Below are 258,512 nucleotides of genomic sequence, written 5' to 3'. Positions count from 1 at the left end.
CCACCAAATCAAACCTCGCTATATCAGTGAATGATGCCTTTGCAGGAGGGTACATGTCAACCAACCAGCCATATCAAATATTTTGCTGTTCCAGCTTTGTACAAGCACATTGCTGTGGCTCAGTTAATATGGTAATTGTACAGCCCATGCATTCTCATCACACTAACCATTTTCAGGCCAAGAGTGGATGTGTATAACCCTTCCTCTTTTCCACAGGTTGAAATGTCTGTAATTAGCCAGTCAATCAATTAAAGTTCTAATGGGGGAAAGTCAAAGGTCAAAGCAGAATATCATATTGGATGAAGCAGAGTAGTTTTATATGGTCAAGTGAGACACATTCCTGCTAAAATTAAACTGACATGCGCTAGCAAGGTATTCCTTGCCATCCCTGGCCCCCAATCCTTGACACACAAACAAATCTAGTCAGTGTTTGGAGTAAATTCCCACTATGACCTTGTTGTGTCCAGCTGAACATACATACCCACGAGTGGAGACAAGAACAGTGGCATTTATATGAGCAGAAATGAGAGACTTCAATTTATGGATCAAAGTGGGTGCAGGGAGGAAAACTGAACAGACCATTGGGCTGAAAGCTGGGAGCACTACTGAACCCTGTTCTGACACAATGTGTCTGTCTTGGACAAGCTGCTGAAGTACCCTTCCGCTTTTATTTTCTCATTGCATTTCTCAGTCACACAAAGCTTCATAAGAGATGACTGTGCCATGCAGACACCAGTTAACTGCCCATGAAATGTCACAGTTTTGTCACAAACAGACCGCAGTGCAGCCCATGTGGAGCTCTGCCCTCCCTTCCCTGTGAGATGAGGTCAGGTCAGACTGATCTATGCAAGTTTTAATTCTGACGGATTCAGAATAAACATTTAATGTTATGCTACAAGAGGAGAGAAAAACTTTTGCAGTTGTGAAGATGAATGTCTCCCCTTTTCCACAAATAAAAAAGGATCCTAATCCACACACAAGTTAGCTTCAACCCTGTGGCCCATCAAGTTGTTTTGGGGTACGGTGTGTCACCAATTATTTGCTGTAATGTACCATTGTTGTAAATATATACATACATACATTTCAATTTAATCCATCTATTTAGATCCCCACAAAAGGCACTTCAGGGGCAGCAGCTTGTTCTTGAATGTGCAGCACTTCATCACAGCTCCATTTCAGCCTGGATTGGGACTGAAAGGCCTCACTGGTGGCCCAGCAAGATCTGTGAAAACACACAGCACCAGGAGCACTTTGCTTTCAGCAGCTGCTTTATCCAAAACCCCAAGCAATCACTAAATTCTGTTTTGCAGTGATTGAAACTCTCAGCTTAAATACTGTGCAATCAAACTACAGCACATTGATAGAGAAGATCAGGAGAAAGACAACTGCTGCTGCTACTACTCTAAACCTGCAAAAAACCTCCAGACACCGTAAACCAATGCTCTGTGAGTTTTTATACTTTTTTAAAATTTAGATAGGTCTTCTGAATCCATTGCCACTTTGATTTTTCTCCAGACTTTGTGTTCCTAACACAAAAAAAAAGCCCTTCACCTCCTTTCTGACTATTGTCAGCTGAAAAACTCCTAAACACAGCTGGCTGTGGGTGGCAGCAGGAGGCTGAATTGGCAGAAAATTTCTGGCTCAATACTGTTGTCAGGAAAGGCAACTTGCTGAGGCTACTGATGGCAGTTTGTTGCATACTCTCAGGGCAAATTTCCTTGTCCCCTCTGTAACCAAAAAGAACAGGGTAATTCAGCAATAGTTAAATAAGCTACAGATTGTATTTGCTTCTTACCTATGTGACTGAAAAGGGCTCAAGCCTGATAACACCAGTCACATAAACAAAAATGAGGATAATAAACTCTGAGTAAATTTTTACTCTAATTTGAGAGTCAGAGACAGCATGTCTACAAAAGTGATTAAGAAAACAACATTCTTTGATATTTTCTGATCAATGTGGTTTGTTGTGATAAGAGGAAGGATTTGCCAAAATAAAAACAAATTTTAAACTGAACTTTTTCTTTCTGTCCTACCCACAGAGGACCTCATTAATGAAAAAAAAAGCAACCAAACAAACAACAAAAGTCAATCATGAGTTCCAAAAAGTGCCATCAACAGCCCTCCATCACCTCCACTTTCTATCAGGACCAAGAGCATTGTGGCTTTTTTAGGACAACTGGGCCACTGGGCTGCAAATATTTGTGACAGAACTACCTCCTTGGCCAGGACTGCCTGGGGCGGCCTATGCCCAGCAGAGATGGATCCCAGCTGCCCTCCCTCAGTGCAGAGTCCCCCAACGTCAGATGCACAGCACAGTCCCCAAGCAGCAGCTTCTGCTTGGAAGCACAGGTGAAGACATTGTAGGCTTCATTCACTGCAGTGAATAAAGATATTGGTTTTTCTGCTCCCCGCTGACTGTCCCACAGGCATCCCATTTCAGAGCCACCCCATACTCACCCTTCAGTGGGTCTAGACCAAAAAAGATCCAGAGATGCCAAAAGAGGTGGTGCAATGGACACAAATGGCAGAAGGAATTTTGTCATCCATTGCAAGAAAATGGATCAGAGCTTTCTTTGGTAAGACTGAGAATGAGCCCAACATCTCTTTATTATGATTATAGTCCTACCAGCTTTTGCCTCCTATTCCGCAGTGCTGGGAAGAATAAAATTATCACAGTGGATAAATACTATCTACATTGTGTCATAGGGGGCAAAAAACCCAAACCACATTATTTGAAGTAGGAAACATGCATAGACAGGGTGCTTGCTGAGCCCAGATGCCTAGACACAGATGAAAAAAAAAAACCTTTTTGAGACATCATTGCCAGTAAACAGCATATTTGGTTTACCCTCATGGTAACCCAGCCAGCTTCTGGAATTGAACATGCATTCATGTTCAGCATCAAACAGGATGAACCTGACCCATTTCTGGATCTGGACTGACACCTATTTTGAGAGACTGGAGGTTTATCTGCATTAAAATTTTCCAATCTGCAAAAAAATTTTTTTCTAATACTCTTCTATTTTAAAAGATTTTAGTTTCCCATAATTTGTATTTAATTAGCATAAGGTGAAAGTGTTTCCATGGAAACACCAGGGATATATAATTTCTAAATAATAAATTTTCCACAAAGAACTCACAAAATTATTTTCAGATTACAATGCAAAATTCTCCAAAGTAAGTTCATTTATTAATATTACAGAGAGGACATATGTAAAGACTTTGAACTTCAAATTGTAGCTCTAAAACATTAAATATAAATTAAGTACTTTAATATTTAAATCACAGAAAATAAAAAACCAGGACAACTAAAGTCAAAATTACACTAAGCTTAATTTCACTGATTCAGCAATCAAATATGTCAGTATCAGTACAACAGGTCATATATAGCTTGTATATATTCAGATCCCTCTATATAATTGTTTTCTACTTTGACTATAAAATATTTTAGGTCTATATCTTTCTGTAAGCTCAATTAAGATGATAAGATGCATTAAAATTAAATAACTTTTTTCTGCTTGTTCATCATCCATTCCAGTAAGGTGCTTACCAATACTAACTTGGGTAGGATGATTATTACGAATCAAATCTCCCAGCTGAACTTTAAAACAAATAGGAAAAACATCACCTTCACCAGGGAAAAGTTATAAAAAGCCAGAGATTACTCTGAATTCTACTCTCAAAGGAAGCAAAAAGGCAAGATGAGCAGGAAAAAAGGAAGAAGAGGTGCTAAAGAGGATGTTATTCTCCCAGGCTCGGTAGTAAAGAAATCTCAAAGAACTTTTGGACTTGAGAGGAAAGGGATTTGTAGCTGGAGAGGAGGTAGGGATTTTGTGTTTATTTCATGTGTCATTTCATTGTGTTATTTAGGTCTAAAACATAATGGTGTTAGAAATCCTGTTATGGTGTTTTGACATTGTTTCTTCATATATGTCATTTTTCTAGGGGTAAATATTTCTTCCATGATTTTCATAGTTGATATTGTGCTTGATACCAAAAAATCCTCAACCCTATGTACTTCTTTATTTATATGGTTAAATGGAACATGAGGAATAGCACACAGCACAAATCAGGCCAGTGAACTCAAATGCTGAGGCCAGTCAGTGGGAGGCGGTGCTGTGCATGCATTCTGGAAATAAAGGGGAGAAGAAAAGAGAAAAAAAGGCACAAGCTGAATGAAATGTCAGGTAGATCCCAAAAAAAAGCACTCCCAAAAACTGTGTCTCTAACCAGACACCTACATAAAACTTTTGACATAAATTGCTTTTCCCTTTCTCAAAAAAGATTCTGCTTAAAGACTATGGGCCATCTGCCATGGGCCAGATTCTCTTATAGGATTTTTGTACACTAACATTAATATTCATTTAAAAAAAAAAGTAATGAAGAACTGACTGCAATCAACTCCTCCAGGTGAAAACAGAGTCCAGAAATAAAAAAAATATTGACTGAAAGCACAAAGTGAGGCAGAGTGTCTCAATGAGGGGGGGAAAGAGCACTTACAAGATGAGGATGACAGGTGGTTTATGAAAGTTTATCCAAAGATACTTTGAAGTGGTAAATGACTGTCTATTCAAAAAGTTATGCCCAAGGAACTAGAAACTAAGGCCATGGGCTGCCACAACCCTGAAGGACATGAACAGTTAGTATTAAAAAGAATTACTGTTAGCAGGAGCTTGCTTTGAGCGTGAATAAAAATAAGGTTGCTACTTGCATATGCTAAAAGGCTTCTTGGCACAGTCACTTTAAGAAGCACAGCAGTTGTGCTTGTTAGAAAAGGACATGAAGTGTGTCCAACACACAGCTGCTGGGTCTGAAAACCCACCAGGCATCCTACTCCCTTGTCAGGTTCTCAGTGTGTGCAACATTACTGAGTATCCCACCCTCACACAGCACCTGACCTGCCAGAAAGAGATCAACCAGCTGTAACATCTGAGAAAATCCTTCCCTAGGATTTTCCCTAGTAGGAGGTAAAAGGAGACGGTAGGTTCAGTATTTGGGCTCAGGCTCAGGCTCTATTCTCTCCTTAGAGAAAAAAAAAAAAAGAATACAAAAGAAAAGAAAAATGGAAAACATATGTGGAAAAGTTTTGTTTTCTTAAACATTGAAAAAGTCTTTATTTCCAGTCCAATGACTCTTTCATGAACTACGTTCCTCATGAGCTTCCTTGGTTTAATGGCCTAATTTGTGCTTTGTTCCACCTCCTAAAAAACACTGTGAAAATTGAACTGCCTAGGTTAAAGCTATATGCATCCAGAAAGTCAATTTTGAGAACAAAATAATTCAAAGAGTATAAGTAAATCCACTAGAACTTATTCTATGAAACAGCAGATCCTCAGCCATACAGTTAACAAATTATTAATAAAGTATGTGATCCTAAAATAGGAGAGGTATCACCTGCCATAGAATTCTTTCTTTTTTTTTTTTTTTTTTTTAATAAATCCTGAGTTCTTAGAGATAAAACTGAGTAACATTTTATTAAGATATTTTAATGTCAGAAGGTGACAGGTCAGGTCAATAAGTTACAGTATGTGTTCTGCCACCACACTTTGCACATTAATCTCCAGTTTTGTGGGGAATGAGTTCAGTAGCCAGCTCAGGCTCCATAAAAAGGAACAAAGATCTGTGCTAGTGTCAGGTACAGGTAGCACCCCTGTGCCATGCTGTCAGAACTCTGATCCTGATGAAAGCTGACAGACATCGGCCTTTCGGCCTTGGTAGCAGGGGCATTTCTGTTTGGATACAGAGCAGCATTTTCTCTCATCCTTGTCAGGATGAGAGGAAGAAACTGGCTGCCCAGAGACAACAAACTTTGGGGTTCATGGAGTCAGCCAGGTCCCCTAATATCTCAGACAGCAATGGCTTTTTAACAAAGCTTCTAGATCACCGTGTCCTACTTTAGCACTTGTGGGGCAGTGGAAGACCATTATGACTCTGTTACAGCAGGACCTTTAGCACAGAAACATTTTTCACTGATCTTATTTCTAGGCTAGAAAAGCTGTCATTCCAAACTACTTAAATGTAATTATGATTTTTATTGCAGTTTTGCAGGCAGCAGATTTTACCACTACCTCAGAACTTGCAAGTTTTAATTATATACTGAAGCTTATTAAATCAATGCCTCATACAATGAGAGGGCTAAGCACAGACTATTAATACCTGTCCTTTAAGTCTTTACATTGCTTCCACAAACTGGAAAATTTTATGAGACATTTCTTTTTTCAGGGGTGTGAGGGAGTGTTTTCAGTTTGGTTTATTTTTTTGCAAAGCAGTTGTCTAGCACTGTAAGTTATGATTAAGTATATGCAGCTGGAATGTTTACTGCATGTTTGCACCTGCATGTTGAGTAATAAGACCCAAGAGATTTGATAAACCTACAAAAATCACAGAGAAAGACAAAGGATGATGTTGGAGAACAGCCTGCAGGCTTTCTTCTTAAGGGGGTCCAGAACCATGTGGGCATTAAGTTGCATAGTAATGACCTAAGTATGAGCATTCTTTATTTATGCCAGTCTGTATTCACGCCTCTCATATTATTTAAACATGAAGTTTAAAAAAAAAAAAAAAAGTTGTCTTTCTTTTTAACAGGAAGTCTTCCAAAGACAGTTACTGAAAATGCATATTATTATCCTGAGGCACCATAACATCCATATTAATCTCTCATGAGTGCTCTTGGGAGGGTTGTTTTATGATTATATAAGATGGTTTTGAATATCTTCACAAGATAATAAACAGTGTCAGCTTCTCCCAATGCTTTCATTACTAAGTCTTCAAAAATTAGTGCATCTCCTCTTGATATGGTTTTGAATTAAACCTGAGTATTTCCTGAATGATAGGGCAGACTGTCAAGATGATATATATAGTCAGATAATTACCTTATTTCAAATTATATTCCTTAGGAAAATGTAAGAAATGTATTAGACACAGCTCTGTGTCTAATAAAGTATAAAGACATTCAGGGTAGAAAAAAATTAAAGAAAACACACAACAAACTGCCCAACAGTACATTTTGCCTTTTGAACAGCCTTTAGTAAGCCACTTCATTATAGAAGTTAGTAACCAGATGGAGGAGCCAAGAGTCTGTTCTTACAACTGGCACACAAAACCCCCAACAATTCTACAGCTATGGAAATAAAAAAAAAAAAAAAGAGCCCTAAGTAATCTGAATGTATTGTCCTTTCTGTGCCTTGATATTCAAGTCCAAATTAATATTCTGATCAGATCTTAAGAGTCTAAGTCACTCTGCAGCAAGGCACTGAGCAAATTCCTGATAAAACTCTTAAAAGTGATTATTGAGAATAGCTATTTTTGACAGTTATTCCCAGGAAACGTGTTTTGCAGTCAGGATGACCAAAATCTCAGTTCAATTCAAAAGGCTAAATGCATAAATCTATGTGCTAAAATCAATACTATGTAAGTATTCAGCAGCTTAAGTCAGACACTCAAAACCTAAAAGCTGGCCTGAAAAATGCATTTTGGCTGTTCAAATACATGCTTTATGACATAGCCTTACTGAGGCATCTTACAGAAAAATTACCTTGCAATCACCAGTCTCATTCAGTCAATAGGAGGGGCATTATTTAATTAACAAGCTTTGAGTTTGTACAACTTCTGTAGTACAAAATGTGCCATAAATAAACCCCAAGGCTACACAATTCAAACTGTTCCTGACAGAGTAATTTTTATCCCTCACAGGTGTTTACACTGCTCACTGTCGGGAGCTCCCCCATTTTAGGGAGTTCCCACAGTCACATTATTGCAACTCTCCTGGCACTCTCAAAACCACCTTTCCTGACCACACTCAGGGATTATGTGGGTACTCCCTAAAGTACTCTGACTTGTGGGTTTTTTCCCCACCCCAAATGCCACAGGAAACCTCTAGACCAACACAGACAACCTCTAGATCCAGCTGGGGCTCCTGCCTCCCAAAAACCTGATGTTAGCCAACACTTTTTACACAAAGCAGCACCTCCTTACCCCATGCATGTCCATGACCCTGCATCACAACCACTTTCTTTTACATGTATACTCTACTTAAAATATGCAGCCAAAGCACCCAGACAAATCTGCTTACACACTGCAGCTCTGGGCAAAGCTGGAGTGGGGTGGAAGCCTACTCACTCCTCTCATATGGGCAGGCTGTACGAGAAAGCTTCATTTCAGATAGGCCATCCAGTCTTTGTTAAGTGTGGGCATGCTCATACTGGTGAGCTGTGCCATCACCAAACAATGACGAGGAGGTTCCAGTCAGGCTAAAGATAGCAATTCTTATTTCAGATGAAAAGCACTCCTGCTGCTCCAGAAAATACTCAGCCCAGCAAGGGCTAACTGGCTCCAATAGCATCTTTTGACAAAAAAAGAGAAGAAGCTTCATGATCTAACAGCCAGAGAAAACACAAGACCATGCCACAGAAATGCTCAGTTGTCATGGTTTAAGCCCAGCTGAAAATTAAGCTCCAGGCAGCCACTTGCTCAATCCCCACCAGCAGGACCGGGGAGAGAATTGGAAGGATAAAACCAGGAAAACTTTTGAGTTGAGATAAAAACTGTTTAATAGAGAAAGCAAAAGCAAAGCGCAACAAGGCATTAATTCCCTGCTTCCCATGGGCAGGCAGGTGCTCACCCACCTCCAGGAGAGCAGGGCCCCGTCACACATGACAATGACTTGGGAAGACAAACACCCTCACTCCAAATGTCCCCTCTTCCTCCTTCTTCCCTCTGCTTTATATACTGCACATGATGTCATATGGCCTGGAATTTCCCTTTGGTCACCTGGGGTCACCTGTCCTGGCTGTGTCTCCTCCCAACCTCCCATGCACCTCCAACTTCCCCACACTGCAGTACAGAAAGGAGAAAAGGCCTTGGCTCTGTGTAAGCCCTGCTCAGTAATAACAAAGACATCTCTGTATTACCAACCCTGCGTTCAGCACAAATCCAAAATACAGCCCCACGCCAGTGACTGGGAAGAAAATCAACTCTACCCCAGCCAAAACCAGCACACCAGGATACACACAGAGCTAAGGCAGGAACTGAAAGCAGCCAGAAAGCAAGACTAGGATTTCTTCCTGGCAGCAATAAGATACCTCTTGTCAGAGCAGACCTTATGTCTGTGCTACATTGTGACTCCAGTGGCCCTTCACCTGGCTCTGACTCACAGGTCAACTCACCAGAAAGTTCTGGCCACTACTTCTTTGTGATTCAGAAAATCTTCATTTAGCAGCTTTACAGGTTTCTCTGTGTGGCAATGGGTGATCCTTCCTGGGTTTGGATAGTGTCCTTACTTGTGCTCAGCAGCAAGCAGCCAGTTCCCTGCCACAGGGTGAAGAGCTCCCTACAGTGCTGGTCAGTGGGGACTAGCTTTTAGGGTTTACACCTTACTAAAAGCCTCTGTAATGAGGGAAATATGATCGTGATGGCCAATAAGAAACTATTTTACATCTGATAACAGTTTAAATTATTTCTGCTACTGACATACATTTGACCAACAGTAACAACTGACAGCTGCTCTCCTCTGCCAGGTAGAGATGAGGACCCTGCTTTGCTAATAGAAGACACTTTGCTTTAGGAAACATCATGTAAGACTTGCATTACCTTCCAAGCATTGGTAGTGAGTGCCTAAAATTAGGCAGAGCTGCAGGTTCCATCAAGTTGGACCTCTTTTTTGTTGGTGCAAAACACACAAAACTTTTAGTCCCAGTGGGTAGCATCTAACGAAGCCATAAGACTCTGGAAACTGCATTTTACCATTAGATGTGTCCAATAATTGGGAGAGACACTGCACAAAAATATTCTCTGTCAGCAAGGAAGCACAAAAGTTAAAAAGGAATTTCTGAGACTCCTTAAGATAACTTTTGCCAGGTGAATTGTCAGAGCATGATTACAGCTGATTACTGAATTCTGACAACTGGGGCTCATTGGCAATTCCCCCTCCCACCTTGTCCCCAAGATTTCTGTCAGAAAGCATGATTTTCCTGCAATCCATAGGAAAGTAATACATAGAGAAGAGTTTATCTTTCAAGCTGTCAATTTTTTTTCATTATTACTCTCCAGTCCTTAGGTAGTCTAATACATATATTAAATACACATGTGCTTTATATTACTTTCATCCCTCCACACTGGGAAGTCCAGAATAAGCAGGAATACAGGGAATACAAAAAACAAAAGGTGATTTGAAGTAGTACTAAAATTTCGCTGAAATTATGCTTAGGTAAGAGGTATAGCTTTTGCCTGGGAGGAAGAATTCCCCCAGATACATCACTCTAATTGAAACTACACAAAAAATATGCAAAGTTGTCCAACAGAGTCGGACACTTTCTTTATAGGGAGAACTGTACACACGCATGGACAGATGGGAAGAAGGCACCCTGCACCTATCTGTTTATCAGTCCATCTGCTTGTGTTGGCCTTCTTCAGTGCCCAGAGATCTCTCTTTGAAGGACTGAGTTTAAGCTGACCCTTTCCCCCCTCTCTCAGACCTGTTCTCCCAGTGCCACCAGTTAACAAAAGATCCTAATGCCTTTATCCCTTCCTTTTCTTCCCTGGACTAAAACCCTTGTCAGTGTCAAGACCATCAGCTGTCATTACTCCCTAATATTTAGTTTAGCTTTAAATACAATTGTATTTAGGTAGTAAACTGGGAAGAAACAAAAGTACAGAAAATAATTAGGGATCAGATCAATAGAGAAACATGAGCTTTGAATCAGGCTCCTGTAATTATTTCTGACCTTGCACATCTGCAAAAGAAAAACAAGCAGTGATCAATTCTACTTGGTGTGGGTAAAGCATTTTGAACTCATTTTGAACAGATGTGTCATTATTACCTTAATTATTGTGGCTGGGTAGAGCACCTATTTCCAAATTGCTTTCGAGCTAATAGCCTTTGTTCCAATTAAGTCTATTAGCATTATAATTTCCTCACCCTGAGAATTATTTGCTATTTTTAAAGGTCTTTTTTTCCCAGATTCAGACTGAAATCAATCACAGATATTGTCACAGTGTATATTCTTTAAATAGAATGTGCCACACTACAGGTTCTTTCTTTGATTTCAATGAGGCTGTGCTAAGTGCTTGCAGTAGTGAAAAATGGCAATTGTTTCAGGAGGATTATGCCTATGCAGTCAGAGTAAGAACAGAGGTAACCCCCTTGTGCTGCCCACATATGATTGCAAAGCCAGTGCAGAAACTTCATGTACAAAAGCCTGACATTAGCTTTAGCATAACGGGATGCTCCTGAAATCACTTAAATCAGGCTAGAGATGGAGTACTTTGACCTAGATTTGGAATACCCCAAAAACCAGGTGCAGAATTCAGATTTCATGGCTTTGTTGGGTTTTCTATTAAAACAGAAATTCAAACCTTGCTCTGAACATTGGTCCTCTGTCTTCTTTTGCGTGTTTAACACAAAGTTTGTGCATAAGGTTTTCTTTGTGAAAAACAGAAAGTATTTTGCTTAAATAGTAAAGGTATTAAAAAACCAACAGCAATTTACTTGACTGTACAAAGAATAATTTCACAAAAATGCATTAACTGTGCCTTGACTGAAATTACTCTCAGCTTATGCAATCATAAATGAGAAGGTGATTTTGTGAAAATGGCACACAGAGCATGCATAGACATAGGCATCTCAACTTTGAATGTTTCATGCTTCCACTAGCAATTGGGTACCAGGTAATCCACCACTACATGACTTGTCTTTAAGGAGGTCTGCTGCTAGGTTTTTTGATCTGATGCCTCTGGAAATAATTAGCAAGCCCTCATAAATGATGTTTATAATATATAAGTGCTGACAACCCTGAAGTATACAGTAAGTCTCTTAAAAAAAGCAAACCATAATGAATGATGATCACCTACAATATGAATTATAGATTCTTTGCAAGTTAGCCTGATTCATGATTATGCAGTGCTTCAGGGTCTGCAGCTACATTTGCATTTTTACCATGAGCCTTTTTGGTTTGCATCGTCTTGAAATATAGATTAAAACTCCACAGCCAGATGATTAATTAAGTCTAAGAAAACCTTGTGTGCCTAATCTTCACGTACTGAAAATGAATGCAAAATTTGCCCCAGATGAATATCCAGCTCTGAATTTCACTCAGACCCTAAGAGTTTAGGACTTTTATTTACACAAAAAGTAGACTTCCTGGAACATCAGTTCTGTAATTTAATTTTTCCTCAGTGAGAGAACAAATGCAGTTGTATTTTGATATGAAGTCAATATGTTTCACAAATTCTTCAGATGTAAACTTTTATCTGAAAAAAAACAACCCTCCACCAAATTGTGGATCACTTACTGGAAAACTGAGTGAAGGACAGGAAACTTAGACACAAGAATTAACCAGTCTCTGTCCAAAAGTTCCACATGGGAATTCAAAGAAGTCATAGTATGATAAAATGGTTTGAGTTGGAAGGGACCTTAAAGAACCTCATGTTCCAAAACCCCTGCCTTAGGTAGGGATAACTTTCACCAGACCAGGTTGCTCAGAGCCCCATCCAGCCTGGCCCTGAACAGTTCCAGGGATGGAGCATCCACAGCTTCTTTGGGCAACCTGTTCCTGTGCCTCACCACCCTCACAATGAAGAATTTCCTCCTTGTATCTAATCTAAACCTACTCTTTTTCAGTTTGAAGTCATTCTCCCCTTGTCCTGTCACTTCGTGCCCCTGCAAAAAGTTTCTGCATCTTTCTTGTGGTGCCCTTCAGGTACTGAAAGGCTGCAGCTGGGTCACCCAAAGCCTTTTCTTCTCCAAGCTGAACAATTCCAATTCTTTTAGCCTTTTCCCATGGGAGACTTGCTCCATCCCTCTAATCATCTTGGTGGCCTCTTCTGGCCTCACTCCAACAGGTCCATGTCCTTCCTGTGCTGGGGATCCCATGTTCAGTACCTGGGCTGTCTGACTACAAAAGCTGATAAGAACAGCCGTACTGCCTAGCACAAGAACAAGGGGTTTTTGACTCCTGGAGAACTGAATAATGCGGCTGAATAATGAAGCAGTGATATGTGCTTTCCAACACCTTGTTTGTGCAGAGAAAATCTCTCTTCTGATAAATTATTCAAAACAAAACTGCTAACCTATTTAAGTTTGAAAATATGTGTACTGTAATCAGGAATCATGTTTCTCAGCTGTCTGAACAGCTACACTTCAAATCTGGCATTGTCTAAAGTGCCTGCACAAAACAGTACATGAAGATAACTATGTCCAGTGAACCTTTCTGAGTAGTAAATCTTTCATAGTTATGGGGCAGTGTGCCAAAGAAATCTAGAGTTTTCCTAAATGTAGAAAAGCCTATTTAAGTATAACTTGCAGAAAGTGTCTGAAAATACTTCCAACATGTGCAAATCTTTTCATTGTAACTTTAAGCATGACAACTGCCCCATTTGTGTCAAAGGGTTAATGGAATTCCTTCAATAATTTATCAAGGTTAAAGATTCTCTCTAAACAAATGCGGCTTATGTAGAACTAATTAAATACTCACTCTGCCTTTCAACATGGAAGATTAAATAAGCTGTGACATTTTGCAATTTTAATTTATGGTGCATTTTCCAGCATCTTCACCTTAGTTTCATTTTTTAGGAGACTCAAACATTAATATAGAAATCATATGATCAGCAATTGCATGTAATGTGCTCTTTTCCCTCTGTCATTAAACTTAGAAGCAACTGGAGCACTCCAGTATTTGGACCAGAAGCACAGTGTTAGGGATTAGTGTTAAAGCACAATAATATGCTTAGTTAAGGCAATCCCTAAACCAGTTTATTTATTATGTATATTAGAGAAATGCAATCTAAAATTGACACTTAGAACTCATTGGGGTTTTCCCTTTCAGAGAGGAGTTTTTAGGTTTTGGTTTTGACACCCAGAGAGGATGTTTAGGTTGAACATCAGGAAGACAGGTGATTCCAGCCAAAGTAAGGGTCTTTTCAAGATTATGGGATTGGAATACTGCTTTGGAGTATCTGCCTTTATGACATAATGTGGTGTAATGAATATCCTTTACATGGAGAGTCTCAAAAGTGGGCACTAGCTGTGTGTCTCTGTTCATGGATATTTAACATATATCTATAGGAAAGCTGAATAGTCCTCACTGCTTCTGTAATCAATGGGAACTGTTCTTTCAGCATATCAGTGGGTTCATTTTCTGGAAATCCATGTTGTGGATACACAAATAAACAACAATTTTTGATTTCACAGTCAGTAAAAATAAATAGTTATGGCTTGTGATGCACACAGATACTACAACAATGGCCATTAACTGAACAAGAAAAAAGATAAATTCATGAGAAATCAATTGTGGTGCTAAAGTTTTTGAACATCATGCAGTAAATGAGTACAAGCTGCTCTCTGAATGGGGCAAGCCTCTCCACCCAGCTGATCCATCTGTCCTGGAGCAGGGATAGGGAGTCAGTGAACAGAAGCACCTGGCTATCAGAAAAAGTCTGTTCCTGCACTGAACAGCAGAGACATAATTAAAATATGGAGCAGTTGCTCCCAAACTGAGCACTGTCTACTGTGCTGGCTGCTTCCAGCCTATACCACTGCTGCTGGAGTTTCGTGTAGGTGGAGAAGGTGCCAAAAGAAAGATTCTCAAAGAAAATTTTGTGCTGAAGTTTCTAACAAGAGCATATGCACACTTTATCTTCAGCAAAGTCATTTCAAGTTCATCTTTTCAGTTCACTCCCTGGGCTATAAAAGCCAGGCCCCCAGATGCTATCATGTAGGACTGTACTGACAGAGGTGTGACTCGACAGAAGGTTTCGAACCTTTGGCTCCACTAAGGAGATTGCAGTAATTTCAGCTAATGGAATAATGGATAGCAATCTTAGGTTGTCATTCTCAGTCTGAGTCAGCGCTAGAGAGGAGCGGACGCTTTACGAGTTTTTTCACAGATATTTGTGACAGCAGAGAAATGATGATTCCCAGTTCATTTCCGTGCACTTGATTGAAGCGTGCTCGCTTAGAAGACTCAATTTTCTCTGCTGATTCCCCTTTCTCCACTCTTTTCTCAAATTATCTTTTTTTGCAGCCTTGTGGCTTAGCTATTTCATGGTCCTCATTTCACACTCCTTGACTCTCAGTCCTGATCTTTGCTCAGTAAACTGCAGTTCAAATCAGCGACAGATGACATCTGGCTGCACGTTTAAAAGTCCTAAAAGCAAACCCAATTTGGATAAAATTTCAGAAGAGCAAGAATAAAACAAACACCGTACTAAATTTCATGTAATTTGCAGACAAGAAGTAACTTTTTTTTACTCTACAGAATACAAACTTGGTGTTTTTCTTAACCTTACAATTATTTTCAGCTAAAATTTTTTCTAAGCCACTTAAACTATACAGAATCATTTAGAACTATCAGTCCTAACAGATGAATGGCAGCAAAGCTTGAGGCAAGTGGAAAAACTGTTCTTACTACAGAGAATAATTAGTACACCTTCTTGAAATTTGCCACTGATTTCTGTGTTAACAGCAAATGAAAAAAAAACAAGACAAAAATAATTATGTAGAAAGTTTTGGAGCTGTCTAAGTAAACATTTTTTAAATTTGCCAGGATCAATTTCCATTCATCCATGAAGACCCAAGCCCTAGAATAGTCCTAGAAGTAAAACAGATTTCAAAATTACATTGATCAGGCCAATGGCACTTGTGCCATTTTTATCAAAAGTTAGTAATCATAAGATGTGATACACCAAGTAATATAAAGATATTCTAAATTATCTGTCCAAGTTATATTGCTATGAATTATAAGATTCAGAAAAATGTAATGCATGCCCTCCTCCTTACCCTACTATTTGTTTGTTTGATTTTGATTAAACTTATCTCATTTCTCTCTTTCTCTATTGTTTTTTTCTTTTTTCTTCTTTTCCTCTTGTTACCACACAACTTCTTTCTACGTTCTACACTTTCCTGCACAGAAAGCATATGTCATTGCTTTGTGTTGTACCTGTAAAACTTTCAAGTGAGTGTGTTTATGTTCTACTGTAAATCTGTCCATTAAGGTAACAAAGGCTATAATTAGATAAATAATAATAGAAAGACATATTGCAGATCCCTTACTCACAGTGCTGAGCAATTACTCATGTGAGCTGTGCCATGAAATCCATCATTGACTGCATGACTCCTGTGAAAAACTGAGCAGTGAGGACTTCAATCTGGTCCATTATCACTATGCAATGTAACATATTTGTGTAAATTGGTCTAATTCTGAGGTCTCTTCGGAACAAAGGTCTCTTTGAATATACTCTGCTGCAGTAATAGATTAACTGCCAAGCTGTGAGACCCCAGCAGGAGACAGTACAGCAGTCAATATGAGGGGATATATACAGTATCTAATTAATTCTAATGTTTTTCCATGTTTAATCATCCAGGTCATCAACATCCAAATATTTAAGTGTAAGCTTCAGCCTTTCCAAGGGATCTGCAAACATATGACAAATAGCAGTGACTGTTCAAATCTTCCCAAATTACATGATATATCTACAAGTGACTTACGTCCTTTTACACACCACATTCCCATGTTCCTGGGGGAGAAGCTGCCATGCTGGATGGAATCACATACGCTGGTTTAGGATATAAGTTGAACAACAACAGCTTAGACTATCCACATAAAAATTGTCACTTATCCATACAGAGATATGAACAAGTTCTCTATCCTATTCTGTTTGAGTGTCTGCTGACTTTGGTACTTCTGCATCCATGGTGACACCTCTTTCTCTCCTGCTCCAAGACATCCCTGACCAGGCTGCCAGCTATGGCCATCATCCTCAGCCATCTTTGCTGTGTTTTTTTCCTGATCATAAGTACTCTTCCTCAAATGTGCCTGATGGATCAGTATTTTAAAAAGTTTGAAAACTACAGCAATATATTTTAAAAGCAATTTATTTTCAAACAGAAAATATCAGAGCTAATGAATCCACTAAGATAGATAAACTGCATTCTGTTTTGGTCCCTGCTATACCCCCCAAAAAAAAAAAGATGTGGACTGGCTGGAGAAGGTCTAGAGAGGGTTCACAAAGATGATCAAAGAACGGGGAAGCTGCCATACGAGGAAAGGCTGAGAGAACTGAGTTTGCTCAGCCTTGAGAAAAGAAGGCTTAAGGGAGACCTTATCACCATGTTCCAGCATTTAAAGAGGGGCTAAAATCAAGATTGAAATTCCCTTTCTACCAGGAGTCACATGGATAAGGCTCAGGTGGGATGGGTAAAAGATATTCCTGGGGAGGATTCTGCTTGGACATAAGAGGAAAATTTTTCATTATGAGAAAAATTCGTCATTGGATTAATCCCCAAGTAAGTGGTGGATTCAGCAATGTTGGACACTTCTAAGATTCAGCTGGACAGGGTGCTGAGCCGTCCTGTCCAGACCATGCTTTTGCCAAGAAAGGAAGGACCAGATGACCTCTGTGGTCCCTTCCAATCTGGTAGTCTATCATTCTATAAGTAAATTTGCATTTAAAAGGATGCTTTTCATGTTAGAAACTGGTCATCAGTCATTTTACTTCATTTTATTTTTTTTTTCATAATTGTTTTCCTGAAAATAAGTGTTTTGTCTGTCACAGGTTGTTTTGGGAAGAGGCAGTGAGTTAGAGTATGGAGGGATTTTTTCAAGAGGAGTTAATCTGCTGGATGACTTTTTGGGCTGGGATCCATCATCGCCCACACAGTGCAGACCAAGAGCATCTCATCATTTTGGACTTTCAATTTTTACTATGGCTAACAGGTTTCTGAATGTGCTTTACATTTTCTCATAGTGGTAACTATTCTCACAGAAATCACACTGTTGTGCCACCAATACAGTGCAGATACCCACGTGTGTTTGAACAAGAAATGTGAAATGATGATTTGGAAAATGAGATTACAAGAGAAAAAGCACACTCTCCCAGACCCCAACCCCTCAGGTATTTCACAAAATTAAGGAGGAAAGGAAGAATAAGAAAAATGAAAGGAAAAATGACAAATTTAATAATTTAGGATTTTTCAAAAAAAAATTTGAAACATATCCAAAAGTACTTAATTCCTGCTCACAAGCTTGCTCCCAAAACATCTAACAGATAATTAAATTGATTTTACAGTGAGCTAATAGGGATTTGACATTGGTCTAGTACAAAAAAAGGGCAGTACCTGCTACTCCTATTGCCTGCCTTGTGTTGCCTTGAAGTCTTCTTACAGCTGGGAGGTGAGTCAAATGACTCTGCTTATGCAAGTGCCAGCTGAGTCCCTATGACAATTTGTTGTTACATTGACATAACACAGTCATCAAATGTCTGGTGAGATTTGGAAAACAGATGGAAGACTAAGTGACACAGAATAAAGATGCACTCTAACTGTGTCTTTACCTCCAGCAAACAGGAAAATACTCCATTGATTCCCAATGAACGATCAGAGTGAGGGAGAGACAGCTCCAGGTTAGAAACTCGTAAGATTGCCAAGTGCCTGGGAACACATCTAAAAGACAGTGAATAATTATCTCATACAAGAAAATTAAATATAAGACAAGATCAAATACATTTTCAGAGGTAACAGTAATTTATAAAATGGATACACTGGAAGATCAACAAATGCAACTCAGCAGATTGTCAAAAGGCAATCAAATATCAGAATATACACACATATACATCTAAAAGACTGGTGATGATTTAAAATCTCACTCTTTGCTGACTGTTAGACAACCCAGAATTTTTCAAATGAACTCCCGTCTGATTTTATTTCCCAAAGGATGTATGTTTGAGAAGTGCTATCTCAATTGTCAAAAGTTATAATTCTCTACATGCAGAAAGGCTGATGCAGACAAAGCAATTGTCCCTACCTGGCCAGCTCTAGACTGGTGACAGGTTTTGCACCAACACTTGTTGTATTTCAGCTAAAGGTGAACTTAATCTTCCAAGCCACTTTTCTAAAGCAAAAGAATTTCTGAGAATGCATTGTCCAAATGACCACTGGAACTGCTGAGGGACTTTGATCAGGACTTACAACCATGGAATCTAGTTCATGATCTCCATCTCCATTCAGATGTTGGTACAATATATGTTTCAGGAAACAAAATTAAATTATGCTCTGGAATGGAGACGGAACCACTTCCCACCAGAACCCAGCCTGGAAAACACCGATTGTGCATGGGCATTTAGACCTGTGTGGAAGAAATGCCAGTTTCTTTACTTCTCTTTTTTTAAAAGTCACCTACAACTTTCTTTTGTTGAATAAAAGACAAAGGACAACAAGGTATAGCAATTTATTTTAAAAGCTATTTTATAGAACATTGTGAATTTTATGCAAAAGAATTTTTTTTGTTGTTTTGGTTTGAATTTTTTTTTGTCACCAATGTGTATATATTATTAAATGCTTCTTTCATATTTAGCAAAAATTTTACTTGTATTTTTAAATGTCTTAGTCATTCCTTTGATTTTTTTTTTTTCATATCAGATATATGAGAATGAGAAATGACTACACAACAAATCCCTTTGCCCTCAGAACAATAGCATAAAGAATCCTATTGGCTAGTACAAAAAAGGTTGGATAAATGAACAATGTAGTTGGTTTTACTGAAAAACAGGCATGGGCTATGTGTCTGAAAACCTGTTTAATACTCTTTATCAGCCAAAACACATATTTGCAGGTACACTGCAAATGCACAGCAAGTGCACTCTGAACAGGTAATTAATGTTATCTGCAGCACAGAGGCCTGCAATGCAGAAGAAAAAGAGACAGAGGTGACTGGTGCTCCATGGCAGTGATTGGCAGTGAAACAAAGAACGAAGATTTGGGGTGAAACATGTTCTGTTCTTGAGCTTTCTCAAGCAGGCATACAGAAGGTAGTGAAAGGAGGACAAAAACACAATCCCTTTTCCTTTTCAGCTGTACATAAAAGATGGCAATCACACCAGCAGAGAACACTTGCAGCTGATTCAGCTCGTTCATCAGCCCTTGTTTGGGCTTAAACCCAACTCTCACTGAAGTCAAGGGGAGTACTTCCTTCGCCTTCTGTGCTGAAATGGATTGAATCTTTCACAGTCCTCTGGGAAAGTAGAGAACTCTCCTTTAGCCAAAGTGGAAAGTGCTCTTTCCTCAAGCAGTAGAAATGCTAAAGCAACTGCATGTCAGACATCTCGAAATGGGCTGGCAGAACTGGTATTACCTTCCCCCAGAATGATGCACCTGGAAAGAAGCCACAGTAAAATGGGAAGTGTTTATCATTCCCAAACATGCAGCTCTGCCTGTTAAACTTCATATAAATTGAAGCAGTTCTCTCCTGCTCTCTTCTCTACCTGCATGAGAGCAGTGAGGCAGAGCTCTCTGGTGGCTCTCATGAGCAGGAACTGATGGGGTGTTTTTTTAAAAAAAACCAAAAAATCCCAAACTAAACAAGTCTTTATTTAAGGAACTTATTTGCAAAGCTCGATTTCTTTTTATAAATCTGAGAAGAAGCAGATTACAATCTACAATATTCCTTTCACACACGACTGAATAGTATTTGGGGTTTTTTTGGAGAACACCAAAAGTTCCTTGCTTTCACCACAGGACCAGTTTCACTCCTAAGTTCAGCTTCTCTCTGACTTTACACAGGCAATATCTTATCTCAGCTGCCTCACTTGCTACTGAAATGCCTGAGGGGGTCTTTTTTCCACACCAACCCCAGCCCAACAAAAAACCCAGGTGAGACTTCCACAGGCTTGAAGTTCTCTGACTTTCTTCCCAATGTGGTTAAGAGCCTGTATTTGGAATTACTTCTTCTTGCTGGCAAAAACCCCTGCTTTTTCTGAAACAAGGTTTCTATTTTTTTTCCTCTCTTTGCAGCAATACCAAAGCACTCACAGGATATTTGTGAACATGGTGTTCAAGAGCTTTCATGTGCACCGGTGTATCAGCTAGGTGCAATCAGCATTCCAACACAGACTTGCAGAAAGTACCCTTTCCATTAACCTTTTAAATGTGACAGTCACTTGAGCAAATTGAAATCCATCATTTTAGATTGCTGGGGGATTTTTTCTAACTGAGCTAAAAGTCTTTTTACTCTTTAGCTTCACTTATTGACAACGTGCCCTTTAAGTTCTCCTCTGGAAACCATGTATATCTACAGCTACCTTGACCTTACTAATTCCTCTAATTTTCTGTAGTTTACACCAATCTGGTGCTGCTGTATTTCTTAGCTCACACTTAGGTAATCTCCAATCTCATATATGACTCAAAGAGTTTTTCTCCATGGCCCTTCCCTCCTCATTCCTGCCAACAGGAGAGATGGCTTTGAAGGGTTGAGGTTATCATGCTGGTAACTCATGGTACCATCACAGTGCAAACATCATTGTGGAAAAATTGGCAAGAATTTTTTCTGTTTTCTACCCCATTTCCAATGTTGAGAGGTTCAGGGAAGAGAGAAGGGTTTGTCTTATATAATGTATTTTCCCTGGAAAAAAAAAAAAATCATGTGGTTTACATGATTCAATTCAGTACCATAATTTTACTGATTGGCAGGGAAGATAACCTCAAAGGTGAGTGTTTCCCTCCTGTCTTAGGTGGTCAAGACAATAATGCTGCAGAATCTTAGTAATTTAATTAGAAATTATACAGAACTGACTGATCTTTGATAAGAACCAAAATGACATTGTTTGGAGTGAAAGTGGCCAATGAGAGTGTTTATATGTTCTTTTCTTGACCTGAGATTGTAGTTATGGATGTATTGATGGAAGTCAAAGACATTCAATAGGTCTGTGTAAGAGGCTGAAGAAACTGAGACTTACAATTGCATGTTAGTCCTGAAGTCCACATGGAGGCCTTGGGGAACTGCATGGCATTCCTGAGTGGCACTACTCAGGTCAGAAAAGGAATTAGGAATGGCAGAAAGGATTGGCAGAATAAACATAAGCTTTCCAGAAACAGAAGATGCTATGGAAATCCTGACCATGCCAGAACTTTTAAGAACAAGCCATAACTGAGCCTCTAAAATGAGTCACAGCCCTACTTAGCACTTCTTCTGTGAAGAGATGTGAAGTCTTTTTTCCCATGCTGGATCTTCCTGATGAGCTCTGGCAGAACAGAATGACCCAGAGGAAAAGTGAAATCCTGCTCTCAAAGCAGGAGAAGGCCTCTGACAAGCTGAAGCCCTGCTTTCCAGTGGATACAATGCACTACTGAGTTTCTGCAATGCACTAATGAGTTTCTGCAAAGTCTGACTGGGTCTTGCAAGTCGGGTCAGATAGCTGAGTGTCTCCAGCAGAGACCCAAATACACAGTGAAACTTTTAACCATGAATTCCTTTTTATAAGCAGCCCTCATTATAAGTTCATGATCCTTGCCCAAAGAAATGCAGTTTCTTTTTCAGAGGAAAGACAATTTTACCTTGAGCACATGCCCTGGGACGAGGAGAATTGCTAATGACCCCCATGTGAATTCCCTTTCCCCAAATGAAGTTGAACCATAAGAACTGGCTATTCTAAACTAGTGGTGAAGTTTTGACTCTCTTGTGGAACAGCTGCTGTTTCCGAACCTCTATCACTGTTAAGAAGGACAAAAGTTCTCATAGCCACACTGGAGTACACAGTAACTGAATCCTTTAAGGGCTGAAAAGAAGCCTGAATTTCTGTATCCGAATTTCATCTCATTCACATTAAGGATTAGGGCTAATGCTTTGTGGTTTGGAAGGAATGGAAAGCCCAAGGGTGGTGATAGCTTTGGACAGCAATGGCTTAGCTCTTCAGAAAAAAAAAATTCTCTGCCCAGAAGGAATTGTTACATTGATAGGCTATGAAATGGGCAGTGATTAACTTTCTGAAACTTGTTTGATGTTACTTGAGTAGTGTTATTTTGGGATAGTAATGTATAAAAATCCTTTAACACAGACACTGCTGCTTAGCTGAAATTCACCAGTTGTATTTATTACACTATTTTACTTGGGATGTGTTGTTCAGAGTAACATTATTTTAACCTCTATCAGGTTATTGAGCCATACAGTGATACAGTGAGTTGAGTAATTCCTACTAAAACTAGTGGGTGGGCACTGCTGCTTCTGAGATTGGCAAAGATATGAAATAGTTAACAATTAACAGGAATTATCTATAGAATCTGAATGCTGTTATAATAATGCTGTTGTGCTGAGCACATCACAAGCTGTCACCAGTAGCTCAGAAAATACACATTCAGAAGCACGATGAAGGGCTACATCAAATTTTCCTAGGGGGTATATGCAAGTAGTTAAATGAGAAACACCCAAAGAGTGGCAAAGAAAGGCAAGTTGTCAAGGGAACATCAAGGAACATGGTCCTTAGAAAAGGCTTGTGGTGATAATGGTGGGGCAGATGAGGGACATTTTCCTATTTGAAATCTCCTCCATTTAGGAAAAAGGTACACATAAACTGAATTGAATTGAGGATGACTGCCAAACCACATATGGATTCACTATAACTGCAAGTTTAATTTCTCTATGATGGATCAATAATCCTGGTTCCTAGTGATGTGAAGATAAATTCATGTGACCATTTGTTGCATCACATAGTCTTTTTGTAGAAATAACCAAAACCATCACAACCTTGATGTGGACTATTCAACATTACTTATTAGATTAATGGGTGAGGTCTCAAGAAATGCTTATGGAGAGAGAAACTCAGGTTGTTTTCATAACCTCACTGTTCGCAAGAGTGTGTGTCCCTCACTGGCAGGCTCTGCCTCCCAGCATACAGGCATGAATCTGAAATAACTTGGACTCAGAAAATGCTCCCATCTGAATAAATATATAAGATCAACTTTTAGATATGTTCCTTAAGCGTTCTATTAATTGTGACTAGACTAACATGATCTTAGGTAGTTTCCTGAATCCAGCTGAGGCACCCGACTCCTCTTTTGCATGTTATGAATCAGCTTGATCCCAAGGGCTCTGTACTTCAGCTTTCCCTGGAAGCTCCTCATCTGCAAACACATTCCAAAGGACAATTCAAAATTTGGATCTTGCACTACAATACATTCTTTCTCTGATAGAATTAATGCCCTGGATGTGCAAAATTGAACTGCCACCCCACCTAGCCTTTTCAATCTCTGCTCCTGTTCCAGATTCATGACTTAGCCTGGTGTGGAAGGCAAAATTTTTGTTTCAATGAAGGCCTGAAGATTTATGATATCTGTTTTGAAATGGAAAGTCCACCTTTCCAAAATTCTCCGAAAACAGATATGAGGGAAGGCATTTTCTTTTGATTTGATCAAAAATTCTTCACTGAAGTTGCTTTTTGAGAAAATCACATCTTATAAAGCAACAGTATTGGGCAAGGTAAAATGAAAAATAAACATTTAAACCTTTTTCTTAAACTCTTCAAATACCTTTTATTGTCTTACCTGAACTACACCCAGAGACTGCATTTTTTCCTAAATAATATCTTATCAATATGATAGACTAAGCAGATCTAGGTAGAAACACTTCCTAGCTCACTCTGATTTGTGAATTATCACAGAAACTTATGACAGGATTAAAAGCAAGGATATTAAATGCTTTCAAATCTGCAACAATAGAATAAATGGCAGAACAGTTTTTCATTTAATCTAATAATATCAAACCTATCACATTTTTATTTTAATCAGGCAGCAGGAGCTATTTGAAAGATCTTCTTCTAGCAGCTGTGCTCCCATGCAGTGTGTGACCCTTCCTTTTGCAGCATCACTCGGCTCTCGTGAGTGGCCGAGGCGCTCCCATGCACGGAGCTCGCAGGGATGGCCCGGTTCCAAGCGCTGCTCTCACCAGGTGAGGGCAGTCACATTCCTTAATGAAAACCGAGCAGCTGTCACCTTGGGAGAAAACCAGATTGGCCGCCCACACACAGACCCAGAGGGATCCTGTTTGGCCTGAGCTTTGTGTATAGCAGAGGGAAAGAAAAATCAGAAACAAGGAAAGGGAAGAGCCTGTTTCATGAGCGTCATTTATTTGTGGGCTTTGTCTCATGTAGCCCGTTCTGTTTGAACATCAGTTGCTATCATTTTGGTGGAAGCGGGGGCACTGGGATAATATACATATTTATGTGCAAAACCAACATGGAAATGCAGTCATCTTTGTCCCGATGCAGTGAAAGACTGTAACATCTGCATATCAATAGCCACAAATTTGATTCAGTTCTCAGTAGTGTCACTCCAGAGAAACTCAAGGCAGGAAAGGGGTGAGTTTTCATGACTTTTTTTGCTATGGCACCAGTTGGGTTTTTTCATATTCTCAATCAAGAAGCCAAATTCAGCAGAGCAGATGAGGATGAGGCAGAGCATACCCACCCGGGTCAGGAAACCTCGCTGTGCTCTGAATGAGGGATAAGAAACCTGCCTTTGCCTCTGCTGATGGAGAAAACAGCTTTTCTTGTACCTCCATGGGAATTTAAAGGCAGCTGCTGCAGTCTGTTAGCTAGGTTAGATTCTCCAGAGACTGTGCTGAGCCTGTCTGGATCCCTGGGGAATGGAGGAATGAGATCAGTGAGTGCAATAGATGCTTGCTGCAAACTCTGTGTGCTGGCCCTTGAAATCTCCTCAGCTCTATGACCCCTTCAATTGCTTGGGCTCCTAAAACACATGGGCATTAATGAATATCCCTGTCCTCAACCTCACCAGAACGACTTTGACATTCATTTTGAAGGAAACCCAGTATTTAAGAGTTATACATCCTGTGCTTTTATAAACATCAGCTGTTGGTAACTGTCAGAGACATGGCCTGGAAAAGGACCAGGTGCTCAAGGGGAGCTCTTTATTCCTTCATCTTTCTCCAGCAAATCCACAAGCCTACTAGGAAACTAGGATGGGCTGACAAAGGCATTGTGGGCTTGCATGATACAGTAAAACATCTGCTTCCAGGGCTGCCAGCAAAATGCTGACTATGAATGTACAGGAAAGAAAACAAGTACCACGGATGCTGCAATGCTCAGATGCATGAGAAATATTTTAATGGATGGGAAATAGATCAACAGACCTGTGAGCTTTTGTCATCGCTCTTATACTTCCCTTGCAGGAATATTTTTAAAAATCTACTGAGCCAAATATTAAGCTTTTATAAAATTATCATGCCCATTTACTTAGTCAGATGTTCGAAGGATTTGCCACCCCCCACCCTCCCCAAGTCTTATTAATATTTCCTTCAGTCCTCAAATTACAGGAAATTATCTAATTCAAGCCCAATATATGCATGAGAAATTCATCCTGCAGTAGAGGCAACATTAGCGTTAGAAATTTATTATAGAATTAATAACTATTAATCATTGGAAGTAATGATGTTTCACCTAATAGGGTAAGTTTAAGATTCAATACACCTTCCACAAGATAGTGATAACTCTTGTTACTGAGAAAAGCAACAAAATGTTTGTGAAAGGGAGCTCCCAGCCAAATCAATAACATAAACCTTTCACATCTTTGCATTTCAGTCTAAAGTAAATAACTACATAAATCCCCTTGAAAGCTGAACCAAAGAAATGGCATATGAGCCACTCTTTAAATGGGAAAAAATATTTAAGAGGAACTATTTTAAGTCAGTTGGTTTACAGAGTTCTTTGTTCATCGCTGGGACAAGTGAGAAGGCATCTCCTCTTTTTGTGTACATGTCTGTATTTGTCAAGATATTTCAGAGTACAGCCATATATGATTCTTGTTTGTGTAGTTTTGGGTGTTTTTAAAGTCTTAGAATAACCATATTTCTATGAAATATCTTTTTTTTACTGAGACCATATTCAAAAATACATCTATCAGCCACAGGCTTGATGTACCTATATCAAAGACAAGCAAACATTATCCTCAGCATACTTCATTTCCAACTCCTTTAAACAGGATTGTGTGATGAAATTTTAACTTCAGATAAATCAGAAATTTTTTTAACTTCCTTTTTATTTGATGGGAAACACATCACAGGCCTGTTACTTGATTTTCAAAGTTCTGCATCACATGGCAAGTGCACATTGCAAATCTTATTGAGTGATAGGACCTAAAAATACTTATTTAAGGCTTTTTTTTTCTTTCTTACTGAACAGAGGAATTCTGGTAAATTTTTGCTATATTTGAACTTAAAAAAATTATGGGATCCAGAGATTTAAGTATTGTATTCCCATTTCCACAAACTCTACATTGTTATGAAAGCTGTTACAGATTTTTTTTTTTAAATCTTCTAAATTTTCTGCTATTTCTGTAAGAGTATAGAGGGACCCAACTCACTGGTGTTCACTTCCAGCAGATCATAGCAGCAAAAGAATAGATACACATCCCCTGTTGCACAAAACCTCGTTTTCTCTGTTTGATCTGGAGAAAGAATGTCTGACTGAAATACCTATCTTCCCCTCCTATATGAGACAACACTGTATAGTCTGTGTTGTAGAAGGTAAATGTGTTTACAGGAAAAACCAAGGGTCTTTTCTGGAGAGCAGAGCCTGAGCTCAGCTGCCAGAAATGCTGGAGCTCAGGGAGGAATTTGAGGGACATGTGACCTGGTATTGGTTCATGTCTCCTGGTACCATAGCACACCATCTTGCAATCACCTTTACAGCAACCAAATGCAACAGAAAGATGACTTAGTTTAGGTGAGGTGTTTGTGAACAAACCTCTTCTGAGCAATAAAATTCCTGGTACCTTGCAAATGTCCCTAATGATAAAGAATAAGGGAGAAACTGTTTATACAGTACAGTTTTTAATAGAAAGACTTCATAGGCTTTTCCATTAGACGTTGGAAGGTCTCTAATATGCACTGTTGAACTTCTTATTGAAATAATTTGTACACATTAGAAACACTGCTATTGTAGCAGCAGTCTTGAAAGATCTGCTATAGAATAATGGAGGGTATCCTTCTACAGAATAGTGGAGGTTTTCCTGCTGAGGCTGTCTCAATTGCTACCACCTCAGTTGTTACAATTTCAATTGCAATTGTACATCAGCAGGTACTGTGACTCGGATACATTCCTTACTGCCCAATTCTCATCTTCCTTTCTTGCACCTCAAATGTTCACAGTAAATCAGGACCATTTGGCTGCTAGGTGCATTATGCTGCCTTGGAGGAAGGAAAGGGGAATGGATATAAAAGTTAACTTACTGCTGTTAGAGGTCTGAAATCCATCAATGCTTTGTGTGCTTCTCCAGAAAGAAAAGCAGATGTGCAGGTCCTGCTGCAGACACAAGTATAGTGGAAGACTGAAGGAGAAGGCTTCTTTGCTATTGCTGCTTTGCATAGGTGATGAATGGTGTTGCATCCAGCTGGTCACCAGTCACTAGTGGTGTCCCACAGAGATCAGTGTTGGGCCGAGTCCTGTTTAATATCTTTATTGATGTTGTGGATGAGGGGATCCAGTCTACCATTAGTAGGTTTACAAATGGCACCGAGTTGAGGAGGAATGCTGGTCTGCTGGATGGCAGGAGGGCTCTGCAGAGGGATCTGGACAGTCTGGATCAATGAGCTGAAGCCAGTGGTGTGAGGGTCAACAAGGCAAAGTGCCCTTGGATCACAACAACCCCTGTAGAGCTACAGGCTGGGGACAGAGTGGCTGGAAATCTCCCCAGCAGAAAAGGACCTGGGGGTGCTGGTTGACAGCAGCTGAACATGAGCCAGTGTGAGCCCAGGTGGCCAAGAAGGCCAATGGCACCTGGCCTGGATCAGCAAGAGTGTGGCCACCAGGACCGGGGCAGTAATTGTCCCTCTGTACTCAGCACTGGTGAGGCCACGCCTTGAGTGCTGTGCTCAGTTCTGGGCCCCCCAACTTAGGAAGGACGTTGAGGTGCTGGAATGTGTCCAGAGAAGGGCAATGGAACTGGTGAAGGGTCTGGAGCACAGGTCATATGAGCAGTGGTTGAGAGATGGGGGGGTGTTTAGCCTGGAGAAAAGGAGGCTTGGGGGAGACCTTATTTCTCTTTACAACTCCCTGAAAAGAGGGAAAAGGTGAGCGTCAGTCTCTTCTCCCAGGCAACCAGAAATAGGACAAGAAGACACAGTCTTAACTGGCTCCAGGGGAGGTTTAGTTTGGACATTAGGAAGAAGTACTTCACAGAAAGAGTGATTAGGCATTGGAATGGGCTGCCCAGGGAGGTGTTGGAGTCACTGTCCCTGGAGGTGTTTAAGGAAAGACTGGATGTGGCACTCAGTGCCATGGTCTGATTGGTAAGGTGGTGTACAATGATAGGCTGGACTTGATGGTCTCGAAGGTCTTTTCCAACCTAATTGCTTCTGTGCTTCTGTGGTTAGTATAAACTTCATGATATGGCCAGCCTTTAGTCACTGTCACGTCTTCTGAGCAGCAGACATAAGCAGAACCTCAGTAATTTCACTCAATGCAGTCCCCTCCTCTCAGGCTGAAAAAACTCTTTTTCCATGTTCTTACCCTGCACTTCAGGGAGATCGTGCAATTTCACTGCCGGGAGCCAAAGTCCTACCACACAGCTGAGAAGCTTTCAGCACCTTGTTACTCGTTCCAGAAAAACAGGCTGGATTTGCTGATGGTTTCATCATGTCATGGTAAATATTTCACTATCACTTTTCCTCTCCCTTTCTGCATGATCAACTTCTGGTCTCATTTGACTAGACTGGAGTGGCAGCTTTTGCAGAGCCTGCTGCAATATAACCTCATTGCTACATGGGTTATAATGAAATGCATCTCTTTTTGCCCAACACATCTTAATATCTCCATAGAAACTATATTAGGCCCCCATCTTCTGTGAGCTCCTGCAATGATAATCTTCTCTCTCGCTCACTGACTGGATTTTCTTCAGATGTCTCCAGGTATCTAAAATTCAATTAAATGGCTAGGAAAATGCAAAGACTTGGTGAAGAGGACTGGGAGCTGTGGTTTCCAGACAAGACTGGCAGGCATTTGGCAGTCCTTACCAGACCATAACTATACCTTTTTTACTGCAAATTCACACTTTGGTTGCCTCTACAGTTAAGCCACAAAAAGTCTTTACTTCTACCAAGAGACTCATTGCTGGGTACACACAAGTGTAATGCTTGTTACTGTGGAATTAAGCAGGTGTGCAAATGAGGCCTACTCAGCATCTGGAAGAAGAAAGTATCATCTGGCATTTTCTCTCAGTAAGATCTGAGCAGCTCATGCACCAATTGTTTATATAATCCTTGCTCTTTCTAACTTCATCTCTATGCTCAGACCCTACAACTCCAAATTATGGCTTCACTGCAGTATTGCATTTCATGATGACAGAAGGAATTCCATCCTTGATGGTAAAAAGCAGGAACTCTCTTTGATACGATCTGCACACAGAGCCGAGAATTTCTGGAAACAGCATTGTCCACATCCTGAGAGGTTTTTCATCACTCCAAACCCACAGAAGTGGGATATAGACTTTAGCAGAGATGCAAATGGTTTTCAGTCACGTTGCATTTCTTGTGCCATGTATAATATACTGATGGCATCTCATTCATCACTGGAGAATAGCATGGGAGAGTAGAGTAAATAACACACAGGTTTCCTTTCTGTTTTGACCATAAAGGTTGAAATTCAAATGAGAACAGAACAGCTCCCAGAGAGCTGTGTCAACACAAAAGCATGGAGAAGTGGCATGCACTTCTCGTGTTCATGCCTGGGGACAGACACCAGGCTGGAAAGTAGAAACTGTGAATCTTCCCCAAGGACACATTTTCCAGTGATCTTTCAAAAGCAACATACTGTTTTTCAGAAATGTTCGTCATCATGGTTTGACCCAGCAAGTAGCTAAACACTTCCCTCTCCCCCATGCTTATATCATCATTTTGTTCCCTTCAGTACTTCCAGACTGAACTCAACAGTGTTCAAGCTGAGGAAAGCTGCAGAAGAGCAGAGACTGCTCTTTTAAATCCCCACAGGGTTTCTGTTTGCCCCCAAAGCGGCCTGCAGTGGACGTCCATGTGCATTACTGAGCACTTAGGTTTTTTCCTAAGAGCATGCACATATTACTAGTAGCAAGATATAGTCCCCTGTATAGTTTCCTATCAAGAGTTTAATTCTGTCAGAAATCTGCTGGCTTGCAAAAGCCCACAATAACAACTTCAACAAAAGCTGGCAGTTCTGACAGCCAGTCTGTCTCCCTCAGTTCTCCCAAACACCTGTATACATCTATATAGACACACAGGGCAGGAGGGAGAGAAAATAAAATATGTCTTAAAGTTCTTTCCCATATCTCTGACATTGGACAAATAGCTTTTCCCTCACAGTCTTTTATGTATTACCTCCTTCTCTGCAAGCTTATACAGCAATTCTGGAGAAAAATGAAATATTGAAGGGCTAATCCTTTATTTAAAAAGCCACCAGATATGAATGGTTGGCTCTGACAATTTATTACCAATTCTGGGAAGATTGGGAAAATAAATGTTTCATATCTCTTTGCAAGTGACAGATGAAAGGAGGAAAATACTCATCAGCTCTGGAGAGCAACAAGTTTTCACTTTATGAAAGAAAATTTTTAAAATGTCAGGAATTTAGTATTTTCTTCCTTAAAGCTCACTGCTGATACTTTCCTAGAAGAACTTTTATCTATTCTTTCTGTTTTACATCCACAGTGGAGCATTAAGATCTTAGATTAGCTATTACTTTAAAAGTTCAGCATAATTACAGGTTTGTACTTTCAGGTCAAGAGACAGTCTTCTGAAGGCATATAACACCTCATGTTTGCTCTGCTCACCCAGGTTATGAAAATTGTTTAGGCCTTGAGCTATTCCTTAGCCTGTTTTCCAGAACAGCTAGCTAAGTAGTAGCACCTTCTCTCTCTGTATATTTCTACTACTTTATCAGATGTTTGCCCTCATTATATCCACTGTTTTCCTCTGTCCCCTCTCCTTTTTTCAAACAAAACTGTTACTCATGCACTGAGAAGCAAATAATAAAATACTGTACTTTGCATCTGGAGGACAATGTTCTAGCTGAGCCCATGAAAAGGCATAAAAGACCCCCAAAGGAGTAAATTACACTCCTGAAATACAGTATGACGAGCTGCCTCTGCTGTATTCAAGACCAGACCTGTAGCCATGCCCTTCACATTAGAACCAGACTAAGAGAAATAACTAGCTGATAGGGGGTATTTGGAGAAATTATTGCTGAGTGCCTGCTCTGTAAAGCTGTTCCACAATTCCTTGCTGCAGATGGGCCACTGAAGAATGGTTGAGAAAAACCATAATTTCAGTGTCAATCAATTGGCCTGCTTGCATGGCTCCGAGTGTCTCAGCTTTCAGCAGGCAAGGCAGAAAGTCCCCTCACAGCAGCTACAGGGCAGGTCTGAACACAAATAACATATTGCTTCCCACACGAACACCTTCACTGTCATTCTAAGGAATGCCTGATGGAGGGCCATATATTTTGTGACACCACAAATAGCATTTTGCAAACATGATTTGGATATCAGTTAAGATTGTGTGGTCACTTCCATTTTCTCTGCCTAGCTGCTGTAATGCACAGGTAAAAGACAATGGCTTCTTAAAATCTATTATTCCTCTAGAAATGGGTTTTAATTTTGAGGTGACTGTTGGCTTTTATGCCATCATTGGTATGCATCAATTTGAACACAACCCACTGTCATGATTCTGCCTTGTGGTTCCCCTTTACAGAATAGAGAGATAACATCTTTGTTCTATATTTATGCTGCTTCCTTGTTTTGAGCCTCCTCCTGTGTTTAAATGCACATTAAACCCGCTCAGATCTCAATGTCTCTCTTTGGCAGTCATACTGATCTTCATGGAAAAGGCAAGCAGGTGTGTATGGCTCCACAGATACTGCTTTTCTGCATCTGCTCTCCTTGTGCTATCCCAGAAATAAAGTGATCTGGATTTGAAACATGAGAGAAAACATCAGAGTTCTGTTCAGGAGAACCTATGCCCTGGGTTCTGTATCCTTCAGAACATACACCCTGAGCAGATTGGCATAATGATGCCAGTAAAGTCAGAGAGAAAATTGCTAATCTCTTCCTCAAACCCCAGGGGCTTTGCAGGAAATAGGGTAGGCTTTTGGACTTCTATGTGAGTGCTAAGCTAGTTTCAAGGCTGGGAAGATTAGTCAGCCTTCACAGGTAGACTATTCTCAGCAATGGTCTTTTCACCCTCCTCTTAGCAGCCTGGAAACCTCATTGATAGGTTGTATTTTAGGTAGAAATCAGTAGGTGTTTGTGAAAGTAAGTGAGCAAGACTGTACACTGGTCCTCAATAAAGGTGATGCAAACCAGAACTACATCTCCTGTTGAAATTTATGACCCCCTTCCCTCCCTGGAGCCAGAAAAGGCTTTTTCCTCACTTCCTCTGCTGGAGACACGTTTATGAAGCTTGAAGATGGAGGTCATTGTCCCTGTCATGGAGGTGTTTACATTAGGCAGATTGACCTGTGCTGGATGAGTTATGCCTCAGATAGTCCCTAAATATACCAATAAACAAAACTGTAATTGAGGGCCACACATAGGTGGTACAATGGCCCTTCCAGAGCTGGAAGGTGCTGCAGTGTGGGGACTCCACAGCTGCTTTGGATTTTTCCTTTCCTCTTGCAGTTCTAAAGGGTGTGAGAGTCTGACATGGAGGTTTGCAGAAGACACCAACTTAATTAAAAACTTAAAAACGGAAATTGTCCCTGTAGAGCAATGATGGATTATTTAATTCTTTCTAGACAGCATAGGATGTTGATCTCATCTCAGTTGAAGTTTTCAGATCATGAGTATTTGTGCATTCAATATAGGATACAGCAAAAAGACATTGTTCTAGTCAAATTACACCAAAATTAAATTCTCCCTGTAACTGAAGCGTGTTGGACTGATAATCTTGAAGTAAGAAGATGAAAGCTATCAGCATCCTCTTTGTACACACATATGCGTTACATTTCCAGGGCAAATTTGTTGCTGTTGTGATCAAGACCAAAAAATTAGTTGCATTAATAAAATTTTCAGTGTTCCTATGCTCTGAGTCCATCAGGAATTGCTTGCCCAGCATGCTAGATGCTTTTTTCTATTCTCAGCACCAGTATTTGGACTCATTCTATTCACAACTGAATAATACTAGCATGTTTTTATTCCAAAATTAATTTTCAGTCCACACTTGCATTTTTGTGTGGCTCAACAACAGTCAAACCCAGGGGCTCAAAATGTGATAGAAAAATGAATACAGAAAGTGTCATGAAAAATGCCAAATGAAAATTCAACCTCCAGTGAGTACTGACAGAAAAACAGCCTTTGTCTCTGAAACAAGGTATCATGAAAGCTGGTTTTGCCATAAAAGTTTTCTAATTATACAAAAATAAAACTCACAGCAAAGGCCCATTAATTCATCTGCGCAATGACGTATGACATGTTACACATACCAAACAGAGGCAAAAACCAGAACAAATTTCCAAACATATTTAAAGAAAAAAAAAAGAAAAGTCTCTATTTCATTGAAAACTACGAGAAGAGTCAGATAATCCAGGTAGGAAGGCTAGAAGGTAGACTCCTTGGAGATAAGCAAAGGTATAATTTATCAATTTTTACAAATATTAATTTTACTGGGCCCTTTTGGTTTCATTGCTGTTAAAATGATGAGAACTAGTCTCATTGGAAAGCACTTACTAAAAATATGAAAAGGATTCAACAAGACTTTTTTTTTCTGCACAAACCTAGGTGTAGTATGTATAGTTTGTGCCATCAGCTTGCTCCGAATAGAGAGCAGAGGTTACATTTCTGAAGACATTGATGGACTCCCCTCAATGACATTTTCAGAGCCATTAAATCATCAAAAGACACTGGAAAGGGAATTCAGGTGTGCAGGAGACCTCACAGACCTGGGATATTAATTATATTTTCTTCTTCACCACCACGTGTCATATCAAATTAAATGTTTATCTTGCAGAAATCAACTTTGGTTTGCATTATTTCCTCTTTAGCTCTGTTTGCAGATAGAAACCTATGGCTCTTCTGTTTTGAAGGGGGAGTGCCAAAATACAAATTTAGAGGACGCCCTCTTGAGCAATTTGAGGGTGAACTCAGCTTCCTGTTTCTACCTTTTGGCTTTAATTTCTTGAGAAATAGAGTATAAAAAACTTTCTGTGCCAGCACATCAGGGATAAAATCTCAATACGAGCTGGCAACAGCAGCAGGAAACTATCATAAATATCTAAGCACTTTTCTGTTCCATCCTGTGCATTTATGGCTAAACTAAGAAGAAGAGAACAGATAAAAAATAACATGGGGAAGGAGGAAATGAAGAGGATGATATCTGTATTCTGTATTAAAATTCCCCTGAATTGTTTTGAGTTACTCATAAACATTTTCTATACATAAATGATTACTGAATCAAATCTGAAAACAGGGCAAGCTAGTCCTTAAATCCATCTTTATATATCTGGAAAGAAATGAAATTGTATTAGCACGGACTGCAGTTGTGGAAGCAGTCACGGGAGGCAGTCTACCACCAAACAGTAAAATATATGCAGCTCTGTAGAACAGTCTATCATCTCTTAACTCAAGCGCAATTTCAGTTCACAAGATAACTCCTGGTGACACTGGACCGATGTTGAAGGATGAATTGGAAGCAATGTTAATAACTCATTGATGTTGATTGAGGTAAGTAGGATAATCTCACGCACAAACAGACACAAACACAGTTCATCAAAGCTCAAGAAAGTTAATGAAAGTTAGTGGGAGGAATATTAAAGTTAATTGGGATTTTTTTAATGAAAAAATTTTATTAGAGACTGTTGAAAAGCTACAAATCAGTGCATGAATGAAGGCAGCAATTACCGTGGATGGAAAATGACAGAAGGAGAAACAGGAGAAATAGATATCAGCATAAATTAGAATTTATAAAATATAGAAAACTGATGAGAAAATCTAAGGACACAAGGGAAAAATCAACGTCTGGCAAGAAAAATAATGTTATGAATATTTATGGAAAGATAGCTTCCAAATTTTTTATATAAATTCCTAAGATACATTATTTGGTAGCATTGGAGCACACACATTACTTAAAATTTTAAGTGATACTGCAAAAACAACACTATTTGAAAATATTTATAATCTATGCTTGGGAAAAAGCAGGTGATAAACATATCCAGCAAGAACACTTCTTAGTTCACTAGCTGATAAAAGGGCTGTTATATGCTACATCAGTGTTTAAACTTTTATTTTTTAAAGCAAGTAGTTCTGGAGAATTTGCACCCAAGAATGCTGCAAAGTCTTCATGGCAAGTCCTGGACACTAGCATTCCTACTGTAGAAAATAAATTGTGGAATAAGTAGGAAATACAACAGACGAGAATCTTAATACTTATGATTGCTTGGCAAGGATTAGGCTAGTTACTCTACTGTCAGTCAGGCCTGAAATAATGGAAAATTCATCTAGCTAATAAAGGACAGGAATATAATTAATGCCAATCAACATCTTCTAATAGAAAATAGTCTTTTTTTTTCATTTTCTTAGAAGAAATTTTGATGTACATAATCAACTACAAAATATGCCTGACTCTCAAGCTGCTTTTCCACATTACTGAATTCTCTGGGCAGAAAATAAAAGCTCTCCACTGTATTGCTAAAATGAACAAAGGCCATGGAAGTGGCAAACTGGAAAATGTGGGTCTCAAAGAAGAATGAAGTGGAAGTACCTTTAATGAGGTCCATCACAATACAGCTTCTGAGTTTAGCAAACCTACGTAAAAGAAATGTTTGCAAAACATAAGTAATAGCAAGAAGAAAGAATTATGGGTGACTTAAACTACATTTACTTCTCCCTATTAAAATAAAAAAATCCAAATGTTTCCTCCATATAAAAAGTTCTTTGCCAAAGAAGGAAAAGGCAAAGTGAAAGCTGTTTACCAGTGTTATAAAGAAAATCAATGCATTATGGTCTAATGATGTCTTGGGTCCCTAAACCTGAGGATTAGGAGTCTGTTTTCCATTCCTCCCAATTGCAATCCATCCTTGCAAGGTAAGCCTTCCTCTCACAGTTGTTCTTCTTAGTTCTTCTTTGCAAAATCTTGAAGATTTTCCAAAGAAATATGTCCCTTGTTTCAGTGAAAAATGGTTTATACTGTGAATGCCACTTCAAGAGTAGTAGGGAGTAAATTTCATTAAGATGTTTTGCCCTCTTGTCAGTACACTAAGCAACAGGTGTCTTATAAACTAGAAAATAGCCACTGAAAGGGATAAAGTTGAGGTCACCAACAGAAGGATTGTCTGGGGGCAAGGGGGTAAGGCATAATAAAGGCCCCTTTACCAAAATGCCATAAATTTGAATTTGCAGTTTTCCTGGATCCAAGACAAGAACTCCCCTTCTCTGCCTGAACTGGAGATCTATGACACCACAACACTGAGCACCACTTCTTCCTTCTACATTATTTTTATATTATTATTTGCAAATCAAAGTCTGAAACAACTAAGCTGCACATCTGAAATGCATTTTGCATGTTTTCCAGGGCCAACAGCTGGATTTTCAGAAAGGGCAGTTTATAAGTACAAATCCTCCCACTGCAAATAAATATGAAGGGCAGGTGTGAGCAAGTGCCTAAGAGCCACTGAATATACAGCCAGTAATACACACAAGCATTTGAGAGGCACATTAATATCTGAAGGTTGAATTCAATTATGCACTATTATTTTGGCACTAAGACGTCAGTAAAAAATATCAGTGCTGTTATTTGCCCTGTGCCTTTGTTACATAAACATTTCTGCCATGTGAATCCTCCTTCATTCAGGCCTTACCACTCCTAGGTGGAGGTACAGTGCAGATCTATCTCCCCTCTACAAGATTGTTTGCCCCTGGTATGAGTCAAAGCACCCCATTATGCATGGTATCAGACTACCATGAGTAATCTGCTTGAAATAAGAGGGGCTTATAGCTCTGAGCATTCCACAGAATGCTGTAATCATATGCTTTCTTTGCAAGTGTTCTCAGGAGCACACAAATTACTACCTTTATTAGAGACCAGCAAATATGTTTGGATAAAACCGGAGAGGATGCATGCTATCACTTGAACCACAAACCAAACATAAGCCTTTCTACTTATTATATATAAAAAAAAATCACTGCATTATTCCTTCTAAACAAGAATTTTTACATATCTGCATTTCTTGGCTGGGGATAAATAGTATTTAGAAACTAGCCCGAAATCAGACAGCACTGGCAAGCTCCTAACTTAAGCTCAGATAATTTACAAGCATTTTAAATCCAGTGAGACTTTTGATGTCTAAACAAATGGAAACAAATCTCTATATGGTTTGCTGTGAATATTTCATCTGAAAGGATCTCACGTTTGCCAAGTAAAGCTGTCTTCCTTTTTCCCCTTAACATTACTTCTTAGATAAATAAGGACATGCTGCCATGTTGAAGAGGAAACACAGAACCTGTGCACATATGCCACAGATGTAAATGATGAGGAAGAGCTCATGAGAACACACATATTAAATGAAGTTAATGAGAATTGAAATAAGGATTATGAGATCAAGCATTTTATCCAGATGCAGAATGATCAGAAGAATTCCATCAATATTAACCCAAGCTATATGCTCTTTAAACTAAATATTAGATGCCTAAAAAATGCCAGCTGATCTGGCAAGTCTGAATGGCTACCTTACTGATCACAAACAGGAGCAGTCATGGATGCACAGCACTGCCTTTTTTGGGGAGCCTATTTCACAACAGAGGCTTGTTCATGTGCAGTGCTGGAAGTTTCAGAGGCAAATATCATTGTTTCTGCAACAAATTGAAACGTGATTGAAATGTGTCAAATCTCTGTCAGGCAGCCACAGTAAGCAATTGCAAGGCATAGGTGGGCTTTCTGTACAGTTATTGGATGAACTGAAAAATTAACTGCTCATTAACTTCATTTTTTTTTCATAGCTCCAATAAGTGTAGTTATATCAGGCCCTCTCTTTCTCACTCTGTATTACAACATATTCAGTCTTTTCTGTTTGGCTTCACTACCTTTTTCACCCCTGTAGAAAATACACTTTTTCTTTCATTATGGATGGAGACAGCTTCCCAGGCACCACTGTGGTCTTCCATGTAAAAGTCACATCCTGGAAGCATCAGTCAATATCGGCCTTTTCAAGAGCACCCAAATCCACTGTTGTCAAATATGTGGGATGCTCACAGTCAGCTCTTCTGTCCTTATCAGCCACTTGTTCCAGTCCAGTGACCTTTCCAGCACAGTAAAAGCTGCCAGCGTACTGCAGACATGGTAAAAGTGTGCAAATGCCAAGTGCTTCTAAATGTGCCCACTGTCTCTTGAAATACAAGTCCTTGCTTTCTCTCCGCCAAAAGAAATCTCTTAGATCATTGTGCAAATAAAGACAACTTGAGGTTATATTTATTTACATTCCTTAAATTCAAACAAGCCTCAGGAATATGTTTAAAGGCTGTATGACTTCTTTAGAAGCTTGCAGAAGATATATAAAGTGAGTACACACTTTGCAGATCATATGGATATCATAGTCATTTCAAACACTAAGGCAAGGGCTTCCTAAGGGAGCTAGCTGTCCTAGTCACTGCAGCTTCTGAGGACAGCTGGACACCTGCTTCCCTTGAGGTCTCAGAAAATCATGAAGTCCTAACGAAGAGGCAATCAAAGTCTTGTAATGAGAATTTATAGCTTATCGCCTTCTTACCCGTTCAGCTGACATGAAAGAATTTTAGAAAGGGAACAATGTCAACCTTTCACGTAGCTGAAACTTGATCTCAGTTGTATCAGGGTGCTGGATAGCCTTTTAACAAGAGGAGAGGTGGAATTAGGCAAGTGATTAATGCCCACTGGTTTCACAGACAGTCTGGTATAACATATTTTGCTAGCAGGTCAGTCAAGAAGCAAGATTAGTTTTAGCTCAGAGCTCTCTGTCTCCCCTTTTATGATAAGATTTACTAATTAATTAGAGTAACTGAGAATATTGATAAATAGATATTTCTAGTGTACATTTTTAATAAAAGTCTACCAGTATTGCCAACTGCTTCTGATGTCAGAGTTTCCTTCTTAGCCACATACTACCAAAACCAGAAGTTTTCAGAGTTTGAATGACAAGTTACCAAACCAAACACAATGATGAATTAAAAAACTAATTCTTTTACAGAAAAATGTAAGACTATTGTGACTAGCTGTTATGAACCCCAAGATTGTTGCTTAAAATCCAAATTTTAGGCCATTTAAACATTATATTCCTATCAATGTCAGACAGCAACAATGATGAAACATATCTTTGCTAAACTGCAATGACATAGTAAGCATAGAAATTGTACTTTCACTTACACATCAGACTCGTTTACAATTACCACCTTTGGCCTCATAAATACAGTCACAACTCAGTCCTCCACCTATGCAGACTACAGTCCTTTTGATAACCTAACTCTAGAGATCTCCAAGCAGAACCCTTCTGAGTGAAGAAAACTGTGTGAATGACCACAGTTATAAATGAGAATTTTTTTCCCTACCTCCTTCACTTTGGGCAGCATTAATGGAGTTTAAAGGGGAATGTGACTTTTTTTGAGAGAGCCAGAGTCTCCACAAGGACACATGCAAAGAATGAAGTTATAAGCCAAATCCATGTTTTCATAATTTTTCAATCAGAATTTTCATTGGTACTCATTATGGTTGGACTCAATGATCTTAAGGGGCTTTTTCAATCTAAACATTTCTATGGTTCTGATTATTCACGATGAATGCAATTCCTCCATGGGCAATTAAGCTTAATTTAGCATTCCAGCACACAAAGGAAAAAAAAAGGAAAAAACTATGCATAAAATAGTACAACTTTGTATTCCTGCCAGCCAGGAAGTAGTTGGACACCTAAATACACAGGTACTTCTTTAGTAGGATTTTCAAGTCATGCGAATTCAATAAGAAGCAGTACTGAAAATTAGGGTAGAAATCACTAAGAAGCAACACACTGGTTGAATTTATTCAGATCTTATTCATGTAGTACAGGAAGGGGGACATTCTTTTCTGCGACAGAGAAAAAAAGACAGACTAAAGCCTGAAGTCTCTAGTAGTATTACCTTTGAAATTATCCCTGCATCCATTAGAAATCAAGATTTAGATATTCCCTTTTAACCAGTGCAGCATGTTTAATTTTTGGTTAACTTTTATAATGAGTTATATAAGTGAAGAAATATCTTCTCATTTTGCCTCTTCTGCCACATCTTGTAATTTCTTTGCTAAGCAATCTTTTCTTCTTTGTGTTTCATAAGGTAACACAGCTGTGCACACAGATCTGCAAATAATAGCAATAACAACAGTAAGAATAAACTTGAGCAGTTTTTTTCCTGTTCATTACATTTCAGAATTAGGCCTAAAAAAGTTTTATTTCCTGCTAATGGGAATCATAATTGCTCAATTTTTTCCTGATGATAAAAATAAAGTCATACTTTTATTATGGCTGCATATTTTAACACAATTGTCATTTTTGGATTTTGTGCAATAATTAAAGACAAAACAACAATGCTGTGCCAACACCCAACAGCATCTTTACTTAGTTAAGCATAATTGTAGCAAATTTAGACAAATGTTGTAATAAAATAATCTATAGTGTGTTGGGTTTTGTAGCTGAATATACAGAAACACCTGCCTGTAGTTGTTGCAGAAAGTATTTCCTCACATAAGCTGTACACATAACCAAATAATAGAGTTATATCAAACTGTCTATTAAAAAGATTGTATCTGTAAATCCTAATCATAGCATTCATAAGAAATACTGAAGGCAATTAATATTAGAGTGATACCAGTCCCTTGAAAAAATCCAGAGGACAAAAGGCAGCACAGGGGAGCTTTAATTTTATGCTGGTGAACACTGTGGGTTTTTCTTATTAAAATTTAAATTCATTCTCCTTCTTATAGCAAGCAAGACTGTTTAAACATTGTACTTAGAAAAAAAATGTTAGAAATGCTCCTGCCAAAAGGACATTTAGCAATGAAAATGCAAATCTGAAATCTAAAATAACTTGCTGACCCCCCTACAGGGCTTCATGGCAGTAGAAAGAAAAATCAAGGGTCTTCAGCATAGATGGAGCTAATCTTGAGACCAAATATTTTCTTGTATTAGGGATTCTTCTGAAGCTTTCTGAACCTTTCTTTTCTCATACTGCTACTATCTGCCATAATCTGGTATTTAGCAGAAGGATTAACATCCGGCTGAGAATTGTCTTTACCCCCCAAATTCTATTCAGATTTGTCAGACATATTAAAAAAAAATTTTGCTTCTTAAGGAGGAAAAGGCATAATAGCATCATGAAAACAGTTTTCAGATATATTCTTTTCCAGAAATTTTTACTTGAAAGTACAACACTTATGAATTTCTCTCGCCAGTTTCATAGCTGAATATACTACACATAATATATACATTTTCATTCACATTTTAAAGTTAATTACTTTAGGCATCAATCAAATTCCTTCTGAATTTACTTTTCTAAATATATTCAGTGATGGGAATATTTGGTAAAACTATTAATACTGAGGAATATTTTGGGGACAGAAAACTGTTTGAAATATTGCATTGGAAATTTAAATTTGAAAGTAATTGTCATCTCTTTGGGGGGAAAAAAAAAATCATTTTTTTGTTTCACTGAAAACCACAGTAATGAAGACTTCATTCCCACCTCTAGCTGCCATCAAAGTGTTGTTTCTGCATAGGAAGCCAGTAACCATTGCCTGACTACAAAACTGGGAAGCAGAGACAAAATGTCTTGAATAAGGTTGCCAATAAGTATCTGGACTGGGAATAAAATTCAGACCAACTAGTCAGGTGTTCTCTCACACCTCTGCCCATGAAATCATAATGTTTTGTTAATTAGTAGAATAGAAACTAAGAGCAACATCTGTATTGGTTCATAAAAATGAATACTGATTCCAGTATTGCTCTGCATCCACTGTCACAAAGGAGGTGCCATACTTGTTGGCTAAATACTTCTTTAAGTTGTCCAAACACTTCTGATTCCAAGCCCAGCTGTTGTGGCAGTTGAGCTCAATAAAGGATATGAAAAGTCAGACCACTTGGGAGCTGGAAACCAGGTATTAAGTAGTGAATTAACAAAATGTTGTTTAGTACAGATTTGTTTTAAATGCTGATGGAATCTATTAAGGAACTCTGCAAGTGTCCTTTACGTCCACAGAGTGTTCTGGATACAATGACTGTTCCCGATGATTTTTTTTTTAATTGAAGGACTTGGTCTGCAGAACACCGACATTCTAATCAGAGGGCTAGAGGAGAAACTGCAGTCTCATACGTTTAACTGATCTTTCCATGGATGCAACTGACTTGATCTGTAGCTTGCAAATTTACCTTCAATAAGTGGCAAAACATATCCCACCTTCCCAAAGAATTGAGTGTCAACATACAGATATCACCTGTCCATGCAATAAATATGAAGCCGAGGAATGGAGTGCAGAATCAAGGAGAAATGCACTTGCATTACTAATCTGACAAACTGCAGCACTGTGTGCTGGGGAATCTTAATCAGGGTGGGTCATTTTTTTGGGTGTAAGCAACATTTAGGCTGGAATAATCGACAGCACAAATAAAGACCAGGAAACAATTGGTTGTGAAGAAGTTCTGGAAAAAAACGTATCAAAGGGATGCTGTGGGCCATCAACCAAACATGAGTCAACAATGCCATGCTGTTTCAATGAAAAGAGAATGCTGCATTAGGCTCTATTAATAGGAATAGCTCACCAGACATGTGATGCAATCCTTCCATCCAAACTCTGTCTGAAATCCTGACTTCTATTCCAATGCCCACACAAACATGTCTAGAGCATGTCAGATGTCCATGGTGGGAAGAACAAGAAGCAGTGGGCCTGTATTGCTGCAAGGAATATTCAAGAATGCTATTAGGAGAACTTTTTATCAGTAAGTATAGTGCAGGCATGTAATATATTGTCAGGGGAAATTCTGAAATCTCCACAACCATGAGTCATCGAGAATAAGAGGGACAAGTCTATCAGGAATGACAGAAACATAGGCTATCACTACCTGAGGCTGGGACAAGCTTTTGATTCTGTGCTGCATTAAAATAAATGGTACTGAAACACTAGGAATCACTAAATACTATAGCCATCCTTAATTTCAACACACTAATGGACCAAATTACCACATCAATCCCCATAGTATATTAAAATTAATAGTCTGTGCAAAGACACATTCTAAAGGTGACCACATTTCTAAACACTTTTTTATTCATACTAGAACTACTGCAGCCTTTTTGACATTTGTCAGTTTTGGCAAATCCCTCAGAAATCCAGGAAGTTGTTCAGGAAGCTAGTTTTCTACATGAAGAATATGCAACAATATATACTGAATGCTCCATTCTGCCCTAGCTTCATTCTGCCTCTCTTCTTTCTACACAGTCTATCCAATATCAGCCAGGAAGTTAATTTGGATATGTAATAGTAAGGATGAGAGGAAAAGCCCAAGGAATCCCTAATGATGAATATTTTAACAATAGAAACAGATTTTCCTGCAGAGTTCCTGTAACCTGTCAGAGATGAAAAAACTTAACCCAATACTCAACATTTCCATTCATTACTCAGTTTTTGTGGAGGCATGGAAAGGATACGATGAATTACATCACAAGCTACACGGGGAACAAAAACACATGATCTTTTGCTATAATTAGGAGGAGTACCTCAAGCAGAGCATTGATTGCCTGAAATTGTATCTGCGCTACAGGAGGCAAATTGTGGACTTCACTTAAATAAAGCTTTCTTATAAAATGGGGGCATGTCACCGGGTCATTACCTGCTGGGGCTGGCAGCACTGTGGGGCAGAAATGTGGGAGAAGTTTAGGATTCTGCACAGTGTTACAGGCTCTCTCCATCTTCCTCATGCTGTGCATCAAATATGGGGAGCTCAAAGAAAATTCAGAGTAGGCAGTGGGAGCTTACGAGCTCCAAGCCCTGAGGCAGAGGAGTAGAAGTCAGAAACTAGTGGTAGGGTTTGTATCCTTTCCATTCTTCCCCAGTAAATCTGCCTCTGAGTGGGTTTCATCTGACATGTTCACTGTAAATCTAGTAAACTTCCCTGAATTCACTGAGATGCCAGCTCTTCCACAAAAAAAAAAAAAAAAAAAAAAGATTTAAAATCAAAGTATCTGGTCTAGTGATAATAACAGCAAGTTTCTGGCAGGGTTATAAAGAGAGAATTTGCTGAGACAATATTTTATTGGTTGATATGGTAGATGGCACTTAGCCGGTCACTTGAATAAAAGCGATCGTTTCCCCTTCTGCTGTCAGGAGCTTTTGTACATGTTAGACTGAGTAATTTCTTTTCTGAAGATTTAGAGATATTTTCTTTACTGTAATTGTCATACTACACTGACAATCTGAATGCCATTACCTCAGTAATAACTGAAATTTAGAAGTGGAATAGTGTCATTTGAAGATGAATACAAAGGATATAGAAAGACTTGTGCTATTCTTTCCTCTACCTTTTATTCTGTGTGTCTCTTAGTTGAATTTATTGCAGTGTGAGCAGTTTTTCTTCATTTTAACATCTCCTAATGGATTTTACATCTCTTGGCCAAACTTACTTCTGATATAGCATTCAAGCAATTAATGGACTCCTTTACAACAAATCGGTCTCAGAAAGCAAACCTGAATTATTTAAAGGAAAAGTTATCATTAACATAGGATGTAAAGACATGCTGAACTGAACCAACATTTGGAAGTGGGAACTGCTAGGAAATGGGCTTTAAAATCACACAAGTGCTCCAAACCAAAATGTTACTATGGACCCAGAGAAGATGCTCAGGCCACTAGGAATGGGGACATGAATTAGCAAACTACTGTTCCTCAATTGGAACCTCTTAGAAGCAGTTCAGGTCATCTAAATATTTAAACATTTGAATATTTAAAGGTGTTTAATGGGATTTGAGAGCACTTTTTTTAAAATTCCACTTTAGTGCTGAGAGTGGAACAAGATAATTCAGGCACTTGAATGTGCTGCTTGTGACTTAGCAAAGCCAACTTAGTGTCTGGCTGCTGTACACAGGGACCGTCTCATCAGTCTCCTGAAGGTCCAGACCTGAAACAGCCATAAAAAACAACAACAAAAAAAACCCAAAACCAAAACAAAACAAAAAACAAACAACAACAAAAAAAAAAAAAAAAAAAAAAAAAAAAAAAAAAAAAAAACCACAAAAAAACAAACCAAAAAAAAAAAAAAAAAAAAAAAGAAGAAAAGTGATTACCTTTCTTCTGATTTATCCTTCTTAACGTGCATCTTCAAGGATCAGATGCCTATGCCATCAGGAAGTACAGTATTGATAATCTCATCAGAAAGAAGTGGATGAGAGCAAGATCACACCTCTTGGTAGCAACTATCTGGGACATGTCTTTAAGTGTACTACAAGGCCATGCACAAAAGTAGATGAGATGATACAATTACTTCCCACAGTGTGCAAAAATGGAAGGGTAGGGGAGCTCAGAAGCTGTCAAAAGCGCCATTACCAGAGAAGAATGATTATGAAAACTCTGGACAGCTTTCTCCCAATAAAGTGTTATTGTCCTAATTAAAGATTTTTACTAATATGCATGGGAAGTGGGAGAGAGGATAGATTGGAAGTAAATTTTGCAAGGTTGATGTCTGCATCTCTGACCTGTTGTGTGGAACAGAAGCAATGGGTACAAGATGGTTACAAATGCACTCAAGATCACAAATGACAAAGGGAAATAAAAAATTAATTTAAAAATACGTTTCACAGTTCACGCACAGTTAGGTGCAACTCATTTTTTTAAAATTCCCTTCTCTATTTGGGATTCACTTTACTTGATGTAATATGTTTTGTTTTATACTTATGGGACCTGACTTATGAATAATACAATTAGTGAGTTTGGGCTTTCAGAAAAGGTCTATGCTTACTAGCATTCATTAAATTTAAGCAAGAGGTACTTTGCACTTTTTGTACTGTGCAGGGTAACTATGAAGAAGGCATCGCTTTCTTGAAATAATTATTTTCCTCTCATTACATTATGATTGAGATAGACTCACCTCACTTAAATTCATGTTAGCATCGGAGTATAACAGAGTAATAGCACAAGAATCCTAGCCTAGGATTTGTATGGCTCAAGCAAATACAATACGTGGGCTGGCATGACAAGCTGTTCCACACCAAACACTGACATGGGGAAAACACCAGGTAGCCTCACCCTCTGTGTGCTGCTCCTTGTCAGTGTTTTCCTACACAGCCAAGCTGATACACAGGAATCCAGAAAAGGCAATTGCAAAAAAAAATTGTTCTGAGAGACTCAAAAGTTAATATTATGTGTGATTGATGAAATGTTCAGTTTCCAAACTTGCACTGGATGCCTTACTAGTGTCTACCAAAGCATGTCTACCAAAATCACAGAATCACAGAGTAGTTTTATCTGGGTCTCCAAAGACCATCCAGTGTGACCCACCTGCCACGGGGGAGGTCACAGACACACTAAGATGAGTAGGAGTGTTGATCTGCTGGATGGCAGGAGGGCTCTGCAGAGGGATCTGGACAGGTTGGATCAATGGGCCAAAGCCAGCGGTGTGAGGTTAAACAAGGCCGAGTTCTGGGTCCTGCCCTTTGCCACAACAACCCCTATAGCGCTTCAGGCTGGGGACAGAGTGGCTAAAAGGACCTGGGGATGCTGGTTGATAGTAGCTGAACATGAGCCAGCTGTGCCCAGGTGGCCAAGAAGGCCAATGGCACCTGGCCTGGATCATCAAGAGTGTGGCCAGCAGGACCAGGGCAGGGATTGTCCCCCTGTACTCAGCACTGGTGAGGCCACACCTCAAATCCTGTGTTCTGTTCTGGGCCCCTCACTACAGGAAGGACATTGAGGGGCTGGAGAGTGTCCAGAGAAGGGCAATGGAGCTGGTGAAGGGTCTGGAGCAAAAGTCCTGTGAGGAGCAACTGAGGGATGTGGGGGTGTTTAGCCTGGAGAAAAGGAGGCTCAGGGGAGACCTTATTGCTCTCCACAACTACCCAAAAGGAGGCTGTGGCAAGGTGAGCGTCAGTCTCTTCTCCCAGATGACAAGTGACAGGACAAAAGGAAAAGGCCTCAAGTGGCACCAGAGGAGGTTCAGATGGTATATTAGGAAAATTTTCTTCACAGAAAGCGTGGTTAAGCATTGGAACAGACTGCCCAAGGAAGTGGTGAAGTCACCATCACTGGAAGTGTTCAAAAAGACTGTTGAAGTGGCACTTGAGGACATGGTTTAATGGTGAACATGGTGGTAGTGCTGGGTTGGCAGCTGGACTTGATTTATCTTAAAGGTCTTTTCCAACATTAACAATCCTGTGGTCCTATCTTGAACTGATCAGGTTGCTAACAGTCCCATCCAGCCTGACCTCCATGTTTCCAGGGGTGGAGCACCCACCATCTCTCTGGGCAATCTGTGCCAGTATCTCATTACACTCATTATAAAAAAAGTGTATTTCTTACATGTAGTCCAAATCTACTATCTTTTAGATTAAAACTATTGCCCCTTGTCCTGTCACTACAAGCCTTACTAAAGTTGGTTCCCATCTTTCTTACAAGCCCTCTTTAGGTATTAAAAGGCCACAATAAGGTCTCCCTGGAGTCCTCTCTAGGCTGAAAAACCTAAAATCTCTCAGCCTTTCTTCGTAGGAGAGATGCTTCAACCGTCTGATCATTTTTGTCGCCCTCCTCTGAATCTGCTCCAACAGTTCCACGTCTTTCCTATGCTGAGGACTCCAGAGATGGGTGCAGTACTATAGGTGAGGTCTCACCAGAGTGAAGCAGAAAAATCAAAATATAGCAGAAAATCAAAGGATAAACACATAAATGTATTTTGCAGAAGGTATCACAAATCCATTGTCAGTCCGCTGGAAGACTGAAATTACTAAGATGATCTTCCTTACTGTTATTTAGCCTTTGTACCATTGGTGCAAATGTTAGCTTTGTTTTAACATCCACTGTTCTCACTGTAGTTTCTTTAGAGCAATACCAGTACCCACCAGTTACTGATCTGCTATCCTTGATTATAGACTAAAACCCACTGTTAGCTCCAAAACAAGATATTGGAGCTGACCACATATTTTGCAGCTTAGGTGAAAAGAAAATTAAATGTTCAATTGATCTGCAGTAAGCTCACTGTCTGATTTATATCATCATAGAGGTTTCCTTTTGGTCTGGAGACAAACAGACTGTGAGCTGTTAGAAAAAAAACCAAAACAACCAGAAGAAAAGGGTATCAAATAGCAGGTTTTTTTGCAATGATCTTTGAGTGAAAATCAAGCACATATTGTGCTTTATTGAATACCTGTCTTTTCTGAGTCAGATTAGAAGTGGCAAACATCCAGAACTCCTAGTAATCCCGGGATTTTTTTTTTTTTAATTTGTCTTGGCAAAGGTTGAGGCCATATTTATGAAAGGGGAGTAATGTTTGCTTGTCTTCTTTTCCAGTTCTATTTCCAGCCCATTAGAGGCTATAGATTCCTAATAGATATAACTTAAGTACCTAATATAGACATCCTGTCATGGCAAAACACAAGGGAAAGATTGCACCTGTAAGTGGAGGGCAGAGTTCTGCTGTATCAAAGTTCATTTTGCTGGGGAGCTACAGGAATCCTAAGTCACTTTGACAGATTAGCATCCACACAAGCCACCAGTGCAGAAGTCTAAACCTCTCCTTGCAAAGAGGTGGCCACAGCAAACAACCAATTTTCTAATAGATCAGCTTTTATGCTACCAGCTGCAACAATGCCAAAGAGAAGACAGCTTCAATTAAAGGCCGAGAACACCACTCATATGCATGATAGAGGTTTTATTTTGAGGCTTTGAAGATGAATGTCAGAATGGTTTCACAGAAATGCAAAAGATCTCCTCACAAAAGGTCTTTTATGTTAGAGCCATCAATGTCAAGCTGGTCATCAAGGCTAGAAGTCTTCAAGGATGTTAGTCATTTCAGGCAATTTAGGAAAGAGGGAATAAATTTTTTGTTTAAAGCATTTTGTTTAAGGGTTTTTTTCCAAAACTTTGCCACAGACACACAAATATATTAGCTATTATTTATGAGGATCTACTATTCTCTTGAATTTGAGACAAAACAAGACAAGAAACTTTTTATGAGGGGTAGCTTGTGGCCTCAGGAACAGAATCACAGTCTGAACATCATGTAAGGAGAGAGTTAAAAATAGATGGTCTCCATTCTTTGACCTGATCCTGCACTTGGTGCACACAGGAGCAGATCTGTTCATTTGTCAAGTGGTGGCTGTTGACAGCACTTTGTACTGGCACAGAGGGATGACATGCCCTAGAAACAATGTCAGTGTAAAGCAGAGTTCATCAGTCAGTTCTGGGAGTAGTTACAAACCTCCCCATATGTCAGCAGACATTATACACCTCTGGCCTGAGAGTGAATAGGGCAGAATGTGCTGACCCCACAGCAGCTCAGCTGAGTCTCCTGCCCTTGGCATTGCTCCTGGTTCTGCTCCCAGGGCTTCCTTCGCAGCAAGCTACAGACTGACCTTCAGAAACAAACAAAAAGCACAAACTCTCAGGTCCCATCAAACTCCTCCCCAAAACTTTCCCTGCTAAAGGACAGGAAAAAACTGCGTAATGTTGCAGAAAGTCACAACGAAAGCGATGGTTGAAAGTCATTACTTGTCAGATCCTCTGCTTGAGCAAATCCATTGAACCTCAGCATCCTTTTAGTTTTAATGGAGCAATAGAAGGGGATTTTGTTCCAGAGGAGAGTACAGTGCTATCTAGGCCATATATGCCTTTAAACTTCCTAACTTAAAAAATGATAAAAAACTGAATTAGTTAATCACTTTATTCACATGTCAGTAAAACCCCTTGATCATGCAAAATCTCACACACCTGTCTGAATTCAGAAGGTTTCAAGAACTCACTAAAAAAACCCCAAAATAAAACAAAATAACCTGCCACTTTTTTTCGTATCTTTTTCCTTTTTTTTCCTTTTTCCCCATTGGTTTAGGCTTCCTAAAATATTTACGTTGCTTTAAACTGTTTTACAACACTTTCAGCAAGTCTCCTGTCTAGTATCTCCCTGTTACATGCATGATCTCAATGCAGCCGCGCTCTTGCCTGGCTTTTCACTATATTTACTGTAGCACTGGCTGTTCTTATTAAAACCTGGACACATTATGCACTTGTGCATCTCTTATTTTTATCTAGTAGAAATAATTCTAGGCCATTATTTTTCTGTCATATAGCCATTAGGGATAGAACAGGTCATCATTTTGATTGTATGCTAGAGTCTATGGGACTCAGACACCTAAAATTTAAAGAAATTTAAAGGACCCATATGGCAAACCTTTGCCATATTTGAAATGCTACCCAATAGGTAAGTTAATTAGGAGGCACCCTAGCTGTAAAGCTATTCCTTCAACTTTAGTGCCAGAATACAGATTTGCAGACAATTCTACAAAGAAATTGGTAATTAAACTTTCTCTGCATGCTCTGGGCTCATAAATTTTTCTCTCCTTTTCTTCATGAAGATTTTAAGGTCTATAGAAGGCAGAAGGCTTAACATATGAAGCTCAATTTTCAACTAAAACATAAAAGAGAGAGAGAGAGAGAGTTAAAGATTGTGAAACTTTCCACTTGCTTTATGGGAAACACACGAGCATCCTGCTACAGAGAACTGTCTGAAGCAAATGCTGTTTATCTCATGCCCAAAGGGCAGACAGCAGAGAATTCACAACAGGCACAGAAAATGTAAATCTTTGGTACAATGCACCTTATAGGTCCCTTGATGCACCATTAAGATGACATGCCAAATCTAGCCACATTGACAGATTACATCTCCCTCAGGACAAAAAAAAAATCAAACAAACCACCACCAAAAAAACCCAGCATTTGCAAAAATCCAAAATACATATTTTGGGTTTTAAATTACCTATTTCTGATCATAAAAATATTCAGACTTCATAATCATTTAATAACCTCTAAATTTGAATTTAAAACGAGGGAAAGTGTTATCTCTGACTAATTTTTCTGGTTTGTGGAATCAGTATGAATGTGGTTTAAGCTGCTGTGTAAAATTATTTTTAAAAATTTATTTTATCTGTCTGTGTCCCAAGGAAGTGTTCTTACTCTATTCATGGTGAAAAAGCAGGCTAGCATCTTTCTTCTTCATTACTATTAGGTACCCTTTCTGTCTCTTTTCTCTCTGACATTTTTGTACCAGAGAACTAGCTATAATTTCACCTTTTTGTTTCTCATCATTAGGATATCATTAAGAAATATTGGATCTGACAAACTTTCTTCATTGATCTGTGTCCTGGTTGTCGCAGAGCTTTGGTCTTTTCTTTTTGAAAATTTGCATACCTTAACTTCCATTAATGAAAAAAAAAAAGTTAGATTTGTTTCTCATGGTTTCAAGGAGAAAAACTTGAAGCAAAACTTGAAGTGAACTGAGGAAAAAGTGTGTCCTGCCATCCATGGAGAGCAGGGAGAGAAAAGCCCAGACAGCTGACCTGCCTTTCCACTTGCCACTGGATCCTTAGAGCTGAAAGAAACTTCCAAAGGTGAGCACTGTTATAACATGAAAGGTTTAAATTCTCCATGGAGGGAACATACTCCAGAAAGACCTTAGTTAATGAAGGAGGATGGGTGCTTGTAGTCAGGCCACTACTGGCTGTCACTCCCACTCCCACGCAGTCGGCATCTGCATGGCCACAGCCGTGGATGGTTAGTGGTGAATCTTCCTGTTCTTCATCTTGTATTCATGTAATTTATCTGAAATTTCTCTATTTCTCGAATAGTGCAATTACCTCGGAATGATGACAGGTACAATGCAACCAGCTCTCAGCACCAGTTCCATGTCTGTGAATACTCAGAAATGTATACTTTACTGTACTGAGGCCAATCTCTGTCTTCTGGTCAAAAGAGACAGAAAAGTGGGCTGGATTCGGCCCTTTTTGGGCTTGGAGATGAAGCTTTGGCTCTGAATTAGTCCCTCAAAGAACATCTCTCTCCGATGTCTACATAAGTAGCCTAGCAAGATTTCTGAATAACTGTAGCACAGAAACCTGATTTCTTATTTACAACCCTCCCCCCAAAAAACAGTCACAAAAAACCCTCCAAAAAAAAATCCCTAAACCAAACAAGTAAACCCCCTCCCAAAAAAACCAACCAACCAGAACAAACAAACCAACTTCAAACATACAAACAGGAAAAAAACAACCCTCAAAACCTATCAGCAAAATTGGGACAAAGAAAAAACTAAGGGTCGAATTTGCCCCATCCCCAAAACTTTTGCCTGTGTGTAAAAAATTTATTGCGAAGAAAAAATGAAACAAAGACTTAGCAAATAAACAGGGAAAAAGGCTGAGGAAATGAAAAAAACCTGTGTTCTCCCTTCTGTGCACCTATTCTCCATGCTACTTCTATTCACAAATAAGGCAGAATTTCCCCAGGACCATTTAGGGCTTTTATTGGCAGAACTACACAGCAGCACCCTTGGTAAAGTTTTCCATTTAAAATCTCTAATCTGCATGTTATCTGATTCTGAGTAACCTTCTTCTAAGTAGAATTTATGCACTCTCTCTTTGAATTCCCCTTGGGACAAGAGACTATGTATAGCACTTATTCACTTAAATTTCTCATTTATTTTTTTTAAAAAGCTCACAGGTTCTTCCAAGTTGGTTTCTTTGTAATGATTCAAATTGATTGCTTCACAGCAGCATAGCAATACAGTGAACAAGAATGGCAAGAACAGCAAGCTCATGCTTGACATATCAGAAAAAAAATTATATATTTGGTTGTTTGAAAAAGCAATAAAATGAGCAGAGTGGGAAAAAGCCCCCAAGAAATCCTAATGATGCAGTGTTTAAAATATAAATTAATCAAATAATCAATTAACTGGAAAAAACAGACTCAGCCTCTCTTCCCCTGCATAGCAAAAGCTTCTTGCCATGTTTTTCTTCAATTTAGATGATGAGTATTGCCTGCTTGGGTCATTTTCAGATCATCTGACAAGTAAATGTATTTTTAGATCTCTTTTTAAAAAAAACCCTGGGCTTTAAGGATATAGGCATTATTTTCAGAAACAAAAGACATGAGTAAAAAAAAAAGCCTTTGAGAAAAGCCTTTGAGAGATGCAGCCACAAATGTTGCAGCTGGAAGCCAGGGGGTGCTTAGTGTGTCACATCTGGCCCCAGCTTTCAGTGCTGAGCACTGGAAACCTGAACCTGTGCCATTTTGGAGCTCTAGCTTTACTGGAATGGAGCCTAGAACCTTGCCTGGGAATAGCCTACTCTGTATTGGATGACCTTCAGAGTTTGTCTCTCCCCCACTCTTATCCACACGTGAAGCATCTGGCAGAAAGAGGAAAGATAGGAAAAATTGTTTGAATGAGTAGGTAGGGAATTTGTGACTGGTCAGCTCTGACTGCTGTCTATAGATTTTATCCTGTAGAGGGAACCTAAAGTTGTTGAAGAACCTTGTACATGCTGCACATCTGGAAATTTCGTTGGCTTCCTGTCACTTTTTCAAAAGCCCAGATGTAATCTGTAATTTGTGCTGACCACTGAAACGAACTTTCTGCACACGGTGCCCCTACCTAAGAGTTTTCAGCCCTGAGCACTGTGAAGATAACTGAATATTTGATCAGATCCCTGGTGCTTTTTGAAAAAAACAAACCCAAGGAACTATACTCTGCTTTTGAGAAACAAATTTGACATGCACTGATGTATTTCTATAAGGTGCTAGAAGTTGTCAAAACACTGAATTTCTCAAATATTGCTCTGGGACAGTTCTCATACAAAGCTTTTACTTAAAACCCAACAATTCAGAGATTAAAAGTACAGTTTCTTTAAATTTACTAAGAGCCATCACATAGACAGACTTAGAAAAAGTATTTATCAGCTGCAGCTTCAAACTTGAAGACTTAGTTTGGGTCTTCTGGTTTTGGCTTGCACTCAGATTTCTTTTTAAGGGTGAATTCTGCATGAGCACTTTCCATTAGAGTTGGAAATCCAATTTTCAAATGCCAGTGCCAAGGTGCCATTAGGCAGAGTGAGCCAGCGCTACTTGACTACTTGATTAATTTCTCTCAGAATAAGACACAAAGTGAGAAGTTTTGAATGTCTGTTGAAAGGATTCTTTACCCCAGGAAACAGGTGGGTCTGTGTGAACATGAATACAAAAAACTAAAGATTGTGACTGAAAAGTTGAAAATCTTTAAAACATATTTATAAAGATTTCTCTGTGTTTAGTCTAGCAAGGGACACATCTGTCATAATGATGGTAGAGCACGTGTTTCCAAAAAAACATGATCAAATTTTGGCAATGCTCAGGCATCCAGCATGGCCATTGCCACCTCATGAGGATCAATCCCAAAGCAATTCCCTTAATAGGGTTTCCCGTGGGATAAGGATCACCTTCCTGCAGGTGAGAAAGGAAGGGGTTAAAGGAAAACTCACGATGGAAAACAAACCCTGACTTGTCATGACCACATTTAGGTTAGTGATACCTTAAGCAACTGCAAATTCCAGGGGGATCTCCGAGCACCACAAGAGGCTCTTTGTCTCTCTGAATAATGTGCATCTTTGTTAGTAATTTGACTCCATCACACTGGCTGTAACCATCCTAAATTAGGATTAAAGTAACAAGACCTTCATCTGACCAGTGTCACTTCATCTTCCTGCTGCCTCATTCCCTCCTTTCACACTGCATAGGACCTGCCAGGATTGCTGGGAAGCTGCAGAGTCCGTATGTCCTCACAGATGGGCTACAAAGGATGCTTATTTAACACATTCATGTAGCTGCTTTTGGCCTCATGCCATATGAACTGCCCTTTCATGAGTTTTAATTCTACCGATCCCTGATTATCTTTAAGGGGAAAAAGAATTGAAATGCCATTCTTTCGTTCACAGCCAAATGCTTTTCATGCAATCTAAAAAGCATCTTGTAGCTCCTTCACAGCCCTGCCCCTTCCTCCTCCCCTCTTACATCTGCTGCTATAAAACACAGCCTGTTCCATATTTCTAAAAATTGAGAACTAGATTTCTGAATCACTTCACCTTTGGTTGCCACTCACATTATTAATCTTTGTGTCATAAATAGAGGTTCAGTTGGCTCCAAGAAACTGTTATTTTAGTGTCTGACAGGCACAGGCTTCCTTCTCAGTCTGGGGACTTATTTACATTCCTTATTTACATTCCTATATCCCAACCCACTGCTGAAGCTTTCCCTAGCTCTCATTCAGACAAAATTCCCACTGAGATTTTAAAGGCCCCCCTCAAATAAATACTTAGTATCTCTCTTATGTGTGGAGCTCAGGATAATGAAACCTGAATTCAAGTTGTTTGTGCTGGTGCCTTGCTCATGTCATTCTGCTACAACTCCAATCAAGTGAAAATTTACCCTGGTTGCTATAAGAAGGAAGGGATGCTGCAAGAGTGTTCTCAAAACTCTGCCATTTTTTCAATGTTATGCATTTCCTCACAGATTTGCTTTCTGGCATTCTTCAAACCAGAGGCTTTCCAGCTGTCACTACAATAAAAACTCAACTTGACATGAGCGGTTAGACTCTCCTGCCCCTAATCAATATCCTTCTTTGTCTAATGAGATGAAATGACAGCAATGGCCAGCAAATGAGACACTGGCAAAGGTATTTGCAAAAGTAGGTTTAATATTAAAGTGAAACCATGACAAAGTTTATTGGCAAGGTTCACTCTACTGTTGTGGTTAAGGCACACAGAGCGAAATCAGACTACAATCTAAAATCAATCAATCTAAAATTAAAATCAGCCTAAAATTATCTACGTGGAGGCTGAGGATGGGAAAAGGGTAAGAATAGGAAAGGGTAATGATACAAAGAAGTAAGGAAGACCTTCCTGTTGAGTTACAAGGTTCAGAGTGGAGTCCCTTATCAAACTTAGCCCTGGACTTGACCAAAGTTTTAGGCCTAAAGGTTTTAACAGCACTTAGACTTAACAGCACTTAGTCAATAAACAATTTAACAAAAGATTCTACAGAATATACAATAGGCTCAGTTACAGCCCTACCTTACTTACAAATCCAACATACTTAAGAATCTAAGAGAGCAACATTCATAGCATATTTTTATAGCATATCCACACTTGCACACACACAGACATAAAGGAGCATGTACAAGGTGTATACCTGTGAAAAATTCCCCTTGAATTCAGCAAAGTACGTTCAGTGAAAATTCCTTTGCATCTTCTCAATGGACAAAGGGCTGAGCCTTGAGGAGTTGGGGTATCAGCCCAGGTTCCATCACTGGTGTTCAGCATCAGCCCTCCAAGTACATCAAACTTGCGAATTCACCAGCTCTAAGAGACATTCCTCACAGAGGGAGACTCGTGGTCAATGCCTGCTGCAGTCCAGGAGAGCTCAAAAGGTCTCATTTAGGACCTCTGTTTATAGGGTTGCAAGACAATCGGCTTTGGTCACAGTAATCTTCCATCCTGGCTGAAGTTTGAGATGGTTACTTTCTTTGGAAGTTTGATAGCAAAAATGGTTCCACTTGGGTTGTAATTTGGGCAAGAAAAATAAATTTCCAAAGCTTTCCATTAAAAAAATCAGGAGGTTCTTAGCCAGTATATGATCCTGGGAAGAGACAGTGTTTCTGATAAGCTCAAGAGGAGCTTAGCTCAGGTGCTGAGCGTTTCTGAAATCATAGTGCAGCCTGAGAGGTGGGAAAGGGAGAGAATGTACCATCACAACATGCAGCAGGGAAGAGAGCAGTGGAGACATATTCCTCGACAACCAAAACCAAGTCAGAGTTCCTCACAACTTGCTTGGAGTACTAGTTTGAAAGCCCTTAATTGTCCCACAGATATAAACATTTGAATGTCATTTAGCACTAGGAATTGAGGCTAATTTTCCTATTCAGTGATTCTATCATTTTGCAAAATATGTACAAGATGCAACATCATTTATTACAATAAACAGTGTAAGAAGATTAAAATTCCAACAGAGGCGTATTAGCTTTTCTTGGCAAAAGAAAAAACTTCCAATGTTTGTGAATCATTCCTGAGATAATAAGATTCCCTTTAAATATCATAAAGAAAAAATTTTCATGTTGCTTCTGGAAAACATCATGAATATTAATAAAAGACAAACACAATTTGTCCATTTTGGGGATTAATGAGGCTTTTCCTTCAAAAGATTTTGTAAAGACAGTATATAGATTTTGAAATGCTAAAGACACTACTAATCTGAGACAGATTTGTGTGTGAACATTTGTACCATAAATCTGGTAGAAATCACACTCAGTTTTAAAAATAAAGCCCAACTGGTAGCTGTTTCAGTCAGTTTGTACTCACTCCTCCTGTGTGAGAGGGGTGTAGAGTTTTGGAGACATTTAAGATCATAGCAGCACGCTGCCAATGAACTCTTCGAGGAACTTGAAAGGTTTAGAATTTTCTTCTAAAGAAATGAGGAAGGAAGAGTAGAAGGAGCATCTCAATTTGTATTTAAAGTGTCTTTTTTAACAGTAAGAGTCTAAGTCACATGGATGCAATGGGTACTGTTTGAATAAAGTCAGAGCCTTTCAGCTTACCACATATTCCATCAACTCCCTACACCTCAGTTCAAGTGTAATGTGAAAGCCCAGCACCTTTCCCACTTCACTTTTCACAATCCATCTTACTTGTGGCAAATGCGCAGGAGTGTGGATGCTGTTGCCCAGTTCTCATCTCCTCAGTACAGTCTAGAGAATGTCACTTTGTGTTGCAGTTTTCTGATATCAACAGCCAGTATAATGATATATTTGCCAGCTTCATAAGGATACAAAGAGATAAAATATTTTTTAAGGATGGGAAGAGAGTGTTTCTCTTTATTTACAGCTATCTTTAACCATATAGATGCTGAAGAGGCCTGTATAATAGGACAAAACGATGCAAAGGTAATTCGAAGATCAGGACTTATTCCTGTCAGTCATGAGAAAACTGCAGGGAAAGGTTGCAGGAAAGTGGTCGGGCAGTAAAGGCTATAGACAGGATGCAAGAGCATCACAGTTACATACAACAAAACCAAACTGATCCCTAAGACATAATTATGCAAATAATGCCTCAAACTTGATCTGAGAAGAGTGGGAAACAAAGTTATGGATGCTTCCCTACTGACAATAGAATATAGGTTTCTTCCTGTGTCAGTAAGGTTTAATACAAAAATAAGTGCTGTGTCTTGCTGGTGGGTATCACTGCTCCTGTCATTAGCATATAAAAAACAAAATAAAAGTCACAAGAACTATGGTTAGTTTATTGAGAGAATTGGAAAAAGACCCCACCCAAAATAAAAGAAGTCTTATTTCTTTCTTATCTTATATCATGCATAACAATTTCTGAGAAAAAAAGTATGTAGGGGAAAAATTTCAGTCTGGATATGGGAAGATTTCTAAACCATTCACCTTCAGGCACTACACAGAAAAGGAGGAAACAGGGAACGTGGCTGATTTTCTGGCAACTGCAATTAAATACCACAACAAAAATAAGCTCTGATCACAGAATCACAGAATCAGCTGAGTTGGAAGGGACCCATAAGGATCATCGAGTTCAACTCCAGGCCCTGCACAGGGCCATCCACAAGAGTCACACCATGTGCCTGAGAGCATTGTCCAAACACTTCTTAACTCTCTCAGGCTTTGTGCTGTGACCACTTCCCTGGGGAGCCTGTTCCAGTGCCCAACCACCCCCTGGGTGAAGAACCTTTCTGTAATATCCAACCTAAACCTCCCCTGACACAATTTCAGGCCATTCCCTCAGGTCCTGTCACTGATCACCACAGAGAAGAGATCAGTGCCTGCCCCTACTCTTCCCCATATGAGGTAGCTGTAACTCCAATGAGGTTTCCCCTCAGGCTCCTCTTCTCCAGGCTGAAGAGACCAAATAACCTCAGACACTCCAAATCAGACACTAGAATAAATTATACAGCTCAAAATGCAAAGGAAGAGGTTGAAATAAAAACTTCTCTCTCTCTTTTGAAAAATAATATAATCTAACACTTTGCCAAAAACACACTGAGCTAGTCTGAATCATTTTGAATTTATTCAGCACAGAAAGAAACAAAGCTCAGATAAAAACCAGTTAATTTAATCAATTGAAATTGCTCAATATCTAGAAAAAAAAGAATGCAAATAATTCAGACCATAGTATAGTTTTGTGAAAGTCACACCATTTCTTCTGGGGGGAGTGTAGGGAAGAAGAACTGACACATACCAAGCCATTTTCTCCACTGCCCTAATTGTAATGTTTAACTTGCTCAATGCAATTTTACAAATCCAAATGATTATGCTGGAGAAAATACTGGCAAATAATCCGGATTTACTTTAATTATAGGATTTTCAAAATGATAAATGAAAGCTTGGGAAAAAGGTACAGGTTAAAATAAATCAGTTTAAAGTGGCCCAGAAGTGTCAATGAGAAAGCTGAGATACTGAGAAAGAAATAGCTAATGTTCTAAAGGATAAATGTGGTTAAAGCCTTCAGTGATTATTAGCTTCTGGAATTATGATTCTGTACTGTTCTCAGGGAAAAATAAAAATGTTATCTATAAGAGTCTAGATAAAAAAAATTATTGCAAACCAAATGGTTTAAGTGCCCTTTGGAAATGTTAAAGATTGAAGTTAGAGACATGAAGAACTGCTATACTGGAGTAATAAGCTGATGTCATTATCTTGGATCAAATAATGAGAACCTATTCAAGGAGTTATGCTGCTAGAACAGGACGTTGTGACAATATAATCCATTTAGCTTCACAGAACCCCAGCTTTGTTTTGATTTAAGATCAAGAACTGGAATAAGCCTGTTTCAAAAATAGTAACACTAGCATCAAGGCTTGATTAGAGAAAGTCTCTTATCTTCTCTGCTGTGCCGCTGAGAGGCCGTCAGGTATGCCTGACTTTTGCTCAAACAGAGGGAAAACAAGTCCCTTCTCTATGGGGAGCTGAGCTCTCTCATCCCAGGATTCCTGATCATGCCAGGAGGAAATTCTGCGTTTAAAGGAAGAAGACTCCTTCTGTGAAGAATGGCCCCTTCTGTGGATTTGCCATGGAGGAAAAGCAGTAAGTTCTCCAGAACTTACTTCGTTGGCTATGTACTGTGGATATAGTCCTTTTACGCAAATGTAGCAGAAGCACAGTGGTGTAGTGGAGATCATAAAGTGGCCAAGTAAATAGGGAAGGTTAATTCAAGAACAGCTCAGGAACAATCACCTCTTAATAATTTATATTCACAACGCAGCTATATTGCAAGGCAGATTAAATTAACCACACTGGTTACTAAAAGGTTTTGATGTAAGGAATAAGCATATTTTTACATGCCTACAGGAACACCAAACCCCCAAAGTCCAGCAGAAATTATCAGAAATTGCCTGTACTTCCACAACTACACTTTCTGATATAAATAAATATATGCAGTCATGTCATTAAAGCCTGTGTCACAACACATAGAACATAGGACCTCTGCATTCCTCATTTTCTGTTATCCAGATGGACACCATAGGGTTGGATTTATGGATGTATTTGAATGTTGTAGATGTGGCTGAAATCAATGAAAGCTGAACCTAGAGGGCTATACAATTCAAGTTCTGATATCTCAAATGAGACATGATAGAATAAACAGGCAAATTTTACTTTAGTATACCAGTATCTCCTATTTTGATTTACCAAATATTCAAAAACCTTTCTTCAAGATTCTCTTCACTACATCAGCCTTTTTCACCAGCAGTTATACCATGGCCCACTAGCTCCATGCGTAAACAACACTTTCTTTAGATATGTGCCCTTAATTCTTTAGGTAACCCCTCCCTATCTGCTTCTTCATTTTAACTTTTTAGACTTCAATTAACTCCCATTTCACTTAATTTCTTCATCATCTGTCTTTCATCAGAATCCTTGTCCCCATCTTTCCACTCTGCAATGCAGCTTTTGCATCAGGTACTCTTCCTCCTCCCGTTTCACCAGATGTGGGCACAGATGTTACAGAAGATGAGAAAAAGGCAGACAGCTTCCCTGCTCCATGCTTTAGTGTCCATGCTTATCCTGGTCCAGAACAGTTATTGCAGATCAAGTTCACATTTTTGGTGTAGCATGAGCCTGCCTCAGTTAAATCATGAGGGAATAATTTGATGTATCAGCCAGTAAAACTGATCTCGCTTGAGCATGTGCAAACTTCAATTACTTTAAGATTCTGCCTTGGCTAAATTTCTGCAGTATTTCAGGCACTGAAAAGCACACATTCTGACAAAAAAAGGTGCTGCTACCAAATTTTAAACCACTGTTCAAGAGCTGTTGATATTTTGCAAGTTTACCAGAATTCTTTTTAAGTGTAAGATTGTTCTTGGGAGTGTTTTGCTTCCTGAGATTGAGTCTAATAACTAGCATCTAACATTCAGCCAAAGTTTAATCTTATCTTCTCATTACAAACAGTTGAAAGCTTGATTAACTCTCAGAAGAGCCAATGAACCAATTTTGCTCACAAAGATTTCCAGCCAAAAAATTCCAGTTTTTAAGCAGATACTGTTTAGGCTACAGTACATTAGATTGAAAGCTACATTTTGCCACCATCAGTTTTCTACCTTAAAATGATATATAAAAGCCCAGTATTTTTCTTCAAAATAAATGCCTATATAAAACTTCTGGGTTTTGTAATGTTTCTGCCACAGCACTGCAATTATACTCAAGTTAATTCAGCTCAAAGATTCCAGACTATTAGGACTGAGGAAAGTACATAATGCAATTTATTCTCTAATGATATTGTGTAAATGCAAACCTATCACTTGTTGCTGGTGTTGAAATACACGGCCTTAAATGAAAAAGGAAGCATAAGTTAATTAAACAGTAGAGTGTCAAGGTTTTAATGACTCCTCTACTGGGAAGCAGTGAATAACAGAAACCTTTAAATAGCTGATTAGAATAACATTCATACACCAGTGATGTTGTTTTAATTTAGTAGTTGAAGAGATACTCTGTTGGAAATACAGGAATTCAGAGCAATGGCTCTTTTACTTTGCTAGCCAGAAGGATAAGTTGCACATATACATTTTTATAATTAGTTGTGTATAAATTTGAAGAAAATTCTACCAATTCAGTCAGGTTTTAGTAGCAGATACCTCCTCTCAGCTCTGAGTCAAGGGAAAGCAGTAGTGGATTAGCCAGCTTGGAACACTCCAGCTGCAAACAGTGAAATCCAGACTCTTCAGTCTGTAAGAAGGGCTGTCAGCTCCTCTCCTCACCCAGCTGGAAGGCTGCACGTCCAAGAGTGCCTGGCTGGAACAGTTAGCTCATCACAAATGTCTGCAAGGCAGCTTCCCCTTACAGCCTGATCCACATGTCACATCTCCGCCTTCCATCCTGTTGTACCTCTTATCTCCTTGCTGAGGAAGGGATAAAGAGCAGGCATTCTTCTCCTTTCATTATCCAGTTCACTGGTACAGTTCTCCCGTTGTTTAGATGAACAAGTTGAAATCTTTTTGTCAAACACGCACTCTTGAGGCCAAGCTGATAACACTGGGGATAGCACTGTTTTCAGTCTGAGGCACTTGCGGTATTTGTTTAAGGAAAACAGCATCCTCAACTAATGATGCAGTTATCCTGGAAATATTCCAATTCAGTTTAAATTAAAAAAATTACTTCTAGTAAGAGAGCTGGCATCCCTAGAGAAAGGAAGAACAATTTTCCCTTCCTTTGCAGCTTGGGTGGGGTATGGGACACACAGCTCCCCTTGGTGATACAGGAAAATGAACCCACATCTCCTAACTACCATATTTCTGTAGGTAGAATGAAAATAAGTAGTTATGTGGGGGTATGTCTGCAATGCTTCTTTCTGGTCTTTTTCCACTTCTAAAAAAAATTTACTTGCTTTTGTAATCAGCAACAGAAACCAAAATCATTTGTTCCCCTGGGGAAAGCACAATTCACTAGGGTAGAGAGTCATTTTCATTTTCTTAAGAACATCTCAGCACTACACTTTGCAACTTTGTAGACCTGCCAATCCACCTCAGAACTGTGATACTACTAAGCATCAGCCTACATACAGCAAAAGGTGGGATTCATCCTCAACTTAGAGGACTTGGGAACAGCATTAAAAGTAAAGATCAAGGGCAACCAAATTCTAAAAACTGGTTGCTAGGGAACTTCTCTGAGAGAATTCTTGACACCTAAGGTAAGAGGAAAGACTTGCCTTCAGTTCCTTCAAGCCTTATAACCTAATTTCTGCAGCAGTTAATAGGGAAAAGGATTGATGGAACACTTCCTCTTTTAGCATTCCTAAAAATCTATTCCTCCCTTTTCACTTATCTGTGTCTGTAAACAAAGCATTTCAATAAAACACCTGTATTAAATAAAATAGCATTATTTTACTCTTTATTTTGAAAGTCTTTTGAACAAATCTAAGAGGCCTCGTTTTGAATGGGTAGCTATACCAACCTACCCGCAAGCTGCACAGCCACTGGTGCCTGATTGGGACAAACATGGGAGAGAGATGTAATTTATAACAAGACTTAACTAGAAGAACAGGGCCTAAGTTCAGATGTAAAGGCATGCAATAAAACTTTGTCCCTCTCAAGGAGTGAAAAGAAGTTAAACTTGGTGTTTAATGGGTCACCTGGTCCTTTGCAAACATGGATCAATTGCCTTCACAATTATTATTAATCTTATTAAAGGAAGGTGAGACAGCCCCGCAGAGCAGATTATTGGCGGAAGGCTGCTCTACAATGTAACCAGTGCTAATTACACTTGCCAAGGCCAGCTGCTTTCTTTCAGTCTTGGGTAAACTCTTCTTCATGGCTGAGTACTGTCAGGTCTTGCCTGTCAACAAAGCTTAACTGAGGCTGCTACCCTGTTGTGGTGATGTGCCTTCTTGCTGCTGGCTGCCCAGGCCCTTCTGGAGCTCTCTGCCTTCGCGCTGCCTGCTCCCAGGAGAGGATCCTCCTCGCTTCAGCTAACAACCAGCTCTTGCTGCTGTAGCTCTGAGCCATGCACAGCAAACAGAGCACTAGTGCAGTCCCTCAGCACAGAGCTCTGAATAGATGTCTCTTTGCAAGGCTCCTGTGGTGTGTAAATGTCTCCTACCTTTCCTGCTCTCTACTGAAGGACTAAAAGTTTGCATTTCAATATCTCCTGATCTTTTTGCTTAACTTAAATTTGACCATTCATCCCAGGCATAAGAAGGCATTAATTAGATAGCCTAGAATATCAACATTATCAGAATTACAAGGTTTTCCCCACTTGAAATTCTTTCTTTGCTCTTTAAACAGAAAGGCCTCCCAAATCTTACAAAAAACCCACCAAAACTGGAATTCAGGCCAGTTCAATTCAGGATCAGTGATGATCCTTTTTATTTATAACCCCTTTTCCCTCTCTAATTTTTGAAGGAAGAGTTTTGGAGAGGGGGAGGGAAAGAGCCTGAGTTTTCTGTAGGCTATAGCCATTGGCTTTATCCATGGAAGGCCTTTCCCATGAAATTAAAGCTTGAAGTTTATGCAGAGATATAACCACATGAAACATTCCCAGAAAGTATTTTTGAAATTTTATTGGCAAGAATAAGGGGTTGAAACTTATCCCTACAAAGTGATTTTAGCATCTTTAATGATTGCATACCAAAGAACTGGAGGCCAAAGTCACAAATCTACACTACCTTTGTCCAGTACAACTAAGGCCCAGTTAAGTCAAAGAAACGCCTTTAAGGAGAGCATTAAATGTAAGCCATTCACTGCAGTGACACAAAGCCCAGCACAGAAAGAATCTGTCTCTTCAACACACTGTTGTGGTTTCTGTAAGGAGGTTTTTCCAGTGCCAGGATAGGTTCTAGTGGAAAAATTCCTTCCTAAACCTTTCAACTTCTAGCAGTCACTATAGTGAAGAGAGACTACAAATTCTGCCCTATGTCAATCTGTGCAAAGCAGAAATAATTCCACCCGTGTACAGGCTCAGCTTTTATTCTCAGGACAGAACATATCTACCATTTTATCTCTGAGTCAACAACATGTGGCACGCAAGACAGAAATGCAAATATCTTAGTTTCAACATTGAATTCGATATCTGAGCAGCTAGATCCACCTTTATTCTGTTTAAAGTATTACTTGCATCTTCTGATTTTAAGGTTTATGTCAAAGCTAATATTCCTGTGCATCCACTTAACTTGTAAAAGTAAAGCTTGACAATATCTAGACGCCAACAGGGAACATGTTGGGCTACTCTTGGCAAGATTTTGCAAATGAACCGGCAAAACCAGTCCCCATCTAAATAACCTGTCACTAGTTCTTCCCATACTATCATTTAATATATACAATCCAAACATAACATTTCAGTTTAGGTTACTCTGATGTTTAAAATTAATATCTTAGCAAACGAGACCTTGCTCTCAAATTCTTTCTGTACTAGTAAATAAGAAAATCCCTTGAAGTGTAAGGACAGAAGATACAGAAAATTATATTTTCCTTCCATCTCCACAGTTGCTTCCTCTACTCCTGCTAGTCAGGAAGACATCGAGTAAAAAGACAAGCAATCATTTCATGCATGTACATATCATGTACATGGAACTCTTTTCTGTATTTTTTGATTGGTAAAGCAGCAAGTCAGTCAGGTAAAATTTTCAAATGCTGCACTACTTCTGATGAATTACAGTTCAGAAGTCAAATTCACTCAACTTCGGCCTCTTATCTCCTTGTGTGGCCACATAAACATCAGCCCCATGTCAGATTCCCTATCAGCATCTGTACAAATAGGGTGTAGGAGTTATCCATGTTTGAAGCAAAGTGTCAGTAATCTGTTTTTCAGTATAGAGCCAGTCTTGCTCATCAGTTTCAATCATATCCCCAGACACACTGAAAATTTCTTCTGAATAAATAGTGGGAGAAAGACAAGTTGTGTATTTGACAGTGATTTTAATCATGGTAGGCTCCTTTCTTTGCTTCCAAATCCACAAATTAAAGGAGTTTTACTCTACTGCTGGTACTTTATTGTCATACAAGAAGCCACATGTAGGCCTTTCATTCTGCACCTTTTTTCTGCATTGTGTTTCAGAGAAAAAAGAGAAGATTGTGCAGTTCCAGGGACACTCAAACTGTCTTACAGCAGCTTGCTGAAAGACCTGACATTGATAATCATGTTTATTGCTGAATACAATCTTGCAGCAACAAATTACAAGGCAGTCTATAAACACGAGCCAGAGATTTTGTGTCGTCTGTAAAACAGAATTAATAATGATCACACGGACAGAAAGCTGACAGGTAAGGCTTTTTGTCCTAGCTTAATAGTAATGAATAATCAAAATATTCCACATTTTAGAATGAAAAATTCTTTGAGTTCCAAGTAGGAAATTTCAGTCAAAACCTATGGCTTAAACTATGAATAATAATGTTCAGTAAATTCATGAGTGTATTGTAGAGAATTGGTGACTGAATGTACATCTCCAAACAGTGATTAGACTATGCAATTTAGTCAGTCAATGTGTTTGAGAGTCACTGCATGACACCAGCTGACTGACAGAGGTGCTTTGGGGAATGAAGCCTGATCATGTTTTAGCAACTATGTAGTGAAGTTTTGCCTGATGCAGTTTGTTCTGAGAATGCATTTGCACTCTTCTACAGAATATATTTTTTTCAGGTACCACACTGCCCAGGTACAAGGCTGAATAGATGGCAAACTGCTCAAAACAGTGCATTTTCTTCAAACTGATAGGGATGTTTCTTTCCAATCTGACCTCTTTAAAGAAAGAAATTAAGAAAACAAACAGCTCTGAAAAATGGCCATTTCAGATCATGGTTCCACATTTTTAGCCCCTGATACACCTGTTTTCTAATTTTAAAAAATAATCTGTTTGGGTACATCATACCATTTTCGCAATATAGTGGTGTATACACTGTAGCAGAGTATATACACGTGTTTGGGTTTCATTCTTCTCATACTGAACAACCTCTCTCAGCATCTTCCTGGTTCTCTGCTCTCAGTGTGTCATAACTCTTCTGACTCATGCCCCATGGGGTCCTACAACTCCTCTGTAGTTCCTGGGCTTTCTATTACCTGGCATGGTTTTGTCCTTGTGAGATAATTCCACACTTGGAAACAGATAACCAAAGACTGACCGGCTTTCCCAGGCTCACACATTAAGCAGTGGAAAAGACATACCAATTCAAAAGGCCACCTTACCTGTAAAACCACCCCTAATTTACAGAATTGAATCCTTTATTTCCATCTCACCTGCACTTCCTTCTCCATTCTGGCTTCTAAGCCTTGGAAGGCTTCTCATTTAACCACATGGCAAATACCTTTTCTCTATTTCAGATCCCTTAGGGGCTTATCATATTGCCAGAAGCATCTTCACAACTTTGAGCTTGTATTTAGGCTTAATTTTTCCCAGAGTCACAAAAGACATTCTGCAAGTTCACAGAAAATAAAGTAGCCACAAAGAGAGATGGTATCTTGAGACCTGTCTTCGGTGGCAACAAGACAGTGTGAGCTTTTGATCCTCTGCAAGACTTTTATTCACAGATCAGCGTGGCTTCATGTCAGCTATAATGAAAGTGATGTTATTTTCCATTTTCCAATAACATCTTTATGGCATTATGTTATTTTTCATTTTCAGATAATACTTGCAGTAAGACATAAATCAAGCCAAAGCTGGGAGAGGACTTGATTGAAAGACAATTTCCCTTGCAGTGAGTGAGTGACCTTTCTTAAAAGATCAGAAGCTGTGCTGGAAACCATTCATTCATTTTATCAAATAACAAATAGGCACATTCAACTTTGACTTGTTGCCAGTACCTTGGTTCCTCTCATTCAGTTTCAGTATAATGCACAAACTAACTATAATAATTGATTAGAACTATTCCCTAAAAGTGGTCCAAGATCAAACCCCCTATTTTGGTGTCAGGATCTGAATATTAAAAATATTCTATATCTTCTCAACTTCCCTCTGCACCCTGGTTTATTGATGACTAGCAGTAAAAAAGATTGAAACAAACAGGAGTTTCCACAATAGGTGAAGCTGCCCTCTCACATGTCTATGTAGTGGATGCAGGCAAGCTCTATAATTTCCCCTTCTCTACCAACTTCTTGAAACCCATAGGGATATACCCCTTACAGGACTTTGATCTTTTAAAAGGAAGGCAGAACAGGAAATACCAGTGTATCAGAGCTAAACAAAGGCAGCCTTAGAAGCACAATAAGCAGAATTCCATTGTTCCCTTCCCCTTGCTTTACCCTTTCTGTTCATTTTATCCGGTACGAATACAATTAGGTCCTCTCTTTCTTTAATTAAAAATAAGTCACTGGTTCTATACCTCGAGGATAAGTATAATGAATTGTGTTTCATTCTGCTTTGTCTAATGCACTCAGAGTATTTGACTGTATTTTTGCTTATACTCATTGGTTGAATGAATTTTTTTTAGAGTACAAGCTTTTAGCAGATTATGTATTTTTTAACAATGTTATCAAAGACTCATAAAAATTTTATTTTTTTGTTATGAATAAAAGTTCATTTTCCACTTTAAAAAGCCTGTAATACTAAATTGTTAAATAGAGAAAACTTAGAGCAATACACAATGCATTTTTAAAAATAAAATTTTCAGGTTAGTTATGCAAAATTGCTTCAGGCACAATGATACTGGAGGTTTTCAAGATGTAATTGGACAGGGCACTAGATAATCTCATCTAGACTCCCCTTGCCATGGGAGGTTGGACCAGGTAAACCCTGAGGTCCCTTCCAACATTGGCTGCTCAATTCTTCACCACTTCTTCCTTCGCCTTTCAAAAGCAGAAGCTTCTCCAGTAAACATTCTTTCCATTTCAATCCTCAAAACCATATTTTTGAAGTGAAAATGAGAAACTGAGAAGAATTCAAAATACAATGTTCAGTGGTGCCAAAAGCTTGTAATGAATGCAGATTTCCAGCTGAAACCAGTTTTAATTAGCATAGTTGATGCCATGTTTTTGAGATGCCCAAAATTCTTGAATGACCAATGCAATAACTGTAAATACACACTGAACACCAAATTTGGTCCTTAATCTTCATAAATTGCTGTGCAAGAAAAGGCATTTTTTAGGGGCCATGTAAGGATTTGTAAGGTTACTGCTTTGGAGTACAGTGTAGCTCACAGCATACATTATAGAGGTCCTTAACTCTTAAACTACATTGTACATAAAATAATACATTTTCCATTCAAAAAGTCGAGAAAACATTCCTGAAATTTTCATTAAAAAATACTTGATAAACTTCATGGCATTTTTTTTAAATAAAGTATTCATACAAGGTTTCATGGAATTTACTTATAACCAGTAAGTACAAAGTTGTGAATCCTAGTGCAAGCCTATTCCTAGGCACAGACTGTATTTATATGTGGTGATACAATATTCAAGCTTAGATATCTAAAGTTAGAATTCCAAATCCATGCACTAAGGAATAAAAGAACAAACTGATTTTAGACTGTACTTGTTCTAAGCAATGAGCAGAACAGATAAGTGTAAAAATACAGGTGGGGAGGTGGGGGAAAGAGGAATAGAAATCACAAAAAAATGAAACTGATGTTATTTCTGGAAAATCAGCATCATAGAATTGATGAAGCAGCTACTAAGTAATACTTTCTGCATTGAACTCAGGAAAAAAAAGAAAATAGTTGAACCATTTTATTGCATTGAAGTTAAGTGAAACCAGGGAGGTAAAAATAAAATGGAAACAGACCCAAAACACAGTGTGATTGTGACTCTTGAGTGGATGAAGAGGTCACTGGATTATTCAAGGTGCAGACATAATGGAAACAGGTGCAAAAGCATATTTCTATGAAAAAAAAAAAAGAGCAGTAATAGCAAGGCTGTTATCTTAGCTGAATTTAAACAGCTGAAAATTGGTGAAGAAACTGAAATGTGACAGAATAGAGCTCCTGCAGCTTTTTGATAAATGGTGATGAGAAATGTAACTGTCCTGGTGGACTAGACCCAGGTTAGTGAACAGTATGAAGAAACATTCCTAGGCAATGAAACACAATTATCTAAACCATTACAATGACATTATAGCCTGACACAGCTTTGACTGAAGATATTTAGCTCTTGCCTAAATCCTGGGCACAGTCTAAGAATCAGTAAGGACAAATAAACCTTCCAAGCTATAATCTACAAATAATTTTCTATTTTTAAGACTGAGAGAGATCAAGAGTATGGACAAAGTTATTTTGTGACAGTCAGCCTCAGTGCTAGAGATGTTAATTTATTGGTATAAGGATATAGTTGAAGTAGAGGCAGCAGACCTGATCCCAAGACTAGTTTTGTTAATCACTTCAGTGGAACTTGGACCCAAAAGCTGTTGAGCTGCAGTGGTCCTGAAGAAATTTCAAAAGAATGATCTGCTTTGGCTACATAAGAGGGTTGTAAGCTATTTTATGCTAAGAATATTGTATAATGCACTTTTACTCTGAGCTGGAAAAATATCTCTGCAATTAGTTCAGTGAATTGGGTATTTCAAATAGAGGTATTAGTAGCAAAAATGCAGTGATTAAACCATGTCTAACATGGGAGAGAAAAAGCTTGGCCTCAAAAGTGCTCCCTGAGGAACAGAACACTGAGGAACAGAGCACTTTGCCTCATAAAGAGGCGTGATGAGCACAGAGGTGGAGGTACATTGCAGGAAGATATTGGGTAAACCATCTTAGGCAGAGCAGTGGAACAGGCATAAATTTCAAAAGGCATGATGCACAGCCAGCTGCTAACTCATGGAAGCAGATAAAGTTACTCACAGATAAAGTTACTCCTTGTCTTTCTTTGAAACAAGGTGCATATTTACACCACGCTGAGCACAGTGATGACATGAAAGCAATTAATGAGAATCCATGCCATATTATAAACTTTAATACTCCTCGTCTTTTACCCAGAGGTAATTTCATCCATCATTGACTGTAGGAACCTCAGGAAAGTCTACAGGAACTGCTGCTAAGAACAGTACTGCATAAGAAATTCTAGCTAAACAGCAGACAAAAGTAATCTCCTTCTTAGCCTGAAATTAAAGACAAGGCCTTAAGAACAGAAAATGAAATTTCTGCACCTGCAGTTTGTCAGTATGTCTAGTCTAAACAATTTTTGGTCAGAGAAAAACAGGAACCCATCTTCTTGACATCATCTATTATATGCGTTAAGTCCAGTCCATTGATCTGATAAATAGTACTTTAGCTTTTACAGCTAGTGTATTTCTGTCTGTACTTTCACCTACATAAAAATGAATTAACTAGATATCCTGTATTCTTGTAAACTTCTGACTTTGCTTGTTCTGCATTTATTTATCCTGCATTAGACAAGTAACTGTAAATACATTATTACCACAATCCAATCACAGCAAATATTATGGAGCATTTGGGAAAAAATTTCACCTCCTCGTTTTCAGCAATTGACTTGATAAATAACCTCATATGCATCCCTTGTATTTTATTGTAAAATTATTAGCATGGTTGGTTACTAGAATATAGGGTCCAAATATCTTCAACTGGAGAAAATTGCTACAGGAAGGAAGGTACTTTGCCTTCCTCTGAAGCAGCCTAATTTGATGTGGTACATGATTTTATGTGAGATATATGTTCCATTCATGTAGGAGATACAATTTCGCAAACATTTTCTGGTGGGGGCTGTGTCTTTGAATAGGATCGATCTTCTAGAGCTGACTGTGTCACTCAGGGTCTTACAGAGCATAACTCAGATCTACCAGGCTTCAGGCATTCAGCAACTTTTTGCTTCTTTCTCCTCTCTGAACACCTATCAAACCAGCAACATTGTTGACATCTGGAAAATGAGGTAACAGATTTTATCAGAAAACTACTGGCTGAGTCAGATATGCACCTACAGGGATCTGGGATGGTCCCTGTGGCCCAGGAGCTTGCTGATAAGCAACCCTTCCTCTGAGGCTGAAAAGGCAAAGACCGAAGACATTGTTAAACCAAGGAGTGCTACTGTGCCCTGAGAAAACCATTGATGCCTCAGGTCAGTGAACACAATCAGGAGACAACAGTCATCTTGTCCTGTGTATTATTGGGTCTCAAAAAAATTACAGTGCTGGAGGCTTGGGTACTATCACTCTGAAACATCAGGGATTTGATTGAATTTCAAATGGCAGTAGCACTGAGTACTTCTGAAAATCATCATCTTCTAATATCATAAAAATGTCTGAAATACTCAAATTTGCATTCAGATCAGCAAAACATCTTCATCAAAATTTCCTGAAAACATCCGCGTTTCTATATGGTAAGTATGCTAGACTGGATGAGAATTTATCCATTTTCTTAATTCAATAGCTTTTTGAATCCACCCTTCCTGCTTTCTTTCAAACAAACTTATATCCCTCATATGATAATCTCTCTAAGCAATTCCTTCTACCTGCTAGATTGCCCCTCTTAGACTGTGGTCTACTGTGTTACTTAAGGCAAGTTTCATGCTTTTGAAGGTAGTTCATTTGCAACAGACAGCCATTTCTGCTCATTCAAGGATTTGAGACAGTGCTAGTCCTCTTAATTACCATGCGCCACAAGATTTTTATATGTCATGTAACATGATTGGCCTTTCCTGGGAGCTGAGAAGTGGCTGCTCTGAACTTTGTTGGCATGATCCTATTACTCAGCTTTCTCCTTTTGTCTTTTTAAAGCTCAAATATCACAAAATATTCTGCAGGAATAAAGGGCCCCAAAGGTGCACATCCCACAAATTCCATGTAAAATAAAATTTTATCCAACTTTGTGACAATAACTACAGACGATTCATTTTAGTTTTCCTAGTAGGAATGTGGGCAGAGGTTATTAGCTCTCGAAATCCTGGAGCAATATACTGTATCAAAGTACAAACCCAACTTCCTCCATAAACAAACTTTCTCCTGTAAGAAACACTTTGATTCACAAGTCTATTGAGCAAAATAAACATGAATACTCAAATAAAATCCCTATGATTTGCAAGGGGGAAGGTAAGAGAAAACATCACATACAGCAAAAAATACAGATAATGCAATAATGACAATCTCTGTTTTGTTGGTCCACTATCTACCCCTGCAATCACTATTCATCACTACCTGAATAGTTTTGCCACACTGATTGTGAATTTCTATTCTATATCATTTAATGCAATCTACCTCATTATAACCCTCTTGACAGCACAGAAGAGGTGATCTGATGGAGTAAGCTGCCAGAATTAAAAGATATTTTAGCAGAAGAAAGCCTCTTTAAACAATATGTTTCTGAAGAGAAATTCATGGAGGATAAGAGGAGTAAAAGAGTAATTCTTCAAGAGTTAAAACATGAAATACAGACTATTGTGTAAAGCACAACTTTGCCAAAATCCATATGGAACACTGAAACACAGCACTATGGGCAGATTTCTAATAAGGCATCAGGGCTATCCAGCAGTCTTCTTATGTAACAATCCTGAATGGGGCATCTGTCAGTTAAAGGGGAATCTGTCAGTTCAATGACAAACTCAGGCTAAGTGTCTGAAACTCCTTGAATTTTGGGGATGATTAAAAATTGAAAATTAATCCAAAGATAACAATTTGGATGATGAAATTTTGAGCCTGCTCATCACCAGAAACTTATTAAAAAGCCTATTAAATGTACCTCTAGTATCTATGCCCCTACAGAGGATCACCTAGAAATTGCATTTTTGAGTTTAATCATTACTGCAGCAGATGCTATAATTTTTCCTTAGTAGAATCAAATAGGTCCAAGAGCGATTTGTTTTAGTCTAGATCAGCACTTTCTAACACATTAAGTCTATTTGGAGCTGGATCATGTTTTTTGAGGGGTTATGTTGTTTGCATCATGTCCTGAAAGATCTTTAAAGTACAAATTGCAATGTGAACAAACTGCCATTTCCAGCTAATGAAAACTTGTTTTATTAATCTGGCATGATAAAAATTAATTAATTATTTTAAAATAAATTTTTTATCTTTGTCTTGGGGTTTCCTACTTCTGTATCTTTGCAGTTACAACATTAGCAGGTATTTTTGCTAAAGCGCAGCTTCCTCTTCTCATAAATTAAATCCATGAATCACATGACTCCATGATCTGAAATCTAAATAAATTGTTGGATATTTAAACTATAATACATTTTACAAGACTGAAAAATTTAAAAAATGGGCTGATTTACATGATAGGTGGCATAAACGGTTGAAAATTTATTTTCCCTCTAAGAATTGCCTTAAGAATGCTGATCCTGTGCTGTTGGCATTTAGCCAGTGAGGAATTATGGTGTTCTTTGTTGGCAGAAACAATGCATCACTCCCTGGAAGAGAGGCACTACATCTCGGCAAAGAAAATAGCCCAGACTCTTACCACCCTGCAACTGCCATGCTCCATGGTAGAATGGGATGTTATATCCTATTAGCAGTATGTTAATGACACCCACCTTGAAACATAATTTTCAATTTTCAGAGCTGATGGGTATTGGATTATGGTTGAGGTTAGGGTTACAGGGGGACCTTGGTGAGTTAAAATTTCTGTTTCTTCTTCATATTCCCAAATAAAGAAGGTTGTTCAAAGTAGGGCTCTAAAACAATAGTCATATTAAGTAGTGGGATGAAACATGACTCTAAAGCAATCAATATTTCATCAGGCATTCAAGCAACAAAAATTATTTTGGAAGTAGTCAATCAACTTCTTCATACCAAGAAGTGACATTATGTCTAAATCACAAGTAGCCTTTCCTGCCTATAATGCCTTATAGTACTGCATACTATTTCATTTCCATTCATTTTTGCTAGAGATTAAGAAAGACCGATTAGAAAAATTGTACAATGGCAGCTCTAAGAAGCAGCTTTTCTCTTTTCTAGAAACACGACATGTTTATGGTTTGGAAACCTGTTTTCTCACATTAGCTAGTATGATACAGGGCCATAGTTGCCCCTTTCCTACCTTGAAGGGTGTGAAAAGATTCATTTTCAAGTGAGTCAAATTAAGTGAGCAAATATACTTAGCAAAAAGCTGTCTAAATAGAGCTTAACAGACATATGCATTTTCACAAATCATTTTGACATCTGGAGTATGATTTTTCTATTTTGCCTTTCCTACATCTTCTTGAGGCAATTATAGGAGAAATAACTAGAAAAGCAACATTGGCAACATATTGGAAAAATTATGGTTACAGATGGTACAAAGTATACTATCCTGTTGAAAATCTATAGAGACTCAGAGCAACAGACAAAAAGAATGAGATAAAAAATACTTTATAAAATCCAAAAGCATTCTAGTTTAGTAGCTTTATCTACGAAGTTAACAAAATACACTTGAAATTTAAAGGCAGAGACTGTAACAGGTCATGTTCTTAGCAGTGCTGACCCAAGGTGAAGTCCAATTTGCTTCAAGCTATATTGGAGTCAATACCTTTAACAGGGTAATATTATATTTCCTACTTTTAATAATGTTCTCAGCTTGACACCATCAAATTCTTATATGCTTCTTTTGACAAAAGTAAAGTTTGTATTCCTCAAAAGTCATTATATATGACATTTGTATTGCCTTTTTTTTTACATTTTATTTTCTAATAATAAAAGAGACAAGGTTTACTGGAACACAAAATCTAACCTACAAGTGTCCAGAATGACCACCTCCGAGGAAAAGGGTGGACTCTTCACCAATGTTCTCATTAACAAGATTAATTTTCTGTGTATGCTGTGGTTTCCATAGAGGTGTTTAGATGCTGACACAAATCTGAAATGAATGAAGACTGTGGGAATCTGTGCGTAGGTGTGCAGTAGCCAGGCTGCTTAGAGTTGAGCGTGACTGATGTGCAGATAGCAGGCTATGTGTGCAGAATTATTAACGTGGAAGGGGGGAAACATTAGTGCACACGTGAAAGGGAACTTGCTTTCTATTGCCTGACTTTGCAGCACACCCCCTCTCTCAAGGTTATCTCCTCTTTCCTCTCCCCATATTCGATTACACTTGACAGTGATGAGTGCTGCAGCCAGATGAGAGACACTTATTTTGCTGAACAATCCCAGAGGACTTTGAAAGACAGAACAACCCCCCAGCTAAGGAACAACTTAGGTCTCCAGGATACAAACTGGGCATTTTTATTTTTTCTTCTGAATGGAAGTTCAAAGCAGCAGAGGTTATTTGTAGACTGAGGTCAAACCCAGCAAATATCAAGATTGTCAGTTTTAAGGGATGAATTTATGTTTATCCAAAAGTCCTGCTGCACCAATATAAAGCATTTGCAGGACAAATCCTTCCTAGGACTTCTGTTTTTAGTGAGTCACTGCACTCACCCACCACATATGAGGTTCCCCCAAGTCTGGACAAGGCAAACGCGAGGCTCTGGCAGGCAAGAACTCAGAGGTGTCTCTGGGAGCCGCCGGCCCTGGCTACATCCTTGATGGTGTTCTTCTGTAGGTTTTGAGTTAGCAAAGGGACATCAATGCCCCCTTTCTCTCCCTCTCCCTGTTAAGTTCTGGGGGCTGTGAAATTTTGCACAACTGTTGTTGGACTATTAGGGAAGGATTCTGAAGCCCATTCCCAAGCCCCTTCTGTTATTTTGTGTCTTAGCATTAGAAAATACTCCCCATACAAAAGGCCTGAGTAAGCTTCTTTCTCCAAACTCCCTGCTTACATCATTCCATGAAGGGAGGATAAGCAAGACCAAGTAAAGAGGATGAATTCTCTGTACTGGTTTGTCACTTTAAGGAAACACTCTGTATTCAAACACAAGTGACCATTCCATTTTACTGTGTTCATGACTTTTTTCCATGGAAGTATTAATTACTTTGCTAATCAAAATATGTGCACATGTATGTACATTTATATAGGTGTGCGTATACACACATATAAATGTACAGGGCAGGTTTAAATTAGATATTGGGAGGAAATTCTTTACAGTGAGGGTGCTGGGAGACTGGTATAGGTTGCCCAAAGGAGCTGTGGAAGTGTTCAAGGCCAGGTTGAATGGAGCTCTGAGCAAGCTGGTCTGGTGGAAGAAGTCCCTGGCAGGAGAGCTGGAAAGAGATGATCTTTAAGATCCTTTCTACCCCAATCCATTCTGTGATTCTTTGAAATTTAGTAAAATTTCCAAATTCTGAAGAATTTATCACACTCCATAGCAATTTGTTTCAGAGAAACCTACTGTCTTTATTTAAGTGTTACATTTTATTTTGCACTGGGCAGTTTTCCAGCTACTAACCTCTTGTTATTTTATATCTGGATTTGAGGTGATGAGGGTATTTATAACAAGGATTTGAAACATGATGCTGAAAGAAGGTGACACTAAGAGACACTAAACTTTCCAAAGCTCCTCTTATTGTTTAAGTGTTGTGATTCTTTTAATATGTTTTACCCAAGTTCATTATAGATGCATTCTTCATAGACTCTTAGAAAATACTTGAAGTTTCCTGGCAGTATTTCTATGGCAATGCCTGTTATTCATTCAAGTTGAACTGGAATGTACTGGAGGATTTAATCCATGTTCTGTTTGGTGCAATAAAAATATGGTCCACATAAAGTTACCAACAAACTAAGAGAAAAGCTGCTTCTTAGAGCTGCCATTGTACAATTTTTCTAATTGGTCTTTCTTAATCTCTAGCAAAAATGAATGGAAATGAAATAGTATGCAGTACTATAAGGCATTATAGGCAGGAAAGGCTACTTGTGATTTAGACATAATGTCACTTCTTGGTATGAAGAAGTTGATTGACTACTTCCAAAATAATTTTTGTTGCTTGAATGCCTGATGAAATATTGATTGCTTTAGAGTCATGTTTCATCCCACTACTTAATATGACTATTGTTTTAGAGCCCTACTTTGAACAACCTTCTTTATTTGGGAATATGAAGAAGAAACAGAAATTTTAACTCACCAAGGTCCCCCTGTAACCCTAACCTCAACCATAATCCAATACCCATCAGCTCTGAAAATTGAAAATTATACAATCAATGACCAACTCAGCAACGGGATCAGTCTTATCCTAGACTTTTGCTTTTACCTGTTGGAGCACCAAATTTACAAATATCTGCTTCATTGTATTCTTTCTGTCACCATTCTGAGACGTACCCTTCACGTTGAATGAATTTTAAAATATTCAGTTCAAATCCCATAAAAGGGCAAGGCCAAAGATTTTGGTCACATTACTGCTGAAATTCAAATTTGAGCCTTGACTGTACTTTCTTTTCCTACTGCTGCTGAAGTTATTGTTAGCAATAATTTTACTGAGAAAAGAAGAAGGTGGATTAAAAAAAAAATGTTCAGAAAGAGAAAGAATGAGTGGTTAAATAGCAGTGTTCTGCAAGCTATACTTAGAATCAATCATCTTACTGTTTTCTCAGCCACACTAGTGATCATGAATCCTGTATCTTTCTCCAAGTTTGGTGGTTGTGCCAGCCTTTCATTCTTAGAAGCTTCATGTGTCCTGTACAGGACTTCACAATAGGTTTATGGATTCAGGAGAAAGCTCTGCTCAAAGAGGGGCAGGAAGTGAAAGGGGATTTGTTTGGTACGGCACACCAGAGAGTGCAAAAGGAAGAGCAAGCCATGAAGATAGAGAAATTGAAAAGGAGGTAGGAAAAGAAGGAGTTATTTGTAGCTCATGACAGACATTTTGTTCAATGAGGAGTTCTTCTGCCTTGACTAACTTTCGTTTGGTGACTGGAACTGGAATTCCATTGGGCTAATTTGGAATTGACCACTAACACCTGGAAAAACATTTTTCAACCTGCAAGATCCGTAGACAAAAGAAGTATGCACATAGAGACAAATATTTTGTCTCTCTAACCTCCCAGTTGTATGTATGGCAACGGCTAAAGCAAAATCTGCAAATGAAGTCATGTTTTCTTTTCTCTCATGTCATCTCACTGGGAAAAAAGTTACATTTCTCAAAAAAAATGAAATTGTCTTTCTCCCTTCCTCATACATGAAGGCCCTGGTTTATAATCACTGCACATTTGCATTTGGCTCAAACTCACCAGGCTGCTTCTAAGATATACTGGATCTTGAGGGGAGGAATTTGTTAGTCAAAAGATCTTATCATAGAAAAACTGTTACAGAATTTTGCAATGGCCTCGCTGCTCTGGAAAAAACCAAAAACCAAACCAACAAACTACACCAAACAAGCATCCCCCTCTCCCCCCAAACACCACAAAACCAAACTGAATAAAGAGCTAATAAAGAGAGATATTTGGCTAAACATCTTCCATGTCACCATTGGTTAAAACAAGTGGGAACACAAGTAGGGATACAGTTACAAGCTGCGGTGGTTACAGGAGCCACTCTACTACTGAAGACACAAGGAGTCATGAGCTACAAACTTCTTCTCTGCATCTGCACCTTGCAGCTGTTAGAAGCAATGTGTGATAGATTCTAGAACCTTCTTTTGAGTTTTGAAATCAGTGTCAGTCCGGAGGCATTAATTGTTGCCTTTTGAGAAACAAGGCCTGTTTTTTTCTGGTGAGAGGAAGGTGCTACTGTCAAGTTTGCTGCTGGGATGTTGTGAAGATCTGCCTCCTTGAACAGCCAGGTTCTTGCACATTGCACAGTCATCAAAACATAGTGGGAGCAATAAACCCAAATCTCCTGAGAGATAAGTACTGATAAGTAGCAACTGTAAGGAGGAGATTCGAGCATGCCCACTCTAGCTGGGATGCAGGTAGGAACTCAAAAGCAACACTTCAATAACTTAATGTAGGCAGTTATCCTTCCCCATACCCTGACACTTCAGGTGTTTTTCAAGTCAAGGCATTCAGTATGGCTAAACATTGGCCATCTCCCCACCTCAGGCTGGCAAGGTAATGATGCAGAGTGTGACTGATAGCACAGTTCACCTCTGTCTCCACACCAGAGATGAAAGATCCAGTCTTTTGGGCAAACCAAACCAGCCAAAACCTGACTACTGAGAGGAATTTCCAACTGACAAATAGATCAGAGATCTCTCTATATCCTAAAGCATTCTTGGGCAGAAGACAAAATAGAATGTTTCAAAATGCAGGGCTAAATTTATATATGCAGTGCAATACTGCAGATGTAATAGACTATTGTACCATGATAGACACATTTTTGTTGGTCTTTCCACAGAGAGAATTCTATCAAAAGCATTCAAATACTTTAAATGGTGATATCACTAAAACTTAGAAGCTGTGAGTGGTCCTATGTATTAAATATACAGATATATGTGGATAATTTTATAACCATAATTACATGTCTTTATAATTGCAATGGTTTGACATCAATGAAACTCCAAAACTGGGTGTGGTTTTATATGGTAAATACATAGATACATATGGGTGATTTTATAACCATAATTACATGTCTTTATAGTTGCATTGGTTTGTGTACACACAAAAATATGTGATACTTAATAGTCTTTCTCCTAAAATATCAAAGGCAATAAAAAATACATAGTTTTTCACGTTTGTGTGATCCCTTTGGGCCAGTTCCTGTGCTCTTTTCTTAGTGCTAGAGCTGTAGACATAGCATCCAAAACCAGGAGAGTCGCAAGTACTGCAGATTGACTGTAATCAGAGCCTTGTTCCCTTTTAAGAGAATTCAGTGGGTGTTCCAAATTGAAAGATTTTGTCTTAACATGGTTTTATACCTGTATTCACAAACAATACTGCCTCAATCACTTTCAATCTCAAGTGTACACGACTGACTAGTAATTTCCTGCGTTTGTGACATGCCATGATCTTGCTTGATGCTGTCAAACTTTACAACTACACAGGAAAGCAGTGGCAGGTTGATAGTGAATGACCCCTGGTAAGTTATTTTGAAATTGCCAGACTTTGCTCTGCAAGTTTAGTCTCTCATAGCAACATGGGCAGCATATCATTCTGTGCTGGCTTCATTAAAAGAAAACGATTCCGTCTTTCAGTTAAAAAAAAAGAAAAGCTGTAACTGTTGAAGTAGCATGCACCTAATAAGCTACTTCTAAATCTGGCTCCATCATTTCAGTCTGTGAACTAGCACAACAGAGCTTGCAGAATCCTTCTCAAGTAAGTATTGCTTTCTCTTAACTGCATGTTTCTATTTTTTTTATTTAAAATTTATAACAGGTAGGAAAGAAGTCTTCAGCACTGAATTAGTGGTGCTGCAATATGACAACTGGGTGCCTGGTGCATGAATTAACATGCTCTGTTGTTTCATTTGGCAGACATTACTGTCTTTAAAATGAAATAGTTAATACATTAAGGTACAAGACAGCAAATTATATGGATGAAGCTTCCTAAAGCTGCAGTGCTGGAAAGCTAATGAAATGATTTATAATTGACTGTCATGATAGGGGTTTTTTAATGAGTTATGTATCTTTTATTTGCATAATGCACATCATGGAACATGTCTATTTGATCTCATCAAAACTGGAATATTTATTCTGAATATGTTACTGGCCACTAAGAATGAAATTAGCAAAATAATTTATATCTTCAAGAAAGGAAAAATTCAGGCAGTGGCATTAATATTAATAAAGCTAGTATGTACACATTAAACCTAGCTTAGGTTTGTATTAAATGATGAAGGAAAATATATGTGGTGCATGACTTTGTCTAATTACACAAAGTATTAGTCAAACGTTGCTAAACCAAACAGAGTATAGATGAAATAATTGTTTGTATGAAAAACAACATAAATGCATAACATTTGCCCAAACAAACAGGACATACTGTAGCATGCTTTCTACAAGAGTATTTAAACAGCTCTGATGGACATGTCTCTTTAATATAATGAATGAGGTGGGACTATGGTCATGGAAGGAAAATAAATAGCGGTATTTTGCTTCATGTTTAAATTGCAACTGTTGTAATAGAAAGGAGTTAGGGACAGGCAATGCGCAGGGCTACTGTTACATTTGGTATGCAAACACACACATATCCAAGTACAAACAGACCTTTTATTTTCTTATTTAGTCATAGCTGCTTATCACCAATTCCTGTAACATGCAACTCTGATTGTAAACCTGCAGGTTTGCAGCATTCAGCAGAAATATATTGGAGCTGCAACAGAGACATTACAGCACCAGAACTAATCTTCTGGAAATGTTTAGCACAAGCATATCCTATACCTCCAAGTAATATTATTTATCATAGTTTTTTATGTAGGGAAGATTATGCTGCAAAAAATTCACACTGTTTAGTTAACTTCCACAGAAAACTACACAAATACTTCCCTCCTGCTCAAGTTATCCATCCCCCAATAACCCATGGTAACAGCAGTCAAGAAATTACCATTTATTTCTCCCAGTTATTTTCAAATTACTCAGAACAACAAATTTTAAAACATACTTCCAGCCCAACTCATTTATATGCAGGCAAGTTTTTTATAAGCAAACTTTTTCAGGACATACTGAAGCATGGAACTGGAAAAACCATTTCCTTTTTTACTGTGTAATAGAAATAAAAAGGTTTTGGCAGATTATGTATACGCAGAGATAAAGAATGGAAACAGAGATAAAAAAATTACTGTGTTCCAGGTATGGTGAACAATAATATAGCCTTCCTTTTGCAAGCAACATTAGGCTTCCCAAGGGCTGGCTCTGAAGAGCCTAATAAATTAGAAGCCAATAATGGAGAGGTTTAGTCTGACATTCCACAACCCTTCCCCAAATCTCAAGAAAACACAGCATAGTAATAACAAGACCAGTAAATAGTGAAATTTATGGTACCATCTCTACAAGACTAAAGGAGACATCAGTGAGCAGAAATGCCACTAACAAGCTTAGACTGTTTCCACAGCTGTTACTCTTTACCAGAGGAGGCAATCCTCCGTAACTATTTCTGAGACAGACTGGGAGGGTGAGGAAGAGGTAGAGAACTGCCTTTGGGGTGTCTTTAAGGGGAAATGGTGACTTCGTGATAGAGGGGACAGCGTTGCCCAGGTAAAAAGGCTTATTCCTTCCTTATACTTCGTGATTTCCTAATCCTGCAAAAGAATGATCCTAATGAAATGCCACAAACCTAGCACAGGTCTATTGCTCTTATGAAGTCAAAGTCCCTATGGGGACTAGCATTACCCACTACAAAGAACTGTGAATGTTTGTATTATGCTCTGGAACAACTTGGTCAAACACATATTTCACTAATTTAAATAAGCTCATTGGACAGGGGAAAAAAAAAAGAAGAGATAGAGAATATCACAGCAGCATCTTATTCCTTATGTGGTTTATGCATTTAGACTTACCTTCCAGTCTTAAACTCTCCTCTATGTTTAACATTTAATTAGAAGAATTGCATATTCCTGCAGATATAAAAAAAAGATGACAAGAAAAACACTGCTGTACTGAAAGATCTCTTCAATACTCCTTGAAGCATCAATGGGAAGGACTTTGGGTAGCCTTAGTTCACCACTAATGTGGTATGGGATCAGAAAGAGACATTATACAGCTTCAGAGACAGCAAGGCCTTGCAGATTGTGGCATCCAGCATAAATTTAGGAATGGATTAAAGTAAAATAAACTGGTATATAAAATATCATTAATTTTAAAATATAACATAATGAATGAGTGGGAAATATTTTCAGTCCACCTGAAGAAAAAGGCAGTGTATTTTTATCCTAAGCCTGATTTTGCATGAGAAACTCATTCCATTCTTCCACTCATTTTTCCTCTCTACTGTCTTAAATTTTCTCATGCTTTTTCCCCCTCTTCTTAATGATGATAATGATGATAATAATAATGATGATGATTTTGATTATAATAATTATTATGATTATGATTATTATTGGGAAAAAAGAAGAGAGAAAAGAGAGAGGAAAATGAGGAAAATGGTATACCTAATTTGGAAAGCCACATGACACTGCCAGACTACCTCAAAGAAGGACAGTTTTAAGGACTAGACTCAAAGGATTTGACACTTTCCTAAAAATATACATTTTCAAGGAGCAGTGGAAGAAACTAAGACTCCTCATCTGTGTATTCTCAGAAGGATCAATTATTTTACTGTCTTTTCACCAAGCAACTACAAAGTGAACTGGAGACACAGAATCAAATGCTAGTGTAATGCAGATGACCTACAGCTCTACCCATCCTACAGCACGGCCACAAAAACGGTACAGCGTGTGAAGAGCTCATGGAGCAGCTGGCTAAAGCAGAAACTGAGCAAGAAAAAGATGATGTTGGCAGAGGATAGAGAGCATTTTGAGGACTCATTCACAGTCAAGGTACGCAGCCGCGGTTGGTCACTTAAACGCAAATCTGATAAATTGTTATTCACAGATCCTGTTAACTTTTGTTAGCTAGGAAGCTCTATCTCTCTTAGATGGGAACAAAAATTTCTCAGACAGGTGATATTACAAGTTTTTAGTGCTAAGAAGTTCCAACATGAAGGAAAAGCTATAGTGTTTATGCTCTGAAGCTTGGCCTAACTAGACTAGTAATCTGTTCCTTACACAGTAGATCAGCCTCATATAATTTTGTATTCCTCTCTTCCAAGCAGTCCATTGTCTGGACCGTGGATAAATAAAAGACCACTTAAAACACTTAGAAAAAAATTAGTCTGCTGCTTCATTTCTCTGGCTTTTCTCAGCAAGAGTAAAATTTCTCTTCATGGGAGACAAAATTCTGTTGGTAATTAAGGGTAGCCAAACGTCATTAGCTAGTGCCACAAGTGCCTTGTATATATCTTTGAAAAACTTTAAAGCTATGTGCAGTGACATGTGTCCACAGTGCCATTTTCTACTGCTAAGGAGCAGACAACACTACAGCCAACAGCTTACAATTGATACTGATTTGGCTGCTTGCACTGTAATGGAAGGTGCTCTGACAGGATGATATTGAGGACAGTAAGAGCCTGTGTCCAATATGCTGTTGTACTGGAATTAAAAAAAAAAAAAAAAAAAAAAAAGGTGTATTAAAACATTTTGTGCTTACATTTTTCTCTTTAATTTTTCATTTATTTTTAAAGCTGTAAATATAGCTTGCATTTTAATTGGGTGTCTGTCTCTAATTTTACTGCAGCTGTAGCATTTGCCAGAGAACAGTGGCTCTTTTTTCAGGGTGGTGCAGGATTTATACCAAAAAAAAATCTCTTTTCTAATGCTCAGCACTTCTTACAGGCCTATCACAGCTCTGTCTAGTATACAGCCATAAATTAAATGAATCAGACTTACGGATGTTGACAAGAAAGATGACACAGCAATTTGTTGCCTTTAGTTTAGTCATCCTGTAGTTGTAAAACAGATAAATGTTTTACTCATCATGGTGGAGAGGTTGATTAATGAGAATTTAGGGCAATTTAGATCCATTATATATTTTGATTTAGATTCAAGGCTGAATGCAAACACTGTCCACCATGCAGATTCCTGCATAGAAACATTAGTCTTTGCTCTTTAAGACACCACAGTACCTTTTCACCTCCTTTTCATGCCAACAAAACCTACCATTTCTTAAGAATCCAGACTGGTTTAATGGTGGCAGTACTGGTCCAATTTTCTGTTTGTCGTAACATGTTATAAATCTACCAACAACTGATAGAAAAAGGAAAAACCCATTTTAACTTGTTCACATTAGCAGTCATACATTAAAATAACTGAATATTCATTCTACTGGTCCTGAAGGCAGCTAGATCTTACAGACTTAGAGCAAATGCCTGCTTAAATTCTCCTTAAGGCTGAAACACTTTCAGGCAGAACCTAGTGAGGTAAAACCAACACATACAACACTGACTGCATCTCCACTCCATTACAAATTGTTTGTTCCAAAAGGAAAGAGAAATGGAGAAAGTAATATTTAGTGAAATTGAATTTTTCCTGTGTGAGGCCTAGCATCCTAGAAAGAGATATTATTCCCATTAATTAGAAAATGTGGTAGAATTTCTGGAGAAGAACAAAACAGAACAATGCTGAGAAGAATTTAAGGAAACACTGTCTTGCTGATGAAACTGGTCTAGGCAACCTTACATTAAAAGCAAATTTGTATTTGACAACCAATACAGAAAAAAAAGAAAAAGAAACCATCTGTTAGAAAAACACAGAGAGGAACATCTGCATTATTTAAAGGGATAAACTGAAGTGTAAAACTGAAAGGTCTCATAAAACACTTCAAAATTAACTGCATTAATTGTGAAGAGGACTGGATAAGATAAAATTTTCATTAAAGACAGGAGGGAAGAATACATCTGAGCAAGAATGGGCACTGGGAGAGTTGGGATATAGCTATTTTAAGAGTGGAGTATCTGCTGAGGGATGTACATATCTGTAGGGCAAACTGAGAGCTTTGAACTGAATGTCATTCCTACAAATAATAGTAAGTTTGGCCCTGCTGCTTAGGCAATATTTCTGAATAGTTGAAAGGATGAGTGAGAACTAGGAACAAAAATACAGGAAATACACACCATCATAATGTAAAACTTGTTCTTTGCTTCAACAAGAACAGCACAGACAACAGTGTTATTATTCATCCATAATCTTGGAGTTTATTCACTGACTGTAAAAGACTCTGGAACCAGTCTTAATTGCAATTAAAATAAACCTCAATATTGTTTAAAAATCAGATTTACTTTTTTTTAATAATAACTTAAAAGTTTTTTATGAATTTCAAAATGTAAAAACCTTTATACATGTTTGGGTTTTTTAATGTAGATAATCTGCTGAAGGTATTCTTGTTCATGTATCAAGAGACATACTCTTGGATACAGAAGAACTTAGTACTAAAACTGTTGAATATTTTCTGCCTTGATCCAAAAATGATCATATCTTCCAGAGCTCTACACAAAGAAACTTCTAGTTGTCATAACAACATCCTGCAGCAAATACAAGAAAGCTTGTACTTGCTTTTAGTACAATTAGCAAACATCTCCTGAAGACTAAAACCCAGGGATGTTATTTAAAAGGGAGGGTGGAATGTTTGTTTTTTTTAAATTCCCACAAAATTCAGCTTTTAAATTAAAATCATAAGCCAATGGTATGTAGAAATATTCCATTACATCAAGTCATATTTGCAGGTAACTCTGTTATGCTCCATGTTTATACATGGAGGTTTCTAATAATGTCTTTCTAAAATGACATGCAGAATATAAATAAGCCTAAATTTAGAAAAATCTTGATGTGTTTTCCTAAGTAACAAGTTTACTAGACAAATTCCTGAATGTTTCGATCTTGTCAAATGCAATACTAAGTCATTATGAAAGTCCCATTTAAGCTATGATCTTAAATATCATGCTGTTATAAACGTTCCAGGTTCAGAAGTTTATCAGGAAAGGATCAGTGTCACTCTGTTTATGTTCTTATATTAACACTAAAATAGGATAGAAAAACTTAGCCATTGCAACACACAAAATCACAAACTGTATCCACTCGAGTCCCTAGAAAGGGTTCACTTATGAGCGAGCCCTGATGGTATCTGGGGATGTGTCCTTATGCAAGATTGGGTATCATAGAAGTACATAGAAAAATACAGTCCTTTCCTAATTGAAAGAATACAATATAGTCCTTTCCTAATTTAAAGGCCAGTTAATGGCAGCTACAGACCAAAGTGCAGGTGTTGATCAAAGGTGAATGAACTAGATAATGGCAGAGCTGCTGATAGAGGAAATCTTATTTATAGTGAAGTCTGTTACTTAGGGCAGACAGTTTTCCGTTGATTTGCACAGACATACTGTTTTATTCCAACAATGGTGCCCACCATTTCTAAAGCAGGGCAAAATTAATGCATAACTTTTTCTCTTAAGATTATTTTAATGTTAATATGACTGGTTCAGAAGAACCTAGAAATCTGGCAAGCATCCACCTAGCTGAGGCATATTGTAGTAATAAAGAACAGAAGAATTTTAGCTCTCTGAAGGTATTTATTTCAAGAGTACAACTCAGACTACTGCAGCAAAGTATTGCCATCCACAGACACACCCGCTTGCATTGGAACAGGAAATTCCCTATATCAGCAATGTCTTCAAAGAGATTTAAATACATAAGGTAAAATAACTTGAACACTTCAAAAAATAAGTCACTTAACATATGGAAAATAAATAATGACCATCAAATAATTATAAATAAAGTTCAAGATATCAAACATTCAGATTTTTAATCATATTTTGTTGTAATATTCAGCTTCTCTATTTGTACACATAATGGAAATAATTTCTGGATTCAGGTAGTCTCTAGAGAATATTTTGGCAAACTTACTTAAGAGAACACTGAATAGTTACTGTTACTACAAACTTTGATAACATCTGTTCTGACCAAGATTCGCACTGATTGATGTTAAAAGATCTGTATCATTTAAGTAAGAAGAATTATTTTTCATTTTGCAGCTGTGGATTATATTTTTTTCTTAATAATCAGATGTGTCTGTGTCATATGTCTAGTGTCATTAGGCAGAAATCATCTGAAGAAAGAGAAACAGCATTATCAGCTGTATGACACCCACAAGTGTTATGTACCTTACCTAAGTTACCTATGACCATATATCTATATATATATTTGACTGCTGTGCAAATAACATCTTTCTGAACAAAAGAGCTCTTTCCTGACAATAAAAGAGAATTATATGGTCCATTTTTATTGACTGTACCACAGATTTTTAAATTCATACCTTAAAATTTGCACACATGCAATGGATAACTGAATTTGTGCTTGTAGTTAACATAGCTTTATTCATGTACGAAGGAGCCCAATCTCTCATGAATAAAAAAGCTCTTCTCCAAATATGTACAAGTCATTACAGGTTCTGGATCAACAATGAGGCTTGCTCTATTTCTGAAACAGGCATTATTAATGAAGTCCATTAAAACTGCAGAACTCACCCATTGCCAAGCTCTAATGGATCTGGAAGGCAAAAGACCTAGGATAGATTAGCATAGACTCTATGCAATTCAGAATCCTGTGTGCTTCAAGAATAACATTAAGTTTGTAGAAGTCTGTATTGGACATACTGAAAAATCCCTAAATTCTGGCTTTACAAGAAGAGAGTAGTGCTGTATTGTTCCCTGACTGCATTGAAAATGTCATGAAAATCTTTGTGTTGACAATTGAAAGCATTTGCCAGCCCTTTAAACTGCTAGCATTCACATTCAAGTGAGAGAGGCATAAATTAATCTAAAACAAGACAGTGTGAACCAGATTTATGCATTTTAATCTCCATTATCTCTGTGATCAGGATAATGTTTGTAGGATGCAATGGAATGGCACAGTCCCATCGAAAATATGGAAGCATTTCAAAAAGTAATTCCAGTAAAAGCAATTGATTTCTGATGTGTTAAAAGGATCTTCATGTCCCCCTGTTATTTGCGAAATTAATGTACTTACTATGTTAATTTGAGAGATTTGCAACACTTCAGCAGCTTTTATGAACTATGATTTAAATGAGTGTTGGAATTACCAACGTGGAGACAATAAATTCTAGGCAGTAAGTAAAGTGCCTTATAATGAGGGACCTAAATGTCTGCTTCAAAAGCACATGGAAGTACATTTCAGCTCAAGACGCTGTTGACCTGTCAGCTACGCATTATATTTTAAAATGTGCTCTTATCTTTAAGGAAGGTCACTCAGTTTTTTCTTTGTCAGTGTCTTTCTCTGCTTGCTGCATTTTACAGTGATGTAAGCAGAGTCTGAATCCCACCACACAAAAAGGGGAAAATCACTTGGTTTCACCCTTATGCTAAAGTAAGGAGATGAAAAAACAAAAAAAACTCCAGCCTTTCAAATTTATCAGTCTTTTCTCTGGTCATTTCCTGTGGCAACACATCATTGGGGCACTACAAATATCCACGCTGATTATAAAGTCAGACTATAGCCTTTAATCTCATTTAAACTAGTCCTTAGGTTCCTGCATGTACCAACCAAAAATAGAAATTCTTCACTTCAGAGTTCAGACTTGCCTGTCTATAAAGACAGTAAATAATGAGAACTTCACATACAAGGTACTGAAAGAACTTTTCTTTACTACTCCAATCTCATTGACAATTTTGAAATATTGCACCTTACTTTGGAACCTAACCTTTTAAAATTATTTTAGAATTAAAATTATGACAAAAACAAGCAGGTAGGAAGTGAGAATCACGTTTTGTTTGCTTTTCTGGATCTAGCAGATTTGTCACTAACTTTTTTAATAGAACAGCAAACACTATTAGCATTAGGACAATATAGCATGACCTTCTCTACTATTGGATTTTAAAAAGCCCTGAAACAGAACCACCCCAGACTTTACTTAGTGAGAATTGATCTACATCATGGTAGTTTGGTTTCCAGTTCAACAAACAGGAATATATCATATGTTGCTCTGGGTCAATGAAAGCCCATGCTTGTCCACTGAGCACTCAATACCCTGGAAAATTTGCATGTCCTATAGATTCTGTTCATTAGTATGGTTAATTAAAATTATGAGAGTTTGCTTGTGATGTAATTACGAAATATATGCATAATTTGAGGTGCATATGGGACAAATGTGGTGGGTGCATTGTTATGCCCTTTGAAGACATACCTTTTGTCTTATAAGTTAGACAAGGATTTATGGGAATCCCTCTTTCACTGACAGTATTTGACATTCAGACACTAAAGTAAATGGAAAGGTTCCATTTCCCCAGTTAAGCCAGAGGGTGCTGTGCCTGGAAGATCAGCCAAGCAGGAGGGGGGTGGCAGGGTGAATGAAGGAAGAGCATGCGGTGCGTGCACCACTGCATGCGCACCAGAAGTACGAACTGATGCAGAGAGGAACCTCTCTGGAGATTTGACAATGAACAGTTACTCAAAACGCTGCAGCTCCAGTGAGGACAGCTTTGAGTTACCAGGTAGACCAAGGTCAGAAGCTAAAAGCTTTGTTAAAAGCAAAAATAAGGATGAAGGCTATCGACCCCATCAATCAAAGCACTGTCAGAAAGGGGGTGAAAAAACTCACGGACTGGAACACTCTTCTCTATATCCAGCAGAAGTGGGAAATGCAAGCCAAAAGCTCCAGAGGCAGAAGAAGGCTCACAAGAAAAGCAGTTCCTCTACATCTGATTTGAGCTTGGTGAGTCAAGGATCATCAAGTTCATTGTCTGTTGTGGAAGAAAAAATAGAAGCTAAACTCAAATTCTCTCAATTTATTAATGAAGTTACTTTCAGAGTGCTTGATCCCATGAGCCTGAGGGCATACCGAGCTGCTAAACTGAAAAATACCTTTCCATCCAGTGTGAGAAGCTTAGATGATTTTCATATTAAGAGAAAGTCTCCTGAAAACTGGAAAGAAAACATTCTAGATAGGAAGACCCATGAAGAAGTAGACTTAGAGACTCTGAGAAGTGACGACATCGTGGCTGGAGCACACAAATTAGAGAAATCGTTGTCCCTGGATACAAGTCCCTCTTTCAGGTCGTTTGATAATGGTGTCTTATGCAGAACAAGATCTGGCTTGCCAGTAGAAATTATGATTTCTCAAAGCAAAGGAATGCCAGCCACAAAATCTGCGTCTCTTCCTAGAAGTACAAGCATGGTGAGCTCTCTCAAATATGTTCTTTGGGTGGTATATCACAAGTACTTACGCGTTAGTGTGACTATTTGAAAAGTGTTTCTGTCTTCCTGGGTGGGCTCTTACCATGTGAAAAAACTTTTTTCCAGAGTGAGAAGAAATGTGGAATGTTTATTTTTAATAGCTCAAGAAACCAGCTGTAGAAGGTATGGGAGGAAGGAAAAACAGAATACAATTCCCTAGTCCTTTTAGTTTGGTGTCGTAGAAGATGGCTTTACAATATCAAACTAGAAAGTTATTCCTGCACTGCAATGAACCATGTGTATAACCAGGTCACCTTGATATGAACAAGGCACTTTCAGAAAAGGGTGAAGAGAGCACTGTGATGGACCACTCGGGTATTTAAGCTCGCTAGTTTAGAACTTGCTCAGGTATCTCTACACTAAACAAGAATGCTCAGTTAGTGTGTTTAAGTACTACTCAGAGCTCTGACATCCTGAAAGTGTTGCTAATGTTTGTGTGTCTGGAATTAATACGTATCAATTGATAATTTCTTTGTTGATGTGCTAAAAAACCCCCAAGCAGACACAAAATCTTAGCAACTAAAAAAAAAGAAAAAAACTAAAAAGGGCTGAAGCTTTCTTCTATGGTCTGGTAAAAAAAAAATTTATGTGTTTAATCTTTTCATACGAGATTCTTGGTTTTGTTGAGGAAGAGGTATTTATGCTTATGAAAGAGGGCAAAGGGAAATTGTTGCTTGCTAGCATGGCATGGTCTGAAATCCTGAACTGCCAAACCTTGAACTGATACATTATGTTAGTATCTCTCCAGAGTAGTATTTGCAATTCCACTAGAACAATAAAGGTCCAGAAACTATTGCTTAAGACTATACACATGTACACAGACGTTGCTAAACTGGGAGCTATTACCAGTGCATTATTCTTTAAAAATTCTATCCAAGTTTAAAAACAAAGAAACAAAAAGTTATTTCATTTCGCAGAGGACTGCAGCAAATAGGAGAACATCCCAGTCTTAAGAATTTCATTCAAGCTTCAGCAACCCGAGCTTAGGATTTTATGTCCTTGGATGTTTTAATTGTGACCCGTCAAAGATGTCTGGAGGGAGAAGAGGTGAAAGGTAATAAAACAGAGAGAATTTCCACACTATGTTGTGTCACAGCTCCACAATGAGAGCTGTCCTGCAAAGGGGTGAGGAGGCTCCAGTCTGAGCCCATGGCAGGATATGTTTTTTTCAAATTTTAATTAAGCTTCTGTCAGAGCATCTTTTCCAGTGGACTTGATTACACGTACAGATTGAAACTTCCAACCGATCAAGTACTCACTGACTAAACACTGCCGAGCGCTCTGTAATTCCACACAGATAGTGTAGGCATCAGTCTACTCTAGTTTAAGCATCAGTCTGCTCTAAGCCTAGTCATTTAAATTAAACACAGTAGTTACCCAACCTTCTACCTCAACAAAATGCCTCAGACTGCAGAGCTCAGCATGAGAAAAGAAAGGAGTGGCAGGGCAAAATACAAGTGCAAAACATGTTCAGCCACATCTACAGAGTCATGTCTTTGCATTCACAGATGCAGAAGCTTTGACTTCAATGCAATTTATTTAGTGCCAGTCCTCACCTGAAGCATGCCTAGCAAGAAGCAGAAGGATAACTGTACAGTCTCGGGTGTCATTATTGTAAAGATATTTTAAAAGTTCTTGTTTATGTAATGTTCATTTGAATACACATATAGAACATTGCCTAAAACTGTTTCATGTTTTAGTTGCCAAGTTATTATTCGTGTGCAGAAGATAACCTTTGAGAGAAAGAAATTATAAGATTACATTGGCTTAAATATAAAAACTGGATAGCAGAGGTATAATAACACACATCCTAAAGAGCATGAAAGAACATGCCTGAAAGTTTGAGGTTAAAAAAGCCCCACCTCATAAAAAAAATGTGACTCAGAAGATGAATGCTGTGACATTGCCTCCTGTCTATTATGTTTTCTGAAGACCCCTGAGGTGTCCACAACTACCTCTGTACAACAGTTGATTGGATCCAGACCCACTAAAGTGATTTTCAACTTTTAGACTTCTGAGAACTGGTCAAAATGTTCAATTTCTGCAGCAACTATTTATTGGTTCAGCTGCTGCTGAAATGAAATCTCACAAAAAAAACAACCGTCACTGTAGATTTATGCAGAGGAATTTCTGGACAGCTAGCAGAATAAAAAAAAGGTTGCTTTATTTCTTGACTGAAGTTAAAGGGAATTGGGATAGGTAGAAAGCAATTCCAAAATACAATGACTATGTGGTCTAAATATTTTAGTAACCTGGCCGGCAGGATGAAATAATTTTTCTTTTCTATGTATTGATCTAAATTTGAAGTCACTGGACAAACAAGCAGGAAAGACAAATGCTATAACTAAATGAAAGCAAACCTCTGAATCCACACCAATGTAGTGGAGGGTGTGCAACTCGAGACTGTGTCATACTTCCAGGCTGAAATGATATGAGCAGTTCAGTGGGCTGAAAAATGCAGGAAATATCTGAAAAGGGTTGTACACAATGGAAGGTTTCTAAGAACTGGAAAGACATGCTTGTCAGTCTGTCAAAGGACAGATCAATACAGAGAGAAATGTGGAGGGATCCAAACAATACATACTTTTTTTATTAGACCCAGGGTATGTTTCAAAGAAAGCCAGGTATGAAAGGAGATTAGCCTGTGTCTTTTAATATATATTTTATCTCAAATACATTTGTTCCAAGTAACCAATGCCTTCAGGAAAGCTTTATACACCACTACTACTGTTCCAGGAAGAAAATACAGGTAAAAATTTAATTCTTGAATGATCATACAGGATCTTCAGACTGACTTCAGACCTGAGTAAGTCTGCAGCACCTTAGGGTTTGAATCAACCTGAAAATTACATTTCAGTTAAATTTAGTAATACATGAATGAGGTCTCATCATGAGACCAGCTAGGTCTCATCTTTACATACCTACTTTTACCTGCACCAGGAACCATATAACACAACATTAGACATTGGCTCTTCTTGATCACAGGAAGTCAATTTCTTTCTTCAAAGAGCTGTATCTTTCCATCTTACATTAAACTATTTCTGTGTGCAAGAGGTCTCAGAAAAAATTTTTGACCTCACCATTTCAACTATATGTATACATATCCTAAGGAATTATGCATTTCTCACCTAAGACCATGTCATTATCACGCAAAATAAGTATGGGCAAGCCTGATCAATACAAATGACTTACTAAGCTGCAAAGGCTGTCTTAAAAAACAAGCTAGGGTTGGGATAGTGCCACTTCTACACTTTGGAAGTTAAGACTTCAGATACTGTAAACTATGACTGAATAAGGCAGGTGGTGAGAGGCAGAAACTTTGCCATGCTCCACAGGAACTTAGATTCCTCATAATCATCATAATCATTCCCTAGACACCCCTATATATTTGGATCACAGAATATTCTGAGTTTGAAGGGACCCACAAGGATTATCAAGTCCTGCTCTTAAACGAAGGCCCACACAGGGATCAAACCTGCAACCTTGGCGTTATTAGCACCAGGCTCTGACCAGCTGAGCTAGGAATGTTAAGGAGTGGGAGGGACCTTAAAGGCCATCTCGTCCCAATGTCCCCTGCCATGGGCAGGGACATCTTTCACTAAAGCACATTGCTCAAGACCTTACCCAACCTGGCCTTGAACACTGCCAGGGTTGGGGCATCGACAACCCACCTGGGCAACCTGTTCCAGTGCCTCACCAACCTCACAGTGCAGAAGTTCTTCCTAATATCTAACCTAAATTTCCTCTCTTTTAGTTTGTACCCTGTATTCCTTGTCCTATCACTGCAGTTCACAAGTCCCTCTCCAGCTTTCTTGTAGCCCCTTCAATTACTGTAAGGTTGCTGTGAATTCTCCATGCAACCTTCTCTTCTCCAGGCTGAACAGCCCCAACTTCCTCAGCCTGTCTTTGTAGAGAAAGGTGCTCCAGGCCTTTTTTCATCTTCTCTGGACTTGCTCCAACAGTTCCATGTTCTTCTGATGGGCACACCAGAGCTGGATGCAGCACTCCAGGTGGGGTTTTACAAGGGCAGAATAGAGCGGCAGAATCCCCTCCCTTAACGTGCTGCCCACACTCCTTTGGATGCAACCCAGGACACGGTTGTTTTTCTGGGCTGTGAGCACACTTTGCCAGCTCATACTGAGTTTTTCATCAACCATCACCCCCAAGTCTTTCTCTGCAAGGCTGCTCTCAATCAGTTCTCTGCCCAGCTTGTTGCTCTGCCTGGGATTGCTGTGATCCAGGACCTTGCATTTCACTTTGCTAAGCTTGAAGTCTGTGTGTTTTAGTCTCAAGGGCCAAACTTTGACCCCATATAAGCAATTCAATTCCCTCCCATAGCCTTAGCAAAACTATTTGAAAACAAAAGATTCTCTTACTCTGATTTCAGGCAATGTATTCCCTAAAGGATTTAATTTCTATAACCCTTGAGAGAGAAGGGAACAATTGCCTGTTACAAAGGCTTGCATCCTTATAAAATGCAGATGAATGAAGCACAAACTAGAATAACACCCCTTTTCATTCCTCTAACAAGAAAACATTATTACAATAGCTACTGTAAAGAAGAAAAACAACCAGAGTAGACATTTATCTAGGATAATGAGAAGAGACAAAGATCCATGTATATCTCTAATCCAGGTAGGCTGTTTAATTCTTAAGGAACCCTGTGGTAGCCACTGAAGTACAGTGTCACAGACATTAACACAAACAAGGAAAATTTTATTATTTTCTGCTCTTTTACTATTTGTTATCCATGAGGATTCCTGCTGCTCATTACAGGTTCTCTTGCAAGACAAATGCCTGAGTATGGGGATGTCTCTCTGAAGGTCCACAAGCATCTTTAGAAATTACAGCATCACACACCTGAACTTCACAGGCATTAAGGGGTCTGATCCCTATATGGGCCATTCTCTTAAGAGCTGAACTCAAAGATCCTTGTGGTTCTCTTCCAACTCAGAATATTCTGTGAAATCTGTGAAATTGGTAAGTGTAGAGGAAGATTGTCATGCAAAGGCTGCGGTAGAATTCCACAGCAGTAGAAGATGCAACGAATCTCCCATTTCTAAATGGAAGTTTCTAGGGCAGTTTCTAGGTTCTCAGTTTCTAGGGCACCTGAGTACTAACAGAATCTTGCTGAAAGAGCAGACAAGATTTTTGTTGCTTTAGGTCAAAGCTCTTTTATACAAGAAGGTTTTCAGTCCTCTTTTAGCCCTTCCAGCCTGCCACCACGATGTAAAAATAGGTATTTGCTTTGTTCTTGGATGAATACTAAATCTTTCATTTCTATTTACAGTACAGTGATGTTTACAAGTAAGATTTGGGTTCAAATACATTATAATGGAAAGTATATATTGTTTCACTGACTCATGCATGCAATATGCTAAAAGAGAAATAGTAAGAGGTGACACCAGAAGGAAAGGGTAGTGAGATGCTTTCCCTGGGCCAGTGATGAAGCCAGCAACCACAGGCCTGAAAAGTCTTCCAGTGTCCTATTTTCTGGTCTGTTCCTGCTCTTGCTCTGCAGACAGGCAGGTCAATGTAGAACTACCCTCAGTAGCTGATATAATGAAGCTGTGGTATCTCTAGGTTACCAGAGGAAAGTAAGAAAGTGAAGTACATCAGGTGCTTCAGTTCTTTAGCAGGATATCCAGATAACACAGCATATCATTAGGGCTTTTTATGAGTCTCATACAGCAATGGAAAATGCCACATGGCCACCTTTCCTGATATCATGGCCTCTTTCTTGCCATGATATTCCACATGACACTGCATAGAAGTTTGTTCCCCTCTTCTATCCAAATTGGAGGAGACCATCAGGTTGTCAGTAGCCTAATTTTTTTTCTCAAAATGGGTATTAAAATAGATGGTTTAATTCCTTACCTTAAACTTGTTTGACAGAAGATGGTGTTCACTTCTTTTCACCATTCAGAGATATCAGGCAAATACAACAATTTTAAGATTTACTAGTTTAAACTCATTATTATGTGAAGTGAGCATAGACACTGAACTGCAAGCAACATGCACCATAACAACTTCACTCTGTTATTTTTCCTTCATCTGCAGATTCCTGAAAACAGTCTCTGTGTCTAGCAGTACTGTATAAGAATCTCAGGTCATAACAATTGCATTTGGGTGTGGAAAGCCAAGTACTAAATCTTTAATCATCTGGGGCTGCAGTTCCTTGGTACTTCCAAGGATTTCTATTGCATCATTATAACCTCTTTCCTCTGACACCAACACTGTTTTCCTGTACACCACTCTTATGAAAGAATCACTCTGGGTATAGTAGTAATGAGCAGTATTGAAAATGTACTCCACTGTGTATACTTGGAGCTTCCAGGGTAGGTAAATTGGCTTTATAACACCTCATAGGTGTTAGGCAGCCAAGTACTCTAAGCTATAAAATCTGATGGCCAAAGGAAATGGTAGTACTTTCTGAGCTCATTCCATCTGAAATCAAAGAAAAATCTCATTTTCCACCAATCAAGGTATCTCAAATATCTTCTCAATCTCTGAGAGGACTTAGCCATGGTAAGCTTGATACATACAGCGGTATTAGTTGTACCAGCAGCAGCCAAGCTGGGGCAAGATGCAGCTCATCAAAGACTTACAGTTGAAGTATTTAACCAGCTTCACCAGTTAAATGTAGAGTGCTGAATCCCCTCCTTAATTTTTTTTTTTTTTTGGTGACATTTATGGTTTGGTCACAAGACATGGAAAGCCAAGCAGGCCATGTGCAATTTCATCTGCAGTTAACGCCTCTTGTCCCAGTACTGTGACATTGACTCCTTTTTCCAGTGCTAAGAGGAGGGCAGCAGCCGTGTGCTGTAGGAGAGATCAGCATAATGTTTTTAGAGCAGCAGATGTGACATCGTTTTACAAGCAACAGTAGGAGCAGATGGTGTTTAGAGAGCTCTCCTTGCCTGCTCTAAAACACCTCCGTTGGGTCACTAATGGATCCTTCGTCTCGTCGAACACTGCATAAAGCTACAATGTTCCCAAGATGACGCATATGGTCATTTACAGCTTCCCAGCTCATCAAATACAAATTAGATCAAAATCTTCTTCACAGAGCATAGACATCTATAAGGCAGTACTCAAAAGAATAAGCTATTTATTCAAGACAGGCTAAAATAGACAGTCTGAGCTGTTTCCCAATAACAAGAATGTGTTTCCAATGAAATTAAGTATTTCACCATAAAGAATGAATTTTTGAAGCCAGGGTTTTTAATTCAGTTTTCCTCCCTTTTCTGCCCTCCCACCCTTCCTTTTTTAGAGAAGGAGAGCAGCGAGTGAGTCAGGAGGGAGATATTTGTAAAAGGAAAAAACCCCAATATTATAATGGTGAGTTTTTGCACAGGATTCAGAGCTCCAACTCGAAAACAAAATAATTTTCCAGCCTACTATTTGCCTTCAGAGGGGCAGCTACTCAGACAGAGAAAAATCCAGAGCACATGCAGTTCACATTGATTTCAGTATCTTTTGGCACGTGGCACAGGAAAGCAAAACTGGCTGTCAGAAATATTTAGTGTTCCTTTCCCAGTGATTTTTGTTAACATGACTTTTTCGCTTCCTTTGAGTTCCCCTTCCTTTGAGTTTGAAAAAAACTCCTCAATTGTACTCTATCTTTGGATGCCTTTGGAAAGAAATGGTGCTTTCAGAGTAATGGCGGTTACAATAGGCTTAGAACAATTACCATCAGCAGACATGTCTGAAAACTGCAAGCCAGGCAAGGGAAGGTGAAAGAGCAAGAGGTAGAAAAGACTAATAGATTTCTCTTTTCTAGTCCAGATTTGGTCTACAAGTGTTATTTATGACAAAGATTTTAAAGGTGCTTCAGCTCATTTTTCATTTCTTCATTCAGCCAGCAGCCTGTGTTTGTCATGTTTACAAAATGTGGGTCTTGCCCTGCCATAGCATGGCTGTAGTACATCAGAAAAGCAAAGACCTCGGTATGCAGTGACCCTCTCACACAGCCATATGCAATACTTAATGTAACTATTTAACCTGGTCCACATAGTGAAAATCTCTGAACTCTACTGAGAAAAAATTCAAGTGCAAGGCACTGCCCAGAGCCAGAGGTTGCTCTGATTTATTTTTCAGTTGTGAGGGACTGATATTTTTCCCCACTCATTCTAAGGTTTTCATCTCTATTAAAATTCTGCTCAGTGATGTACTGCATGCAATTAATAGAAACATAGATGTGACTTTGCTCCCAAATTCCCATTGTTTTCTAACATCCAACTGGAGTAAAATAAAAGTTTACTTATTAATATGAACCCACCACAGCAAGCATTTTGGGGACAGAAAAGAGGGAATCAGTATTACATTGCTCTGCCAAAGCTGCATTTGCATTACTCTGTTTTTTATGTAGGCTTGGTGGTCCTATAGGTTGGTTTTATTCTCCCATCAGAAACTGTAGCATTAAAACTTTGAGCCAAATAAATTTAAAGAACAGAAATTTTCATGAATTATGGGATGGTTTGAAAGGTTTTATACTAAATGTACGTCTCAGAAATTAAGCCTACCTGCCCCAACAGCATGACTCACGTCTCATAACATCAGGAACTGTTGTTTTTTACCTCAGATCAGATAAGAAGAAGCAGGACATCATTTGGGAACCTATTTTATGTTTATAAAATACATATTTTTTTCATAAAACTCAAAAAAAAGGTATTTTCACAGACTAGCTCAGGCATTTGTTTCAACGACTTCTTCTTTGCAAAGCAGCTTAGATTTGACCTTCTCAGAAACTCTTCAGTGCCAGGAGGTTTAGGTGACAGAAAAACGCATCTTGTGGATAAGGAAGAAGCAGTAGATGCCGTAAATCTTGGCTTTAAAACAGTCTCCGTGATATTCTCAAAATTAAGCTGGTAAGATAAGGGGGGATGTATTAAAAGGTAGAGGCAAAACTGATTGGAAAACCTTATTGAGAGGGTAATTCATAATACTTAGTTGTGACCAGGGTCTCAGGGGTACCAAAACTATTTGCTATTAGCAAGCAGATGCATTTGTTTTGAGATACCATTTCTTTCTAACTACAGAGAGCAAATAAAACATGAAATTCTTCTCCTTTATCTGAGCTGGACACTACAGTAGTGTGTCTATGCCCCTGTGTAATACTCTTGAGAGGATGCTTTTGGAATTTCAAAAATGCTAATTTCGCAAAAGTAAGCAGGTACTTAGCAAGTTTAAAGAAACCTTTCCTGTGTTGAAAATCACTCTTAGTTGAAAAGCCTTCAAGTGCTTTTATTCTGTGTCACACTTACTCAGTACCTAGAATGGACAGAAATTGTTTAAAGATCCCACTGTTGTCTCCATGCCTCAAATCAGCACTGTCTACATCCAACTCCCTTTCCTTTTTCACTACCAAAAGGGAATTCCAAACCTTGTTCAGAACTTAATGTTGAAAAAACCCAAGGGAGCTGGATACAACAATGTTGGAGCTCCCATCGCTGAACAACTAGCTCCTAGACTGTAGTCTGCAGGGCCTTCTGTTATGACACTGTGGGCCAACAGCTCTCAATTTCTGACAGTAAATTCAATACCTGCAATGATAAACTAACATTATTCAAATCACATCTGTATCTGTTGAGCTTATGAGCTGGTTGCATTAATATTTGATGACTGTTGGGCAAGAATGATCAGGGATATGGCAGTCTCAGCCCCCTGTTCGCTGCTTGGATAGAGAGAGCATTTTAAACAAAAGAGAATGAGGAATAAATACCAGGCCTGTTCACACAGCTACAATTGTTCTCTTAAAAATGAAGAGACATTTCCCGCAAAGAACAGCTATTCCCTGGATAACTGTAGTGACAAAAACCCGCTTTGTGAACATGGCTAAAATGAGCAGCTATTGAGGATTCAAAATCTGGTTCACAACCACTTATTTCTCCAGCAGCCAGTCAGACCTTCTCTCTGCTTGCGATGCTGCACGGTGCTGCGAGCGCACAGAAAGCACCAGACACGGCCTATTTCTGGAGACTCAGAGCTGATTCATAGTCTTGCAAGGGGAAAGCCAGGAGTGCTGGTAAGTCAGCAGGACTCAGAGGAGCAGAAATAGTGAGCAGTCAGGGGCATAAGCAGAACTTCATGACACAGGAGGGTGCCCTGGGTGCGGGGCTGGCGCTGCCCCTGGTGCCCCCGGCTGACCTGACAGACCCCAGGGGAGTCCCCAGCCCCACAGTGGGATTCCAGCAGAGCAGAGATGGAGGCAGTGCTGTACCAGGCACTGGCTTCCTGCCACTCCCTGAGCTGATCCCTGAGCAGCAGTAGAAGATAAAATATTGCCAAGTTATCATAAGGAAGAAACAGAACCACCATATTGCAACCCATGCAAAACCAGAGTTACTTATGGAGTAACAAATTGCTAACAAATTTACATAGAGTAACAAATTGCCAACAAAAGCCTCCTAAAATTAGCTTCATAAGTGCCCATATTCACCAGTAAAATGCAGAAAAGACCCTTCATTTTCTCTGGATAAACCTGTCTTCTCTTGCTTCCTTTTTTGATGTAGTAAAGCAAAATGGAAGCTAAACCAGTCAGCAGTTACATGAGGGAAGTGTACAGTCCATCGCAATCAATGCAGTTAATTAAAAATACAATTAAAACAGAATCAGTCATGAGAATTGGAACACAATAAATAATTAAAACAAAATTAGTTTGGCTCTTTTGTTGGGCCTCTCAGTCCCCAGTTAAAAGTAAATGGCTTTTTACTTCATTGATAGCTACAAAAGCAGACCTTTGCAGCCCCAAGTTCTCCTTCCAGTGTTAAGGTGTAAATGCATAAGCCCCCCCTTTCCCCCCTTCCCCCTTCTCTACACACCTTCCACAACCAATCTGCCATTCAACTCCCAGTGCTGCAAAACTGGGAGCTGGTCTGAGGAGTTGCAAATACAGAGCAGAAAAGCAGCATATGGTGGTAGAAAATAACAAAAAGACTGTTAATTATTCCAACCAAACATGGAACATTTCCCTACAGCAGGAGGGAAGTTGTTGGCAAATTATTATTTATCTGTTTATTTATGTTGGAAATAGGCAAGGGCAGAAAGAAGTAAGACTGTTCCACTCACAAGCTACTGGCAGCTTTTTTGTATCTTGCTCATAATCATTTTGGAGTGTAGAAACTGACTTTGCAGGAAGCAACCTAGGAATGAAAGAGGCTTTGTCCTTCAACGACCAGGCCTTCAGAACAAATGGTACTAACATAGCTAATGGCTCATTTCTGAGCTCAGGTCTGCAGGAATTCCTTTTACAGGTGATTGCTTCTCTGACTGATATTACCCCAGCAGTGTTGCAGCTCTATAAATTGTGTATTGACAGCTGTGGTTGGTTTCCTGCTTTTCTTGTATTCATTCGCATCTTAAATGTTCCTTCCTTCCTTGAAGGAAATACATCTCTCACCCATGTTGGGAAATGTGAGTAACAACGAGTGGGATGCTGAGAAGAAAGTTTCAGCTTTTACTTTCCCATTGCATAAGCTTTCAAGCTCTTCCAGTTGAGAAGGAAGAAACAAATGAACCCTTCTGGCTGAGTCACTATTTAATAACACAATAATTAGCTAAAAATCATGACAACCAGGGATTAAGTATTTTCCACTCTTAATGAACTTCTATCATCAGAAGAAAAACAAGAGGTAGCTCTTCTAGTAACAGTTATTTTAGTGCCACAGATCAATAGCTTGATTTTTACATTTCTCAAAATTATGAAGCCTAATAGCTATAATAAATATTAGTATGTGTCCTCTAAGCTGTAATGGAATTTTATGAAGGTGAATGTGCACTGCTGTGGTTTTTCAGGAAGAACTGGCTAACAAGTGTCTTTTAAATCCTTACTTTCTGTGGAACAATTGTTAACATCACAGCTGCTCCAGTGTTGATTGTTACTTCTTGTAAAAACAATTATTTTCCAGATAAACATTGTGGCAAAATGTAGGTAAATTTAGATACATATTTATAGGAAATAAGACTGGCTTTTCTCACAGTTGTGTCCACTGGTTTATTGTGTAACTTTGGGTAAGGGTCGAATTTGGCAGTTCCTCAGTTTCTCCAGCTGCAAAATAAAAATAACGCTTAATCAGTTTGTTTAGTGTTTCAAGATCCTCTCATAAAATGGATGTGTTTCAAAAACATTCTTAGAAAAATGAGGAATCCTTATTCTAATGTACACTGGAAATTTGTCCTATCCCCCTGTAGTACTTACCATATTTACTATGATACTATGATATTTAGGAGTGTTTCTGTTCTTGCTATTCTGAAGTGTTTATGCCTAGCTTCGGTTTTTGTTAAAAACTTTTAAGATGTAGCCTGCAACTGAAAACATAGGATCTTTTCCTGGAATAGATAATTAAATAGATAATTAAATTACGGTGAGTGTTAGAATATCATATAATCTTTATATCTGAAAGAAAATAACTAAGAATTGAAAGAGGGTCACCATGAAAGTGATCACAGCACCAAGCCCATCAGAGCTCAAGGAGTGTTTGGGTAATGCTCTCAGGCACATGATGTGAACTTTGGGGTGTCCTGTGCAGGACCAGGAGTTGGACTCAATGACCCTGATGGGTCCCTTCCAACTCAGGATAGTCTATGAACATCATGTGCAGTCTGGCCAGCAAGGTAAAGGTATAGCACTGCTTGAGTCCCTCTTGCGGCACTGAGGGACGACTGAGTCTCCTGCTTACTGCCCTAATACTTCAAGAAATGAACGTGTTTATTTCATTCCTCAGTTTCCTGAAATTGTTTAAAGTGAGCAGTCCTTTTTTGGCACGTAGTTTTGCGTATGCCATTCCCGGGTCAACTAAATTAGACACACATTCACCAAAAGAATTACCTGTTTCCACGAAAGTATGTACACCTTCCTTTTTTTATCAGAGCAGGTAGATTGACACTGAATTGTGTCACTAATACCTTTTATTTTTTCACACTTAGTATATCTTATGAACCTCCTAGTCATAACAGAATTTTACAAAAACATGGATATGTCCCTCTAGGGTAACTAGGGAATTATGAGCTTCTCAATATCTTCCATTTGTTGAAAGGAAAATTTCTGCATTGTAGTTGATTGTTTTTAGCTCCAGACCAGTAAGACTGGTTATTCCCAAAGTTACTTACACCCTATTATCACATTACCTCATTATTTTTCTTCCAGATTAGGGCATAATCTCTGTGAGCCTAAGTAATGGCACTAATGTGTTTTCTAGGGAAATTTCTTGGGCATTAAGTATAACAGGATTTTCCAAGAAAGGTGTTGAATGTGCAAAAATATATCTGCTATGCTGTTTTCCTTGGTCTTTTTAAGGGCATCTAAATCTATGAACATATTAACCCCTCTGTGTGCCATCTAAATTTCTCTTCTTGAAGAAATTATTCTTTGTATTTATGTAATTCCAATTGAGCTAGTTGTAACAAAAATAAAATAGAATAATAAAACCATGGAATCATCAAAGTCGGAAGAGACCTTTAAGATCATCCAGAGCAACCATTAACCCGTCACTGTCCCTGTAGCCCCTAGACCAGTAAACCACATCACCCAGTACCACACCCACATACCTCTAGAACACCTTCAGGGATGGTAACTCCCCAACCTCCCTGGGCAACCTATTCCTAGTAATGAATAAAGTTAGATCCATCTATAATTTCAATGCACTGTCAACCCCTGAAAACTTTGATCTACATAGAATGCAGCATGTCATGGCAAATTTAACTGTCTTGTCTCGGGTTGGTCCTGAGTCTTCCAGCATTCAGTGCCTTTTCTGCCAGCCAGAACTGGCAGGACTTGCAGCCTGCAAAGCTGTTGTGGTTCAGACTTAGTTCAGTTGCAGACTTTCTATATTTGCACTTTCCTCTTATAGCTCAGAGTTAAAAATATCTTACATTTCTATGTCAAGTACAGCACTCAAACCCCTGTAATGCAGTTTTGCAGTTAAATTACCGTGTCTGGATTAACTGTAAACTATTAACTTCAGTAGAAGTGGAGCAGAACTTGTTACTGTGAGAAATAAATCTACCTTTTTATTATCTTGCTTTCCATTGTCATCCATTGCCTTCACTGATGATAGGTGCACCATTAAAATCTTTTCCAACTGTCATCTGTATTTCCCAAAATACCCTATCTAGCAGACCTTTTTCATATCTCTTCTTCTCTTTAATAGTTCTGCATTTTTTTATGTACCACTGGTACAATGGGGTGTTGTGTGTTCATTTTAGGCCTAAAATACTTCAAATAACTTCTTTTTATTCAGTGATGCATTTCTACCTCTCTCCACTAAAACACATTAAAAGTTAACTGACAGCCATGCTACTGTTTTATATTAATGTTTTAACTCTCAAAATATTAAAAGAGAACTCAGGGAAAAAAAACCCAAGTGCTGAAAGAACTATAGCTTTTTGTGCTCTTCTGACATAAAAGCCTGAAATTATCTAGCCCTGGGTTTTATTTATTTGTGGAAAAATATTATTTAAGGGTTATGACAAATACTGTAAGTAGGAAGTCTAATGATACATGTGCTGTTATTATCAATGTATGACACATTATGGCCACTGTGGAACTACTCATTACTGAGATGTGAAGTCAAAGGCAAAGCAGTAGGGCTTGAGAACCTAATCTTGAAAATGCTCCCTGATGTGTCAGGCAATGAAACAAACACAGGCAGAAAATTCTCACCTGTGCTTGGAGTCACCACTCATCCTCACTCTTTGGGTTGTGTTCCCAAACTGGATGAGATGTATGTGAGAGGTACTGATTGGAGGTGAGAGGGAGTGTCTTTAGGATTGATTCCCAGGATGAAAATAGTGATAGTTTACATGGAATATCATCACTGAGCTGGTCAGCCTGGCAGCCAAGTAAGCTTGCAGCATTCCAGTGCCCAGTAATCCTGATTCTACATCATTTGAGACTTTGGATTGTATTCCCTCTCCTACTGCTGTCCTGTCACTCTTTTAATGGGAAGGAAAACCCAGCTGCCCGTTGCAGAAGGAAGCACAGTGTGCTTCAGTCAAGTCCCCAGTCTTAACAGCAAGGACCGAAGGACACCCCCAAAAGGAGGCATTGCATAGTCCTCACAGAGCCCGAGTCTCAGCTTATGATGCTAAATAATTGTAACAGCTGATTTCTCAGTTTGAGTCTTGCATAATCACAGCAGGCTGGAAGGAAATAATTAAACTGGGGTTTTTTCAAAGTTCTATAAAATGTCATCACTCTGATAAGAAGTACTGTGATGTTTCCATCCCTATAGACAATCAGCTTTACACTCTGGCCAAAGTTCCCCGAAGGACTGATAAATTTGAAAGAGCAGCTGTACCAGTCTTTTACGGATATTTGATTTAATATGACACGATGCTTTCTTTTGAAAAATGTATGGAGCTATACTATGGCAATAAAACACTTTTGCAGTGACTACAGAACAGACTAACTACTCTTTAGAGAGTTGTTTCAAAGAAATACACCTTACAAGGATCTGAGAAATCAGGTCTAAGAGTATTAATCCTTTTCGTTGGTGATTGCAAGGAAAACCTTTTATGATTAATTAATGGTTAATGCAAACATTCATAGTGCGATAAATAATGATATCAGGACAGAGTGATCTCACTTCTAACCTACTGAAAGAACATTTAAATGGTCAATGATAAAATTATACATCCAGATGTAGGAAGGTAAGATCATACTTTTTAGACTAGGAGACCATAAATCAGAGTCTGCTGAGGATCAAGGAGTTCTGTTCAGCTGAAAAGAAGCTAACATAACCTTAGATTTAAAAACTTAAATGGGTGGAATGTTAAGGTGTATTCACCTTTATGCACAGAGTAAAGCAACATCAGTGTTAGAAAGACTGACAAAAATTCCAGGCTGTCATTGTAGAAAAACACAATTATACCGTGACAGAAGAAACTCATGTGTGTGGAAATGGATTCAAGTATATGCTCTGTGGCTATTCCAGACCAGAGGCAAGGCTGACTGGTGTGTAATTCCTCAATGCTCCCCTCTCAGAGGCTTCTTAAAGTTACTGTTCTCCAAGTCATTCAAGAAGATATACTACATTTGGTAGGTCCCATGGAGGTGTGTATGGAATACGTGCTTTTATCAGTTAAATGAAGTCAGAAAGGAGTGAGAGGGAAGTAAAATTTTGTTGCCATTCAAAACAAACTAAGAAAAAGAAATTTTAAGGCTAAATGTTCAAAAAGGTTAACAAAAGTTAAAGGCTAATAATAGGTTAACACGGGGACCACTGGGTCATACTTTAGCAGAAATGTAGGAAAAGTAGATGAAAAGTGAAGGAAAAAGCCTTAAAGATGCACAAACTTATTCAGAAGAATCAGTAGATAAAATATTTCAAGGAGAACTAACAGAACTGGATGAAGATAGAGCACGAGAGAAGGAAAAGTTCAATACTGACAAATCCAAGTGTGTTTGGTGACAAGAAGTCTAAATTTATTGTGGGGGGAAAAGACAGGAACAGAACCAAAAAACCCATATGGAAAACCCAGTAGTAAGATCTGCTGAGCACTGCTGTAGTCAAAACACAACGCAGGCAAAGAAAAATGTAATTTTTCTGACCATATAACTCTGGTCTAGAGTATAGAAAAGAGTTCTGATCTTCACCTCGCCAACAACAATCAGAAAGAGAAAGCTTTTAGGAAAGATGAACTAAAAGTTAAAAGACTCCTTTAGGAAGAGACAGCAAAAAGAACACATTATGTTTAGGAGAAAAATATACAAAACCATGGGTAGAAAAATGATTGTCAGGTGCTCCACTTTCTACTTTCATAATGCAAGAACGAAAGACTTAAATGACAAAGAAAGGCAATAAGATCAAAACTGATAAAAAGTGATTTTTAGATAGAGTAAGTTGCATGTGGAGCTCATTGTCACAAAACAATCTGAAGGTCTAAAAAGATCAATGGGAATCAGAGTGAAGTTAGACATTTGTCTGAAGGTACAGAAATCCCCAGGCAGCAAGGCATAATCCAAATTCTACCTGGCAGGAATTAGAAAGTTAGTTCCTACTTATGAGTTCTTCCCCAATCACTCACTATGTCACTTCATCCATTTTCTTGTGAAACATTAGGGATAAGACTTTTAGTTTAGATGCTACAATGCCAAGAGCATAGAATTCCAAAATGCATCTCTGGAGATCACTGATGTGGAAAATTGGGAAGGAGGGGAGCGTTTAGGTCATTATCAAGCTGAATACAACTGTATACAGTGGTAGCAAAATATGGAAGGATACACACATGCCACATATTTTTGCAGAGTTATTCTAGCTTTCATAATATAAGGATATAAGCAGGAAATGTTTGAAGAACAAGAGAAATTAGATTGGGCTAAGTGATATAGCTGGGGAAAGAAAGCAAAACCAACAAAGACTGTTTGTGTTTAAACCTTTGTTTCTCCCAAATAAAGTTTCAAGGATGTCATGGCTTTTCTGCTATTCAGAAATATACCAACTGGTGTAATAAAATGTATGAATCCTCCCTATAAAACTTGACTACCTCATTTCATGTGTGTCAGTTATTGCTCTAAAGAGAAAAAAAAAGCAGCTTTTCTTTTTGAAATAATGACGTGACAGCATGAAATATTTCTTTCAGAGGGTTCATTTGGCTTTGTAGTAATAGCCAGGCTACTAGACTGGCCTCACTGCAGCCTTAAAGAGGAGATGATCCCAACAGCCCTTTCCTAGTGATGTCTGAAGTACAGGCTTACAGGCAAATCCTTGCTATTCTCTTTGGTTTGAGAGAGAAGAGTGATGTCATCTTCTCACTGATAATACTATTACCAAACTGGAAGTTAAAGTGAATTCTCTATCCTAGAAGAATATGCCTGTTGGATGAAATTCTGGAAACAGTTGAATCAAATAGCAAAAATCACACAAGAGATCAATAGAGCCAGAATTTCGGTCTGTAAATTTAGATCCTTTCCCAGTTGTAAAAGGACATCATAAGAACGGCTTTCTCTGGTGGGCTCTGACGTTTTCCTACAGTGTTTGTGAAAAGTCTCTTGGTATGTTGATTGCAAAAATGTCATAATACTGTATACCAAAGGTTTGTCTGCTAAGCCTTATATTTTTCATTTGCTCCTAGATTTTCTAGATATGTTCTTTTTAACCCTTCCTTATTTTAGTTAATTATCTCACTCCCCTTCATTTTATGCTTCATGTAATTATTTTGGCTCAATGGATTCTGTATTCTGCCACACTGGTGACAATCCTTTCTCTGGTTCTCTTACTTGAGTTTCTCATGTTTTCACTGTTCAAAGAAGAAATTTACAACTGTATGAGATGATCATCCTCTACCCTGAAGTTCTCCCTGTGACTTTTTCTATTTTGGCCACCCAGAAAGCTATTTGCCCCTACATATCTTGTAGTTGCTTATATGCTTTACTCTTTATCGATCTGCCTATCCCTGATTAATTCTCAAGCAGATTTTCAGCACTAAAATTCCTTCTACTTCATGACAAAGCATTTGTTTATTTCTCTACAAAGGCTATTATTTCACCGCTTCATATTCACAAAGGTATGGTCATGCCAAAGACCACTACCAACATAAATGTGCCTTCAGTTTAATTTAGACCTACTTTAATGCCCCATTTCCTTTCCATAGTCAGGAATAAGTGTTTTACAGATACAGCACCAGCTGTGGGTTTTCTTACTGAGTCCATCTCCTTTTGCCTCTGAAGATTTCATGGTCCTTGGTTCTTTTCTTCCCTCTCCTTATTTGTGATATTGTGAAGCTTTGTTTATAACCTTTATTTTACAGGTATTAATATAGAGACACTAAGACACAAATCTATCTCCCAAGTAGTCCCATTGTCACTCAACAAATGAGCTGAAAAGCAAGATTTGTGAAACTAGATGAAGTCTTGAACCACAGTGACATCTTCCCTCTTTGATACAAAAATTTAATTTAAATGCAAAACAAAACCTTTGACGGATACAAAATATATTTCAGTTTATAGAGCTTAACTAGTTGAATCTTTATCACTTGTATTATCCTTATCTTTTTTATGAAATCAGTGCAGTAATAATACAGCTTTCCTAGCTAAAATAAAATTATGATTGCAATTGTCACTGTATGATTGTGACATAAATATACAGGAAGAAGCAGTGATATTTGTAGTGCTTGTAAAATGTAAACTGTAGGATAGATGGAGATTTAGACCCTAAACCTCCACATATGAGTGCAGTTATTTATCTTGGCAATAGTAGGGGTCAAGAAACTTACTGGAAAGGAAATGCGAAGTAGATGAAGGAATTGAATCAAGGTTTCTAACGAGGCTTCTTTACTGCTTGAATCACAATCTCCCAACTAAAATAGTTGACTTCTTAAAAGATGTCACTATGTCTTCATTCAACCTTGACTGGAAAGCCAGCATGTGGTGACACTATTCATAAAGCACTGTTCATTAATTTATTAGGGTCCCATTTAGATGTTTGTTTATCCAAGCCTCTGCAATATCCTTGAGTCTTTGCAAGTGACAGCTCTTGTTCATCCCTATGCATTTGTCTTTCTGGTGCCCAAACCTGCCATTCTCCTATAGCAGTGATGGGCATAACACAGTTCAAAAGATGCCCAGCTCCTTTGAAATAATAACATCTAAAGAAAACCTACCCTTAAAACAGCCATTCTGGTGCCAGCAGAGCAAAATCCTCGACTCCCACGCTCTTTCCATTTGTATCTATCCAGAAGAATTTTTGAAATAATTAACAGAGACACTCTGGCTGAAGTCACTTTGATGTGGCTCTGCTCAGTTGCTCTTCCATTGCCACTTGTTAAGGGAGAACCTTCCTGGCCCATATTAAAAGCATTTCTTCTACAAGCACTTAGAATTGGTTGGCTTTCTGTTGACCTCTTGAGAAAGAGAACAGTTCTGTAATGTCTCTGGAGTTTGGAAAAAGCCAGAGCCTCTGTTCCCCACCTCTTTGTCAGGTATTCATCAGAAAACCATTAGCCTAGCAAAGCACTGGAAGACACATTTTTAATGCAATAATACTTCTCTTACAAATTTATTTAGTGCAGCATGACAACTTTGCAGGTGTAGGTTGTCATTATTTGATACCTCTCCATTCTTCTTCTCTCTATAGCCTTTTGATAGGCTCTCCTTATGTTTCAGTCCCTTTTTCTAGTCTCAACAGCAGCCACCTGGGATGTAAATAGGTGACTGACCTTGGTCAACAGCACTGCTTCACATATGGTCTGTGTCTCAGAAATCATATGGGGTCACAAAAGAGGACAGTTTGCATAATGTGTCTGCCTTATAACAAGAAAACAAACTTCCCTAATGTAGGGACAAGATGTACTATTGTGCTAAATAATGATACAAGCATAAAGAAACATAGTCTTGTTGAATAGAGAAAAAAGATATGTCTCTACAGTCAGGAAATTCCATCACTGGTTTTTGCTAGCTAAGGGGTAGGATAAAAAGAGGGAAACATTTTAGGCCTGTTTACAATCTTGGTTTTTCACTTATAATCTCACTTATAAATAGATAAATATTGTAAAAAACTTTCCTTTTGGACCATTGCAGTAATCATCTGAGTGGCTGTATCTCTAGACAGCACACACCAGAGAACTCACAGAGAGAAATTTCCTTGCATTTGCAGTAACTTCTAAAAAGATTCTGAATGTCAGAGCTCCATACAAGGACACAATCTGATATCTGCAATATTTCTTAGCAGTTTAAGAAATCTAGAAGATCTAGAAATACCTGTTTAAAATTACTCAAAAGAAGGCCATAGATCTCAGTTACAGAGATTTTCATTACCTGGAGAATCCCCCTCCACTCTGCTGTAGCTTTGCTTACTGATTACATGCATAGAAATTAGCAGCAGCTCTTTTCAATATGCTACAAATAGAAATGCTTTAAATAGAAGGAAAGTTCCCTTCGTGCACTCAAGAGCTCAGGCGGGGCTGCTCTGGAGGAGACAGACACTGCCTCTCATACGCTTCACTTCTGTTCTATCAACCCTTTTTTCACTCTAAAATAAGCCAAGCAGATATTGTGACCACAAATGGTCAGTTGTCCTTTGGCTGTAAGAGAAATGGATAAGGGGAAGCCTTTTTCCTCTCTGTGAAGCCTCTATAATGAACATAATAAAGACAAAACTAATGAGATTCTGTGGCACTTAAACAATAGTCAGTAGAAATGGATGAGAAATGCTACGCTTTGTCTATCAACTGCCCTACAGAGACTTAGAATGCATGTGTTCTTTACAGCTCAGCTCCATATGGGAAGATGCATTTTTGCTAATTCCAAGATTCCTGAGAAGTTATTTCATACAGTTTGTTCTTTGTTCAATTCTTTTGTCTCTTCAGAAAGGCATAGTTGAGGGGGGACAAAAAGCATTTGTGAACTCTCCTCCTTATTTTTCAGAAATAGGAATTTCAGTCCCTTACAATAAGTTTTGCCTGGCACTATGGTCCTTCCTGCTCCATTCATTAAAAATAGCAATGCAGCAGCATGAATAAATCCTTTGGGATTCTACATTAAATGCAGAGTCTTGCATCCTGCGCTGGCTTACATCTGTGTATCCCTTTTGATAACTGCTGGCACACCACTGCAGCTGTCCCTCGTAGTAGGCATTTGAAGATTAACATGCTTGCTCCTTTTTTTATTTCTCTCCCACTCTCAGGGCCTCACCCAGAAAGGTTTGCTGCACTTTGGAGGGGTGAGGCACTCTGTAGGTGCTCTGAGGACAAGATAATTGCTGAATCAAAATCTCCCATAAGAATGTGAGCTTTGAACTTTGCTTTCAAGATTTAAATTCTCTGTTTCTCAGCATGTGTATGAAAAATTGTCAGAGAATTATCTCCTAATAACATGCCTGTAGATAACCAGGGGAAGAGAGATCAGGTCTTTAAAATATTGCCCACTAAAATTCAGACTGTAAATCTTCAGTCCAGCAAGTAATTAAACACATAAATAGTCACATGAAGTTCACTGGGACTACTCATATACACAATTATGAGTATAAGCATTTGCACTACTGGGATTTAGTAATGCAGATCTAATTAAACACAACAAAAATGGTTAGCAACTCAAACTGGGTTGAGTCACTGTCAGAACTGTGCTACAGTTGCTGACTAGTGCACTGTTATTCTGGACTGAAGATATAAGTCAAAATTTCTCCTTTCATTAGGTGTGGATCCCAATGTTTTATTTTGCAATATCTAGTGGCATTAACATATTTTAAGAACTATCAAAGAGAAGATTCTTAGAGGATCTGTGGTTGCTAGGAGACTGCTGTTTCATCCTGCAAATCTTCCACACTGTGAAGAGCAAACTGGCAATAATCAGGTTTTCCTGCCAGACAGCACTCAAACAACTGAAGTTATGGTTTAGTGTTTAAAAATTTTGATTTAAACTAAAGTTTGTACAACAGGAAAATTCAGGAGTCCTTGGATTTCTCCAAGTAGGTATTTTATCTTGTATCTATAATACGGCACCATTAAATCCTTTTTTAATCAATAGTACCTTGGGTATCTGATATCTAGAAACTTGTTTTCAGTGTGCTGACAAGTTTTTCCCACCACAGAAAGAGCTGAGCTCATTTAAGTCAGTTCAGAGTGAGAGTTTGGCCATCCCCAGCCCTACCATTTCCATTGCCTTACAGGCAGACCATCTGCACCCTGAGCAACCTCAAACTGCCTCCTTTACCACCTGTGGCTCTGGGAGCTCCCAGGTTACAGCTACAGCAACAGAAGTGCATTGGTCTCCCTGGCACCTAGACATCCCAGAATATGTGCACTTAGAGGTAGGAGTGCCACAGTGGACTTTTTGCAACATTGACTCCATCTCCTAATTTTAACTAAATTAAAGGAAATATCCCATATCTGCTAAATCAGAGTGGTTTTATTGCAGTGACCGAGAGGGCATAGTAAGGATCTCGGAAATCACTGAGGTCTATAATTTGGTAATCTTTAAAATTCTGTATTCTTTATGACCCAGGAGCTCTGCTAAGCACAAGAGCATGCTATTTTCAATGAAATAACACTTGTGATCAGAGCTCTGTATCGGTTTTATGCTCTACTGGATCACTGCCTTTAGTACAGTTTAAATAGGTATATGTTACAAAGTCATTCACCTATGAAGAATAATGTCTATTTTCTCATTCATAGCTTTTAAGTTATTCAGTGTAACATCACAATATTAAACCCCAATCTGTAGGTGACTGGAGCCAGCCTTTTTATGGATTTTGATCCTGATTCTATTTAACTGCAAATGCCTTCATTTCTTATCATGCATCAGGACAGAATAATGTTCTGACCTGATCCTTCACTGTCCTCATCTAACACCATGGCCAAACTCTTTTCTCCTTCATGCATCTGTAAGGGTATATGAAAGAAAGTGCCTGTAGGGTAAAAAGGGGCAGGAGAGAGGAAAAAGGGTAAAATGCTAGCTGAAGTCACAGTATGGTTGACTGCCATTCCTTTCAGAAAAATTATAGCTTCCCCCAGAGTCTTCTGATAATCTTCTACTCTGTAATGATTCAAACCTGGATTGTAATTATATTTAAGCACTTTATAATTTCAATCTAAAACCTGACAGTTCCATGCAATTACATGTCCTAAATGTGGTATTTGTCCCCCACTATGGTAAGATTATATAGTAATAGTAGCAACGAACATGGCTGAATCATTGACAAATTCAACCTTAACTATCTTCTCGTGCTTGCCTTGACAACTAGACTATTGAATTCCAACAGTATGAAAATCTAAAAATAGCACTGTGTGAAGAAAGACTGCAGGCAAAGCCACTACATAATACAGGCTCAATGCTCCCATGAAATGTGACACGTGCAAAAGCCAGATGTAATTTTAACAATACAGCTTCCCTTTCAACAAAGGAATCTCCAGAGTCTGATTTAATATCTCCACAGTAAAGCCTAGCAACTCCACGTTTTGTGTAGGAGTAAGAACAGACTTCTTTAAACTCCCAGAAAAGAACCCCTGAGAAAAATGCTAATGCACAGTGCAGTGAAAATAAAAAGACCTCTGATGACCCTGTAGCAATTAAAGACACCATCCAAGTCCAGCATAGAAGTCACCTTATATTATACTTAAAATTATTACAATTACACTAGTGGACTCAGCAATGCTGACACACACCAGTAATATTGTGGCTTTGCAGAAACAAAAATCACTACAGCTCAGGAAATATTTCCTAGGCAATACCGGAGTGAGAGCCTGGCTGGCTCTCATGCAAGAGTGCAGAGAGGAGCTGGCAAGAGGAGCTTTACTTACTTTCATACCCTGCCTAAAAAGTAGTGAAGAGACAGATTAAGTAGTTAGCAAATTAGTTAAAGACTTGGGGAGAGCAAAGTTCAAGTCTCTTCTGCCTCTTCACATCACTGCTTGGCCTTGGAACTCCCTTAAGGAACTTTAGCTTTCTTTAGTACTTCTCTAAACCCTATCTTACCTAGCAGATTAATTTGATGGTAATTAATATTCACAGTTTAAAGCTCTAAGTGAGTTATCCATATAAATACATCTACATATAATATATTAAAAATATATGGTGATGCCTCATTATCTCTTGACCTCCATGTGGACAGCAGACACTATAATTTAACAGAGGACTGAGACAGACCTGTTTTACAGATGCATAATTTGCAGGTACCCTAAGGCAACTGAGGGAACAAATGTACAAGTCAAGTTTTACAGTGGCATAAAAAGAAAAGCAGCATCGACCGACAGCACTTCTAGGAATATGATCTCCTCTTTGCTTCCCCATATTTATACTTTCCTGGCACATGAGTAAAAGTGGTGACTAGAACAAGTTCTTTTCATTCAAGTAACATCCTAATTCCCTTCTAGTCTGCTCTGGGTTTGGGGAGATTTTTTTAATCTTTTGGGAAGATCCTATGCCTTTGGTGAAGAGACTGGTTTGAAGGAGGAAGATCAAAGATCTCCTCAGCATTATTCTCTGGCCTCATTCTTTTATTGCTTAAGTAAAGTTCTCTTAAACAATTTCAGGCAAAAATCAAAATGATCTATCACAGGCCATGGCTTTTTATTCCCTGGAAATACCATTGTTCCAGAAATAGATGTAGCACCACTGGTATGACTTTGAAGCCCCACTCCCGTTGGTTGGAAGCAGGATGAAAAATAAGGCAAATCAATTAGCAGATACTGTTTTCCACCAGTGCTGTGACAGGAGAAGTGAAAGCTTTGAAGTTTGCCTTTCTTTTGAAGGAAATGTCTGTGATATTGACTGGGTGTATTGGTGCACCTTGTTTAGTTTACTCTTCCCTGTCCATAGACAAGTTCACAAGAGACAAACGTCATGAACACAAATGTCCTACTTTTAGGACACCTTTTCAAGACCCCAGTGTATGGGTCCCAGGGAAGCAGTGGTGCCTTGGGAACTGATTCATGCTGAAGGCAGTAAAGCAGAGAGAAAATTCCGTTTGTTTTAAAAAATATTTACACTGATTTATATTGTCCTTTGTTCGTGGACTCAGAAGAGTCATGAAGACCATTAAAGGTCTGTCCTCCTGCCCCAGGCAAGGAAAGTTGTATGTAAATCCTTCCAATCTTTATGGAACATGCTATTATGGGAAATCCCCTCAGTATGTAACTACCTCTGTGATTAAAATAATCCCTCTAACACTTTCTCTACATTTTTTTCTTCACATTGAATCCATTATTTCCTATTCAATCTACACTGAACATGAAAAATGGTAGATTTCCATTCTCTTTACAGCAATCTTCACCCTGTTTGAAAACAAATATTTTCATCCATTGCAGTCTTGGTTTTGCTAGGATGTTGTTTGGCTGTCCTAGGATTCTGGTTGCCTTCCTCTGAACCTTTCCTTTAGGGGTGGTTCTAAACACAGGGCACAAAACTAGGGACCACAACAAGAATTAGAGGTGAAGTTTTATTTAACAGGGCCTCATGTGATTACTTTTATCACCTAGATAGGTATAGAAGCAGTTAGAGCATAAAATACATGTTTTGTAACAAACAGAGTTCTCGAAGTGTAGGATGTATGAATTTTGCAGTTCTGCTCCCCCTCTCATCTCTCTCTCCCACTTCCCATCTTCAACATTCATGAGCAAAACATCCTCATTATGTAGGGACATATGTAGAGATACAAAGCTGCAAGCACAGAAATTCCTGGGAGCAGCTATGTTAGAATTCATATGCCATCCTGGGTCATGACAACCCAGGCTTTGGTCCCACTCAGTACAAATCCATACCTAACCAGTCAGGAGTCAGTGCTCCAGGATATTGCAGTTACTCCTCACTATCTCAGATACCACTTTATATTATCTATTGACAAACAGGAGCTTTTTAAATGACAATTGCTGTAGCTAAATGCTTTCATATTGTGTCTGTAATTGCAGTTATCAATGTCTGTATTAGAGTACATATGTGTACTGGCAATGTCCAGTTGGTAGTGTTATTAGTAGTTTAGGAGACATAGAGCCCATTTGGTCCACTAGATTGCATCTAAGTCTCACTTAAAGTGTTTAGTTACACTGTCACTGGTGGGGTCTCACTGGATGGAACTGAAATGTACAGAGGGTTGACTGGGCAAGCAGTGTGGCTTCACCTCACTATTCTAACCTTTTGTAATGTTATGGCATCATAGGATGCTGAACAACTCTAAAGAAAATAGTTCATCAATCCATTGTCAGACATGCTGCTGTGTCTCTGCACCATAAAGGAAAAAAATTACTGTACATATCTGTCCCTATTTTAGTTGGTCAGGTCATCTGGGAACAGCTTTCCTTTTCACTTGAAAAGTTTGTACAGCTCCTAGCACTATGGATCCTCATCTCTGCTGCTGACTACAAGGACTATTTTCATAAAAACCAAGCATTTAATCACAATAGTTGCATGCACAGGTTCAAGCAATCTGATTGAGCAAAAATATACTGAACAATTCAAGTGGAGTCTGAACTATCATTTTAAGGCAGGAAGCCCCCTGTTTTCAATGATCTTTGTTCAGGTTTCACTGGATGGTTTGCCCAGTGACATGGAGAAGAGGTGTAGGTTCTTTTGGGACCCTTTTCGGAGAGAAACTACAGCATTCATGGTACTTGGGGGTAATGGGTATGACAGAAATCAGCTTGACTCATTGAAACAGCCATTTAAAAGCAGAACCTCTAGTGATATAAATCAGCAAGACTTCACTTCACTGGAGCTCTGCTAATTTGCCCCTGTTGGGAATGTGGCTTTGAGACTTTACAGAGTGAAAAAGAAACTAAGGAAGCAAAACAAAGATTCTAAAATATTAGCAAATAAAACAGCTTGAGAACACTATGTTTTCCCAACCATGCAAAAAAAAAAGCCTGTAGGTTACAGTTTCAATTTACTTTGTTGCTATTTGATACATGTTCACACATGCAGGATGTGTCATGAAGAATTTAAATGTCTGTTTTGAGAAAAAATCCCATTATTTCTTTTTATCTTATTTCTGTTATGATTATTCCCCAGTCTGTTTCAGGCAAAAATTCAGTGATGTCAGACCTTGCTAATGATTTTTAAAACACTAGTGCTGAAAAGGTCTTCAACCACACAGACAGAAAAACAAAAAAAAAAATAAAAGGAAGACCTAGTGTATACTGAAAGTCAGACAGAAGTTCAGGATAACTTAGATGTTGTCCAGTTATAAAAGAGATTCTCTGCCTCATCTTTCAGTATGAATGATAGTGAACAGGGAATAATTGGAGGATATCTGAGTAAGGATGAGGAAGGTTTAACAGAAACTATCATAATTAAGGCAGATTCAAACTAAGACTATTCACTCTGCTGGTGTCAGGAATCCTGCAGTAATCCCCAGCCCAAAATCTTGCTCAGTTGACACATGAATAGGCAAGCTCAGAAGAAAAGCTTTTCTCTGTGTGCAATGGTACAAATATATCCTAAGTGATAAAGAGAAAATGTAACATGAAGCGAAGCAAAGGCTTCATGGTCAAGCAAGCTGAGCAATCAAGGATGAGGAAAAGTGGCATAAATCATGACAGTTCTTGCAAAAGTAACTTTTTGTTAAGAGAAGCAATTTCATACTCAGGGAACAAGTCGTGATCTATCTAGATTTGCACAAAGTAGTTCATAAAGTGCTCAGTTGAGAATTACCCTCTAAAACATAAAATGGAGAGTAATTCAAGATTATTAATCTGAACAAAAACCCTATGTAAATGTTAAAATTGAAGTCTGTCAGGTTGGAAAGGGATTACTGGAACTTTCAAAGAAGGTTTGGAAACATTTTTTTGCTAATACTTGTTAGTGACTTTGAGCCAATAAACTGTTTGCCTAAATAATACAGGCATTTTGACATATTGACAACAATTAGGAAGCTCATATAAGAACTGGTTTATTTATAAGAAGAATAATGGAAACTGATGAACTTTAACACAACATATCCGCACAAAGACTTTATGTTGTGTAGCTCATCATTTGGCAGCAGCAGAGAGACAGAGATCCAGGTGTGTTGTTAGACTGTGAAACAGGTGTGAGCCTCCAGTGAGAGAGAACCACGAGAAATCTGAGACAAGCCTAAGATGCACTGCAGATATATTTTCTTTGGAGTCACTGAAGCATACATTTACCATACAAGGTACTGCCAAGGTGCTTTGTGCATGATGTTTATTCTGATCACCCATTTTCAAATCAGATTTAAGGTAATTTGGAGCAAACCCAGAGAAGGAATACTGAAATGACAGATGAAAAGGAGTACAATCTTCTGAGAGCAGTCAGAGAAGCACATCTTGTTTTCCTTCTCAGATAAAACTTCTCTTCATAAATGTGTATGGGAATGTAAAAACAGGGTGGGAGCAATAAGCTTTAAACATAAAATTGGTACAAGATCAAAGAGAGAATTGGTCATACAAAATTTAACATGGTTAAAATCACCCTCTGATTTCAATCAGTTTAGTAGTGTTCAGAAAAACAGAGTAAAAATAAATCTAACTGTTTCAAGATGGGTCCCAACAGCCTTATGGACATTGTATGACAGAGTACAGGTGTTCTGGTGCAGTGTAAAAATTCTGGGCATTGAACTTAGTCATCTGCTCTAAGAATTAAAAAGACAATTTATGTTTTTGTTTACTGAGTTGGGTCCATTTATGCCATATCTTTGCTGTATGCAGTTAGACCCAAATATCTGAGTTTTTATTTGTAACTTAATTTTGCTGTGGAGGATTTTTTCTGTAACCCTAAGAAACATCGGCAATTTGTCCCAGATAGGGAGGGAATGCTGGGAAAGTGCAATGCTACTCTTGGGGGAGTTAAGAGATTTGCTATGACTTACTTGTGGTTGTTTACATCTAAACTGGTTGACAAATGCTTTTCCTCATGTCCAACATGCAAACCCTCTACAGCTTAATGGAACCCTCCCATTCTTTTTAATATGTGTGATGTTCCTTTTCCCAAGAGAAAATCTTCAGTGGCCCCAACAAGTTCATTAGTATGGAAAGGATAAAGGCTGTTAGTCTTGGCAGCTTCTGCCTTCTTCCCTCAGTATTAAACCTCTTCACCTTTCATATCTGAACTATCTTCAGATGGTCTGAGCATAGTGGAAGTATTTCATGGCCCATGGTGTGGAGGTATGGCTGGAGAACATGCTTTCTGAGCAAAATATCTACTACATAGGTAACTGTGGAGACATGGACCCAATTTTCTATGTATCTTCATGAAATTTCTGGCAAGAGTTTTACAGAAAGACGATTCTTCTTTTGTAAACATCTATCAGATACATTCGATACAATCAAATTCAAATGAACACTTCCTCCAGCTTTTTTAAAGTTTCTATAGATTAAACTTTAGTCTTTCTTCAGGCATTTCCTGAGTGGTACTTTAAAGCTGATAAAACGAATCTCTAAAAATTGATTAAGGTCTAATTAAAGATTGATCCTATTCAATTACATAGTCTCTAATTTTTATTAAATCAAATCTTTAACTCTTGTACTCTGTGCAAAAAGAAAGGAAAAAGATCACAGTGGTTTCTATCAATAAAACTTTAGTACAACAGCGAGCACAAGAAGATGTTGAAGTAATGTAGTTGGTTTGAAAACAAGTGGCAGTTTACAAATGTGCCAGAAGTCCAGAAAACTTTAGTTGCGAAAGAGGTCTCATTTACGGGTTTCCTCAACAAAGAAATAAAAGTAACTTCCACAAAAATAAACAAGTCTGAGTAAACAGTCAGAATAAATTAGTGGCAGTAACTTCCTGCTACACTTTCTTTTCTTCTACATTTGGTAGCAACAAGCCAACATGCCGCTCCAAAGTGACTGAACACAGTGGGAAGACTTGGTGAGCACTGAGCCAGTCTGGGTCCTGTCTCTCCCTCTGAAATGAAACAGCTCTTTCCAAGAAAACAAAAGATAACAAGTGAAATTAAAAATTCGCCTTCAGGGTACTCCTTCTTTTTCACACACACATTGGGAAGATGCAGAAGGATGAAAATTAACCTCAAGATCATAGGGGAAGGAAATTTCATTAGACATCTGAAAGATCTGAAATCTTATGATTGCTTATCCCTCAAAAAGTGGTCATAAAGGAAATAAAATATAAACACACTGTGAACTGAATAGTGGTAGATAGACCATCAGCATGACTTTTTCATTAAAAAAATGTTTAGGTTCACTAATCAATACTATGGACACTGATTATATAAAAAACCCAAAGAATTGGATCACTATACTAAGTTTTATGTATGTCAATGACTAAGAATATTCTGCCATTGTCTTGAGGTTGTTTGACTCATTAATGAAACATGGAAAGGTAAAAAATTAGGGGAGCACAGTATCCTTTATTCACTCTGCCAACCTGAAAACAACCCAGAAGTTGTCACACTGTCAAAAAGGCAATAAACATATTGTAAAGAGGGAAAAAAGCACAATAAAATTTCCTGGGGTTTCCATTAACAGCATCCATGCTTTCATTCAAGCCAATAAATGACTTTGTTTTCAAAGAATATCAAATATCAACTTGCAATCTAGAATAAGTGAGGGGTGGGGGATTATATTAAATATATATATATATATATATATATATAAAACTTATTTCCTTTTTCAATATCTGCTCCAAAATGAACCTTTAAATGTTTAACATTTCCAAAAAAGGAGAGTCTCGGCAGTTGTTCAGTGTATCACACTTGCTTCCTTCAAATACTTGAAAAAAAATCAGGTTTCTACCAATATTATTAGGCATTGCCCAAAAGTGCTTCTAGGCAGAGTTGCCACACCAAGAATTTCTGTAAAAATCAAAATCTTCAAACCTGTCTCAGTATTTTAAATAAAGAGACTGTGTATGGAAATGTAGGCTATTGAATTACTAAGACCAAACTTTTTATTAAAAGAAAAAGTTGTTATTTTTAGGCCAATTAAATAAATTCTTTAGTCATACAGCATTGATATTGTTTAAAAAAAAACCCCATGTAAATAAATAACATCTGATATTTTTGTAATTAAAAGTAATTACTGATCTTAATTTAAACACACATCTTCAATCACTGCTCAGTTTAGGCATCCAGAATCACTTGAAATGAATCAACACACTAGCAAGCAACAATTTATGGATGACTTGCCATTAAGGACATTCTTATACGAACTTTTACTTCAGTCTATCTGCTTGAAATAGGTCCCACAAGGCTTTAAGGACAAGATTTGTCCTTAAAGTGGCCAATTCAGAGCTGTTTAAAATATATTTTTAACTCAATTCAGTAAGATATTTCAAATAGGAGCCTTCATGGCAGTGGGAGGATGATGCAACCTCTAAACTTCTACAGGCTAAATCAATGGCAGGGATCCGGCTAGGAACAGCAATTTTGCCGTAGTAAAAATGTCACCTTGTGATAACAGAGCTGTTTCAGAAAAGCACAGACTTTTAAAATAGTTATGAGTTGCTAAGGCTTTTTGGGGGGATAAAAGAAAAAAAATTAAAAAAAAATAAAAAGGGAGAGGAGGAAGAAATAGAGGAGGAAGAAATAGAGGAGGAAGAAATAGAAGAAGAAGAAGAAAAAAACCAAAAAAAGAGGATAAAAAGGACCTTTCTAAGGGACACAACTATCTGAGAAAATAAACTGCTTGGGATGAAAGCTATATTTCTACAGATGCTCCTGTCTTTGTTTCCACCATTTCTAGTTTCTATACACTCATTTGACTCCCTAGACTGAAAGCTAGGGCAATCTGCTGGAGAACACACAGGCTCTAGTCCTGTCCTGTGCTCTTACTTATTTACTGGAAGTGGATCCCCATCAAAAGACATAATAGAGAATTGCAGTGCTGCAGCCCAGAGAGGCCCCTGACCTGGGGCAGAGCATCCTCCTCGAGGAGGATTGATCTGAACCCACAGCTTCCACATCAGAGAGGAGCTGTCTCTTTACTGCACATCCTGCCAGGGAAAGGCAGAGGAGAACATCCTCAACGGTTCAAAGGAAAATTGGCAATATTACATGAAACAAAGAGCTTTTACTGTGAGGAGGTAAAAAACCCAGCCCTACCAGGAAAAAAAAAGGTAATTGAAGCTTGGTTTAGTTTTCTTGTTTGAATTGGTGTTAGGCATTTTCTGTGCTTTTCTTCCCCCTACTAATTTCCTGTCAGGATTGGCGGCCAATGACTCACCTGCATTCACAGATGACTGTCACCAAAACATCAGTCTGCAGCTCCTCTTCTCAATACTTTGATTTAATCACACAAAGCAACCCCCACAGTGACCCCAAGAGTGCAGCATTATTCAAAGTACTAGGCAAAAACAAGGCCAGGTAGCTTCCCTTTATGTCTGCAGATATTGCCACAACAGAAGCTCTAAAATCAGATATTCTAAGTACTCTGCCTTCATGGTGGCTCCCAGAGTTCAAGGCAAGGAAATAGTAAGTAACCCTGGAGAGAAACTATGTTGTCTCCCCAGAATTAAAGGAACATCATGATCAGGGCAGCGTTGGAGAGTTCATGTCTGGAGAGTCAAACTGTCAAGCCCATGGGTCTGCCAGCAGCTTCTAATGCCCAGCGAGAAAGCCCCTGTGGTTCATTTTCTAATCAGCAATGTTGAATCTATTTCCTGCATATGACAGCAAGATTCAATGGATAGACACAAATTAGAGAAAGCAATTATGAGTCTTTAGGTTACATTTTGAAACTCGCGGTCCAGGCAACCTTGTGGTTCCAACAGACATTGCAAGGACCATGTAAACATGTATTAGGTATGTTACTGAGAAACTGAGGAGGGTTTTTCCTGCAGCTGGCTTCCTGCCTGCCATGTTATGGTAGATGCCTAAAATCCTTAATGTTTGTCATCAGAAATTACTGTGCAAACACCAGCCTGACTGACAACTTATCTAATGGGCAAATCAAAAGTAAATGAGAAAAACGGAAGACAAGTGACCCAGTGAAGAACCAACAATTTGTCATTTGGGATGTGTTATTAAGCAGTTTGACAAATTTCCTGCTGGTCAACTGATTAAATTTACATTTCTCTATTTTTAATCTTTAATTTATTTCATACTCAAATATGATTGTTAGCCATTAATCAATAAGGTTTAAAGTGCTCATGATTAATGGCCAGTGCTTTCACTATAAATAAGAGATTCTGGCTCTAGAGATGGCAGGATTGCTCTGAGTGCTCATTCCTTAGTTACAATAAAGCGGGACCGGGAGAATTGATGAGATTCTGTCCCAGTGCTTGCTGAAATGAAATGAGAGCAGCTATTAAGGATCTGTGCGAGATAATTATGAAAAAGAAACCAAAGGGTTAACAAGAGTATGCTTTTGATATAAGTAATGCCGGAGAAATTAGAGTCTCCATGCTATAGATAAGTAGGGATTTACAGCATCTATACGGTAAAAAGAGCCCAGGCAGATTAATGAAATGACCACCCACTGCTGTGCCAGGTCTGTGAGGATGCAAGGAGAGCCTCTGTCTCCGTGGGAGAGCCGAGCCGCGGGCGAAGGGTTAACGGGAGCCCGGCGCGGCGGGGCAGGGGCCGGGGCAGGCACTGGGGCGGGGACCTTCCGGCGGGGCAGCAGCAGCGAAAGGGTTAACGAGACGCCTCCATGTATCGAGATGCTAATTGTCAAGATAGTGTATTACTTGAGGAAAGTAATTTGATTACTCGAAACTCCCACTAAGGAGGCAAGCTCGTGTCCTTCCATCTGTCGGGCTCTGTGAAAGATGATGAATTGAGCTCCAAATTCACGTGTGATGAAGTCACTGTCAATCCCCGCCAGCCCAGCCCGCTGCCATGCCCACCGCACACAGGGTAGCACTGCAATTCAACTTTCCCTCGGAAACCCAGGAGGCTCAGTAACCTGTTACTTGCTGCTGCTTGCTTTTTTCTTTTTTTTTTTTTTCCTTTCTTTTTTTTTCCCCTCCCCATTTTCTGCCTCAGCGCTACAACTGAGTCATTCTGGTGCCCATGGCTCGTGGGTATACCGGGCTCCCACTGCGCTCGGCTTTATTCCCCACTTCAGCTGGCAGCGTTATTTTCGGCTAATGCAGATGTGGGGCTCGCTCGCCGGCGCTTTGTAGCCACTTGTCGAGAAGCATTCGGAAAGCCTTAACTATGCATAAACCTGCAGAGTGAATGTTTTCTTTCATTCACTTGCTCCTATTATTTGATTTCTTGTAGGCCTCTGCGGCAGAAATGGAGAAAATAAGGTAAGTGAGACAGTTTATTTACATCTCATTATAGAGAAGAAATGTTCTGTTGCACAATGCTCGTTACAGGCTCTTGGAAAATATTTCGCTTAATGCCATCAGAGTAGAACACTGGATTGCATGATGATGCAAGGCAATCTGTGCTTTAGAGACAAAAGAAAAGGAATGTGGCTGTTCTAGTAAATCTGTTTTGCAGGGATGTCAATTCAGAAAGCATGTTTTACACACAAACATTTTATTGCCAGATGCAGCGCATATTTGATTATATAAATGTTGTAGCCACTTGTCCATTTACTGCAAGAGCCTGCCATTCCATTTAATGTGGAAAGTGGATCAATAATTCATGAAAAAGCTGAAGAAAACATAGGCTTGACTTCAAAGCATCTAATTAATGTGGATTGTTTCAATACAGCACTATAACATTGGTGTTCGATTTTTGTTTTATATTGTATACCAGCCAGATAAATCTTGTCTCTTCTGTGTTTAAAATGTTGTCATATTGTACCAGTTTCTCAGTACATCTCTCTGCTTTAAGCAGAAGGAGATAGGTTTTATAACATAAGTTTTCCATCTCATGTCCTAGTGCAAGTCTGCTTTGGGGGATATTGCTTTTGTGTATGTTGTTGAGAGAGAAAAAGAAGAAAGCATTCTAGCCCTTTTTAATAAATTAATTAAAAATTAGTAAAATCTTGTCTACTAACACATTATCAAAGTGATAGGCAAGAGATGAACCTTTTACTACCCTTTAAATACTTTATGGAACTTCTTTTCGTAACCAAATACACTGGCTATGATCTTACTTGGTTTTATTGGACAAGCCTAAATTCCTTCTCTGAACCTGGTAACTCCAGTTAGTGACAACTGTTGTCCAAGAGCAACTTTTTAGATTCCTTCAGTTTGGAATGGCTATCCTGAGTTATCAGAAATGCAGAAAAGTTCTGAAATTCTAGAAATAACTGGGGAAGGAATGGCAAATGCAAAACAACAGAAATTTGATCAAGTGTTTAATGAATTCTGGGCTGGAAACAGAATCCTGTTTTTCTTTTGATGCAAAGGAGGTTGAGTCTCTTACAGTGGACCTGAAGATGCATGTCCAAAAGTTACTAAGAATACATTTTTAAAGCACTTAACTTACACACTTTCGTAGAGCATCATGACAACAGAAGTATTGCAACTTTTGTGCTGAAAGGAAAACACTGTGCAATGTACTATGGATTAGCAATGTATATAAGCATTATAATGTTAAAGCTTGAGTTTTTCCTGAGTAATGCCTGAGAAAGTGCCTCGATATGTGGACTGGTGTCTAATAAAAATTCCAAACAATCACTTATGGTGTATGCACGCTCCTGTCATGAATTACTCTCTTAGAAGATACAAGCAAATATATATTTACATGTTTGCTTGATAAGCATGAGTGCACAAATGCAATATAATTCTTGCAATACTTTCCTGAGCATACTTTGGCCTCTGCTTTTAGTCTTGTCTCTTTTGCAATAATGGGCTGCAGAGCCCAGGAGAACAAGCAGAATGTATTGAAAAAAGAAAGAATTTTCTATGATGAGAATAAGCATTTGTAAAGTTCCATTTTCCAAACACCACAATTTTGCAGCTGTCAGGCTTGCCAGACTTTACCTCCCTACTCTCTGAGTGCTACATAGATGGAAAACCCACCCTGCCCCACTGAATGATGTAGGAGCTTCGCTATTAACTCCACAAAGAGAAGGGCCAGGCTCTCTCAGGAGTTTGCTAAAGAAATTTTCTGTTAAAAATTCTTGTGTGCAAAAGCTGATTTTGGCAGATGTTTGTCCCCATCACCCCAGCAGGTGCAAGGCTAGTTCCAGAGTTTCGTGTGCTCCCAAGTAGAGCAGCGAGCCAGGCTAGAGGCACTCCAGCAGGACCCAGTGCAGAAGCTGCACTGCTCCATCACAAACTTTTCCAGCCTCCCTGTCGACAGTCATTCTCTAGGATGCAAGCTGACAGAATTTTCAGCAGTTTAAGGAAACTATCTGGAGTCGTTATCTTAAATAGCTGGTAAACTCACAGCCTGGAGTGAATTAGATTTTTCTAAACTTACAGAAGTCTGGTACCCAGGTAAAAAACAAATTACCCTGTATTTTAACCACAGTGGATTCAGAGAGGTCATGAAGAAAGCTAACATGAAGCTAGGAGAAGAAAGAAAGAAACAACAGGAAAATGGCAGGCTGGGAGGAAAGAGGTATTTTTTGTTATATGTAGAAACCAGTGTAATGTGGGAAAGCCATTCCCACATGATACTTCATTGTGTTCTGCCCTATCTCCTCTGCCCAGCTCCTTTGCCACTGTTTTTTGTTACTAGCTGATGGTATGCAATTCCACAGCACCTGGGACAGTGTTGGCCCAAGGAATAGAGGGTGAGCCCACACCAGCTGTGGAGCTGGGGTGCACAGAGGGTACAAGGCTCCTGCAACAGAGGGAGAGAAAGGGGTTCTGTAATCAGCATAAAGGAAACAAATCTTGTTAGACAAACAGGACAAGAGGAGAAAGGTGCATAACCACAGGACAGTGAAGCCAGGTTGAAAACCCTCAGGGTTAGAGAAATAGAGGTTTGCGTTCCACAGTGCTCTTCAGAGAAGAAAGTCTTTTAAATAAGGAGAACAGGTGACAGACCTTGGGAGCTCGAAGGGCCAAACGTTTTAAGAAGGCAGCTCTGTAAGTCTTTGGGTGAGCTTTGCACGTTCTCCAGCCCAGGAGAATGGGGATCCATCTGGAGCATCCCCAAGGACTGGGGTAGCCAGGCCCATTCAGAAAGAGGGGTGAATGCAGGAGCCTGAAAAATTGATCCACTGATGGTCCATGCTTTATTCAGCCATAAAATTCATTGAGCCAAGCAGCACAAGTAGTAGTCCAGCAAATTAATACACGTCTTATTGTTACATTCCTTCACTGAGGATCTGTCCAGAGCAATGTGATTCATCTCACGTAATGCAGCAATAATTCCCTTTGCAGACCAAGGAGCTGCTGTGACCTGCAATGTCACAAGCAGGGGCTCTGCTGTGACAGAGTTATATGTGGAAGGAGCAGCAGGAAGCAGAGGTGGGAGGTTGTCAGTATTTAGCCTGGCACAGGGACACCTTCCTCTAGAAGTGGAAACATGCAATTTCATGCTAAAACTTGGACTCAAAAGAATCAGTTTTTGCAATGAAGTCTTGTCACTGTGAATGATTCTTAGCAGTACAGTGTTTATTACATCTCAAGGTGCCAATATATTAGGCAGAAGTAAGGCTAACTACTAAACACAAACCTCTTGAGGATCTGCACTTATGTAGGTTGGCTGTGTATGGTTATAGAGTCACTTTGAGCATTAATTACTTCTGACTCCAACCTTTTAAATACTGTTTTTTGGATCTGGTTCTTTTTCATGTCTATAAACAAGGATTGAAAATCTTAGTTAATTAAAGTGAGTTTCAAATATACCTATGCTACCTTATTTTGACTCAGCAGTGTGCAATCTTTGCTGCATACATGCAAGAGAAGCACAAGCCTTCCAAGCTGGAGGCCTTGTAGATCTGTGGGGGCTGGCACACAAAATTGCCAGTACACTGGAAACGACTCCTTTAAATCAGATTGAACCCATGGAATGGTTAGATGTGCAAATGAAAGACCAGTTCCACTGCAGCTCCAGTACAGACTCCTGGCAGGTTTTCTCTGCTTCCATTTCATCCAGCTTGAAATACAGGCTGTAATATTCAAAGTTTCTAGTGCAGAAGATGTAAGGTTTGACAGAAGAGAACTCTAGATATACTTTATACACAAATAATGATCAGATTCTCAGGGTTCCTTACACTGAAGTGTATCTCACTCTACAGGAAATGTCACTCGAAGAGACAGATATTGTTCAGTAAAAGCTTTTTCTTTTTTTTTTTTAATACACTCCTAAAATTTCAGTGACAATTCAGAAACTCTATAAATCAATATTCTTAGTTCTAAGCTTTCAAGATCCACAACAGGCTGAACTGTATATCTAAAAGTACACGAAACAGGACACATCATCACCATCGCCAACTGCCAGGCTCACAGTGCCTCTAAGGAGGCTGAGTTTCCACTTTACAATATAATCATGGTATTCCTCAACTGAGGATTACTTTCTTTTGGTAGCATCAGTAGGGGAACTTTACTAATTACCCAGGGATCTCTGATGAAAGTGACCTGTGTCTCAAAGAACCTGCGAGGTAACATCTTCATTTCACTTGAGTCCTTGTTTCAGAACATATGAAAGCAAAGTGGTTTGTTTTGCACACACAGCTGGTAGTAAGTCAGCAGCTTGATCCAAGTCTCTTGAATTTTTAGACTTGGACTTTTCTCAAGCATGTTTGAGTTCATCTGTGGTAAGGAAGGAATATGGGTTTCCTCAAAAGGAACATCAGAGACACATGCAGTTGTAGGGAAAAGCCTCTGCCATCCTTTGCTGGAAATGTAAATACCTTTCTAAATGCCCACCTGATCATGCTGCCTTCCTTGCACTTGGTATAAGTATAGCCCTCTTCATATGCTAATGAGCACACTGCAATTTCCTGCCCTCCCCACCTTGTCCTTATTACTCACTCAGCCTGTACCCACATTAATTTTACCATATACTTGAACACAAGGGGAGGATGTTTTTTCCCAGAAAGTTAACCAACAAACATGGTTTACTTTACCCTAGGTCTGGTCTTCACATCCACAGCTGATATGCTGGGAGCCACTGCCTTGTACAGAAGCAAAATGCCACAGGACAGCAGCAGGGCTGTGCAAGAAGCAGCTCCACCATCTGCCTAGCAGTGTCTTCAGGCTCTAGCTGATGCTGGGATGTTGAAACCCCAGCTGCGGACACAGGCAAAGAGATGGAACAGGGCAAGCTCGGAAGAAACAGAGCATAGGGAAATGCTAGCATGAAAGGGCCAAGAGTTTGGGGTAATTAGAGGCAATGGTGCAAAAGTCAGCAAGCTGGGTGAATTTTGGGTCCATTTTGAAAGATGGAGAAGAGAAGGAAAAGGATAAAAAAGCTGCCTAACATATATTCAGACAGGTAAAACAGGTTTTCATTTTTCCTCTGTTTTGCAAGCTGTTTTTATCTGTCAGGCAGTCCCAGCAGCAGGGACAGCCCTGCAGTGCTGTTTTCGGCACATCTGGTTTGTTCATGTTGCCATCCAAGGTGTGACTGCAGCTAAAGCACATCTCTCTCTCCCCCCCGAGACTACACTCAGCTTTGAGTTTGGTGGTTGTCAAACATAGCAATGGGAGCAATGGACACATACAGATACATTCACAGTCCCCAGGGGAACCATATCCCTGGAACTGGGATTGGTTGAGGCACAGAGCCATGCTGATCTACCTATTCCAGTACCTCTGAGAATTTTGTTAGTGCTGTCAGAGGCACAGTATGCTTGTGCAGCTTATCATACCCAATTTCCACTATTGCTATTCCCTGTGCTAGTCAGTCAAACCTGCACTACCTCAGCTGAGGAAGGAGTGTTGCTGCCATGCTGTCCAACAATCCTGTGCCCTGAGCTTCATCTGCTGCTTGAATGATCTAAAAGGCAGTGATGTCAGTATGCAGGGAACCATCCCCAGTCAGCTGATGTAACAAGTGTTGTGTTATAGTATCCTTCAGTTCCAGATAGATACTGAGAGAAGCAAAAACATCCACCAAACAAGAAACATGACAGAAACAGAGGGCAGAACAGATTCAAGTCGAATGAAACCAGGTATAGCCGTGTAAAGTGGCCTGCAGGGACAAGTGGGAGATGAACAAACATCTGAAGAGACCAAGGAAGTAGGTAGGAGTAGATGAGCCATGCCATCACCCAGGAGCTGCAGTGAGTCATGGGGAAGAGGCTGGACCTAAGTGATGCCTAGCTTACAAATAATGTTCTGCCTACCCCTCTCTTGCAAGGCAAAATGCATCACTGAGCAATGCCACGAGCTTCTCAGAACAGAAAAATAAACAAAAGGAGGCATTTTGGACAAATATTTAAGAAAAAAGAAAGGAAACACCATTTTGTATAGTGCTTGTTATTAGTTCAGAACTTTGTACCATAGGGAGCAGAAGTTACAGAACAGTTTTTTTTTTGTTGTTGGGTTCTCCCCCTTCGAGCTCCAAAAACACAATTATCCATGATTATAAGAAATTCAAAGGTGGGAAAATTGGATGCATCCCCTTTATTGCTAATAGGCTTCAGTTTATGTAAGCACTTTGACTGCAGCTACTGGAGGGTATGTGTTGAACACTGAAAGCAGCAACTTGCAAAGCAAACAGTGGCAGCCACTGCAGCAGTAACAAAAACAATCTTATAAGCTGAAGAATATAAGAGGTTTCATGCTATGAACCCCAGATGGTTCAAGGACAGTACAGTTTGTGAACTGCACTTGAGTGTGCTCTGTGGTGAAATCAAGTAGATTTTGAATGCTTGCTGCTGCTACAGCTCACAGACTGTTGAAAGAAAGGAGGTAACTTGTCTGCAACACTTTATTACAAGCTTTTTGCAATTTCCAGCTCTGCTGCTGCTGGCATGGCTTAGGCAATTTAATTTACCAATCAGTTCTTGATTTACACAAGTGACTTTAGAATACATTCAAATAAAAACTGTATCACCACATTTGATTCAGCATTCTTTAAAATTCAAAAGCATCTGAAGTATACCAAAACTATTAAGCTTTTCACATTAAAAAATTGAAAAGACTGAATTGTCCTAATGTTTCAGTGACGACCTAAAGCCAGCTTAGCATGAAACACAATGTGCTGAAAAATGGGCAGTAGATAGTGAGGTGTAATCATGCTTTTTGGAATTCATGAATGCGAGGGTTGTATACAGAGCCCTCCAGCAGAACAGCAGGATCATAAGTGCCTGTAGGATCCTCCTTGAAGGATTTCTCCCATGTGTGTGACCATCCTACTGCTCATGTGAACTGCACAACTGTTGTCATTCAACTCTTCCAGGAGAAACAAGATCCCCCTCACTGAACAGTGCAGAGTCACAGCTCATTTATTGGTTTGTAATATTTGAACTGGGATAAAAGTGAGGGCTCCACATCACATGCAGTTATATTGTTCCTTACAGCATGAGTTTCTTCATATATGCATTTGTTAAGCTCTGAAAATCATTGAAAAATCAAATTTTCATCCTGAACTTGCCCAACTGTCACCGTGTCAGCAAAGCCGTAACTGAGAAGTTGCGTTCTACAATCGTACGCACACAACTCATGCAGCAGACTTGCGCCTAAGAGGGCAAACAGCATTGAGCACAATGTTGTTGGCAAAGCAGTGGTTGACTGACTTACTAGGACATCATGACTACACAAATGCCATTTCAGCTGTTCAGAGCAAAATGCAAATCTTTACCACCTTGCCTTGATTTTTCCCAAGGAGGAGAAAGAGGTAGGAGGGTCCTAGAAGAAAAGAGGAGCTTCAAACTTTTTTTGGAAACCACTGAGCTCTTCAGGGAGTCTCTGCTGTGCTACAAAGACCCTCACGTTCACAAGAAACTCTCATGACTCAGCAGCTCCAGACTGCTGCCTTTTGTTCGAGACCATGTCAGAGAAAAGGGCCTTAACTCTGAAGCTTCCATAGAAATCAGGTCAAGCAAATGAGCTCATTGTATGTTTCTGTTAGCTGTAACTACCATTCAGAAAAAATGACCAATTTAAGAAACTGCTCTATTTTTAAGGCATTCCAAGAACTATACTGGAATTCTCGACAATGAATGGCTACTTAATCTTTTCCCTTGACATCACCCAAGAGCTCATTCTTGCATCAGGCAATTTGAAGAGAAAAGCAATCAGCACTCCTCTTTTCTAGTTTAAAAAGTGTTAAATCTTTCTGCTGCTATTTAACTCAGGGATGTTGGCTTAACCAAGGTACTGCACAAATTAACACAGTATTCAATGCTTCACCTGTACAGAGTAGTCTACACATAAGTAAAGAACTTGCCTACATATCTGTATAATTGGTCTTACTGCTAAGAAGTTCTACAGATGTAGGTGTTTGAAATTACATTTAAGTAGCACTAAATGTGTGGCACATGACTTTGCATGTGCATATTTAACTAAGTTTGTACCTGCTGGGTCACTTGCCCTTTTGAGATATGATTTCCTCATGTTATGAATCCTATCTCTGTCCTGTAACAAGGAAGAAGTATTTCCAAGAAGTTAATTTCCAAGTAGATAAAGGTGTACTAAGTACATTCCAAGATTTAAAGCAGATCCATGAGTTGCTGAAAAATAAATATTTTCCAGCTCTGCCTGATATTCTTAACAATTAAGTGTGAAACTAGTAACAATGTACATTCATGGACAGAAACATCCTTAATGATGAGGCAAGTGCTGCTTTCTATACGGAAATAGAGATTTTTTGAGACTACATACAATCAATTTATAGCATTGAAAGAGTCTGTTCAAATTCAAAATAAATTGTATGTTTCTTTTTGACTCTCAGCTTATGAATAACAATGATGCTTTTATTTGTATTTGCATTCTGATTAAGATTGATAAGAGACCAACAAATAAAGAAGGAAAGATTGAGTCAAATACTCTGAAGACTGGGCAAAAATGTGAAACACAGCAAACTAGCCCAAAGCAATGCAAGTAGAGTGATGAAAGACAGAGCAGCAATAATATTTAAGTAATTACTTGGAAAGCAACAGCACAGACAAAGCTCGACACACAGAAAAATTTGGTTGTTCCGGTTATAAAACTGGCCAGGAGGTTTTTACACAAGCCCAAATGCTCCTCTGTCCTACTCCTTTCAAGTGCTGAATTCACAGACAGGCTGCTGCTAAAAGGGGTGCATGACTGCCCTGGGTTATTTTTGTCTAAATCTGCACAGCAGCTGGCCCTCAAATCCCACTTTGACATCTCCTTGCAGCCCTGCAAACACAGGGCTGGGCAGAGCCACGCGGTGAAGGAAACACCTGCTGTCTCAACCCACATCAGCAGCGTGACCCTGACAGGGCTGAACCTCAGCACTTCCACTTCAGTCCTGAGCCTTCACAAGCCTTTTGGAAAAGAAAAACATTTCCTGGCTAATCCCTGTCCTTACTGTACCAATGCCACCAAGTGTGATGGGCATGAGGTGCAGGTTTCCAGGTAGATTTTCAGCCCACACTTCAAAACGTAGTCTAGAATAGCCCAGTTAATGCCAGTCTTTGCTCTGGAACCCCTAGATATCTGACAAGCTTGCAGAGGTGCCCAGGTAAACAGGGCTGATGAAGGTAACGTGAACGATGGAATTTTCTGTTCTCTTGCTTGTGGAAGGCAAAGCAGTACCCTTGCTCTGCAGCTGGAACTGCTGTGGTAAGTGCTGCAGTCCCCTTGCTAAAATGACATTCCCAGCAGTGGAGTCCCCCGCAGCAGGTTTTCATGTTTCTTTGGCCCTGTTTTATTTCTTCACAAGATGCTGACAGTGTCTTGTCTTTACATCAAATGTTCTTTATTAAACTCTTTCACTCCTGAAGGGACCAAGAGCAGGAAGCCTCTAGGAGATACACAGCAGTCCCGCAGTTCCATGTGAAGGAAGGACCAAATTCAAGAGTCTTGGCTTTTCCTTGAAGAAGGTTAATTAGGCCTTTGTATAACTCAAGGGGTAGCTCTGGCAACAGACCATATGAGCAGGAGAGGGAAGAAATGAGTCATAGTAGAGGAGACTGGCGTGAGTTTCTTTGGGCCGAATTTAGCTGACCTATACTGTTTAGTAACAAAGCAAAATACTTCCCTCCCTGCCCCACTTCCCTCCTTCTCAATCTACAAGAGAAATCACAATCTAAAAGTCATGATTTTTTTTGCTGAGAAATTAAAAATACATTAAATTATAGCACTAAACAGGTACTCTGCTAACAAATGTCAGTACAGAGGACTAAAGCTGTCTTGTCTGATGAATATGATGCAAAAAGTTCTAGATAATGGTAACTTCTGAAAACAAGAACATTTTTTTCTCCACCTTGACAAAGCTGCTGATGCAGAGTTTTACAGCAACTGTAGACTTCAACTTGCTTTGCTGTTACGCTTAACTGTGTTATGCTTTTTGAATTGATAAAGCCTCAGCAGATTCAGTTACTAGAACTGACAAGTTTCACATGCTGTGAGCTTCTGGAGGATTTTCTCTACAAACTAGAACTGAATATTATATAAATGTAAAAGAAAAATTCTCCAAGAGAGATGTCCCATTAATTCCAGCACACAGTGACTTGGAGCTGTTTGAGAAAAGCAATGTTAATCTAGCCAGTTTGGCCTAATATACTTTGCTTTTAAGAACATTTATTTTCATCTAAAAGCATTCTTTTTTTAGTGCAGTGACAACCCTCCCATGGTCCACTTTGGAAAACACCCTTTATTGTAACCTAAGAATGTGTAGCAAATAAGCATCATTTTACTTGGACTCAATGAACACAGAAGGTTTGAGTTACAGTTTTCACAGTAAAATTTTAATGAATGCTTTTCAGTAACACAGTGTGGACTGGACTTCTCTACTGTGGCTTTGCAGTTACTTTGCATTCTCATCTCCATCCCCCAAAGAGAACTCCAAATCCTACTGCACAGTAAAAACAAAGTCTACTAGGATTTTCATCTCAAGGTTCCTATAGCACTGAACTACTAATTATCATGGCAGGCAGAGCAGACAGTTCTGATTAAATTGCCAGCCTGGATTTGCAGACCATCCCATCTCCTTATTCATCATCTCTATAGGCACAATATTGGGAAACATCTTAAGATAAAAATAGGCATAGATATGGTTGCATGCTGAATTCTAAGTAACTGAATGAATCCATTACTTCATCCTTGGAGGACTCCAGTTTTTTCCCAGAACTGCAACTCCTTTATGAGTGTTATCTACCTCATTATGCATAGATTAGTTACATCATATATTGGTTTGCACAGACCACACAGAAGCTGAAAGGAGTTCACTACAGTTTTTCAGAGAGATTAATTTAATTAGACACTAAAGAAAACAACATATTCTTTTCTCTAAAAGGCAATGCTATTTATACTTTTTTACTTTCATAAAAACAACAAAGCACTCACATGATGCTGTCAGTCATATCCGGAGTGTTTCCAGATATAAGTCTGCATTCATGCACCCAAAGTTGGCATACAGCATACATGCATAACAGCATGGGTTTGTGGCACAAATTGTTTCCTTATACTTTTGTTGTGAGCCACTGAATCGGAGACAGGTTAACTACAACTTTCACAATGACAGAAGGCGTTGTCATTAACAGAAGAATCAGAAAAATGAACAAAAACTCTTATCCCTTTACTAGTGGCAGCTCTTTTGTAGAAAGCTCTTAACTGCATTTTCTATTCTTACCCTGGCTACTTTCTTCAGCACTGGAAATTAGGGCATTGGCTTGCAGAGTCATTGCCAAATTTAAGGGCAATTATGCAATGAAAAGAGGAAGTACGAGAGGTCAGAGATTGTACATCTGCCTGAAATGCAGGTGGTGAAGGTGCTGCCATGACTGAGTTGAAAATATGGACTGAGGTCCAAAGATCTGAAACCTCTGATGGTCCTGCTCTGCAGACACAGGTTGCAGGCATGGTCATTAAGATGTTCCCTGAAGCACTGTCAAAGTTTAAAGGATTCTCTTCTTTTTTACCTTCCTTTTCATTTTTTGAGCACTAAGTCACAAATTACCATCTCCTCACAGAACACTCACCATTCTTCCCAGAGTAATGAAGAGTTGCAGTTAGAAGCTGGCAATCTTTCACGGGCAATGTGTCAGACCGTATTTTTTGTTCCTAATTTAGTTTAAACATGTTGGTAGACAATATTGAGAAGCTGGGAGCCACTGCCTCTCACAGATGCTTCTATCAAGATGCTGTGGATCCCAAATCCCAGCCCTGTGCTGACCCCGTCAGACTAGCAGAAGTCCCCTGATGTCTGCAGACCACTGGGAGTCCTTTAGAAGGAAAATTTTATAAATGTGCAGAATACTGCTTCTGGTTTTTTTCCCCTGACTCACTCATTCTGCATTGCTTGACATTTTAACATATTGCCATATTAACTACCAAAAGTCTGATCTATGAGCATGACTTCAAATGTGTATTTACAAGAGCAGAGATGCAGCGGCATATGGACCACCAGCTGGTGAGAAGCAAGAATGGTACTTTGTGGAGTTTGAGTCACTAAGTAAATTTTAAAAAAACCCAAAACATCTCCACAGACAAAAAGTTAGAGACAAAACCTTGGTTTCTTTGAATGGCAGTACTTTGAAAGGATAACTGCAACAAAGCCAGTACTAAGAAAGCACAAAATCTGGAGGCATTAAATAAACTAGAAGCTATGTTGTTTATTATAAGAGGTGTATGCAAACAAGATGCTTCCTGCTAAGGCTGCAAGAAATAGTACCACAGAGGGAGTGATGTGAGAAAAAAAGAGTGATGACAGTCTGTTCCTCTGGAAAAGGAGGAATAAAAATCACTTTGAGAGTGAGGGTGACACTGGGGGAAGTGTCTTTTTTATTGAGGTCATAACCACCTACATTCAAATGCAGAAGACTCCAGCCTTTCTTCCCACCTCTCCCTAGACTTGTGTGTTTTTCTCATGTGTTTCCCACCCATTTGCCTTCTGGAGGGATTCTCCTCCTGCTCCACCAACAGCTTCACCCTTTCCCTCCCCAGATATTGAGTTAGGCCTGCAGAACATTAGCTCCTGATATTTCCCACCCCAGTGGTTTTTAAGACATTAATGTCTTATTTAAATCAACTAAGCTTGAGTACTTCCAGGAAGTAGTTTCTTCCTTCTCATCCTGGTTTCGGCCCTCAGACTGTTGTTTTTCACCATATTACTCCAGAAACAGCTGGAAACTCCACACCTAAGAACATGAAACTTTAACAAAGATTATTTTGCATATAACTTCAGAGACTGAGGTTTACTCTTCGGCTTTACTGCCAGTCTGTTTCATTAGCCTTTTCACTTTTCCTATTTCCCTTGAAGCCCAGGTGAGGAGAAACACAGGTTTCATAGGACAGTTCTGCAGTCTCTGTTTGCAGTGCTGCCAACCACTGGTCCCCCTCAGCTGTGCTCCCTTGCCAGCTCAAGAGTGATTCCTGTGGTTTTCTCAGAGAGATGCAAGAAGAGGAAGTCTCCTGCAGCTCCATCAATGCAGCTGCTAAGCAGAAGCTCTTTTTCAATAACTGGGAACTTTTTGGAGAAAGTAGTAAACAGAAAAAAAAAAAAGGTGAAAGATTCATAGATAAACATTTATTTGTAATGGGGAAGGAAGACTGAGAAGGAAAGGCCTATTCCTTGAAAAAAATAGAATATTGTCTGGGGACTATTAAATAACAATATAACTAATTACAAAGATAATTTTCTTCATGCTGGAGCACCAAGCAGCTGAAATACAGAAGCTGCTGAGAGCACTTACTATAGTAAATTACTGAAATACTTCTCATGGTTTATTTGGCTGAATTAGGGTACTAAAAGGAGTGTGTTGCATTATTTCTCTATTGACTCTTTCACATGTGATTATTTATTATTAGATGCATAAGTACAAATCAGACAGGAAGGTCAAATTACTAATAGTTCTCATCAGCTGTAGAGTATTATTGGCCCTGTAAAGGTAGAAACATTGTTTACCTGCATAATAAGAATGATGTGAGTGATCATTAGAGTACTTGAACATGAGTCACATTAAAAAAAAAAAACAACCTCTAAACCAGCATGCAAAGCATTCACATTGTAAATGTTGTATTGGAGTTGTAATGTAAAGGAAATAAAAACCATGCCTTTTTGCCTACGCTTCCCTGAACAAAGAGCAGAAGCTCAGCAGCAAGAGGGAGAAATCTGAAATCATTGCTTTCACTGTGTAGGTTTGTTTGACCAACAAAGGAACTTTTGCACTTCTAGATATCAGCCCTGACTCAGGAACCCTCTGTAGCTCCTGCAAGTACTGCTGCCTTCTTAAAGGCGAGGCTGAGAACAGCTAAGTGACTTCTCCAAGTTCTTTGAGGGGCTTCTGTCAAAGCCAAGAGACCCCATGCAGGTTTTTTTTATAATCAGACAGAGGTCAGAGAACATAGAACAAGAGAACAAAGCTCTTGCTCCAGGAGGGGAATAACCATTTCTGAAATGAGTAGTTTCAATCTGCCAAGAAGCAGGGACAAGTTCCAAAGAGGAACATCTTTCAGCCAAATCAAAATGCTCATAGAACTGCATAATTCTTACCTGTCTCACAAATTATTTCAAAAATTCATTTGTGACTGTTTTTCTTCTCATTTCCTCTCCACAGCAGAGAGCCCTTGTGAAGAAGGATCCAGATACAAAGACTTGTTAACTTGACCCCAATTACAAATAATCCCCACAAAATCAGTGCTACTCATTGCAGTTACAGGCTCCTAACATCACTTAGGGGTACTGGATAAGTATCATTGCACATATTCGTGCAAGAAAAGTACTACTTGCAGGATATTTAAGAGCTAAATCCACCACCAGTGTGAGCAGACTCAGCTGCATTCAGATCAAAATAGTTACTGCAGCTTCTACAGGTAATCTTCAGAATGATTTATTCGATGTTTTTCTGTGCACTAAAAAAGGTCACCCAATAAGTAATAAAAACCAGTGTGAAATGAAGGCAATTACCATAACTTCAGTTTCGATAGTGGAGTTTCCCCCCGACCCTTCCTGACACCTTTCAACTTCAGGGAGATAAGCCCAATTCTAGCTACCATTTCCATGCCCTTTTCAGTTTATGGTAATTGCTGTTGTGTAGCATCACAATATTGAGGCCTGTGCTCTGTCCCTCCCCCCATTTTGTGCAGGCAGTAGGAGAATTTTCTTTTGATTTATTCTTCTAATAGCTTCAGCAATGTCAGAATATTAGAACTGCCTATTATCTAAAGGTTGCTTTGCAAATTCACTTTAAATGAAAATGTAACTTTTCAGTCATTAATGCACTGAAAGAGGTTGTGGTTAAAAGAGGAGATGGATGGTTTGGAAGCTTATCCATTACATTTAAAAGCAAATTATCAGTGACGGAATCTAGGTGAAACAGGCAGCAGGAGAAATGAAAAGACGGATTGAGATATCAATCAAAGAGACTTTCAGATCCTTTTCTTTTTGCAGGAACCACTAAAGTAGGCATTTAGAGGGATGTAACAAAGCAAAGATAGTCTTCTGCCATGTGGGAAAACCAAGGCATTTTTGCTGCCCCGCCACTGAGGGCAATGCATCCTGCACCCAGGCAGGAGAGGCAGGAAAGCAGAACTGGATGTTGGCAGAAACCTGGAGATGCCGTGGGAGACACCACACACACTCCTTACAGGTCTGAAAGGCAACAGTTAAAGAAATCAAGAGGGTTGTTTAGTAAGAGGGAACTTTGTACCCAAGCTGGAAGCATCTTTGCAGGGAAATTGTTGAAGCAGACAAGTTTAGGAAAAATACTTCGTTTCTCAAAAATGAAAAAAAAAATGCAAAGAGATACTGCAAATACCTCAGAGGGGATTTAAGATTACAAAGACTGTATGGATCTCACCTTTAATATATTCAGGCCTCAGTTTTCATCTGTAAAATGGGAATGGTGGAGAGCTCTTTTTGAGAGTAAAAGGACAACATGAAGTAAGGACATAGAAAGCTATGAGGCACCTCCATCAAGTCGTTATCTAATTCAAATATACCAGGTTCCGGTAGGACAAGAGAGTTTATTGATTAGTAGGACACCAGAGGACGATTCAGATCTGCAAATGACTCATTGCATAAGAGTTAATATTTGTTATTTGATTCTACGTCATTAAAAGCTCATGAGTTACTTCAGTCTTCATTAGATATAAAAGGCATTGCAGTAGTTTCTGTATAGTTCTTCACATTTGAAGTTTTACTCTTTGCTTTGACTTGGAAAGAAACAGTGCATTTTATTTTTTCTGACCCTTGCATCTTTTGCTCCCATTCTCAGAAGTACTGTTCGGACTCTAAGTTCTGCATCATAAACTGCATTCTTGATATGGATATGGATCTCCCATATTTAGGTGCTCTGATTGTTCAAAGGACTCTCCAGCTGGGTAGCAAGACTATTTGAGTGCTAATACAGTCATTGTAAAGAATGGGACATCAGTTCCCATTTTAGAACATAAATCTTGGCAAGTTTGAATGGAGTATATTCAAACGGGAACAAATGGACATTTTCAGCATGTAATTTGAAACAAAACATTCGGCACTTACATGAATAAGCTCAGCAACTGCAGCACCCCTAGCTCAGTGTCTAAGAGCCCCAAAAGCCTATGTGTGACAGTTCCAAGCCCAAAGCCATCAAGCGGCACAGGAGACCACCTGGTCCTGGGGTTCTGCAGTAGGAATCCTGTTCTCCAGGTCCCCTTTCCGTGGCTGCAGGTTTCAGCTAAGGATTCACCTTCCTTCCTTCTTTATCTGTGGCTCCCAGACAGACAGCCCCCAGCTTCTTATGGCTTCCAAGAGGAAAACCGTACCAGCACTGCATCTATTCAAGTGTCAGGCTTGGGTACATTGTACATATGTCCATGGGTTATAGACACATCCACTTCCAGCTGCTGAGTCTTTCTAAAATTCACTTTGAAAAGTTCTCCCTTAAATTAATGTTAAGCAGAGCTGCTTATACTCTGTAATACTAGAAGTAAGCTTTACCTTTCCAACTGAGTAAAACCAAAAAAATTTAAAAAAATCTGTATGGGGTTGAGAAAAGTGACTTGCAGATCAGGCTGCTTTTCCTCAGAAGTGAGCATCTTGCCTGCTTGTGGCATTTTGCTCTAGCAGAGTAGGTGTCGTGCATCAAATTAAAAGGATATTGAAGGAGACAAGACTGGAATGAGAATGAATAAACCCTGCAGCTGCACTGGGAAGACCTATAAAACACACAGGTGGAAGAATAATTGTCTTCTGACCATTCCTGCAGTACACTAGTGATGGTACTAAAGCACAAGAACTAAACTGGATTGTCTACTGCATGCTACAGATATGCCTCCTCTTTACTCTTGTGTAGTTATATTGAGTTCAGTGAAGAAATTTTGCATTAATGGAAAAAGTAAGGATGTCCAACCTTTCACTGTGCAGCAGCTATTAAAGACACTGAGAGGACAAGCATACAGTGATTTTTTTTCTGATTCCCATTCCAGCAGTGCCACCATTGTCTGCATAGTCAGATCCCAGCAATCACCTCTGCCATGCAATGGGAGGGCCAACTGCACCGAGGTCACATGATAAGAGAGTTGCCCCCCTCCCTCCAGTAGGAAAAAAGAGCTACAAGCCAGGAAAAAACTATTAATAATGTCTGTGGAGAAAACAAGAAGCAAGCTAAACACCAGATAAACTCTTCTGGAAGGCTGAATCTGCTAAATTAGTCATAGGCTAAGCATGTCCTCTTGACAAGGAAAAGGCTGAGAGAGCTGGGATTGCTCAACCTGTAAAAGAGAGGGCTCCAGGGAGACATTATTGCAGCCTTCCAGTAGCTAAAGGGGGCTTATAAGAAAGAAGGGAACACACTGTTTAGTAAGACTTGTGAGAAGACAAGGAGAAGTGGTTTAATCTAAAAGAGGGTATATTTAGGCTAAAAAAAATTAAATTGCTCCTTAAAGGAATTTTTTAAATATCTTTTTTACAAGGAGATTGGTGAAACATTGGCAGAGGTTGCCCAGAGAGGTGGTAGATATCCCATCCCTGGAAATATTCAAGGTCAGGTTGGGCAGGGCTCTGAACAAACTAGTTGAAGATGTTCCTGCCCATTGCAGGGGGGTTGGTTGGACTAGATGACCTTTAAATGTCCCTTCCCAATGAAACTTTTCTGAGATTCTATGTCTACATGAAAGGCTAAGGAAGAATTACTCCATTAAAATTTTCCACTAGAAATTGCAAGGCATCCCTGACAGTGTGAAATTCTAACAGATCCAGTGCTTTGCTATAAAATCCTCTCCTCCCCTCACTAGTTTTCACTAATGATTTTCCTAACAGATGAAAATTTTGTGGTACCACTGGTTTTTGTTTTCTCTAAATGGAATATTTTTCTTGGTGTGCATTTTGGTCAGATTTAAGTCTGGTTTTAGCAATGGCCTGAGAACAGACAATAGCAGAGAGGAAGGGTAATGTAGAATGCTTAGAGAGATTATGAAATTTCCATCCTTGAAGATATTCAGAATTTGACTGGGCAAGGCCCTAAGCATCCTGGTCTGACTGAATCTGCTTTGAACAAGAGGTTTGACCACATGACCTTTAGAAGCACACTCCAACCTAATTTTTTCTATGATTCTACAGACTCCCAGTCTAGGTCTTTTATACGCTGGAATTCCCATTGGAGGGAATGGGAGTTTAAAGGACATCTCTATCTACTGCAGACATATTTAATTTCAATATGTTTTTTCTTTTATGTAGTTCAATTTAAGGACAGAAGTATTTACTTTTTCATCCCTGTGACAGATGCCACCTAGCAGAATAATTTCTGATAAACATTGAGCTCCGTCAGTTATAATTATATGGGTCTGGAACTCCATTTAAAGAAAAGCATTTACCAGAAAAAGTGTTTTGTACAGAAATGACAAAATGACTGGGACAAGTTCCTTATTTTCCTTCGGGAATTTTAAGCTGTGGACAGAGGTAGGCAGACACGAACATACACAAAAACTCACTTCTCCTGTGTAAATATCATACTTGTGCTTGTAGCCACAGTCAGCTGGGTGCACAGCTCCATGTCTGCACATACCAATGGTAGATTTCTTCATGTCCTTATGTTCATGCATGAAATATGGTATGCACTTACATGGGAGAAGGAAAAAACAAAACCTTTGAGAGCCACTGCCCAGGGGAAAATGATTTCCCATCTGCAAATAAAGCATCACAGCTGTTTCCTAAGAGCCAGGGAAGCCAGGGCCCACATTTCCTGTGAACATACAGAAGACTTTTCTCAGGGCCTAAATGGAACAGAGTTGTGGAAGTCACTTGTATAAAACATCAGGGTGCACATTTCAGCCCATTACAAACCACTACATACTTGCTGAAATGACAGCTTGCACTGACTTGTAGGCATTTTTCTTGAACACAGTTACTCAGCAGGAAGCACAGAGCATAATTAATATTTGTGTAGAACTCCATTTTAACTTAGGTCATCTAGGACTTCAGAATAAAATGGTTACTCTTCTATTCATTTTCGTTCTTTTATTTATGGAACTGCATAGCCTTTATTCTCCCCAATTAGTTAAATAAACACCAAACACTTCTAAACACCAAATCTGAAAATGTCTAAATGGTGCAGTAATAGGTGTGCTGCAAACATATAGATTAGCTATAGCTTGGAGCAAGGAAGAAAATTAATTGATATGTGACATGCTGTTGTGTAAAATTGTTTTCTGCTTGAAATTGAACAGTAGCATTTATCATACTAACACAGACACCTTTTCCAATCATCTCTGCTAGTGCTGCTGAGGCACTGCCATTACCACTAGTAAATAGATGAGAGTCATGTTTATAAAAGGAAGTGAACAGTGTGGTTTCAGGCACAGTGTTTAAGTGTCTGCTACTGAAAAATGAAATAACAATTAAAACCAAACAAACAAAGAAACAAAACCAACACTACTAAGCTGTACACACCTACCCAGTACAGAACAGATTATTATTTGTAGTACATGTTGTTTCTTCAAGTTCAAGAATCGCTCAGAACCCTTTGCTTGTATTCCATCACCCTGATGTACAGGCAAGAACTGTGCCAACTCAGGGCAATAAAGCAGCCTGTGCAAAGTGGAAAATGATTAAACATGCTGAACTGGATGCACTCCCCGATCAATAGGTCTTCCAGTACAATGTAATCAGCCTGTCCATCACTGTGCCTTCTTACCCTCTTCTCACTGTAAGGTTTTCATATGAATTTCAGTTTATAAGAAGCACCTCTTTGGAAAGCCAGAGGCTTTAAACTCCTCCTAAAAAGATCTTACAGTAACCCATATTCATTCAGGAAGCCTTACAAATCCCTGTTCAAGATCCCATGAGCCCAGCCAGCATATTTCAGGCTGATTTGGAGGATGTTGGTCCTTAGTTTGAATTTTGTTTAATGAAGATTCTTTTCCACTTTTTGACCTCACAAAAATGCTGTTTCCCCAGCATGCAAAATTGTATATTTTCAATCTGTGAACATCTCATTACTGGGCTCAGCCCACAAGAGGAAAGAAGGTTACTTGGCTTTAGCACTATAAAAATACCTGCCAGAGGACCAAGTGGGCTACTAAAAACAAAACTTAATGAACATCAGAGAGCAACCATGAAAAAAAATCAATGGCACAAATAGGAAAGAGATTTGTGTGACTGAGTTTTGTGAAGGAGAGTTGTGTGACACAGAGCAAAGAAGTACAGCCCTCACTGCCCTGGAGGCCTTCACTTGACCAGCAAAGGCAGAAAACTTAACACTAGCAAAGGTCACAACACCAAAATCTATTTGAGATTGTTTTGTGCAGCTCATGAGAATAAATGAGAAGATCAAAGCTTTTGCTTAGGACTGGAAGGGATTAAGTTGCAGAGAAAGTATTTGCAAGGTAGAAAAAAAAGATAACTAAATCTCAGAGACTCCTTATCAGCTTCCCAGCCAAGATGTATTATTTGAACGAAAAATAGTTGTAGCCTGTGCTACAAACAACATCAAAATACAAATCTTGCAGTGATTTGACATTTACAATACATATGTTTCTGCTACAAGGAAGAGCAGGCTTCTTCCTTGGAACCACTTGAGCTTAAGTCAAGGGATGGATCCTTCTGTTCTTGGGGAGCATGCAGACAGTTATGCTGGAAATATGCTACTGTTTCAGAGAAATTATTTCTGCTGAAACCTTTTTAATTTGACAGCTACCTCCCTAGGCCTTGCCTGCACAGCATGGCAAAACTGTGGGCAGCTGGGGCAAGGGGCACACCACCACTGCACAGAGAGTTCAGGCTCAGGAAAATCTTAGCTCTGACACGGGACTTTGAGCCTGCATGTCTCTGGCTCAGTGCTTTCATCTTTACTGGGAGAAATGAGGTATTAAAAACCTCATTGCATTGTTATTGTGGTCAGAAAGGTGCTCTGAAGTCGGGAACAGTAAACAAACACACCACTGTTTTGGAGAACCAGGGAGCAGGGTGCCAACAGCACCTATCAGCAAGTCCTGTTTAAAAAACTACTAAAATAACTATCCATTCTGTACTGAAATTATGAAACTGCTTTGGTGACAAGAGCAAAAGCATCCAGAATTCAAGTAGAAGAGATCAGTCCTTGAGACAGGAATGGAGCAAAATTGTTCTTCACCTCAAATATCTCTTGGTCAGGCTCTTCTGCCCAGCCTTGTCCTGACCTCCTCAGTCCCCTCTAACCTGATCCCTGAGGTACTAGGGTGCTCTTGCAGGTTGTCCTTATGTTTCCCTCAGTTGGATTTATGCAATTTCTTTTCTTTGGAGCCAAATCTCACAAATAAGTAGATGCAACTGACTTAAGCCAACAGAGGACAAAGGAGAAGAAAAGATCATTCTTCAAATTCACTGAACATCTCAATTACAAGGAGATTCCTTCTTAAGACTCAGTTATTCACAAGCAATTTTTCTGACTACCTCCTCTCCCCCCCACCCCCATCTTGTTCTTTACAAGTAGACAAAAGTTATAGTGAGCAGAGAGGTATATAAGCTACAAGGCACCACAGGTATAAAAACAAATGAGCCCAAACTGAGCAGGAATACATTTAGTCTTGCAGTTGAAAGACTATTTGTAACCATAAAAATGGGGCTAAAGACTAAAACTAAATTAATTTTAAGAAAAATCCTGATCAGTTGATTAAATGGAATATAGAACACAATAGGGAGCACATCCCTGTGGCCCAAAGTACTTATTTCAATCTTGTATTCCTGTAAAATTTGTGATATCTTCTTTAACTGTTTCTTTGTGCCTTGTTTGCTGTTCAGATTGTCTGTGAGATTTGATTAGGTAAGAAGCTGAAGGAAGAGAAACAGGCATATAAAGTGCAGTGGCCCAACAGCTTTGGAGGGCAGATAATCTAGCCCAGAGGGAGATAAAATGTATAGCCTACAGTCTATTGATACTGCTCCATAAAAAACAGATCTGATTTACCTTCAAGCATGATGATTCTTTACTCCTGAACAATAAGAAAAAGGGAAATGAAGGCAATAAGCCATTTACCTTTAGCATTTACAGCAGTACCTAAGTAATTCACTACCAAGTATCCTTTACACTTTCATTGCTGTGCCTCATTTCTGTAAAACAGCAGGTCAGAAGGCACTCATAATTTAGGGTCCAAATATTTGCCTTCCTTGCTTTGGTTCTGAAAGGTCAAAGATGGTCAAGATTGGAAAAATTAAGCACCCCTCTTGCATTCTGCAAATATTTTCTGTGACAGTGTATCTCATTTGTAAAGTACAAGAATGAGGCATATCCTTCTTATAGCAGAAATTCATATTTCTTCTATAAATTATTATAGGGAAGCAGCCATAATCCTTCCCTCAGTGAATACAGGATTCTCCTATGGTTGAAAAATAGGTAAACACACTGTACTGCATTTGTTTTTAATAGCAACAATGTACTCAGTCACTGGCTGACACAGCAGTGCTAATTTGGCCCAAAGATGGTGTTTGCAGCCTGTTCACTACAGCACATATCTGAAAATGTTTCATGTGGCTCATTTGGCATTTGCAAACACCCAAAGTGCTTCAGGGCCACAGGAGAGAACCAGCAACACTGCATCAATCTTGTTAAATGCAGAGGTTTCCTCGCCAACAGTGTGACACAAGTATAGTTTCCAAGTAGAGTAAAAAAAGCACATAAAGTGGAAAAATAAAAGGTCCAAAGTACATTACTTAATTAAAACCTTCATGTCTGGCATGTACCCCAAGAGAAGTATTTTTGGTCTGCCACCAATACTTAAGTATCAAATCTACAGATTTTACCCAAGGTTCTGCACATCACCCTAACCTTAAGCACCCAAGTTCTAACACAGCTTTACATCTAAATTAGCATACTGGAGTATTTCACACCAGTGATGCTTCACTGTACAGTTATTGTTCCAAATCTGCAGATACTTAAAATATCTCTATCTCAGATTTTTCTCAGTACTCCCAGTCACGATAAATAAATGGAATGAGCAGAAAAACCTGAATTCATAACACACTCCTTAAAGACTATGAAATACCACTAGCCAAAAGCTTTCCTGGTACAAGTTACTGAGGGTTCAATGATGTCAGTCCTTTGAGTTGAAGGTTCATTCTGAAGTTTCTCTGCAGGTGACCTTGGGTTTTACTGACTGTGTCAGGCTCATCAGGGGTAGAGGTCTCTGCTTTAGGAGGGATGGAGCAACTGACAGAGCTCACTCACTGCTCCTTCCCCAGGCTGCAAATGAAAGGTGAGGATACAACTGCCCCAGGCAATAAACACCTCAGCTGTGCTGTCCAAGGGGGCACGAGTACCTAGCAAATTGTTGGAGAAAGGAGTGTGTACTCTGTTTCTCTGTCTGTATCCTGTCTCCCATCCCTTAACCTTTCTGCTTCAGTCCAGGGTCTCCAAATGGGGGTTACTCTGACCTTTCCCCATGCCAGTTCATCTGGAGCAGCGCAGGCTGCCAACAGCTTGCTCAGGAGTTCTCTCAGGCACCTTCTTCTGCAGCCTTTTGAAATCCTAATGGTATCTCTCAAGAACTTTTCAGACAGTCCCCAGGAAATGCTATAGGAAGTCAATGCCAGGAGCGAGTTTCCTTTCCTTGGAGTCATTCCCCATAGCCCATCTGTACCAGGTAACCTGCAAGTCAAAGCTTCCAAGAAAACCACTCCCATGGCCTATTGCCACCATCACAGTCTGTGGATTTGCTTGCCATGTGTGCTGCTGGGACCATACCCCAAGAAGAACATTTGGGCTGTGTTCTACCTCCCCAAATCTCAGGGTGGTTGACCTGCCAACTCCTTATTTGTCTTTCCTGAGGCTACCCATGTTTTCCCATCTTCTAAATTAGTGGGACTGTCCATTTTAAGTCAAAACTGCTCTATTTCTTATTGATAGTTAAATTCAATATCTACATAAAAGGGAATTGTTCTCTATTATTCTGAGCCTCAGTAGACACATTAATTTTAGAGTACATAGTTTTCATTGATACATAAGGCTTATTTCTTTATTCATTTATGAATAAGAAAGGTTTGTTTCTTTATTCATTTATGTTGTGTTTGACATGCGCTAGCAGGTCTGAACAAAATGAATGACTGTAAAAATAAGAAAAAATAATTTCAAGAACATCAACTGGGCTCAATAAATCCAGACAACTGCATTTGCTTTGCATCTACTTTTCCTTTTTCACTTTTTTACTCATTTACCTTGTTTGGTCAAAATGAACAGAGAAGTGTTGGGATACGTACAAAAATTGCTACCTACCATAAAAGAATGAACCCTGTATTCATAGAAATCTAGAGAGACCTCAGCTTATTTTAAATCCTTTTCCTGACTTGTACTGCCATCATTCAACTTCATTTCAAAGTGGGAAATGGAAATGGAATGTATCATTAATTGTAATAAGATTGACATCAACTTGCTAAGAATGTTTTCCACAAATTACTGTCCACTAAAAAAGTGCAGAGTTGGAAAAAACTTGTGATTGAACATCAGTAAGGTGAAGATAGAAAAATCTATTAATACTTTTACACTGCCTATGGGAGTTAATCAGAAAGCAAGGCTTGACTGAAATGAAAGCCCTTTTCACAACAGGATGTGAAACCCTTACAGATGGAAATTATTTGTTTATTTTATTTTCCATAACACTTAATGAAGTATCTAGCAAAGGTTAAAATGGTAACACAACTGTCTACAGGGTGCACAGAACTCACATGTGTTTTGGTGACCTATTCCCACATTTACTACTGATACTCCATGTACTAACTCTTTATAACTCGTGTTATAAACCAGAAATGTGCACAGCTAGCTGAACACATCACTAGCTAACCTTAAATTTTTTCTTTTTCTTCCTTGGTTTCCCATTTCTATAGCCTTACCTTGGTCTAATTGTCCAAGACAAATGATTGGTTGCAGTGGTTCTGAAATACGTTGAGAGTGAAAAACAATCAAAAGTGACCAACTGTCAGAACTTTCTAATATGTGAGGGTTTTTTGCTAACTCAGGTCTGATTAATGAGGTGATAGAGCTGATCATCTGCCTGGATTAGCCTTCAGGAGTCAGAAGGTAGCAGATCATGGCTCTGCCAGGTTATAAATACATCATCCATTAGTAAGCAATCATCTAAGAGCATAAAAATCCTGTCATATCATGAGATATGACTATTAAAGGTTAACTTTGGCCACAGGTTTGGCCAGAGAATTCACATTAAATCAAAGCAGGAACTCAACCCCAAATTCCCATTGGCTCTTCAATATTAAATACACCAGAGCAAAAACTAATCCTAAGGTATCAAAATGTGCCTTTAAGACAAAGCCCATGAAAGAGAAATTGTGGAGTTTTATTGCTAGACTCCTACAGAGCTCTTCCAGATGTTAGCCAGTAATGCAGACATGGGACACTGCTGGCCCCATACCCTTCCACCCTATTACTGTCCAAACAGTTGCTTGTCTGCATTCCCCAGAGTGCAGGCACTGCCATTCCTGTTGCACTGGAACACAGCAAGGAAGAAAAAGAGCAGGACTTTGAATTCCCCTTCCATACTCATCCGAGGGTCCATAGGGAACAGAACAAGTCTAAGTCTTATCAGAAAAAGGCCAAGAAATACAGCTAGTGAGTGTGCTTTGGCCCTCCTGCCAAGATGTCTGGAGCTGTTAAAAGTAGATTACATGTAAACAAGACAGGAACAAGATACTGGGCATTAGACCGTGAAAGGATGTCACTTCTCAGCAAAGAGGTAGTTGCCAGTAGGAAGTTCAGGGATGATGCCAAAATACACTTTGCAAAGGAGAAAGAGAGTGAGAAAAAAAAGATTCTGTTACAACAAGCTATAAGTGGATATTCCTGTAAGTATTCAAAAAGATTGCTTATCTAAAAGTGTAATGCAGCTGCCAGGATCAAGCCTAAGCCTCCCAGTAGCAATGGAGGAGTGCAGTTTCTCTCCAAAAGGCAATAGATTGAGAGAAAGTGGCTAGCAGGTGCTGAAATAAGTAATAAAACACATTGTTTATCTATGCTCAGAGGCAAAGGAATAGGAAAAAATACATTGTAAAAAATTTCTGAATTCCAACACCAAGAGCTCAGATGTTCACTAGTTGCAACAGTGCAGGGGTTAGAAGTGAGTTAGAGCAAGCTCTGCTGATGGTCAAGGTTGTCAGCCTTCCTGCAGAATAGCTACTGCTGAGGCAGTACAGAAATTCCAGTCCTTTCTGTGATCTTGTCCTGCATAAATGCAATATAAGGACCTGAGAAAGTTAAACCTCTTAAGTTTATACTCAGTTCTCATTACGCAGAGGAAATCAAAGGGATGTTAGGAATGAGCAATGTACAAGCAAGACCAGTGAAGCTGAGGGGAGGTAGCCCTTCAGCTCCCAAAAATCTCTTTCTATAAATCAAGGATAAGATGTCAGATCAAAAAGGAAACACAAACTGTTCCAAATAAACTATCTTGATAATTGAGGATTTGCTGTATTCTCACATGAGCTATCTTTATTTAGTGCTTCTTTCTCCCACAAACACTTCCTCTCTCATCTCGCATTCCCAGAGGTCCCTTGCAGACTATAACATTATTAAGTAGTCACCAGCTTCTGCAAATACTACCCAGCAGATGGGGGCTGGGGAGGACTGCTTAGCTCATCATCAAGTTCTACCCAACTCCTGGCATTTGCATTAGCTCAGCTCTGGTGTCTGTTTATCAGGCTTGATGCTTTCCCCAATTCTTAAGTCGAGCAAGAGACAATCCCTTAATCTACCCTGCTTTAATGCAATAACTTCTACACTTGTAGGAGCCAAGAGGCTGCAGCTCTGGTCTGGAGCTGGCAGGATCCTAAAGCTGTTATTTTGCAGAGACAAGTCCCATTACTCAGCTACTAAGCAGTAGCACATTTCTGGCAAAGGAGATGATGATACCTTTTAGCAGGGACCAGGGGGGAGTTACAGACTCCAAAATTACATGAGATTGAAGCAAGTACAATCTGCTATTTACAGTCCCTCTTAACATCTGCAGCCCTAAAACATTTGGCTGCGTGGGCCACATGATAATCTTCCAACTCCTTGAGGAGTGGCCCAGAGTTTCAGTATCCTTTAGGGAGGTATTAGAATGTTACACTTTAACTGAGCTGGTAATTTGACTCTAATTGCTATGACCAGTAAGGCTTGCACAAGTATGAACTAGATTTCTCTGTGTCTTGGCCCCACTACCAGACTGGAAATTCTGCTTTCCTGGCTTCATGTGTGTGTTGGGTTTTCTTGTTTGAGGGCACCAGCTCCCAGATCAGACCTCCTGGTTTCCACGTTTGTACCATAACAAGCTAACACTGTTGCAAACCTCAGGCCCAATTAACCATCAGTTGCACTTGGCAGCCAAGTCCAAAGGGATGTGCTAAAATTTAAATTGCTTGCACAGCGTGGTTACCATTAGTGTACTGCACCTAACGTGCACACGCTTGCTCTTTCTGCTGTCTGAGCCATATCATATTCTGGGCTCAAAATACAGGCATGGCACTGCTTCTAGAACTGATCCCTGGGTCCAGAGGGGACTTTCAGACCTCCTGAAAAAGGAACCCTGAGTCCTTAAAGACCTGAAGAGAGAAATACACTACAGCTAGGGAAAGGAGAGATATAGATTTTTATTTTTGTTTTATTTTTTTGCTTGCTTGCTTTCTTACTGGCTTCATGACTTTGTATTCCTGGTTATCCAGTGCCAAGTCTCAGTGGAGGGCGTGGAAATCTGTGCTGATAGCCACCTAGCAAGAGTATATCCTGAGAAAAAGTAGAAACAAGACTGAGGTCTTCAATTTGATATAAAATAAATTTGCTCCCTGCTCAAATCTCTGAAAGTGTGGGATATATACCACTACCTCTGGGCTTTTAAAATAAGAGATAACAGCTGCTGATCTCCATGCTAATTCTGTACTGCCCATCCCTGTGGGCTAGGGGGATTTGAAGCACCATGAATGGGTCAAGCTCTACCATGGACCTGTACCTCTTGCCTTGCTGAGGAATTGCAGTAGTGCTGGGGGGCCTGGCCACTTGTCCTCAGGCAGATCAGTGTCTGCACAACCTCCCAGGGCACTCCAGGATCCCAAATTCTGCATGGCTGTGAGACTGGTTAGAGAGAGTAATTTTTCTGTACTCATGCCTTGAAAACAGGACATGCACTTCAGCCAAGTATTGCTTCTGAGCCATCCCCACCCTTAGCGCTCGATGCCCTCCCTTTGAGAGGAGTATTCCATGCACTCGGATTCTCACCGTTACACATTCTGCATTTCTGTTTCTGTAGTTTTAACAGTATCCATTAGTTAGCTGCTATGCTAGTTAGACATTGTCCACACTGAATAAAGCAGTCTCATGCCCGTGACTCACTGCTGTACATCTGGATGAAAACTGAGTCTGTTTTCTGCCACACAGCCTATTCTGGCAAGAGAAAGTTTGAAGAAACACATGACATGAGTTAGCCAGGCAGTAATAAGACTCACCTGAACATATACATCTTTTAATTGCTAAATGAGACATGTTCCACAACAGCTAGCATTTTTTTTTTAAGGAGATAATTCATTCCATTCATAATAGATTTAACTGTGCTCTGATTGCTCACACCTGGCAATTTTGTTTTGAGACATGCTTTTTTCCCCCAAAGCATTTTCAAAGCATAGGATGGGCCTTGCGCCAGGTATAGTACATGTTTCAAGCCCTGAAATAAATGGAATGGGATTTGCAGAGCCAGCTTTAAACACAGACAAAGTATGCAGTTGCTGGGGCAGCTGCCTGCTTTGCCTCTGCCAGAGACCTGCCACTGCTACTGCCAAAGGAAAGGATGCTCTGAGTAGACTAAAAATTCTTGCTCATCCTTCTTGGAAGAAGCAGTGGTCATGGCCCTTTGTTCTGGCAGAAGCAGGAGCACCACGCCTACTTCTCCACAGCCCTGCCACCTTCCTTGACAGCAGTCATCCACGGGGTAGTGAAATTCTGCATTTTCTTTGCCTCTGAGTCAGCTCTGTTTCCTGCATTTTTCTGGATTCAGTTGTTTCATTGACATTTGTCTGGTTTAAATTGGTATGCAGGATAATGAAATAATTTTGAAATCTTCCCATTAGCTGTTCTGAAATACAGCCCTGAACAAATCTGAGAGTATTGGGATGTTTTTAATACATCTTAAGTCTGCCATCCCTCACATGCTTTTTTTACTCTTTTTCTTGTTTTCTCAAAAGATCCTCCACTCAAGTGACCCCACCAGAATCTTGAGGTCCCATTCTGAGATAAGGATTCATTATACTGCATGTTGTTCTTCCACAGGCCTAAGAGATTTCCTCTCCCTCGATCAACTCATGCTTTAAATGGAGAAGAAGGAAAAGGGTAGGAGAGCAAGTCAAGCAACAGAAAAGGGAGCTGATTGTCTCTATATTGGGAGCCATATTGTTTATTTGACATACCCAGGAGTCCAATGTAACAGTGCCTGGCATAGAGAAGTGCCTGCAAAATGAGTGTAGCATACCCTAAGACAACAGAAAATCTGTCCTGTATAACGGAAGGCATGTAAAACTAGGAAGAATCAATTCAAATAGCACCACAGAGTGCGAGATGGACTGAGACAACTTGCACAGGTATACAAGGGAGAAACGTCATCCTGGCTAGCCCAGGAAATTTCACTGAATCATTTCACCAGAGGTACAGTCAGTGCTGAATTAATTAGTCAATAAAATCAGAATTTAACAAAAATAATCTAAATCTGTGGTGGCAAGCAGAGGAGGAAACCTTGACTGGGTTTCTGAGGAGACAGAAAAACAATTTCTGAAGTCTATTCTCTCTTGTTTTAATTAATTCCTTCTTCTAGCCTACCAAACTGTAACATAAAAATAGCTCAGATTATACTCTAGGGCAGTTGTTTACATGCATATTTACCAATTCTCCAGTGAGCAGATTTCTGAAGCAGATCACTCACTGCTTAATTTTCTCAGCAAAAGGAACGCAGAAATCTATCCACAGTGGAAGAACCCATGCTCTTCAGGGGTAAAAGATAAGGGCTGTAATAGCCAAACCAGAAGCAAAATCTGAACAGATGTCAAATACTCATCATGTCTATTGATTTTAAGCTGCCTGGAAGCATCTCCTGGGAATGTTTCTCTAGATATTATCTCTGTAATCACAGAATTCTGAATTGTAAATTCAACTGCTCTGTAGCAGAGCATTCGTATTGTAAACACATTAAAGTGTTGAACTTATAAATGCATTGCTAACAGAGATCAAATGACAAATTTATTAACTGCATCAGGTTCTGAAAGGTAAGACTGTTTTTTCAAAGATGTTTCTTCCATTTCTGACTCCAGTCATTGGCAGTACTGATATGGTGCCTAGATCTTTCTCCCACAAGTACCAATTACTGAAGGGAGTGATATATTGAAGGGCTGAGATCCATTGTTAGAAAATATCTATTGACAATAGCCTTTTTGTGAAAAATCAGTTTATGAAAAAAGACATTTAGGAACCTGGACATTTAGGGACAGTGAGCTGCATTTACAGGTACAGAACTGCATTACAGGTATCCAGATGCTCCATCTTCCAAGTGGTTCTCTATCTGCTAGTCTTACTGAAAGGCTGTTTCAGAATCATGTTCTGTCATTAGAAATCTTCTAAATTCCAGTAGAAAATGTAATCATTATCAGTTTCTTCTTAAACTATCACTTTTCTTTAGAGGAAATAAATTTTGCCCTTCCCTGTTACGTTTACAATATCAGCCACATCCCCACTCCGTTTTGGTTTTTTTTTTGACTTATCTAGACAAACTTTACTTTGAGTTGGTTTCCTAAGTTGCCTCAGAGAAACCCTTTTCTGTGCATCTCTTCCAGACTGAATCCCTCTCTTGAAAAAGGGTGACTGAGATTCTGCATAATGTTCCCAGAGACATCACTGCCCTTTGTCCAGTATGCCAACATTCCTTCTCTTGCTGAAACACTTCACACCATAGTTTCCTGGAGCTGCTTAGAAAACAGATCTTTAGCCTAAAAGCCTTTTTAGCACTGCATTCAGTGACTAAATGAAAGTTACTGAACCACCAGATATAATTTAGGATACCTCTTTATGGCTAAAGGAATATGTTTCAGTCTTAATTGTTAGCCTTATTCGACTTACTATGTAAAATGTGTGCAATTTTAAAGGAATGCCTTGTAATTATTAGATTCTCTGGAGGCACCAGGCATGGATTGCTGGAACTCTGAAAGCACAGACCAGTCTTTGCACAAAAGAGCTGCTATTCTCAGTAAAGATAGTCCTACTCTATATTCAGTATGATTTTATTCACACATTCACATCCCCCTGCTTAAAATCATCACAGCAGATTTTGGAAAAGGTATGAAATATAAATACAAGCACAGTTGATGTATGCAGTAAATACATCCATATATTTAGAGAAGACCTCTTACATAGTGCATTCCTAGATGACAAAATGACTCAGTGATTATCTAAAGCTCCCAAACTTAGAGGCTCCAAGGAAGACTGTTGAAAGGGAAAATTACACTGGCAATAGAGGATTTAGAAGGTAGATTTTAATATATTACTAATTTATGCAGCTGATACCTTAAGCATCTTAATATTCCAAACTAGGATACCAAAATATCTTTCCAAATTTGACTCCTTAAGATTGATAAAAATTAATGTGTAGACAGAGAAATATTCTCAACCTGATGCTTACTGACAGCTACCCCATAATGTTCTCCACATTGAAACAAAGCTTTAAGTGTACTCAGACAGGGCAGCTGGAGTGTTGTAAAGATTGCCTGAAGTAAAACCATTAAAAAAGGATGAAAAAAATACAGATCTGCTGCTGGGACACTGGAACAAAGCATTTATGGTAGAGGAAAAGTAGGGGGGGAATGATTCGTGATGGTCTAATTACATTAAAAACAACTCTTATTCAGCTAGATGAAGAAAAGCACCCAATGGAAATGGAGGAAAGAGCAGCCCTTAGGTCAATCTGATATTTATTTTCCTGCATGTGGAAAATCATTCCTCATGAAAACTGTTTCCTGCCATTATGCAAAAACTCATCATAAAAATAAATGCCTCAGAGAAGCTGTTGTGTATTATCATTGGCAGCACTGGAGAGCCACTGCTAATACTGACCCTTCAGGACACACACAAAACACACTAGCAGGTAGAGTCCCAATGGGAAATGTCCACAAACAACAGGTATGTTTTGGCACCTACACAAGGCATTTATGGATATTGCTTCCCACTGGAAATAATAATAAAATGTGTTTAAGCGGTATACAAACTGTCAGCTGTCATTGAATTACATTGCAAAGATGATCTCTAACCCTTAAAAGAGTGACTGTTTTTATTTTAAAGCAATAGTTTATAAATTGTAGGACAGTAAAGCTAGCTGATGTTTTTCACAATATGCAGATGATCAGCTTCTCTAGCAGGAGACTCAAAAGGAAATATTATTAACAATTTATTATTATTTCCATGCAGATACTGAATGACTAATTCCTATCATATTTTTCTGCAGTTGCAGGAGGGAGTGTTTCTGCACCTGTTTCTCTTTTTCTCCTGCAAATCTAATAATCAGTAAAATTATACTCAGCCAGCTATTAAATTTCAGATCTGTTAGTATATTTCAAGCATTTAAAGACTGACAAAATTTGAAGTCATATAGCCAAAATATAATGCCACAGTGATACCAAGAAAAGTGATCACCAAGCATGCAAAGCTTCAAAATCTTAGAATTTGTTGCAATAACCCACTAGCTTAAAGCCAATATTGGAGTACCCCATTAATGCAATAAAGCAAAAGTTTGGAAAAATGTGATCTGTTTCCACAGGTACTTTTGAGAGCTTAAATCTGTTTTTAAATATCAGAAATTTATGGAAAACTGATTAGCTTATGTTATCATACAAAGAGTAAGGCATCTTAGCATTTTGAGAACAGAGTTCATTAATTCATTAGTCATATATCCCTATATTTTGTTCATACACCTCTATTGAACTGACTGCTTTGTGTCTGAATGAAATGTAATTTGTATTTTGGCGACACAACTATTTGAAGGGATCAACAAACAAAATCAAACACTGCAAATAACTCCAATTCTACCACAACTGCTCTGTCACCCCGCCTAATAGAGTGATAATTACTCATTTGTGTATTTATAGCATAAGAATGGCATTTTAAAGGCTTTGTGTACTATTTTCCTCATATATTTCCTGAAAAGAGTGGATTTGAAGTATGTACATACATATACATACACATATGTGTATGCATATTCATACATGTTTACTTCATAAAAGGCCACCCACATGGTTTGATAAATATAGGTGGATAAATAGGTAGGTAAGGGAGATGTGGTGACCCAGCAGCATTACTGATCACTGAGACTACCCAAAATTTTCACAGATTTCTTAACACTTTGCAAAATTTTGACTGTATCAATTGGAATGTTGTATGCCACATTTTTGTGTTAAAATACCTCAGCTATTTCAGAAAATATAACTAAGAAAAAAAAAGTGTGTTTACTCATAGCAATTACTTTTTTTCATTAGGAACACCTCAACCAACCTGCTTTGCATCTGGGACCTAAAATATTCCAAGGAGCTTTCCAGAGTGTCAAGAATTTGTGTTATAGTTAGCATAGGCTTGGAAAGTTTGTGAAAAGGGCTTTAAACTGATGTTGTGAAGGGACAGGAATCTCAATCCATCCCAGTTGGATGTCAGTGCCTTTAAGAGAGCCTGAAGAGGGATCACATGTCAGTAGGAGGTCACCTGAAAAGCAGCACAAACTCTGGCCAGTAGTTTGGCTTTAACAGAAGGCCAGCTTAAATGCCTCTGTGAGGAATAAAGATACTGTTTGACATCTTTGCCATCAACATGGACAGTGGGATTCAGTGCACCCTCAGCAATTTGCTGACAACGCCGAGCTGTGTGGTGGAGTTGGCACGTTTGAGGGAAGGGATGTCATCCAGAGGGACCTGGACAGGCTTCAGAGGTGGGAGGTGGGCCCATGCAAACCTTGTGAAGTATAACAAGGCCAAGAGCAAGGTCCTGCGTATGGGTGAGGGTAATCCCAAACACAAGTACAGGCTGGGCAGAGAATGGATTGAGAACAGCCCTGAGGAGAAGGACCTGGGGGACTTCCAGTACCTAGAGTGGGCTTACAGGAGAGGAACATTTGAGAGGGGCATGTAGTGATAGGACAAGGAAGAATGGCTTTAAAGTGGAAAAGAATAAATTTAGATTAAATATTAAGAATAAATTCTTTGCTGTGAGGATGGTGAGGCTCAGGTTGTCCAAAAAGTTATGGATGGCATATCCCTGGAATTGCTCAGGCCAGACTGGATGGGCCTTTGAGCAACCTTGTCTAGTGGAAGGTGTCCCAGACCATGGCAAGGGAGTTTAAACTAGAGGATCTTTAAGGTCTCTTCCAACCAAAATCGTTCTATATTTCTATGATTTTTATAAACTTGTGAAGTTGTGCACTTCAAAAGTATTAGTTTCTAAACTAGATCTCACACAGGTTCAATCTCAGTCAAGTGTTCTTGATCCTAGAGTTTCAAGTCTAAGACTTCCTCCCTAACTCTTTATGGCAGGTGAAGTTTTTGTAGTGTCTGGCTTCCTAAGAAGGCACATGGATGTGGTCTCTCACCAGGTGCAGCAGGTGATGGACCAAGAGGAGCCAGTGGCCATACAAGAAACATCTAATTTGGGGATTAAACCAATGGACAAAGCTGTAGATGAAGAGAAGCCATAGCAGGAGCTTGTTAGAAGAGTGAGGCAAAAAACCAACAAGAAATAGGATGAGGAAAAAAGTGGGAGTTGTGACTGGTCAGAAAGTTACTGAGAGGTAGGGAAGCAAGCAGGCCTTTTTCAGGGAAACACCCTCTCCTGCAATGTGTTAAACTGAGCAACATCTCTGTATTCCTATACTGTCACAAAAGAGGTATTAACTTCACTGATTACAGGTGTCCTCATCTTCCTCCCTTTTCTGCTTCACGGACATTCCCAGCCTCCTTATAGTCTCACACACTCTGTTAGCAACTGTGTCTGCACTGCAGAGCTCTTGGTCCAGACCCAGCAGATTACCCCAGCTGGTGGGATGCCTGGTTCCATAGGACCCTGCTTTTCAACTAGGGAGTTATACTTAAAATGTTCATTAACGTATATTGTTGCAGTCCCTGCAGCAGTTTTACACTATTTAATGCTGTGGTCATGGATAGTTCTGGTAACTCCAGGAATAGAACTACCACCCCCTCACAGAAAATGGATTGTTTGACATTTTTATTAGCTCCAGCCTTTGTTCCATGGAGATGACAGCCAGTTACCTACACTGGCGTGACTGGTAGGAAAGTAGGTAGAAGGAAAGCACAGCTGACAGCATCTTGCAAGTCTGTGATGCTAAATCAGCATCAGTGCCACGTGCCTTCTCAATGAGGACGGGATGTAGAGGTAGAGTCGTGACAGTATGTTCCAAGGTGTCCCTGTGGTTCTCCCAGCTTGCTCTGTCAATGTTTCATCTCAGGTTATTAGTATTTATAAAAGCATGCCCTTAAAATAGCTTTATGGTGTTAATAGAAGCAAAAATAGCAGTTCTTGTGCTTAAGTTCCTTGTAGCAGTGTAAAATAAGGCTAAATTGGGCAAGCACAGAAATCATAATAGCACAACCCAGTTTAAAGGTGACTTTCAAATCCCCTTCATGTCTTAAAAATCACTGACTTTAAGCTAAAATGTAGACTGGGATACATTCCTTGCTGCTTTACAGAAAATCCTTTTCCCTTTAACAGGTGTGATATTAGGGGAGACTTTTTCTTGAAGACTGCTTAAATCTACTCACTAAGTCTTCTACTCACGAGTGGAGCAATCACAAAATCCTCCAACTTCTGAAAAACACATTATTACAGAAAAATCTTTCAGATTTGCATTTGACATTTGCAAAAGAGACGTGGATTCTCCTGTTGTGGTTTGACCCTGACTGGACACCAGGTGCCCAGCAAAGCTGCCCTGTCACTTCCCTTCTCGACTGGACAGGGAGGGGAGAGAAAATATTATGAAAGGCTTATGTGCTGAGAGATCACGCACCAGTTGCTATCACAAGCCAAACAGATCCCACATGGGGAAATTAGTTTATCACCAATAAAATAAGAGAAAAATGATGAGAAAATAAAATCTAAATCTTAAAACACCTTCCCACCACCCCCCCCTCCTTCACTCTCATCTATCTCCTCCCCTCAAGTGTCACAGGAGGACACGAATGAGGGCTGTGGTCAGTTCATCCTTTGACTCTGCCACTCCTTCCTCCTCAGTGTGACGACTCTTCACGCTCCCTACTCCAGTGTGGAGCCCTTCCCATGGGAGACAGTAGGGGCACAGTTCTCTCACCATGGGCTGCCCATGCTCCAGCTCCTGGAGCACCTCCTGACACTCCTTCTGCACTGACCTTGGTGTCTGAGGAATGGCTTCTCTCACAGGTTCTCACACTCGTCTTCAAGCTGCAGCTTCAGAAAGAACTGAAAAAAATTTTATTCACCACCTACAGAATATGGAGAGGGTAGTATACAGGGCCTTGCATTTACTTTTCTTATCAAATTGTTTCTTAAATAGGCATAGCGGTCTGTATATGTCTATTCCAGGCACAGTGGATCAATGACCTTCTGGCACCAAAACTGATGAATTGTTAGCTGTTCTTCTCTAGACAGTGTTGATCACGTTTCACTGAGATACCCACACCTTGTTTTTTTTTCCAAATTTGCTATAGATCTGTAAGTATCCTCTGTGATTATTGCCAGATGAGCCACAGACAGTATTCGAAGTAACATACTGCATGTTCTAGGACAAGACAAGGAAACACAGACTATTACAACAGTGTGTCCAAATTCCAACCTCATTTGACACTGGAGTCAATCTCAATCACATCAGTTAAGCATAAGGGGAGATCTGGAGAAAGAAGAGGAAAATTAGTTGCTTTATCATGCCTTGGCATAATAAAAAGTAGTTTTAATATTTGATAATCTGAAAAACTTCATAATCAGGTTTTTGGGACTGGCATTTTTCCTTTAGTAAACTACTAATTGTCTGGAGTGACTATACAATTTTTTTTGAATAGGCTGGTTCCTTATTTGCAATACTTACAAATTTCTTATAAATGTTGTTTCAGAAGGGAAGCAACACAGTAACAAAACTGGAGATTTTCCCATTTTGTCTCCTTTAAAATTTGCAGTTGTTTTAGACAAAAATGTTTGTCTGTTTTGCTGATTTCTTTTTTTGCCAGTGCTAAAACAATATCCCATGTAAACTGTAGAGGCTGACAAATTAATTTTTGTGGTTTAATATCAGGCAAATAAATCTTACCATTACTAATTATTTTTCAACCTTGCATATGAGAATAGGATTAGACTGACTACAACTGACACTGATTATATGAGACAGGATGTTATTAAATCCCTTTGGGGAGCTTTTGAAAGATCCACTACATTTAGAGCAGAGAGCTTTTCTCTGCATTAGCTCATTTATGGAGCAATTACATGGGACTTACTACAAAAACAGTGTCAGGAAAAACACTGAACAAACAGCTAAAGTGGAATTTACATTGCTCCCATCTCTGTCAAAACATCTCACAACATCACAGCCTTAAAATATTTTGTCAAGATTACCTATGGCAAAGCCATTTGCTATAGATCAGTAAAAGGTTAGATTATATATCAGTATAGATGCTATATATCAGTAATAGATTAGATTAAGACTATATGGATGAGAACTTGCTCTGGATCTGAAGGCAGCAGAGATTTCTCCTTGCTCAAATGGCTTCTTTGCACCAAGAGCCCAAATTTAATTAATTTTGCAGGCTTGAAAATCCTAATGTTTTCATTTAAGCCATCTCAGGATTTTCAAGTTTTGTTATTTCATCAGAACACTCTTATAGAGGGTTTCTCAATGAAGTGCAGAGAAATATGCAAAATGTACTGGCTTGAAAAACCTCTGCTCATTCTGGAAAAACCTGTGGCTATATTCCCTGTTTTGTTTGGTTGGGTTTTTTTCAATATTAAGGTTTCTCAGATGATTTTTAGGAGCAGTTTACAATTTTGTATGTAAAAGTATGCAAATACTAAATGGAGAGCCAGGTAAAGACCATTTCCAAAACTGTGTTCCTACAACTGACTGTTTCCTAATATCCATAGCTGAGAATGAAAAGGCATAGTGAAGTGCCACAGAACTGTGTGTATTAAATATATACTCACCTATTGATTATGACATTTGCACTTTGAGAACATCAAAAAAGCTGTGCAAGATACATAATCCAAAGTAACACTGACAGTTCACTGGAGAACAAACAGTACTGAGGTGTCAGACAGCATAGATTTATTCTTACCCCCAGTTTGATTTCAAAGTTGATATTGCTGTAAATTCATGTGATGGCAGCACTTAATACTTGGGCCCTCACATTTTTTATGTCTTCCCTGGGTGTCTTCACACGCTTAATCCAAGTCCAGTATGGAAGAAGTTAAAAGATGCTTAAATGTTCTTTCCTTAGGTACAACTCAGTATGACTAAAGTAACAGACTGAAATTCACTTGTGGCTTTTCCTCAGTGTCTCAAAGACCATCATCTTGCTGCCAGTAGTCCTTGACATGAAGCCAAACCCAGGGCAGACTTAGAGCTGTGGCAAGAGCCTCAGCAGGGTTATCCTTTCCCACAGACACTGAGATTCTCTGCTGCTCTCTGTAGCACTCCTGAAATACGTCATGTATGTAAAGATATGTTCAGGGTCCAGAAGGTCCCTGCTTTGTGGTACCCACTGGTAATTGATGGGTAGGATCTTCTGCATGTGTAGTGATCACTGACCAGAGGGAAAGTTTATGCAAAAATTCTGGTTCATGAATATGGATATGCTCGGGTGAGGAACAACTGATTTTTTTATTGAGTTTGTCCTTCCAGGCATGTTATGTTGCACTTCTGATATTGCAAAGGAATAAAGAAATACTGTATGAGGTATTCTGCATGGCCAAATATTGTAGTCCTTACTCAGAGCTTACTCAGGAAAAAACACCTTTGACTTCAGTGAGGATTTGCTTGACTAAGGACTGCACAGACTGTTTTGAATCTTACCAGCATTGCTTGATCCTAATGTTGGGCAACAGTTCTCATTGCTAATTTGCCTGCCTCGTCCTTCTACTGGGCTCAGGATCTGCTTTTGCTGTGTGTTATTCATAGCTTCTATTGCTAGTTTAGATTGCTTCTCTTTGTGCTTTTCTTTACCAGCAAACATTTTGCAGCTACTGTTCTGCTGCTGGTAGATGAGCACAGAACCTGATATGTGGGACTTGAACCTCAGCCCAGATTCAATTAACACTGTTAAACATGTTCTCACTATGGTGCTCAGAAGGCATTTTGATGACCCTCTTTCAATGAAGCATAAATTTGTTTAAGCTGATGTTTTTACAATGCAAAAATATAAGGGCTTGATTCACAAACCTTAAGACCAAATGCTTCTCCAGTAAAATAAATGGAGTAGCACCCATTTAGAGCTGTCACAAGGTCAATTGTAAATGCTTTTTCTGACCTACAACAGTCACACAAGAAAATTTCTAAATGTGTGTGCTGTAGCATCACTCTGTTTTGTAGTTTTAATACTGCTTTAAAGTAATATATCCTGAATAATAATTAGTACCAAATTATGCCATAGCCTTCTAATATGCAACAAATCTAGCTAGGTTATCACTCGTATGTCTTATGAGCCACACCTAGCCATGGTTTATCCTCTATTCATGCTACAGGGTACGAAATTCCTGGGTGCCAACATGCCTATGGCAACCTAGAATTCTCCAGGGCAGGCTCGCAAAATCTTCACCTACTCTCTGGGACAGGTAACTAATAAGTGATGTTTTGTGCAGTTATGCTTTCTTTCTAACTTTCTGATGTCCTTAAAAATGTTTCATTTCTTCGTGTCAGTCTGTGGTCTCTCATTGTTCAGTGCCACTGTGTTTTCTGGACTAGGGGAGTAACAGCAGATCTGTTGGTTATACTACTCTAGATGCTTGCCTCAGCCAAGCCTGTAATAATTGTTAGTAACATGCATAAAAACTGAAAGTTGTTTTAGAAGCTGCAAAATCCACAGCTGCCTACTACCAATTAATCCCTTTTCTGATGAAGTAGTTTGACAATACAGGCACATTGCATTTCACTGTTGATACCACAGTTATCTGGGCAGTTCACCCACCTTCCTTAATTGCTGGTATGTATATATATTCTTTCCTTTATCAGGTTTACATTAATTTTGGGTCTCCTGAACTAAGGATCTTCTCAATGCTATAGGTACAGAATACTGAAAGGATGGGGGAGTTATGACTGATCCTGGTTTATATTTCTATGCAGCATGTAGTATAAGTTTAAGTAATGACTCAGTTTTCCATATTTTTCTTAAATTCTCTTCTACTTTTCTCCTGAATGCACTGTTTTTTCTTTTTTGCTTGACTTTATTCCAAGTGGCAGGTATGTAGAAGAAATGTCATTCACTAATCCTATCCTTGCAGTGACATATGAAATATTGTAATATATTTCAAACTAAGAAAGTAATTAGGTTAAAAAATAAAGACAGACTAAGCTTCAGATTGGTTCTTGCAGTATATTGATTTTCTCTGAATAATGTGTGAGAATTTTCATCTTAAGTGTGCTGCTAGTGTAAGGAAGACATAAGTGAGATTCTTTTTGGTAATTTTTCCCATGGTCTACACTCTGTGGAGTAAAAAAACTCAGCAATCTTGGAAAAGTGGTTTGAATTTCTGCTTTTCAATCCCCTGGGATTCTGCAGATACACTCTACTCTTACCTGGAGCTTGATGCAAAAATAGCTTTGCTCTACTGCTTGTTGTTGCTAAAATCAAGAGATGATCAGTGAAGTGAAACATAGTCCAGGCATATAAAACTCTTTTACAAAATGTTTGACCCTAATTCCAACTTCATTAAATATTTGGAAATCCTTTAAAATCAGAACAAATTCATACATCCACAGTGTAATCACTGAGTTTGGTCTTGCATTCTGTTTTTAAATGGATGTCCACATGGAAGTTCTGAGTCTTGGGATGATACTTAGTCATCTTTTTGTAGAGCTCACTAAAAAAATATCTTTTTTTCCTACCACCACTGTCTACTTGTAGTTGTTATTTGCAAAATAAAAAAAAAAGATTGCTCTTGTAGAGGACAATACCACAGTTTATCGCCATGTATACTACAACTTAAAATGCACAAATCCAGGATTTTAGCTCAGGCTATTTAGCCATTTCATAAAAAAAAAAAAAAAAAATAAACAGCCATTGAAAGATAATTTTCATTTTCCTGCCTGCTTTTTGGAAAGCTCACAAGGATCTAAATTTTTAGAGAAATTTTTGTATTTCCTGAAAGCTAGCTTGTTTCTTTCCTGTTGATTAACTCTGATCTTGACCACACTGTTTCAACCTATCTAGGCTGTAAAAATATATCTGGAAACTTGCTTTCCAGTTATATTGAAAAATACCACCTCGCTGAAGGAACTAATAAAAAACCCCAAACATTTGTTTGGTAAAATGAAAGATAGTGAGTATGGCAAAATGAGGATCGGTTCTATTTTATCCAGCCTGATGCACCTTAACCTTTAAAATCTAATGTGAAAGCAGTAATAGTATCAGCAAGAGAGTTAAAGTAAAAACATAAGTTTTGATTCACCCAGAATGCGGAAGTGGTTTAGTTATAAGATGCCAAAAAAACCCCAAAATATATGGCCTGTGTTTATGTAATCCACATCTCAAGGCACAAGAGGAATTTTTGGGAAAGTCTGGAGTAATGAATCTGCTTCCTCACTCTGTACAGTTCTCTGGGGTGCTACGTCCACAGGGGAGGTGGAATCAGCGCTCCTGGGTCTCGTCTGAAGGAGCACATTGTGCACTGCTTTTCACATGAGTAGCGTGAGCAGCTTTTCAGATGAACACCTGCTGCCTGATTTGGTTCCTCCACATTTGCAGAGAGCTCCTTCATTTGCTGGCTCACTCCAAAAATTACCCAAGAGCCAGTGTCAAGGTGCGGGACTAGCAACAAGCATCTGGAGGAATGCAGTCCTGTTCCCTCTCCTTTCCCATACAGCCACAAAAGAGGTGACAAAACAGAATCTTACACTGAAAAGCCAGTGCAGCCAGGGGAGCAGGATAAAATACTGAACTAATAAATTATGACATTCAGCTGGGAGGAAGGCTGTGTGAGATGATGGCACAACATGCTGAGCAGTGGGGAACTTGCTAGAGGTGAACTCATTTATACTCTTGCAGAGTAGAAGACTTCTCAGTTAACAAGTCCCAAAATAGTGTGCTGCAGTGCATAAAACAAGGTAGGGCTTGAAATAATTAGCCACAGATGACAGATGGCAACTCCTTTCTCTTTTTTTCCTTCCTTTCTTTTGCTGTAATATCAAGTTGATCAAAGAGCTGAGGATCGTTTGTTATTGTAGGAAAACTAAAAATATCTTGAAATATTCAGGCAAAATAAGTTCATTCAGGTATGAGCCAGTAGCTCTCATTGTTCCTGTTCAACAGCTTATACATGAGTCTATGTGTAGTAATAGTTTACCTCAGAATCTGAATTACATGTGCACAGCTGAGAATTTGGGTGTGTCCAGGCTTAGGAGTATTATTTAATCAAATTATTAAATCAAATTATTAATTCATTTAATTTAATTGTTTGCTTGTGTTAACAAACCAGTGATCTACTCTGCTGCCAGAAAGCCTTCCCAAAAGTGTCCGGAGCTCCCCTCTCTGGCATGTCACTTAAGCAATGTCATACAGCTGTGTGTGAGGGGAAACAAATGCTAAAGAACAGAGACTGCAGTGGAACTGATTGCACTGATGGCCACTGAAGGTGTCTGAACAGCCAAGAAAGAGCAGCATTACCTCCTGTGCTCTTTAGGGGTAATATGGGCACTTTTTTAAAGGCAAGCACCTATGGATTCAAGTTAGAGATACAACAGGAGCTTCTGTCTTGTATGACTTCTGTCACAAAAGAGGATCAGGATGCAACTGTAACGGATATAGTTAAAAGGAAAATTCAGTAATTTCCTCAAATAATGTAATATATAGTGCTTGTAATGGAAGAAAAACAATAGCATCTGGAGTTCCTCCCCTACCAGCAGTCCCATAGTAATTCTGTCTGACTGGTTCTAGAGCCAAAAGAGCATATTTAATTTTTTCAGCAGTTTAGCATGACCTTTCTGATGGAAAGTGTTAAGCCAACCCACCTAAATGAGTTCCTTGAGCCACACAAAGATGAATTTCAAATCAGAGGAAAGAGAAAAGGATTGGGAAAGGAAGAAAATAGAAAGGAATGAAATAGTTAAGGTGAGAATCTTAACCTAACCTCTGTCCGTTAACCTATGTCTGGATGTTTTATACCAAATAAAACAGGAACAAAATTCTATCCCTACTGCTAAAGCACATTTCTCTAGTATTCCCCTACCACACTTCCAACCTCAGTCCTTTAATAGAAAGAATAAGATCAATTTCAGATTGCTTCTGGGAAGTGGGCTTCACCCATTCTCATTACATTCCTATTACAAATAAACTGCACAATTCAGGAGGAACCACACTTCTGTTCCAGCACAGCTTGATCCAGATGAATCAGGGAAATAAACAGACAAAAACAAAAGTGAGAAAGGTTTAATAACACAATTAAAATATAACTTTATAAGCTTGTGAGCTGATGTGGCAGGCTGCTTTCAGTAATTTCCAGAGGGAGTGCTTATCCGTGACTACAAACCAAAGCAATCTAGGAGCTGGCCACTCAAAGCTGTAAGGAGAGCTACTGCGACTCAAGGCAGCCTGCTTAATCACCTGGAGAGCTCTCTTTAGCTTTCTAATCACATATTGAAGTCTACTTCTAATTTTGCTTCCTCAATTTTTCAATACCTTACTATTTTTTTCCCCTTTCTTATCACCTCTCAGTAGTCTGGATTCCCTAGCGAGATGCAGTGCAGACGGGTAGGATTCTGACAGACATTAAAAAGCAGACAACAACTGTCCAACAACTTCAAATAAGTTTCTGTCTGAGGCACTTCCCCTCCCCCCCATGGCCTGTGTTACATCAAGACGTATTTGTTGCAGTCTTTGCTGCTGGTTTTGCTATCCTTTCGAACCCTGCAACTTTACACTGTAACTCACCATTTCTGCTAGCCAAATATTTTATGAAAACTTATCAGCTTCTGGGAAGCCAGGAAATAGTGGCTTTTACAGAGGTGAATCTTCTTCCAGAGTCATGTGAAGAGCAGAGTCTGGGCAGCAAGCAGTGAAGATCCCTTAATCCCTAGGAAGGGTCAGGGTCATTATGACTCTGCTCTCTTGGACGAATGCTGTCTGAAGTTTGTCATGCCAGAAGTTACCTCCCTTCTCTCCCAGTTTCACCAGCTGATTCATTTCAGATATGTTCCAAGCACTAGGCAGCATTTAGACAATGCAGACAAAATGAAGTAGGGCATGAACACAAACAGAGTCCTTCATTATGGAAAAAAAATTAAACGTGCTTCCTACCTCTAGAGAATGAGCCAGAAAGCATGTATTCTTCCTGGAATCATAGGCTGGTTTTCTTCTTTTGGAACCATATTTTTCAGCTCTCCATCCCTTCATTTTCTAGCAATAAAGAGAAACAAATTGAACAGGAACAGTGCTTATTAAAACTTCTGTAGGATCACTTACTGAGCCTAAAGGTTTGCATTTAACCCACCAAGAGTCTACCTGCCAGAACTGAAAACAATTAGTTACCACTTTAAGGAGAGCCTAAAAGAGGCACTAGGAGGCAGCTTGGAAGAAGGCAGAGATTGCAGTAACAACTTCTGCTGCTTCCAATGTTTCCCTCTGCTTTAGTCACCTTTGAATTTGGGCACAAGACTCCTGCTGTTTCACTGTGCACTGCATTCATTTCTCACATACTCATGTATTTCACCTCAGAAGGGTCTCATAAGCAAAAATAGTCATCTCATTAATAGGAGACAGAAACACATTTGGAAGATTCCAGTTCCAAATCAAGTTAGCAGAAGTATTAAATCAATCCTCAGAGAGCTGGCTCAGCCCTTCAGTCTCTGCTCAGCCCTGCACCGAGCACGGGCTGGGGTTCCCAGTGACAGTGCACATCCTGGTTTGTAAGTCCACGTCCTTCCTTCTCCATGAGCTGCTCTGTAGCCTTGCTTAGTGCTCTGCACAATAACACACTCCCTGGTCACAGGTCTGGATTCTCACAGTTCATTTTCATTTGCCCTTTTGTATTTTTCAGTACACTGGAGGAATCAAAATTGTCTGCTGAAGAAACTTCATTTAAAGTAATCAAAACACCTCTAGTGTCTATTTTTGAAAGCTGTAATTTTATTCATGGTATTTATATTCAATCCATTCAGAGCCTTAGGTTATGGATAGCACCTTTAAATAAAGGAAAACCTGTATGTCTTTATTATGAGCTTATTTTAAAAACCGTGTCACATTTCACTGAAAATAATGGCATTCATTTAAGACAACTCAGTGCTGACAGATGGTCCTTTAAGGGTTTTTTGCATGTCAACACGTAACTGAATTTTCGTATCTTAATCACCTCATATTATTGTTAATACTGAATGCTCTTGTTGGATAGATGTGTCTGTGGGCTTCTGATATTCGTTATAGAAGTCACCCTTCTGCAATGAAAGACTGCCAGCTCATTATAACCAAACCATAATTCAGTTTTATTTTTAAGAGAAAAAAACCTCTTTTCTACCTCTTATGAACAAGGCTAGTACAGTTCAGACACATTTACCATATGATATATCTTGTCAGGTCTGAATTTTTAATTGTGTGAATTATGAAAGACTGAGGTACTCACATCCAAAGTAAAGAAAAGCTACTTTCCAAAATCCAGTGATATATCTGTTTTAAAGTAGCTATATCAAATCTACAGGTGCCTTGAACAGACTTTCATGCTAAGGATCTATAATAATAAATAAATAAAATAAATAAATAAATAAATAAATAATAAATAAAATAATAAGCACTTGGCATTCCAACTGCTAAACATCTCTTTCTTTTTTCCCACCTCCCTTCCAAATGACTCTCTAATTTTTCTGATAAAGGATCCCTCTTCTCTGGTTTAAATTCTGCCAGAATGCCTGGAACCTAAGAAAAGGACTCTGTTACTTGTGTTACGGGTCCATCAGTCATTTGGAAACTATCTGAGCTCCAGATTTGGATCACCCACACATTTGTTCTGAAACATATATATAGGCCTTCCTTCTCATAATCCAAACTCAGCTTCAAGTTGTTTATTTTGAAAAGAAGTACTTCAAAGAAAATTCAAATGGTTTAATACTTGCAATAAACTCCTCCAAAAGCTATCTGTCTAAATATGTTTATATATATATATATATCTCTACAGGAAAGAGAGATCTGCATACAATTTGACAGGCAAACTGTTCATACTCCAAAGTTTCAAATATTTAACAAACTTCTTCAAAAATAATGGAGAAATTTGGTGGATGTCCTGTAATGGAAAAAAAAATCCTGACAGACCATGGTAAAAATTTGAAACAAAAAATAGGTAAGCTGAACAAACGCTGTGTGAGCCTGAATTTATAGGAAAATGCCTATTGTAGAACATGGATACAAATTTGCCGAAGCAAATTTCTTTAAGTACAAATGAAGCTGCTGAATAAAGAGTGCAAGGGAATTGGGATTTGTGGACTTGACTCTGGGTCTGAGCTGCAGCATGTAATCTTTCTCCCCAATAAAATTTTAATTTCAAGTCTGTAGTTGGATTCTCAGGCTCTGGATCTTGACTTTGTATTTTTATCCCATCCCCCTCCTAATCAGATAAAGCAAGAGCAAGGTTAGACACAAAAACTGCAGACAAGGAAATTTTGGCATTAACCTTTTGAAACAGTGACCCTGAGCACGTAACACATAATCAAAACTTGATTAACATAGAAATCCAATTAAATTGGATTAATTAAAAATCTTTCATTAATCTAGAAAGCACTTGTGTTGGACCTCATTTCTCAACAACTACAGCTTGGAAAAAATGTTGTTGAGGGGTCAGATTCAATGTCACAACTGTCATCTCAAAGCTATGCTTTCTGAGATGGGGTTTGGGTGTCTTTCTTGCAACATGTCCACCTTGGGCAGCCTCCAGACCCATTCCAGAGTGGAATAAAATGTCTCATGTAATCCAGACCACCAGAAGTGGATCATCAAGAGCTGCTGGAGCCAAAATTCCTTGGTAGTCTCAAGATCAAGTTGACAACGCAGTCCAGCTCCATTGAGTAGTAACACAGAAGCACTGAGGACTTGCTGGCATCTCTGCCAGCTGTGAACAACCCCAGAGATTTCTGTCCCCAATTTCTGCTCCCTGGGGTGTGAGCTACAGGTCAGGAAGGTGTCTCCCAGAGTCTTGCCTCTTGCCTGGCTGATGATCTTCATCTCTGTGATCCAAAAATCAGAAACAAAACCAGGGGTGTGGATGGCTGCATTCCTTGAGCTAAAGAACCCATCTGTTGCAGAGATCCACAGCAGACTTACAGTGTTGGGAAAGTGCTTCCAGGAAAGCAAGGGCACAAAGCTGCCCCAGCCCCTATGGCTGCCTTCCATGTCTGTCATCAGTGGTTAAAGCTGGGTTGCCATGACTGGGTGCACATGTTCTCCCTTGGCCTTTCCCGGAGACCCTCTCCTGATCTTTATACTCTTTCACAGAAAGCACCCCTACAGGGTTGACTGTTATTGACCTTTCCCTAGATAAAACCCCACAGGGCAAAAGAAGAAAACTTTTTTTTTTTTTAATTCTGTTCAGAATATATTTTTAAACTTTTCCTCAGCACTCCCAAATTCCTGATCCTATGAAGTTTTATTTTAGAATGTGACACATCGCAGACATGAAGCAGATCTGATAAACATTTTAAAAGCATTTAGCGGTTCATTTTTGTGGACCCCCACACCATCTAAGCAAACAAGAAAGGCAATACTATTACCTCATCTCATACACACAGAACTGAGTCAGGAAGAGGGGGAGTTATCTGATGAGATGTGATTGTCTACATCTGAGATACTTGTCTAGATTTCCTTTGTAATTAACGGAAATGGGTACTTCCAGATTTGCGTCAACTCATCTAAAAGTAGGCTTCCAAAATAGGTCAGATTAATTTCATCCTGATAGTGCCTGCTCTTGACTAAGAACAGGAGCCAGAGCTGACCAGCAGTAGGCAAGCTCAGTCTTGCCTTAACTCTCTTGAGTGATACAGCCAGGTTCAAAACAGAGAACCAAACCCCAGTCCAGATTAGTTCCTTCTTACACGTTCTTTCTTTTGAGACAGGCTTTTTCCCCCAAAATGCTATTAGTTGTACTTAGGATTTCACAGCTACATTAAAATGTTCACTATATAAGAACCTTTGATATGGGTATTTTTCAGTATATTTGGCATGGGCATCTATCTTGCCTTTGTTTTGCATTCCTTTCACTGCTAATTTTCCTCCTAATACCATTAATCATTTTTTTTTCCACTCACTTCAGGAGCAGTGTGAAGGAATGTAATCAGTCCTTTCAGGGAGAATTTCCCTGGTTCAAAAAAAAAGGTTTTGCTCTGGCTTTAGACAACATTGCAGAATCATCTAAAACCAGAGCCCTGGGGTGGCAGGCAGACATGAAAGTGCTGCCGAAGCAGTTTGACCAGTGAGGTGAAGATATGTTGTTGCTGGAATACTCCACTGATGGGGCAGACCCATAGACATCAACTCTCATGGAGTAAAGGCTCAGGGAGCACCTGAACCTACCCTTTTTGTTGGCCACTTGAGGGTAGAAGGCTCTAGAAATCCTCTAGCCTCCAGGCAGCTGAACATCCCCAGCTTTGCATGCCAGCACTCCTTTGTCATAAGCCCATCTGCCAGGCAGATGAGCTGGCAGAAGATCAGACAGGTACAATGAAAACCTGCTTGTTTTCCAGCACACCTTCCCCAGAATAGGCCCTTATCTTGTGGCATCTCAGCTTTGTCTGAAATCCAGTGGGAATGTGGTCACCTGGAGCTTCTCCAGCCAGCACTACAGATTAACCCTGACCAACAGCTGCAGGCTGAGATAATGTTTGTGGGCACAAATTTCTGTGCAAATACATGTTTCATCTATTTTATACTTTTTTTGCGTATAAACAGAGCTAATCAGTGAAAATACTACTTTGGAAAGTTTAAAGACCAATTTTTAATAACCTTTAAAGTAGCTTCCCTTGAGAGGTTTTCTTTCACCAGTCTAAATATTTAATATTGTATTCACTGTCCTTGTTGTTAGAGAAATATTTTAATGAAGCAAAGTGGGTAATGACTTGCAAACCACTGATTGTCACAGGAGCAGTACATTAGAGATCATTAAAAGAAATAGACAACCACTTATGCTAAAGGTGGAATAATCTACAGGATTTTTGAGCCTGCCCTGTAATTCCATACTCCTTGAAGCTGTCAGAATTTTAGGAAGACCATAGGATCTATATTTTCTAAGACATAGCATTATCAGATTGCTAAGACATAACACTATCAGAATTTTATTTGCAAATAAGTCCTCTCATTTCTCCAGGCTGTACTTTTTCCCATGTATTTATTTTCTTAGTTTTACATATATATAAAACTAAAGAACCATGAGGATCAACACCCATAGAACATAAATTATGAATCAAAATACAGTGATTTACCAGCATTAAAAAAACCTGTGCAATGAACTTTTCTAATTAACTGGTATGTGACAAGCAGAAAAAAAGTTCAGCTAATTTATGGAGTTGGTTGGTTTGTAGAGAAGGGAACATGCTAAATGGTTGACTTTGTGACTCCATATTTTGACTTTTTATCTTTTCCCTCTTTTCAACTCTAGTTAAATTACCACTATCAAATTTACAGTGATAAAGAGCAAAATTTATCCCTCCTCGTGAAAGCCTCAGATTAGTAGAACAAAAAACACAGCAAAGCATAAGGAATGAGAATCCAAGCATGTCATTATGTGATGACATGGGAAGATAATGGTTAGGGGAAGGTTTTCAGAAAAAGAACATCTGTTTCTTGAGATATGAAAAAAAAAACCCCAAACAACAAAACAAACAAAAATCTCATTAAATACCTTAGATTAGCACAAAACAAAAATTGAGGCTCTGATCCTGTTATTAGAGATGCAGAATTTGATATATTGCATCCTCTTCTTCTTTCTGCTGTGTCACTCGCTTTGCCTTTGCTTTTTAGATGCTTGTTCATATAGAACCAATATCAAGAGAAAACAACAGGGTTTACCTCCAACCAATAATGTATCTAGATAAGGCTCAAATCATGCAGAAATAAAAGCCATCTTGGGAATCCTGGGAAATCTGCTCTCAGTGTTAGAGCTATCAGTACCCTTTCAATGGCTGCAGTCTAAGATTTGGGAAAATTTCCCAATTGTGCCATTCATGAGCATAAGTTTCATTGTGCCATTGCTTAAAGTTAGCTGTCTTTCCAGACTTGCTTGACTCAAGACAGATATTAAAGCAGATGATTTAACACTTTCCCAGCTGTGGTCTTTTCTCTCTCTCTTTCTTTTTTCTTCTTCCATGAAAGTGACTATAAGATTTTGCCATTCAGCATATTCTTGTCAGAACATAATTTCTTTCCTTCTAAAAGTTTTGCCTTTCCATCTAATAACTTGTGTTTTAGTAAGGACTCACTGTTATGCATCTACTATTGTATCTTAAATAATCCCATCATAAATCAGGGATTATTTCCTATCTAAAAATTATATGTCCTCTTGAAAACAATTAGCTGTTTTAACATGTATCAGGTGAATCAAAGTACACAGTGAGGAGGGGTTCTCCTAGGGTTGGGAGAGTTTAAAAATGTCACCCCATCTTTCCAGCTTGGGTGGAAACGAATAAAACTTTTTCAGAATTATGGTTTGCTGGTTGGGAATAACTTTGATCTTTGAAGCTGCCTGAGTTTTGCCTTAATCAGTGGAGTTTTTCTTTTTTTGAACAAAGTTACAGCTATGGTTTACTACCCAAAACATCACATGGAAGAGTCCATGTGTGTAGACTTTCAGTAAAGCTCATTAGAATAGTCTTTATTTTAATGGATTGAATAATCTCATTCTGAAAGCAAAGAATTCAAGAATACAAATACTTCAAAATGAACTTCAAGGGAAAAAGTGAGTTGGAAGTTTATGCTTCTAGTACAAGCTTCAGCCTGCCAAAACCTACAAAACTGTCGAGATCTGAATCTAAAAACACATTTCAGCATCTCAGACCAGCACTGCCTTCCACCTCAGGATCAAGCTTTACACAGAACTCGGATTTTTAACCCCAAGTATCCCCACATAGGCATGTCTAGGCACACAGGTCTATGCAGAAGCAACTTCATTTGAGGAGTCAGGAGTTTTGCTCCTGCTTATTCTTCTCACAACTGAGACCCAAAGCAAGAATTACCTACATGAGGAAGCAGAAAACAAAGTTATTGGAGGTGATTAACTTTCCCCATTTTCTTCTTTTATTAAGCAGTCTCCAGCTGTTATTAACTTAAACACTCCTGGCATTACCATTATATTTGTACCCCAATAGCTCCTCTTCCTCCCAAAGGTTATGCTCCCTGTGTCCAGAACTTCCCAGTGAAGCAGGATGCTCTAGCCTTCCTTGATCTGGCTTAACTTGCATTAACTGCACTTGCCCAGCAGCCTCAGCCTGGGCATTTTTATTCAAAATCATAGCTGGAGGACCTACTGTCTACTTTTCGTGCAAATCCTAGTGATTAGATTTTTAGAGCAGCAGAAAACTTGAGATCATATCTCTTTTCACTCGAAACAATTTTGACACTGTAACTGCCACTTCACAGAAGAAAATCCAAGTTGCCATGCTACAGGAAGGAAAACTGACCACTCTTCTTTCCCAAGATAAGCAGATGAGTAGCAAGAACAGGCCAGAAGCAGAGCAAGTGAAAGGCGGTATGATGTGGTAACATCATCAATGAGGACATGTAGAAATGAGCAGCATGGGTTCTCAGTTCCCTAGATAACTTCAGAGTTTAATTCACAAAGTGAAATATAAAAATTAAATGGTTATATTAAGTGGAGCTGCATTAAATATCTGAATTAGAATATATTATTTTAAGAGACTATAACTACAAGTGGTAATCTAAGTATAGCTGTAACCACGCAATACATGCAATTGAAATAGAGCACTGTTGACAAAACCTTAGGCTGTTTCCTAGCTCAAAGCTGCATGGATCAAGCAAGCAGCAATTGTAAGGCTTTTGCATTAACTTACTGAGCTCCTACCATAGCTTGAAGAGGAGAAGCCAGTCATGCTGTAGACAGCTCAGATAAGTGTTCCTTGAAGATTGACATGTTGTTCCCACCTCTCTTGTCTAATTAAAGATCCAAAATATTATTCTACTGCAGCTGATGGCGTTACTCACTTGACATCAAAGGGAATCAAGATTTGCCATTCATTTATGAAGAATTATTTTTACCATAGGATTAAAAAAAACCAAAACAATTCACAATGCATCCCATGGTAGCACTTTGTGTCTAGGTGATGGCAGATCCCAGTTCCATAGTGCCTCAGGGGTCCCACCTGGAGCCAAGTGATCAGCTCCATACTGAGGTTGCTGTATCTGAACCAAGTTACATTCATCTCCAGAGATCCAGCTCTGGCAGGAATCCCATCCTGCTGTTCAACTGGCAAAAATGTGAGAAGACTGAGGAGCTTACAAACTAAATAGACAAGGATACAAAAGTCTCCATTGTGCAGATAAGAATTGAGGCGCATGCAGAGTGGGTCACCTGAGTCTCCTGCTTTGTTTTGTTTAAGACCATAAGTGAAGATGCTTTACAATAAGTTCTTTAGTGAAAAAAACTGTGAAAAATTAGGGGTTACACCTGGGTCTGGAAAGTCCTGGCTCCCAAATAAGTGGGGGAAAAAGGGAAAGATCTACAACCTTACAGTTGTGATATTATTAATTGATTACCATTCTCCAAACGAGATGCTGAACAATAAGATCTCTAGCATCTCTGTGGCAGTGATTGGGGTGGAAATGGAATCAAACAAGACAAAAGTTTCTTCCTCCACATAATTTTAATTTGGATTTTAGATAAGGAAATATTTTTGGTCGTTTATTTAGAGTTGCTGCTCTATAGAGACCTGCTACTTCCGTCATAGTATGGTAAGATAAATCTAAATGGAAGTCCTATGTGAAACCAAACACTAGAGCGTGTTTTGTATTTTAATGAAGATTCTTTCACAACATATTCCATTCTGGATAATGAGATAGTAGCAATAAATGCACCAGAAAGGACAGATGGAAGATAGTCAGCTGTCTGAATCCGAAGATTTTCAAAGTGCAGTAAACAGATTATTAAGCACACTTTTCTGGCTTGAGGCCAAGCTATACTCTAGGGAACTAGTCAAAGAGTGGATCATGAAAAGCTTTTTGGGAGCAGCTAAATTCTACAGCTGTGGTCTTTGTTTTTCTAGTACTTTGCAAGAACAGAAGGGGGAATTACGAAAGCGCCTATCGTACACTACCCATAAGCTGGAAATGCTTGAAACGGAGTTTGATTCTACACGTCAGTATCTTGAAATAGAATTGAGACGTGCTCAGGAGGAACTTGAAAAAGTAACTGAAAAACTGAGAAGGTTAGTAATGAACTTTTTGAAATAAACAGAGTTATTAGAATTTTAAAAGTGGCTGTATTAAAGACATATGTTAAGTAAAAACAAATATAGTCACAAACGTGTAATTTATTATTTATTGATTACACATCGTGTTTCATATTTAATATATAGATTTCATTTACCTGAGTATATATTACATGCCACATGCAGTTATTTATCTGTGATATGTAAAATGTCTCTGTACCAAAAGCAAATATGTTAATAGAAATACACCTATATATGTGCATATATGGCATTATTTATGTATAAACACACATGTGGGGTAGTGCCGCATGGCATTACACATACAAAGGTTAAAAACACACTACATATATATATATTATTTATACTCTAGATATACAGATAAATCTTTTTTAAATGACTTTGCTCATTTTCTTTGTTTAGACTTCTTTGCATTCATACAAGAGAATAGAATTTGGGTCTCCATCACTCAAAGCTGAGACTATGTTCAATTCAAATAATATTAAGGCATTTTGCATTATAGTATAGCAAATAATTTCCTTTTTAGCCTCAAGCAGAATGGGATGATGGTGAAAAGCTATTATTTAAAACTGTTGTAGCTGTGGTACCTTGCTGTTGCAAATCAGGGACCTAGGTAGTGCTAATGATAGATTATGTTAAGCAAGCAGTCCTGACATTAATGGCACTGATGAAAATGGTCTGTGGACTTAGCCTAAAATTTATCATTGATTCTTAATATCCATTTTTTCATTTGTTTTCAAAACTTCTGAAACTAGAATTATCCACTTATGCAGGAATGTATTTGCATGTCTTGTGAGACTTTCCTAAACTGATATCTTAATGGAACTATTTGGTTAATTCATTGGATGACTCAAAACTAAATTCAGAATAAATCATTCCAGGGCAATACCTAAGGAAATATTTTTCATTCCTTGCAGAAGGCAAAAGCCAAACCAAAACAATGTCAAAAACCACCAATAAACAGAGTCAACCAAACCATTTTATGCAAATTTCAAACAGAATGAGTCTGTAAGATCTCAATTTAGGAAACATTCTAGTGTGGTCTTATAACTTAAATGCTTCTCTAACTGGGGATGTTTCTCAAAACGAAACTAAAATATGCAGGTGTTGTGATGAGTTTGAAATCTACACACATCTATCAAGAGCAGTCTGGAGGTTCTCTATATAGTTTTCTTGTCAACAATATTTTTCCTATCTTTTCACTTAGAGCAGAGTCACTGAAAGTAACTTCATTCTTGATGTAGTTTCGCTTCAATACATTCCAGGACAGGGAACACTGGTACTCTTTTCTCTTGAAGCATGAATTTGTGCAGCTGCCATAAAGCAGCAGAGGGGCTGACCATCCCACTCTTGTTAAAACAGAGGGGCTTCCTAGTCAGTAGAAAGCCTCTTATCAATTTCACTGGGCATTAATGAGTCAAGCACCCTTTGAAACTCAGGCCAGGGTCTCACAGCCAAGTCTAGAACTCATACTAGAACATTACTTTAGCGGAACTGACTTTCCAATATTCTAATGGAACATTGTACCATATTACAAAGAAAACTTATATTAAAAATTATGTTTCAGGCAGGTGATTACTCCCCTGAAGACATATCATAATGGAAGCCAAAAATGTTTTACGAGGTGAGCTTTAAAAATGTTTCTATTGAGAATAGCAAGGCATCCTGCAAGTTGAACATCTAGATTTGTCAACCTGGAGAAGGGTAATGTCTGAAAAAAACCTGTCATCCAAAAGCATGTCAGCAACATGTCACAGAGGAAAATCAATGTGAGGAAAACAAAGTATAATTAGTTTCAATTATGTGCCTCTTCCTTTATTCACTGCACAGGGAGAGAAATTCAACCCCTCATAAATAAATAGGCCCTGTGTAGCAAGATCCCACTTGTACACTGGAGAACATTTCTGTTATTAAATTTCTGTTTCTGTAAAGTGTAAATTTTTTTCCAAGAGGCTGAATGAATACCTTTTCTAATCCTTTCTGAAAGTCTTTGTCTTAATTTACCCAGAATTGCCTGTGTTGTTGCTAGGCCTCCCTACTTTTACCCAAGAGAAGGAGTCATTTTTGTGTCTCAAGGGTCAAGTTTTCAAACTCTCTACAAACATTTAGAGATGGCTTCTTTCTTTTTTCTCAGTGGGAGAACAGCGCTGACTAGATTTGAAAATAATGACTGTAAAGCATATGTTCAGCTTTGAAAAGTGACTGAAGAGATAGGGGATTTCATATACCTCAGAGTGGTCCCTTATCTGACATGGTCAGCATAGCTTTTATAAGTTGAAATCTAAAAAAATATCAAAAACCAAGCTTGGAACCACATCTGGACTCCAAAGTTCACGCTGGGTTTTTTCCTTGAGGCTCTACCCTGGGTAACAACTTGGCGAGGTCCCCATCCTATCCTTTAACAGAAAGTTATTTTAAGACATGAGAAGTAAACCCATAAAAGGCTATATTTAGCACTGAGATTAGCCCACACAGATAATTGTATCACCAAAAGCAAGGCATTTCACAGACTGAAGGGGTGTTCTGAACAGGAATCCGGGAGGAAAAACTATTGTTTTCATAAGGATGTTGGTATAACTTGTGATAACAGAGAGAGAAAAGTTTTTTGAAGAAGTTACTCTTTCAAGAGTCACTTTTCAAAGCTAACTGCACTCTAGGAGAAATTCTCTTCTTTAAAGAAAGTCAGCCCAAGACTAAGTTTTACTTTAGATTTATTTCATGGCCTTAAGAGGGCTTGAGATTGAGTGGAAGCAGAGAAATAGAGGCTTTTGCAGACTTCCTCTTCAGTGGTCTGCAGTCTTAGGGAGGAGTGTGTTGTCTGGTGTGTTGGAGCACAGACACCTGATACATTCAATATGGTCAGAATATTTTTAATTAGGCCCCAATTTGTTCAAGAATCGAAATATTTGTTTAATGGATGCATGTATGTGCACCTGAAGTTACATGAGCATCTCCTAATGACATGAACAACACAAAAATACATCAACAAATGATAATAGGTTATCAAGCCACATGACTTTATCCTTATAGCAGTTTTGCAGGATAGTGAAGCCTACCCTTCATTTTCTTTTCAAAGAAGCCAGATTTACAAGGTTAAAATATTTCATACTTCACAATGTTCAGGCTATCTGGGTGTATTTTTTTCTGCAAACAAGGTTAAGTTACCATTTGGTCACCTGATCATTTTCAAATTTGAACTTTCCCTGCTCTTTATTTCCCCTTCCCTTTATCTTACAGTTTTGCCCGAAGACTGATCTGACTCTGTTCCTCTTTTATCCCTTTAACACTTTCTTCCATGTACTTCTGGGTCCATTTCTCTCCTTGCCACCTACATTTGCTGACACTTCTTTTGGCACAGTGAATTTCCAATTTGGGGTTTATGCCTATATGTGCATGTGTATGTGCTTGTGTATGTGTGTATGTGTTTGTGCTTATTTTGACTACCTTTGCATACTGTTCTCAATAGAAACACTTTTTGAAGCTCAGCTTCCTACTTTCTGTGGATTTTTTTTAGATTGGATTTGACTGTACTGGGAGGTGGTCATTTTCTCAGTGCAAAATGAATGTGCTAGAGAACTAGAGTTTGTGGGTTACTTTCTCCTAAACATACAACAGGCAAAAATTTGATGGGCAAAGGCAAAAGAAGTTATAAAGAGAGAAGGAGATTGTGAAAAACTTGAAAAACCTTCTAACACCATCTATGGCATGGAAGCATTGTCATTAAAAAACAATTAATAATAGTTAACCTTTTGGTCATTCATATCAAGAGAAAAAGTGACAACAGAAGCTGAGGAACAAACCCATTGTTACCATAAGTGAGTCTATCCAAGCAGTAATCACTGCTGGTTTTATTCATGGTCTCAAAGTTATGGACAAGGAACCTTCAGGGTCTCCCTTGAGCTGTCCACATCAGTAACCACTGCAGAACAGCCTGTGGTACAGGGACACCTAGAAAAGCCCTGAAGGAAATTTCTTCTTCCCTTTACTTTCAGGAAGTTATGCAAGTGCTTTTGAACACATGCAAACTTTTAGGGAATTGCAGGTGCTAACTGTTTAAATCAGTTTTTACACCACCTCCACTTGAACCACAAACTTCCTGGGTGCCAAGCAAGTTTAATCTGTTCTATTTCGCTTTACTAGACAAAAAATGTAGACCACAACAAAGAAGATGCCAGGGCACTTTAGGGCTCAGCCAGAAGGCACTATTTTATTTCCCAAAATCCTTTCTTCCTGCACCATGGCATGCATCCTTACCAGCAAAACAAAATATTTGTGCTAACTGCAGGCAAAGCCATTTTAATCCTCCTTGTATCAAGATCATCTCTGCTTTCTCCTGTGCCACAAAAAGCTGGGTACAGAGTACCCTGAGATTTGTCTTCGTTGTGTTGTCAGTTAAATGGCTGGGAAAATCCCAAGTAAACCTAGAGCTGCACAAGCCAATGTCTATAGTGAGGCTTAGTGGTAAATGCTGTGAGGAGCATGGACAATGCAGAGAATTGTAAACTTGAGTCAATCCTTTAAGTCACCTGGACACAAGCATAATGGCACTATGAGAATTGGTGAGTATTGACCAAGTCTCACAGTACAAGTCTCAGAGGTTTTCAGCCCATTTGGGTCACCACCTCAGCAAACACTGTTTACCACAGACCCTCCTCTGTGGAAGTCTCTGCTCAGCCGCTCTGTAAAATGTAGGCAACATTGAGACTTCCCCCAGGCTTGCAATGCATATTGGAAATGGCTGATGATTCTGGGCTGACCCTTGGTACCCCGAGGAGGTTCACCCATGGGGATGTTATTATTTATATCCACAGAGCAGATGTCCTTGGCACAGACATCCCCTCTCAGGTCCGTGCAGCAGATGTTATTTCACTGCTGGGAGGCCCAGCCAGAGCTCTGCATCCCTCAAGAGGGGCACTGCAAGCCACTGGCCTGCCCTGGATGGAGAATTCTGATCATTTAACTGGAAAGAAAATCTCCATGGCAACAGAATCTGGGAGAAGCATCACGTTGCCAGGAAGGGGTGGGCTGGACCCTTTGATTCGAAGCTATGGCATGTTTGGAAAACAGACCTTCATTCTAATTTCAACAGCCACTCCTAACCAAATGACAAACCAAAGAGACTTCTTTAATCCCAGTCCCATCCTGATAACCACAGAAACTACACCCGGATCCAGACTTCTGAAAGGAAGTGCGTTCTGCTGTATAAATGTGTATTACATCTGAGTTCACTCTTACAGTGAAAACACTTGCACATTACGTAAAATCTCCTCACTGCTGAAAATACTTTGACCTATTGATCAGTACAGATATATAGATTTGTTCAGACAAAATTTTCAACCCTGAGCTTCTAATATTTGCTTTACATTTGTTATACATCTTGCTGAGGTGATGGGTGCTAATGAACAAGGAGCTATCCTCCTTAGGTTCTGTGAAGAGAAAGCTACTACCAAAATGCCAATGTTTTTCCCACAGCCTGTGGGAAAATCTTTTCCCACAGGCTTGTTCACTACCATACCAAGGTTACCATCTAAGTAACCTAAAGATGTGCAGGCTGAAACTTTTCTTTGGTGTGTTGCTCTGGAATAAGCAGGGAAGCCTCATTTTGAGAGTTCATTCAGTCCCTAAGTGCTGATAAAAATAAATACCCATCTTTTCCCAGCTAAGGTATCTAAATATACTTCCTGAAAAAATAAGCAACTCCTTGAACTCCTGTTGAAAGAAGAAATATTCTCTTCTAAGTCACATGTTGATGCCCACATGTTGCTACAGTCATCAGGATTCTGCTGCAATTTCACAATAAATCTTTTATTTTTGTGCTGCCTAAGCCTACAGCTCAAGCTTCCTCTCTGACATACTATTCTTGAGCCTGATGTAAAACTATAATTACCTTGTGCAAGTTCCTAGGCTGTAATGTGTGTCTGCACACAAGTGCAGAACAACCAACATATCTTCACTTCCTGCTGGAATTTGCTGCTAAATATAGTAAGCAAATATGACAAAGAAGTTTGCTTAGGAAGCAGATGGTAATTGCATTTCAAAGGCAACCACTGACTGGTAACAGGAGTGATAAGCAAATAGAATTCAAGTAGTGCAAGCCAAGGTTTTGTACTGATGTGAAAATACAGGTAAAAAACAACATGAAAAGCAATGCATTCAGTTACATGATATCATCTTTGTTTTAGGATACAAAACAATTACCTAGCCTTACAAAGAATTAATCAGGATCTGGAGGATAAGCTTTACAGAATGGTAAGTTATCATAAGTGCTTTTTAAAAAAAAAATATATATTAAATGTGGTTTTATGGTTCTTAAGTCATTGGAAAAACATGTATGTAGCTGTCACAAAAAAAAGTCAAGTTCTAAAAGCAGAGACGCTTAGAAAAGATATCATGTGAAGAGCTCAAGCTGTGTACAATGACATAACAAAATTTAAATAGAGATTGCCTTGACTGATGATCTAGCTGAGTAAATTGTACCTTTAAAATAATTCTGGTAAATTTAGTTAATAACTTTATGGGTTTTAAATATTTATGTTTTCATTAAGTATCAAATTTAAGGTAATCCAAGGTTTTCTCATGTTTCTTAGATGCTTCTACTCAGCCTTTTTTTTAAGTGATTTAAGAGCTTGGATGGTCTGAATTAAATTCTTTTGTAACTATCAATCTCAGCATATTAATTTACAATCTGCATGTGTCTGCCACCACAATGTCAGTGTCACTGTCATGGGCCAATTAATAACCAAGAGAGGAAAACACTGCAGCCTTTGTGGGCTCCACATTGCAAGACACAGCACCACTGATTCCAAATAGCTTGAAGATGTCAAAAAGAAATGGCAATGCCATTGGTCCCCTGGCTTGTTGCTAATGCTGCTGGGACATTGTGCTCACTGGTAGGAGTACAATTACAAAGGAATGTGAAGATAATGTTTAGAGAGGAAAGAATGACAGTTTTGAATTTCCGAAGATCTTAGGTAGCAATTGCATGGATGAGCAGCTTGAAATGGGGGGAACGGTTTATTGTGGATTTTGAGAGAGTATGGACTATAGTAACATACAGGACAGGCACCAGCCTTTACTAATAAACAAATTTTTGAAAATGCCATGGTTCTTATCTCAGAATCCTATTTCAATAGCTAACAATGAATAGGGGACTGAGCTTTTGCAACTGGCTAACAACAGAGCAAAGTTACAGCTGGGTTGTAGCTGACATTTGTTCATAAATAAATGTTTAAAGACTGTAAAAGCGTAAATAATGTTTGGCCTCGGGTTATTGCTTTTTTTACCCACTCTTCTTTTGTCGCTTTTTCTTTTTGCCCAAACCACTTGAGGATTTTGCCCAAATCACTTCATCTGTAGCCCAACATTTATTAACCTATGTGCCACAAAAGATAAATAAAGTAGAGTCATTTGGGCTGGTAAATGAAATAATAATATTAGAAACACAGAAAGGACTCCAGAAAATCCATGTGTTTTTATCAGGTATTTCAGATCAGAGCAAAGAATTTTTAAACTGTTGTTTCAGCATCCAGTTAAATCCTTGAGAAATTATTTCAGAGCACAGCACAGAAAGATGTAAAACCAGTCCTTTGGAGCACTGTGCCTTTCTTTATCCCACTAATATGACAGTCACTGAAGATAGCTTTAGAGGCTTGGAGAAGATCAGTCAGGCTCTGCACACCACTTAACTCCAGACTGCTTCGCTTTCTGAAATATTGAAACTGAAGACACAAAACAAATGTAAACTAGAAACTCTATTAAAAGGAAAAAGATGAAGAAGAAAGTACCATATCTGATTTAGATAAGTCAAACCTTTTGATTTTCAGGGTGCTCCAAAAGCCCTCAATACTTCAGAGACAGTTGAATTGAACAACAGCTGGTCTGGTTATTCAACAGCTATGGTGGGCTCTTGGATACCTTTCTCTCCCTTTCCTGCTTAGGAGGAACAGCTGTGTGTACTGTTTTGTTTTGTTTAGTTTGTCATTCTAAAATCAAGCACTTCTGATTTCTCTACCCTTATACAAATCCAAATATATAAACCATGTGTTTACTTCCTCCTTCTCTCCCCTACCCCATCCCTTTGTACACACACATGTATATACACACTCACACTTACACAGGTTTTGACTATTTAGTGGGCTCAAATTCAACAAGTAGGAGAAGAAAGACACCCAGGCAGTGGTCCCTTGCTCCCCTTGTAGACAACATGGGATGCTCCCAGGAGATGAGTTACTCCCTGCCCTAACAGGTGACCCACAGTTCCCCCTCTCCCAGTGACTGGTCCTTCTCATCACAACTTATCTAGGAGTTCATTGTGGCTCCCTCTTCTAACATTTCTTGGTGTCCTGAATGTTAAAGCCTTTCATGCCTGCTATTGGTATAAGAGATGTAAAAGAATAATCATTAATTCATCAGGAGTCACAGAAAAGAAGCTGATGTAGCAGTTACTTTTCTTCTAGGCTCTGCTTCCTTTTGGGTGATAATCTATAAAATATTAAAAAATATTTGAAAGCACACTTCTGATCACAGCAAATGGTATCCAGCTGAAACCTCTGTCACATCAGAAGTGGAAGTATAAATATAAAATATAAACCATGGTGTCTGATTTGGCTAAGAGCTAAAAAATGCAATCCTGAAATCAGGGGAGAGCTTGCTGTAATAAACTGGGCAAGACAACACATGGAACAGTAGAGGAATGTGGCACAGAGTTAAAGTTCTGCTGTCACTCCTCATAAAACTATTGTTCTTACCACAGTAAGTGTCTTCAGCTGGAGAAGATTTCTTTGGTTTTGTAAGCACTGGTTAAGAAGTGGAATATACAGGCTGTCTTCCTAAATAATTAATCTTTATAACTCTTTTCTCCATTAAGATGTGTGAAAAGACTAGGCAGAGTCCTCACATTTTGCACTGCAATTCCATCAAAGCACTGTTTAATCAAACAACTTTTTATAATATTTAGTTCCAGTTGTAATCAGTTATCTTCACTTACCTTTACACTTGTTTGATTTTCTGGAGCATGCTCTGCCATGGTCCTGCTGCTCACAAACAGCAATTACAAGTAGATTATGCAAGTCACCCCAAACACATGGTAAGAAATCCTTTATATGATCTCAATCCAGTTGTATTCTCCATATGATCCTGTCTGGAATTAAACAACATATTTTAAAAAGCTTTTGAAGTTTTAAGGCTTTTGGCTGCAGTTAGTTCTGTAGATTTACCTTTAATGCCTTAAGCCAGATTTTTAATAGTATCCTCTTTTGGGAAGAACTGAAGCCTAATAATAGCTGCTTAATAAAACCAACTGCTAATGAAAATTACACCCATTTCTCCTCCCCCATCTGCATTTTGAATGTTCTTGAAAACATGATCACAGAAATCCAGCTGCAAAGAGCTCAGGAGACCTTATTATCCAGAAACACCCCAAAATATGTCATTTTTACACAGTTTGAACAGACTGCTGGATGGTATCAGCTCTGGTTCCCACCTCTGCAAAGCCAGCACCGGCCCTCTGCACAAAGTGCATTATACATTTTATCATCTGTCAAGGTGAAAACTCTTACATTTTTTCAATAAAAATGTACAAAGTTTACAGCTAAATTTTACCATAGAACTTTTGCAATATTACACATCACAGCCTGATTTTTCATTCACATTAAGGCAGACTGGGAGTGCGACTCTGCCATAAAGTTGGAAGAAATTATTATATAAACCAGCAGTAAAGAGGGGTTTGTGTTAAGGATGATCATGTCTGAAATGCTGCACTTTCTGAGCACTGCACTGATTTTTATCCTGTTTCTGCCTCTGCCTATGAGCTGGAGGAGGACTAAGAGGTACAGCAAATACTTTATATTCTATGTTATTAAGAGTTATTTATCCAGCTCTTGAATATCTGGGGTTTTCCAGTTTGCTGGTCATAATATATACTTAAGTATCTCCAGCTGGGGAAATCCAAATAGGAATTAAATATGAGCTGGGCAATTTTAAGTGGTGCTCTGAGACCTTGTGTCAGGGAAATGTTATTTTAAAAGAAGCAGATTGCTGGGTATCCAGGCCAGGAAGGTAAAGAATATGGAAAGTAGTGAGGAATTTGATGAACAATTTCAGTCAGACATTAAAAACATCTAAGTACCAGCAGTTTGGCTTTGCAATTTGAACCAGTGACTAGATTGCACCTGAGTCTCCTATGAGACCTACCAGTCACAACCCCAATATGGTTTAAATCATAGGTGAAAGATTAAAACAATGGAGAGAAATCCTTTTTCTCACACAAACACAAGAAAAACAGAAGCCCAGCATCCTCAGGTTCTTGAATGGAACATGATGACTTTGATAGTGACTTTGAACAGAGTGATTTAAAGCCCATCTTTTTCATTTTCTTTCCTTTATGGAAGAAGAAGTTTCTTCTCCTCCCCCATGTCCCATGAAAATCAAATAGAGATGACCTAAATATACTTAAAAGGATTTGCATCCCAAAGACAAGAAAGTTTGGAGTCAGCTCAACCTGACAGGCTCATTTACTCACATTCAGTGAAGACAGCTGTGAATTTCAAGAGAAATTTATACTGGTTGGTTAGTTAAGGCAAAAGCCAGAGAAGGTTTGTGCTTTGTGGACTAAACAACTGTAAAATAACATTTCTAAGGAAGGAAATGACCGTAAATGCCACAGAAACAAGTAATTTATAAAAATAGCAGTTGAAAAATGCATTTCTAGGAGGACTTAAGGCTGGATGGTTTTATGCTTACAGGCACTTTGTGCTAAAGATGTCCATTTCTCCCTAACTCTTCACAATCATATTCCAGGTTAAAAATATTGCCAAGTAAACAATAGGACCTACACACACTAACACCTGCAGCAACTACCAAGCTCAGACTGAGTAGGTTCATGAGTTTTGCAGTCAAATAAATGAATTCCCCTGGATAATTTGGGAACATGAGCATGAGCACACAGGCTTTCAGACATTCTCAGTCCTTTCACTCTCTCTGAACAGAGATTCACTTCCCATTGTTGCCCCATTGTTATGTGATTGGTGATGGTTGCCCAGTCCTCTTCCCAAGAGACACCTAAGGCAGCCCAGCCACTCCCTGATTGCTCTACATGAATTGCTCTCATGAGAGACTGTTATGGAAACTACTTTCCATTTTTCCAAAAGGCATGAGACTGTTCTGCTCTGTCTCTCCCTCTCGGTAGGACATCTTCCACAGGTATGAGAAGCCTAAGGAAGGTGTAAAGTGACAATGAACCCTTCTCACTTCCAACACTGTCTCTGTTGCATGATGACAAAACTCCTTCTTAATACGTCTTATCTCTTGGCCACTGATATGCATTTCTGATACCTGAGGTTTTCAATCATTTTCTTCATCCTGATCTCCGTGGTTTGGTCTCTGTCTCTTAGCAAAATCCCTAGGGACACCATATTGAACAGCTGAGAACAGAAAAGGCCGTTGCTTTCAAAATAGCTGAAAAAACCAGAAATATGTGTGGGATGTGGGTATTTTTGACCTGTGTATTTCTTGTAAGTGCCTCGGTCCTTTGTGATTATCTCCCAATTCACCACAATGACAGAGAAAGCAAGAACAAGAATAAGCCTGAAAAGGTGTTCTGTAGCAGGCATTTCACATCTCAAAAGAAAAAGAAAGAAAGAAAGAAAGAAAGAAACAAACAAACAAACAAACAAAAAGAAAAAGAAAGATACAAGCAGAGTACTGGTACTCAGTATACAGTACTTAGAGTATTTAGTACAGGTCATTATGGATCATCTGTTTCATAATCTATTAGTTTTTTCCTAAATAAAGAAAAGTACTTTTTGGAAATAGTATTGCATCTGCAGAATCCAAAACCATTTCATTTATTCAGTACAGGAGAGAATACAGAATTAATTGAGGTAAGACAATGACTTTTGTGAATTGAAAATCAAGAGAGGGATGGAGAAAGATGAATTAGTACATTTTCTGGCTGCATACTTTGTGCTCACAGAACAGTACTAAAGGTATGAAGGATGATCAACATTGTAAGACCTTTTCTTTATCATCACAAGTGGCATGTACCTCCAGCAGAATCCTCTTTGCTCACTAGAGGTGTAATATTTAATCCTGTACTTCATTCTTTTTCTTTTTTCCTCCAGAAAGAAACACTTATTCTTTCAACCTCCTGTCACTAACACAGCCTCAGAAGACACTATTACATTGACTTCAGGGAATTAGCATCAGTCAACACCATATCTATTCCCTCCAGCTATAATTTATTTAGCATTTTCATATCAGGAAGGACTCTACCCTGGCAAGGCATACCACTGATGTGAAATGTGGGAGATGATAGGTACAAGGAAAGACTATAAGCACATTTTTTCAACTTCATCTATAGTGCCAGAAGAAAGAGCACAGGCTGTGAAGCTGACTAGCTATCTTAGAAAGGCTTCTAATGAGCTGATAGGAAAGACACCTTTTTCAAGCATAATTGCAATGCCGTAGGAGACCAAGGAAGTTGATGGCAAGTAAAACTACCCTCTGGCTTCCAACAAGTTTGTCCTGCTGTCAGTGGGGTTAGATAATGAACTGATTACGTTCCTTGATAAACAACAGATCCTCAGCACTGCTGGTTTCCCAAAGAACTGGCCCTAAGTCAGCAAAATAAAACAGTTCTAAACTGGGAAAAAACTTCTTGCCACAAAAGATATCTAGTGCCTGGAGCAAAGTCCTGAACACTTGAAAAAGATGAGAAGCCAGCTAATTCCTGCTTAGAGGAGCAATCAGCCTGTGTAGTGATACCCTGTTCATCCATATTTTATATCAAAGAGCACATCTAAGCAGAACCCAGCACATCTAAGCAGACCCTTCCCCAGCCTGGGGCCAGGTTTGTTTGCATTCATTGAATTTAGGTAAAGGATCCCTGTTTATTATTTAAATTCGCTGCTTGGATTTCCATTCCAAAAAAGCTGAATAAGAAGTGACAAGTGCCTTTATCCTGAGCTCATGTTAGACACGGGACATGCACTGAACTGAAAACCTCAGGAGTATTTCAAGATGATACTGTGACAAAAAGACCTTTAGCAGGAGGTGCAGGTGTAAACGGATTTTATTGCAATGTCCTTTTACAAAGTGTATGCCATGTAGTTTGGCATTATTTCAAATTAGGAGCAAAACTCCTGCAGTTGTCAGCGCTGAGGAGCTGTGTGAAGTGACACACCCTGCTCAGTCGAGGCAGGCTTGCCCCCATAAAGAAACATTAAAGATCAACACTAGTACTTGTTGTACCAGGAAGAAAAGTAATCATCCTGCATTTCTTTTACAAATCACTTGCACAGAAAGAAAAGCATGCTTTTACTTCACAAGCAGAACCCTGACAGCACTTTGCTAAACAGATTTCTTTCTGTGATACGTTATTAATTATACACCAGTGTCAAAGTTTTTTTCCCTTTTACTGCTATGGAATTACCTTTCAAGCCTGTAACATGGGGTAGTCAAGGAAACAAATCTTTGTAAGACCTTTGCTAATACCAGGTTGAATATGACATTAAGAGCAAATCATTCTTCAAGTGAAATGCCAGAGAGCATATCAGAATCCTCAGACAAAACACTACAGCCCCATGATGTTATCTTTAACAAAATTATAGTATTGGGAAATCAAGAAGAAAAATCAGATTCTGCTGCAAGTCATATTTAGTCAGAAACAAGTGTTGTTTACTAAAAAGGATAAATTCTATAATTTTGGACAAATAGACAGATTTGATCAGGTCAGTAATTCAGACTTGAGACAACACCTCATTTATCAGAGAAAAAGATGCTGTTTATTTCCATATCACTACTTTGCAGAATAGATCATCTAAAGTGTTATGGGCACAGAAGATACATTGATAGCACATCCATTTATTCAGTTCCTGTGATCTATCATAAAAAGAAGAAAATGCCAAGCTTGAAGACCACACTATGAATTATATTGCTGTAGTTTTATTCTATCAAAAGGTCCACAGCAATCAGAAAAAGGCATTCAATAAGTAAACCTCTGTATGCCTAAACTCTATCCTCCTCCTCTTACAACTCTTTTAGTGAAGGGGCAAAGTAGATTATAAAAATTTCATCTGACAGATAAATTTCTTCCCTGAAAAATACTTTTATTGTTTTGTCTTTCCCTTGGCATGTCTTCTTGAAATCCATCCCCAACTCTAAATGATTTTTCCCCTGCATTGAAACCAGGTTTTTTACCCTTTAGTCTTGGAGAACCCTTCCTAGGCTGTGAACCTGCATCTTAGAAAGAGCTGACAATGTATACACAAGCACATTGTGTCCAGTAAAGCATTTTCTCATTCCTCTCTTCTTTGATTTCTTAGGCACATCTCGGCTTTGTTTTCTGTGTCTTCCCTCTTATATCTTCATTCTCCATAACAGCATTTGAGAGCAATTGTCTAAAGTGACTTGCTGGTAATGTGGTACAAGGATTTCACGATCTGCTGTAGAAATTTGCTGTATTTTCTTAAAACTGGTTCCTTCCTAGTTGTATTTTAAGTCTTGTTGCCTCTATACACTTTGTAATTATTGCAGAACATTTGTATGGAAGGATAAATCTCTTTATTTTGGGAAATGATTGATATATCAAACTTCCACATGACTACAAATTTTTTCGATAGGCTTAAATTAACTAAATTCATACTTTTGACTATTCTTCCCCAATGTACCATAGAATAATCTGGCATGAGAAGGATTAGAAAAGACTTAATTTAATTATATGCTCTGTCTGAGAAAATACAATTCAATTAAGGAAGATGTGATTATTAAATCTAAAATGTATTAGCATGCATCAATCAGCAGTATAAGCTTTAAATTAATAAATAGTTCTTTCACAGTTGCCCAACTACTAGACAGAGAATCTGAATTAAACCCTCTAATAAAATTAGCCCAAGTCTCTCAATGCATTTTTTAAAGCATAATTTACTGAATGGATCTTTGTACAGCAGCTGTAGTAATTTCAATGAAATTTGTTCCACTATTGGGTGACGTTAAAGTAGTAAAGTATTCTGTTTTGTCCCACAATCTAGGTTTTTTGTATGAAGAGACTAATTGAAGTGAACATGGTACAACATTAGCATGTTTTTGTCTCAAATTAGCTGATCATATAAGGTTTCTATCAAAACTTCTGGTACTTTCCTGTTTAAATATTTTAGCTATTTCTTTTCAAATTTCTAATGTGGATACAGGGAGATATCAAAGATTTCAGTGAATAAATAGACAAAACGTGCCTAGTAAAGTAAAACTATGATTTCTATACATGATGCCAGGAAAGCAAATTAGAGTTTAAGTTACCAATTATTGAATCTATTCTATTAAGATATATTTAATTTCTTCTAATAGGGTGCAACCATTCAATACCCAGCTCAAGATGCTAGCGAAGGTTGTCTCAATGGGGAAGTCAGTTTTGTTAGATCTCCAAGTAAGCCTAGTAAGAAAATGTAAAGAATTCAAAATATGGTTGTGTCAACCTGCTGCACTAAGGTTTCTGACATGTAAAGCCCAAGCCATGTGACTTTATGGGGTTGACATGAGGAGGAAGATGAGCAAGAAAAACTTTCCTCCGGACACACACCAGGGACAGTGGCTCCCCTCTCTCCTTGGCTGGAGTCCTGAGAACCCTGCAACCAGGAGAGACCCTGCCAGAGGCTGGAGAACACAAAACTTTTCCTCCTCAGTCTAAATGTCTCTGCTTATTTACTCCTTTTCTTTTTTTCCAGTTAGATATTTCTTCCTAGAGCACACTGAGGAGGGAAGCAGTCTGTAGGCAGGAGAGATGCTGACAGTCCCGTGCAACACCAGGGAAAGCAGCTGTCTCCCCTTCTCAGGGTGACTGGAGAATTATCTCCCCATTGGATGATTCCCCAGTACCTGCTCTGCTCCTGTGAGAATTTTTATGCTGTTATTTTAATGTCTCTTCATCTCGATGTTCCCAGATACATTGACGCAAGAGCTCCATAAATATAACATCAAGGGAAGAAATTTCATTAGGGCAAGACTTATTTTACTCCTTGATGACACGTGTAATCGCCTTTATCTGCTGCAATGAGATTTTTCATAAACCCTCACTACATGGTCTTGCTCAGCTTTCTATTGCTCAACTTCCAGGAATTTTTCTTTTGGCTAAATAGCCAGAGATAAATATTAAGAGTGAGAATATATTCCATGAGGAGGAAGAAATAAGGCCAGAAGCCCTTTAGGAAGAGAGCTCTAAAGAAGCATGAATCTGCCTGCTTCTTTCAACATTTTAACTACACATGCTCTCCCTTAAGCCGATTTAACCAGTTCTAAAGGCTCAGAGATTAGAATGAGGAATTGGAATGATTATTCCCCCCCAGGTGCTAATGCCAGCTTGCTTTATTGTCTTTAACAGACTTCCCAGTAGACTGCTGAAAGACAGGAGCCATTCATACAAGTTCTGGTCAGAGAGCCGTCTTATACTACATGGAAAACAGAATAGAAAGCAGGAAGAGAGCTGATAGCAAGGCATGTGGCTTTAGGTGGAGAATTTGGGTTCTGTGGAATCCTCATTCATCTGCTGTGAGGAAAAGAAGACGCTAGGTTTAGCTGTATTCATCTAAAGCAGTTAGGAAAGTCCTGCCTGTGCAACTGGCGAGCTGTACCAGCCAGGTATCAACCTAGATAACAAAAAAGGGGTGGAAGATGAAGGATTTTACCATACAATCAAGGTGTCAAGGACAAAACCAATCACAATAAAACCAATCAACCCACAGCCACCAAGATGTATGAAAAGAGACTCTTTAGCTGTCTGCATGCCGAACTAAGAATCTAGTAATAAACTAGGAGATTTAGAAGCATTGTATATGTATTGGTGCTGGAAAATGACTCCAGCTCATGGAAAAGACTTGTGCAACTAAAATGGTTAACTTAGCTTGTTTGGGATAGGCTAAGTGGATTGCAGAGCTTGGGAACAACACTCTCTATTGTGCCTGGCAACTCTAAAATAGTAGTCCTGAATATTCCTCAATTATTAATAGATAGTAGAGGTAGATCATATGCTAGTCTCTGCCTGCCACAGACCATAATAACCCTGTGATGAGTAGTGCAGAATCTCTATAAAGAGCTGTTTGTAACAGCGAGGAGGAAAAAATCTGTCATCTTTAGCTTTAATGACCTATGCTGATGGTCTCTTACAGCCACTACAGAGCTCCTTACCCATGGTTAAAAAAATTACAGTAACAATTTTCTGATTATGAAAATTCTGCATTAAACATGAAGGAATCTCTCCTTGCCTTCATTATGATAAATGCAGGGACTCATCTTTGAACTAAAATGAGTTGTAGCTTAAGGGAAAGAGATCATGAATTTGTTACATTTGATATTGGTACATAGAATAAAGTCCAAAGCAATGATATCTGTTTTCAATGCAAAGGAGTGAATCTTGCAAATTATTTTGAGCCAAGCCATCTGGGAGAAAAGATTTTAAACACTTATCAGTCACTGTTCACATTGTTTTGCTAAAAACAAATCTCACATCTAGGAATAAAAGACTAGAAACCTATGATTAAAAAACTTTACGAGAAGAAGGAAACAATTGCTGTGTAAAATGGAAGCTGTACAAGTAGCAAGTAGAAAGAAAAACTGATAACAGTCAATACCAGCTGTAAGGTCTGAAACATTGAGAATAGGTAAAGGAAGGAAAAATATACCGGAAAATAACCTGTAAGATACAAGGTAGGTATAATGATGGGGTTCATATAACTAGAAGGAATTTAAACAATAACTTTGATATTTTACCTACAAGTCATGGAGGAGTGTGCACTCTAATGGAGTTTGTTCTCTAATGGAACTGAAGTCAATGAGGTTTTTGGGTTTGGGAAAATTAATACAAGGAAGCAGTAATCAGAACTTAGGACAAAACACGTGTTTCATGTCTCCTACTTCTAGCTTATTAATTAAGTATAAGGACTCAGCTAGTGCCCAGGCTCTGCTCTATTCCAATGAGAGACAGAAACACCTCTACCGTGTGACTGCCACCTTCAAACAGGTGTCTAAGCACATAGGCAGAAACAACCTTCGGGCACATCTCTTCCACTGACTAGATACTAGACAAGCAGTTTTATCCAGTGTCTTTCTTGTAGATGGTTAGATGAATTAAAGTTATGGGAGATGAATACCCAGCTCCTGAGATGTGATGATACTCCATAATTCCCTATGAATCTCTATGTTCCCCCTGGATATCTGTGTTTCTTCTTTTTGTCCTACAGTAGAAATATACTTAAAAGAATCCTTAAAAAAAAAAAGAAAAACAAAACAAAACAAAACAAAAACAAAAAAAAAACCAAACAAACAAAAAAAAAAAACACAAAACAAAACCAAAAAAACCAAAAAAAAACCCAAAGACTTCAAAAATTTAAGTAGAAGAGCAGATAGTCCAAGACATTAAAAAGTTATACCATGAAATCTTATTTTCTTGTAAACAGGGCATCAACCTGGGAAGAGCAGCCACACAATGGCATGTCAAGAATCATACTTAAGTATGCAGAGCTTTTCCGAAGGGTGTGAAGATACTTCCTTTTCTAAATACAGCTTTCATATTTACTGTGCTCTATTAAGCACTGCAGCATTAGCAGATAGCTAGCCAGTGCTAGGGCATTTATGAAGAGAGTTTTCTTTTTACATAGATTATCTAAACAATATAGTCATACTCCAGGTATGATTCTCCAAGTTTAATGTCAGTAAGTGCTGGGTAACATGCTGGGGTGAGACAACATTGTCTTTTATAGATGACAGTACCAGCAGCATCCCTAAACATATTTTATTTAGCAGGGTACAAAGTTATATTTTGCTCACTCCTGGTTTAGCTGTTCCTGTAGTTCCAACAGTAAAAAGCTTTGATTCATTAAGAAGTAGAGATCAGATTTAACCTGAAGTGAACAAAGGTTTTACACACCCACAGAAGTGTGTCCCAATATCCTAAAGCCTGTGGGTTTTTAAATCAAAATCTGATGCCCTCTAAGGGCTTTGATTATCCTCTCCTAAGGTCTCAACTGCTGCAGAATGTCTCAGAGGAAGGTCATTTCTACAAAGGTACTCTTAAAAATTTTCTGAGCCTCTCCACTTTCTCCCATCTTGGCTTGCAATTCTCCTACAAAATACAGTAAAGCCAGCTCAGCTTTGTAGCAGAATTTGCTATGAAAAGCTAGGGTTTTGAAGGGAGTTGCTATATCCTGTGGTATGTGATGAGTTTGCAGTGTGTCCAAACATCTTTTCCCGTCCTACTCAGACTCTATTACCTCCTCCTTCATCAACAACAGATGCCCTAAGCAATCCTGCAGAGATCCCTGATACTGCAGGATGGGAAGCTCTTGCTCATGATGTCAAAATTTGCTAACACAGTTAAAAGACCAAGATTCTTGACACTGTCTTCTAAATGATTGACTACCTACTGTGCCATCAAGTGAGTTTCAAGCAATTTTCCTGAAGAAGAAGAGTGACATGATCAGGTTTAATTGTGTCAATGTAGGTTCTGTATTATAAATTCAATAGGTTTTTTTAAACATATTCTATGGGATTCAATAGCAAAATTCTGGGGGATGGATATAGGCATATAAGTCAGCTTTCAGATGCAACTATTTCATGTTGAAAATCACTCAGTAATCAGATTAATTCTTCCTTTTAATGAGGTCCCTACTTTCTATTCAAATCACAAGCTCTACCCCACATTTCTCCTTCTGGAGTATGAAATGCTTTTATCAGCATAAAGATGTTGAAGGAAATAGTAGGTTGGATGGCTCACTACAGGGGGTTGCTGCTTTTATCTTTTTTTTCTTTTGCAGCATATACTTCATTTGTATAGGCTGAAAAAGCCTGAAAATCCTTGTGAAGTTGCACCACTTCTTATGGAGTAGGAAACGATGTATTTTCACATTCCCCCTAGATTAGAAATTTATGCTGTTGGTTTGTCCTGGTAACACACAGAGTCACCTGTGAGCAAGAAAGCTGAAAGTAGAGCATGAGCTGCACAATAAAAATGGCCTCAGTAGGTGCCTAGTTACAAACAGGACCAGTTTTTGACCTACAGAGGACAGTTTGGATACAAAAGCAAAGAAATCATTCTTACAGTGGGCTGAGGAGAGCGCAGGATTTCACTGACAGGGAAGAAAAAGCTCTGAGTCCAGATAGAGGGGTTGAATCCAAGGAGTCTTCAAATGATTGACAGTCTTAATGGAAGCAGCCTGGTGTCTGGAAAATGATAGCTAGAAAAAAAATAGGAATGGCTTCTCTATGACCACAGGTCAGTGGGTGGTCTGCTCTCACACTTGGAAGAGTGCGCTGGATTGTGAAGTGGAAGGAAGTAGCAGGAATTGACAGTAGAAATGAAAAAGAAGCAGAATTGTGGTATAAACTGCTGTCTTTACAGTCAAACAGGACCTTGGAGAGTAACCTGTTTACATGGATTTTCTCCTAGAACTCCTGAAATGCAATCGAACACCTGCAACAAATGAAAGGTGCCAGGAGGAAGGGAAAAGGCTCTTTTTTCATATCTTCTACTTTAAAGTATTTAATAACTGTGTAGCTGACTTCTGCACAGCTTGGCTCTGGCAGCCAGGGTTATTTAGTACCATAATAGATGAGATAACTGACAATTTTGTAGAAAACATTAACATTGCAAATGTTGAGATTAGCAAGTTGGCAACTTGGATAGAGGCTGTATCAATCATTCATATTATTGTTGCACTCAAACTTTTCTTGCCTGGATCCCTGGGAACAGTACAAAGAATTAAAATTCAACAGTACAAATATTTAAGCATGAGCCAAGTTAAATAGAGGGAGAGCTTAAATCAAAACCTTCTCAGCAGGACATTTTGCTACCAGGAGAGAGTTTTTAACTCAAAGTAAAACTCTTAACCTAAGTGAATTTTTACAAGCAATTAAGGATAACCAAAGGGCAACATCAGTAGATATTAAGGTGTAGTTTATGACATCATTCACTGTATATAAAATTCTGAATTATATTAAATTGGGATGCCAAGAATTTTAGACAATCAGAGTGTTTTAAAGGGAAAAGATACGAAAAGTCAGTACAAGCAAGGACAGGAGATGTATCTTGGACATGGCACTGAAAGGAACTTCGAAGGCAAAATTTTATACATGATCTAGCTGTGGTTTCAATAATTCTATAAATTTAAGCATATAATAACTTCCTGAAGTGATCAGAGCAGGAATAACTTTTTAGCACCCAACGGATACAGCAGAGAACAAAGTCTAGGAACATAGCTGTTAAAATATCACAAGCATCTGTCAATCCTGTCTTGCCTGTTATGCCCATTGACATCAGAATTGCTTGTCCTTTCCCTGCTAAGGTACCTTATATCTATCTCTAATTATATTTACTGCAGGAAGACAGATGGTCTGACTTTTCAAAAATATATGTTTCCCTTATTATATCACAATTGGGTAATCTGCTGGTGGAAGGAAGAATTTGTATGCAAAACAGTGTGAATAGGATTCATTCCTAAATAAAATCTCTTCTGACTAACTAAAACCAGACCTTATCCTTCTGAGCTAGGAAAAACCTTGAACACGCTTTGAAACTTGCCAGAGCCCTTCCCATTAAGCCCAACATATGCTAACTCTCTCTCAGTTAATCAGTAGATACTGCCGTCCATTCTCATTAGACTAAATCAGTTCCCCAGGAGATATCCCAATAAACTGGTGGTCCCAATTAAACTCATTCCAATTAATTTGCACTTCATGAGGGTTTTAGCCTTACTTCACCTAAATCCAGCCTAAGACTTCTGCTGTCTTGTGTGACATCACCAGCAATTTTCCTACAAAAAGGGCTAAAAATGCATTCCATATAAGGGATCTATCCTCTGGAGAGGCTAGTTTGCAAAGCACTTCCTGTTATTTCAAAGCATGGGTGTTGAATTGCAAGCTGCTTAACTAGATCTGAAGAACCCCAGCTTTTCTCTCCAGTTCCCATGTGTGGTTGTCCTATCACCTGCACGGAGTCCAGATTTCTCCTGGGCATCTTCCACCTTTCCCCATGTCCACCAAATTCCCTTCCCAGAACAGATCTCTCCAGCTGCTGTATGCTCACAAAGAAAATTCCAACTTACTTTGTGCTTTTCAACTCAACAGTGCTCTATTAAGCCTCTGTCAAATGTGTTATAGACAAAACCCCCACCCTTTTCTTGAGCATAATAGTGATTACTCATGAGTGATTGGCTGTATACTGTCAGAAATCATCTAGTTTTTGGGCTGAAACTCAGACATCTGTTTTGCCATAATGAAGAATGAAAAATGTCCAAGATGGAAAAGGACAGTTTCATTTGCCAACCCCACAACTCTCTTATTTGTTTTCCAACTACATCTTCCCTTATTTCTTTTAATATTTTTTTTAGAAACAAATGTACAAATCAAATAATTCAAAAGATTTAGCTATCAGGTGTCTACAAGATTAATTTCTTTATGATAATAGAAAACACACCTTACATTTGCACTACCAATAAAAGAGGATAATTTGGATATATTTGTACAAAAGCCAAAATATAGCGCAAGTAAATCTTATATTTCACTTGTCAAGTTAACATGAACTCACAACTGGGAAAACACATTGAGTATAGAACTACAAACACTACCAAGAAGACCAGTAGTTACTATCCTCCATTTTCTGTAGCGGCTGACTTCTGCATCGCTTTCAAGCAATTATACAGTGATTCAAATATTACTCATGGCCTGAATGTAGAACCAGCTACCAGTGAGGTGCTCTTGCTAGTGTTCCTTATACCTGGATCTGGTTACATTCAGCTATACACCAGAAACATATCTGAGATTTCAGGCATATGATGTATCACATCCCCATGAAAAAGGACAGAATGCACCAGTGGGGAGATTTGGAACAATATAGATTAGTGCATGTTTGGAATTGGATAGACTTGGAATGGTAGATGAAAAGTAATTGGAAACAAATTACTGCATGGCATACCAAAAAATCATCAAAATTACCATTTTCATAGGGTTCAGTCATCATTCCTGGTAAATAGTACCACTGAGAGCAAAATTACCAAAACCTGAAGTCTTGCAGTCTAGAAAAGATTTGAAGGTTTCTGGCTCAGTATCTGGCTCAGGGTGCAAACATGGGAAACAGAAGATGCTGTGCAGGGCATGCATTTATGGTGTAGCCCATGGAGGACGTGGGACAGTAGTCAATACACTTCTCAAGAAGTCCCTGCTACTACCTGTTGTATCAGGATCAGGAAGAATTACACAGCAGCACCCTCCACAGCTTCCTTTCTCCTCCCCTCCCTGACCTTTTTGTTCTTTTCCTCTTAGGAGTCCCTGGCCTTCACCTCCTCCCTCTTCCTTATGCACTCCCAGGAATTTGGAAAGGAAGGAGGGAGACCAAGGGGGCTCTTGTAGGAAATGGAATGGATTGTCAACTACATGGCAGTGAGGAGAGATTAAGTCCTGTACTCCAGAGGGATGGGAGTAAGAGGGTAGAAGCCTGAGACTCTTGTGTAGATCCTCCTGGAACACCTTCTTGCTTGTTTCTACTCCATCATCAACAACTCCTTCAAAATCCCAATATGACCCACCTTGATGAAATGTCTGGGCCAGTTTTGACACTCGGATATGAGGCTGGCCTTAAATTCCCTAAGGGAGAGCGGGGAATGGAAGACTGACTTGATGAGGGCTCTTCTCTCTTATTTCCCCAGCTCCCTTTTAACAGTATTTTTCTCTGTCCTCCCTGTAAATACCCTGTCTGGGAGAAAAATATGTGTTATTCTGTCAGCCCAGGAGGAGACAACACCAAGAGGAAAACATATACACTAATGAGTCACGTGGTAGCAGATGGAGTCAAAGTTTGATGACTGACTAGGGATGATGATAAATGCCCAAAATTTTCAGCTATCTTTAAGTTCTGTGCCTGAGATATATCCTGTTTTAGGAGAAAAAAAAAAAAAGAAAAAAAAAAAGAAAAAGAACCACAAGAACATAAGCTGGCATGCGTTATAGATGTTCCTAAGCCAACATGTGTTTTGGTCTTAGTGCAAGACTGGAATTCAATGAACTAATTTATAGATGAGATTACATTAGCTGATTAAACATTGTCTTTGAACCCTAAAATCTATGACTCAGTCAATTTTACAAATCCTTCATCCAAAAATAAAGTACACAGTGTTCACACTGTTCAACTATTTGCTTATACCTAAAGCTTTTCTTAATAAATGGGCTAAAATTGCCTTTTTTTGTTGTTGTAGTTTACCAGAGAATATAAGCATCAGTTCAATAGCCTTGTGATTTTTTGTCCTTAAAGGAAGAGCTTTGCTGCAGAAAATATTATAGAATTTTTGCCTGAAATTATCCCCCCAGGCCACCACTAATGTAAACCTAATAGATAAATCGCTCACTTTTAGGATGCACCACATGAGAAAGAAATAAGCAGTTATTGTGAATTTCAGGAACATGAATAAAGCTGTTTTGGGAAGTCCTCTCAACAATGTTTTAACTGCTCAATTTTAAAGTACTATTAGAGCAAGCAAACAAAAGGAAATTCCATTACTCGGGAAAAAAATTTATAAGAAATATTAAATTACAGAAAAGACAATCCCAGTGGTATATTGGTTTACATTTCATTAGCTGTGCAGATAATTACCAAGGTAGTGTGGATGTTTTTCAGTAGCCTTCGATTCCTATCACTTTATGTGTGCCACACTTATTTATTGTTTGTAGAATTACATGGATCAGAATTATTTTTTACAATGCCACTAAGCAGTACTATAAACTTTCAAATGATCTTAGAGACTCTACAGCTTGTCCACTCATTACTAAAGTGGCTCATTCCATCAAGGACTGAGGAGATGTTCAGAGTTATTTTGGTACCAGGTATGTCTCTAGGGCTGAGGATTTCTATAGTGAAATAGAAGGACTCAAATACTCTGTCTGGGAAATACACCACACAAAAGCCTCGTGTACAACTTAAGCTCCACAGTGATGATTAAATGGGTTTGAAGGCAAGAGTAAATAGCGTTTTATGCAGGCTCTTTGCACCTGCATGAACATTACACTAATTGCCTGGGCTTATTTACTTTTCCTCTCACAGCCAGAACCTAGAGATAAGCTTCCACTGCAAATCAGCCTGAGCAAAACAGTCTGCAGCAACAGCAGAAGGAATTGAGCCCATGAATGTGTTCATTTTACTTTGTAGGCATGAACAGACTATTATTGCACCCAATTATTCCTACTTCTTCTACAACCAAACACTACGCAAAAGAGGGAAATTAAACCCTTAAGTTGGCAGTGCACGTACTCAACGAGAACAGGATATCAAGCAGACTGCTGGATCCAGGAGCAATGTCTTCAATGGCTAAAGACAAAACTCCTCCAAAATATAAAAGAAGGGTGTAGACACAGCATGACACAGACATGACACATGGACAGACATGACACAATTATACATCTCAGCAAACTGGCTGACTCCAGATCCATGTCTTCACACTTGTTATCTCTAATTGTCCGCACCAGAAATGTCTGATGTCACTTTTAGTGCTCACTGGTAACCGGAACAAAGGCATTGAAGTTGTTATTGTTATAAAATCGCTATACCTGAAAGCAATGTTCCATGTAGAAAAGGTACAGGAGACATGAGTGGTTATATTTAAATTATGGTATTATAGGTAATGCTGGTTATAAATTGTATTTTTCTCTTGTTAAGAGATGTTGAAAGGTTGGAAATGAAATGTGTAAGTGGTCTATTTTGTCAATGAAGGAAAATGAGATTTGATCTCAGGTCTGGGTGGATTTAGATATGACCTGTAGAAATTAATAGATCAGTGCAATGACAGCAGTGAGATAGTCAGGGCCATGGGACTAAAAGGTGATGGCAACAATCCACACAAGGTTTCCAAGCAGAGACTGACGGCATGTGAGAAACCCAGTACTAACCTCACACATGCCTTGAGAGATTCATAACTCACCATTACCACTCATGGGTTTGAGTTATAATAGATATTTCTAATAAAATACCACCTTAAAACTATTCTGTCTGCTATCATAGAATTCCAGAATAGCTTGGGTTGAAAGGGACCTTTAAAAGTCATCTAGTCCAAGCCCCCTGCAATGAACTGGGACATCTGCAACCAGATCAGGTTGCTCAGGGCTCCATCCAACCTGACCTTGACTGAAGGGTTGATTCCAGGGACGGGGGCATCCACCACCTCTCTGTGCAACCTGTGACAGTGTTTCACCACAGTCATAGTAAAAAATTTCTTCCTTATATCTAGTCTGAATCTACCCTCTTTAGTTTAAAACCATCACCCCTTGTCCTATGGCATCAGGCACTCCTAAATTGTCTGTCCCCATCTTTCTCATTAAGCCCCCTTAGTAAAAGTCAGCGGTGCATCCATAAGCTGATGATTGTATGCCACTTAGGTTCTCCATCTCAAAAAACATATAAAATAGAAAAAAACATAGTGAAGAGCAACAGCACGAGAACACTGTGGAGCGTGTTCCATGCAAATACACAGACAGGACTCTCCCGCGTGCTGAAGGAATGGCAGAGAGAGAAGGATCTCAGGAAAGATATATTAAATGCCTAGAAAAGCAAGGAACAAGTGAACTGAAATTATTTCTCATTATAACTAATAAAAGAACCAAAAACCATCAAATGGCAGGGGCAAGTGATAGATTTAAAACAAAACAGGGGAGGCATTTATCCACATAGCACCTAGGTAAAGATCTTTCTGCCGCAGGATACTATGAATATTAAAATCGCCTCTGGATTAAGAAAGTGATAAGAAATTACTACTTTGTTATAGTATCACCTATAAGTAAGGAAGCACTTGAACTGAAAATTGACAGAGGCTGGGGATACCTGGGAAATTATGACTCTGTGCTTGGTCTGTTCTTGTACACTACTCTGGGCACCTCTGCCCTCAACCAGATAGCTGGGTAGATGTACCCCTGCCTTGAGTAATACAGTTCTTTTCTTGTTTAGACCTTTTATTGGTTTCATTATTATAACTTGGAAAAATAAGCTTTAGGCCAGAAGGATGAACCATGAAAACACAACAAATGTGAGAGATAAACAGCTTGTATTTAATTCACTTCTGGTTAGATACATTACTAGGACATTTTTATATTCACCTCCCACAGCTTTTCCTGACCCAGCCTTTTCTACATAGCCCATTAGCAAATTGCAACTCCATTTATACTGAGGGGCTCAGCAACCAATTAGGAGCTATCCCCAGATATTCACGAGGGGGAAACACATAAATAAAGGTATCAGTAAAGATTCATCAGAGTTTGCATATGATTTAGGAACACCTTGTTCTCTGCAGGAGTGGGTAACTTTAACTTAGTGGGAACAGAGAATAAAAGCCTAGAAGGCTTTTTATAAGACTGGTAGAAAGGCTTTGGTTAAACTACTTTTCAGTGAAAAATTACCCAGTCTGATGCTTGATCTCCAAAGTGATGATGTTGAATTTTTTTCTCAAAAAGTGGCAGATTATTAAGGGCAAACTTCAGCTTTTCATCTAGAAAGTAGTTGAGAGGTGTTCAGTTTGTAACTGCAGACTCACCTGAACATTCTTGTTGGAAAGAGCACCGAAGTGTCTGAGGGATTTGCCATTTGGGTCCTTGTCTGGATGACTTCTCTGCACCATCTGCCCTGAATGAACAACAGTTCCCATGAGGTACAACAGTGATTCAGAGCAAAAATAGACTACAGGACACATCAGCAACCCTGGGATCCTATTTCACAAAGGAGAAACATGCAGGAGCTGTCTACACTGCAGTTCTCTGGAGAGAACACTTCTGAAAAGGCACTGTTGACCAAAGACAGGGAGCTCATCTCTCACTCATCTTTCCTTTTTGCAGCAGAAGTCCTGAATCTGTGGGAGCCTAAATGATTTGTCAGTGCTGACAGGATATTCTTTGAAACCTTGGATGCAGAGATTGGTCAGTGACAAATTTAGGAAAACTTAGGAGAGTATCTAGCAAGATTTCTCCACAGTGACTAAGTGATATCACCCAAGTTTTTAGAGCAGAAGCCATGTTTCAATGAAGTTTTAGTCCTATTACATCTTCTTGTTTTAATGCAAAATGAATTTATAATAGTCAACTGATTTTAATCTGGAAATACCTAACAATTTAACATGCTGAGCCAAAAGTTTTGTCTTAGGTATTATTCTTCTGCTTAAAATCAGGTTTTAAATATTGCAGTTGCTGTTTCTAAACACTACCCTTCCACTTTGCTTTATTAGTTAGCATTTAGGTGCTAAGTATTAAATAGAATTCAGTCCACTGGGGTTTGTCATACTGTGCAGTTTGGAGCAGAAGTAGCTGAGGCATCATTCTTTAATAGTGACATAAGTGCTTGTATGAGCAATAGAAGCTGCCACTCTCTTTATGAGCCAAGCTAAATGCTATTAAATGATGAATGAACTAGTTCCATTTTATTTGTTCAGCCTTTCCCAGTGCTATTCCCACAACCCAATTTAAATCACCAGCTTGTATTCTACATAAATTCCTGCGTGCTTGAAATACATAGATGCCTGCATAGAATAGCAGTAAAGGTTTATTTTCTTTTCCAGTGAGCAAAGAGTTAAATAATTGAAATTGAGCTGAAATAAAAATTCAAGATTAATGCCCCTGTTCTGAGACGGCCCTTAGGAGACTTTTCCAGGTAGTTTGCAAGACCATCCTGTTTTGCAGCCAAGTGTTGCTGGGTATCCGTGGGAAGTTGAATCTCAGGCTGGTCAGTCCCTCTGGACTGCAATACAAAACAATAATGTTCAAATCAAAAGCATCTTGATTAAATAACCTAATTAAAAGATACATAAAAGTGGTGTTTTAGCAGACTATTTTTCTCCTGTGAGGACGAAAAAATCTCCAAATTTACCTTATTTTCAAAATTAAGGGTAAACATTTGCTTCCAGTGATGTGTTTATGACCTATTAATTAGTTCCTACAAGCATAGCTGAAATCCCAAACCTGCTTTAACATGGTTCAAGGAGATAAAATTACCTTCAGCCAAACACCCCAAGACACAAACTGAGAAAGAAATCGCATCTCACTGAAGTTTCACTGGATGAACAAATACAGACCTCCAAGGTCCTACCTTTAAATTCAGTGGAGAGGAGGAGGGGAGCGAGGGAGAAGAGGAGGAGAAAGAGACAAAGAGCACGCAAGAGAACACACACCAGAGAAATTAAACTGCCAACCAAATGAGCTGTCAACCAAAGTCCATAGCCCATGGTTTATTTTAAATGAGCATATATATCTGCTCTATGTCACCAGGAGACACAAGTCTGTTCCAAGTCTTAACCATGCAGGATCATCTTTAGCTCAAATCTTGAGTTTTAAAGATCCTCCTCTCAGTCTCCGGTCTATTAGGACCAACACATATGCCTAAGGAGTGTGTAAGAAATTGTAAGGAAAAAAAAAAGAGCTGAGATAATCACTTGCTGTGGATAGCACTGTAAATGTAAAAAAGTGAATGCCTAAATTTTGTAAGTCCATTTGCTGTTACACAATTACTTGTTACAGTGCAATTACTTCAATCTAGGTGCAAGTCACACAGTTAGATGACTGAGTTGTGGGTAAAAAATACCTCTCTTTTATTTCATTCTTTCCCCACAAACACAAGAGATATAACTTTGTCTGAGCTGTATTTATAAACTTTGAAGAAGAACTGAGAAATTATTCATCTCACAGTGATGTGAATGGCCTGAAAGAAAAGTTCTCATAGTATATTTTTTCCACAATTCTCCCAATAAAATAGAAGAAGTAACTAAAAGCCAGTAAAAAGAAATGTGTGGTACTGGGTAGACTGAAACTAATTCACTGATTGTGATGGGAACAGTTACAGCCACAGTTAGAAATGTAGCAGAATCCAAGTTCATTTCTTTTCTTCCTTATTTGCTACTAATTTTTATCGGAATTTCTATCAAAGATGCTTTCCACAGAGAGCACAGAGTGCAATTAAAGGAAGTTGCTTACAATGGCACAGGGAAGGTCCATGCAATTGTAAGAGGGATATGATCCACCCCGAGGAAAGGTAGTTTGAGAATCTCAACGAGTACTAGCTTGTGGAAACACTCAAATGGTTGCCATTAAGGAAATAATGTATAGAAAAGCACTCTTTTGTCTTTTGAGAGATACCTCAGAAACAGAGTGAGTAAACAGATTTGTATGTGCAGGTCTGACTTTGGACTTTACAGTGGATATCAAAGAGGAATATTTATCTGGACTGATAGAATTCAGGGGAATTAAAATGGCTGTTTATCTGGACTAAAGAATTCAAGAATCTGGAATGTGAAAAAGGTCTGAGAGCCTTTGAAATCAAGGATACAGGATTATGCACTGCAAGTTAGAAGGAAAAATTGTCTAGAACATTTCTGAGATTCACTGAATGAGAAACTTCCTTGCAACAGAGTATCTGAGAGGCTTGGAAGGAGAAACTTGTATGTCATAAATCATACAAATAAACTTAAAATTGCCAAAACTCAAGGTATGCTAGACTACACAAGGGAAACTAAAACATGTAGCAAAATAAACTTTATCTGTGTAAATAGTAGCACGAGAATAAAAGAAGTTGTTTAAAGAGGAGTGAAGAAATTGATGTTCAGCATAGCCCAAAAAGAAGTGAATCAGACAGTCATACAGAAGATACAAAATAGAACATTACCACTTGGAAGCAAGATATAATCATGCTAAGTGAAAAGGCAGCTGAACCATTGTCCTTCTAGGGAACCGAGTTTTATTATCAGAGAAAGCGAATATAATAAGGCCTTCCTACAATCAGTCCTACATCATTTCCATCAATTGTGCTGCAGTGGTGGGAACTGGGAAGCACAGGAGAGAATGGATGCCCCTGGCTTATGGGAACAGGATGAAATTTTGCAGTGCACACTACAAGGTGTGTGTGTGTGTGTGTGTGTGTGTGTGTACTGCACATAGGCCAGATTCAGCCCACCTACCCAAGTTTAGGAACCAAATTTAGGAACATGGAATTCCCATGTTCCTTCTGTGGTCAATAGGGATAGATAGATTAGCACTTCCAGCACCAGACAGAACATGAATCAATTTGTTGGGGAAACTGGCTCTGTCACTCCACTGACCACAGCCGTTTTACTGAGGAGCAAAGGCACTTTGCTTCCCCAGTTTGCTCAGATAAGTGCCCACCCACAGGCCAGACAAAACTGTGCCCTTGAACTAATGAAATAAATATGTTAGAAATTGGGGATTGCCCACTGGAGGTGCCAGAAAGCAATAAAATTCTGGCTTGATTATTCAATCATAGCTGGAAAAAAAATTTGGTTTCAGATGTCCCTTGTGAGGCATTTTTAGAGAACAAGAGCATGATGAGGCCATCTGGAATACAATATGCAGTCTCGGGCATCCAGATGCAAGGAAGATTAATTTAGTCTGTAACAAAACTACAATAATCAAGGAAATGAAGAATTTATCTTCTTAAATGAGATTAAAATATGCTGGCTTGTGTGGCCTAAGAGAATAAAGGTTGCTTTCTATAAACTGAGCAGTCTAAGTTTCTGTAAACTTAGCAGAGGCTAAAAGCTATTTAAACTAAAAGACACTTCTGCTGCAAAAACAAATGGATACTCATTACCCTTTAATAAATTTAGCCTGACTATTGGAAAAAGGTTGCAAATCCCCAGAGGACTAGAACAACTTTTATTAGGATCAGTTCTACTGCTTAGTCACATTGGTGCCAAAGTGTGATCCATTTAGGATCAGGATTTCCAGGCCAGCTGCCTGCAACAGCAAGGAGTGGGAGGCATTAACTCATGGGGTCCTCTCTAGTCCAATGCACCTTTGTGCTCCCCCATTTCTCTTTTGGAGCTGAACGTTTTCTGACCATTGCTCTGTATTCAATGACTTTATATGTGTAGTGACAGACTTCCAAAGACCTTCTTGCCTCACGGAGACAAAGGCCAAATTTTGGGAAGTGCTCTCTAGTCATAGGGCTTCTGTCCTTGGATTCACACACTTGAGAGTGTTGACTCGGCCGCAGATGATGGCTTTTCTTTCATGTCATGTTCTCTTTCAGGGACCATGTTCTGTGGCAGAAGTGAAAACAAAGGCGTGCTGAGGGCTTACAACAAAAATAATCTAAGCTAGAGGAATTCACAGAATATTTCACACAAGTCAGGGAGTCAGCTGAAAGCCAGCTGGCTGCAGGCTGAGTCTGGCTAAGGCAAAAGTGACAGATACTGGTTGTTCGGAAAGAGGAGGTAGTGGGGGGAGAGAGAGCAAAGCAAAGCAAATAGGAAGGCTAAGAGGAGATGCCAAGAGTTACCAACAGACTTGGTTTTGATACAGAATTACTATATGCAGACAAAGAAAATAAATAGCTCCTAAAATAGAGCACAAAAAGTAATTTTTCCTCTTTTGAGAACCACCATGTAACCACACTTTTAGATAAGCACCAGCATCTCTGAGACAGCACAGATCTCCTATGCAAGGCAGCACTCCCCACCTATCACTCTTGAGCCTTGTTCATACAAAATGTGTATATATTAGCTGACATATCAGAAACCTGACAGATTTTCCAGCAGCTGATGAGGCCAAAGAATCCTCTGCAAGAGTCATGTTTTGAGGAAGAATTCAAGAGAATAATGCAGATGTAGAAGCACAAAGCCCAAAGGGCTCTCCTAACAAACAAAACCAGGCCCCTTTCTACTAGAACATGGGATTTGGCTCAGGTATGCTTAGGCTGATCCCCACTGACACTGGGATCTCTTAATTTTTCTTCTCTGCATAGCATTTTTCTCTTTACTGGGGTCCTGATTCATGAATAAAACTCCCAAGCACTACTACAATACTAGGGAATGCAGTAACAGCCCATCAGTAAATTTCTATTCATTATAGTAAGTGATCATCCTTGTGTATGCCATAACACCATATGGCACCTGCCTTTGTTCTCCCATATTACTGTCATAATTGACATTGTTTTCAATCTTTCCTTAAAGGGCAAAATACATTTTACTTGTCCTGATCTCAACAGGCATTTGAAAAGGTAGGAGCATTAATTAGCTCCTCTGCACTCTCATACCATTCATTTTCCAAATATATTCAGTGCTTGTTAACCATTGGTTTTCCATAGTTAGAAATACCAGAGCAACTATATGGCTTTCAGGATCCTGCTCAGGTTAATATACAGAGTAACTTAGAGTTACTTTGAGAGTGGGGCCTGGTAGTAGGTATCATCAAGGTGTTTTGTTGCATGAAAAATGAACTCATTTTCTATTCTGACTCACTTCTCAGTTTTGACTCCTATCCAGCACTTCTTCTGAGTAGTCAGGAGATGGCATCATCTGCAATCACTATAGAAGTAGCCAGTCATATTTTTGCCCACTTTCAGGACTGCCATGAAAAGTACCTTTAAAAATGAAATTCAAGAGGGGAGAGAAATTAACATCAGTGTTATGAAAAGGTTCAGGCTGGAGGGATTTTACTCACATACACTCTCATGCACACACTTGATTCTTTAATTTGGAAATTTCTGTTCATCCTCAAAACAAGTGGTATGATAATAAAATGGTTCTCTCATCGACTCTGTTCTGGCACCGTAATACATCCCAATGAGATTGTTGATTTGTAATCCACTCTTGAAAGAAATGTGGTGCATCTCATTCATGTTATGAGCACAGGGCAATGCTTTTCAGTTTTAAGCCTGGAAAGCAAATTCTATCTTAAAACAGATTTGTCCACTGTATTTTGAAGTACAGATCAGAGCTTTTATAGTGTTAATTTGAAGAAAATCCTATAGTAACTGATTAATAATGTAAAAGGAGCCTAGAGATAATCCCTTAATATTTTAAAATGTTCAGGCCACTTTTTTTAAGCAACACTACAACAACAAAAGAAATACACATCTGTACTAGATGATCTTTGAGGTCCCTTCCAGGCATTTCTGTGATCTTCCAGAGGTGTAGAAGTTGTTCAAGTGATATGAGATGTGTAGCTTCTGTTCAGTGGTTTACTGATTGAAGCTTGAAGATAAACCATAACTTAAGCTTTATTTCCTTCACCTGCATCACATAATCATTAAAACCCTGACCTGAGACAAGGTATGGGAATCCTTCCTATTCACAGAATGCTTGAGCATCTAAAACTGCTGTTCTGATGCTAGTCCACATCTTCCAGACAATCTCTTAGCAGAGTTTAGGTGTTCTTGAAATGTCTTTTCATAGACTAGAAATGCAAATATTATTACAACCTTCATTCTCCAAAATCAGAAAGGAGTCACCATCAGTTCCACTGTATATTTAAAACACTGCTGGAGGCAGCTGCAAAGGTGGATGAAGATGAGTGTAAACTGCAGAATTCTCTTAGTATGACCGTTTTCAATGATTGCAATGAGAATTAGGATTTGTAAAGACACACCAGTGAAAAAGGGAGGTATAGATTGCAGTTCCATAGCTGCAGACTGATATCATAGGCCTCTTTAAATAATGCATCTAGAAGCTGAGTCACCTGTAGTAGGAACATTTGAGGTTGCTGCATAATTCAGGAGCTTTTGTTTCTGTAAAGAATACATTAAGGTTTTCAATTCTAAGCTTCTAACAAGCCCATGGTCTCCTGACAGTGACAAACACTGAGAACTGACATGTTGTACAGTTTAAAGATCTCACTCTTTGACTTGCATTTTTCATTTTCATTTCTCCTGTAGCCCTCACACTCCCATCCACCCTTATGACAATGACCTAAGTCCCATTCAAGGGCAGCCTTTCTTCTCTCTGAGGCTGGCACAGGGCAAACCCTGGCCAGGACTTCCCAGGGAAGACTGGACAGATTCATATATCCATTCAAAGCAGACTGCCACAGCTCAAAGATTTCACAAGATGCCAAGCCCAAGGACTAGACAAGCTGCTCTGGTAATGACCTTCAGCCACGTGGAGCACTGAGATGCCTCCTGGGTGGTTCTTACTGAGCCAGGACATGCAGAGGATGTGTCAGACTCAGCCTTCTCCAGATAGGCAACAATTACCTCATGAAGTGCCAGCCAGCTTTCTGCAGGTTCTTCTGGTGCTTATTTACCAATAGAAAACAAAATTTGTACTCTTCAATCTCAGGAACTGCTGACTGAAATGTTTATGGCATGAGCTAGATGGATCAGATGAGTGATCACAGTGGTCTTCTTGCTGGTATAGAAAAACTATTCAAAAAACAAGTTGTTTTGACTTAGTTGGCTAAATTATTTATGCATGCCTGGTTTTTCACAGACATATCTAGAGAACCCTAAAATCTGCCATGGCATCTCCTGCCAGCTCTTAAGCTGCATCTTTGTTAGCTATCAACTAGCAATTAAGACATTGCTTAGAATCAGCCTTCTATATCTAATCTGCTGGAAAATATGGACTCTGAAACCATGCCAGAGCAGTAGGAAGTGTTTCTGTACCTTCCAATAGTGCCTAGTTTTATCACCAAAAGCAGTTAGCACAGGCTGTGATGAGGTTTAAATAGTATAGTTCTACCATTGCCTTCAATGAAAGCATTTTTCCCCTCCTATCTATGTGGATTAAATTATACCTCAGGAAATTTAAAATATCTATATTAAGTTATATTTTTCTACAGTGGTAAAAGATAAACTGAGACAGAGCCAAACAGTAGTTTTGCTGATGACTTTATGCATTTACTGGAGCTAGATTCTGGAGGACACCAGGAATTTTCCTTACCACAGCAAGTTACAGAAGATTTTTTAAAGTTTTTATTCAGAATGCACTGGATCTCCTTATCTCTTAGAACAACTCTTATTACTTCTGATGAAATTTGAGACTAGTGCAGAGACATTCAACATTATTTTCTAGCTGTCAAGTTGCCTGAAATTTGGCCTCTCACTCACCCAAAATATACTCATGGTTGGGGACAGTATTCAGTCTCTTATTTTGGAGTGGCAGAACAGAAAGGATGTTTGTTAAGACTCAAAGCTAGAAGTAAAAATTGGGATAAAAGAACCCTTTTAGCAATCAGAGATTTTTTCTAAAGCCTTGACAGAAATTTCTTATCACTAATGAGAATCAACACAGCTCTTCAGTGTCCATCCACATTAGCACATTTCTCTCAATAAATAAACCTCAGTAGCTGAAAAACAAATTATCTCTGCACTCCTCAAGCATAAGATGTTGTGACAGGAAGCATTAAAAAAGGACCAGTAAATTAGATGTCAATTCTGAAGACAACAAGCACATGCAATGTACTACATTGTGTGGAGGATAAATTCAAACAGAACAATGTGGAAATACAAGGAAAACAAAAGCCAGTAAATCAAGTCATAAACAAAAGTCATAAACCAAAGGCTGGGTACAAAAATCAGACTAATTAGATTAAAAGTTTCACTGAATTTAAAACTATATTCCTAGAAATACTTTTGAACAGTGAGATGGAAGGAACCAGAAGGCAATCAACAGGACAAGACGATATGGACTTTTGTAGAGTGGTGCATTTGGGTCTGGCTTCTAACCTTCAGTTTTCTGGGGTCTATTCTCTGTCAAATATTTCTCATTTCATCCTCAACTATGATTAAAAAGAGTCTCTCTAAAGTTTCTTCCTAAGATCAAAGCCCTAAGGATTAATCAGTGTGTTCTCAAGTGTGAGTCTATTCTTTTTCCTTCCTCTTCTGGCAGGTTCAGGGGCCTAACATCCTGCCCAACGCTCATGTTTTCCATAAACCAGTAAAGTTTTACTCTTCACAGTGAGAGAGGGCTTGGTTATGGTATCTAAATCTCATTTTCTTAATGGTAGAGAACAGTTTACCTACAGGCTCCCAGGGCTTTTGGTATTCCCTTGGCAGGAAGGAAACAGCTGTCAAATGACTTCAGTGCCCATGATTGAAGGACCATCCCTTAAAGAAGTGGAAAATAAATCCAAACTATTAATTTTAGTATTGTGTGCTTACCAAGAAGTTTTGGGTTTTTTTTCATTTGGTTTTGGGGTTTGAGTTTTGCTTTTTTCTGTTTCCAGAGAGCTGTCTCTGAAACTAAATGAATTAGTTATTAAGCAGTAAATAACTTTCAAATCAATGGCTGTTGACAGACACCACATTTAAAAAAGAAATGAAGGGTGCCAAAGTTAGAGTAGAAAGTTTATTATGGACAGTGTTAATCTCTGATGTTTTCCAGAAGAAATTTCCAAAATTTCTCTGTGTAGCGCCCAGGGATTTACTAAATCTTCTGCAGTTGGGGTACCTCAAACCTCAGGGACATGGTGCTGGGCAAAGTTCCCCCATGTTGTCCCTATAGCTCTGTGTACTCCAAATGTCCAATAGCTCCCTCCTGACTACACAATATCGTTAATGTGCTTTTTGCACCAGCTTTGCAAAGAAATGCCTCATTCTGACCTAACTGGGCCATTTTGCAGTACTTCCCAGTCCTTGCATTGCCACATGAGCCAGAAAACAGATGAGCACCTTTCCCTCTTCATTTGGCTCCCCTTAGCAGCAGGCAGAGTGCTTGTGTCACTCTTTGCTTTAAGGCCAAGCATTTTTTTTAACTACTGATTGCAACCCAACATCCAAATTCAATGGAAACTACAGACAATGTTGAGCAATGTGTCTTAGCAAACACTTGCAAAATCCTTCTTATAAAAAACAGGAGCCTACATAAATTTCCACCTAAGGTTCCTAAAAGAACCAGCTGAACAGATTCCCAGCTTCCTACTCCAAGCTAAATTAGAAATACATTCTAATGTGTTAAGCTGTTATTCATTTTAAATAAGACTCTGAATGTAGAGATAGTTCTGAACCAGCTGTACCAACATCTGAGAGGTCAAGGATAGAATGGGGCAAATAGAGGTTGTGCAGAACACAAAGTCATTTTTTATGTTGTTCAGCTACTGGAAAATTAAATCAGAAGAGTATAAATAATGGAAATCAACACATTTTTATGAAAAATTACATAAACCACTATTTCTTTTGCAAAGGCAATTGAGTAGATCTATCTGGATAGTAAGACTTGAAAAGTACCACTTCATATGATTGTGATTACTAAATAAACATGATACAGTATCAAAAGCAGTTAGCAGATTAGCAGAAGGGTTGCAGTAAAAGTCACTTCAAAAAGTACCAGGTGCTGTGGTATTTCCATTTAAAAGAGTCTGTTCAGAGGGCTGGATCAGGACAGCTCAGTGATTGGTACAGGTCTCAGCACAAACCAATGTCTTCAACAGTGTCCCAGAAGTAAACACAAAATTATTGCTGATAAAATGAGATAAAAAGGATTAGCAATGTTGTTAAATGTTGATAAGCAAATTAATTCAAATGACCAGTGCCTTTCATAAGATGTTCCCATTCAGTCAAAATATGTTTTTCCACAGAGATTTAAAAGCATAAAATCTAAGGGTCCTTTGCAGACCCTATTGCAATAAATGGGAAGGAAGAAGTAAGCGGAATGGGTTATGCTCTGGAAAGGAGGGACTCGGGAAACATAGCTGACTCTGAAAGTCAGACTGGTTGAACAACCCCACATGAGCCCCCAGCATCAAGCCATGACAAAAATGACAAAAGCAGTATTTGTATAACCATGAGAAAAGTGAATAGAGCAGAATGATAATTTTGCCACAGTTTCAGACAAAAGAAAATCCAGTTTGAAGACAGTGGCTCAAGTTCTGATATTGAAAATATTTTAGAGGGTTTGTAAAATCATTCAAGTTGCCTGAGAATTGGAAAGACTGAAAAGTGAAGAAGCTGCCTCAGCAAGAGACTCAGGCAGCTCACAAGTTTAGTGCAGAGAAGAAAGACAACTTACTCATACAAATGTCTTCACAGAGAGAAAATGCTAAATATCAGACAGGTTTTTAATCAGGCAAAACAAGAGCTACACTCAGGATCCAGACCTGTTCAAAGGGGGAAAGCTGTTTGCACATTCAGAGGCACAGAGCTCCTGGTATCCAGGGAAATAGCATATTCTTCATTTCTTGAGGTTTTCCCATTGAACAGGTCGTTACAATCAACTTACTGAAAGTCTGTCTCAGCTAGATTCACTTTAGTTGCAAAATCTCTTCATGCTGCTCTTCCCTGGGGACACTTACAGACCCAGAAAAGCAAGCTTCCCATGAATTACAAGATTTATGTCTTGGGAGATATGGATTCAGTCCTTGCCTCTGCCAAACATCATTTATGAGTCATTGAGCTAGTTACTCAAAGTAAGCTTCGTTTTACCTACTTTTAGATATCTACATGCTAGATGTCTATTTAGCATGTGTATGTCTGAAGTGTTTTTACTCAGCATCATCATCAGTCAGTGGAGAGAAGCAGGCACCATTGGAGAGCTACTTCTCCAAAAATAAATCACCATACAATGAGGAATTTCATGCTTTGAAGAAATCTCTATGCTGATTGAAGGAAGGCAGGAAGGTGGCTGGCTTAAAAGTGGACAATGACACCCCTGACATATAAATAAGGGAGGGTTTGCTTTAGCCTCTTCTCAAGAGGATATTAATATTGCTAAGCTGCAGTGAAAATAATACCTTAGAGACTTAATATTATTAGGAAGTATATGAATAGCTATAATAAACGGAATTAAGAAATCACAGTGTTCAAATTTTTGCCAGGCTGCAGGGCAAAAGAAAACTGCATCTTGGGGTAGCATTGGAAAATATTTAAACTGTGAGCCAGATTTTCTGAATGCCATGGAGAAATACTGAGGCTATTGAATCCATGAACACTTTTCTTAATGGCAAAAATGGTTAAAAATATCTCTTTCCCAAAAAAAAGGGCTTTTCAGTTTTGAGGGGTTATTTTTGATCAGCCTGGCTTTCAGGATGGCCACAGAGTTGTGCCAGCACAGCTGATGGGGCCATGAACTGTTGTGGGGCAGCAAAGGGCCTTTAAACCAAATTCATGACTGAAAAAAAAAAGGATTGTGGAGTTACAGTATAACTCAGGACAGTTAAGGAGGCAAATGAAGTTACAGCAAAGCTCTGAAATGGCACAGAGGAGAGCAGTGCGGATTCAAGACAGTTGATCTTATGACATGGGACAAAGGTTGTGACATTTCTCTTGATCAAAAGGTAGAGTCTCTTCCATCTACACAAACTCTGGAGGCAACAGGTAAAATGACCATCCTGAATAGCAACACAAGAAACACACAGCAGTGAGTTCCCTATCTGCTTGTCCATAAAAATATATCCATCTTTAATTTTCCTTGGATTTGATCCCAGCAGTCAGATGGCAAGGAAGTGTTGCACTTCCCTTATAGTAAAACTCAATCAGTTACACCAAGCAAACCATTGCAGATTTTCCTTATGCCAGAAGAGTTTACTCCTCAAGCACTGGGGAGCAGAAACAGTGTCCTCATTGTGGGGATCAAATGTGGCTCTATCCAGCAAAGCCTCCCGTGACCACAACCTGCAGCAAACACCACTCCAGCTCTCCAGCACAGTCCCACCTGTCCCTCCCTGCAGGGTTCCTCAGAAATTCCAAAGAGTCACAAATAAATTCATATGAAAAAGAACTACAACAACAACCCCCCCAAGCTGTATTAGGAGACAAAGACTTGAGTAACCTACTAGCAGGGTTGGAAGCAAAATTCTGTCTTTTTTCAAGCAATTTGCATAATGGCTCTTGTTGGGGAAGATGAAACAGGAAATATGATTGCCTGACAAAAGATTTTGGGAATATGAAAACTACAGGCGACATCGAAATGAAAGCCACTTTTGAAATACCAAATCTTAGTTACTGAACAACTGGAAAACAATGGTATGGCCGACTGAAGGTAATCCCCTCCTGATGGAACAATACCCTCTGCTTGCAGGCAGGTCCGAGGGTCAGAGCAGACCCTACTAGCTCAGCAGAAGGGGTCCAAAGAGTAGTTTTTAGAAGTTAAGATGTAACACTCTATGGTAATATAAGAACTCTTACAGGCTGTATGTAAATGCTATAGGATTTGTATCTTGTATTAGATTGGTTAGTGACAATTAGAATATTCAGTACAGAAGATGATTTATTGTATTGTAACCAGGACTTCATGATTCCATCCTATTCTCATCACTTCTTCTTCACTCTCATTCCTCTCGCTCTCTCTCTCTCTTACCCGCTTACTCTCTTGCTCTCTTGGGCCTGCTCAGAGCTGCCAGCTGCAGCTCTAAGCAGTGCCCCTGTACCCACGCCCTTTGCAATAAACCGCATGTTCCAAGATCTGACTATAGAGATCTCTCGTCACCGTCAGTCCCGTCCGAACCACCCCCGCTGTCCTACAGGCTCTTTCCTTTTTTATACTTTTTTTTTTTTTTGGGGGGGCAGTTGTTATTTAATGTAGTCATTATACTTGGTTATGGCAGTTTGAATTGGGATGCTACCAAAAAGACACTATTTAGCAGGGTATGAGGGGCTGGATATTTGAACAGAGTATTTTGTTTTAATGAATTTCCACTGCTTTGCCTTGAAAAGAGCTTATATGGATTTTCTCAAAATGTTCTCAAGGATCTGGTGTTGATATGGAGTGTGGGTTAAACACCAAACCTTAAATATCTTTACCCAACATGAGGTTTTACAAAGTAAATATCAGAGATATATTTTAATAAAAAATGGAGAGGCTAATTCACACAGAAAAGACACAAGTAAATTATGTTTATTCCCTGTACTACACTTACAATTTTTCAGCCAGCTCACCAAATCTTCCCAATCAATACCCCAGCTGATGTTTCAATGTATATTAAACAGATATGAGAGATCAGGGGAGCAGAATATAGAGACATGCACACATTGGACATGGACATGTTTAGAAAGATCAAATTCCACAAGAGGAAGAGCCCAAGATGTGGAAAAGTGAGGAGACGGAAGCCTAAGGTATAACAATAATGCACCAATAATCCTAATAGCAGATTTGCCATTGTGACAAGCTCTGTGGGCAGGCCAGAGCTGCTGGGCTGGCTCTGGGCTGTTCAGGGTCCACCAAGCAGGGCTTGGGCACAAATCCTGCTCATCACAGGTTTTCAGTGCAAGAACGGCTTCTGTGCACTCAAGTGCACTCTGAACCCAGAGATGAAAAGTCAGCCTTGCCACAGGACTGTGATATATAAGAGAAACTTTTGTGAGAGGGAAGTACTTTAGCTCCCGAGAGACCATTTAGATAAACCATTCTTTTAGTCACAGGGGGAAAAGAAGAGACTTTAAGTTTTCTTCTGAACAACTAATTATTAAAAGAAAGGGTCAAAAGGTGACAGGAAATGTGAATTTCAAAATTCTTAGAGCTGAACAAATTATTAAAGAGCAAAGTACTGTAAATAATCTAGCCTTTACTTTTTTTATTTGGCTGGGAAATTGTCCTTGTTTAGGTAGTCAGGTCTAATTAGAATTCACTTGCATATTGAAGTAATCTGCAATGTATATGAATGAATTTAATATTCCAAAGTTCAGAATGCCACATTTTTCTTCCTAGACCATTTTACTTCTTTACTCAGAGAAATTAATGCTACCTCCTCTTTCTAGACTATCTAAGTAGTTAATTTAAGCAATATCCAGTCTCCAGTAATTTCTCCATTTCCACAGAGGAGCCTTTGTGGCTGGAAAGTTTGAGTGTCAGGCAATCAGTCCTTAGAGTGACAGCTTCAAGCTACAAGGCTGGTGAGCCTACCTTATGTGGCCTGCAGCAGTGGAACGTCTCCTTTTCTACCCATTCACACAATTTCTTTTTCTTTTTGCAAGATGTTTTGCTCCTTACCACTAGCTCAGCAGAAGACTCCATTCCTTTCATTTCACTATGACCATGTAATTGTTTTAAATTATTTTGCTGAGCTCCTAGGAGGAGTGAAAAGATTAAAAAAAAAAAATAATTAAGCTATGGGCAAGGACAGAAAATCCAGTCTCTTCCTGAGCCAACCCAAGGGTCATACATCTGTCACTTCCTTTTATCCCATGTGTTCATCATAAGAAAGGCCTGTCACATTGGAATAATGTTCTTGCCACTATCTTCTTTATGTGGAAGAACTCCAACATGACTTAGATTTTTGCAGTAGGTAAAGCCTTAGGCAAAAGACACATCAACAACATATTTACTCTGACCTGCCCAGAAAAATGGGTATTTTCAAATCCTTAGTGCCATACGTTTGTCTCTGAAGAATGCAGCCTTGCCTGCAACCTTGGCAGCTTGGCAACATAAAATCACTTTAAATAAACATCTAATATTCCGTAGGATAAATATAATGAATTAGTCATTGCTCCTTACCATAAAGTAGCAGCACTCCTGAAAGCCAGGCTCTATTAGCATTTTGAAGAAGTATTGAGACAAGGATGGGTGTCCTGGGGATTACTGCAATGGGAAGCAAAGATGAGACAGTGGTAGATGATGAAGTGCAATCAGGATGCTGCCACAGCCTCTGCATACATCCCTACACATTCCTGCAGTTTTGTTTGTAACTTGATAAAGAATTACCTCATAAATCTGCTAAACATTTGGCTCTTTTCCTCTTTTGCTTGTAAAGATGCACATTCTTAAATAGACTTGTGGGTTCAGTGAATCTGTAAGTGAACATCTCCTTTGGATACTCATTTTGCTCTTAAACCAAAATAAGATTGTTATGCACAGAAGTGAAACTAAAAATTTAATGTGTATTAAATGTTGCTTTCATGCCGCAATGATCAGCCCCAAATCCTGCACCCCAAGGATCATGTTGTGAACTGGTATCAGTTGATACAGTTTCACTATTCATTGAAAAGTCTTTCATTATTATTTGCTCTTCTGATCTTGTCAGTTCACTGTTTTTATTACAGTTTCTTCCTGTGGGTGCAAGTGAGTGTGAGTAGGGGATATCCACTGCTCTTCGCTGTCAGGTAAACTCACACAGAGCATCCATAAACAGGCACAAAGACAAACAAGTCATCTGTCATGAAAACATGAAGATCTGCAGAGCAGAAGTTAACATGCTTAAAATCAGGGATTACTGCAGAGAATATCCAGTAATTCCTGCAAATCTATCCTTTGCTTCTTTATGAGCCAATTGATAAAACAAATTATGCATATGATCTGCAAATAGAACAGCTGTTAACTTTCAGAGTTACAGGTGGAAAAAAGGTTTTATTTCCACCACATTTCTCATTCTTGTTTTCTTTACCTTGTTGGCTATAACCCTGGCCTAGCCATGCCCACCACCACATATGTTTCTATTAAAGACTCTGCTTGCAATCTAAGATGTCCCTTACTGTGAACACTGTGCCTTGCTCAGCTGAGACCGTGACACACTTGGATGAGAAGACAAGTGCACATTAGCTTGAACTAATCCACAATAGTACCCTCTGCAACAGCGAGAAGTATCCACACCTGGTGGGAGAGACCATTGCATAATCTCCCAATCTTCAATTTCACAAAGAATGGCTGTTTTTATTAATTGCTCACCAGGACACGAGATATGTACTGACAGATGCCATAAAACAAATTCATCCTCACTCATCACTGAAGTGCTGTCATTGAACTATCACTGAGAATGCACAGGGCATCTGGGGGCCCTTTCTTTGTGACCGATAACACACTCACATCCTCCATGATTGCTGTAATTATCAGTAATAACTAGATGTGGCATCACTGACTCCAGAAGGCATACATTCACATGCACCAAGTCAAATAGGGAGTCTGTTTGGAGTCTTGATGGAATACCAGGGAAAAACATAAGTGAACTTGTACCATATTCCATGCATCCTTGTTCTCGATTTTATTAGGACCTAAAGATGTCTTATTTATATATTAAATCATCTCTGCATAACAATAAAAGCATTTGCTTATATGCAAATATCAGGATTTGCTAATAACAGAAATTTAAATTGTCATATCATAACAACGCCACTTACCACAGCAGTCCAGTGAGATGTGGCAGCCATACATTGCTACAGTACTCACAAGAGGACAGCATGGTTGAGGTTGGAAGGGACATCTCGGCATTATCTTCTTCAAACTCCCTGATCAAGCACCTACAGCAGGTCATCAAGGACCATGTCCAGGCAGTTTTTTAATATCTCCAGGGATGGAAACTCCACAGTATTGCTGGGCAACCTTTTTCAGTGCTCAGTCACCCTCAACAGTTAAAGAGTTTTCTATGTTCAGATGGCACTGCTTGAGTTTCATGTGTTGTGCCACTGGTATTGTGCCTGTTGCTTCTTGTCCTGTCACTGGGCACCTCTGAAGGGAGCCTGGATCTGTCCTCTTTGCACCCTCCCTTCAGATATTTTTCCACATTTGATGAGATCCCACTCAAGCTGTATTTTCTCCAGGCTAAACAGTCCCTGCTCTCTCAGTCTTTCCTCAGAACAGAGATGCTCCAATCCCTTAATCATCTTCCTGGCTGTTTCTTAGACTCTCTCCAGCACGTCCATATCCACCTGTACTGAGCCTGAACAGGACACAGTACTCTGGGTGTGGCCACAGCAGTGCTGAAGGGAAGAATTGTGCTGGCAGCACTTTGCCTAATGCAGCCCAGGGTTACCTTTGGCCTTCTTTGCAGAGAGGAGACACACTGGTGGCTTGTGTTCAACTTGGATCCCAGCAGGACCTCCTGATCCTTTTCTGAAAAGCTTCAATGTGTGCTGGGTGGCCCCAAGCATACATTGGTGCAAGGGGTTGTTCCTCCCCAGGTGCAGGATCTTGCACCTATCCTTCTTGAAATCCATGAAGTTCCTCTCAGCCCATTTCTCCAGCCTATGAGGTCTCTGGGGAGTGCAGCACCACACTCTGCTGTACCAACCACTCCTCCCAGTTTGTCATCATCAACTGCTCAGTTTTGTCCTTCATGATTTCAATGAGGTTATAAAATATCACCGTAAAATACATAGACTTTGGTTAGAAACTATATCACCACAGCACTTGTTTGCTGACTACAATCCATGGAACAGTAAACCCCCTGCATTTTCTTAGCAGATACCTTAAAGCATAAGCAGTGAAAGATTGTGACTACTGTTCTAGGAGAAAAGTACTGAGTTAACAGTGTTACACTGGCCCACAAAGTTGGGGAATTTCTCCTGTCAGTGTTGTGTTCCCCCTGGACAAGAAGAGGAATAAAGAAAAAAGGGAACAAAGTTCTGCCTGTATTCCTCATCCAAAAACATTGTAGTACACCTCTGGCAAGGCGTTCAGGATGGGATACCAGTATCATTCTGGTGGTATTTGTAACAGAAAAAGTCTCTCTCTCTCTCTTTCTGTCAGTCATTTGGGCATTACTTATTAAGAAGTATTTCCAAAGGAATACTGCTGGCCACTAATACCTTGCTGGTCAGTACTACCATTACATTATTGTCACTGTAGCATCGAAATTGCATCCACAGAAATGTTCCTTACAGGAACATCAAGAACAGATTTACTTTGCCATGTTTGAAAAGTCTGACATTTCCACAGACCAGTACTTCCCGCTTGCAAATTTGAGGCTGCTTTCCAAAGGTCTGTACACATCAGAGCTCCCACAGGACAGCAGAGACGACAGGAACCAGCCAAGCCTTGACTAATAGGCTGACACTACTCTATGGTAGGACACCCTCCAGCTGCTGGAAAGCAATGAAGGGAGACTGAAACATTACGAGAGAGAGAGAGAGAGAACTTTTAGCCTGCCCATTTCTGCTGGAGGACTAGAGTAGGAACCTTTGTGGATCCACTAATATGCAAGATAAGCAGATCTTTTCATCCAGCTTTTGTTACTTTTAAAAATGCACTTATCTATTAATTATTTCATGCTGAATCAACGTACCAAAATTCTTTTCACCCCACTTACATCACAGATTTCAAATGTAGGGACACGATGGCACCAAACACTTCTGAAAGCATCGACTTATACTTTTATGGATTTGTAAATATCTGAGTGATGTTTTCACCATGATAGATATAAATTATAAAAATGGCCCCAAGGTTCCAGACAGAGAATGTATATTTTATTATATCATTTGGTTCCTTTGTGAAGAACAGATATGCAATTCCTTCCTCAGATCTGATGAGGAAGCACTGAGCTCATGCTAAATCCAGGATAGGAGCAAGGTGCCCTCAAAATCGGTGCTGGAGTCACCCAGCAGTACCAATTTGGTCTGACTCAGATGTGGGCACATGATTGTAGTTCTCTTGTGTTAGTCAGACACTACAGAGCTGTATTCTTGTGTGCTGACTCTGTGGCAAGGGATGAGGGAGGCAGAAGATGCGCAGAGCTGACTCAACAAAGATTTCTAGACAAGGACCCACCAGGCGCTCAGCCCGCTGCCATCTATAGCTCTGGCATTTTGGAGTGGACTTCAGGAGCCCTCAGCCCAGCTGCAAGCTATTGGCATATCAATAACACCATTGATTTAATTCACTACTGGGTTTTGAGAGACAGGGTATTAGCACCTGCAGAGCAGAAAGCAGTGCCAAAAGGAGGGAGGAGGGGTCACCAGCCTTATGGAAGAGTAGGAGGACCAACCTTCTATAAGCTACCAAAAATAGAGGGATCTGCCAAAAGAGGTTACAAGTAAAATAAACACTTATATTTGTAACTCGTGATCACAGCATTGATATTATTATTCCCATCCTCCTTTCATACCTCTCTGACAATTTGATGCTGAATATATGATTGTTTGACTGCAACTGGAGAGCTCAAAGTTTCAGTCCCCTGTGACCAACAATCCTTCTAATGCAGTGATCCAGCACTACCACACTGTCTCTTCCAGCTGTGCTATACTCCCACAGCTGGTGTCAGGATTAAGCCTTTGTCCTCTTGTTGCCACCACTGCACCACAATAATGTCTGTCTGAAGCTCTGAACTTCCAGAGATGAACACACAGTGTGTGGCCAACACGCCAAAGGATTTCAGTGTCCTGCCCGCCCTTAGGCTACCTCATTCTGCTGCGTTGAAACAGACTCCTTGCTCATGTCAACAACACTGATTTCAAGAGAAAGATGTGAAATAATAATGGTGGAGAAGACTGGGACTGGCCTTTCCTTCTTACTCTTCCGCAGCACTACCGAGATGTTTATTACTTTGGTGTCTACCTGCTAACCTGTATATTATAAATTTGAACTGAGGCGAGTTTTACAGTTCAAAAAATACAGAATATCTTTTAAAGTCACTCTTGAGCAGGTACAAAGTCTGGGAAACATCATCCGAATGTTATCATAAATGAAATAAAGTGAAATCATAATTCAGCAAGATTCAGCCTTACTCAAATGCAGTGGAAAGTAGTGCTTCCAATGCCTGAATCTGCTGCCCTTTTATTAGTTTCTCTCCTGAAAACTGTAAATCCTTGATCAGATATTCTCTCCTGAACTGCAAAATAGAATGACTGAAGTTCAATTTGGCTAGGCAAGAGCAACAGTAACTGAGATCAGAGAGATTTAGAGCAGCAGAGTTCTACAAATCAGCTGTCCTGGCATGACAACTTGTCATAAAAGGACTGATAAAATCTTCCATATGAATGGTTATTTGGAAGATTAAGTCTGTGGACATGGATCCTTCAAAAGCATGAAATTACTTAGAAAATTGAGGGGACACTTTTTTTGTGGGTACTTAGGTAGTCCCTTTTCTACCCCATTACACAGCTAAATACCTCTGGAAATGTAATCTTCAGTCACAGCCTCAAAGGAGACAGATTTTTAGAGGTGCACAGATGGCCAGGAGGTTTACAAAGTGCCTAGTTGTTTAGTTCACTATAAAATCAATGAGAGTTAAGGGTCTCATATAAAACCATGTCGATCTGCCTAATTAAAAAAAACATCCCTGTGTCTGGTTAGAATCAGTAAGGTTGGAGCCTTGCAAGCTCTCAAAGCTGCACTTTGGCCTTCCATGAGGTAGTCCCAAGGCAGGAGTGCCTGATCAATGGGAACGAGGAGGGGAGAGGTGTCAAGCCTGAACCAGCCCCCAGACACAGCTGAGCTGTCAGGACAGAGGGCTGGCAACAGCAGGGAATAGACAGTCCATAGAAAAACTGACATTAAAATAGGCCAGTCCAGACCTTCACAGAGACACTTCAATCATATCTGCACAGTTTAAAGCAAGCTGTGGGTTTGCTTAGACCATTCGAGAAGGTGTTTTTCTTTAAATAGCAGCTTAGGAGGAGAGCTGCCACTTCCAATTTAATCACCCTCCTTTAATACAGGCCAGTGCTTTGCAGCTGGATAATTAACCTTGATATTCGTTGGGACTTCAAAACACCCAACTCCCATTGCTGTCAATTAGCTGACGATGCCAAGCATGTGTTGATAGAAGACTTTTTGTGACCCTGGCAATATGGCATTTGGGAAATTTCAGTCCTTCACAACTAGTTTAGAATGGGAAGTGACATTCACAGAATCACAGAATGGTTGAGGTTGGAAGGGACCACTGGAGGTCATCTAGTCCAATCTCCCTCCTCAGATAGGGTCCTCTGAAGCACTTTACCCAGAATTGTGTCCAGGGAGATTTTCAGTATCTCCAGGGAAGGAGACTCCTCAGCTTCTATGGGCACCCTGCTGCAGTGCTCGGCCACCCTCACAGTACAGAATTCCTTCCTCATATTCACGTGAACTTCCCATGTTCCAGTTTCCACCTGTTGCCTCTTGTCCTGCTGCTCAGCACCACTGAGATTTATGAATTATGAATTTTGGATTGAGTTCACCGAACAAAACAGATGTACATTAGTGTTCACCCTACTTTCTGCTCTTATGGCATCGTAACTTTCTAAAAGACCCTCAAGATAATTTTCAACCTTCTTGTTGCAGCTCTGAGTGCACAGAAGATGCCTTGATCTCAGGGCATTCAGAAGGTTCCATACTTTTTAATGCCAATGTAAGGCTGGAGGCAGGGTTATAAATGACTGGCACACAATGATTTTTGATATAAGAGGCAATAAAATAAACACTGCATATCAAAATGAGACAAAATATGGGAAGGGCCAGTGACATTTCATTCTTTCCGCTGATTTCTTTGCATTTATAATAAAGAGTTACAGCACACTGGTAACAAGTTTAAATTAGGGGGAGAAAGAAATTTGAATCAGACTGTTTTCCTGATATGCCACAGTGGGTTGTGTTCTGCTAATGAGTGTTAACACTGCAATCAGGTAAACATTCACCTTGAGAAATGAACAGCCTTAATCAGAGCTTTTAAATCAGCCAGAACAGTCAACAGCTAAAATGATACTGGCTCAAACACAACTGCTTTTCTTTTTAAATATTGTTCTTCCTTCCTTATGAGAATGGGAAATAATAGCATAAGTGGAACATTCTTGTAGCAAAAGAGCAGCTCCAGTCCCTTCCATGTTAGAAACCCTGTCCTGTGACTAAGAAGGATGTATTGATTGAGGCTCAATACAACATTTTTGCACTGGCTAACTTAAAGTCTTTTGTGAAGGTTCCTAATGGCAGCTCAATCTGACCTCCATATTTCTAAAGGACTTTGCTGCATCTGCTGAGTACAAATAGCAAAATAATGGAGAAAACCAATAGGGGGGGGGTGGAGGAGAAAGAAAAAAGAAATATTGGTCTGTTGTGCTTTTCTCTGGATTTGAGAATGACATCAGTCTGTGGGCCTTTATCTGAAATATTCTGACAGTAGAAAAAACACTAACTACTCCATTGTCTACACAGGGTCAGCACTATGAAGAGGAAAAACGGGCTTTGAGCCATGAAATAATTGCACTCAATAATCACTTAATAGAAGCCAAGGTGACGATAGATAAGTTGTCAGAAGACAATGTAAGTATTTAAATGTGCAACTGTATTATTTTTGATATTATATTCAGAAAAAAATTAGGTCTTGCACTTCCCATGAAATTATAGAATAATTTTTTATGTTTGTATAAAATATAACTTGTCACCTCAACAGTTAAAATTTATGTATGTTTGTTCCCATCATTTCGTAAATCTGGCTCTCCTTATCCTATGAGGTGAGACTTTTCACTGATATTTTTTTCTTTATGTCTAGCCTGAAACTGATGAAAAAATATTCTAAGAGATGGCAATATTCCCACATTGATTTTGCCATCAGTACAGCAAACTGGTGCAAGCACATGGTCAGAGCTTTTGCAGGGTCACGTGTGGAGTGAGGACTCATCAGAAGGATTTTAGGCACAGTGTAGACCCCAACATTTCCTGCAATTCTTTGTTCTTTCAGTCTTTGCTCACCAAAAGGCCCAGCACAAGGGAGCTCTGCTAGCAGAAGGTAGGATTGACCCAGCCTGGTCACTCAGATCACTCCTGCAGGGAGCAGGAGAAGGGCTTTCCCCAGCAGTTGTTAATGTGTAACAATTTACCTGTCTCTGTGTGGGACAAAACAGGGAACATCTCTGGTGATTGTCACCCTGCATCTCATTAAACACTGCTGCAAAATGGCATGAGTACTGCAGCTGGCAACAAGCTCATTAAATTCTTCCTGAGACAAACCTACAAAGACAGCAAAGAGAGGAATATTGCAGGCATTTAGTTCATTATTGTGCCATTCCTTCCACACTTAATAAAAAATTCATCTACAGAGGACATGTTTCTGTTAGTACTTATTTTTCAGCATCTTATGTTCAATCTTCCCGAATTTCACATGAACTCCTAATCATAGCTGGGAGCATTTGATCCCATTAAAATGCCTGCCGATGTGAACTCTGTCTGTGCAATTAACAGCTTTCCAACAGAAACAAAAAGTTCCCAATCTGACCCCTTACTTTTATAGAAGTTGAGTTGAAAGAAGAGTTACTTCACAACTCTACCAGCTGTAAGTAATGGAGTGTGGTAAATGTAATGGGCTACATTCAGGTTTTGGAAGCACAGGTATACCTCCAGACTAATTCAGCTGAAATCAGTGGAGTTATTTCTGCTTTAAAATACAGGTGGAAAAAAATTGCAGAACTCTCCCTTTAAGTGTGCATGCATTTACACTACTTCACGGAGTCAGGTTTGAACCCACATTTGAAGTGTTTTCAATATTCATAGTGGTACTCTGAGCATTAGAATATGGTCCAGAGACCTCAAATAACAGTACCACTGCATGGGACTTGAAGTTGGGTCACAGACAAAGTTCTGCCCTTGCAGGATTCAAGAAAATTGCATGAAGTTGAGTCAGGGGAGGTTTAGGTCGGATATCAGGAGAAGGTTCATTCCCCAGAGGGTGGTTGGGCACTGGAACAGGCTCCCCAGGAAGTGGTCATGGCCCCAAGCCTGACAGAGTTCAAGAAGCATCTGAACAATGCTCACAGGCACATGGTGTGACTCTTGATATCTTGGTCTTGGGGATTGTCCTGTGCAGGGCCATCGATGATCCTTGTGAGTCCCTTCCAACTCAGGATAACCTGTGATTTTGTGTAGTATTACTGATAAAAGTAAAGGTTACATTCCAAATTTTAAAATAAAGGACTATGAAGCAAACCACTAGTATTATACCTAAGTAGAGAAGCGATAAACTGAAGAATCCTACATGGGGAGAAAGTTTTTGTATTGGCAAGATCTCTTCCTTCAAATCTATTTCCTGTCACTCTTCTGACAGAAATGTAAAATGATGCTTTTGATACAAAAATATATTTCAAACTGTGGGAAACACTTCTGGCATTAGCTGCCAGTTATTGTTCTAGTTGCCACAGATATGGTTGGTTTCCATTTAGGCAGATATTAACGGAGAGAAAGTCGGTCCAGTCACATGGCTCGGCCCAGCAGGTTGAGAACAAAGTGCATGTGGCACATGTAGCTCACATGTAATTTTTCTGTAGTAATTTTTAAAGCTGCTAAAAATAAAGTGTCAGAAATGCTTTTTGTACTCTCCATGACAACCGCTGCACAGAAAGAGAGGCACACAGCTTTAGAAGAAAGGATTAGATTCTGGAGAGATATCATTTTTGTGTGCCTGGAAATGCCATATGGGACTCAGGGTACCTGTCTGTGCTATACTCTGTGCAGCAATATATTATGGGTTTAATGTGCATGCAACGTGTCAGAATCACATGCACGTGCAACAGATTTTACTTCTAAATTGAATTCTTGGGTGCTTACATTTTCACGGATGAAAATAGTGTGTCCTGATATGAAATTTAAGACCCACATAAATGAGTATGCCTCCGCAATACATTTGAGGCAGAAGTGGCATGGATAAAATCTCACAAAGACACAGAAAAAAATCACAAAATAAAATTATCTAAAGGTCGTTGAATATGAAGATATATGAACTAATGTTCATAGGAAAATTATTCCCATCCCTCATAGACTTACAAGAACATCTTGCTGCATGTTATTACAAAATACCTTAAAATGGTATTTTAAAAGAGAGGAAATTTTCTTTTTCACAGAAAAATTTCTCTATCAGTTTTTAAGAGAATAAATGGAGCTATAAAAATCGGCATGCAATAAAATTATTAACACCAGAGAAAATCAAAATCATATCAATATTCTACAACATTTGTCTATAAACATATGCTAATTTTTACAGATTAACACAGGCCAGTGCCAATAGCACTTTTATGCTTTGTATATTTTGTTTCTTCCCACCTATAAAGTCACCTTCTGTAGCCAGCTGTGGCTAGGGCAACTAGATAAGGAAAAGGAAAAACAACATACAACTCTTACCTTCAGGGACCCAGAGATACTGGTTGAAGGATACAGTTACGCAGTCATGTGTGCTAAATTAAATTTAGGTGAAGGGCAAATCTGTGTGCCGAATTTTCCCATTAAATAGGCTGTGGGAGCCATCCACTATGAAGATAGCATAAGAAGCTTGCTTAAATTCTCTCCTTTCCTGTGTGGAATTCTCATGGTAACTTCTTGCTCAGTGAAAATATTCTGCTCTGCAGCATCAAATATTTGCAGTGAGATTTAATATATTTCTATAGCTGCATTCTGCAAGACATTAAAGGGGCCAGGAACCAGCAAGAAAAATCAAAAGGAGAGAGTCTCCCTTTTTAAAAAAAGACACATTGTATATTTCTGCAGTGAATTTCTCCACAATCTCATAAGATTATTTTAGCACTTTCTAAAGCAGTATTTTAATGCTAGTCTGGATAATAATCAGTAAAAATTTTCTTTTTTGCTTAAAAGATCATGGTTTTTAACCTTCACAATACCATGCATGTTAACAGTATAAAATTCTGTTCTTAATGGTAAGCATCCATCTTCTGAAATGCAGATTACTGTTCTGTTGTAACAGGTTTCAAAAGTTTATTCTTAGTAATTTTATCAGCCTTCCCAGAGCAAAGGGGGAAACATCTCTGGGATGTGCAAGAAACACAGCATCTTAATTTGTTTAGAAGTTAAAGTATGCTCCAAATCTCCCCAAAGTGAATTTTCAAAAGATTGATCAGGCATGGGGAAAAGGCTGAAATCCACAAGCACTTTGCAAACTTTAAAGAGGCTATTTTTTGTTTTTTCCAGGAGCTCTACAGGAAGGACTGCAATTTGGCTGCTCAGCTGCTCCAGTGCAGCAAGAACTACGACAGGGCACATAAACTTTCAGAGGTAATGTGACCAAGCCTCTTGAATATTCAAGGATATAAATATTGTATGGAAAGCAGGTTATTTTGCACATATAAATTCCAGCATTTTTTTGCCCTTAAGGCTTTTATTCCTGCACACACCTTCCTTTAAGCTGCAGGAGGCCTTGTGCACCTGCTGGTGTTCTGTGCAGTCGAGGGAGCTGCTGACAAAATCACAGCCCATGGTGGAACTTAAAGGTACTCTCTTCCCCAAAACCTCTCCTATCCTGTAGAATGGGCCTGCACTGATTGCCTGTAAAACAAAGGTTTTAGCAACACTGAAGTGCTGTGAGCTCTAGAATGCAAAATGCTGGGCAGGAGCAGTGGGGTGAGAGCAGGGAAATGACAAGCTACAGGCGTCAGAGATCCTGATATAATCAATTTTCCTCCTGAAGCTATTTTCCAGTCCAGCTAGTTTCCAAACCTTAATTTTAAAATGGACTGACAGAACAAATATCTTTTTGTAAAGAAACCAGAGCACCGAATGATTGATTTCCAAGGTGTAAACTTTAATTAATAATCCTCGCTTCCAAGGAAACAAGGCTTGAGAGATAGGCTCCTTAAAGGGGAGGTAAATATTATTTTAGTGAACAAGACAGTCTTTAGGGATCCAGGCCCTTCACAAAGCAATAGCACCTTCCTCGCATGTATTGCTTCAGTGAAGTTTACAGAGAATAGCTTTTCCTTCATCAATCCCATCAGGTCAACATTCCCCCAAATAGCCTCTCAGGCAATTCTGCAGTGGAATATTGCAAAATTAAATTTGGAATGTACAAACCGTTTATAAGTCAGTAGATGGTTTCAGAGCACTAAACAACCCTGTTAAATAAAGATGGAGCAAGATTCTTCTGTCAAACAGGCAATGATTTTCTGAACAGAGACAGAATTTCCAAATTAACCATTATCTTGGTCCTGTTATTTTTTCCTGTTAACTGACTTCCCTTAGCAAATTGTATCCAGGAATTATCATTACATTACTCACACTTGAAAGCACCCTACCTGTTACAATTAGGACTTTAAAAGCACTTAGCTGTTCATTTACAGAGAAGTATCACAAATGTGAGCTCTCCCCACAATTTCCCAGACTGTCGTATACTCCGTTCAATAGGCAGTCTCCACTCATAAGTCCAAGTATTTATTAATTTAGCAAGTGTGAATGTGCTGTCACAGCCAATAAATTCCTTACAAATGCAAATATTGCCTGATAAACTATTGTATGTTATCCAGAAACCTAAACTCTAGTACAATATAATAATGTGACAGCAGAATCATTTTAGTAATTCCAGTTTCCAGTGCAATGCCCAGAAAACAATGTTCTTTTTAACACATTTCATAATACTAATAACGTATATAAAATAGATCAAACAGTGGTGCTACAGGATACTGAAATAAGAGCTGTCCCATACAGCATTTTCACACTCAGTTAACTGTATTTTTTTTTCCGCATTTCTATGGCAATTTACACCAGGCCTATTTTACAACCTGTTTATTCAATCTTTGTTGCATCTGTACTTACTATGACTAATGTTGCTGTCTGCCAGCAGACTGGCAATGTCATTTATTTCCAATGGAAGACATATGAGTTAATTAGCAACGTAATGATTAATCCAAAATATCCTGGAAGGTCTGTTGATTGAAAAAACACTCATACTACTACAAATAACAAGAATGCCATTTCACTACATGCCTTATTTTCAACACACTGAGGTTTGAGGATTAAACCAGCTTTAAAAATTTCCCAATGAAGCTAAAAGAGGAGATCCATATCTTATACAATGTGAGACCATGACAAGGTGCAGGCACCTTAAATTTCCTTTGCCAAAAATAAAGAGGAGGGGGGCAATTACAGTTATTTGTAGTGTTCTCTCCTCTAGAGGAACAAATTTAAGGAGGAAGTGAGATTGCTAAGGTCATAAGGTTAACCACTGATGATTTTGTGAAGAGGAATTTGATTTCTAGTTATAAAAAGAAAGTGCTGAGTAAATCAGAGTTCAGCCAAGCACTGAAGGGATAAATTCCCAAGTGGCATAAATCAACACAGATATTAAAGGAGCTATCACAATCACAAACTCAAAACTTATTCCAAACATGAATTCTTCTGATTTCCAGCAAGAAATACTGAGAAGCAACCTCTCTCATATTGCTGTCTGATCATTGATAGAGATCTGAAGTGAGCAAGGCAGATAAAATTTGACAGGAAAGCATGTTTGGTGATACCTGAGTAGGCATCCAAGGAGTGTCATCGCTCTCTCTCCTCTGGTCCACATGACAGAATTGCAGGTGAAACCACCATCCACAGCCCTGATCCTGACTTTCTAAAAAAACCCTATATGATTTCTGATGCATAAGAGACTTGTTGATTAACTCTGTCACAGGAATCACAATGTGAGTTCAGGTCTTGGTGCTTATTTCTATCAGCATGGAAGGACATGTTGAGGCTTATATGGATGGTTGATCTGACAAGCAGTGTCTGACCGAAGGGGCAAGGAAGCCAGCTTGATTTGCTTCTTCCCAGCACAGGTATAATCCTGTCACAGCAGCCAGTACCACTCTATAAGTGTCAGCCAGCTTTACTGCATCTTCAAAGAGCACTGTTTATCAAATGTGATGCTGGAGGGCAGGAGCCAGTTTGGCATGGGGTTGTAGGCAAGATGAGCTCAAGGAAAGGCAAAAGAAGAACAGAATAGATCTGATCTCTTCCTCCTCCTTCCTCACCCCCAGAGAGACCTCTGCACACCCACACTGCAACTGTAAATCACACCCAAGCACACAGTCTGGAAAGTGTTGCTGTAGGCTGTAATTCCCTACCTGCCTTTTTAAGATTGTTGTTTACTACATACTTTATTTACGTCAGTAAAGTAAACCTGGAAGTGCTGGGTTAACGGCTGGACTCAATGAGCGTAGAGGCCTTTCCTGACCTGAGCGATTCTATGATCATTCCTACCCAACCTGAATTAATTTGGAAGGAAACATTTCAGTTTCACATGTTATCCATGAGGGAAAGCAGATGAAGATGTACAAATATTAAGTAAACAAAGGTCATTTGATTACATTTATTTCCAGAAAGGCACAAAGATTGTGGCCATCACATTAGCCAAAGAACCATGCATAGTGAGCTATGTAATGTCATAAGCAGCACTCATCTGACAGCTCTATTAACGTGTGCCCTTTTCTCCTTTCTCCTTGCCATCTCTTTATGTTGCAGTTGCCAACCGACTTTCAGGAAAGAGTCAGCATCCACCTGGAAAAACACGGCTGCAGCCTTTCTGTCCCCTTGTGCCACACTTCTTACACTGACACCATTCCCACTTGCGTCATTGCCAAAGTACTGGAAAAACCAGACCCCAACAGCTTGTCCTCACACTTGTCAAGCCCATCTACAAGGGATCTCAATTTTCAGGACTCCGCTGGAAAAGTCGGACAAAGACCCCAGTACAAGTCCGACATCTACTGCAGTGACACGGCCCTTTACTGCCCCGAGGAGAGGAGGAGGGAGAGGCGGCCAAGTGCAGACACGCAGGTGAAAGACGTGGGCTTCCTGCAGTCCCAAAACTCCACGGACAGCACTGTCGAAGAAGACGGTTTCCATTCCAGCTTCTCCCACGAAGCCTTCCCAGAGTACATTACCTCTCTGCCAACCTCCAGCTCCTACTCCAGCTTCAGTGTCACATCTGAGGAGAAGGAGAATGCCCAAGCCAACACTCTGACAGCCTCCCAGCAAGCGATCTACATGAGCAACCGAGACGAACTGTTTGAGAGGAAGTCACCCGCGGGTTACGAGCATCAGGGGAGCCCCAGGTTTGCCAAGCCCAAACCCGCACAGCACATGGAGCTCGCTGACGACAACGAGAACTCACCCACTTTTACCAGGACTCTGCCTCCATATGCAAATGAACCTTTTCATTTCTCAGCCATAACACCACAGCAGGCTTTAGCAAACCAGAAAATGAGGAATGAGTGCAGGAGCACCCACCTTTCAGAAGAAGACTTACCAGGGCGATGGAGGCAGCTGAGTGTGGAGGACATTGGAGCGTACTCCTACAGGAACACTGGCAGGCTGTCACCCTGCAGTTTCTCAGAGCAGTACTACAGCAGCCCCATCAAGAAGGGGGACAGTCGAACAAGCCCCATCTATGCTAGTTACAAAGCAGACAGCTGCTCAGAGGGAGACGACATCTGCCAAAGCAGACTTGTGGATTCTTGCTTCCTGAGAACAGACAGTGGCCTGAACATTGACATCAGCACAAGCTGTAAACAGGAAAAGTTGCCCACTTACAAAACAAAGGAATCAAGAGACCAAAAAAACGAAAGGATCACTGTCCAGTTATGCAGTAGCAAAAACATCGAAAATAGCCCAGTATTGAAAAGAGAATACGTGGATGTGAGCCCCAACAGCTCAGCAGAGTCCCTCAATCAGAGTTCAGTGGAGGCTTCAGAAATCCACCAGTCTTCCATGGATCAAGGAAGTCATTCGGGTATTCACAGCAAACAGCAGCAGTTTCAGCGGACTGGGAGCACTGGTCTGAGTCGGAAGGACAGCCTTACAAAAGCACAGTTATATGGAACCCTTCTGAACTAGGCATCTCCCCAGCTGGCAATAAGACAGCAAACAACAGGAAGGAAAGAGCATTTGATACTTCTAGTGAACAATAAGGTTCTAAGAAACAGGATTATTATAAAATATATATTCATAATGGTACTATATGTTTAAAACAAAATCTCTTCAAAAACGTTATACAGCACTTTTCACTTGACATCCTTTCCACATGGGAGACCGTCCCCTCCCCTCTTTTATAAACCTGAAATATTTTTATAAACAAAAATGTATTTATTAGACTATCCTAAGCTATTTGAGCAGAATTCTTTTCCCTTCAAGCAGGTTTCTTATTTATTTTTGTGCATGAGGCCATCTGTGCCTAAATTCTTGGAGGAAAAGGGTAAAATCATGATGGCAGTGACAAAAAAAAAATAAACCCACCTGATAAAATACCATAAAATGTCATGTGAAATCAAAACAAAAATAGTGAATTTGAAGAAGTATATTTTTTAAAAAGAATGGAATTGTATCTTAAGTTATTTCATACAAATGTATTTATGAGTGACTAATGTATGCACAAAGTGATACTAATATTTTGTTCTTTTAATCCACTGTGTTTCTGCTTTCCTATTTTTCCTTGTATACTACCTCAAAAGTAATTGAGGGTTTCTTTGTCACATTTTCTGTAGGCTTGCATTTATATTGTCTAAAATGCATGCAGTGTCATAATTAATACTGTATTTTGCATAACTTAATAAAAGACACCAGTGGATATATTTCGGGGTTGTTTTTCCCTTAATTCAATAGAACACAGAATTGCTCTGAGGGGCATCAGTCCAGCAAAAGTTGACTAAAGCTCGTGAACTGGACTGCTTTCTAAAGGAGTGTCTCTTTCTTTGTAAGCTCCAGAGAAATCTGGTTCACAGCGCATGGCCTCTGGGTGTGGGAGGGTGACTTCTCATCAGCCTGTTGAAAGTAAGAAAGGAAAAAAAATGTTTATCCAGTCTTGAGTTCACTAGAGGGTTCTGTATTTTCTGGAAAATTACTCAAAAACCAGTGATGTAAGTTCCTCCTCTATTACTTACTTACTTGACACAATCTTTTATGTCTTTAGGGCTGATACATTCCACAGTTGCCCTTTCTTCATATGTACTTGGTATTTCTAACGGTGATTTTTGTAAAGCCTAAGGAAAGTCTGGCTGTCTGTAGCCTTTACCCCTGAGTCTGAGAAGATGTATTTTTACCTGTACTTTTGGCATTTCTTCCACTGACTTTTCTGTTTCTCACCATTTCACCATAATGGAGTGTACAACTGCGACAGGAGGAAAAGGAAGAGAGCAAAAGGAGAGGAGGAGAAAAACAAAAAGTAGAGAGATGAAATCCTGTGGATTTTCTTCCTGGCTTCAGTATTCCTGCTTGGTAAGAGGTAGAACACAGCAATAAATATTTAATAATTATTTTATGTCATGTTCATATATCCTATACTTAAAATACTGAATCTCGATAGCTCATGTATGGGGGAAGCCCTTGCTTAGTGCAATATGTGGTAGTAATCAGTGAGATCACTGTGGAAATATAAACTAGCTCCTTGTAAAGCTAAAATAATGATCTATTCAGTAGCTATTAAGAAAATATACTTTTTCTGCTGATTCTCTGAAAGCAGTTACCTGGCAACTAACTATGAACCAGGACTACTGAACTGTTCATTTCCCACATAAGCACCTTCAATCATGAGGCCACAGATTCAATGCATTTGGTATGAATATCTCCCATTGCTCTCCATTTTCTTCATGGATAATATAAAAATTTGACCATTATTGATGTGTGCAAGTACTTGCTGTGCTGTCTGATCAGGCATCAAGTCCCTGCAGTTCCTCCAGGGTCTATTGCAGCACCATGGAGAACAACAGTAGCAAATAATATCACACAGGTAAGGCATGAGATAGCTCCAAAGTGGTGCTCATTTCAGTACAAAAGCTGTCACAGGCCTTGTGGTTTTACACTCCCAAACTTGCTCACAGTGAGTGTGAGAGGTAGGGCAAGCTGCAAATAATTCCATGAAGTACACAATAAACACATACAATGAGCTTTCCAAAGGCCAAGGGCTTCTTATGGCAGGATGTGACCTGCAGTAAATTGACTTGGAGATCCAGAAGAGCTGTTATTTCCCCTTCGAAACACGAAGATAGAAAACAGATATAAAAAAATCCTCACTGTTGACTCATCCAGGTATGTAAAATTTAGACAATCCCTAAGGCAAGGCATTCATTTCTCTGGTCAATGAATACAAGGATTTGTATGGAAGAAGTGAAAATTAACTGTTATCTCACCTAAGAAAATATGTAAGCTACAGAACAGTAAATTGTCTCATTTATGAACTGGAACACAGTGTCAGAATAATCCTTTTATAATATTGTTCATTATTTGACTTAAAGTGCTATTTTGGCAATTACACAGAATTACATTTCTGCTAGATACTGTATCTCTGATTATTTAATATCCTGTTCTATTATATTCTTTCATACTATTGCAGTTTCAAAGTCTGCTTCTATGCTTCACTTGACTCTTTTTCTCAGTTTATGTGCGCTAATACATAGATTAAAACCAGCCTTTTCAGTCAATTAGTACTGGGTGTTTTTGTAAAATAGCCTATAACCTTGTAACATTTTTCTGTAATGAATTCTGTTACAGAACAATATATTACCCTGTATTTCAACTGAATCAATCAAAATGACTATAAAATTTATTAGCTTTAATGTGTTGATTTAAATTTCTCCTTAATTAGAAAAACTGACAATATGTTTGCTAATTTCCTATGAGCATGAGAAACACTTTTAATAATTCATCAAAATTTTCTCAGATTTACAGGTATACCATGGTTTGGTTTAATTTTTCCAAACAAAAATAACTTTGAAAGATTATAATAAAGGATTTAGTCCCAGAATTTTGGGGTTAATTTTGTCACATTCAGTTTAGATTTATTGAGACATCCACAGAGAGAGATCTGAGGCATAAGGCCAGAATGATGATAGGTGTTTTCACAATAAATTTTTATTTGTACTAATGTCTTAATTTTTTGCTTGCCTTCAGTTTTCACACGAGGAGAAAGTAACCCAAAAAAATCATGATGAGTTTTAGAGTATGTCATTGGAGATATTTAAAGCAGCCTACAGAGCTCTGCTGTGCCATCAGACAGTCTGTTTGTACAGACTTACAGTCACCGAGATTTTAAGAGATTGAAACTTGTTAAAAAGAGACAAAGGCAGAGAATAAGTTTTAACCCAGATGAAAGGGGTAATAGATCTGTCTGGCACCACGTTTCTCAGAGCACTTACGTTCTCTAGGACTTTTCTGATAGAGAACAGCTGGCTTCCCTTTTTCATTCAAGTAGAGGTGATTTGATAAACTTTACTCTTATGTTCATTTAATGACAAGAGTCTCCAGAAATGCAAAGCAACAGATCTTCAGCCAAAGTGCCACAGACCCCTCCACTCCAGTGGCTGAGAATTTGCTATGAAATACCTTTTCCCAAGGACATAAATGTGCAATTTTCTCTTAAGCATTATTAGAATGCCAAGGTGTCTGCATGCTGACACAAAAACGACATCAAATTCTGTATGCAGGGTTTGTAGGTAACTATGGCAGGAATTTTGATTTGATTAATTATTTCATTTGCTGTAAGTAAGAACAGAAAGAGTGAGTAAAAGAAGTGGCAAGTCCCCAACAGTGCAGTGAAGCAGAAGATGAAAAATGTCATTTTAATGAATGAAAACTGAAAGCAGAATGTAGACGACACAGAACACTGATCGGGGGAAAACAAAAGGCGCTGAAAGAAATCAGAGTGAGGCATATTGAATCACATATCAAAGCAGACAAGACTACCAAAATACTACTAGGGATATGGGGTACAATGCACCAGGAAGAACAGACCAAAGCTATTATGAAATGGAAAGCAGATGCATTTTTGAGATGTTTTCTTACTCCAAATTAAGCTTTAAAAAAGGTACATAATCTCAATAATTATGAATAATGAGGTCCCTTTTGTTAAGCTTTTTAGAAGTCTAAAATTTTTAAGTTTAAACCATGGCAAGCCATAACATAGGTCATTTTCAACTCAAGAGTTTCTAACTTCTTCACCCAAACTAGAAAATTAATCAAACTGAACCTTTCCCCTTCCAGCACTTTTAATTAAAAAGAATTTTCACTTTATAATCTATCACATAGCGTGATTATGCAGCTACTTAGAGTAATTTCCCCTTGTTTAATTTTAAAGTACTAATTGGCATCCTTTGGATTTTCATATAAAATTCTTATCCCCCATTCATGTTTGCAACCTTGTAATCTTTACAGACCATTACTATATGTCTCCTTAAATATTGCTTAAATTATGTAAATGTAGTCCTCTCCGATTTTTTCTTGGAAGACACTCCTCTCAGGACACTAACTGCTTCTTATTCTCTTTAAGGAACACCCTCCTCACCTTTCTAATGCTGAATACCATAACATTTTAGTATGAACAATGAGCTGTTCAAACCCCCTATACAAAAGTGCAGTTCAAGGAAAGGAGAGGACCACACAGATTGGAGTGGCTTCTAATGACTGTACATGCTGATCTGTAAGCATTAAGTCATGGCATGCTGTCTACATGGTCTTGTATCAACATTACCAGAAGCTTTTCATTGTTTTCCCAATCTTCCCTCCATGCCTTTGAAAACAAACTTCATTGTTATAAAACAACTCTGGCTATTCAGTCATTCTTTACCAGACTGTCATTCATTCCAGCTTCTCTCACATTATTTTCTCTTTGGTATTTTCTTTTTGCTGTATTTTAGTAACTGAGAGGGTTTGTTCAGCTGCAGTTAAAAATAATAATTTGAATATTCATGCAATGAAAGGTTCTGCTGCTTTCGTACCCCACAAGACCTTAGACAGCAGCTTAATGTCCAGTGCAGCAAAGTTTTGGAAGGCTGTTGTTCCAGGAGCCCCTGAGGTCTCTCTTCCCCAGGCTCCTGCAGCCCCCGTGCTGCAAAGGGCACTTTGCTTTCTGCCAGATGGGAGCTCCTTAAGGATGCTGTCGGCCCCATATCCCACACCTGTGAGGAGTGGTAAAGCCCCTCCCACCCCCGCTTGCTGAGGCAAGGGTCATCCCTGCAGAATGTTACTCTATCCCAGAGTAGGGAGAACATCTTCATCTGCAAGGGCCAAAACAAGATGCATGGATACAAGATGCAACTGTTGGAAAATATCCTTGATGGGAGTTAAATGCCTTCTCAACAACACACCCATCACGATACATATACACTAATACTCTAACCAGGATAATTCAGAAAAATTCTAATCTTTGAAGTCAGCTCTAATGAATAAATATTTAAATATATTCACCCGTCTCAATTTTTCCTTTGCAATTTATGAGTCAGAGCAGACATGCACGAGCTGCAGAGCCTCAGCAGTATTTACTACACCCAGATGAGCTATGACAGCGCTATGATTTAGAAGAAGAGAAACAGCAGCAAGTCCCAGAATCATTAAATTTGTAATGTCAATGTCAGCCAGAGTCCTTTCCCATTCCAGATCTTCGCATGTGACACTGCAAAACAGATCACAAGGAATAAAAGCATCGTCAGCACATAAGGGTTATAAATTTCAGTGGGGTCCCACTCAAGAGGTTTTTTTTTATAGTAGAGCTTTTATTGTTACAGTAGAATTCCTCTTGGTCTGGAGACCAGTTGCATAGGGTGACATGAGGAGGAAGACCTACACTGAAAGTCCAGACAGCATAGAACCCCTCACCTCAAGAAACCACTGTGCCACCGACCTGAGGAGATGGGGACAACAGCAACAGCACTTCTAACTGATAAATTACTAGTGTCGAATCTGGTGGGATTATTTTTGGCAGGGAGATAAATCCAGGCTTATGTTCACTTGACTCAAATTTGACAATTTATTTCAATGGGCCTTCAGCACTTCACGATCTTTATCCTCCACAAATGAGGGAAATGCTCTTATCCCCAAAGCCCTGGGAGTTACACTAAGATGACATGTCTAATCCCAGAGAGATAGTAAGGAGTTATCTATTTTAGTGTTAGCAGATTTTAAGGCTCTTGGCCTTTTGCCTATGTTATAACTTGAGAAACAGATAAAGAACGAAAGCTCAAGTTCTCAAGCTCAGCCTCAGCACAGGAACTGAATCATCATTTTCTGATTCATCCCCACTTACCTGTGCTTACAGAGTCCACAATAGCCTGAAGGTGAGGAAGGAAAGACCTGACACTGGAAGAAAGAAAATTCAGAAATTAATCTGTGCATCCAAACTGTTAAAAGGCCAAATTATTTCTAAGACAGTCGTGCTTGTCTACAATAAAACTGGGGTTTTTTCCGTATTTTGCCCAGAGAATACATAGAATGCCAGAGAAAATATGTAACTGAGCTGAGAACTTGCATCTTTCTGTTTTGAACCAACTTGGATTTTCCTGACAAACTGCAAGGGTAGATAAGGGAATGGAGGCAGAGCAAGGATGATTGCTCTGTCAGCACGAAATGCAGTAAAACATTCCAGTCACAACATTTACTGTATTCCCCTGATTTTTAGGGAGCATTATGAAAAGTCCCAGGAAAAGGTTTTCAGAAACACATACCATTTTCTTTCAATCTTATTTTGGCTTTTTCCCCCACCTCTTTTTAAAGAGAAAAAAAAATCCTGTTTTGCAAGCTGCAGTGATATGGGGTTTTTTGCTAGAGCTGTCAGTCCTGCCTATAAAGACCTGACTTGTGTCAGTAGGGAAAAACAATCCTGAAATTAAATCAGTTTAACCGAATAACATTTGCTACTCAAGGAGAAATGGTCTAATTGAAAAGAATGCCAGTAAACAGCTCAGTACTGAGATTTCAGAGCCCAGAAAGCCAAGGTGTGGGAACACAAGAAATCCAGTGAAGTCACACTTTGCAAAGACCCTGAACAAGTATTTTATTTAAAATAGGTTTGGACTGCCTTTTACTTTTCTTTCATTCTCTATTGATGATGAAGATGAAATGCACTTTTTGGCACTCCAGATGACACCAATTAAACTTGATTTCTTGCTTCAGATCATAACTCCACTTGTCTCTGACTTCTAAGACTAGTTTGTTTTGAGCTTTAAATTTCTGCTTTGTTTAGAGAGAAAGTGTTGCTCCGACTCAAACACCCTAACTTTCAACTCATGAAAATGCACACACAAGTCCCAAGCCCTACCAAATAGGTAATTTGTCCAACATTTGTATTTTATCCTTATAAAAAGTTAGGGTAATTCTTCTATCTTTTTATCCTTTAAGCTTATGAAGAATGGATTGTCTCTCATTACTTGATTATACAGTACTTGACATAATAGTCTCTTGATTATAATTGCATATGACATGCATATTCCATTACCTGCCTACCATTACCAAATACTATGGTTTCTTATCCTTAGTATTTTTTTCCCTTTTAATGTGAAATCTAGCATTTCCTATTCACAGGTCAGTCCCTGGGCTTCAACACCTCACACCTATGCATGCCTCATATAGAGAAATGAAGGGGACTATTTGAACTACCAGTATTTGAACAAAGTCCATTACCCTGGGCTCTCCCTTTCCCTTGCTAGGCCTTTCTCCTTGCAAAGCTTCTTAAACTGAAAGAGCAGAAGCCTCAGCATACAGTATTTGGAAATTACTACAGAACAGCTGGGCTCCACCTCATTTTTCCACAGGCACTGACACTGCATGTATCATATTTCTCAACACTCTGCAGTTTATCTTTATACTCGCAAGCCAAAGCTATTTATCAATCCACACACAAAAAAAAATCTATTCAAAAGAAGGCACCACCCTGGCCACACCTACATTCTTCCATTAGTGCCATCCACTCTAGCTGAACATTGATACTTAGGAATTGCTCTAGATATTCTCCTGCTGAGTGGGTAAAGTTTCACACAGCTGTTGAAAGAAATAGCTCTTCCTGGAGAAAAATAACCCAAACAAACAAAACAGGGAAGACTTCAGAGAAGCAAGACTGCTCAGAGAGCGCACTGGACTGGACTGGTGCAGCTGCTAAAGAGGTGATAAGGAAGTACCCCCCCATCTAAAAAAGGGCTTTCCACTTCATTGGAGAGCACACTCACTCTCTGCAGGAGCTGCACAGCTGGCAAGAGCCTGGGAGAAGCCTCATGACTGTAACATGGCTGGCAGACAGCAACTAGCAGTCTCTCAGCTACTCTTTCAGAGGCTGGTGACAGTCAGATTTTGATCACATTTGAACCAGCACAAGTCTCAGATGATGCCTTTAAGGCTCTCAGTTGCTCTACAGATTCTGTAGTAATAGCTGTATCCACACAGCAACATTTCCTCATTACATCAGTGATGGAGATTCCATGGGCTGTCCAGGCAGGTTTTGAAATCTGTGGCATGAATAGTGCAAGGGACTGGACAGCTGTGAATACTTGGTGAGAGTGGGAGGAGGTAAAATGTAAGGCAAGAACACAAGAGAGAGGCATGTCTCCATCTCATATCTTGGGGTACACAATCCTAGCCTAGGACTGCACAGCGACACAAAACAGACAACAGAATGAAGTGAGATTCATCAGAAAATATGGGAGAAACAGCAACCAAGCCTGGGAACCTCCCAGACCCTCAGGATCCAGACTACAGATATCTTTGCCATTAATATTGCTGAGTCTGCTGCCTGTTGTCCAAGAAATAGAGACTGGAAATCAAGAGAGGATTCTGTTTTCCTGAAGGCTCACAGGGCAGACCTGAGAAAATCATGGTGCCCCCTGATGTTGCAGAACCACATCTGCAGAGCAGGCACCAGGGCAGCAGCTCCTCAGAAGTGTATAACAATGATGAAAAAAACATATGGCATAGCTTGACTTGCCTGTCAAAATTTTTCCTATTTAATGGTGGTGTCAGAGTCAGGCTTCTCCCTCATTGTGCTGGCTGAATCAATCAATTTTTCTCTGCTCCAGCCCTATGTGTGTCAGGCAGGAGCTACCCACTGCATTCAAATGTTATCATTTCGACATTCATCAGCATTTTCTCTCCTCTCTCGGCACTAGTGAAAGTTTTCATGCCACAGTTTATTTACAGTATATTCAATTCATGCCTCTAGCCATTCTAGAGACTTCCCACACACCAAGTCTTATAAAGGCTTTAGGGCTCGTTTTAAACCTACTGAAGATGCACAGACTGTGCTCTCTGGCTGTGGAACGTCACATTTAATTGCCTTACACATTTGAATCACATTAAAATTATTCAGGAATTTATACAAATTAGAACACAAACTGTAGATAAACTACTGATCTTGATCCTTGTCAGCATAAGCCTCCCAGCAGCTACAGCGACCTGAGTTCTATTTAACAAATTATTTTCCATTGGACTGTTATGTTGGGATTGTTTGCCTAGAAAAATAGCAGAGATTTTTGCTGGACCAGTCACTTATCTTTGCATGTGTGCCCATATCTTTAATAGGAGGAAGATATTTTCCGCCATATAGCTTGCAAAGGTATATGTATTATTTCCAATACTTATATACATATATTATTATATAATTACATTGTGACAATTTCATTTCCACTGAAATTATTTTATTAATAATTTAGATGAGTTTCAATCCTGCAGCAAGAGCATTTGGCATTTGGTCTGAAACTTGAAAAGTGGATAGGCTGCACTATAAAAGCAAGGTGTACACTTCTTACCCCAGCCACAGAACAGACATTAAATTCAGATTGCTAACAAAAATAAAAGCCTAATTTAAAGAGAGAAAATAATCAGTACAGAAAACTGTACAATAACATTACATTGGGAAACAAATGTGTCTGTTAAGCAGTGTAATTCCTTGAAAGATGAGGAACTGGTTCCCCTGGATGCTGCTTTCCTTGCAGGAAGTACTACTGCCTCAGATGGTTGCAGCCCACAGCAGAGATGTCATTATGTTAGGCTGACATCTGACATGTTCAGCCTCCTGCAATATGAGATCTGCTTGCTATTTTCCTTTTCAAAACAGAGGTTCAAGGCAACCTATTAGCTCAATTTCCTTTATTTATTGCACTAAAGTGTTCAAAACACTTCCTGAAAACACTACTGCAATACAAAAGTGGATAGCAGCTTGCTTTCCTTCTCCAAATGGTACCCTTTGTTTCTGCTTCCCAGCATTTCTGCAGAGGGACAGTTTTGTCACAGGCTTAGATGTTTCTTGGTTAAAGGTGTGTAAATAAACACCTCACCATGTGCCTGTGCCTTGGGACCACGTAGACTACACAACTAGTGGTGATGATGTCCTGGTTTCAGCAGAAGAAAGACATGGACCTGTTGAATTGGATCCAGAGGACAGCCATGACCAGTATCCAAGGGCTGGAGCCCCTGAGGAAAGGTTGAGAAAGCAGGAGTTGTTCAGATTGGAGGAGAGAAGGCTCTGTGGAGATCTGTGTGACCCTCCAGTACTTACAGGGGTCTTATAAAAGAGAGGGAGAACAACTCTTTACACAGTGATAGGACAAGAAGGAACAAGGGTTTTAAACTAAAAGAAAAGAAATTTCGATTAGATGTTAGGAAGAAATTCTTTACTGTGCGGGTGGCGAGGCACTGACACAGCTGGCCCAGAGAAGCTGTGGATGCTCCATCCCTGGAAGTGTTCAAGACCAGGCTGGATGGGGCCTTGAGCAACCTGGTCTGGTGGAAGGTGTCCCTGCACATGGCAGGGGGTTGGAACTGGATGGGCTTTAAGGTCCCTTCCAACCCAAGCCTTGATATGATTCTCCAAAACCTTGTAAGAACAATTTCCAAAGTAAGCTTGAGAAACGCCATGCAAATGCGGCAGAGAGACTTTCAATTACAAACACCTGTGGCTAGCCCAATGGAGGGTCTCTCCTGTAGCCATCACAAGGGTATTTCAGCTGCTTGATGATGCAGAGGAGGGCTGAGCACTCAACCTTCACCTTCTGATGCCATGATGAATTTAACCTTTTCTTTTATACCCCTGTTATACCTTTTTACAACTTCTGTATTCCTGGTGCTTTTTGCCTACATTCTTGGACTTGTTTGTCAAGCTGAGAGACTAAACATTTTAAAAGTTTTGTACTTAGGGATCAGTGTGCCCTAGACCCCAAAGTCCTTTCCAAAACACATTCTGTAAACTAAGATAGAACCATCCAGGGGAAGGCTCCTTGGAGAGGGGGGGCTCATTCAAGCCTCTCACTGGGGAATCTTTGATAGATATGCTAATTAGTAAGACCTATAATATTATACCAGATCTTTTGTGGGGGTGTGCATTGAGGTGCATTCCACCTGGACGTAGTGCACCTAAGGATCCTTAAAATAAATACCAAGGTAAAATCCCTTTTTCCCTTCTAACCATGTTTGACTTTTGATTTTAAGACCAGGAAAAGGCCTTCCAGCCTCCTCTGGTTCCCCCTTCCCTCTGCACAATGGTGAAGAGCCCTGTGAGGGCTGTCCAGGCACAACACATTGCTCAGACAGAGCCGGCTCTGCTGTTGAGAGGACACTGCTCTGCCACACAGCCTTCCAGCACATGGGACCTGAAATGAAACCCCCCGCTCTGGGAAGCTACAGAGACAAGTGGCAAATGCATTATGCTTTTCTCACCCTAATGGCTTCTCCTGTGGAGTTCTGTGGCAAGACTTCAGGACCTCTTATTCTATAATCAATCCAATAAAATAATACATTATTTTACCTTTGCACTGTTTTACAGCGATAAAGCAGAAGAGGTTCAAGCCTACCATCTACATCCTAGATGCACCAGTAGTTAATAGAGGTATTAAAGAGAAACCAAGCTTTATCATCTTACTGGTTGCACATAACACTAGAAAATGTTCCTAAAAAGCTGCCTGGATGACAGGCTATTTTCTGGAAAACTAGGCACCACACCTATATGAACACAAAATAATGTGTTACACGTATGCCTTGTTCACAAAGTAGCCTCATGTTATTTCTCTGATGGGAGATGGCATTCCAAACAGAGGGATCAGTGGTGCCTCTGTTGTGTCAATATGTACTTAACAGCATTCCAGCCACAAATACATCCACCACACTTCAGCATGTTCTCTACAGGCCAGAAAAAACTGATGGATGAAAGTCTCCCAGCTTCAGGTTTCTATGTAGTTGTCCCCATGAAGGGAAAGGTGCATCACAGGCATTCAAAGATGTCCTGAGGAGCAATTGAGGAATGACAAACACAGAAATAATAGAAGCAGCAGAGGGGAAAAAAACCCAAGGAAACACAAAGCAATTTAAAGCAATTCTTGAGATGTGTTGCAAAAGTTATATTTAAAAGCAGAAAGAAGAGGTGAGCACAGGATGTTGTGAGGGTTAGACCTGCAACGTGATTTTCTGTGGAAGCCTTTTTGGAATTCCTGCACACTTACAGTGACTTCATGGATGGGACTGTGTCCTGTGTGAACATAAAAATAAATCTCCCAGATAATGTCATAACACTTCAAATATACTTGTCATGAATTTTTCTCCCAGACATTCAGAGTAGTACACGCTCAAAAGGGAATGATTGTAGAATTTGAAATGTAAGGATTCAGAGAGCAAATTGATGTCTAATTATGAATGCTAAAAATAAAAACAGAGCTATTAATTTCAGAAGCAAATGATGAGCCCTTATGTTATGAAGAAAAATATTCCTCTAGAAAATATCTGAAGAGTCCATTGATATTTTTTCTATAATTTACTCAAACTACTGCCAAAATTTTCCTCTGACACTCTCATGAAACTATTTTGTATTCACTCATGCACTTGCCACCTTTCAAGAAGACCTCAGGTTCAGGAATAATTAATGCAAAACTAGATGTGAGTTTATTAAACCAGAGGATTTTGGTGAAAAGCTAAGTACAGCTAGGCTTCCTACCTCAAGTTGAAGTGGTACCATCAGATCTCAGTGCAGATTATGAATACAATTTCTCTGAAATTACTCCCTTGACAGACACCTAAGTAAAAGGCAATTTAAAACACAATGAAAAGGTCATTATCCTCATATTTTAGGACTGCAGTACCCAAAGGAATGCTTAGGCATCCTTTAAAATATATGGAAAACGGGAGGGTAGAGAATAGGGGGAGGAAAGGAGGCTCAGGGCTCCCTGTTACGTGTTCCTGCAGCAACATAACGTGAAGAGCAAAGCAATCTCTGTAGTGCCAAGGCCCAGACCCACCAAACAGACACATTGAGCCAGGGAAGGAGGAGTTTTCATTTGGTGGAACATCAAGTCCAGGGGCCACTTCACATGTCAAGTATTTCATAGAATCACAGAGTCACAGAATAGTCTGAGTTGGAAGGGACCCATCACAATCATCGAGTCCAGCTCCTGGCAGGACACAAGAGTCATACCATGTGCCTGAGAGCATTTTCCAGACACTCCTTGAACTCTGTCAGGCTCGGGGCTGTGACCACTTCCCTAGAGAGTCTGTTCCAGTGCTCGACCACCCTCTGGATGAAAAACCTTTTCCTGATATCTAAACTAAGCTTCCCCCGACTCATTTCTATGAGCACATCCAAATTTGAACGCAGGATTTTGTATGAAAGACTCGTAAGTATTGGCCAAAATGCAAGAATTTAAGCCCAAGTCCACGCAACGTTTTTCTTTTGTAAAAAAAGGACACATTCTCTGTTACTCCAATGGATTTAGTTCAATTGTACCAAAACCAGCATTCAACTTATTATAAGTAATTGGAAAAGTAAGAGGAGAAAATTCTTATTCCCTCAGAGAAACCTTGTCAGACTTGCAAACCTCCCTCTCTCTGAAGGGCATTCAAACTGCACCAAATAACAAAAATCCCCAAAGATGCATAATTAATGTGGTAGTTCAGCTAGAATGTTGAAAAACAAGGAAAACATTGTATACATCATTAATAAAAAGATTATTCAAAATTGCGCTTCTGAAGTAGAGACCAGAGGTCCAAATGTAAATTATATCAGATTCTGGAGTCCCCAAAGCATTGTCTTTATTTTAATAATGACATGTTGTCCCCACTGCCTTCTCTGTAAAACTCTCAAAATGCCAATTATCCAAGGAAATACACAGCTTCTCGGGTGAATTTTGCAATTCACCTGTCGCTGAAGCAGCCGTGACCAGACTGCTACAGCAGTGCCAGAGTTACTAATTGAACACTGAAGTGCTGAGAAGTTGGCCTACAAGCACAGCCACAAATTACAGCAAATTTATGTTGGTTTTCATAAATAGGTGCCATACAGGCCAAAGAAAAGCTCTTGGCTGTGGCTAGCATGGCAATGCAGCCTCAGCAAGTTACACAGCCAAAAGGCAGGTTTATCAGCTAGAGGCTGTCCCAGTCCCACCTTGCAGCTTCACAGCTCTGGCAAGATCACAGTGCAGCAAGGTTTGCCCATCTGAAAAGGACCATGAAGTTACCCCTAGATGGTAACTGGAGGCTTTGATGCATGGAGGCTCTGCTCAGGTCACTCCACAGCCCAGCCAGGTTGCTGCCCAGAGCAGTGCTCAGCTGGCAGGACCTTTCCCAGCTTCACCAACTTCAGCTGGTACAGCCCCAGCCCGTGTGAACAGCCACCCTCACGGCCAAGGGCACAACTGCTCCTTCACAGCAAACGCTGCTCACAAAATCACCACATCTTCCCAGAACTAGATCCTCCTGCTCCTTTTATTCATGTCTCATATTTTCCCTCACTTTTAGGGCCAGGTTTCTTTCCCTGACACAGCTGTGCTCTGTACACCTGTGTGAGTGGTGCTAAACCCTTCACATCTCCTCAAGCTCCGTGATCAGCAGCATCCATTCCTCCCTGCTCTCATCTCACCTTTCTTTGCTTCTCTTCTCTTACATAATTTTTCACCTGAAATTGACACTCATTATCCAAGCACATTCTCCCTTTTCCTCCTAAGCTCCTACTGGTACAAAGCTTTCAGCTTTCCTCCCAGTCCAGGAAAGAAAGTCACACGAGCTGCATGCAAGTGCTACATAAAAGTACTGCAGAACTGAGTCTTGGACTATGGGATGTGGGGGGCTTGCTATTAGGCTTTGGTTTATGATCTTTGATAAGCAAATGCCCCCTGATTAAAAAATAATTGGAATTTCTGTATATATTCAGATCTGGGCATATCACACATCCTTACAAAGAGTATGCAAGGACTCAGGAATCTTTATACACTGGGGTGTGGTTCACCTGAGTACTCACCAACAGCCATTTCGTTTTTGAGACATTAAAAATTAGGGAAGAGCCCAAAGTGAAAAGAGTTTGAGATTAGAACCAGTGAACTGAACAGAGAGGTTACTTCCTTTGTACTTGTAGAAGGAAATCCATGTCTCTATCCCTCACCAGTATTATAATCTCCCAGGAATTTTTTTATTTTTTAAAATCTCTCATGTTTGATATTTGAGAAGAGTAAAGATGAGGTTTTGGATATGATTACAATTTCATTTCATGGCTTTTGCCCAGATCCTGAGGTTATATATCTGGCCAAAACATTACCTGTTTGATGTTGCAACAAAGAAAAATTAGTCCGTGACATGCCTACAGTTCATAGTTCACAGATTGCATGTTTCATATTAATAGCATAATAAATATCTTCTTTTTTGCACTAAAAGCAGTACGTGATTGGAACTGATGTCTGCATTTCAAGTAGCTGCACACATTAAAAGAAATAGCAAAGTTGTGCAAACTAACTATCCAGACTGGCTGGGGTTAATACATCTTCTATCTTGTTTTATAAGAAATTCTTTTTAAAAGCAAGAACTTGCCTTAGCAAGGACTTAAAAAGCAAGGAAAGGGAATGAACCAAAATAGTTCATTTGCTTTATAATATATATATAAATTATAATATACATGTAAGTTATGACATTCTTTACCTCATACTCAAATAATTTCCTATGAACCATGAGGTGGAAGAGCTCTGGAATTTACTTATAACTCTTGTAAGTCAAGGGTTGCAAGCCAACAAAGGAGGTGGTTATGCAATAAAACATGAAAAATAACACAGTTCATGGTGAAAATATACCTAATTGATATTCTGAGGCAATTCTTTGCTACTTGCTGATGAACAAGTGGTAACAATCTGAACATAAGGAAATTGCTTTCTCAATGTAAGCAGGTTTGGACCAGACAAGGTACACTTAAGCACAAGTTGTTACATAAGTTACTCTTCTAAGGACACACTTCAAACAATTTCTCAGTAGAAATCTTCCTCAGAATGATACCTGAGTTTTGCTGCCCTGCTGATGGAAATTGGAGACAAATGGATCTAGCTGAAACTGTCTGGACTATAACTTCAGGCACTTTCAACCTTGGTAACTTCAGCCTTCTCCAAAGTCTTCCTACAAAAGTTTCTAGACTGATTTTTAAGAGGCACTTATGCAAAATCGTGAAAATGTAGTGAGGATTACGTTTGGATGAAGCCTTATCATTTCTGTGCAGTACCTGGGTGCTTTCTGGTGGGCTTCTAAATAAGCTTGTGTAGGATACCCAGGGACTGGGAAAGGGAGGTGAATAAGCTGAGTTCCATTAAACCTCCACCTAAATCCAGTACAGGGAGTCCTACCCCCTTCCAGAGACCCATCATTCCCATCCTATGCTGGGCTGCTGGGAGTCATTCTGCACACGTGGCAGGATTCATCAAGCTCTGGGGCAGGGGCCACCTCATCTTACTGCCACTGGAGATCAAGCACCTCTAAAATTGCTTTCTTTTCCCTTCATTAGCCCCCTGCATTTTCATTCTTTGAAGTGTGAAAACATCAGACTATGACCACTCTGCACAGAGAGGTGAGTCATGAAGAGAGCAGTGAGAAATTTATCAAAGAAAGGGAAAAACACCAAAGGCTCTTTGAAACTCCTGAGGCTACATTCATGTTTGCAAGTAGTATGGCCCAACAGGTGTAAATGTGCAGTTTGTCTCACTTCTGAAATCACAGTATCTAACCTACAAGCATTTGGGGGAGCAGGGGTACTCTGAACTATTCTCAATCTAGTCCCACCAGCTGGGACATATTAAATATGGTCCTAGAGCACATCTCATTTAAATTCATTTGAGGGCAACGCAGTTTTCGCACTCTGTGAGCTAAAGCATTGTAAGTTGCAATGACTCTGAGCGTTCGTGGGTGAGGTTTCCTTGTTATTTTTTTCTCCACAAAAGTGCACTCCTGACAAGGTAAATCTTGTAGGAGCTGATATGAAAGGATCTGCAAGACAGTAAATCAGTAATCAAAGGTAGAAAGAGAAGCAGACAGAGGAGAGGCTAAGAAAACAGGAGACTCTCCAAAAGTAATAAGCCTCATTAAAACTGGAAAACAGGCAAGAATGGAGTGCAAAGTGCTCTGAGATTTCTGCCTGCCTTTCTAATGACAGCTGGAATGAAAGCCTGAAAGTCTCAAGTCAGAGCACAGTAAAAAAGAAAAAGAGAAGATGAATGTAGTGTATGCACATAGACTGCTATACCTTTAAGTGCAGAAGACAAGGTGCTGAAACAAGGACAGAACAAATGAAAATTAAATGGTGAGGATGTGAGCAGTGACTAGGAAGAGCTGGGTTTAAGAGACCAAGATCAAGGCTTGCTGAAGAAAGCAGAGCAAATATTTTCAGTTGAATGCAGGCTAAACTCTTATGTAAGGACGGGAAATTTGAGATCCCATAATTTTTTGATCTTCTTGTTTTGTTCTGTTCTGCCATAGTATTGTATCTTTACATTTACCTGTCCCCTACAGAAAGAGTAATCCCATTGTAATGCCATACCTTATTTTCATGATGAAGCAATAGCTGAAATATAGTGACTCACCAACAGTATTTCAGCTGAGTGAACACAATGATTCTAATAACTGTCTGCTAATTAGCAGGTTTTTGAGATAAAGACAGTTGAATAGCTTGCATCCTCTGACACCCCAAATTAATAATGCTCCAGTAGCAAATAATAAAGTAGTAGAGACTGGCATTATTACTTTTTGGTACAGTACAAAATAGATTAAAATTAATCTGGCTTGTTTATCTACACAGTCTAGACCACTTCAAAATGCTGGAAAACTCTGCCTTGGCTCCAACATATGATGCCCTAGAGAGCTCTATATAAAGCTAAAAGAATTTCTCCTAAAGCAAAAGGCAAAAATTTATAGATTACAATTTTATGAATAAAATTAATTAACCAACAATTCATTACATTCTAAAAGCTTCATCTGACCATAATAATCCTTGTTTGCAGCCCAAACAGTATTTGGTAATTGCAGAGTGATGAAATAATGTGGATATTTTTTGATTACAGTTCATTACATAAGATAACAAGGAAGAATTTGTGTTTGAATCATAATGAAAACTTAATTGACATCACTCTTCTAAAATACTTTCAATGACTAAATTTCAGTCTGCGTCTTAATCAGTTTTATATTAGAAAGGTATTTTAACAACATAATGCTGTGAAAATAATTTCATTGCATTATAAAACCTTTGACTGGATCTTCTAACTAATTAAACTCCAGACATCTTGGAAATCTGACACAAATGCAATTCTAACTTTAATATTCTTTAAGATTATACAGTTTCAGGTTTCTTTTATTTTCTCTACTACCTTTAATCAAATTTAAGCTTTTCCTTTCCTCTCCACCCCTCAAATAGTCTATTTATACCTGCAAGATAATTTCAGGAGGGATAGATGCTAAGTCACCAGAACCATGCCTCAGCACGAGTTAAACTTAAGCAACAACATGGGTAATCTTACAAAATGCAGTTACTTTTCTCTACAATGATTCTCAAAGACTGCTGTCTCAGGACCTTCCCTCTGTCCAGATGTGCTCTCACTGAGGCTGAGTGTGCTGAGAGCTCATTCAGATAGAGAGAAGTGCTCACATAAGCTGAGGCCTCATCCAAGAAGGCATTTCTACCACAGGCTCACATTTATTTCAGAGGCCTTTCTCAAGGCAGTACTTAACAAAGTAACAGATAATCACCTACAGAGATACCACGTTGTAACAGGAACAATTACAGTACTGCCCATCCTTCATATAAGACACACCTGGCTGCCTAAAGTTTTAACATGGTAACAGTACATTTTGAATTAAAACACCAGGGGGGAAAAACACAGAGCCACCCCCACAAAAAACACTGTACAGTTAGGATCCAGCCTGCC

At 39.1% G+C, this 258,512-nt stretch overlaps 1 protein-coding gene and 1 long non-coding RNA gene across 8 annotated transcripts; one reads left to right on the top strand and one right to left on the bottom strand.

Annotated features, from left to right (window-relative positions):
- Positions 1–81,360: 81,360 nt before the first annotated feature.
- On the top strand, positions 81,361–240,188 carry BEGAIN (brain enriched guanylate kinase associated). Of its 7 annotated transcripts, none has more exons than XM_042047750.1 (10): positions 81,361–81,734; positions 84,765–84,891; positions 126,762–126,790; positions 166,630–166,719; positions 180,344–180,505; positions 182,094–182,150; positions 186,709–186,775; positions 231,019–231,126; positions 234,775–234,858; positions 238,081–240,188. In XM_042047750.1, the coding sequence occupies exons 2-10, from the start codon at positions 84,841–84,843 to the stop codon at positions 239,452–239,454; spliced, it is 2,022 nt and encodes a 673-aa protein (XP_041903684.1). In that variant the 5' UTR covers positions 81,361–81,734; positions 84,765–84,840; the 3' UTR covers positions 239,455–240,188. The 7 variants fall into 7 exon arrangements, with proteins under 7 accessions (XP_041903684.1, XP_041903683.1, XP_041903686.1 ...); XM_042047749.1 differs by having other exon boundaries at positions 84,687–84,891; XM_042047752.1 differs by lacking the exon at positions 84,765–84,891 and having other exon boundaries at positions 81,363–81,734.
- A 1,644-nt stretch (positions 240,189–241,832) lies between these two features.
- LOC121673904 lies at positions 241,833–245,708 on the bottom strand. Its single transcript, XR_006019354.1, has 2 exons — positions 245,630–245,708; positions 241,833–244,999 (listed from the first exon to the last, which is right to left on the bottom strand). It is a non-coding gene; the product is annotated as an uncharacterized LOC121673904 (long non-coding RNA).
- Between the last annotated feature and the right edge of the window lie 12,804 nt (positions 245,709–258,512).

This window comes from Corvus kubaryi, unplaced genomic scaffold (genome assembly GCF_017639235.1).
Source record: "Corvus kubaryi isolate FWS band 111438036 unplaced genomic scaffold, C.kubaryi_AGA036_p1.0 66, whole genome shotgun sequence".
Lineage (NCBI taxonomy): Eukaryota > Metazoa > Chordata > Aves > Passeriformes > Corvidae > Corvus > Corvus kubaryi.
This window is presented reverse-complemented; position numbering and strand designations above follow the sequence as displayed.

What these genes read in the sequence shown, in the direction of transcription:
- BEGAIN (XM_042047750.1), top strand. Translation starts at nt 84,841, where the DNA reads ATGATGTTGGCAGAGGATAGAGAGCATTTTGAGGACTCATTCACAGTC. An exon ending in GTAACTGAAAAACTGAGAAG is followed by an intron (nt 180,506 to 182,093) that starts GTTAGTAATGAA and finishes ATTATGTTTCAG; the next exon opens with GCAGGTGATTACTCCCCTGA. An exon ending in AGCCAAAAATGTTTTACGAG is followed by an intron (nt 182,151 to 186,708) that starts GTGAGCTTTAAA and finishes TCTTTGTTTTAG; the next exon opens with GATACAAAACAATTACCTAG.